Raw genomic sequence first — 288,358 nt, 5'->3', positions numbered from 1 at the left:
ACCCATGACTACAGTGCATCTCAACATCAAATATCATCACCATATGAATTTGAATATTAAATTTTCAACACATGAACTTTTGGTAGGCATTCAAATATAGTACTCCCTATTTATCCAGGCTGGATTACTTGATCTATCTTTGTGTTCTCTTGGTATCCCAGTCACTGTCCCCTTCACCAGTAAATGACAGTGTGAAAAAACAATAATTTTCTTCAGCTGTTTGCCATGTTAATAAATGTCGAGAAGTTAATGGTTACCATGTTGAGCAACTCTTGTAATTGTAGAGACCACAGGTAACTTGTATTAATCTCATAATGTCTCAATAAATTTAGTATTAAAATATTTTTAAAAAGAAACTATAATTTTTCTGTTTAGTTGTCTTCTTTTCAACAGTAACTTCATTAAGGTATCTATTATCATTGTATGCCAACATCCTAACAATGAACACTCAAGTAACATTTTCTTTTTTTTTTTTTTTTTTTTTTGGCTTTTTCCTTTTTATCAGTACCGGGGATCGAACTCATGACTGCCTGCTTGCAAGGCAGGCGCTTATGCCGCTGAGCTAAATCCCCAGCCCCCTCAAATAACATTTTCTAAATGAATGAATTTGGTTGCATAATTTTTTCTCCACTGGTCAAAACTGTCTCTGGGATTTCAAATATATTTACTTTGGAATATGATCTATGTGCTTTACAACATAAAAGACTGTCCCACTTAGGAACACACTATAACAACTACAGAGATTAGGCCTACCTTCCAAACTCAACTGTCCTGTTTTTACAAATTAAATCTTAGCAGAACACAGTTGTTCCCATTTTTGTTATCACTTACAGCCACTTTCATAATTCAACATCACAATTAAGAGCTACAATGCAGAGGCACAGCGTGTATGACCCACAAAGCTGAAAATACTGACATCTGGTCCTTTACAGAAGGGTTTGCAAACTCCTGCCCTAAGTCCAGACCTATCTATGTGACATTGGGTATATTGGTTGGCCTATCGAGGTCTCAGCTTTCTTATCTGAAGAATGGAGTAATGATTGGATCTTATCTTATAGGGTTCTTGTTTGGAACAAGTGAGATAATCTCTATAAATCTACACATAATAGTTAGTATATATTAACTGTTATTTTTACAACTTGCAAAAACTTTTATAACTTGTAAAAACTATACTTTGCTGACTTTTTATGCTAGTATTCATATTTACTATTTTAAAATATTTAATCAAAATAAAGCCAAATAATTCCTGAGACTTAAGGGAAGTATGGACATTTGAAAAAATTTTTTTGGTTCAGTCACTTTTTGAGAAAACTATTCAGTTTTGATTAAACTAGTCAGTTCCTCAAAACAAAGACTCTATACTCTTCTTTCATTTTATAAAGAAAATTCGGTGACAGATATTTTGGAAGTTAATAAACACGTTTGATACCAGGTGTTTGTTTTGTACTGGTTTCAGTGATAAATGACAGAAGTGAGGCTCCACTTCGTGTGCATTTACCATCCAACTTGCTATTTATCTTACACACTATTGCACGGCCTTTGACAGCAAACACTCATAGCAGTTCCATTAAATTCCTTTTAAAAAATGCTGAAGGGGTTGTGTGGAAAGGAGCACTAAAAATATCTCTTTTTTGTAGGAAAAAAAAAAGCCTGGACAATAAATAAGACACTAAGCCAAGAATCTGGAAGCATATCTTTTACTTAAGTTGCAACCCTCACTGTTGGAAAGCATACTGACCATTTTTGCTAAAATAAATTGCTTAAACCCTTTAATCAGAAAGACATTTTTCAGTATGGATTATAGCTCATCCAAAGGAGGACAGCATTCTGACTCATCTAACATTTTGTTCATTAGTTTCTCTTTCTAGTCATGGAGCTTAAGTGGAATTTCAGTTTTCCCCTTAGTATTCAAGATTTCCAATGTTGACACTGCCTTACCGGAATTTTCACTAAGGGGCAACTCCTACTTTGACTCTTTTAAATAATCATCTCTCCATCTAAGGACTTAACCTACTGGACCACAGTGTTTAACTGCCTGCAAGAATGGGAATTCACAGCTTTTGTTACTCTCTAAAAGTTGGGTCACAATTTGAATTTGTATTTTTGATATGGTTACATGTTGGATTAGAATCTATCCACCTATTTCTTCAGGAATTCTACCTTCAATTCCAAGAGATAAGCTCACTCTGCTCCTTGTCAGTTCTAATCCTCCAAGGAGCGTCACAAGAAACAACTAGATATGCATAAGATTTAGTAGAGGCAAAACCCATGAAGGGTGGAGACAGGGGAGTGGAAGCAGGTGGGAAGGGCCTTAGATGGCCACGCAGATATGACACAAGTAAAGGGAGAAACAAAGAAGGAGAATTGGATAGTAGGAATCTCAGTGCAGTGCAACTCTGTGGAAGTTTTCAGCTGGCTGGTACAAAGCATTAGGGCTAAGGTTATCCATCAGAGGAGTCTCATGTTGGACATGAAAGGCTCGGCTCTAGCACCACCACTCCTATTTTGGTCATTGGATGGAACTAGCATGGGTAGATGTGACTTTGGAATGAACAATGAATGTACCCAGTGGCGCAGCAAATGAAGGCTGCTGGCTGCTTCCTTGCATTTACTGTTTTTAAAGCAAGATCTGAGCAACACACCTCACGGTCTTCACTACACCCCACAGATGCACTTCGCCATGCAAGTTCAAGCAGCAGCTCCTCCATGATTCCTCTATGATTTCTTTTCTTTCCAAGGAGAAATTTAGACAAAGGAGTTACTGTGACAGTCCCACTTCCACAGTTGCTTTTAGAGCCATAAGGGTACTTGTCCTCCCCGCCATTACACTTTTTTTTTTTTTTTACTATCCTTTCTGAATCTCCCTGACTTGGCAATTTGTGGTTCTCCTGGTGATTTAACCCACACACTCTTCCCTAAAGGATATGCGCCCTGGTGTCCGTATCCTTCTTATGTTATATGTGCCCATTCGCAGATAAAATTGAGTACAAGATTACCAAGAGGCACCCAAGTGGATAACCTGAGTTCTACACACACCCATCCCTGCACTCATTGTATAAAAGCAGCCCTATGTGTTTTGCTAATCAGGATCAGATGATGATGATTTTAGTTCTTGCCTACTGGTCTCTGGACATAGAGTTTCAAAAATGTATAAAGAGGAGCTATACTTGGTAATTTAGTATGACTTCTTACTCTGGGCCCTGGCAAGACTTCCTTTGGGGTTAAGAAAACTTCCAATTACTTCCTTTGGGAACTAGGACTTAAAACCCTTCAGTATCCATAATATCTATGATAGGTCATTGGAAGGAATGATAAGCGAGATTACTTGTGCTTCTCCTTTTTATATCATTTGTTTGTTTGTTGTTTAAAATAGGGTCTTACTATGTAGCCCAAACTGACCTTGAATTTGTGGTCCTCCTGCCTGGGATCCTCCTGCCTTTGATCCTCCTGAGTGCTGGATTACAGGAGTATGCCAGCATGCTTAGCTTCCCACTTTGTACTCTTCCCAGAAAGGAAGCAGTCTCACAAAGAGATTCCTAAAGGGCGTTGCATTCCATCTCATAAGCTACTACCACCAAACTGGCACATCAGTTGCATCTTCAGTAAGTCATTCCTCCCGGGACCCTACATGCCACTGGTGCCAGCTCAGGGAAAGATATTAATGCAACCATAGTTGATGACAGGAATATCTGGACTACCTGCTAATTAAGTTTACTTGGACCTCCAGTGCTGTTGGGCAGGATACTGGATGCAACAGCCTCACCTTTTAGTGAATTCATGCTGAATCTGTTTGACTTTATGACTTGGCAAGTTCAAAACAGCCTGCTTCATGGCTGGGTGTAGTGACACTACATGCCTATACTTCTATCTACTTGTGAGACTGAGGCAGGAGGAGCAAACATCTTAGTAGGACTTAGTGGAAACCTGTCTCAAAATAAAAATAAGTAAATAAATAAATACAAAGAGCTAGTGATACAGCTCAGTGATATAACACCACTGGGTTCTTTCCCCTAATGAAAAACAGAAAAGAAAAGAAAAAAAAAAACAACCAGAACAAACTCAACTTATAATGGGTAGTTCTAGGTACTTGTCCCATAGTCATGAATTCTAAGTTTACCACAGCTCAATCACATAACAAGAGTGGTTTCTCAAAAGATGCATAATGCTTAACCACATATGCCATGACTGTGCTCCAGAATTCCAAGGATTGCATTATGATTTTCCCACCACTGATACATCTGCTGTTATAAATGTGCCAGAACTCATGGCACAAACATCAGGGCTGCTTACAGAGCCCTTTCCTGCTCTAGGCCCCACTGAACAATGATAGCTTTCTATGACACTATGGCAAACTTTCTAGGTGTGGAATGTATTGTTCCAGAATCCAAAGGACTTATAAGAACTGTGCTTCTTTCTGCATGCGGTAGAAAATGTAAGCTGTAGTAATGTCTCTCCTACTTTGGAGGAGTAGCTCAGGGTATGCCTACTATTGCACTCAAAAAATTAAACTGAAGTGACAAATTATTGATTTTTTTTTCTTTCTTCTTTTTTTTGTTTTTGGTGGTCCTGGGGATTAAATGTAGCCTGATTCATACTGGGCAAAGGCTTTACCACTGTGCTACTCAGAATCTTCACAGAAATTCTTCCCCCAACACGCAAGTCCATGGTCTGACCAAGGTCTCTAAAATATGCCGTTTTGTTTCATTTTGTTATACTAAATCAACAATGTGGTGCCAATATAATAATGTTCTGAAGGATGGCCAGATGATCCACCATATATTATTACAAAGTGGAGGAATATTAACATACTCCTGAAGCAAAACTGTAATGTTGTTCTTCATCCTCTTGGTTATCTTCAACTTCCAAAAATGTTGATATTAATTACATAAATAAGGACTAGGAAAGTGAATCTGCTCTGTATTCATGGGCCCGGTAGACCTGTAAACTGAGCCCAACTGGGTCTATAAGCTTATGCTCTTGTCTATCATTTATTTATCTGTGTCTTCCCAATTAGAATATAAACACTTTAAAAATTATAACTTTGTCCAGATTTAGTCCCTGCTGTATCTTCAGCACAATAACAATGACTAGCCACACAGTAAGTGCTTAATAATTGAATAAATTCTACTCATTATTATTCATTATTGTTTTAATTTTTATTATTTTATGAATAGGAGTATATTTCTTGTTCTATAATATTTTATCATCTTTATTATTAAAAGTGACCTTTTGTTTATCATCATTATTATTAAAAATATAGCAATAATGCTACAGTGATACTAATAATATGTTTTGCTCCCTCTATCCCAGGCCACAAGCAATTGCTATCTTAGAGCAGACAAAAAGATTGATCTAATTCTGAAAACTTATTGTTCAAGGGTGAATTTAGCAGTATTTTGGGTTATTTAAAGACTATGAGTAATAGGAGTAATTGAAAAATAAAACAAATATTTAGGTTTTTCAAAGTTATTACAGTAAAAGACATTGCCATTATCCTCCTCAGTATACACTCCCTTGCTTTGAACACCTTTATCCCATTATTGTTCCCATTTTCTGCAGCATTTATGCAAGTCCTTTTTCCTGAGTGCCTATGAGATATTAATTTTAAAAAATACAGCAAGTGCTACTCCTGAGTTCCATCCAATGGAAAGGCAGGCTTGTAAAAACATCACAGTGTGTTCTCTTCCACCTTACCCATTGTATCTGACGCCTTGCAACTTCTGACTTTCTGCAAAGTCACAATGGTCATGCAAAATAAGCATTTTGAATCAATCAGAACATCAAAGCAGCCACTACAGTGCCATTTAAGACTCGAAAGAGGACTCCAGGACTGCTTCAGAAAATGACAAGAATGATTGGATAAGTGTGGTCAAAGCAAGTGGGAGCATTTTAATGATGAATAAGGGCAATATGTTTTTTACAAGATAAATTGTTAATATTTAAATACATGTTATAATTTTCAATAGCATAATACCTCATGTATCCCAACCCTTGCATTCCTTTGGGATCAGCTGTAATGTGGTGCTTATACTGCATCTTAATTGCCTTTTTTACTTGATATTATTATTATTTCCCCTAGATTAGATTCCTTAAGGGAAGGAACTTTGTCCTTTCATCTTAAATAACTAGGTCATAACACAATGCCTGACAAAGAATGAGAAATATATGTCAGTTATATGAAAGTTCATGAATAATGAATCAAGTCACCCTGCCAAGGCTATGCAGCAAGTAACAAGATTAATTTAGATAACAACAAACAGTTTGAGCTTCCCTAAAGTGATGCCTCATAATCAAGCACAACACCTAATAATTAAGTTGTCTAACTGAGTCTGAGCCAAAACTGGATAAAATTCTGCGACTTTTGATACAGACCTTTTCTGGACTTTCACCCCAGGTCATCCATTGCTCTTGTGGAATATGTGATGAAATACCTGGAGTTTTTTAGAAATAAACATTGCCTCAAAATAGAAAAAAGGAAAAAGAGAAAGGAAAATTATACTCTAGTAAAAGGTTTAAAAATATTGCACTGCAAAAAAATATAATTTTCTTACATACATATATGTGCATTTATATGATGATTATGTATGCATAGATGTATGCATATATATTCATATACACATAGAAAGAGGCATTATTAAAGTAGTTCGATTTACAGAAGAGTATGAGAAGACAAATAGGAGATAATGGCTCATGAATTTGTCTACATTTACACTACAGAAAGTAGTCATTTGGTAGTTTAAATAAGTCTATTTTAATGGAATATTCAAGTGTATTCGTTTAACCAATATATACTACATTTATGGAACACCATTGTAGGCACTTAGGATTAGTAACAAGAGGAAAAGAGACCTCTCTACCCATGTCACGACACTGTAATAAAACTATGTAGTATTTGCGATGGTGATAAAAGCTATGGGAGAAAACTAGGCCAGATAAGGTGGTTCAGGAGTATGAGTTCAGGAGTATCTAGAGCTTCTGCAGGAGTTAGAGTGGGAGTTTCTGGGACCAGGGGAATGGTAGGTGTAGAAGAATTATAGAATTAAATAGGATGACCAGAGTTCGATCCATTAAGATAAGATTTGAACAAAAGCTTCAAAAGAGAGGAAATTAGTAGTGCAGATATCTTTGAAATCAATATATCAAATATTATCAATGCTTCTTTTCAGTGTATTAGTGTCATTTTTTATTACTATAACAAAATACATGAAGTTAGGAAATTATAAAAAAAAAGAGTGAGGTTTTTGTTTTTGTTTTTTGACATACTGGGGATTGATCCCCAAGGCCTGCCATTGAGCTACATCTATGGTATTTTTAATTTTGATACAGCCTCACTAAGTTGCTAAAGTGCCCGGCCGGGTAGGCTCGAACTTTCCATCCACAGTGCTGGGATTAGGTGAGTGTTCCACCATGCCTGACCAAGAAAAGAGCTTTATTTACCTCACAGTCATGGACATTGAAATTCCAAGGTTGGGTGGCCCCACCTGCCCAGTCTCTGGTGAGACTGTTGGCTGCATTACAACATGGCAAGTGGCATATGTGTAAGAAGAGATTGCACAGTGAGATGAAGGAGACCAAGGTGGGGCTGGTCTTGCTCCTTTTAGAACTAAATCTGTGAGAAGCACATTCATCCTTTTTGAGGGCATGTCCCCCAGTGACTTTACTGCCTTCTAGGAGCTCTCCTTAAAGGTTTCACCACTTCAATACCATTTCACTGAGGGGCAAACTACATACACACTGCACTATGCAACAAAACTATTTGAATTAAAATGAGTTTTGATGATAATATTAAAAATGAATATTTAAATTAAGACAGGTATAATTAATTTCAAAAAATCAACATACTAAACGAAACTGTAACTAACAGATTTACTAACTGTTAACTTCTGGTTTTCAAAAGGAGCCCATTTAGTGGAAGCTTATCTGGTATAAAGAGGAAAACATAAAAGAACAAATATTAACACTACCACTACACCAGAAAAAAGGCAGTGTTTCATTAGCAACTTGAGTACTCAAGGCCTCCTATTATATAGTAAAGACTCAGGTAACTCAATAGTGCAGTGACAAAGTGATATTTAGGGGAGCATTGGTTATTGGACACAGTCAGTGGTAAGGCTTTTTCAAGGATTATTTCATTTAATGATTTCAAGTAATACTCATGAATGAGAAAATTGGGATTTCTAGGAGAGGTTATGAAATTTACCAAAAATCAGTCAACAGGGTGGCCAGGTCAGGATATGGTCACAGATTTATCTGCTGTCAGTTCCCCAATGTATTAGTCTTTACACCATGTTACCTCTCTACTACTTTTTCCTGTTATGTTCATGTTCATAGCTGGAAATGAAACATAGGTGAATTAAATCTCTAGAAGAACAGAAAAGAGATATAAGTAGAATCTGACAATCACTTTGTAACTTTACATGATTCCAGAACTTAACATATGTTGCTTAAAAATATTCCAGATCACAATCCATGTTTAGGACTTGTGACACTGTATTTGGAAACTAAGGTTGTAGAAAACATCTTAATTGATGACTTCCAGACAGAAATGTCCAGAAAGTGGGTCAACTAACACATTTGTGAAGCATCTAAGATGGCCCCTTGATGCCCCTATTCTCTACTTCATTTGAGCGTAGACTTTTCAGGTTCCTTTGTAGAAATCCAGAAAGAAAATTCAGATGAGACAACTGACCTATTTCTAAGCTGTGGGCATAATTTTGACTCAAGGTGCAGTGTTTCATAAGCCAAAGATGAACAGTATCTGAGGAAGACATGATAGCATAGTGTAAAGATCCTTGGATCGAGGGCAGAAGATCCTGAGTTCCTGTTCTACATCTACCATTAGGTCATGTGAACCTGAGTAAGTCACTTCACCTGTATGTGTCTTGAGTTTCTTCATATGTCTGTTGGCCAAAGCCATAGAGCTTAAAAAATGACAAATGGATATGCTTTTTCTAAGAGATAATGATTGGATATCACAAATAAATGATTTATATATGTGTCTCTGGAGTCTAAAGGCAACCAGAAAGTTTCATTCAGGAAGCTTAGGATGAGAAACCCCAGTGCTGGGAGGCTATGAATAATAAAAGGTAAGTTATTGTGAATTTGGCTAAGGATAGGCTCATAGGCCTTTCTCCTGAAGGGTCCTCTTTAGAACCAGAGTCATGGCACTGAATTGGTTCTCCCTGTCTCTCTGTGTGCTTCATCTTCTGAGCCTCACCACAATGCCCATGAAAAGAATCAAAGACTATGGCAGCAAAAAATTAGATCATAAAATTGAGCTCAGATCATGAAGAGAAGAGACAAGGAGAGAGTGTTGGCTTTCTGCTTAGGACAGTAAGCACCACATTTAGAAAAAGTTATTTTGATGAGGAAGAGAGATTCAAAACTCTGGTAACTCTTCAACATAGTTTGAAGGCAAGGGAATATTGCCTTTGTTGAGTGGAGCAGCATAGCTTTAAGACTTATTAGCAGTCTTTGGAGTATCATAAGCTTCAGGAGTTATTATTTGAGGAGCCAGGAGAAAGACATGGATGAGAGCCAAGGATGCCATGGATGTAGAATGACAGCAGCCAGTATTCATTCAGTGCCTGACTTTTGAGCCTTTCTGACCCTCTGCTCTGGATATGTCAGAAAATTTGTCTGTCCATCCCTACATTCCTTCTAACTTTACCTTAGAAGGGCCAGCTCTTTCTTTCATTCCAACTACATGAACTCTGAGTGGGTTTCAGTTTCTTTTAATCAAAAGCAGCTTGACCAGAAAGAATATCACCAAGTTCCTTGTCCTATTGGCTTATAAAATAAGCCAAAAACAAGAGCAGTGTTTCTTCCCAACCTCTCTTCATCCACATACTTGATTCTATGCCAAAGTTTGTAGCAGCTGCTAGGGTAGAGAATCATCAGACTGTCATGGATGTTTGGACTGTAGCTTCCACAAACCAAGATACTTCTCCATACCTGTTAATCTTTGTGCCCCCATTTCCTCTGGCAAAATATTTCCTAGTCTTATGGAACTCTAACACAACTGGCTACCCCACCTTGAAAGCAGAAGTGGGTGTTAGAAAATCAGCAAAATATCTAAGGAAAAAGGCACAAGGGTTTAGGACGTAGTCTAGTAATAAGTAATAGTTTGTTTCTCAGAGTTTCTTGAGACCTGAGTGGCTGCTCCTATTCTTCATATTCTTTCCCATGGCATATCCATGAAAAAGTTATAGGAAAAGAGATAGTTTGGGTTTGGGCTGCCCATATTTAAGTATTAAGTCTTACTTTCTCAAGAGAAACATGAAATTGCAGGGGTTAAATTACCCTATCCACAGAGCTTCTGAGAGCAGGATCAGAGCCAGGAAATAAGCAGAACCTACAAGAATGCCAGGGAATGCCTTCAGGGTAGTGTATGGTATAGCTCACAGGGAAGCAATGCTATGACAGAAGAGCTGAGTGGAGAATTGGGATATCACATGGTGGGCCAGAGGCCAGAAAGCAGATCGATCAAGATGCTGAAGTCAGAGATGGAGCTTAAACAAATGGTAGGCAGGAAGTACCAAATGGAAGTAGGGCAGGGAAGTCATGTTTAGGGAATAGAACAGGGTTTATTAAGATGCAGCTGGCACATTGCCAAGCGTACAGATGTTTAGCACATTCCCTTAATTCCTAAGCAGGTTTTTGAAGCATAAATTTCTCACTGGACTTGTAACAGACAGGCCAGGGCATGCTGGGAAGAGAAAAGAAATCTTGAGTTAAAGTAAGAAGGGATTACCAGAATCAGAGGCAAGCAGAAATGGCAATTCAAAGCAAAAGATGGCAATGAGAGGCCAAGGAAAGCATAGCAAATATACTCCATCTGATAGATGTCAAGGTCAAAGGGGTAACTAAAAAGGTAGAGCAATATAAGCGAATGGCCCGGGTAGCCTCTGCCAGGGACCAGGGGTGGGGTGGGATGAAGAATTATGAGATGGAAAGCTAAATCTTTTTAGAGAATTGCATCTAATAGAAGGTGGAGAAGAGCAAGGATAGACTAGCTTAGGAAATGGGGATAGGAGGGATGATTTGGGGGAAAGCACATACCAACTTGATGCTGAGATATAGGGAAAGACTCCCCTGAATAAACTCAAGAGCCTAAGGCAAGCAGTGGAAGGAGGCCATAGACAGGCAACTGGGGACATTCAGGGAGAACAACTCCTCAAAGACATTGAAGCACCTGGGTCTTAGGTTCCAACCTGTGATCCAAAGAACATTTCTAGACCTGCTAGTAGGGCAGGGGCTATTAATGATCTCCCTCCTATCTGGAGTCTTCTCAGCCTTTGAGTAACAGTGTAGAGTCTGGATGTCCAACCATGAACTGGGAGATGAAAGGAGGATCAGTATAGAACCTAACACAGAAGGGCTGGGAGAGGATCCAGCAAGAGCGCCTGAGGCTCAGCTGGAGGAGAAAGAAATCAAAGGTTTTTGTAGTGAATGGCCATCCCAAGATGCTCTGCCAAGATTATAAATAAGTACATTCTTTCTGGAGATCAACTCAGCATTACATAGGAAGAACCATAAAGATCTACCCAATCTTTGACCAAAAGCTTCCATAACTAGGGGTCTAAGGAAATAAGGATTGATGTAAACTCAGCTTTATGTAGAAGGAAGGATATTATTTATACCCAAGGAAATTAAGAACAATAGAAATATCCAATGTTAGAAAATCGAACTGGCTAAAAGAAGAAGCTTCTAGAAAATGGACTATTATGTGGCCACACCAAATCATGCTTTTGAAGAATACTAAATTTGTATTTGAATAAAAGTGTGGAAAATGCTTATGTTGCAAAATGCTAAGTAAGGAAAGAAAAAACAAAGTACAAAGTGGTGTAAGTACAATAATTTCAATTTGAAAAATAATTAAACATCGGAGTAAAAAAATAGATTAAAATAATGATCATTATTTTAGGTAGTGATATTATAGCTTATTTTCAAATTATCAATTTTCTTTTTTTTTTTTTTTTTTTGTCTTTTTCCTTTTTATCAGTACCGGGGATCGAACTCACGACTGCCTGCTTGCAAGGCAGGTGCTTATGCCACTGAGCTAAATCCCCAGCCCCTAAATTATCAATTTTCTAAGACGAGTCTGTATAATTATTAGTAGAAAAATAAACATCTTGTATAAAATCCAAGGAGATTACCTGGAGAAACAAGGCTGTGATGGTAGCTATGGAGGTGAAATGTAATTGGATGCCGCTGGTGCTTTGTTGTTTCACTAACATTGCAGGTCTAGGGCCTGTAGTCTGATGACAGCTTCAGAGGTAGGCAGTACACAGGGTGACCTCTAAGGGGGGGATCTCCTTCTGAGGGCTGCAACCATTGTTGACTCCCTATGGTCTTGTTTTGGAAGTCCTTTATGGTTTCCATTGTTTTGCTGGGTTGGGTTTTATTTTCTTTTGTTTTGCTTGATTATGTCAAATCTGATGGCAGGAGCAGCTATTTCAAAGATAGCAAGAAATGTGATGGTAGCAATTTTGGATTTACTATTGGCTTGTTTCAAAGTCCTTTATTGCATTCATTGTCTTTTTTTATTGTTTTTATTTTGTTCTGTTTGATTTTTACTATGTCTGAAGTTATCTGCAGCTATTTTAAAGACATTAAGAAGCATTGTGGTAACTACTGTTGATTTTGTAGTATTTTAAAGTCCTATATCTCTTACACTGGTTTGTTTTGATTGGTTTTATTCTTTTTTATCCTTTTTAAAATAAAATTTTTTAAAAATTTAAAAATTAAATCCATGGAGAAATAAGGAAGTGGGTAGAATTCATTACGCCAAAGTGTTCTGCCTAGTTAGGTGATATTCAAAATTCAACCTCAAAATTTGACATGGATACCTGGTCTATAGGACTCTTAATATTTATAGAGTACTGATGTTCTTGATTATAAAAAGAAGTCAGAAGCATAAGACCACAAATCTTTTATTTATAAATTATCAAACTTTTCTTTAATTCTGTTTCCTTCAATTCTGTTGAGATATAGCTAACTTGACTTGTGTGCATAATGCTATAAGACCAAATAGGACCCAACATTGTGGTAACAAACACAAATATATTACTTCATAGAGCTCAATTATGGAAATGGAATGATATAAAATGCAAGCTGTGTTATCATAATCCATATGCCTTAATTTATAAAGCTTGTCAGAACTTCTGCGGTAGGTGAATTGAGAATGGGGAGGCACCAGACCTGAAGATAAGAAGGAGAGGCCAAATGCCAATGGCTAGAGATCATATAAATACTCAGGATCACTGAGATGGTAGCCAAGAAGACTAATCACAAGGAATTTGGCAGTAGCAGAGGGTTTCGTGGCCTGATGTTTTAATGTTTCAGGCACGGAGACGTTTCCCTTGGTTAACTGTGGCATGGGAGGAAACAGGTGGTGGTGTGGAGGTCATGAGGAAGGAGGTCATAGAAGGAAGACAGGGAACACTCAGTACTGCCTTGCTGAGCCTCACAGAAACCAACACATCCTTGTAGAAGGAGAAGCTGCCTTGATAGTGCGCTTTGCTCATCCTGTGGGACTCCTTTGGCACCAGCATCAGCTGCCCTGACTCTAATGCTCTGCCACTTTTGTGATGACCCAGCTGCTCTTGGTCTCTGTTTCTATTGTTTTTTCCACTACCTGGCAATTTCTTTTATTCTGTTTTCTGTCTCATGTGTTCTGTTCATCTACAATTTCTAGCACTTATGGTTTCTGCTCTCTATGTGTCTTTCCTTGCTGCCAACAGCAGGGGTACCTGAAAGGCCTCCTATCTAAACTCTCCAAGACAGAAAGTCTTTTTGGTGCTCTTGATTATCCTCTTCCTTGGTAGGAAGAGCTCTTTTGTCAGATTATTTCATAGAAGAATCAATAGACTGCCCTTGGATTGGCTACGCAAATTTGGTTGAATCAGTGAAGGTTATTAATCAGTATTCCTCAGAAGGGGCTATCGGGGGTTATAGGACTAGAAAGCATATGAGAAAATCCTTTCCAATGTAGAAAGTCCTTCTAACTGGAAGAAGGGCACAGCTGGAAGTTGGAATAAGGCAGAGAAATAAAATCTGGAAAGGCTGTCAGAGTAATAGTTGTGAAAGACAAACTGAATCAGCAGCCAGTCCAATAGACAACGCACACAGCAGACAATAAGAAAACTGTATTACATAATGTATGCACAAATGCAATGGCTCATCATGGCATAATAACTTCAGGCTTGGGATAACATGACAAATGGTGGCAATTGGTAGACCAACTTCCCAATGAAAGCACATTTTGATCAGGATTAGTTTAAAACTGAGCCATACTGACTAAACATGCTGGATGCCTCTCTGGAAAATTCTCTCCAGAAATTGTGCAGGTGTTTTTGCAATGTATAGGGAGACAACATGCCTCTCCGAAAAGTTTATTCTTTAGCTAACAGTAGGTTAGAAAGTTATGAGTTCTTTACTTAAAAACTCCAAATTTAAATATTCCGCAGATCTTTCCATTCCATCTTGAAAGGGCATTACTTTAAAAATTTTTTTCTTTGACATATATGTTTTCTTTGGCTGCTATTACCATCATCTCGGATAGTCTGAATCAACAAAAATTGGTTCTGTAATAGTTCTGGTAGCCAGAAGTCCAAAATCAGGCTGTGCACAGCACCGTGTTCCATCCTGCCGTCTTGGGGGAAGAATCTAACTCACCTCTCCCTACTGTGTGACTGTTGCCTTCAACACTTGATGTTGCTTGGCTTACAGCTGCTTTGCTCCAATTTGTACCTTTTCCTTAGTGCAGCCATCTTCACTTTATGTGTCTGTTTTTCTTTAAGGATACCACTCCAACACAGTATGGTCTCATTTTATCTGATTACATGTGCAAAGACCCTATTCCCAAATAAGATCCCATCCTGAAGTTTTGGGAAAAATTCAATTTTAGGAGGATGGTATTCAATCCACTGCAACACTTTAAACATGTTTCAATTTTTAATCAAATTAATAATGGGAGAAACTACTGTGCTCTGCTTTCATTACTTTTTACCTTTAAAATGAATAAAAATCACAGAGGGATTGATAAATCTCAAACCTTTTGACCGTCTACCAGTCACCAGCACAGATTTCCAAGGGATCCAGGCAGAAGGACATCTGGTAAATGAGTGTCACTTAATACTAACTGGGATTTTCGCTACGACCTCCCAGAGGGCATCCCCACTCCTAGGGATTTGTGCTCACCCCTGGTCCTATAATTTAAAACCCTGAATAAAAGCTAAAAAATACCTTCTTATAGACCTAGAGTAGAAACTTTATTATTTTCCAACATGACAAGAGTCAGAAAGGATTCTTTCAAATGAAGTGTGCACCAAGAAAAAGAGAAAGTTGGTCTCTAATATAAGTAAGCAGCAGAATAGGATAAAGATGTAGGCTCTGAGTCAAGTTCGATATGAATTTAGGTCCTGGCTTTGTCCCACTGGCTGGGTGAACCTGTTCAATTTTATTTCATTTTATTGTTATTTATTTATTATTTTGGTACTGTGGATTGAGCCCTGAGCCTCTTGCCTGCTTGGCAAGTGCTCCATCACTGAGCTATAGCCTCACCTCTCAAACTAATTTTTTCTAGTTAGTACAATGGAGTAATAATATCTTCTTCATAGAGCTCTTGTGAAGAGTAAATGAGATGCTCTGTGTAATGCCCTCAGTATATGGGAATGTGGGAATTGCAAGCTATACAGTAATCGTTACTCAGGCCTGGAAGAGTAACTTAAAGTACTTATACCAAGCCTTTTATCTTCTGGACCCTAATTTGATTACCCCTGGAACTTTCTACAGAAGAAGACTTCTCTATGTGGGACCACCACCGATGCCCTCTTTTCCTATCTAAATGTGAGCCAGGTTCTCCAAAAAGCTGAAGCAAAGAGCACTCTCATAAGTCATGCACAATGGTGTGCTCCTGAAGTCGGTGTTTAGGAGACTGAGGCAACTGAATCACTTGAGTCCAAGAGTTCCAGACCAGCATGAGCAATATAGTAAGACGGTGACAACCAATCCCCACAAAAGAGCAGTCTAATAACAGCCACAGTTTTTAACCTAGAGGTTGCAAAATGTTGATTTTCAGTATAGACTCCACCCATCATTAGTTTTATTTGACCTTGATAATTTTTAAAACATTGAAATCTATTGCTAATATTTTAAAATCCAGAGGTTTCCTACAAAAGTCCAAATTTGTGGCTTAAAAAAATCAGAAAACCATAATATTAATATTGAATTTTTCCTGACTGTAGGATCTTAATTTACTGTACTATAGAAATTGGAGAAGTTTTGATAGTGAGGTCTTACTAATAATTATGCCTGAACAGCAAGTGTTGACTGAGACTCCCCAAGGCAAATTGGAATGTGTGGTTAGTCTCTTTATGCATGATCTCAGTGATTTCCATTCACCCTTAACTCTAGGGTTTTGAGTTATCAGCCCTATTTCAATATCTTCTTGTACCACACTTAATACTTGATTCTGCAATACTCAGAATTCAGTATTTGTGATCTGCATTTCCATTATTTTTTTCCTTTTCCAAGAAGAAAAATGTATGCAGTAATTAAATCAATGCTGGATTTAATTCAGGTGCTACCAAGGGTTCTGATAGAATTTCCAGTAGCACTACGTATACCATGTCATCATCTAGGGGTTTATTAACTAAGTCGCTTCACCCATCGTACGTATCATGGGGCTGTGTCAGTCACATGTGTCATAATTTAGAAACATTATAAGACTCTTGGAATACCTTCTGAGTTGTTAAAGAATTAATTTGAAAGGAACATGAAGCACTTTTTAAAAAAATCTTAATTTTAAAGAATTGTTTGAAAAGAACATAAAGCAGTCTTTTAAAAAGTCTTAATTTTCAAGGAGACTTAATTTTTAAATCTTAATTTTTAAGTCTTAATTTGACCAATAAATGGATTGTATTCCAAAAGTTTACTTGTAAGTCTAACATAAAGAATATGAAACAATGTTGTTGCTTTCTTACCCCTAGACATACATATTGAAAATAAAATGAAAAATAAATAATAGAATATATAAAGATTAGTGCCTTATCTTCTAGCGACTCTTTAGGAATTCTGAAAAAGGGCAGTGAAGAAGTAACCCATAAAGTTTCTGAACACCTTTTCCTCCTCTGCCCATTTGATTGTGTGAAATAATTATTCTTATAAAATTTTTAGTGTAGCTACAATCTGAATAGTAAGCATTAATACTTAGAAAATGCCATTCTTTGATTAAAATGGACTATTTGAAATTTACAGAGGGAATAGAAGTTCAGTATTTACCTGTCGAGAGGATAGTGAAAAGTCCTGCTTTAAAGAGACAGATGACCTTGCTTTGAGTTTAATCTCCGCTATTAATATGTGTGTCCAACTCTAAGTAAATAACTCATTCTCTTTGAGACTGTTTTCTTGTCATTCAAATAAGGATGATAACAACAATTATATTTCCAGAATAGTCTTGAAGGTTAGTTAGTTGAGATAAGGATGTGACACAGCCTTATACACTGTGAAACACAATGAATTCAAAAAGGAAAGAGAAATAAATTAATGCTTATTGAGCTTAGATTATGAACCAGGCAGTAAATCTTCCACAGCTGCATACCAATACAGAGACCAGGGAATTCCTCCAATTCTGAGCAGAAACTAATCAACCTCCTCCCACTGAAAATACTTACAGAACACTAGGCTTGTAAACATCCTGCCTTCTGATTTTAATGACAATATTGCAGTGGATATGATGCTGCATTGTGGTCCACACCCCAGAGTAGGAGTGATACTGACTCATTCTGACTTGGGAGTATTAGGGAGAAGCAATGTTCCACTTAAAGAGTTAGACAACAGCAACTTTCAGTTACAACTGTATTTAATACTTTTACAGAGTGGGCAAGGTGATGGTCTTGGTCCGATGAGAGTCTACCAATGCTATTATTATTGGATTCCTGAAACTCAGATGGTGATGTCTGTTTGTAGTTTTCTCGGGCTGCTGCATCAAGTGTTTCAGACGAGGCTGTTTAAACAGCGTAAATTCTAGAGAGCAGAAGTGTGAGATCAAGGTGTTGGCATAGTTGTTTTTTTTTTTTTTGTCTTTTTGAGACAGGGTCTCTCTATGCAGTTCAGGCTGGCCTTGAGCTCACTTTGTAGCCCAGGCTGGTCTCCAATTTGTAATGATTCCCTTACCTCAGCCTCCTGAGTGCTGGGATTACAGGTGTGAGCCACCACGCTCAGCCTTATAGTTGCTTTTTTCTGAGGCCTCTCTCACATTGTAGATGGATAGCTGCCTTCTCCCGGGATTTCCACACGGGCTTCCTCCTGTGTGTATCTGTGCCTTAAGCTCTCATAAGGTGTCAGTCAGTATATCAGAGCCACACTAGTGATCTCATTTTTACTTAAGCCCCCTTTAAGGCTCTCTCTTTCAAATAACTGAGTCTGAGTCACTTTCTGAGGTACTAAAGGCTAGGAATTCCACATACAAATTTTGGAAGGACATAATTAAGCTCATAACACTGTTAAGTAAATCAGTAGTTACTTGTTTTCAGGACATTTTCTCCAAGCTCAGTCGCTGACTCCTTTACCTTTTCCTTCTCCCCACAGTCCTGCCCTGCGATCACTACCAAAACCACCGACCCTTCAGTTTCCACAGCACTACAAACACTGATTCATGAATACAAAATTGCTGTTGGCATTGGCAGCTCCATTTCACTGACATACTGATGTGCAAGAAAGTCTGTGTAAAATTCGGTTCTCTGTGAAAAGCCTTGCACATCTTCTGGATCCACTGTCCATTGGCTCACATCCTGTAGGTGTCCTTTTTTGAGTCTCTAAGCAACCCAAAGACTATGGGTCTGTTCATTTCCTCAGATTCTGGGTCTTGGTAGGTGTTTTTTTTTTTTTTTAAATCTTGTATCTTTTATCTTTTAGTCATTTTCCCCTTCTTGGTTCTTAGTCATAACACAGAGGGAAGTTACTAGAAATCAGCTCAGCCTCATCCATTCTAATCAAGCCACCTTCATGGAGAGCTAATATGTTTTACCTTGCTGACCAGTACAGGTTGGTTCTTAAGCAAGGCAACTTGCTATCTTGAGACCTTATTTGCTATTCCATGTGTTCTCCACCCTGAATATGCTAAGCAGATGGTTTCAGTGATGTTACATAATAGCTATTTCATCAGTTTTTTGGCTGGCAGGATATATAGTTATGTCTGTGACCTTGTATATTCTAGTACCATCTAGCTTCTAGATAAAAATTTAATGCATTGATATACATCCAAAACCAAATATATCTTCAGTCACAATAAGATAAAGAACAGCAATCCATCAACAAAAATCTATTTTGTTTGAATTTTTGCTGTTGTTTTAAAAGCAGCAGCTTTCAGGCACTTTTTGGTAAGCACCCCGGCACGAGCCAGGAGGAGAACCAGTCAGCAGTTCCTGTGAGCCTACTGGCGCATGGGCTGAGAATCAAACATCCCAACCCCAACCCAACACTCCCGTTAGCAGCTGGGGGCAGAGGTCTGAGCACCTCTTGGGAGGATGACCCTATGCAATATACCAAATAGGGTGGATTTCCTTCTATCTTCTGTTTGAAGGCAAATGTTTTCACTGTTTTGTTTGTTATGATTAATTGTTTTTCTCTATTTAATATTCTCTCTTAATTGGTTTTATAATGTTCTGTTTTTGGTTTGATTTCACTATACCTAGTTGACTGGACAACTATTATGAAGATAACAAGATATACTATGGTATCTATTACTGTTATCCCCATATTCTGCCGTGAAGTTCTGTACCAATTTCACTGCATTGTCTAATTGGCTTTGTTTCGTCTTGTTCTTTAAAGTTAAAAAAAAAATAGAAAATAACAGCAGCAAACTTCAAACAAGAATTTCAATCAATAGTTAAAAGTCTTTGAAGTTAAAGTGTCTATAAACATTTCTAGATGACAATATTGAGGATTATTAATTCATCATACTATTTTTTCTTATATTTTCTTTTTTCTTATACATCCCTTTCTGTCAACTATTGGGATAATAATTTCAGAATAAAATAATTTAAATCCAGGTATTTACATTGTATAATAATAGCAGTATAACAATACCTCTGATGCTGTGAGATGTAATGTCCTCTTGAGTGAATTTAAAAATGTTTGTAAATCAAATATTTTCAGTTTTTACAAGAAGTTACTTCCCAATCCTCTGGCAAGCATGCTGCAAGCAACTACCCCTATATAAATATGCAGTTAGAAAGATAAACACTCAATAAAGTCACTAGTGGTAGCATTGTTTCTCAGAGGTTCAGCAATATTTGTTCAGCGGGTAGATGAAGAAAGAGCTTAATAATGTTTCCACTGGGCTCTATTCCTTCCTAAAGCCAGCCAGACTTCCCCTAGGAGAAAGTAAAGTGTGTGTGTTCCAGAATTCCCCAGTCTAGCTTTCTGCTTCAAGAACAAACCAAGCTTTTCATTGGATGTTCATTAAGTTACCCATTTTCTAGGAGGTCTTAATAGCAATAATAAGTCAGACTTTCAAAATAATAGGAGTAAATTTGTAGAACAATATTGAAGCATGTTAGTGTACCTAAATATTTACTCAATAAACTAAGAATAATTCAGGCAGTTTCTTTGATTTAATTTCATGGACTTAGATTTTAAAACCTTCATACAGAAGAATCCTGGTCAGTGTTGTAGTTTAATTAAGCCATTAATTTGTGATATCTGGGAAAAGGGGCCCAGCTTTCCTTATACAATAAAGAATGGAGTATGTGAGCTCATGCTTCTAATAAAAAATTATGAATTTCTCTCACAAAAAAAGGATCTCATTTTACAGGGATTTTGTAAAGATAACAGAATAAAATACGTAAGTTAGGGGTAGCTATGATTATTTTCTTAGATAGCTAGCATTTCATTGAATAGATGATAAAAGATAGCAAAAAATATTCACCCCTCCACTTTAAAGAAGGAAGGAAATAATTTAAGATTCTAGAGTTACTGATGATTCTTTCAGATAAAGATTTGATGAAACAATTAAACTTGCCAGAGGTTAATATATTGATTACAAGGAGCTAATGTAAAAATCATTGTCAAACAAAGCAATATAGTTCTCCTACCTATCAAAACTTTCAAAATGTTAACAAATGAATCTTTTCAAATGACAAATCTAATGTTTGGACATGTATACTGTCTTTAACACATTTTGTTGACTGATTAATTCCGCATACTTTTCCAGGGGGTGGGAATAGAGTGGTGAACAAAGTAGCCATAATCTCTTCTTTGATGGAACTTACATTCCCACACTAGTGAGGGGCAGTAAAACAATATATAAATAAACTAGTAATCCAATATCAAGTTAGTAGTGGGAATAGTGATATGGACCTTGGGGGATCTGGGAAAGAGCAAGAAGGACATAGTAGCAGAGGTAGAAGAAAAGGGATCCCTTACCGTCTCTTTTCTAAGAAAAGTATGGTCAAACTTAACTTCATATTAATGTCAACGTTCATAAGGCCAAATAAAAAGACAGAAATTATTGAGGCACTTGAAGTGTAGTTTACTGGTAAAGCAATTGTCTTACTGTCAAAGCCCTGAATTTGACCACAACACCACACAAAAAAAGAAGGGGGTTATCATCCAACTTATTTGCTCTGTGGAACAGTTTTTCATTTGTAAAATGGGGATGATAAAGCATGAATGACTAGTCATCATCTTTACTCATAGTAGTGGCAATAACTGAAATTTTAAGGTCATTTTTTCACTGGCCAATAATTACAAGGGGAAGTTATTAACACATGATGTTAGGATATTATGTAGGTCTAGATATCAAGTGGCACAAATACAGAAGTTTATGTCATCAAAAGGCGTTTACAAGGGCATTTACAGAGTATAAGAATAATTCCTTAATCTAATCATAAATATACTTTAATCTAATAAAAACATGAGCACATCATATCCATACACATGAGTTTTTCTTTATTTTTGTTAGTCAGTCTTACTCGGTTTCCTGTCCTCCTGACACAGAGTCCCTGCATGTCTGTAATGTCTCTTACATTCATTTCCAGTGTGTGCACTGAGTTGACTCCTTGTTTCTCAATTACAAACATCATGGAATCAAGATTAATAACCTGCTTGGTGAGTTTTGTTCACTTTGGAATCTGGACACTTTTTATTCATTGTAGCCTGTTAGGCTCTTTGGCATTCTTTCAAAATGGGCTATCAAAACGGACAGTGTTAGTCCAAGGGAGCCTGCCTGCCTTTGGGCTACCCCTGCCTGCTACTATTATTTCTTTTCCTTTCCCAGGTATTTAATTATAGTTGAAGAGAAACCGAGAGTGGATTTTAAGTTCCCTAAGTTCTCTAATATGTCCCCTGTGCTTAGAACAATGCCCTACACACTGAAAATACAACTATTTGTAGAATGAATAAAAATAGGATAGGGTTGCTGAAAATGTTGCCCCCTCTTGAACAGACTGACACACTGAAATGTTACGAGGGGGCTGGGGATTTAGCTCAGCGGCATAAGCTCCTGCCTTGCAAGCAGGCAGTCGTGAGTTCGATCCCTGGTACCGATAAAAATGAAATGTTACGAGGCAGGTGATTCATTGGGTGGCTGGGCTCCCATTGTCAATGTCCACATGTAACATGTACCTTCATGGTCAGTCACTTCTCTTCAGAGCCTGTGATCTCTGGGACTGGCTTTGTTTTAGATATGAGGTTTTTGTGGTTATTGCATTTGGCTCCTTTAGTTGCTGGTGAATTGAGTACAGCTTATTATAAACACAAAATTTTTAAAAAAGTGTACTCTGGAAGAATTTTTATTTTTTGGAACTACTGATCATTTCTTCAACATTTCTCCAGAAAATGCTTAGTGAGAGCCCATTCTGAGTCACACACAAGTAGGTAATGTAATATTATAAAGCTTTTATTTTTTCTATGAAACTGTTAATCCATTTAGTATAAACAGTATCGTGTACATGTGGCCCAGAAGCACAAGTGCCACAGACATAGTATTCTATGTATCATATTATAATAAGAATTAGGCTGGAGTCATGATTCTATTAGACAGGAAGGAGTGTGGCCCCAAAATGGAATCAGAAAGCTCAAATCATAGTCTGTTGAGTCATGATCTTCCAGGAATCTTACAAAAACATTTGCCAGGTGTCCGTGGCTATCTGGCACCTCCTCAGAGCATGATCAGGTAGGACATTGGCTCAAGGGTACATGGGCCATGCATGGACACTGCATTGTCAGTAACATCACATAGATTAGACACTAAAAGTATGCAGTCTCCTGTAAGATAGAAATGATATTGCTTGCATGTGAGCTCTATTCTAAACACCTTAAAAACTCAGTCTAGACAAAGATCCCTCATGAATATCTTATTCACACCCCTCTCCTGGCTAGCTGAAGTTTTACTTCCTTGCCTTTATATCTTTTAAATAAATTTTTGTGTGACCTGCTTCCCCACCTACAGTTTCAGTTTTTGTCACTATGGGATGCAACCCTGATGTTACATATCTGAGGGCTCCTCAAGGATTTTTTAAAAAGTAAGTAAAGTCCGTATCTTGTATGTTCTTTTTCTTTGTGGCTTTCTGCTCAATACAATATTGGGATAGAACATTGTAGGCTCCAAAGAGCTCAAGATAACTCACATGCATCTGCTAGATTTATGTTTCATGTGTCAGCAGAAAATAAATAAATTATCTTCGCCACATAATCTTTTCCTGCACCCTGTTTTGCCCTGATTGCTTCAGAGTTCTGGGAGTCTTATCTGTAATTCTTTGTTTCTCTTCTGAGTTACTCTCTTCTGAGTGACATTTTTCCTGTCACTCAAACTCTTGTTCTACCATGCCTATCTATTAAATTACTCCCTAGCCTCTTAAATGTCAGATAAACTGGTGCTTTTAGAAAAAGCCTATGGCTTTTATTTCTGAAGTTGATCTGGAAAAAAAAAGGCTCTGGAATGGTATATAGGCTATGCTAAGCTCTAATTGATGGCAAAATTGGGGTCAGCTCCTTCCTAAGGAGGGAACCAAAGGAGGGAACAACCTTCCTGGAACCTTTGAAGGCATATCAAGAGCCCATTGGGGCAAATCTTGGCTGATTTATAAGTTTACTTCTGGATTCCAATTTGAGTTGCCATTTTTCATTTAGGTAGTGTGCTTAAAACATTTCTTGTGTATTTGACTAGTTCTCAAACTGCACTTACATGGTTAATTTGCTCTTTTGCTGCTTTTTGCTTGAGCTAGTATAAGGACAATGCTTCAGACCATCAGAAATATGTTGTTTAGCCAATCCTAATTAAAATTTAAACATTTCTAAACTTAATGTAAAGCTGGGTGTGGTGGTACATGGCTGTAATCCCAGCACTTGAGAGGTGGAGGCAGGAGAATTGTCATGAGTTTCAGGCCAACCTGGGCTAGATAGCGAGTTCAAGGCTACCCCAGACTATACAACAAGACCCTGCCTAAAAAACAAAGAAGAAGAAGAAGAAGAAGAAGAAGAAGAAGAAGAAGAAGAAGAAGAAGAAGAAGAAGAAGAAGAAAGAAAGAAAGAAAGAAAGAAAGAAAGAAAGAAAGAAAGAAAGAAAGAAAGAAAGAAAAGAAAAGAAAAGAAAATTTACTCTGAAACCAAAGGGAAAAAACATACTGGGGACATTTTAAAATCTAAGCAGCTACTTGACTTGTTAGAGAAAGAAACCAATAAGTAGGCTAGAAAAGGAAAGATGAAGAAAATTAAAAGTATAAACATATATCTTTGATATGAGAGGACTTTATATGGTAAGGTTTTGTCCAACAAAGGTTGAAAAAAAAAGTAGGAAAGGTAGAAGCATACTAAGAGGTCCAAGTATGTCGAGAAAGATTTGCAGAGGATGAAGTTTATGAAAGAAATTATTTATGTTTGTATAAGTTTTTGCTCTTATTAGTTTGATTGAGGCTAAGCTGTTCCTTCTGAACCTCCTTGTTGCTCAAAGGTGACTAAAGGACTATAACATTGTCAAATTGTCCCCCGATCCCAACTCCTCTCTCAAACGAACTGCCAGCAATGGTCTTCTTTATTGTCTCCAGTGTTGGGGGTACAAGGATGAGGGACACCACAGCTAGATGGTAGAAGTTTTATTTTCTTTTTTAAAAAATTTTTGTTTTAAAGAGGGAAAAAACCAAGCACACTTAAAATAAAGCCAACCAAAACAAAACAGTGTAAGTGATAGAGGATTTCAAAACAAGATACTAGAAAATCAGCAATGGTCTATTGTGGTCTTCAAAATAGCTGCCCAGGCCTTCAGACGTAGTAAAAATCAAACAAAACAGAACAGAAGAGAACCAATAAAAACAAAGCAATGAACACAATAAAGGACTTCAAAACAAGATAATACAGAATTAACAATGACTACCATCTTCAGAAGGAGATCTCCCATAGATGTTACACTGTATACTGTTATCCTCTGAATAGATGATCAGACTACCAACTTTAGGCCTGCAAAGTCAGTAAAACACTAAACACTATAAACATTAAGTTGTATTTTACCTCAATAGGTATCATTGCAAGCTGTGTTTTTCCAGATCAGCCATTCACTTACAGCAGGGGTGGGTGGGTGGGGAGTGGTTGACTCTTTTTGTATCCCAGCCCGTGCACCAGAAGGTGCTAGCATCTGGTTCTCACTCCCAGTCTCTGAATGGCGCTAACTCATGGGAAAAGGCTCATGTCTGGTTCTCCCCTGTGTGGCCTATGCATGGCACCGACTCACGGGGAGGGTTTGCTTCTCGTTGGCTTCTTGTTCTCTTTCCCCACAGTCCACAAATGGCATTGACTCACAGGAAAAGGCTGGCACTGGTTCTGCCCCAAGCAGCCTGTGCATAGCACTGACTCACAAGGAGGGCTTGCTTCTTATTGACTTCTTGTTCTTTTATCCCCAGATTTTCTATTTTCTTAGCTAGGGATGAGGTATAGGGGCACTTGTTGGTGTCAGCCTGATAAAGAGATGACCAGCTGGGTCTAACCAAGATCTCTGCTCTAAGTTTGGGCTTAAGGGCAAATTTAGCCTTAAAAGAATGCTTGAACTATTTTGCCTGATTTTATGACCCCCAAGATCCTGTCTCATGTTAGCTTTGATTGTCCTTTGGCACATAAGAGAAGGTTTTCTTTGGTTTCACTTGTAGAAGTATTTTAAGTTCTTTTGGGTAAAGAAAGGTCAACTACTGGTCACAATGACATGGCTTTAAAGACACAAGAGAAGGTAAAGAGTATGGTGGTCAGAGAAATTAATTTGGTACTTTTACCTCCTCTGTAATTCCTAGCATCTGGGGCCTCACAGGCAGTCAAAGGATGCTTTGTCCAGGGAGTACTTCAATAGGTAAAGCAAGGAATGCCTTCTGTCCCTTTGAGGTTTTTCAGAAAAATGGGAAGCTCCAACTCAACTGCCACCATTCTTTTGGAACGAATCCTCAAAAAAAGTAGGAATCCTTTGACTCTCAGACTCTGAAAACAGTGCTGTCTGACCTTCTTTTGTACCATTGCCTGGGCTTTCTACCCTCAGAGACAGAGGGGCTTGGCCTCAATTTCCCGCCTGGACAAATACTTCCTCAGGACAGAACTATCAGCCTACAGGACAGGTTACATTTCTACATCTTAAGTCTTCTTATTGCTTCTCTAACATTGATGGCACAAGACCTGTACTGAGGTTTCTTGGCCTCTCCCTCCGTAACTTTTTCCAATATATACGAGACTATGAAGAAAAAGAAGTAGGAGCTCACTGGGAACTTGAAAGAGAACAGAGTGATGGTATTATAAGTACCTCAACTTGTCTTACCCCTTTTCAATAAGGAAACAAATACCATAAGTATTCAGGAATATGGGCAGGATCCATGTTAGAAGTAATGACACCAATAGTCACATCTAATTTTCTCTCTCTCACTGTTTAAGTTTTTAACTCAGTGAGACAAGACATTATTTTGTCATCCATTTTTTTCTTTTCACTTATAACTCAAAATATTGCATGTCAAACCCTCCCAGATCACATTATTAAAAACTTCCCTGTATGCATAGATGACTAACTTTTTGGAACCAGACGTTCTTCCTTAGATGCATGGTCACCCTGAAATGCCAACATCTCCCCTACTGACACAGGCTTATGATCAATCTTTAAGTTTGCCTGGCTTTCACGCAGAACCACTGCTACCTCTCTTGCATGAACTGGCCTCTGTTTCTTCTCCAAGAGACTCTTACGTTTCTTGGAGGCATGCTGCCTTTCTTAAGGAGGGGGAAATGTACTGTTGTTAGTGCCCTTTCTGATGCCTGATTCTTTAATCAACCCATCTTCCCAACATCAAAGTCCATCTTTACTTTGGAATCCATCTAAAGTAGTCTCTCCTCTTGTCTAGTTCCAAGGGGCTACCTCCTTAAATCCCTATAGGGTAGGCTTGGTAAACCCTTCATATTCATGTTGATACTCTTGCTACACGTCTGTATTTTTAGACCCTGTTTACTAAATGTCCTCATCTGCTTTGTTTCTCTTGCCTACAGTCTATTAAACTTCAGATGGTAACACAGATGGAACCTCCCCATGGAAATGTCACTTGATTTCTATCATAGGCCACGACACAGGTCCTCTAGACAATGCGTCTGACTGCCAATTCCTTCTCACTGCTCCTCTATAGCTGAAGCAGCTAGAGTGGTTATCATCCTTTTTCCTAATGGGAATGAGGGTCACCTCTTAGAGGGGGAATGTAACAGGAATTAGTAAGACAGGAGTTAGGATTCTATTAGGCAGAAAGGTCAGCAGACCAAAAATCAGGAAAAGCAGCTCAAAATGCAACAATCATCACTCTCCAGGAATCTTACAAAATACCTACCAGCAGACCTGAGGTTGTTCTGGGACTTCCTCAGAGAATGATCAGGCAAGTCTCTGGCTCAAGGGCACATGAGCCATGTGTGGGTACTGCGTGAACACAATATAGATAGACCCTAAATAGTATGGAGTCTCCTATAGGATAGAATTTACATTGCTTACACATGTTACAAGTTCCCTTCCTAATCCCTTAAAAATCCTTAGACAAAAAGCCCAAAAGGGTGTCCTGTCATAACCCCCTCCTGGCTAGCAGGAGCTTTACTTCCTTGCCTTTAAATCTTTAAAAGAAATTTGTTTGTATCCTACCTTCTTCATCCGTGGTTTCATTCTTCATCATGGTAGGACACAACCCAGGCATTCCAGGAACAATAGAATGTCAAATAAGATTAATTTTCAGAAAGGAGAAAGGTTTCAGAAGGTTTCAGAAGAGAGGTGGCATTTTTTTTAATCATGGAAGGAATGAAAAACATATCAATGAATACAGTGTTTGCATGCTACGTGCCGCAATTATAACAAAAATACCACATCATCTGTCATATATATATATTATTAATCTGTACTGAATTATGCTTCTGGTCTCGTTTTTAAGTTATTCCCTGTCCACCAAAGCCATTGTCTACTTTTTTTTTTTTTTTTTTTTTTTTTTTGGTACTCAGAATTGAATTCACGATCCCACGCTTGCCAAGCAGGTGCCATGCCACTGAGCTACATCCCCAAGCCTTATCATGACCTACTTTAACCAAGAAATACTTTATTTCTTTTTGCTTTTTAAAACAAATTGGTATGTCAGGATTTTCAGGGCAAGTTCTGTGACACTTTTAGACGATTTTGGTGGAGGTTTTGCCCTTTATTCCTTAATTTCTTTGCAAACACAACTGCTTCTACTGATAGTAGATTTTTGACATTAATTCTAAGTTAATAATAGTATTTATCTTATTGTAAAAATGAACAATCAGGCTGGGGATTTAGCTTAGTGGCTAAAGCACTTGCCTGGTAAGTGCAAGGATGAGTTGGATCCCCAGTACAAAAAACAAAACAAGTCATCTTCCCTGGAAGTGTTTCAAATATCACATTCCCTTTCGTTAATGGAGAGAAGATTAAAGATGTCACATCTACTTTGAGAAAGATTTAAGAGGAGAATGAGGTTGAGAAACTTTTCCAAGTACTATCTTCCATGATTTTGCTCATTTATGACTGCCTGTTATTTGACATGTACTATCTGTTATGTGACAACATAGCTCACAGAAAAAAATATTCTGCATGTAACTAATATGTATAGTACTCTAACTGCTCAATATAAACACTGTTTTGCCCTTTATTATGATGTGTAATCCAACATCGAGATAAATGATTTAATTCTGGTCGTTCATTTTCCCTCACGTTGCTAAGTTTCATTAATCAGGAACACTGAATGGTAAGCGGCAAGTTGCATGGTTAGAGGGATATGCAGCTAACTGCGGTAGAATTTATCGAGCACTTCCATGTGCTGTGCATAAAAGTTCATGTTTCGAGTACTTTTCCGGAAATGACAGTAAATTGAAGAAAGAAAAGCATTTTAAAGACAGATGTGAAATGTATTTTGCTTCGAAAGAAAAAGGAGAATGGGGAGGAAAGCTGCCAAAACAAATTGAGGGCCAGAGTCCTGATTAAATAGAATTCATAGTGTCCACCAGCAAGCAACACGTCCCACGAAAGAAGGACTAAAGATTTGCTCCCTGCTAGAGAGGGACAGGTGATTTTTGCCTAAACAGCACCGTTGCTCAGCTGCGCTCGACTTGTCCCGTGACGGTGAGAACCCAGTTGGACCCAGGCACGAGGCACGGCCCCGGCCCCACCGACGCTCGTCCACCTGCTGCGGTAGGCTGCCCTGCCAGAGCAGTCCAGGCGGACTGGACTCGTGGACCAGAGCCAGGGGGCGGGGCGGGGCGAGGGGCTGGGCGGGGCCGGGGCGGGGAGATGGGCGGGGCCGGCGCGTCTCGGCCCCAGCTGCGGCCCGTTGGCCTCGCGAGGGGGATGGGGGCTGCGGCCCTGAGCTTTGGCGTCCGGGCCGCGGGATGCAGCGCCCCGTGAGTGTGGGGCGGCGGCGCTCGCTGCGGCCGGGGTTGGGGTTGGGTGCACGCGCCGGCAATTTAAGAGTCGCAGTTTGGGATGTGAGAGGCCCGCGCGGGCACGAGCGGGGCGGGGCTGCGGGGTTGCGGCGCTCGGTCCTCGCGGAGGGCGCGAGCCGGGCTTCGGGCGCAGGAGGGCGTTGCGGCCGCGGGAGAGGCTGTCGCGGGGCGCCCTGGCTGTGCGGTCTGCTTCGAGCCTCGGGCAGCCGCGTCTCACCCACCGCCCGAGCTGTCGCCGCTCTGTCGCTTTGCGGGCTGCTTTACCCTGTCCCTGACTTCCTTCCCCGGCCTTCCTCCGTCTCTCTCAGTGGAATCTCTTTGGGAAGTTTGGTGAAGTTTTCTAAAATTTCAGTCCGACATTCAGAGGCTGAGGTAAAGTAACAAGTACTTCATATTCCATATTTACATTTTCTTAGCACACTCCATCGCGACCTTGGCTGCTTATCAGCTGGGCGACAGGTCCTAAGGTGCAAAACCCGCCCGTGCCGCACCGAGCATTTCCCCTGGCGCGTCCCTGAGGCACTCCGCGCCTTTCCTGACCTCCCCTTGTTGCTGTCTCTTCTGTTCCCCTTCACCTTCTTCCCAACTGTGGTCCAAGGACCCAGGAATGTGTTTTGCAAAACTAGGAATTGGTAAACTGGGAGAGTGCAACTACTACAGAGGAGAGGGTAACCCTGTGTGTTTAATTGTCCTGAGTGTCCTAGATCCCTGCCTAGGATGGAAATCCAGTATTCAGAGGAAGCCCTGCCTCAGCCAAAACCAAGTTGCTAAAGACTCTTGTTTTAGAACCAGGAACGTGCCGGTTTTACTCTCCTTTTCATCAAGATCCGTTGCGAGTTCCACTCTATGGGGTTCCGGATCTTTAACAGTCCGCCAGTTGGGAGACGGGACCTCGTGTTGTCTAGAAGTTTCAAGACTATATGCAGTGCAGCCGAAATGACTGAGCAGCTCTTTGTTCAACAGTTACCTTTTTCTTTCCTTTCTTTTGGGCATTAGCTTCGTCTTCCTATTGAGTTTGAAAAGGAATGTCCCCTCTTTCTGAAAAAGAATTCAAAATTAAGTATAAAGGTAAATATTTACAATGAGTTAATAAATCACAACACGTAAATCACAACACGTTATGAAAGTCTTGGAAATTAAGGTCCTTCAGTGATTTCTTCAGGCAATTTGCCAAAAACACCTACCTAGAAATGCTTCCTTATTGAGGAAATTGCAAGTGAAGAACTCTGACGCTTAGGCTCCACTAGCTGTACAGTATGTATAGCTCTGGTGTTTTTGAGAAAATTCTTGAAGAAAGTAAGATAGGCCAGGTTAGGAAGTGTTTGTCCCCTAACTGGTAGGAAACAGAACTTTGGCTGAGATGGTAAAAGCACTATTGAGTGATTATATGGTGGCTGGTCATTCCCACTCCCCCATCTTCCTAAAATAGCTGAGCATCCACCTCAGTTATCAGCACTGTCACCTCCCAGTGGTAAAAAGCCCTTCACCTAGGAATGTGGGCTTTTACACCTGCTGTTGGTCTCAGGGTTTAATACTACTCCTGCATTAAACTGGTCCCTCAAAAGGATTTTAATTCTTGTGTCACTGGTAATTTATTCACTACTTAGAAAATGTTGTAGGATCTCATCAGGCTAGACAGAGTCCAGTAGAATGTTTCCATCTATTCAATGCATATTTATCCATAACAATAAATGAAGAGAAATAAGGTCTAAGGCCTAATAATATGGGCTTCCTGAGAGATGCACAAAAGGGTCCTTGTGGACAAAACTGTTGGTTATCTCTAATGTATATCAGAATGTCACTGATCCAGCTTACATGTTTGTGCTTTAAGGCTTTGGAAATAATGTGTTTGCTTGTTTGTTTTTAATTTCCCACTCATCTCCAGCATGGTAATCAATTATTCACACAAAGAATGCGCATAAAGAAATAAGGGAGGTTAAAAGGTAGATAAGCACATTCTAGCATGATAAAGGTCTTTTGTGGTATGTATGCATTTTATTCTTTCTTTATGATTACTATGATAAACAAATGAGCCACTTTTTTAGAGAGCAGACATGAGATGGCACTGCCTTTTTTTTTTTTTTTTTTGGTACCGGGGATTGAACTCACAACCGCCTGCTAGCAAAGCAGGTACTTATGCTGCTGAGCTAAATCCCCAGCCCCTGACACTGCCTTTCTAGATAAGACTTTTTCTTTAAAAAAAAAAAAAAAGTTCCAGTCTGTATTGCTGAGAAAATTTTCAGTGCCATTGTTTTAGTTTCTAAGGAAGGGATGGGGGAAAATTAACACCTTTGGTAAAGTATTGGGAAAGTAAGTTTAGTTTCAGGGCTTTATTTAGATAGAACCTCCCACAATTTTACTTAAAATTTATCTGCTGTTCCTCACCTACAAGCTCATGTCAGATTTGTGCTTAATTTGTAAGACTTATTTGCAGTTGGCTTGCTTCCAAAGGACATTGATTGGACAATAGTGTTAGGTCAACCTTGAATGATGTATTACATACCTGTTTTGTTGGAGAAAAAGGAAAGGGGAGTCTGAAGGGAGAGTGATAGGGTTAATCTGGACAATATTGAGATGGCCTAGAGCACACCTGGGGGATAGATTCTTTTAAAAAATCAAAACAAAATAATTCCTTATTATGGAAAATTTTTTGAACATATGTAAAAGCAGACCAAATATTTCAATGAACCCCGCATACTCACCCTCATTTTCAAGAATTGTCAGTGACCATTCTTCTTTTGGCAATGACTGATACACTTTTTGTCATTAACGATTGGCTTTTATATATATTCTGTAGAATTTTATTTAAATAGAATTGTACTATACACACATATACATGTATATTTACTTGGGAGGGACTGGTTTCTTTGCAGTTCATTCATGATACTTTGCTGCATCATGGATATTTATTAAGTATTATTGCATTGTAAGTTTATATTACTTTTGTTCATTTATCTGTAGATGGATGTTGTGTTGTTTACAATTTTGACTAAGGAAAAAAATTCTGTCAACAAATTTTGAAACAAATGGTGTGTTTTTATTTCTTTGGGATATAGGAAAGAGGAGCATTGTTGAGGTGAATGTTAATTTATGTTTAACTGTATAAGAAATTGCCGGAGGGGGTGGGATGTGGCTCAGTGGCAGAGTGCAAGCCTTGCTTAGCATATGCAAGGTCTGTATTCTATCTTCAGCACCCCACCCCCACTCGTCAGTTTGTTTTCAGTAGTGATTGTGTTTACCTTATACAGCAGTATATTCTAATCATAGTCATTGTATACCCTCACCAACCATTTGGTACTTGAGTTTCACAGAAAATGTTGTAATTATTTAGTGATATCTCATTGTAGTTTTCCTTGATACTAATAATTTTGAACATTATTTCATGTGCTTATTGCCAGTTGTTTATCTCCTTTTGTAAAGTGTCTCTTTGCTTCATTACTCATTTTGTTTATATGTTTTTTTGTCATTGATTTGTAAGATATCCTGAAGTAATTTTTTTCTGAAGTAATTTGAATAACAATCTTTGTCAAATATTTTCTCCCAATTTCTAATTTCCATCTTATTGTAGTGTCTTTCAAAGGCAGAAGTTTTTGGAATGGATTGAAGGGAAAAAAAAAAGGCAGAAGTTTTAAATTTTGTCTAGTTTGCCAGTGTTTTATTTTATTGTTCTTGCTTTTTGCGTGTATCTGATACATTATTCCCTATAGTTTTTGTTTTGTTTTGTTTTGCTTTTTTCCTTTTTTATCGGTACCAGGGATTGAACTCACGACTGCCTGCTTACAAGGCCGGCGCTTATGCCGCTGAGCTAAATCCCCAGCCGCCATTCCCTATAGTTTGACCTGTTTTTTTTCTTTTAGAAAAAGAACCTGCAAGGTTTTCTTAGAGGAGCAGACAGTAAGTATTTTAGACTTGTAGACCATATCGTCCTAAGTACTCAACTCTGCTATTGTAGCTCAAAAACTTACGCACAATACTCAACCATGGCTGTTTCTTTTTTTTTTTTTAACTTTTTATCAGTACAAGGGATCGAACTCACGACTGCCTGCTTGCAAGGCAGGCGCTTATGGCGCTGAGCTAAATCCCCAGCCCCATGGCTGTTTCTTAAAACAGCAGCAACAAAAACCAAACCTTTAGTTATAAAAATAGGCATCTGCCCCCACAGATCAATTTCAAAGATTGATCATTTTAGTTTGTATTTTTAGGTATGGCACTTACTAATTTTAGGATTTACTATGAAATAAAAGTTGAAGTCACCCTCCTCGTGTAGCTATCAACTATTTCAACACCATTTATTGAAAGACTACTTTTTTCCCTTATCGTGTCTTTGTGTTTCCCTATACTAGTGATGGCGAACCTTTTAGAGCTTTTAATGATACAGCAGTTATGACACAGGTGCATTGGTTTGCCACCACTGCAATATCACACCTTCCTCATTCCTTTAGCTCTGTAGTAAATCTTGAAGTCAGGCAGTGTAAGTACTCCAACTTTGTTCTTTTTCACAATTGTTTTGGCTCTTTACAAATTCAAAATTTCCATATACATTTTGGACTCAATTTGTCAATTTCTGTTAAAAAAAAAAAAAGTAGAAGAAAACCCTGTAGGGAAAAGCCTGGAGGATTTGGTTTGAAGTTGCCTGAAACTAATTATCAATTTGAGAGAAAAATTAACGTTTAAGATATTGAGTCTTAAAATTCATTAACGTGGTAGATCCATCAATATAGTCAATTCTTTAATTTCTTCCAGTAATGTTTTATAGTTTTTAATTCAGGAACATATATATGTTTTATTAAATTTATCCCTAAAAATATCATTTTTTATGATACTGTGCACAGAATTGGTTTTTATAATTTCATTGTCCAATTGTTTACTAGTATATAAAATAAAATTGATTATAGTGTATATATTTACATATGACCTTATTATATGATATTCATTTATTAGATGTGGTAGGTTATTTAGAAATTCTCAAGGTTTTTTAGGTATTAAAAACATGTCATTTTAGAATAAAGTATTCTCCTTTGTTCTTTTCAATTTGAATGTTAGACAAAGTACTCTGCCACTGAACTACCTCCCCAGCCCTAGACCTTTCTGTATTTGCTACCCTAGTAATAAATTTTGCTATGCAACCCCCATATTTTGAAATGTTCTTTTATTTCCATTGAGTTCAAAATACTTTAAAATTTCCTTTATGGAAATATGACCCATGGGTTATTTTAAAGTTTGTTTTATTCTTTTCACATATTTGGTGATTCCAAATATTTTCTTTCTCTAACTGATTTCAAATTTAATTTTTAATCAGAGACCATGTACTGCCTTGTTTCAGTCCTTTAAATTTATTGGGACCTGTATTATGACCTCACATATGGTCTTTTTAGTGAATTCTCCATATGCATTTGAAAACAGTATGCATTCCACTATCACTGGGTAGAATTTTCTGTAATGTCTTCCAAGACATTGAAAGTGTTGTCTTATATCAATTACTAAAAGAAAATTGTGGAAATCTTAACTAACATTAGGGATTTGTTTCTGTCAGATTTTCTCCTATATATCCTGGACAACTATTTTTAACTGTGTACACTTTGTACATCATTACGACCTTATGATGAAACTATTTATCATTATGAAATTTTATATTTTACCTTTGGTAAAATTCTCCTAGAAATTACCTATCATTGTGGCGTTTTGCCTTATATGTATGTATGTTAGTATTCAGCAAGAGAATTAAGATGTTCCCTGTGCAAATTTCCTGGAGCCCTTCTTCTCCCTGCCTTCTTTCTCTCTGCTGCTCTGTAGGGTGTAGCTACTACTACATCCTGTGTACTGTGAGCCTTGTCTTCAGCTTAGCAAAAGTATTTGATTTACCTCTTCTTGTGCCATAGTTCAGAATGTGCCTTTAGGCAGAAAGCTAAGGAGAATGTAAGGTTTACCTCATTTTATGGTTCCATCTCTCAGGAACTATAGTCCTGCGATGTGTACAGAGTCCAGTATATGAAAACAGTATATATTTTCTTCAGTTTTCTAGTTGTTTATTGCCATGAAAGGGTAAATATGGTGTTGAGGAATATGGTTTTGAGGAATTGTTTAATCTAGAGATTTTCCTTTCCATCTGTTTTCTTGCAGCTTATTTGTTGAAAAAATCCTGTTGTTTGGTCTACAGTCCAGATTTTCCTAAGTACATCCTGTGGTGTGTTCTTCTGTCCTATAGTTTATCAAGAGGTAGTTATATCTTAAAATAGGGTATCTTAATTTTGGCACTGTGGACCACTTTTAATTCTTTGTTGGAGGCAGGGGCTCTCCTGAACTGTGCACATAAATTGTTTAGCAACCTCCTTGGCCTTTACCCACTAGATGTCAGTAGAACCCCCTTCCTCAATTGTAGCAACCAAAAAATGTCTCCAAATGTTAAATGTTTTTAGACCCATGTTCAGCTGTGGAAATTAGGCCACCTAAACTACAGAATCAACTTCAGGTATGTAAAGACATTTATTTGGCAAAATTAATAGTACAGATGGTATCCCATTGTACATAGATTATTATCTACTCAGTCTGGTACCACAACGGTTTTGAAGAGAAAATGAAAACTTTAGGTACAAATTGAGTTTCTGCAAAACAGCTGACTCAAAAAACAACATATAGAGATGTACATATCTGTTTGAGAAAGAAAAAATACTACAGACAATATAAATTGATTTAAAAAAAACAATTAATTTCTTTTCTATTATTGGTTGCTTCCAGATGTGTTTTTCTGCAGTTTGTGGAATAATTTAAGATATTGGAGTTATAGTGATAGTTTTATTTTTTCTGGGAGGAGGACACTATAAGCCAAGAACTTTGGACTTGCAGAAAGGTATTTCGGAAATATTTTTCACATTTAAAATTTATTTATGATATAAATTAAACAAAATGAATTTGGGAGATGAATAACCTTTTCATTTAAAAATGAACTACCATTTTGTGAATATTTGCAAATATCTTCATCCTCTGGATGATTTAAAATGATTGAGATTGACATTAAAATTTTCCTTAGACTACTGTGTATGTTAGCCATTTAATATTCATTGAAGACCTACTGTGTGTCAGATTCTATGCACAGTATTTGGCTGTTTGTAATGGCTGAAAGCAGGTGGGCTTCTTGCCCTCTATTTTTAAAATTTTATAATAAAAAATGTAAAAGTAAAGAATATTTTGTCACATATATATTAATTGTATTATATATTTTATATATGAACCAAAACAATTTCTCTTTGCTGAATGTGGCCCAGAGACAGATCTATTGGGGAAAGTGTTGAGAATAACCCAGCACAGACAGAAACATGGGCAAACTATGGTTCCTTGAATTCTTTGGTAGTTACTCTGCCTGCACCCACCCTGGCCTTCAGAATGCACCCCGTGCATTGTTACCCTTCATTTTTGAGTCATCAGTGGTTCTGTGAGTTGTCCATGGTGTATCATTCTCCTGCTGTGGAGTTTGAAAGAAGGTGTTTTCGGTATTTAGTAGTGTTTTTTATTTTAGAGTAGTTTAAGACTTAAGAAATTAACTGTGAAGCCTGGTAATCAAGGAGAGCCTCGAGTCTTAGTTTTTCCAGGCAACAGCTTAATGGACTTCATTTCTCCCAGAAATTTTGGTATGTCTTGATCTTTATCACTTGTCTCTGTCTTCTTTCTGTCTCCATCTTTTTTTCTTTTCTTGCTTTCCCTTGTCTCTACATCTTTTCCTGTCTTTGGTTGACTTAATCTTTTTCTTTTTTCCCTTCTCTATAGTTGCCTCTGTCTTCTCACATGGATTTCTTTCCCTCTTTCTGTCACATGACTACCTTTATCCCACACATCCTTTCTATCAGAAACTGCTTTACTTGGTTTTCATATTGCTCTTGGCATAGCCAATTCCACTTTAATCAGGAACATGAAACTCTTTATTAAGGGGAATGGCAGGTAAGTGCCAAACTAATTAATATGTTTAAAAATAGACGTTAGGGGGTGTTTGAGATTAAAGAACTTCTTCATGGCTCCCATCAGTTTCCATGGTGAGAGCCTTTATCTGTGATGCAAACTTGCAATTGTTATATCAGGATTAGAAGGGTATATTTGTGTGTCTGAAGATCCAAGGTGGGACTAAGTCACCGAGGACCCTCATACTTTGCTTTTCTGATGGGGCATATTTGCCTTATTTCCCCAATGTTGTTTTTCCTGTAATGGGTCAAAGGTTTAAGAGTCCATTTTACCTTCTCTCTGACAAAGAGTATTTTTTTTCCTCTTACAACCCTACTCTTGGTTTTATCGTGCTCATCTCCATTTTCGGTCTCTAAGGGGACCGGCTCTCCCCACCTTCTCTAACTGATCTTCGCTTCAGTCTATTTCTGCCTTCTTCGGTTTTCATCCCCTCTCCCCGATTTCTTTCCACTTCATACACCCTCGTGGGTCTCTTTTCCTTCCGGGCGTGATCATCTCCTGCCTGCCCATCCCCAGTCACTGGCACGGTCCCCAGATTTGTCCCCGAGTTCTTTCAGAATGTCGCCGCGCTGAGATAAATGACTTTCTTGCTCAGGTGAGGAGTGTGATTCCGAAGCGCCGGTACTCGCGGGCCCCTGCTGCTTTCTTTAGTCATTCCCTATTAGTCTTTTTCTCATTCTGAAGTGAATTTGAGAGAGCAGTTGAAGGGAAATAGGCCTAAGTGGAAATTACTAGCCTCACCAGCGGGCAGAGCGTTGGCTGATTGCAGGCAGCGCATTCTTCTGGAAGGCGCTGGGTCGCCCGCCACCAGTGCGGAGCCCCCTCCTCCGGTGTGCCCTCAAGGGGGCTGGAGAGGGAGGGTGAAGGTGTCCAAAGAAGTACATCAAAAGCAGTTTGGGGCATCTGTCCGCCAGATCCAGTCATCTAGTGACTTTTACCTAAGTCGCTCCACTGCCAGGCTGCTACCGACCGGTCCCGCGGGGTCCTGAGACAGCGCCAGGCCGGGACGCCACCAACTGCTAGAGCCCGCGGGACGGAGTGCGCGCCGCCGCCCACCTGCTGGGGAGCGGCCGGGCACGGGAGCTCCGGCCAATGGGCTAGGGGCCAGGGGGCGGACCCGGGGCGGGGCGTCAAGGCGGGGCCGCGGGCGCGCTGGTGGCCGGAGCTGCTCGGGCGGCGGCGGCGTTTCGGCCGGGCGTCCGCGGCCGTGCTTGGGGGATGGGGGCTGCGCCGTGCAGCCCGAGGAGGCGGCGGCGGCGGCCGTGAGTGCGGCCGTGAGCGTTCGCGTCCGGAACGCGGGATGGAGCGTCCGGGTGAGTGTGTGGCGGCGGCGCTGGCTCCCGCGGGGGTCGAGGACGCCCGCGCCCGCCTAGGAAGGGTGGCGTAGGGGCCCGGGGGGTGGGGGCTGAGGAGCGGGTGGCGCGAGCTGTGGCCGCGAGCAGATGTTGAACGTAGCAACGGCAAACAGGTAGCCGATACCTCTACTCGACTGTTCGACCAGCTTCTAACTCATTCCCAAGACAGATTCCTGGTTACTGGGCTCTTCTCTCCCGCAGGGAAGCCGAGAGTCGGAATCGGCGGCATGAGGGCGCAGCCCGGCGCCCCTGCCTGTGGTCTCCTGCTTGAGCCAGCCCTCTGCTGCCCTCACTCCGTCAGGGTGTTTTAGGATTTTCGTCGTGTTTTCCTTCCAGTCTTTCGAGTTCAGGAGGTGTGTTTTGTTTGAGGGATTCTCGGTCTCAGTGATTTGTCTCTCAGTTCGACTTTGGAGGTTGATTTTTGTAACCAAACAAAAAAATTAAGTTTGATTGGACTTTAGTGATAGCAAATCTGAGGCGTTTTAAGGCGGAGTCCAAGGGATGGACCTCGTGTCTCGATGTTTTATCTTTTTAAACTCTTCCTCAAGAGGGAATTTGCCTCCTGCCTTTTCTGGTGGCAGGATGTTTTGGAAAAGGCAGGAGCAGAGTGCCCCTTCCCTTTTCACAGGCTGTTTCCTTGACTTTATCACGTATTGCTATCAACTTCAGCTGTCTGTTTTAGTTGCTCTGTCCTTCCCTCTGCATTTAAGTCCCGGATGGGGAACGTGCTTTTTGGCATTGGGTACTTTTGGCTGGCCAGAGACGAGCGTGCTGCCTGCCAGGAATGCTAGACATTCTGGAGGCGTGGGAGGCTGGGCAGCTTCCTCTTTTTAAAGCGTGCTGGATTCGCGCTGTACAGGAATGAAGTGTATGTGTTGCACGCCTTCCTTTAGAAATTGTTTGCATATTATTGATAAAACTTTCTGACATATTCCCATTCTGTTTTGGGTAATGCTTAAAGTATAAAGCCTTCATTAACTTTTTTCTTACTATTTTTCCCCCCTTTGGGAAGCTTTCAGTTCATACCAAATCGGAAATCATAAGATGGAAACCATTAAGAACCATTAAGGGCAGTTTTACACTTCAGTTAGCCCAATGCCTAAAATGAAACACATTTCTATAATGTACATTTTGCATCGTATGGGCGTGGCACAAGGAACATTTGACACAGGCGCTAAAAGTCTTGGAAAAGCTACCTTTTGGGAAGACTAGGAAGTTTGTGTATACTTTTCTGTTTTCTCCCCCAGCCTCAGCCAGGGCATTACACATGCTACTGCTAAACTAACACTCTTAGCCCTGTGTCCACGTTTCTATCGCACATATTTCTTAGAATATAGACTACACAGAGCAAGTTTTATGTGGTGATTTTCTACTTGTTATAGAATTCTTTGGTACATGTTTTTTATCTAGGTTTAGATTTGGAGATGTTTATAAGAATTAGAGTTTCACAAATATTTGGCTCGAAGATTTGTTTGCACAGTTCAAACTTCACTTGGAGGCCTTTTATTTTAGTAAGCTTCCATGAAGTCAGTTGAGTTTTTGAAATTGTTTCCGGTCTTACATTTTTTTTCTTAAAATCTACAAATGTAGTGAAGCCAGGACTCAACGTTTAAAAGCAATTTCCCACAATAAGCCAGTTATAATGCTAGTAGTAATGGCTAATAGTTATTAAGTTTTTATGATGAGCTAGACACTGCCGAGTACTTTCCATGCATTAGTTTCTAATTTAATTAAATTGCCTGTTGCAATCTGTTATTAACTGCATTTTATATTACCACTTAACTCGAGAACATTCGTTTTGGCACATGGAAAAGGAGTGTTATGATCTTGGATAGTACAGATTTTCTAAACTTTGTACAGTTATGAAAACTTCCATTACATTTGTTATTCTAAACTAAGTGCAGTGTTTCCTTTTTCAGTTTAAAATATGAAAATGATAAAGACAAAATTACCATATTAATCATAATGCTAACTAGAGTTAGAGTGTGATCCTTTTTAGACTCCCCCCTCCTCTTCTGACAAAACAGTCAAAAGGCCTCTTACAAATCATTGAGAAGACTGTCTAGCAAACTTTAACACTTCTGCACTTTACTTAATAAAATCATTGTTTACTTTTGACATCTTTTAACCTTAATAAGTAAAAAAAAGTTTCGAAAATTTAAAAGCTATTGGTGGAAAAGGAGATTTGAGCATAATAATAATGCTTAAAAATTGCCCTAGGTTCATTTTAGAAATTACACCTTTAAGGATTAATGTTAAATAGTTTTGAAACTAGTTTAAGTATGCAAATTACATTCTGAGAAATTTGAATTATTCAAAGGACACTGAATATAGCTAATAAATATTACAGCACCCTATTTATGTAATCCTGAGAGACACTGATAGAAATACAACTTGTTTTTTTGGTGCTGGGGCTTGACCTGAGGGCCTCCTGCATGCCATTCCTCAGCTACACTCCAGACTTAGAAATACAATTTTGATTTCATTTTTATGCAACGTTGTTGTCACTCAGCCTCATATGGTTTTTGTTTCTTTGGGTTTTTTGGGGGAGGTGAATATCTTAGATTTTTAAAAAATATTTTCACCTCAAAATATTTTTAAAAAACGTTTCCTTAGTATATTTGTGGTACATCATGAATATATTCGTTGTAGGTGGTTGATCCATGTACATAATACATCTTATTTCTTTTTACATCTTTCCTATCCTTCTACTCTTTCCCGCTGTTAGTACCCTTCCCATTTCCCAAAGATCTGTTTCTCTGTATCCTATTGTTTTATCTTCTATCTTGCTCTTTGATTTATTTACATTTTTTGTTCCTTATATAAGAGAAGCCATATGAGTTTTAAGCTTGTGTGTCTGATTTATTTTACTTAACTGTATGGTTTAAAGGTGCATCCACTCTCCTACAAGTGACTCAAGTTCATCATTCTTCATTCTTTATGATAGTGTAGTACTACATTGTATGTAAACACTACACTTCCTTTATGCTTTTATCTTGATGAATATATAGGCTGCTTTCTCAGTTTAGCTATTATGAATTGTGCCGCTGTGAACATGGATATGTGTATATCATTGTAGCATATCTTTAACTCTTTCAGGAAGATACCCAGAAGAAAGATAAGTGGGTTGAATGGAATTTCTAGTTAAAATTTTTTAGGGAATCTTTATACTGATTTCCCTAGTGATTGAACTAGTTTACATTCTCATCAACAATGTAGAAGGAACTCTTTTCCTCCACAGTTTCACCAGCATTTATTATTATTTAATTTCTTTTTTTTTTTTTGTCTTTTTCCTTTTTATCGGTACCGGGAATTGAACTCAGGACTGCCTGCTTACAAGGCAGGCGCTTTATGCCGCTGAGCTAAATCCCCAGCCCCTTATTTAATTTCTTGATGGTCGCTTTAAGAATACTGCAACAAGCTGTTTTTGTCTCTATAAAAATCTATTGTAACTGTAAAGTTATAGGTCCATATTTCTACAAATTCATTCATTTTGAATTCTATCTCTCCATTATTCATTATTCCATCTCTACTTATATCCTAAGCACTGTGTAGTGAACAAAGAGCACATGGTTAGCAAACAGAAGTGGTCTTGATTTCCTGAAGATTGTAGTGTGTATGAGAAAATACAGATCATTTACCTGAATGGTGCTAAATGCAGTGATGAAAGTATACGGTGTCAGTAGGCACATCCAGTTTGTGTCCCACAGCCCACTTGCCCTCTTTCTTTTAATATCAAAATAAAAAAATATTTAAAAATTAAAATTTTATCATTTACATTAACAACATTAGATATTTGATTTGCAGCCTGAGACAATTCCTCCTCACTTAGGGCAGTACAGGCAAAATTCCTTTTGAGATTCTGCTGTGGTTTAGTGGTAGTAGTTATGGAGCAGTGGGACTTGTCCATGAGGGGAAGTCTTTGAGGAAGTTGAGCGGATAGGAATAAGCTCAGAGTGGGTAAACAAACGAGTAGTGAGTGGTCCAGGGAAGTTGACCAGTGAATGTAGATAGAACCCTGACCTGAACAGTTGGTGTTTTAAAAACTATATAACATTATATATAAAACTACTGTAGTGAGTTGGAACCTGTATTGTAAAAAACGAACCAAAAGTTGGGTTCAGTGGCAGTGGCACATCCATATAATCTCAGCTGCTTCAGGAGGCAGAGGCAGGAGACTAGCAAATTAGAGACCATCCTGATCAGTTTGGCAAGACCTCGTCTCAAAAAGGACTGAAGATTTCTCACCCCACAGACAAATGTACTTAATGTATCCTGGTACTTGATGTATATATATATCGTACTTAATGTATGTCTTGGTTGTGATGTAAAATTATTTCATGCCATTGGTCACAGTAAACAGAGACTGTTAAAAGTGTGAACAGGAGGTGTTTGTGGCAGGAATGTGACCCCAGATTACATTATAGCAGTCTTGTAGAGCCTGACATCTTTTCTCTTGTCGTTTTGAATTATTTCAAGCAGAGAAATGACATCATGTGGTTTTTGTTTGAAAGTTTGGTTATTACCTTTGTAAAGGGATGAAATGGTTGTAGAGGGTGCAGTTGTTTAGACAGTAAATGATGGGAATTCGCTAGTGTGGAAGTATTACAAAATAGGGGATAAATTAGAGAACTATAATGAGGAAGAAAAAATAGGGAGTTGGGTAAGGTACAACAGTAAGTGATTCAGTAATATTTTTATATGTGAGAGATACCATTAAATAAAACTTGCTACTGTGACATTCACAGAAGTCCTTAGTTTGAAAGTATCCAGATATTCAAGACAAAATAAAAAACCTTTTAATGATAATGCTTGAGCTAATTTAATTCTAGGCACTGCTTTTTTGATTTTAAGAAATACAAATAAATTGAGGACTTTTAATTATGGAAAAGTAAGATAAAGAACAAACTAAGACTCTTAAATTCTGATGGCAGGAATAGATGTTTTAAACATTAAAAATCTTTTACTCTCTCGATCCTCACAAAAGCCTGTAAATAAATTGTATTGGTCACACATCTGGAAATTATTAGAACCAGAATTTCAAATATAAATTTTTCATATACCAAAACATTGCCTTTATTTACTATACTATCCTGAAATTACCAAAAATGTCATTTATTCAAATGAAGATAAGTCAGATTAGTGGGAAAGTAAATGTAATTGAACTTCTTTTATGTGGTGAATGGATATTGCTATGCTATTGTCTCATTTAAATCTTAACAGTAATCTGAGGTAGATGTGCTGACAGGATGTTTCTCCCATTTTATAAATGAGCGCTGAACTATGTCCCCAGCCCTTTAGTATTTATTATTTAAATTTCAAAGTAGAGACTTGCTAAGGTGCTAAATTGCCCTGGCTGAGTTCCAGCTTCACTCCTGCCTCAGCCTCTTAAGAGCGTTAGCTAAGGCTGTAGACATGTACCATCATGCCCAGCTTTAACCTTTATTTTTGAAGATAATATTACTGAGGGAAAATACAACCTTCAACTAAGCGATGTTTTTAATAACTTTTACAATTAAAAGCATTCTATATGATATGAATTAAGAGGGAATTATTAAGAGCATGAACTTTGATGTCCATGCAGACCTAAGTTTTACTCCCAGTTATCAGTTTGAGAGTGTGACAGATTTTTAAAATGTAGATCTCAGGACTCTGGCTTATGAAATGAAAAGAATGATACCTTGAATATTGCAGAATTGTCAAGATTACTGAACTTAATAAAGAGAATCTGCTATTAGTAGTACAATGTGTGTGTATGTATATGTGCATTTATTTCTAAAAATCTAAAAATAGAATCTTAAGGTAGGCTATGGGCTATTTGTGCAAACTTAGTATGTCTCTCTGGCTGATGTAGTGTTTGTGTTTCTCTCTGAACTTTTTTTTTTTTTTGTCTCTTGCCTCTTAAGGATTTCAGTTTTTCTGACTGTTAAATGAGAGGATGATTGCTCACAAACAGAAAAAGACAAAGAAAAAACGTGTTGGGGCATCAGGCCAACTCTCTACTGATGTTACAACTTCTGAAATGGGTCTCAAGTCTGTAAGTTCCAACTCCATTTTTGACCCGGAGTACATCAAGGAGTTGGTGAATGATATCAGGAAGTTCTCCCAGATGTTACTATATTTGAAAGAAGCTATTCTTTCAGGTTTGTCAACTGTTTTTTCTTAGTGTTCTTACCAAATGGTGTGTAAAATTTTAAAATTCCAGCCAAGCCACAAATAAGTGTGTATACAATAGTAGGAATATTCTGCATTATTTTATGACTTTTTCCTCCCAGATGTTTCATGGTTAGAGTAGAAACCATTTATAATCAAGTAATAATGCAAGGCATAATAAAAAGCTTTGCTGAGCTTGAAAGGAATGAGTACAAAAATTTTAAATCAGTCTGCAGTTTCTAACAGGTTCATTTTACACGAGGTAATTTGACACATCAGAATTTTACCTTCTCATTAATGATAGTGTGATTGTTCTTTAATAAGCAGACTAAGGTTTATAGCTTATGCTGTTGACCCTTTTGCTTCAGTCTAGCTTTCTATTCTTAGGCAGTTTAATAACTGCATTTGAATGAATTTTTCTCAACAGTCAAATTTAATTCTGTTTTGCTATCTGTATTGTCTTGTTGAATTAAGGAATAATAGAATTTACTCTCTATAAAAATGGATAAATAGGACTTGATTTTCCTGAAGGGATCATATGCTCCTTATTTGATCTTCGTTCCTAAGTCTTTCAACCTTCAGTATCTCTTTAATATCCAAACTTAATGATAGTTGTAATTAATACTTAAGTGATGGCCCTGTTCTTTTGTGATAAGTAACCATCTATTTCTATATTCATCCTAGTATGTCTGGTAGATATTGAAAGCAACTATATGCAGTGATATTTAAATACCTCCTGGGCCTTCACAGAAATTTGTAAGATTTCAATAAATGTTTCTATATAGATAAGTGTTTATTTTCTGAAATGCACTTTGAAAAACAGAATTAAGACAATCTTGTGCTTGTACTAAAATGGCTTATTTCTCACCTATCTATAATTTTCTACTTGAAATTCTCAAAATAATTAGGAAGTGAGCCCTCAAAATTTGAATTTTTCTTAAAATAGTCACATGTCTTTTCTTTGAAGACTATATAAATATTATTAGGGAAAAAGTTAGTCTACCCCTGCTAATTTTAATACCTTGATTTCGAAGTCTAATTATACATGTTTAAATGGCAGTAAAGGTAGCTTGTTATTGTGGAAAGATATCCTAACTACCTGGGTTTTGATAATTTCTTTTTTTTTTAATCTTTTTGTCTTTTTGAGACATTGTCTCACTATGCAGTTCAGACTGGCCTTGAGCTCACTTTGTAGCCCTGGCTGGTCTGGAACTTGCAACAGTCCTCCTGCCTCAGCCTCCTGAGTGCTAGGATTATAGGTGTGAGCCACCATGCCCAGCTGATAATAAATTTCTTTTGCCATTTATTTCAAGAACCGTAAGCTGGTTATGGTGGCACACACCTGTAATCTAAACACACTGGGGGGGATTAAGTTAAGAGGATCACAAGTTTGAGCCCAGGCTGGGCCATTTAGAAGCTTTATTATTAAAAAAAAAAATAATTAAAAAGGACTGGGGATATAACTCAGTGCAAGGACTCTGGATTTAATCCCCAGTAGCAATACACATGTTCACACCCTACACATGTTCACACTCCAAAAAAGAAAAAAGCATAAAGATTTATTCTTAACTGAATGTTTTAAATTTAAAAGTATTTGCAAATTTATATACAGAAAAATTTATTCTTTTTGATGTACATTTCATTACTGGGATAATTTTTAAGGTGAAATTTAAAATGATATATTAATTGGTAATCACTAACCTCAGTTTAAGGTATACATGATTTTATTTAATGTATTGATTTAAGTTTTTATTAACATAAGACTATTTTAGTCAGGTTTTCTATTTGTTTTTTATTTTCGTTAGGAAATTTATTTCTTCAATGGTTTTGCCAGTAATTTGTCTTTTGCTCCTTAAAAGAAAGGATGCCAGATTTTGGTTCCCTTTTAGTCTAAAGTTACCTTTTAGTCTAAATCAGAATATCATTTTTTACATGTATACTTGAGCTGTAGTGCGGCAATGATATGAAGTCACTGCTCTCTTATCTTTGGTGTTTAGTCATACGGTTGAGGCCAGACCTACTGATGCTTTGTGATTGATTTATGGCTATGTTTTTGTTTTTCCAAACTGGTTGCAGAAATAATATATAGGTTGAGCATCCGTTATCCAGAGCTTCAAAACCCAAAACTCTGAGTATAGTGGTTATCAAAAAGTTTCATATTTCAGATTTTAAATGTAGGATTAGAGATGCTAGACAGGTAAAGCTGTGAAATATTTCAAAGTCTAAAAAATTCCGAAATCTGAAAGAATCTGGCCCCAAGCATTTTGGGTAAGGGATACTGAGCCTACGTAATTGTACGCGCTGCTTTTCGTTTTACAAGTAATTGTGCATATAAAGAAATTATATTTCCCAGTCCCCACAAAAGCAGGTACTTATAGCTACATTTCACATTTGAGATGTGTGTATAACTAAGATTTGTGATTTTTGTTAGAGCCTTTTTGCCAGTAGAGCCAGAAGAGTCTTAATGCAAAGTGGTTTATTCTTTCCATGCTGTTATAGCTGCTTCACATGGTAGGTACAGAATAAAAACACTCTGTTTTCATTATTTTAGTAGCTAATTCTGTTTTCTGTGGTGATTTTCTAGAGTTACACTGTCCAGTATGGTAGCCATTTAGACATATGTGGCTACTGTAACTTTAATTAAAGTAGACACCTTTCACAAGTTCAGTTAGAATAATGGCTACCATACTATAGAATGAAGAAACAAAATATGTATCATTTCAGAGATTTCTGCTGGATAGTACTAGTATAGACATTTGTTCTTTATCATTATTGAGACTATTAAGATGAATTCTTGATAATAGATATATATTTATATAACACTTAAAGGAAACCTAGCAGAAGTTGTTACTGAGGCAAAATTGTAAGAATATTACATAGAAGTTGCAGATCATTTGAAAGCCCCTTGCTTGGTTTGGCCTTGAAGTGTGTAATTTTTACTTTCTGCTTTGATTTGAGCTAGCAGATCATTTTCTACCCAAATTATACAATTTGGTTAAATTGGTACTAAAGAATAGTGGAAAAACTCTGGAAAGAGAATCATATTATTTAGGTTATCATCCTCGTTGTAGGCCTAATTTGCTACTAACTTTGGAATACAACATAAGTTGTTTGTTAACAAGGCACACCATTTTATTGGTTTTGTGATCCAAAATTTGATTGAAATTGAGTATGTACATTTTCCTGAATATTGACAATTTGAAGCTAAAGAAGACAGCAAGTATTTGTTTTTAACATTATGTAATATACTTTGCAGGTATTCCACCCTCATCCCCTAAATCTAGGGCATGTATGTGAGTGTCTGTGATTTATGATAGCTAGCTTAAATGTGATATTTATGAAATTATTCCAGTGAAATCATGAAGCACACATTATAGTCATTGTTGTGAAACTAAATAGACAAAATCAATGTCTGTCAAAGAGTTTTATAACCCCTGTAGGGTTAAGATATGTGTCTTTTTAGAAAAACATTTTTAATTTCTGAGTCAAAATGGAGAGCTTAGTTATAAGAGATTGGAGAACTGAAAGAGCACAGCATTCACAGAGTTTTGTGTTCTCTTTTCACTTTCTTCTATGGTGAGTTACCCTGTAGTCATATACAAATACTGTATACAAGTAGCTGATATGGATTATGACTTTTAAGAGCTCTACCCAGTGTCATTAAGGTACATTAAGAATAATTTCAGTGGTAAATTTTGCATCTTACATTAAATCACTGAAGATACACATATACATTTCATGTCTAATTACAATACTGTGGATTAATATGTGGTGTCTAAGTACTAATTCAGGTTTATGGTCCTTCTCTCCAAGGAATAGTGCATTCCAGATTCTAAATAACAGGGAAATTAGTTTTTCTTGCTTGTAAAAAATTTAAAATATGTCCTCTCCATTCTCAGGCAGAATATCATTGAAGGAAATTTGAAATCTTGGAATTTGAAAAGTGCAGGCTTTTAAATTAGTCTAGTAGGAAGAGTGCAACATATCTGTAATTTTTCTACAACTCAGTGTCAACAGTCTTAATATTTATTGCAATTTTGTCTTTTTGATATATAACACTATTTTAAAGTAGATTTTAATGAAAATTTACCATTGTGACTAATACTTCTGGGACTTTTTTGTTTTTTGTAGGGGGTGGTTTTTACACAGAAAGGAGGATAAAATTCTCTAATTTTTAAAATTCTCTTAATTTTTAAAAATGCCTTCTAAGGTGAGCATTTATTTTATTTATTTATTTATTTTGGTCTTTTTCGTTTTTATCGGTACCAGAAATTGAACTCAACGACCACACACTTGCAAGGCAGGCACTTATGCCACTGAGCTAAATCCCCAGCCCCAGCATTTATTATTTTTTAAAAACAATTCTGATCTCTTAAGTGATAGCTTCTGATTAAGTCTAGATCCTAGGCTTTATAGAACTATCGTCAGACTAGGTATGTTAACTTGGTAACACAAGTTTTATTAAACAGTAGGAGTTAAATGAAACTACTATTACATAGTTGTTACATGGTCCTCAGTAGTTCTGCATAAGTTTGCACTTTTGTTTGAAGTCCTGTCTTAATCCTGTCTTATAAATTAGCTATTTTTCCCCCAGGTTAAATGTAGAAGATTCGTAGTTTTTTTTTTTTTTTCCCAGACAAATTTCAGTGACTGTTTATTTTACCATTGTTAATTCTTAATTTTAGCATCACAGTGTGCCAAAAGTTTTGTGAGATATTAGAAACATGTAAATTGCTAGCCTCAAATGTGTCCTGCTCAGTTTTCTAGAAGTAAACCTCTTTAGAAGTGACTTGTAAGTGAATGTCACTTGAGATTAATGTGAATATTAATATTTTATGACAGTGAATAGAACGTGTGCCATGAATCGTTGAAGAATGAACTGTATGAAACTCAGGTAGCTTATTTATTAAATGCGTATCAGTTCTTAAGGAGATGGAAGTCATCTCTGCTTGCCCAGAATGGTTTACATAATTTAACACCATTTGTGGTAGAAATCAGTATATTCATTGGAACCTAAAGCCTGTTAAATCACTCATTGCAGAGTAACTGTCATTTAACTATAATCTCTTAATCGTGTGGCAATATGTCATAGTGAGTAAGAACATAAATTTTAGAACCAGAATACCCAAGGTGGAATCCTCATTCTGCTACTTGTTAACGCTGGGCAGTCTGTTTCTCTTTTTTGTATCTCAATTTCCCCATCTGTTAGGAGGAGATAGTAGTTAGTGTCTATTTTGCTGGATTTGGCAGGGGAAGGGGGAATAAATGAGATCATATATATAAAGCTCTTAGAGTGTTTTAAAATTTCAGCTGTTACTAGTCATCATTTCACAAGTAGCTAAAGAAGTTTCTGTTTCTCAGGACTTGCTTTTACCCTATAAATTCAAAAGCCATTACAGAAAAAGATAACGATACGTTGTGGTACTTTTTTTTCCTGACTTGTTTTCATTGCTTTCCCTAAAGCAGTGATGGTGAACTTTCTACAACTTTCAGGGATGCAAACAGCCCTCTGTGCCCTAGGTTCGCCACCACTGCCCTAGAAGTTAAGCTGTATTGAGACAAATTTTAAAACTGCAGTTTTTTTTTTAAATCAAGGAAAAAATGTTTTTTCCACTTGTCTACTTAAGTATTTCCATGAAATGTTTGCAGTGTAAACACTGTGGTATTGTCTGAATTCATGAGAACCAAAAAGTGGAGCTGGGTAATCTGTTTTCACTTGATAAGCTGAATTAAAGTAAATGGCACAAATAGATGAAACAATAAAATTCAGATTACCATATTACAGGGGTAATACGTAAACAAACTGTGGGATATTATTTTACTGTTCTAGATAATTTAGTGTAAAGATTTTGGTTGAACTTCATTGTATTCACATTTATAAAACCTTTGTAGTATAAATTAAACTATATTATTTACAGAGTGGCTACTATCCCACTTAAAAACTATCTTGTATTTAGTTGTAGAATTAACTACTCTAACCTGAATTGATTGGTATACACATTTTTATAAAGTATGTCCTTAAAGACTTTTATTTCCAAACAACTTACTTAGATTTTACATATAAAATTTAAACTTTAGTGCTTACTGTTAATAATTTGCAATAGTGCAAACTATTGTGGAGCATAGCTGTGTTCTTTATTGAATACAGTTCTATGTGAGATAATGTTTTGAAAGTGATTTAGTGTGAACAACTTACATACAGGTTTACTAATTAGTCATCATTTGTGTGTAAGATAGTAACCTCAATTTCATTCTTATTAAATGTATTTGATCCACTTTAATTTTAAGTGTGGCAGGATAGATACTTTTATTAATTCTCTTTTCCTGATGATGAATCTGAGATCAGAGAAGCCAAGAATTTCATATATTCTTACAGCCATTTCAAGGAGGTGACACATGAAGGATTGGAACTTAGGTTTCTTAATCTAAGTCTGTTGACTTTCTACTCAACCAAGCACCTGCTCTCCTTTCTTCAAAATTGAGCAATATTAACTACTTCTTGCTTTAGTCATTGTGCTACTGTTTTGTTTGTTTGGGAGAGTCAAATAGGATAGTGTTAATGGATGAGTGCTTTAAACTCCTTAAAACTTTTTACAAAGTTATATTTTAAGAGACTTTTTTTTTTTTTTTTTTTTGGTACGGGGAATCGAACTCAAAACCGCGCACTTGCAAGGGAGGCACTTATGCTTCTGAGCTATATCCCCAGCCCCCAAAGTTATAGTTTTAGTTCAAAAGGTTTTTGCTTCATAGAGGTGTGTTTGAGGACTTAAGGGGTAAAGATCATTTGCTAAACTTCAGGCATAGTGGCACACACCTGTAATTGCAGCACTTGGGCACCTGAGTCAGGTGGATTGTCCTGGGTTTAAAGCCAGCCTGGTCAATTCAGGGACACTCTGAAATCCAGAGTGAGACCCTGTCTAAAAAAAGTAAAAATGGAACTTCTTCCTTTACCACTTAAGGCCCAAACAATTCAGGCTTGTTATGTTTGAAGTGATTATCAGGATGTATTGATATCCTAGTAGTTGACCCTTTGCAAAAATATATAGGAAAGTTTATGAATCAAACATTTTCTTTAGTTATCTTCTGTTAATTTATAAATTAATTTTTTTTGTCTTTTTCATTTTTATCAGTACCAGGAATCGAACTCACGACCGCCTGCTTTGCAAGGCAGGTGCTTATGCCGCTGAGCTAAATCCCCAGCCCCATCTTCTGTTAATTTATAGGCTTCAGAAATGTATTTAATCATAGGAATTAGAGTTATTTGTAGTGCACTTTTAGGTCTTTATAAAATGGATTTTTAAATAACTCAGTTATGGTTTTTCAGTATGTTTATTTGTAACAACTTCATTATCACTTTGTAAGGGCTTCTTTGGAGGAAAAAGGAATTTTAAGTTGATAAACTTTATGCTGACAGTTATTGGAGTATCATCACATTATATCAAAAGTAGTTACTCTCAACATGAATTATTGTTATCATTGTTGATCTTGATCAAATGTCTGAAGTACTGTTTGTCAGCTGTTTCTCCACTGTACTGTTTTTGTCCTGCTATGCATACTGGAAAAAATAGTCACCATATATAACCCGCAGTTTAGGGTATTTATGCTTTACTTCCTTCAGGGCAAATTTTCTACATAAAGTATTTATATTCTTATACACGGGATATTTTTCCTCTATTGTAAATTTACTGTTTATAATAAATATAAATGCTTGAATGTTTATTTTACACTTTAGTCTATAAGCCAATTCTACTTTATTAATGTTTTACTAAAATTTTTACAGATTTGGCCAGTAGGAACTTTTTCATTATCTTCTTATATACCTTTGGCGTACATTTTTCATTTTTTAATCTTTTTCCTTACTTCCTAATACTGCCAGATGTTTCTGTCTCAGCTGACACATTTTCTTTCGCTGTCCTGGAATCAGCTGTTTCACTAAGAAGCTCTGGTTCCTTTCATTGAAGAATCATATCAGAAAGCAAGATCTGGTATGCTTGTTAAATACTGAAGTGTCTTTTCAAAGCGCTGCCTAACAGCAAAGAGCTCTGTGACTACTAATCCATGTAACTATATACATATATCTATAAATGTTTCTATATGTAACCGTCTGTACTAAGCTAAAGTCAGCTCTTTTTTTTTTTTTTTTTAGCCAGTCAAATTTAGCAGTGGGGGGGTGGTATACCAACTTTAGTGACACTAATGTTAATAAGTTCTGATAACCCACTGCCATCGGACCAGCCTAAAGTCAGTTCTTAATGAAATGTCCAACTTTATTACTGTATTGACTAGTACTAGTCTTGTCTCTGTATTTTTAATTTCCAAAGTGAGATACCTGAATACCATCATCTGCCCACCATTTCTTTAATTGCTCAATTCCAGTGTACATGCATAGCAGTGTCAGAATTGTTAACCTAGGTTTCCATTGGGAAAAAAATTTATCAACTAAAGTTCAGTCCTCATGAGTATTTCCTTTGCCTTTCATCTTAGAGGTTACCCATTTCTAAAGTTACAGAGGCTAACACCTATTCTATTTTTATATAAGTAAAATTTGTTGTATGAATGACTTGGACTTTCTCCTAGAAGGTGCTGTGTTCTCTTTGTGTCTGGCACTACCTGGACTACTTTTATTTGTTGCTTCTCTCTGAAATATTCTGCCTGATATACCCACCCCACCTTGTTCTTCTCATCCTATAAATCAGTCTCTCTCCTTCTCTGTCTGTCTCTTTCCTTTTTTTCTCTCCCTCCATCCCTCTTTTTCTGCACTGCAGAGTGAGCTACATCCCTAGACCTTTTTGTTTTTTTCTTATTTTGAGACAGAATGGAATCTTAGTTAAGTTGCCCAGGCTGGACTCAAACTTGAGATCCTCTTGCCTCAGCCTCCCAAAGACTATGCCATTATCCCTGGCTTCTTTCTTAACAAAATTGTGAGTGAATAGAGTATATGATGGATGATGGTGGAATATTTTATTTTTGTTTTCTTTTTTTTTTTTTTTTGTCTTTTTCATTTTTGTCTTTTTCATTTTTGTCGGTACCAGGGATCGAACTCACGACCGCCTGCTTACAACAGGCGCTTATGCCGCTGAGCTAAATCCCCAGCCCCCTATTTTTGTTTTCGATTCTGTAGTTTTTCTTAACATTTCTGGAAAAGAATGAATTTGTGTATGTAAAAATAACACTATGTTTTTAAAGCTATTAGAAAGAGGGAAACAGTGTAACATTAAGAGCATAGATGCTGGAATAATATACCATGGCTTAAAATTCTGGCTCCATAGTTTAATAACTTGGTAAATTTAGGTATGCCTCAATTTTCTCATCAGTGTAAGGGAAATTTTTAGATTATCTACACAGTAAGATGGATGCGAATATTAAATAAGACAGTGCATCCTTTAAATGTTTTTTAGAATTCCTAGCACATGCTAAACAGTTACGGTTAATCATTTTTAAACACTAGTGCTATTGGTTACAGAAATAAAATTATAACAGAATATTGTATTTAAGGTGATTATCTTTTCAACTCTTGAAGATTACCTCAGAGTTTTAAAGGCAGGATGATTATATATTTTAGTTTACCTAGAATGGTGATCCAGAAATACGCTGCTTGTGCTAGCATGATTATGAGTAGCATCCATTCTGTTTCCCAAAATATTTTGGTTTCAATGGTAAGTTATATGGTCACCTTATGTACAGGTGTATAAAGCTCTTATTTATATTCCTCTGACCAGGGGTGGTATAAATGAGTGGAGTGGACTAGGGTTAGACTAGTGGGTCCTGGGAAAATGCATGTCTAAGAGGGCAGCATTGTTTTGTTTCAGCTGCTGGGGCCAAGGAGAAAGGTAGGTTTGCTATAACCAAATCGTTTTCAGAACTAGGCAGACATCTGGGTATTTTTTTAATGACTATTTTTCTAAGAAGTACAAAATGTATTAAAAGATCTATGTATTTTGTCATAATAATATCACAGTTTTAAGAATAAAAAGGTGATGGTCCTTATATATATGCCTGTGAGTTACTGACTTACAATAACTGGTAATTGTAATTGATGGTACAAATAATCAGTTCTTATGTAGAAAATTAACATGTGTTTTTAAAAATACTGGTTAATGTTGCTAGACTTTTTAGGGCTTTTAACTTTGTTACCATACATTACACACTGAGCACAGGGAGCATAATTTGAATGTCTCACTGCTAGGTGGCTTGAACCATTTGTGGTACATACATGACTGTCCCATGCATGTCCGTACTACTTTCTACCATCAGTGGTGCAAGCCACACAATGGTGGTTGAAGCCAGTGGGAATGTGTTAAAGTATGTGATAGTAATAACTATAAGACAGAAAACACCTTATATAATTTCCTTACAGGAAATCTGCATAAAAATGAAAAAGGCAGTGCTACAGTAAATTAACCATACAGGATTTTCTGAGGGCTGTCTCAATATATATATATATATAATTAACAGTAGTAAAAATAGAATTGAATGTGTAGGTGAAAATTGTGGAACCAGTGCTTTCTTTTTAAAATATGCTTCATATCTTTTGTAGCTTAGATTTCCAGAATTTTGCTTTAGAAACACATTTAAATTTTTTGCCTTTTTAAGATTGTTTTAAAGAAGTCATCCATATACGTCTAGAGGAACTTCTCCATGTTTTAAAGTCTGTAATGAATAAGCATCAGAACCTCAATTCTGTTGATCTACAAAATGCTGCAGAAGTACTTACTGCAAAAGTGAAAGGTAAGGAAGACATATTAAAAGTAGGTTGCTGTGGATAGAAAAGGTTCAAGGGGTACGTTTTGATCTATATTGACTCTAGACATGTGCCATCATGGCATTTATACAATGTGGATCAACAAAGGGATACATAGATAGATACAGATATTTGAATATTCCCACTTAGTCACAAGTAAAGCCTAAAAATTAAACTTTTATTTAGCTGCAAACACTGTAAAAGTAGTAACTTAAGTCAAACAATGGATGTTTAAAATTTTAGTTCTGTGAACAAATTAATGTGCATTTGAGAGAGCTTGTTAATGTACAGAAGTCTTTTATGTTGGTGTTGGAAAATAGCCATTTGTAGTATCTGCAGTTTGTACAACCAAATGGAGGAAAAGATTTAAGATCTGAAAATGAAATTAAAATGTAAATAAGTTATATGTACATACATAGGAAAATGCTTGTATATACATAAACAGAATCAAGAATTGAGACATGATCTTCTGGAATGACTTGCCACTCAAAGTTGTTGAAATTATTATGCTGCAATATATAATAATGTATAATAAGTATTATTAAGGAGTGAGGAGTATATTTAGAAAGTTAGGAGGTGGTTAGAAATAATGGTCTTGATAAGGGCTGAAGATCTAAAGTCAGAGACTGGGGTGTAGTACTAGTACAGTGTTGGTTGTCATATAGAGGGAATAGCTGTCCATGTGACAAAATATAAGACAGGAAGAACATTAGGGAGTATAGAGATATGAATTCGAAGGTGCTGGTTTATAAATTATTGATGTATAGGTGGTAATAGAAGAGTACAGCATTAATTCACAGTGTTCAGTGTAGATAGAAAACTGATATGAAATCTAGAGGCAGAGAAACAATTTGTAGGTAGAGAGATGATCTAAAGAAAAATATTTCAGAATTTTAAAAGTGCAGGGTTTTGAGAAGTGGTCGACAGTATAAAATGCCACTGATAGGAAAATGCAGATTCAACTAATGGAACCATAAAAAGTGACCTAAGGGTAACACTGGTGAAAGACAAAGTCACAGCCAGTTCCGTGATAGAGGTGTGCACACTGGCTGCAAGGAAACACAGTAAGCAGCCCATCTGAAGTTAATTGAAGAAAAGAAGATTTTTTAGAGGAGAAGGGTTACCAATCCGGAGTTTCAAAGGTCAAGTGTAGGCATTAATTGGGCTGGAGTAGTGGCAGCATCAGGACTGAACAAGAACTCTGGGTATGAAGAACATGCTAAGATTGATATCTTAGTTTCTTTCTCGTGCTGAGACACAATACCCAACACCCACAAATTAAGTCAGTAGTAGTTTATTTTGACCCATGTTTTAGTCCATAGCAGACTGTAAGTCAGAGTAGCATTAACTGAAGGGCTTGATTGGCAGCAGGAACCGGAGAGAGGCATCAAGGGAAGAGGGAAGGACATAGACCTTTTCAGGGTGTGCCCCGGTGACCACCTCCTCCAATCAGGCTTCACTTCCCAAATACCATTAGCTGTAAACTCATTAGTGCACTGGTCAGTGCCCTCATGATCCAGTCACCTCTCAAAAGCCCCACTCACAAGTACATGAGGCTTCAGGGGGCCATCTAGTAGATGTAAAGCAAACAGTTGCTGGCACACACTATTTGGAGAGGCCAAGTAGCAAGTTGTCAAGGAATGAAACAGGAAGAGAAAATAAAAACCTAGCCAATAAAATAGTTCATACGCTCACACACATACACACATCCCGTGATTTTATCCTGTTTGTGTGGTTTTCTGTTTTTGTATTTAGTGTACTGGAAAAAACATGTACTGTAGATGATTCAAAATGGGAAATACGGTAGCTTCTGTTTGTGGCTTTTTAAAAATGTGCTTAATAACCAGATTTGTTTTTAAATAGATTGTTTATAAATGCCATTTAACATTACTTAGATAGGGAAATTTGTGTCTATAGATAGTAAAATTTCCATGCTTAGAAATAGCCACCTCGTTCAATTGTTGTCAGTGGCTATTGTGTGCAGTCAGGATGTCCTGGGGAAGGAGTGCACCAGTGTGGTTGGTATCCACATTCCAGAAACAGACTTAAAGAGAGTGGTCTCTGCACTGCGTTGAAGATCTTTTTATCTCAAAAGTAAAGCAGTCTTTTGACTTTCCCACAGTGACTGTCTTTACCCTTGGGGTCAACGTTACTATTTTACTTTTGTGTTGCTTGAAATTTTAAAGGGAAAGATTACTTTGTTGTTGGGAAACTCACTCTGTACCAGTAAGATTGTATGAGATTAGAAAAATTTGAGTGTTTTATTTGGATTAAATTTATGTATTTTTAAATAAAACCACCTTCCCTGCCCCCACTGTAACTGTGGAAGCCATCCAAAAATATATTAGTGTTGAAAAATACTCACTGATCTGCAAAATAGAGTCAAATCAGAGCTTATTTAATTATTTTACTTTATGGCAATTTACTTTTCAAAACCTGGAGAGGCAAGGGATAGGTGAAACTAGTTTTGAGTGCTCATGCCAAACCATCTAAGTGCTTCACCTACTTCATTCTTTGCCAAAAAAAAAAAAAAATCTATAACAACTTTCTATTAGAAACTTCAAAAAAACCGTTGTGTGGTAAGATCAACATGCCAAAAGAATATAGTGAATATTTACATCATTTAATCTAACACCCTGATTACATTTTTACAAAACAACAGTTGACATGAGCAGTTGATTTGTTAAGTCTTACTGCATTTTTCATATTTACCAAACTGTAGAAAGAGGAAAAGGGGAGAAGGAAAGAGAGATAGAAAGAAAATACAATGCAGAATGACTGTGGAATCAGAGACGTATTATTTTGTGTTAACACAGATTTGAATATATGAAGTCTGTCTACTTCATAAGGGAAAAAAGTGAATTAAAAAAATTTGTTGGTTTTTTTTGGTCTTTTTGAGGCAGGGTTTCACTGTGCGGTTCAGGCTGACCTTGAGCTCATTTTGTACCCCAGGCTGGCTGCCTCCTTGCAGCAATCCTCCTGTCTCAGCCTACAGAGTGCTGGGATTACAGGCATGTGCCACCATGTCCGGCCAAAAAATTGAAATCTTTAATTGCCCTTTATTTTGAATGTGGAATTTACCTTGTAATAACTTTAAAAGAAAAGTCCTCAGCTATCCTTCATTCATTCTAGTAATGATTTGTATTTCCTGTGTCTCCTCCTGTTTCCAAGCAGGAAGTTCAGTCTGACAAATTTTTGCAATGTGGTAGGAGAGATACAGGCTATTTTTGAAGCAGATAAAGATATCTTCAGAATTCAGGAATCTACAATGTACCCATTTATGTTTTCGTTTCTTTAGGTAAATTTTATTGTAATATAAAAGGAAAAAACTTTATAGGTCTTCTTATAAACTGGCCTAATTATACCTCCAAGGTTGTAGAAGCTTCATATTTTCTTTCTGTTCTGCAAACTAAATTTTCCATATGCAGCTCATTCATATAATTCAAGATGAAAATAAGAGGGTATTCTACAGTGAAATTTTTTTCTCACCTCAAAATGTTAGCTATCCATTCCTTTCCATGAACTAACAGTTATTACTGTTTTCTTGTTTTTCCAGATGCATATATGCAAGTACATATATTGTCTTTTAACCTGCTTTTTATACAGATGATAGTGTTCTGTGTTTTGCTCATTTGTCTGCACATAAAGGGTTTCCCAATTCTTATGTTGTTATTAATTAGTTATATTTTTCCAAAACTACATGGTAGTCCATAAATACACAATTTATTTAACTAGTTTGTTACTAGTATATGTTTGCATTGTTTTCACTTTTCCCATTATGAATGATGCTTCAATAATTATGCAGATTACATGGCAACTGCTGGATCAGTCACTATATACTTAATTTTTTGATATTGTTATAAGTCCTTTGTTGAGGTTCTGCCCTTCCACAGCAACGCTGAAGAGGCTGATTATCTTCCCCAAAGCACTGGTTACCAGCTTTGTTACCTAGGTGGTCAGTGAAAATTCTTATCTCCATGTAGATTTATTTGATTTGCATTTCTCTTATTTTGAATGCAGTGGAACACCATTAAACTGTTTATTTTAGAGCCATTTATGTATCTTCCTTGTTTGTTTATGTACTTGGAATTAAACCTAGGATCTTTGCACTGAACTACCACATTCCTGGCCCCTTTTTAAAATTTTGACAAAGGTCGTGCTAAATGGCTGTTTCTTACTCTGAGCTCAAACTCACTATTTTTCTACTTTAGCCTCCCAGATTTCTGGGATTACAGGTTGTCAGCACAACCTGACTTGTACATCCTTACGTGAATTGACCCTTTATTTTTCTTTCTCTTGGTGGTTGGTCTCTTCTTAGTATAAAATTAAAGAAATTCTTTTTGCATAAATTAATATTTACTCTTTGATATAAATTGTATATTTTCTTTACCATTTTTTCTTTTCATGTATCTTATTTTTGTATTTCAAGTTATTAGGGTTTTTTTTTTGGCAGGTGGAGGAGGTATGGTTCCTGGGATTTAGGTGTTAGACTTCCCTGCTGTGAGATTATGGAATTTTTTCAGGTTTTTTTTTTTTAAACTAATGTTTCCAGATATCAGTTATCATTTATTAAATTTAAATACTTACACATTATAAATCATACAGGTATATACTTAGTTTATCAATTCATCTTTTCTCAGCTGATTGGAGATGTCACTTTTATAATCTCTGAATTCTTACATATATTACTTACATCTTATATTTCGGAACCATTTTGAAAGCAAAGATGAACTCAGCAGTGAATGAAAGAGAGTGGGTGGGTAATAGAGCAAGAAACAAGTCAAGAAAAACCTGTTGGAAATGTGGGACTGATAACTAAGAAATTTCAACTTGACAGGTGGTTTAGGGATTTATTACCTCAAAGGTATGAAAGTGAATGAAGTTGCATAGAAATAATGTAGAAGAAAGCAAGATGAGACTATAGGCTGAGTGGGGAAAACTATGATACACAGATTTTCTACAGACAAATACAGAACTTGGGAAGGGACTCAAGTTTGTTGAATATCAAGCACTGTACTCTATCCTGTATATTTGTTTTCTCAATTCTTCTTAATAATGTATCACTTTCCATATCAAAAATCAAAGTTAGCTAATGTATCTGGACTAATAAAGAAATACATAGTTGATTTCATGTCTAAAATTCCATAGCTTTATTTCTTCCAGTTATAGTACATTGATTCTAAGAGCAGCATATATTAAAAATGGAAGGAAATGGTTAATATTTGCAGTAATTTTAGTTGACATTATTCAAGATTGATTCCTGTACACCATTAAACTGTTTACATGGGTTATCACATGTAGTATTTACAACTCTTCATATCCTGTCTTCATACCAACTCTCATTTTGCAGATGAAGAGCACAGCAAGAGGTTTGTTCAAGGTTGTCCACATATTAAGTTGTAAAATTGTGGGAAAATAAGAGAAAAGGGCTCCATTTTTAACAAATAGGAAGTTATTGTTGACAGTGTTGTTCAGTAGTATTGTATGAAAATAATAGCTAATAGGTATTGAAAATTTTTTATCCTAGCTAGTAGGTATTGAAGATTGTCCTATCTACATTTAACAGTGGCTTAAGGTACATAATTATTTTTTTAAAGAGAAAAAAACAGTAAAAACATTGTTAATATAATAATATAGTTCATAATATTACAAATTATCTTCAGAGTAATCGTTCAGATTTCAAGACATAGGTATGCAAAGTTGATCAGACAATGTGAGAACAAATCATTCTTTTCAATGAACTAGTAGAAATTAGTATAATTATCTTAGCAATTTTGTATCTGTATATATTTTTTCTTTTCCCTCCTTTCTTTTCTCTTTTTCCCTACCCCAGTTGTTTTTTCCTTTTGAGCAGTTTCTTCCCATTTTACAATATCTGTTGTACATTTTGGATCTTACTATTTCAACTTCTTACAGGAGGGAGATAATACAATGTTTACACGAGTGATTTGTTTCACTTATGACTGTGGTCTCAAGTTGTATCTATTTACCTATAAAACCTTCAAATATATCCTTTATAACTCAGTACTCCATTGTAAAAAAAATACCACATCTTTTTTTATCCATTCCATGATTGATGGGTTCTGTGATTGATGGGCATTTGTGGTGTTTCCAAGATTTAGCTATTGCAAATTGTGCTGCTGTAAGCATGGGTGCATATATAGTGCTGTGGTATGATGTTTTTAATTCTTATGGGAAAATACCCTGAAGGGGACTAGCTGGATTAAATGATCTTCCAGTCAATTTTTTGAGAAAACTCCATACTGATTTCCACAGTGGTGGTGGTTGTCTACACTCCCAACAGTGGAGGAGGGTTCCTTTTTTCCACAACCTTGCTGGCATTTGTTATTGGTTGATTTCTTGATGATAGCCATTCTTTCTGGAGTGAGATGGAATCTTAGTGTTGTTTTAATTTGCATTTTTCAAATGATCATTGATGTTGAACTGTTTTTTTTATATATTTATTTACCATTCATATTTCTTCATCTGAGAAGTATGTATTTATCTCAGATATCTGCTCATTTTTGGACTGGGTCTTTGAATTTAGGAAGTCTGACTTTTTTTTCAATTTTTTATACATTCAGTAGAAGTCTTTTGTGTGAGGGGCAGTTGGCTAAAGTTTTTTCCCACTCTGGGTTTTCAGAGTCCAGTTGTTGATTCTTTTATTTGAAGAACTTCTTGTGCAGTTTGTGTTTGTTCATAAACTAACTCTCTGCCTACTCTGCATCTTAAAGATTTCTGCCTACTTTTTCTTCCATAGATTTAGTGTTTCTGCCTCAATATTTAGAAATTTGACCCATTTTGACTTTGGTGCATGATGTTAGACATGGGTCTAGTTTCAGTCTTTGGCATGTGGAAAGCCAGTTGTTCCAACACCACTTATTAAAGAGTCCTTCTTCCACTGAACATGTTTGGCCTCTTTGGCAATAATAAGATGGCTGAGTGTGTTTGTAGTTGTATCTGCATCTTCTAATTTGTTCCACTGATCCTCTGGTCTTTTTTTTGCCAGGACCATGCTGATTTTATCACTGTAGCTTTGTAGTATAATTTCAAGTCAGGGATTGTGATGCCTCCTGCCTTGCTTTTGTTGCCCAGAATTGCCTTTGCTATTCTAGGTCTCTTCTGTTTCCAAATTAATTTTAGGAATGTATTCTCTAGATCGGTGAGGGATGCTAAAGGTATTTTGATTAGGATTGCATTAAAATAACATTTTTGGGAGTATGGCCATTTTCACAGCGTGGGTTCTTCCTACTCATGAGCAAGGTATATCTTTTATTTTCTGATATCCTTTGCAGTTTCCTTTTCAGAGTACTGTAATTTTCTTTGATCTTTTATATTCTTTGTTAGATTGATTCCTAAGTATTTAATTTTTTTTGGATGCTTTTGTGGAAAGATGTTGTTTCCCTAATTTCTGTCTCAGTGAGTTAGTTGTTTGTGTACAGAATTGCTATTGATTTTCAAGTGTTGGCTTTGTATCCAGCCATGCTACTGAAGTTTTTTATTAAATCTAGAAGTCTTAGGGCTGGAGATTTAGCTCAGCGATAAGCACCTGCCTTGCAAGCAGGGATTCGTGAGTTTGATCCCCGGTACTGATAAAAAGGAAAAAGACCAAAAAAAAAAAAAAAAAAAAAAAAAAATCTAGAAGTCTTTCGGTGGAGTTTTTGGGTCTTCTATTTGGAGTATCATGTCATATGCAAACAATGATAATTTAACGTCTTCCTATCCTTATTTCTTTTATTTCTCTCTCTTTGCTCTGGTTAATGTTTTCATAATTATATTAAATAGAAGTGGTGATATCAGACATCCTTTTCTGGTTTAGAGTGAAAGCTTTCAGTTTTTGTCCATTTAGTATGATGTTAGCTGTTGGTTTGTATCTCTGTTTTATAAATGAGGGAACAGTAGCATAGAGAAGTTCAGTTATGAGATGTAGTGCAGGATTTAGCTAGAAAGACTGGTTTTAGAATTCCTCCTACTAGGAGTCAACAGTCTAAGACTAACTGCCTCCTTTTTGTAAGTAAAGTTTTATTGAAACACCACCATTGTTACTCATTTATGTTAGCACTGATAGCTTCTTCTTCTTTTTTTTTTTTTTTTTTTTTTGTGGTTTTTTCGTTTTTATCGGTACCAGGGATCGAACTCACGACTGCCTGCTTGCAAGGCAGGCACTTATGCCACTGAGCTAAATCCCCAGCCCCGCACCGATAGCTTCTTTCAGCAGAGCTGAGTAGTTGCAACACACCGTAGGGCCTGAAAACCCTAAAATATTTGCTTCCTGAGCCTTTATAGAAAATATTTTCCAGCACCTGATAACTAAACTGAGTAAAACAGTCAAATCTAGGTGAATACAAGATTAACTTGGAAGTGAAGGTAATACAGCTAATGCAGCATGACCCATTTGTATGTTTGGTAGTTAAAAAATAGTAAACTAGATTGGATCATAGCTTGCAGAAGAAATACAGTAAAATAAACATGTTTTCCACATAGGAAAAAACTTGAGTATCTCTGTGTTAATTGAATGGGAGATAGTGAAGGCTGGAGGTAGGGATAATGATAGTATAGCATTCAGGAGAATATATAAGAAAGTGGGAGGAATTATTGAACGGGAGCCAAGCTTTTCTTTGATGCACCAAGTGGTAACAAAAAGGAGAAGGGATATTAGAAATGTAGACAAATTTGGAGGCAAAAGCAATACTAGGAGTTTTCATCAGGTGGCTGCAATCTCAGGTAGATATGAAGACAACAAAGAAAAATAGTTCAAATAGTTACCTTTCCAGTATTTACAATTATTATTTTTAAACTCATAATCATGTTTAATGCAATGAAGTATACTTATAGGAAGAAATATTCTGGAATTTTGGGTAGTGTTATAAAGTTTTTTTTCTTTAAAGTTTTATCTGGTTAAAATTAAATATGATTAAGCTTTACATTTTTGATGGTACTGTTACATAGCATAATTGAAGTACTTTCCAACAAGAATTAAAAACAACTCAATTGAGGTATGGTTGACATACAATAAATTGTTCTTAAATAATATGATTTGATAAATTCTGACATAAACATATTTCAACATCATCATCAAGATGTTTGCCCTTTTATAATTCCTCCCTTTACCTGTGTGTCCCACCATCCCTTTCACAAATTCTGATATGTTTTCATTTTCATTCTGTACAAAATACTATTTTTCTTTGACCCATGAGTTTTTTTAGCAAGATGTTAGTTTCCAAATGTTTGGGAATTTTCCAAAAATCTTTCAGTTACTTATTTTATTTTGCCTGCTTTTGAATACTTTTAAACTCATTGAGAATTGCTTTATGATCCATAATACTAGTAAATATTCATTTGGAAAGAATATATGCTTTGCTGTTACCAAGTAAAATGTTCTATAAATGTCTTGTTAAGGTTGATAATATTATTCAGAGCTTTCCTGTCTTTATTTTCTGTGTTCTTTCTCTTACTAATTGGGTTATTGAAATTTCCGGCTGTCAATGAATTTCAGGCTATCATTCTTTCTTGTTGTAGTTCTATCAATTTTTACTTTTGAGTATTTTGAATCTGAGCTTGTTAGGTACATAAATGTATAGCCTTGTTAAAGCTTCTTGAGGAACTGATTTCTGCATAGGTTAAAAAGTGACATTTTTTTTTTTAAATCTCTGGTAGTTTTTGCTTGGAAATCTACTATACAAGTTTTGTTTTTTATTTTAGTCTTTCAAGAAGAAATACTATAACCTATTTCTCCATCTGGTACAGAACCAAAGTCTAAGAATATTTTTTAAATTATTTACAGTAATTGAATTTTTCTTTTTGCTTGAATTAGAGGTACTTATTAGAGGTTAGTCTCCAAATCTATTAAGGCTTATAAATGTAAAGTGTTGGCTTAATTTCATGGAGTTTATAAGCTTGAGGTTTAATTCATTTCTATTTAGAAGTTCTTGCTTCTAACCCTATTTGCATATTAGAATCAATGGGAAGAGATTTTGAAAAAATATCTGTGCTTTACTACAGAGATATGAAATTTAAATTTTCAGTGATGAGGTCAGCTTTATTTTCAAAAATTCATATCCAAAATTAAAAACAACTAGTATAGCAGAACATAGCTTATGTCTCCATGGGTTTTCTTCCTGTCCTTTATTGGCCAAGATACTAAAAGTGATAAGGGCAGGGAACCAGCATGGGTAATACAAAGAAAGATCAATACCACCTTCAGATTTTATCTTGACAAATTATTTTTGGGCCTTTTAACAAGACTACATCCAGAAGAAAGGAAGATGCCTGTTTTTGAGTTTTGTTTCACAGTTTGCATTAACAAAATGCAGCCTGTCTTTCTATCATTGTTGTAAATAAAAGGCAGCTATATGTCAGTTAACATGGACCTCAAAGCCTAAAAGCCTGTTACAGTTACTAAGACTATAGATAAATGGTGAATTTTAAAAGGTTCAATCATTTTGTATAATCTTTATTTTCTCCATTACTTATCATAACTAACCTTTCACCATAGCTGTGAACTTTACGGAAGTTAATGAAGAAAACAAAAATGAACTATTCCGAGAAGTATCTTCTTCTATTGAAACTTTGGCATTTACCTTTGGGAATATGTAAGTAAAGAAGTGTCATTTAAATAAATGGGCCTAAGATGTCTTATAGTATGTTATATAATCCAGTTATCAGTTTGTATGTGTGTGTCTAGTATATTTTATAAATTTAATAAAATATATAAAGTATTACTTTGTATAACATATTATCACAACTTTGGAAAAGTTGTGATACGTTTTTATTATATTTGCAAGTGTCTTTATGCCAGATATTTAAAGCAACATTTGTTTGCAAGTGATTATGATTTATGTGAACCTACGGGTTTTTTCCGCAGGGTCTTAAAAAGAATTTATTTGATATGATAAATTGAATCTACAGCTTGTAACAAGTGTAATGATTTGTCTTTTTATTTATTTATTTATGTTTTTAACCTCCTCGAATAGCCTTACAAACTTCCTTATGGGAGATGTAGGCAATGATTCATCATTAAGACTGCCTGTTTCTCAGGAAAGTAAGGTAGGCCAAGTTTGTGTGACTGCAAAATTTTTAATATTTTTAATATTTCAGTTTTCCTAACATTAATCTCAGTGTTACTGTTTGATAGTTTTTAAATTGGCAAATTTAATTTTGTGCTGAGAAAAGCAGACCAATTCACTTTAAATATGGTAACATGATTACTTTGTGAAATAATAATTGGTTATGTTTTATATTGTTAAAAGAACATACGTAATAATTGCATAGCATATTATGTAACCAGTTATATATTTTGAGGTCCAAAATTTTTGAAAGGAATTCTTAACCATTTTCCCCTACAGCCATTGCCACAGATTAAACACTGGTGAAACTGATGAAACTTAGAAAAATATACAGAAAATAAAGAGAGTGGGTATTTTCTCACATGTCCTACAGGTTGTGTTTGTTACCTCAGACATTTGTCACATCCCTGTAGGTCTTAATTGTCCTTAGAAGCATCCCAATAAGTATGTCACAACATTAGGATTTCTAATTGGAAGAATAATTGCTTTGGAATAATAGAACATGTGAGGCATGTATGGAGGATACTGCTTTAAGGATTTATAATAGTGCTATTTTCAGGTGACTGCATTTTTTTCTCACTGAATACAAGATACTTAAACAAACTTCATCATGGACATGTCAGATCCAAAAAAGATTTTGGCAGATACTCAGAAATATGTCATGAATTTATATTACGTCAAAATAGTATAAAAACTTTACTCATTTCTTAAAATGGTAAAAAAAAAAAAAATGAATGGCTGCTTTAAAGTATTTGTTAAATGTACTATAATACTGCAAAAAAAAAAAAAAGACTTTCTATAGATATCCTTTGAGAAATGAAGGAGAATGAGGAACACTTAAAATCTTTAAATATTTTACTATTATTCATGATTCTTTCTCAATTTTACCTTTTAAAACTGTTTTTAATACTCTGAACAACTTAAACTTTAGGCGTAAATCATTTTCCTATTCATATGCCTTTATTGTACATAGATGATTCTTAATATTGTACATTACTGGTTCTTAATAAAAAATACTTTCTCTTTTTTTTTTTTTCTTTTGCAGCTTATTTTCCTTTAAGTGGTTTTAATTTGTCCTAAACATTGTAATTGAAAAACTACTGATGATATAATGCTAATTATAAAACTATTTATTTGATTAAAGACCTTAAAAATATCATTTAAAAATAATAGCTACACTTTATTTAATAGTACTTACTTTGTACCCTGTACTTTGCTAAGCCTGAGGTATTTTAATCCTTAAAACAGACTTAGAAATATCCTCCTTTCACAAAAGAACAAACTAAAGTTAAATGGGCTTAAGCACATAGCTTAATATCATACAGTTCATAATAGCTACACTTCACACCTAGGTCTCTTTGATTCCTTTTGTGTTGAATCCTTGCATACTACATATTGCCTAACCAACTCAAATTTAAGATCTGACAAATGTTGTAGGTAGAGTTTTCTAGCACCACATAAGAAGATATTCTATCCAATGATCACATGTGCTTTTCATATTTAAATTAATAATTAAAGTTAAAATTCATTTTGTAGTCATACTGGCCGCTTTTTAAATGCTCAAGTAGTTAACATAAAGCGAGTAACTGCCATATAAGATAGTACATACATAAAGCATTTCTATCGTCACAGAAGTTCATATATTTGCCATCTAATAAACTTGCAAAGACATGTTTGTCGTATAGTAAAGTAGTAAAAGATAGCTGGACAAGATAGATCATTATTACCTTTTAGATAGTAGTCTGTTTTGATTGTGTCTTTAACTGCCCAGTATTTTGGGGATTTGCAGAATTTAAAGTTTTACATTAACTAACACTGCTAATAACAACGAAGTCATTCATTTTGGGATCTTGCGAGCTACAGTGATAAAGAGCCATATAATTCTTGTACAGTGTTTTGGTATTTAAACAAACTTCTCAGGCTCTCTGAGTTTTAAATGCTTGAAATTCTTTAACAGAGTAACAAATTAAGGTGAAAAAACTTTGAAGGAAAGGTTTGGTATCTTCTCTCTAATCTTAAATTTGTTCTCTTCCATGTTGTAAGTCTTTTGAAAACATTTCTGTGGACTCGATGGACTCATCCAATGAAAAAGGTAATACTAGAATACTTAAAAACTTTTGTCATTGTGCAGTTTCTTCCAAAAATGTTATAGATTGTGTAGTCTCTTCTTGTCTACTAATCTACTTTATTCATTTTAAATGCAAAATATAGACAGTTTAAGGCAGAACTCCATTGGAGTAGGTAATGTCATAATGTCGACTGATTCAAGAATTATATAAGGCTTGTAACTATTGAATAATAGATATATATTAAGGTTAAAGTATATTCTAATTGAAACACTTTCATGTTTAAACCTTTTCATTGTGTACGTATCACTTAAATTTTTGAAAACCAGTTTTTATTGAAAAACATCTAAGGACCTCAGTACTTTTTTGTTTCAAATTACTGTGTGATTGTATTTAACATATACTGCACTGACATTTTTATTTTCAGGAAATTTTTCTCCTGTTGAACTAGACAATGTGTTGTTAAAGAACACTGATTCTGTAGAACTGGCTTTGTCATATGCTAAAACATGGTCAAAATATACCAAGAACATAGTGGCGTGGGTTGAAAAAAAGCTTAACTTCGGTAAGTTGTTGTTTGGCACATGTGATTAACTCTGGAGTATAAATACTAAATTGTTTTTGATTCATTTTCTACAGACTGAGTATAATGATTACAAGTTAGTAATTACTTTATTGTAATAAGTCATCTACTTTCTCTTAAAACAGAAAGAGATTTCCTTATACTAGATACAGTTAATGAGTATTTTACTTGAGGTCAACCACTTAGAAGTCATGTTTTATTGCAGGCAGTTAATATAGTAAAAGGACATAAAAGCACCAAAGAATGTATAAGCAGTGGTATGATGAAAGAAACACTTTGATAGTATTATCCTATTGTTTTATAATTTAAAAAATGTTGTCATATCCATTATCTCAGTTAATCCTACAAACCACTGAGAAGAAGGCAAGAAAAGAATTGTTACCTCCATTTTGCAACTGACACAAGTGATTGTCCTAAGGTCATAGGGCAGATTTTCTTAAGATATTGTAGTGTATCTGGAAGAAAATAGAATATACCAATGCTTGTGTTCTTTCTACTGCATCGAATTTCATAGGGAATGCTAATTAGAATCACCTGAATAAATTTACAGAGACAATATAGGCCTAGGTTCCATATCTTTAGAGAGGCAAGGTCTAGGCAACTGTATTTTTAAACATTTTCTAAGTTGATTCAGATGAGCACATATGATTAAGAATGAGTACATTGTATCATAACACATACTAGTTTATACTGTGATCGTCATTTAAATTAAAGAATTACAGATAACTTTAGATTATAAATGGAAAAAATTAGTTAATTTTGCCTTCTCATATTTGTTCAATCTTCAGAATTGGAGTCCACTAGAAATATTGTAAAATTGGCAGAGGCAACTAGAGCAAATATTGGACTACAAGTAAGTGCTCTGTGAATTTCTAGAATTTGATTAAAAAAAGAGAGACCACTCTGATGAGCTCCCAAACAGTGCTTTATAAAATCAGGAACTCTCAGTTAATAGAGCAAAGAATGTCTATTATCTCCTGATCTTTTTTTATTGAAAAAATTATTTAAGTCTAAACGACTGTTCACTATGAGAAATACTAGGAAATTCACATTTCTATGCAAATTATCTAATTTTGCTAACTGGTTTATAATTAACTTTTCAGTATTTTTTCATTTAGTCACATTTATAACTTGTCATTTTTGTATTGTCAAATTTATTTTTCAATTTTGAATTCTAGGAGTTTATGCCACTACAGTCTCTATTTACCAGTGCTCTTCTTAATGACGTAGAGAGCAGTCACCTTTTACAGCAGACAATTGCGGCTCTTCAAGCCAACAAATTTGTGCAGGTAAAAATTAATCTGTATGTATAATACACACATATTTTACAGCAGTACACCATAAACATTTTTTTTTTCTTTCTTTCTTTTAAAAATATACCCTTGACAGCCTCTACTTGGGAGAAAAAATGAAATGGAAAAACAAAGGAAAGAAATAAAAGAACTTTGGAAACAGGAACAAAGTAAAATGGTTAGTATTATAATGGAGCATCATGGACTTATTTGTGGACATTTAAAATTATCTTTCGTGTGCAACTGCCTGCTTTACTGTGTAGTTTTGTAAAATACTGTTCTATCCATCTTCCTGAATATGCTAAAGAAATTCATACTACAGACTTTCATATTTTGTGGTTAATATTCTTTTCTGTGTAGCTTGAAACAGAAACTGCTCTTAAAAAGGCGAAATTGTTATGCATGCAACGTCAAGATGAGTATGAAAAAGCAAAATCTTCCATGTTTCGTGCAGAGGAAGAGCATATGTGTTCCAGTAGTGGATTAGTAAAAAATCTCAACAAGCAACTAGAAAAAAAACGAAGACTGGAAGAGGAGGCTCTTCAGAAAGTAATGTGTTTTGCTACTTGAAAGTTAAGGGTTTGGTCCTCACACTTCCCCCTTGTGTCTGGATTCCCTGACCACTGAGGTTCTGATTCAGTGGGGTGGGGCGGAGCCAGATGCCTTGCATCTCCCAACACATTCCAGGGTTTGTGCTGGAACTGCTACTGCTGGGAAGGAGCCTCAGTTGGAGAACCACTGCCCTCAGCAGCTTCAGAGTTTGGGGTTTTGTTTGTGAAAGAAGCATCTTACAGGAAGCAGTAATTTAATATTTTTACTCAATTATTCGGAAAGTTTACTTTTTGGGCTACTGTGTTATGTGTGTGCTAGCAAGCATGGGCTAAAGCTTTGTATTACCTATGAAACAGTTTACTGAAAAAAATTTTAGGGGATATCAAACATGATCTCACTCTTGCTGGGCGGGTACTTATGCCACTCAGCTAAATCCCCAGCCCTGAATTCTTTAATAAATAGAAAATGCTATTTTAAGTAGAACTGAACATTTATAGACAAATATACTGAGCGTAAATTATACTTGACTGTCCATTAAAGTGCCCTTCAAAAGAGATTTCTGTTTATTATTATTAGAAATGTTCTATTCAAAATGTAGATAATTTCTATTTTCATAGAGGCTTTCCAGTTATTTCAGCTTAGTTACAATAAGTGTTTGTTTTTAAAATGTGAATTCTAATACTCAGTGTTGAATTTTTTTCTGTATTGAAGGTAGAAGAAGCAAATGAACTCTACAAAGTTTGTGTAACAAATGTTGAAGAAAGGCGAAATGATCTAGAAAATACCAAAAGAGAAATTTTAACACAACTTCGTACACTCGTTTTCCAGTGTGATCTAACCCTTAAAGCTGTAAGTAATTTCCTTAGTATTTTGAAAGCAGGAAGAAAAACCATATCCAGGTGTTGTAACACACACCTGTAATTGCTGAGGCAGGAGAATCACCCGAGTTCAAGGCCAGCCTGAGCTACATCAGAGTTCAAAGCCAGTCTGTACTACAAAGTGAGGCCCTGTTTCAAAAACCCAGAAAAAAAAAGAATAAAACAGTAGACTTACTGTCTGTAGAAAGGAAAGGGATACCTGATGAGTAACAACTAATGAGATTTAAATTCTGATAAGATTGTTTGAAAATTAACAGAGTTTTTAGTAGTCACTCATTGTTTGAGTTATGTTTTGACCTGTGTCCCCTACCTGACTTTTAGATTAATGATTTGTATAGGCAGAATTGAAGTATGACAGTTTAAAATTGCTTCTAAGCTGTTGTTTCCCTTGCCTTATTGATACAATTGACTTGACCCCTGGAACTTCTATCAGTGCTGTGAAGTTAACTCTTCAAAATTTGAAAAACTGAAAAATTAAATTGAACTCGATGATTTATTTGAAGACAAAGCATTCTTCCCTCATATGTCATTATCTTTTAAAAACATTTTTCAAAGAATTCAAATATAAAAATTTTGGTGCACACTTCACAAGTTTTAAAACCTCCATAAATTTGTGAAACCTGTACAACAATCAAGATTCAGAACAATTCCTTCACTTGAAAAACATTATTTCATGACCCTCTTTGCAGTCAAACTCTATTTCCCCCACCGCCTAGCAAGTACTGATACATGCTTTAGCTTATTAGTTTGGTATCATATAAAGGAAATCATACAGCATGTTAGCTTTTAAGATGCACTTCTTTTATACAGTGTAATGGCTTTAATATTTTCCAACATTTCACATTTCATTAGTCCAATTTTCTATATTGGTGAATAGAAATCCATTATATGATTCTATCACATTTATCCTTTTCACCATTGGACATTTGTGTTGTTTTCAGTTTATGGTAATGACGAATAGAACTACAATAATTCCAGTTTAAGATAATGATGAATAGAACTACAAGGCTAATAATATTTCATGTTTTAGAAAAAAATACTTCAGAGTAGGATTACTGGTTGGTTCCTCAATGCATGTTTGATTTAAGAAAATTCTAAAATGTTTTCTAGTGCGGCTGTCATCAGCAGTGTATAGGAATTCCAGTTATTCTCCATCCTTGACCTTTGTCACTTATTTTTAAATTTCAGCTGTTCAATAAATGTGTAGTGCTGTCTAGTTGTAGTTTTGTGTTTCTAGAATTGACTAATGAAAATCGATCATTTTTTCAAGGGCTAATTGATAGTCTGTATTTTGGCTGCTATATTTTAATTTTTATTGAGTTTTTTTGTAATAGTTGGGCTTGTGTATATTTTCTCCCATTCCAAAGCTTTTCTTTTTATATTTTTAGCAATATCTTTCAGGGGTCAAAAGGTTTTACTTTCGATGAACTCTAGTTTATTGGTTTAGAGCTAATTTTTCTGTGAGATACTGGTGTTCATTTTTAGCATATAGTGGTTATGTTAAAATTGTATTTAAAAGATTTTGATTTATGGAAAAGTCTGAGTACCAAAACAGAAAAGTCAGTGCCATTGAGAGAAATTATTGCTTACATTTCCTGAGAGAAGGGGAAATGTCTTCCACACAAGGCCACAAAGAAAAATACCAGGTTTAACCACAGAAAGAGAGAGTGTCTAGAGTCTTCATTGAAGTTTTTCAAGAAAAGTAACAGTTTAGGATTGACTAGTTTGAATAATTCTGGTGGACTTTGGGACATAGGGATGGTTTCTAGCTGCTTGTTGCCTGCTCTGAGATGATACAGGAAAGTATAAATAATTAACTTGGTACAAGTTAGATACAGAATTGGCTGGGACTATAGACTTGCAACTAGTTGATATGTATATGAAGATACCCTTGAATATGTCTAGGAATTGACTAGCCTAAAAAGGATAGTCTTTCTAGTTAGCATTTTTTTTTTTTTAAGGTATCAAGCTATGGAAAGTAAAATTGTGTTTCTGAATTCTGCGCTACTTTCTGTTAATTTGTTTATCCTTTTGCCTAAATTTGACTGTCTTGATTTTGTTGCTTTATGCTCACTCATAAAAATCTGGTAACGTGAGTCTTTCAATTTTATCCTTTTTCAGAGTTGTTTAAGCATTTAAAATCCTTCAGTATTCAAAAACAAAGGATCAGCCTGTCCATATTTAGAAAAAAAATCTTGTTAACACTTTAATGGGAATTGTATTAAATCTTAGATCAGACTATGGAGAATTGATTCTATATGTAGAATTTTAACTATATAAAGCTTTTTTTATATGTCTCTATTTAGGTCTTTTTTAAATTAGCATTTTATAGTTCTTAATATAAATCTTTCAAAATTTTTATTAAATTTAAATCTGCATGTGTTTATTTTGAAGGCTATTGTAAATGATCTATATATACAGACACACCAATTGTTTGTGTATAAGTAGATTTAATTTCAAATTCCAGCTTGGTAATATTTAAAAATGGTTAATTTTTATGTCTTGATATGTCTTGCAACCTTACTAAACTTACTGTCTTGTTTTAGGGCTCAAAGACTCAGAGCTTTCTACATAAAGAAATCATGTTACCCCCCAAATCATGACAGTTTCTATATTCCCTTCCACTCTGAATTCCCTTCCTCCCTTTCTCCTTTGCTTTCCTTTCCTTTTCATCTTGTGTTCTATGGGGCTGCCAGCACAACACAATAGGAATGCTGAGAAAAACACCCCTACCTTTTTCTCCATCTTAGAGGGAAGGAATTCAGTCTTTCATCATTAAATATGATAGCTCAATTTTTAAAGATCTCTTTTATGTGGCCAAGGAATTTCATTTTTTCTTAGTTTGCTGTAATTTTTATCATGAGTAACTGGTGGATTTGATCAAATGATTTTCTACATTATTTGATGTATTAATGTAGTTTATCTTTAGCCTGTTAACATAGTGAATTGATATCTGAGTGCTAATCTAACCTTGCATTCCTGCGATAAGCCCCTCTTGATTTTGATGCAGTGTCTCTTTTGTATATTTCTGGGTCCAGTTTACTAGTAGTATTTCTGATGCTGATTATTTGTGTATCGTACTTTTCCTTTCTCTCTTCTTTCATATCATTAGTCTGATGAGAAGTTAATAAATTTTATTGATCTTGAATTTTCTTTTAGTTTTATTGATTTCTGCTTTTTAGTCCTTATTTCTGCTTTGGGGTTTACTTTATATATATATTTTTTAACATTTCTTAAAGGCAGAAGCCTGTGTTGTTTGTTGATACTTTCTTGCTTTTTTGATAGTATTAATTAATGCTTTAAGCATTGCTAACCTGTATCCCACAAATTCTGAATTTTGTTTTCATTTTTAGTTCAAAATAATATAATCTGTGAATCAGACTTATATTTCAATTTCTCTAAATTGCTTATCTACATTTTAATTTGTTTCATATACTGAGTTTTTTAACTATTTCTGTGTATTTTTTAATTAATTACACTAGGAATTGCCGTACACACATAATAATTGACGCTTTGCATTTCATATCCATGGGTTCAGGCAATAGCAGATTGGAAAAACTGCATCTATGTTTAACATGTAAAGTCTTTTATCTGTCATTATTTCCTAAACAACACAGTATAACAACTGTTTGCAAGTATCTGCATTGTATTAGGTATTATAACTCTAGAAATTAATTGGTTGTATGCAAATACTATGCCATTTTAGATAAGGAACTTGTATATCAGCAATTGGGAATCTCAGCTTTGTCCTTGAACTAATCCCAAATAGATTTCAGGGAACACTGTACTTGTTTTTTCACAGTCCACTGAGAACTAGTATCTCATAACTTCAAGTAGAATATAAAAACCATTTAAGTATATTTATCTGCTATGGCCTATGGTTCATACAGGCTTATTATATGTACACTGAAAATCACTAGACCGTCTTAACAATTTTTGCCTTTAAAATATTATGAAGATGAGAAAAAGTAGCTGTTATATTACCCAGACATTTTGCATTTCTGTTAATTTTCCTTTCATTCTTGAAGTTTTATCTTTTGTCTGGTAACATTTTCATTTTGTAAATAGAACTTCCTTTGCCAGTTATTTTATAACCACGTTGTTGGAAACAAACTCTCATCATTGTCCTGCATTTGAAAACACTGTTTTTCATCTTCTTTTCTGAAGTACATTTTCACTGCATATACAATTCTTTCTTTTTTTTTATTTTTATTTTTATTTTTATTTTTATTTTTATTTTTATTTTTATTTTTTTTTATCAGTACCGGGGATCGAAGTCACAACCACGCGCTTGCAAGTGCGCTGAGCTAAATCCCCAGCCCCACATTTACAAATTTTTTTTTTTTTTTTTTCTTTTTATCAGTACTGGGGATTGAACTCACGACTGCCTGCTTGTAAGGCAGGCGCTTATGCTGCTGAGCTAAACCCCCAGCCTGCATATACAATTCTAAATGCAGAATTCAGTTTTTTTTTTATTCTTCTCATATCTTTAAAAATACTGTCCCATTGCCTTCTGGGCTACATAGTGTATCATGAAAAGTCCCTAGTCATTTGAATCGTCACCTTTTGTGATTGGTATTCATTGCTTTTCTTTGGCTACTTTCAAGGTTTCCTTTCTTCTTCGTTTTACTTTTATTATTCTTTGTGTTTACTTTTTAGCAGTTTGGCTGTATGTATCTGAGTAGTGATTTTGTTCTCTCCTTCCCCTCCACTTTAATTTTGGATTCATTGAACCCATAAATTTAAATCATGCAAAATTTAAGGATTTTTTAGCTTTTTAAAAAAAATTTGTAACACTTTCTCCTCTGCCTCTAAATGACTCAAATATTAGACTCTCAAAATGTGAGTGGTCCTTTCTCTCTTTTTTTTTTTCCCACAGTTTTTCTTCTCTTGGTTGTTTATCCAAATAATTCCTTAGTTAGAATGGTTTGATTTAAGATTTTTTTGACTTTATAGTGAGCTTATCAGGGTATTAAATAACATTTTTGACCTACAATGGCTTCATTGAGATGTAGCCCCACGGGAAGTTGAGGAATATCTGTATTGTCCTAGTCTGTCTTCAGATCACTGACTCTCTCCTCTTGACATCTCCATTTTTCTATACAGCTCTTCAATATATTTATTTTTCTGTAATAAAATTTCTTTTTTTTTTCTTGTTTCTTTTAGATTGCTCTCTACTGAGAACTCTGCCTTACTATATTTCAAGATTGCATGCCCTTATTCTTTGACATTGTTGTCATAGCTGCTTTAGGATTATCATCTGATAACCCTGATATCTAAATCATCTAAGTTTTGGTGATTGTTTATTGTCCTTTCTCTTGTAGAGATTTTCCTGGTTCTTTGCATGGCAAATAATTTTGTATGATATCCTACATACTATTACTTTTGTGACTAGTTCCTGCTTATAATCTATATTGAACATTAATTTCTAAAAAAATTTTAGCAGTATTTAATCTAATTAGGTTCACTGGTCAACTCCTGTTGCCTTCCTTCCTGCTCATTGGCTGGGAAGCTGAAGTGTACCTGCCTTTTCTGGTGTTCGCTAAGGAGGCAGAAGCATCAATCCTTAGTAAGTGAAGGAAAGATAAAAAGAAAAATAAAATAGGAATTTCAAACCCTTTGTCTTTGGGACACAATTGACCATAAAGGAGAATTCCCTTCAGAGCTTTAGATACCTGTTCAGCTGCTGCCACCACCACTGCTACTGCCACCGACTTGTGTCTTGGGGATTTGGCTTTGCTTGGTGACTGGGGCAAGAGAGGAAACAAGCACACCAAGGAAGATGATTTCCTCTACTCACTCACATTTCCTGCTCAGTTCCCTTTTGTCCCTTGGACCATAGAGCACTTCTCTTGGGTCCTACTGGGAATTAGGCTACCTTTAAGTAAGAGCTGAGTATAGGCTAGAAAATACAGGAGTTATAGGCAAGGAAACATACCTTCTCTTGTAGTTTATTTCTACAGTCTGATTGCTAGCATTTATTTTTCAGAATCTTGGTATAGTTGATTTGTGTATTTTGTATGGGGTTTCTAAATGAATTTAGCAGGAGACAGGACAAAGGTTTCTCCTTCTGAATCAGAAAAGGCTTTGGGTATTTAAGATTGGTGTCTGACTTATTTGCCAAATTGTGATTAATACATTGTTATTTTACATAATTACAAAACAAAAGAATATAAAATGCTAGAGTTTAAAATTATTTTTAGTAATTTAGGCCAACCATTTACCATTAACAAACCCCATTAAATGGTAATTAAGATTGTTTAAGTTGTTTGTCTACATTAATTCTTTTAATTCTCAGAAAACCTGTCAGATAAATGTAATTATTTTTAGTTTCATTGTACAATGCAGAAACAAAAGTTTAGTGTTTTTTCTTTCAAAATTTGGTCTTTGGACTAATCACCTTGCCATTACTTTGGGAGCCTATAAGGAATGTAGAATCTTGAATTTCAGCCCAGACTTGTATAATCAGAATCTGCATTTGAACAAAACCTTATAGGTGATTCATTTGAATAATAACTTTAAAGTCTCTGGTACAGAGAAATAAATAACTTGATCCGGGCCACACATCATACAAGTTACCTTAAGCAAGTAAGCTCAGTTTACTATTAGCCTGATAATAATCCTGATCCAGCCAGCTACTGAACTTTAACTATATGATATGCAATCTGAGTTTCCTTTATTCATTGGAGTTAGGATACCAATGAGTTGCTAGACTGTGTACACATTTCAAATGCTATTTATGCTGAGTTATCCTGAGGGAAAAGACTCAGAGGCTAACCAGTTCATCCTTCATCTGATATACCAAGAGGGATGAAGAAGAAACATGCCAGTTATCCTTAGGAAAAAGACTTAGAGGTCAATCGGTTCATCTTGTCATCCAATATACCAAGAGAGATGAGGAAGAAACATGCCAGTCTTTGCAATAACATTAAGCTGATCAAAATATGGCATCAATTCCTGTTGTTTCCCTTAAATACATCCCTTATACGCAAGCCAGAGTGACATTTTAAAAAAATGAATCAGATCAAGCTGGGTGTGGTGGTACATGCCTGTAATGCCAACACTCAGAAGGGTGAGGCAGAATGATCATTGCAAATTTGAGGCCAGCCTGGGCTACACAGTGAATTTAAGACTAGCCTGCACTACCTAGCAAGATCCTGTCTCAAGAAAAAGAAAAAGAAAAAGAAAAAGAAAAAAAAAAACATCATATCCTTTGTGCAAGACTCTCTATTGACTTCTCAGTGTACTTAAAATACTGTTTACCCTGATTTAGATGAGGGCTTCCCTTTCTGGCCTTATCTTGAAAAGGAAGTTCTTCTCCTTTATGTGCTTCAGCCATATTGACCTTTCGTCTATCTGCTTGCTGTGCAGAACAAGCTCTATCCCACTCACTTTCGTATCACATGCTATTCTTTTTGTTTGGGTTTGTCTTCTCCCTGAAGCTTTACACTGGCTTTTTCTCTCATCAAGTTCAGTTCGAATGTTAGCTGTCATTGAGGACTTCATTGACCTACAGTGTTGAAAAATAGCTTCCACAAACATACATGGTCATACTCTATAGTTTGACATTCTTATAGAGTGCTCACAGTATTTTTCAATGGTAGACAGTAACTTATTTGTATAGTTTGTTACCTCTTCCTCTGAGTTCACCCTCAGGAGAATGTAAAGGTGAATAAGGACCAAGAACTCTTCTGTTTGCTCAAACATACTGAAGCCTAGATTATTATAAATGGCAGATTAATTAATGTAAAGCTCTAAGAATGGGTCTGGCATATTACATGGATTGTTAAGCTGCTATTATTGTTACTTTAGGGATAATAGTATTTTTAGACAGTTTAGAAGAAACTCAATGGAATAATGTTTAAAACAACTCCTAACTACAATAACTGAGAACTGCAAGATATAAATAGTAAAGGATCTTTATTTTTATAGGATTGAAAAAGTGAAAATAATAGTGCTATCAGTGGAGTTTTTAGTACATGTTTTTCACTTAAGAGTTTACACAGTTGTGTTCAGGTCATCATAGAGTATAGGCAAGGGATCCTCAATATTATATCCATCTAAAATTGTGAACTAGTAAGGATATGGGCTTGTATTTTTTAATTTTACAATTTAAAACTAGTTTTTCTGGAAGTGATCACTCCTAGATATTAGCTTACAGTTACTTTTGGGCCTGGGGAAATTGCTCAGTGATAGCTTAGCATATATAAGGGCCTGAGTTTATATATATATATATATATATATATATATATATATATATATATATATATATATATTTACTTTCTGTTTCCAATCTAGCTCTTTTATAAATAGTATTCAGTAACATAGCATGCCAACAGTGGTAGTCACTGTTTCCTGATTCTCTTGTATGATCTGTTTATTGGTGAGGTCATTGAAATAAACAAATGCATGTACATAGCATTCTGTATATCCTGAATTATTTCTGCTTTTTGTCTCTGTCTGTGACCATAGGTAACAGTTAACCTCTTCCAGATGCAGCATCTGCAGGTTGCCTCCCTTGCAACCAGTTTACAGTCTCTGTGTGATAATGCCAAACTCTATGATCCAGGACACGAATACAGTGAATTTGTCAAGACTACAAATTCAACCGAAGAAGAAAAAGTTGATGGGTGAGAACTAATGCATCGATGAAGTTATTGCAAAGATAAAATCACTTGCTAAGTTTTTGTCTGGTATAGGATGATATCTTTTCTGACATTGGCAGAGTTAACATTAGTATTTTCTCTTGTTAATAGAATATATAATTATTTTTATAGTATTAAGTAATTTGTTAGTATATTTAAGGAGTAAATACAGTTCCCTTGAGAGGAAAGCTTTTCATTTTAACACTGCCTTCAGTTTCAACCACAGGATGAATTAGTGACTATCCTGTTGCTACTTTTATGCTTCATCAGTAATAAATCCAAGTAATTTAAAAGTTTTATTCACATCTAAAAGAAGCTAAACCATGTAATATACTTTGTTCTTCATATTGTTCAAAATTCATTTAGTAAACAAATTTTTCTAAAACACTGATTGTTAATTGTTAATGATGAGCTGTATTTGTTTTTTCTTAGGAATGTAAATAAACAATTAACATCTGCATATAGACCTGCTGACTCTTTGGAGGATGTTGTACGCCTTTCTGACAGTTGTAATAAAATTGAAGAGGACAGATGTTCTAACAATACAGACATAACAGGTAGTTTTCACATAAAAGTGAACACTGGTTTATGAAAGCAGCTTGCTCTTCTGTGCTTGTTAAGTGAACTAGAGCTGTGGAATTAGAAAAGTAGGCCTTGTGGGTTGTAATGTTAAGAGGCATATTCACAGTTGTAACCACCTGGCCTCTTCAAGGCCATAACTGGTCTTTGTTAGAGAAATTGTCTCATTTTATTAATGTCATTATGCTACCTTATGAAATCCAACTAGAGCCAAGTTTTTACTTTAAATATTTTTTCTTAAAGGTCCTTCTTTCATAAGATCATGGACATTTGGGATGTTCAGTGATTCTGAGAGTACTGGAGGGAGCAGCGAATCTAGATCTCTGGATTCAGAATCTATAAGTCCAGGTACATAAATATTTAAGTCTGAAACAAAAATTCAGTGAAAGACTAAAATAGTTCAAGAGTTTTTCTTTTAACCACCCAGAATATACATGTATATGTATAGTCTAAAGAAAATTAACAAAACAAATTCTCAAGTAGTCATCACCTAGCATAAGAAATAGAACATTGTGAATTGATTAGAACCCCCAATATATACCTTCTTGATAAAATCATTATCCTGAATTTTTATCATTAGCAGTTTTTATGACTTCATTCATGTATGTACTCATCCATGTGAGATTCATGTTGCTATATAAGTAACTGCCTTTATTTTCAGTGGTGTTCTATGAAGCAAAATAGCATTGTCTATCTTTTGGTTGTTTTGTACTTAATTACTGTAATGAAAAAAATGGCATTATACCATTATTAAATTTTGTAAACATATTTCAAGATATTTTGATATAAATTATCTTAAAATTCTTAGAGAAGCAGAGTAAGTGTTTTGAAGTCTACTCTAGTAGGTTCAAGTTAACTGGTAACTTGCCATACAGCTAGTAGAAGGTAGCATTTGAACCCATGTGATTCTTGTTTCCACATTCTTTCTTCATTCCTTTACCAAATGCTGCTCCAGTCCTGTTCTTTCTGACTGTGTTCCCTCATCCTAGGCTCTTGGAAGGTGTCATAGCATTTTAACCCATCAGATTCCAAGGCTTTGTATAAAAGGAGAAATTTTTCCCATGCAGCACTGGGATTTGTAGGCTGATTATTATTTGCCACTTTGTCATCTCCTTTAACATTAATACTGTTCAAGGGATACCTGGAAGATGTGAGCGTAAATTTTTAATTAGATATTTGTAGTTAGCTTCAAAAAAGCAAAATGGTTCTGGCTAGCACCAAAAATTAATACATACTCTAAAATAGGGCCTAAATTATTTAGAATCTTGTGGATATCGTGTGATGAATAAGAAATTTGGAATCCAGATCACATGACAAGTGGGAGAGACTTAGGAGTGTTTCTCCTGGGAAAGAGGAAACTTGAGTCTGTGACAGTCTTCAACAAATACTAGAATTGAAAAGGAATATGAGTTACAGTGCTTTTTTGCCCCTTTTGAGAAAAATGTGACCAAAGACTGGGATTCATAGGGAGGCAGATTTCTACTCCGTGGTAAAAGGTAGCTGATTTAGAATAGCTCTAAAATGGAACATATGACTTTGTTGATTTCTGAGTTATTGGGAACATATTCAAAGCAAAAACTAAGCAACCTTTGTAAACACATTGTAAAGAAAAATCTTTTTGGGGAGAGGACATTTTAAACTTTGTGAAAAGTGTTACTAACTCTGAAGTTCAAGCTGTTAAGGTCTTGAGTCAAAGGGAGTCCTTCCTTACATGTAGATGGGTTTGTAATTTTGGCAGAATAAACAGCCTCCTTCTAGATGGGCTGGTTCCAAACATACTTTGATGCCTGCAGCAGTGCCCTGTGCTGACCTATGTTGTGTCCAGTGGTTTTAGCTTCTGGCTGGAGATCACTGTGCTGTTGTTCTTGGTTCCCATCTCCCTTCTTCATAGTACATCAATTGATATTATTATAGGATCAAAAGATTTTCATGTATTTTAAGAGGCTTTGATTGTATTGTATATACTGATTTATAAGTAATTCACCATTTATTACCAACTTTACTGTTGTGCTAGCCACTTTGTCAGAATTAGATATAAAACATGAATAGATAATTTGCATGTCTGTGGAGATTTTAATCTCTAATATGGTCAGAAATTGACTAAGATTTCATTAGAAATACGATCCTGAGCTTTGAATTCATTTGGAAAAGTCTTACGTGATTAAATTCCTTTCGTTTTCTAGGGAAGAATATCAGAATTCCTTGTTACCTGGAGTGTGACAATGGAAACATGTTTATATAAAAGCTAATAGAATATTGTGACTTGTATAATTCCAAAAATGTTATCATTACCTATTTTTAATATTCTACAATGAATAGTTAGATAATGGAATCACATTTTTTTTTAAGGAGACTTTCATCGAAAACTTCCTCGAACTCCATCCAGTGGAACTATGTCTTCCGCAGATGATCTAGATGAAAGAGAGCCGCCTTCTCCTTCAGAAGCTGGTATAGTATTTACCTGAATTAACACCCTTTAATTAGGCCAGCTGAAGGAGTAGCACCACGTGCTATTGGAAAAACAGTGTAATTTTTAAGACCTGTTATTTTGCTGTATATTAAATAAATAAAAGTTAAAATAATTTAAACATATCCCTATCATGTTGAAAGGAGTTGTGATAATGTATCAGATATTTAAAATACAAATGTAAGAATAAACAGTAAAATTATGAGCTCTAAAATGTATTGACATGGTATAACAAATGCAGACTAGATAAATACTCTTTCCTAAATCCAGTAACAGTTACTTACTGTTAAAAGTGCATCAGAAATTCAGAAAAAAACTTCTAAAGAAACAGTGCACAGAGCTAAGCAGAGAAAGCAGACAAATACCTTTTTCAAAGATAAGGGAAGTTGTGAATATTGAAAAATGTAAAAGTGAAGTCAGTTGCTTTAATGACTTGAATTAGACTCATATAAACTAATTTTGTAATTTGATACCTCCAGATTCCTGTTTTAGCATAGTTTATTAAATTAATGGAATATTTGACCTCTCATGTAATACTGAAATGTAATCTGCAAGTGTTATCTGTAATTTTATAATGAGTTAAGAATGGCTTTGTTCTTAATGCAAATAATCTTACTGATTTGGTGGTGACTTTTATCCATGGCTAAAATACTTGTTAAAAGTGTATATTTTATAAAGTATCTATAAATTGCTTGTTTATTTCAATGTTAGAAATTTTGAAGTTTTTTATTTATATGTGGATGATTAGAAAGTCTATAAAGATTAATCAAAATAAATATGGTACAATTTTTTGTCATCTTATAATTCTCACATACTAACATTTCTGTTGTAAGGACCCAGTTCTCTTGGAACGATTAAGAAAACATTGATGTCAAAGGCAGCTGTCACTCACAAGTTTCGCAAATTAAGATCTCCCACAAAATGCAGGGATTGTGAAAGCATTGTAGTATTCCAAGGTGTTGAATGTGAAGAGGTAAGATCTTTTAGCCATTATCTTGGCTCTCTTCCTTTTTTGCTATATTTTTTATTATGGTTTTACTTATGAGGGTCTATTGCAAATACATTTTTATAAACTGTATTGGCAGTGTATCCTCTAATTTTGTACTTTGTTTTTGTCACTAAATGTTTCAGACACTGCTAGTATACCTCTTACCTATACCTCTGATTTTTGCTGTTACTGATCTACCAATTGTAAATAGTTTTTTACTAACTAGTTTTAAACTATCACTCTCTTGTAGTGTCTCCTTGTTTGTCATAGAAAATGTTTGGAAAATTTAATTATCACTTGTGGTCATCAGAAACTTCCAGGGAAAATGCACATATTTGGAGCCGAATTCATACAAGTTGCAAGAAAGGAACCAGATGGCATTCCTTTTGTACTCAAAATATGTGCTTCAGAGATTGAAAATAAAGCATTGTCTTTACAGGTACAGTGTAACTCTTAAAATTTTTAAAATATAAATGCCTGAGTAATTTTTTTCCCTAATGTAAAGGAGACTTTAAAAGAGAACAATATACTTAATTTGTAATAAATTTTTTCAGGTTTATTTGGAAAATGTTAATTAATTTGGCCCCAGCTAGTTTTTTTCTAAAACACCAATGAAAGTTGAAGAAGTCACATCAAATATGTTTAGATACTTGCATTTAGCCATTTGTACTGAAGCAAACTTTCTTTCTTTTTCTATTTAAGGGAATTTATCGTGTTTGTGGAAACAAACTTAAAACTGAAAAACTGTGTCAAGCTTTGGAAAATGGAATGCACTTTGTAGACATGTCAGACTTTAGTTCACATGACATCTGTGATGTCTTAAAATTATACCTTCGACAGGTAAAGGTTTCATGTATATATATTTTTTTCCCATTGGCATAGGTGATGTCTTTCTAATTGTTAATGTACAGATCAAAGAGTGTATAAAATATGTGTACAGTTTAACAGTAACAATAAAACTCATTCCATCACCTAGCTAAAAGAAATAGAATACTCCTGTACATTATTCAAGACCTTCCATATGCCTCTTTCAAGTTCCAGCCTCCCAGTACCACCTAAGAAATCTTTCTTAACCACGTTAAAGAACGTTGTTCTAAACATAAAGGAATAATTAACACTAAGTTTTTATATAATCAAGTTTTGAAAAACTGGCTTAAAAGACAGTATTCACTCTTGTTATATGAAAATTCAGTGAATATAATAGTGTTTGGATCAGTCTGGCTTTGCCTTCACTGGTATTTTAAAATAGTTATTCAGAGAATTCAGTGGTAAAGGCCATGAAGGTTTATCATATTAAGGGTATCAGGCAGAATTATAAGTGGTGTACTAGAAGTGTAGCAGAAATACGGTTGGGAGTAAACTGTCCTCTTGTTACTATACCTGCTTATTATACCTGCAGTTTGTAGGAAAACATACAAAGGAAATCCATTGATGGCATGAAATAATTGACCTTTCTGGCTTCAGGAAGCAAGTTTGCAGAGTGGTTATAGAAGTGTATCATGAGCCAAGTGCAAAGAAGATTTGGGCCAAGCCCAGCTGGTATTCTGTCTTTGGTGGGAAATGAACAGATAATGGCAGAGAGACTAATCCTGATACTTCTCAACATATTAAATGTCTAGAATTGTACTGCTCAATGTAGATCCTTTATAATATTGTGAATAGCTATCATACTGAGATCTCTCTTCTGTTCTTTTGCTCTTTTGTTTTTATTGCTGGGGGAGAGAAAGGGGCATTATTGGAATTGAACCCAGTGCCTTACACTGAGCTACATTCCTAATCTTATTTATTGAGTAATGTCTCCTGGCTAGCTTCATGTGATCTTGTTGCCTCAGCCATCTGAGTAGCTGAGATTATAGGTGTGTGCTACCATACCTAAGCCCTCTTATTTTGTGAGTGAACAACTCCCATATATTCCTTTTTTTTTTTACTCTCCTGTTTTGATTGTGTCCATCCTTAGGCAAGATGGAATACGGAATAAATATTTGAAAGCATATTTATCTATGTCTTTATTCTACTTTCTTGATGGAAATGGGATAGTAGTATGGAAGTTTGTATTCCAAACTGGAAATTACCTTTTTTTTTTTTAATTTTTATTTTATTCATTTTAAGTTTTGAGGGCATTTCGATGTTTGTTTTTGTGGGGGATTTTTTTTCTCTTTGAAGCCTGAAGTACTTCACATTTCATTCTTAACTCTTCATATGTGTCCTGTTGTTTTATATCTTAAAGCTTACAGAATCTTTTCCTTTCTTTCTGTTATCCCAAAATGTCATAATATATACCTTCTTGTGGATATATTTTCATTTACCATTTTGAGTACTCCATGGTCTCTGTAAATCTGGTTAATCCTTTAGATCTTGGAACTTCTATTACTGCGTTACATATTTCTTCTTCCTCTTTGTACTTTTTGTTTGGTAACCTGTTGTGGTTTTCCGGTTCCTTTACCTTTCCTCTTATTTTTGCAGTCTTCCCACACTTTTATTTATTTATTTTTTTTTTGTCTTTTTCCTTTTTATTGGTACCAGGGATCAAACTCACGACTCCCTGCTTGCAAGGCAGGCGCTTATGCTGCTGAGATAAATCCCCAGCCCCACACACTTTTAAATTTAGGAGATTTCATTAGCTCTCCCACTATTGTAGTTTATTTCATTCCTCAGATCATATTTTAATTGCTAAAAATTTCAATTTTCTAGCTTTCGCAGCATTGTTTCTTTTTTTGTAACTGCAAAATCATGTGTTCTTTTGGATGCTCTGATGTTTTTCTCTGTCTAGTAAAAATATATGTTAAATGACATTCAACTTTTTTTTTTAATTTTAAAGAGGATAAAAATAGAATAAAACCAAAACAAACCATTGTAAGAGATAGAGGATTTCAAAACATTATGAAATCAACAATAGTTGCCATAATGCCTTTTTATTCTTTCAAAATAGCTGCAGATAGCTTAGGACATAGTAAAAATCAAACAGAACAGAATAGAATAGAAACAATAAAAACAAAACAATGAATGCAATAAAGATTTCAAAACAAACTAGTAGTAAATCCAAAATTGCTACCATAATATATCTTGCTATCCTTGAAATAGCTTCTCCTACCATTGGATTTAGTATAATCAAACAAAAAAGAGTAAATAAAACCCAATCCAGCAAAATAATGGAAACGATATTAGAACCTCAAAAAAGACCATAGGGAATTAACAAGGTTCCTACCCTCAGAAAGAAATCCCCCTTGATGCCGCACTGTATACCAATTTCCTCTGAACCTGTGATCAGACCACTGGCGCTAGACTTGCTATGTTAGTGAAACACCAAAACACCACAGGCATCCAATTGCACTTCACCTCCATAGTTATCATCACAGCCTGTGTTTCTCTGGATAAACCGGTCACTTACAGGGCAGAAGGATTGGTACTTCTTGTTTGTAAGCCTGTGCTCCAGAAGGGGCTGGGGTCTAGCCGTTTCCAGTCCAGCGGTGGCCTGCACATGGCACTGGTTCCCAGACTGGACTTAATGGCTGGTGTGGCCATTGTTCTCTCTGTCCCCAGTCCACAAATAGCCATGATATTCAATTTTCTTGAAGCCCTATAAATAAACAGATAAAATTCATAATGAAGTAATACATTTCACTTTTTTAAAAATAATGCTTAGGGGCTGGGGATTTAGCTCAGTGGCATAAGCTCCTGCCTTGCAAGCAGGCAGTCGTGAGTTCGATCCCTGGTACCGATAAAAAGGAAAAAGACCAAAAAAAAAAAAAAAAAAAGACTCAAAAATAATGCTTAGTCCTTGAATCTGATGTGTGTTCTTCATTTAGAATACATCTCAATTTGAACCAGCTGAGTTCCTAGTAGTTAGTGGCTACCATATTGACAGCCTAGTTTTAGACACTAAAATGATTTTTTCTACCCATTTTTATTTGTGCTTTCTATTTAATATGAGAGTTGGGAATTGCAGTCTCTTTAAAAGCTCTTGAACATATGAAAACTTTGGAAATATAAAGTTTTATGGTAGGCTGTTCTAGATGAACTAGGAAACACCTCAGTACGTATGTCTAGATCTCTGCCTTGGACTGGTCTGATACCAAGAGTGACTTTCCTTGCTTACGCATGTGGGTACCAGGAGTATAGGAAGACTGTAAGATCTCTACAGTCCGTGTTCACAGATCACCATTTGCAGACAGCCTGGCCTTGTCTAGCCAGAGACCCCCCTGTATTGTATTGCCCAGAGAAGAAATCTCCACATTTCAGGGGAAGAGTTCACTGTTCATAGTGTAGAATAGACAGGAATATACAGGGAGGGCTAAGCTGTGTCTTAGTCACCTACCCCCAGCTTCTCAATCTGAGACTTTAGTGCTGACAGTCTGAGTCTCCTTAGGATTCTATAATTCATGTTGATTTCATAACTTCCTTAAGACTGTTGCATCAGCACTTATCTCCTCAGCTTATGTGGTGCTGTTTTTGTGTACTCTCTTATTTTCCCAGTCCCTATAAGCCTACTGTACTTTATTGGGGTTGCAGTGGGAAAAAATTAACAATAATTGTTGAGTCTTCTATGTTATGAGGGAATGTATTGACATTCCTTTAATCACATTTTACAAAGAACCTTCAACTGAGAAATGGAGATTGAGTACCTTGGAATGGCTATATAAATTTCATCATGTGTCATCTTTATTTTTTCTAGCCATTTGAGGAGAAGATATGAGTAGGGTTCAATACTGTGCACTCTCATTCTGTCTCAGGAATATTGTAGGACTTAAGACTTATGTGGGAAGCCATGTTCATTTCTTACAACAGTATCGGACAGTAGCCTTCATTTTACTTGTTAACCATGTGGAACCCTAATACTCCAAGGGGTTAGGCCATCTTTCAGATCTCAGAATGGTGAGGTAGAAAATGATCTCAAGGTGCTATCTATGTGTCGGCAGAATATACATATATATATAAAACATCAGATAGCCAGAAGTACAGTGTATTTTCCGTTGCAGATCAGGAAAAACATTGACATTCATTATGGCAGTGGGTGTTTAGTAGTTTAAGAGACAGATTTTTTCTAATCTACTCATGACTAGTCAGGCTGTATTTAAAAACGAGATAAATATTGCAAATGTCGTTTTGATAGTTCATATTATCTGTTGCTAATCTTGAATCTGGCCCAACTAAAACACAGAGGTTCTATACCATTTTGTTCTTTCTTTCACCCTCATACCAACAAAATTCAAATTGTCAGCTTTTTCTTACTCATTTAACTTTCATTATCCTGTGTTTATTTTAATAAAACGGAAAGATGATGCCGACTTGGGCCGTCATGAACATTTTATATATATATATATATCTTGGGTTTTTAAACAATCTTATCATGCAACTTTAGATTTAAGAGTTTTACTGATCATCTGTTAACTTGTTTTTAATATAAATATCATTTATGGCAGTGATTTCAGATTCACTTTATAGATCCCACCTGTAGCACATACACAATGAAAGATTGAATTTATATCTTTTTATTCCAAAGGGACATGCTAAATCATTGAGCTGTCAATAATACTGACTGTTAAGAGAAAAAATAGACAAAGTGATGTCTAATGTCCTAATGTAATTTTATTTCTTTAGCTCCCAGAACCATTTATTTTATTTCGATTGTATAAGGAATTTATAGACATTGCAAAAGAGCTTCAACATGTAAATGAAGAGCAAGAGATAAAAAAAGATAGTACTGAGGACAAAAAATATCCAAATATGTGTATAGAAATAAACCGAATTCTTCTAAAAAGCAAGGACCTCCTAAGACAATTGCCAGCGTCAAATTTGAACAGTCTTCACTACCTCATAGTACATCTTAAGCGGTAAGAGTTTTATATACATAGAGCATTCACTAGTGAGTAAGTAGTTTTTGTTAAAATTTATGGTTTTAATCATTTTTAAATGTACAGTGCAGTATTGTTAGGTATGTTCACATTTGAGGTATTTTTTAAATGTTTCATTTTTATTGTGTGTTAGAGAGTCATTTAATATGTGTTCTTACAACTAACATTGTTCCTTCAAAAACCTCCTTTATGCTTCTGGCTATGTTTCTGCCATCTGTAGGCTCATCATTTTAGGGGACAGACCTATGTACAAGCACAGTACCACACTGTTCTTGTTCTAATGGCTTTGTATAGCATGTAGGGGAAGATTGAGGTGGAAATGAATCAAAGAATCATATTTAAAAATTGAGTAGTGATTTGGTTGGCAAATACTATGCAGGAGAACATTCTAGGTGGAAGGTGACAGGGGCACACAAGAGATCATTTTGCATTTGAGAAATATAGTTAACTTGGTTAAGCTACAAAATAACAAGCAGTACTAGGAACTGAACCAGCTAGAGGACTAATAGTAAAATCTTATATACCTAGCAGATGAGTTGATCATCTTGTTTCTGTACCCACTAAAAAATTTGAGCCAGGAATTTAACATGCTCAGATTTGCTTGTTAAATCTTTGAGCAGAAATATGGAAAATGGGTTTGAATGGAGATCTTTGTTAGAATTGTCATCAAAATAAAAGTCTGCCAGAGCTTAAAGTAAAGCCACAGGAGTGAAAGTATTGAACAAAGAGACTTTAGAGAAAGCAACTTGGTTTGGAAAATATCCATGGTCAATGAGTGAAATTGACAGTGATATTTCAGTTTCCAGTATAAGGAATTAAGAGAGTATACCACATACTCAGATAGGAGCTGTTTTTAGGGCAGACTGGTGGGCGGGCTCTTTCTTTCTTTTTCTTTCTGCTGATATCAGTAGTTCTTCTATTACTTGAATTTTATCCTAGTAACAAACCTGTGGAACCCAGTTTGGTGTGTGGTGTAAATATTTTAGTCAAGTAATTGTAACCTTTTCCTGGACTACCCAAATACAACACTTCACACACTTTTCCTAAACTTTTGTAGCCCCCCACTTTTTTTTAAAACTTTTCCCAACCCACAGTACACCACCATTAAGGAGCTATAACAGACAAATCTTATATGGCTTTATATGTTCTGCTTTGCAGGGTAGTAGATCATGCAGAAGAAAACAAGATGAATGCCAAAAATTTGGGAGTGATATTTGGACCAAGTCTCATTAAGCCAAGGCCCACAACAGCTCCTGTCACTATCTCCTCCCTTGCTGAATATTCAAATCAGGCACGATTGGTAGAGTTCCTCATCACTTATTCACAGAAGATTTTTGATGGATCTCTGCAGCCACAAGATGTTACATGCAATGTAGGTGTTGTTGCACCTCAGGCTGATCAAGGATCTGTTCTGAAACCTCTGATATCACCAGAAGAAAGAGATGTAGAACATTCCATGAAGTCACTTTTCTTTTCTTCAAAGGAAGTGAGTTTCGACCTTTATAGAATTGTATTACAACATTGTGGTGCTAATATTAACAATCTTTGAACTATTTATTTTGAAGTGTTTTGCTTTTTTCAATTTTGAAAATTCTCTTCCTGCATTGACAGGATATCCATACTGAAAGCAACGTTTTTGAATCAACTCGATCAGTTGAAGATTCAGAACATAAGCAAAATGCATTGGAGAAATGTAATGGGTGTCTCATTGGTGAGTAGCCATTTTAAAAAATCTGTTTGCTGACATAAAACTTATCAAGTAAGCCACAGTGAAAAGTGAAGGTAGGACTAGGGATATAGCTCCGTGTCAAAGGACCTGCGTGGCAAGTGCAAGGTCCTGAGTTCAATCCCTTCTACAAAAAAAAAAACAAAACAGTGAAGGTAAGTAGAGTTGGGGGGGAAATTCAGGCTGCAGAGTTATATTAATTGATGAATCTTTGCTAGCCACAGAGAAAGTTGCCTTTTTAGTATACTTGGCAATTAAAAGAATACCATTCATCCTAATATCTTTTTTGTTTAAAAAAAAAAAATCTTGAAGTTCATAAGTGCTTTTTTGTGTTATCTTAAAATTTTTTCTTATTGATTCTTGTCATTAAAGTCAAGGCAGAAATGTGTTGAACAGTTGCTAATTCGGAACATCTTATATTACTGTTGAGGGTATTACTCCAACTTCATAAGCAGTCAAACCAGATGCCTGGTACTCAAAAAAATTTTAACTGTAAAATTTTTTTCATAAGGGGCTGGGGATTTAGCTCAGCAGCATAAACGCCTGCCTTGCAAGCAGGCAGCCGAGTTCGATCCCTGGTACTGATAAAAACGAAAAAGACAAAAAAAAATTTTTTTTTTTCACAAACTTGTAGTCTACCTTTGACACATTAAGCACATATGTCTGGCATTTCTTACTGGTCATTTTATTAAGTGTTTTTTTTTTCTGGTGATTTTATTGTTGTGAATGATAGCCATTAAGCTGGTAGAAAATCTTCCACTCGTTATTCTAGATTATTAACATTAAATTTTCATTTTTTAAAATACAGTTATGGATATTAAATTGGATATACAGTCAAATGTCAGTGAGCATAGCTTCAGAATATCTATAAAGGAATGGAGCCAAACCTTGTCTGCTCACTGTGAATCCCTGGGCTTCTTATTTAATTGCATTTGTCTGATTTGATCTTCCTAACACTTAAATAGTATTAGCCTCATTCAACCTGTAGCTAACAGTCTGAGAGATTAATATGGCAAAGGTGATCCATGCACCTGACAAATTACTCAGTTAGGGTATGAACCCAGTCCTGTATGACTCCTATACCTAACGTTTTTATCACTATTTTGTAGATTCAAGTTAGGAACAGTACTAAAAATAATCTTAAAATACAATTTTCTACTCTTCCTTATGTACCAGAAAGTTCTAAGCATTATCCTTGTCAGGTGATTTACACCAGAGACAGCACAGATGCACAGAGCAGTACTTCTTTTTTTTTTTTTTTTTTAATTTTATTTAAAAGAAAAAAGAGAAAACAAAACAAAGCGGTGCAAGGGTACAAGTAATACAGAACTACAAAAAAAAAAAAAAAGTAAGAAATCACCAGTTAATAGATTACACATTATTGTCTTAGAGATAGTTGCTCAAGGCACAGTATCAAAGCATACAAAGTGAACATTCAAAAAGACAGACTGCAAACAGTTGTGTTCAACAATCCAACCAAAAAACATTAATATAGTCAGCTATTTAACACCCCTAAATACACTTGCAGTTGTATCCTTTAGAGGACTTTATTTCCCTCTCTTTTTTACAACAAAATTTACACATTTTGAGTTTTATTACTCCTTAGTTCTTACTACATTTTTTTTTTTTTTGGAAGAGAATAAAGTCAAATATGGCCAAACAAAGCTGTCAGTCAAAACCAAGGATAGACATAGTACATGATGTAAGAACAGAGTACAAGGTTATCAACAATGGTTACCATAATGTCTCGTTTCCTTAAAAAGAATTGTCTATCTCATTAGATATTATAAAGTTGAACAAAACAGTAGAGAACAAGACCAATAAAATTTAAACACAGAGCAGTACTTCTTGACAGATGAAGGCCGGTAGGGACACTGCAGTGGCCTTGCCCAGGGCAGGAATAGAGCAGGAGCTGAGCCAGGACCCAAGCAGGTGGCCACACAGCCTGCGCTCTTCTCCGCTATGCTAGAAACTCATCCCTCACAAGCGCAAGCATGTGCTTTGCCACGTGCAGTCCACCTGCAATGGGTCAGATGCCTTAGGGTGTTCTGTAACTGGGGGAGGGTCCTGGACAGCAGATCCAGGAGCGTGGCCTTGGCACCCAGGGAAGAGAGTCAGCTGCCCCTGATAAGGAAGGGAGCGGGGTGAGATGACAATGACAAGCGACACTGGTGGGCACCTCTGTGCACACCACTACCCACGGACGTGGGAAAAGGACCAGGTGTCAGGGAAGAGACCTGAGGACTGTGCACAGGGCCAGCTGCAGTGCAAAGTCAGAGTGGTGTCAGTCAAGGTTCTGAGCTGTGTGATGTCCGTCAGCAGACAGCTGGACCTTTCCAGAGATTAAAGCTTCTGTGGTGGGTGCAGCAGAGGGGACAGGGTATGAGGAGTCAAGGGCCCTGGAGAGAAAACATGGGCTGTGGGACAGCCTAGCAGAGAAGGGGAAAGTAAATCTGGGAGCGACTGGTACAGGGGAGAATGGCACTGTTTTTCTTTTCACTTAAAATACGACTTTTTGACCTTACTTTGACTTAATGGGTTTGCAGTTAATTCACTGATCACAAATGGAGAATATCCAAAGCACCTAAGAAGCTGTAGTCACTGTGGACTGAGGTAGCTGCAAGGCAGCTGAGCGAGTGTCGACAAATCCCTGAGGTTCAGGGGATGTGCCTGCACTCGGTTGGCCTGCAAAGTGGTATAACTCTTCTGAAGTTAGTTTACTGATTTCTGCTTGTTGAATTCATGACAGTCTTTGACCCAGAAAATTACTCATTCTTGGACATTATATTAAAATTAATTACTTCAAATATATTTTGATTTTTTTTTCTGCTGACCTGTAATGTGCTCTGTGGCTATTTATTATATTGATGTAGATAAATAAAAAGCTAACATTTAATTCAAAATGCATCTTTAATACTATATGAATATTCCTTTGCTTATCTGAAATTACCATGTTAGAATAACAATCCTGTTGTTTTGAGTGGCCATCTGTATCTTTCCTGTTAAACATGAACCACAGAGTTAAATAGACCTTTCTTTTTCAGACAACAAAGTACATTTGCTTCTAGACCCAGAGCTTGAATCAGCATCCCCCAAAATGGAAGATGTTTGTAAAACGTCTAAACCACTAACTGTGAAATCTGATAAAGTAACAAACAATGTGTGGAGGCATACTCCACGGGCCAAGATTAGACCTGTAAGTTTGCCTGTAGATAGAATACTTCTTGCAAGCCCTCCAACTGAAAGAAATGGCAAAAATATGGGAAATGTAAATTCAGACAAGTTTTGCAAAAATTCTGTGTTTGAAGGACTTAGCAGAAACGATAGTCCCACTGCTGGCAGTTCCAAATTTAATGGCATTGACCAGCAAACTCTACAGAAAACGTGGGGCAAACAATGTGAACAGAACAACTTCACTGCCAAGACTACAGTGATAATGCTCAATGGTCTCCAAGAAAAAGGAGCAACCACAAACATTAGAATCAGCAGAGACGATTCCCTTAGCGCCATCCAGCCTAGTAAGCCTTCCGCAGAGCCACTCAGGTCAGCAAGAGAAACGTCAGAGAGACGGTCTTCTGATTCCTACCCTCTTGCTCTCGTCAGAGCACCCAGAACACTGCAGCCCCAGCCCTGGACAACGTTTTATAAACCACACACTCCCACCAGCAGTGGCAGGGGGAGTGAGGAGAAACTGGTCTCGCTCTCAGGAGCAGTGCCTTCTGGCTCAGCTCATCCTGCCCAAGGGCAAGTGGCAAAATCTCCTCCAGACTCAGATGACACATCGGCTTGTCTTGCACAGCTGAGTAGTCAGCCTAAAAGGAACCCTGAGGAACAGGACTTGCCTGATGTGCCTCCAGTGTGCCAGAGACCAAGACTAAAACGAATGCAGCAATTCGAAGACCTTGAAGACGAAATACCACAATTTGTGTAGGGTTTATCAACATTCAGGATTTCACTTGTTGTTGTTTCATATTGTGTTTGTCTCATGAAAGACTTATTTTGACAGGGCCTCCATTGTACAGAATTGCCAAAGTGTGGAGCTTACTCTTTGTTATGTATGTTAGTCATATTGAATAGTAGAATGTTTTGATAGGGCCGTATTTGTGCCTCACTGGAATTAGCTTTAAATTCTGTGTTTTTAAAGTTGTGAATAAAATAGGTAGGTTCATATTTTTTAATGTTCAGGTGACTTTCCCCATAAAATGGTTCAGTTAAATGCATCCCTAATATATGATTAAGTTCTCAACTACTAGATGCAGTTTGGGGAAAATCTGCTTTTTTTTTTAAATGAAACTACATACTTATTTATAAAATATTTCTAAATGGATGAAAGATCTTTATTTGATACAAATTTTTGCCACACAATTTTATAGTGCATCATTGACCATTTATGCTTTTTAGTTACATATATAATCTTTTTATTTTTCAATTGGCAAGTCACTTAACATTTTAATATTTACTTAATGGCCAAAAGGCTTGCAAATCTGTAATTAGTTGTATTTTAATTAATTGTACAAAGAAAATGCACTTAAGCCTTTATTTCTATGTTATATAGTTTAGTCACACGGTTATTTGGCTTTAGATGGTTTTAATACATTTGATAGTTTTTTACCCCTTAGCTTTAGCTTTTCTACATAAACTTCTTTTTCAACATTTTGAACTTTTTGGGGTTTTACACAGTGGTCCCAGAAAATACGTGTTTCAGAAGTTTTTAAGTTCAGTGCATTTCCTTTTGGTATTCTTGGGAATTTGCTAAAACCATTCCTGTATGAGAAATGTTTTGACTTAGGAATCATTTTGTACTTTTCCTACCTATATTATCAACCATTGAAAATGTACATATCCAAATTGAGTGAAGACTTATTTAAGTGAATTTTGAGAATAAAGCTTAGCAAGCCTCATTATTTGGAATTCGAGAGAAGAAGGGAATAGATGACTGCACCTATTTCATTTATAAAATAACCAGTGTTTAGAACTACTGCATCCCTGTTACTTTTCTGGGTTCCATCATGTTTGTCTAAAATGGGATATAAAAGGGACAAAAATTAAAATGTTTGTATGTGTGAATTATATTTCTAGTAAATGCCTTTGTATGACCCTGTTGTACTTGATAAAATATATATATGTATATTAATTTGTTAAATTATTTCTGGTTCTTGTGGCTTCTCTGAAATTGTTACCTATTAGAATATGATACTTTAAGGTTATCAACTATTGATTTGTTAGTCCACACCTGGGCTCATACCTCAATTGACTACATGACAAGTTTTTTTTATAGCAAGCTGCTTTACAGTTCTTTGTAACAGTAAGGCCGGAAGAAAACAATCAGAATTTTTTTTTTTTTTTTTTTTGCCAAAGCTTTGTTTTTCAGTCCTCATTATACAAAATATGAGTTCTATGCTGTGAAAACATGAGAAAATCAGAGCCAATATTTACTGATCCTCTTTTGTGTGCCCAGTCTTTTTGTCTGCCCAGTTCCTATATACATTTCAAAGCAGCTTATCAGTTGAGATGAAGACATTTTGATCCCTGTAAGGGACTTAACTGGTGATCTCACAGGCAAATATAACTATACCTCACTTCCTTAGGTGATTCAATTTGATCTCACAATTGTGCCTCACTTCTTAGGTGATTCAATTTAAGGATGTATTATGGCTACACTATTCCCAGCTATCATTGTGTTACAGTATTTATATAGCCACAAACATCTCTCTAAAATGACAACTATTGTATATTTTTAAATAAGTTATGGGCAGTGTAATGTTCTGGATTTTTTATTTCCTGGAAGCAGGAAATTATTTTTATGTGTTGATGCAATTATATGTATGGACAATTCAGTTATCTGTAGTTTAGCAGAGTTGTTACATTCACAATTGTTATGCAGAAGTTCATTGTGTTCCTGTAAACGAAAGCTTTTAGAAAGAGCTTTTCAATGGTAAAATAAAGATGGTGATGTAACTAAGAATGAGTCTAATGAAAATATGTATAGGGCTGGGGATTTAGCTCAGCGGCATAAATGCCTGCCTTGCAAGTGTGTGGTTGTGAGTTCGATCCCTGGTACTGGTAAAAAAGAAAGAAAAGAAAAGAAAAAATGTATAAGATCTTCCTAAGAAGAATACTAGACTATATCAAACTCATTTAAATGAAGCACTCTGTAATACATATGATTTGGAAGGCTTGATATTGTGAAGATGTTCACTAACTTATACATTCAAGATAATTCCAACCAAAATACTTTGAGCCATTTGAAAGTTGTAGGCGTGATGCCTCATTACCACTATCTACTTCAGTGTGTATTTAAAACTATTACACTCCTGAATAAGCATAGTGTATCCATCAAACTTGACATCATAATGACATGTAATCCATAGACCAGATTCACATTTTCCCAGTAATGCTCTTCTCTGTCAGCATCTCAGACCAAGATCATGTTATATTTAGATGCCTTTCTGCTGTCCTTTAATCTAGGACACTTTTTCAGTCTTTTCCTTTGTTACTTTGACACTTAGGGACTGTCGGCCAATTTGTATAATTTCCCTCAGTTTGGGAAATTTATCTAATTTTTCCTCACAGTTAGATTCAGAATATATATTTTCATAACTATCACAGAAGTGATGCTGTGTTCTTTCCAGCATGTTAAGAAATATAAAATGTCAGTTGGTCTCATTCCTGATGATGTGATCTTGGCCACTTGGTTAGGACAGTGTCCAGGAGGTTTTTCCATTGTGAAGCTGATTAAAGAGTAATTTGTAGCCAGCCATAATGATATATGCTTGTTATCCCAGCTCTCTTGAGAGGCTGAGGTAGGAGGATCACAAATTTAAACCAACCCAAGACAAATTAGCAATTTAATAAGAACTTGTCTCAAAAAGATTAGGGATAGAGCTTAGTGCAAAGGCCTTGGTTTCAATCCCTAGAACTAGGGGGGGTGGGGGACTCAGGAGGAAAGTTACTTTGAGAGATTATTGGAGATGTGGAAATGACCTAGTTTCTCATCAAATTGCCAAGAGCTAAAGTTCATTAATAATTCATGCCTGCATCAATTATTACTATTTAGATTGCCAAACGCTGAGCCCATAGCTTCTGTCTTGGTAACCTTTCTATAAGAGAGCAGTCCCTTTTACATTTTATTTTTATTTAAAGGGAAAAAAAAAACAGTATAAGGGTACAAGTAATACACAATTTCAACAAAACAGAAATCACTAGTTAATAGATGACATATTGTGATCTTAGAAATAGTTGTTCAAGTTACAGGATTAACTTAAATAAAAGCATACAAAATGGACATTCAAACAGTGAGACTGCAAATAGTTGTGTTCAGTGATCCAATAAAAATTTAGTAATATGGTCATCTATCTTAACACACCTAAACACACTTGCAGTTGCATGCTTTAGAGCACTTTTTTTCCCTCTTTTTTACAACAACATTTACACGTTTTGGGTTTTATTACTCCCATAGTTCTCATTACTGTTTTTTTGGAAGAGAATAAAACCAAATACGACAAAACAAAGCAGTCAGTCAAAACAAAGGATAGACATAGCACATGATGTAAAAACAGAATACAAGGTAATCAACAATGGTTACCATAATGCCTCTTGCTACCTTAAAAACAATTGCCTATATCATTAGGTATAATAAAATAAAACAAAGCAGTACAGAACAAGACCAATAAAACCTAAATATTGGAAACATTACAGGACTTAAAAAGAAGATAATAGTCAAACCGGAATGGGTGTCATAGTGAATCTTACTGCCATTAAAATTATTGCTTATACCCTCAAACTTGATACTATCAAACAGAACAGAACAGAGTAAAATCAGCCAAAACAAGATGGTGGGAGCAATACAGGGCTTCAAATCAAGTTAATAGGAAATCAAAAATGTTACTATAATTATCCTGCTAATTTTTTCCCCTTAATTAAAAAATTAAAAAATAATTTTTTTAAAAAAGAGATTGAAATAAAAGACATAACAACATAACAATATAGGTAAAAGCATAACAATTTCAATTTTGTGCTTCACCACAAGATAACCCGACATTAGTAGTTACCATAGTGTCTCTTTCCTTAAAATATTTGAATATAACTTAGTATACCATAGCTTCAAACATATCGAGGCAGTGTGAAACCATTCAAGAGGATGAAAGTATTACAGGGTATTTAGAACCACCTAACAGAAAACGAACAATGGTTTCTATATTATCTCTTTGCCTATAAAAATTTTTGTTTATACTATCACATATAATAAAATCCAGTAAGATACAACATGATAAAACCAATGGAGACAGAAGAACAACAGTTTGGTGGGACTTCAAAACAAAATGATACTAAATCAGCACTAGCTATTATGACGTCTCGTTTTCTTCAAAATAGTTGTTCATATCATCACAGGCAATATCAAACAGCCCAGAATAAAGCCATTCCAATTAATGAGTGAAAACTTTATAAGGCTTCAAAGCCACATAATGGGGGATCATGATTACCATATAGTTTTATATATTTGAATTACATTTGTTTATATCAGTTTAGACTCATGGATTCCTACTTTATTGGTTAGTGTTGTAATCAGGGTTTACAAGGAAAGCAATTTAATACAGGACACATAATTTATAGAATTACTTGATAATAGTCACCCAAAGAGTGAAAAAAGTACAGGAAATCTGTCCACACACTAAAGACTCAATCTTACTAAGGGCCTGGGTCCCTTGGCAATGTCTTGCATGAGTTCAGTTGGGAGACCTAGAGGCCATAACAATGCCCCCCACGGTTCCAACTGGAGGCCTGGAGCCCACAGCAATGTCTCACGCAAATCTGTTTCATGAATCAGCACTGGGAAGGCCCAAAGGCCAGTGGTGGAAGCTAGAAAGTCTTGCGCCAGTGAGGTAAATAATCTGTGCCAGCAGGCTGAGGGATCTGCACTGGAGTCAGGAATTGATGCTCAAAAGAACCAGAGCTCCCCCAGAAGGTACCATAGCAGCCATCCTCAGGGACATTAAGGTCCCCAGCTCCTCAGATGATAACAGCCAAGTGCATATCAAGAATGAAGCTTGACAAGCTTCTCCAGGGGAACCACCATCACCCACTTCTTCCTCTCCAGTTCTTTTTATCTTGGCAACAGTTGTCAGGTGGGCCTTCCACCCCCAGCACCACACTGATTCAGTTTGGCTGGGAGTTACAAGTTGCCCAGCAGCTGTCAATCCACCACTGTTAGGTTACGTTTTATTGTTTTTTCTCTGAATTTATGGGAGTCTCTTCAAGCTGGCTATATGTTCTTTTGACATTTCAACTGAATTTGGCTCCTTTTTCAGGCACATCAAAGTGGTACAGAGTTATCTTGTATTCTTCTCTACCCCAGGTCTAAAATTCTGATCATTCTTCTAAGGAGCCTCAGTTTCTTTAAATGGAGAATATGGGAGCCAAAACCTTAGAAGGGCTCATTGTTAACTTTGAAGTTACCAGTTCGCATCCTTGTTGCTGGACAGCTTTAAAAAAAAAAAGTGTATACATACACACAGACAAAAGCACATCTGTATGCATTTGTATGTAAACAGATAATGAGGACTCAAGGAGTTCACATTGATACTTTCAGATCTACTTAAGTATTTTGGAATTTAACACTCTTTCCCCTTCCATATTTTTAATTCTCTTTTCTCATCAAAACTTGGCTCTAATCATCCTAAATACTCTTTTATTTGTTCATCTTTCTTTCCTTCAACCTTTTGACAATGCCAGCTACAGCTTCATTGCTCTTTGTCCCAAATACACTAAGTTCTCCGTCATAGCTGCACCAACCACATTGACCCCTACATGCCCATGGAAATTCACAGTACCTGGACCACACCTGCTGGGACCTTGGCCCCAGCGATGTCAATTTTGATTGCACCATTTGATCCCAGGCCCCTGTGTTCTGCCAGAAGAGGCAGAAGAAACAAATATTTTAAAATGACCAATGAAAAATAAAGAAGTACAATCAAATGAGCAGTGACTGAATATGAGCTTGTCAGGGAAAGTTTAAAAGTGCAGGATTGTACATTTTTACCAGAAATATTTAAACATGTTCATTTATGAAATTTAAAGAAAGCATTTTAATCACAGCTATAATTCAAATAATGTTAATATTTTGTTAACTAAACCAAATACTATTTTTAAATGTCTTTAAATCAACCAATTATTCTGCAAGTAAAACTAGCATAAATTTCAGAAAATACAGTTGAAGACTTAATTGGTCATGCTTTTGAGTCACAAGTTTTACTTGAGTTCATCTTTGGCTTTTCACAAAAACAACTAATAATAGCAGTACACCACATGAAAACCTGCCTTAGGTTTCTGGATATGGTCTTGCCCACTTGTTATAAGATATATTAAAGTCTTTCTAGCATTAAAGAACTGGAAGGGAGGTGGTGTAACACTGACTAGACCAGCAAGCTTTTCACAGTGCCCACTAATAAGTAAATGTAGCTCTGAAATATGAAAATCAGGACACAGACTGGTAAACATGGTCAAGATCTTGTTTACAGTGTTAGGCATAGTGCCTGGATAGCATTAGTTGCTAAGTTAACTCTCTTGTGTCTCATTTTGTATCAGAATTTGTTTCCTGTGTCTGCTGGCGGAATCACTGACTTTTCTATCAAAACTTCTCAAGGTTATTGAGAATTCATCTAGTCATTTACTAAACAAATAATTCAACACAGCAGACACCGACAGTGAATCAGAGTCTAAGATTCCCCACATATAAGTGTGAGTACATAAACATTTAATAATCTGGCTTACTGAGAGTTTTTGAGCTTTTGAGTAGATGAGCTTTTGTTTAAAAAGTGGATTGTGGGGGCTGGGGATTTAGCTCAACCGCCTAAGTGCCGGCCTTGCAAGCCTGTGGTCATGAGTTCGATCCCTGGTACTGGTAAAAATACAAAAAAAAAAGTGGATTGTAATTGTGTAAATATACATTATTAAAAGAATAATTATCAAATGAACTCCCGTAGGCCCCCAGTCTGCTTAAAAAAATGTTAAGGCACCACTGGGACATTCCTTCCTGATCACATGAGTAAATGCCATCCTGAATTTTATGTTAATCACTCCCTAGCTTTAAAAAACAACAACAACAACAACAAAAACCACCCTGTTACCAATATGCTGTTTACATTTGCCAGGTTTTTGGACCCTTTGCAAGTAGATTTATTCTTTTGTGACTTGTTTCTTACATTTGGCATGTTGTCGAGATTAACCCTGACAGATTTTTGTAAGTATAGTTTTTCATTCTTTAAAAATTATTGTAGGGGGTGAGGATTTAGCTTAGTGGCATAAGCGCCTGCCTGGCAAGCATGAGGTTGTGAGTTCAATCCCCAGTACCACACACACACACACACACACACACACACACACAAAGAGACTGTAAATCATTGGATGAATACACTACACTTCATCCTACAGTGGGTGGGCATTTAGGTTACTTCCATTTGCTTTTCCCCCTGAACAATTCTTCACTGAAAACTTGATCTTTAAATTTTTTAAACACATCTGGTTTGTGCTCATCATCCAGTTTTCATCATGGCAGGTAGTGTTAACTGGCTTTATGCACAAGCAAAGTTACATAGCTTACTCCACTAGAACTATAGGTAGCATAACAAGGTGATGAGGCTTCTCTTTATTATAAATTCTGTCTCATTCCTAAATTCTTTCATCCTCATCAAGCCAGAGCCTGCCACAAATACTTTTAGACTGTTTTTCTTACTAGTTGGTAGGATACTGAAGTTTAGGGTTATCACGTCCCAGCTGCAAGATTATTTTAGTGTGTGTATATAAAAGTTTACTGGCTTAGTTAAATTTTGCATCTTAAATCTGTGAACATTTTTCTGGGTTATAGTGAGTTTGTGTAGGTTATACTATGTCAATGAGAGAATACTGCAAATAATAATTAACAAGCCGACCCCTCCACCCACTTTCTCAGAAGAGTTTGGAAAACAGTGCTGAGATATCTCGCATCTACTCATAATCAGAAAAAGGGTCAGCAGTCCAGGTGAGAAGAAGGTTAAATTAAGCCACCGTCTGTGAGGGTGATGACCTAAATTCCGGTTTATTTTTAGGAACATAATTGACAGGGATTAGTGACCCACTGTCAGTGTGGAGTTGGCAAGGTAGAGAAAAAGATATTTATTTAACCTGGGAACCTGAGGGCAAAGCACCTCTCAAAATATAAATGATGCACACCCCTGTATATCCCAGCTTCTTGGGGGAACAAAGAGGGATCTAAGAGACCCTGGCTAAAAACACAAACAAAAAGCAAAAGGTTAAGAAAAATATAAGTGAAAACAGAGGATTAAAATGTCTTGCTTCCTGCTTTTGATAGATGAGGGTACAGTGGCTGGGAGTTAAAGGGTGACAGATTTCATGTTAGTACTCTATAAGGAAGTCATTTATGATTAGAACTGATTTAAAATACGTTATCTTGAGATTTGGTGACTTACCAAAAACTAAGGTGTCCAAGACAAAAATTAAATCACTACTAGGATTTATTGTTAGAAAATTGAATTTAGATGATCCATATAGTCCGTTCAAATTCTAATCCTAAGATTCTCTGACTTTGACTTTAAGAACTGTAAGAGATTGTTAGGTACCAGAAATCCTAAAATCACTGCATTAAGCAGTTTTGGCATTTCATTACGCTGCTGTTATTAATGTCAGCAAGGAAGTATTCAAAATTTATTACTCAAAAAACATTTTAAAATGTTGGGTGGAAAAAAATCAAAATTCTATATAGAATAAAAATACCATTCGAAATAAAAATGAAACACAGACATTTCAGACAAAAAAGAATTAGTCACCTGCAAGCCTATGTTAATCAAAATTCTGAAGGGAGGTCTTTAGGCAGATGGAAATACAGCACAAAAAGAAAAACATGAAGCCCTATACAAAATAGATAGAGGTAAATATTTACTGTTAAAAACAATACTAGCAAAGTGTAAAATTGATGAAGAATTAGAATACATGACAACCGTAATGAAAAAGGCCAAGAAAATGGAGTTAAAAGTTTAGAAAGTTGTATCACACCAAGGAAGTGGTTACATTTAACCAAAGGCTTGTGTTGTGATAGCAAAGAAGTTAAAAGAGAAAAACGAAGTATTGAGTAATTTAAACGACGACAAGATTGAAGAGACAGTAAATGAAGCACTGGGCCAAACAGACTAGAAACAGAACAGTAGATATAAACTCTCCTGAACAAGTCAATTACATTAAATGGAAACTGACGTAATAAACCAATGTTGGTTTACAGAAAAAGATCAAGACACCTTAGGTAAATGTGCACAAGGATGGGAAAAAGATAAACCTTGCAGCTAATAATGAAAAACAATTGATGCGACTATGCTAATATCAGGTGAAACATTTTAAGAAACGCTACCTAAGATGAAGAGTGGTAAATCAGGAAGATTTCACAATTGTAGAACATTGTTTCAAGATGTGTAAGCTTCAACAACTAAAAGAAAAAATAGACATATCCATAATCATAAGCATTGCTGTAACAACCCCTCAGGATGGACAAAAACCAATAGCTGACATTATTGAAATACAGAGAATCGTAAGCTATGACAGAATTCTTATTTCAGCCTATATTGAAAATGTACCAAAACTAACATAAAACAGCCCATACAGAAAGCCCCCAAAAACTATGTTCCGTAACCTCCAGGAAAATATGCTAGAAATTATTAACAAAAGATAACTAGAAAGTCCTCAGATTTACCTTAAATGCCTAGATGCTAACCAAAACACTCTTCTAAATAACCTGTGGTTAGTATATCCTAATTTTATGCAGCTTCTAGTAAACAGGAAACAGGAAATACTTCCATCCTCATACTTTGTCATGATGCCTGGAAAAGAAACTATACTCTAGAAAAGAAGTTAGACCAGTGCAAATTCTTATTACATAAAAAAGACAGGTATGTGATTACCAAGTGAAGGGTTACTTTTCTGTGTCAAAGTGGTTTAACGTTCAAAAAATCAATGCAATTTGCTATGTTAATTTTTAAAAATGAAAAATAGTTATATCAATAGAAACTGTCAAAAGAATTTGATGAAATTCAACAGGACTTTTATGATTAAAAAACAAAAGCTTCTTAGCAAACTGAATAGAACTTTCCTACATTGACAGAGATACAGTTCTCAGTCGTTAAATATTGAAAGTTTTGCTCCTGAGATCCGGAATCCACGAGAATACCTACAATCTAGCCTTCTGCTCAACACTCTACAGTGCTGAGATTCTAGCCAAGCAATAAGGCAAGATAAAGAAATGAAAGGCACAAAGCTGAGAAAGAAAGCAACAAAATACTTGTTTATTGTAGATGATGTATACAGAAAAGACCCAAAAGTTTATGAACTATAAGAATTAATAAATTTAGCAAAAAAAAAAAAAAAAACTGCTTAAGATTGAGCATTCAAAAGTCATTAGTATTTCCATCTTAATACAAAACAATTGGATTTATGAATGGCAGGCAATCTAAGGGAGATTTGTAGAGATTTATAATTCTATCCTGACATTCAGAAATTATGTTTGGTAAAATTTAAAAAGAATTAAATAAATGGATAAATGGGAGGATATACCACTTGGGGGGATTGCAAGATTCTGTATCATGGAGATAGCAGTTCTCTCCTAAATCACCATATACATTCGAACCAGTCTTACATTTTTTTTTTTTTTTTTTTTTTTTTTTTTTGGTTTTTTCCTTTTTATCGGTACCGGGGATTGAATTGAACTCACGACTGCCTGCTTATAACACAGGCGCTTATGCCGCTGAGCTAAATCTCCAACCCCCGCAATTTTTTTTTACAAAGGTGCTACTTAAGGTGCTTTGACCTAGATTGTTTTATAGCCCTCAAAGGGGCAGATATTTTGAACCCTCCCTTAGTGACTTGACTTAGTTAACTTGCCAAAGAGTAAACATCAAGCAAGAGAAGAAAGTAACACCTGAAGCATATCTCTGCATTATAATTATTCATTTCTTTGATATCGTTTCTCTCTTCTTACCAGTCCTAATTCTTCCTGGATACATTCTCTCCTCCTAGGATCCTTCTCAGCACCTGGAAAATACTTAAAGATTTAATTCATTTCAAATTGCAAATCACTCTTTCCCTTATTTATTTATTTAGCATGCTATAAGTTGCAGAAGTTCTATTAATTCAAATAAAAACTCGAATTTACAGTTAGAAACATATTTCCACACAAAACTGAGGTTTGTAGACTGATTTGTCAACACTTACTTTGTCCCCTCTTTTAAAACTAATGTTATTTAAAAGATCCTAAATATTTTGAGCCTAAATATTTAACTGAAAATTAAGTGGTTCTAGTTAGCCCTAAAAATCAAGACCCAATCTAGTGAAAGCTCTGAATTATTTGAGATCTTGTAAGAATCTTGTGTGATAAAGACATTTTCTGACATGGAGTTGGATGGGTTGCCTTAGTACAAATTATTTTGATATCCATTGAATAGATCTTTTGTTTCATCCTTGCCTGCCTAAGTTTGATATTAAGGGTAGATTTTTAAAGATTTATTCAATTTAGATTTATTTATCTAGGAGGCTGAGGTCTGAACCCAGGGCCTCCCACAGTTAGGCAAGTGCTTACTACTGAGCTACACCTCCAGTTCAAAAGGCACTTTTTAAAAATTCATAATCTTATATGGGCTAAGCTATTTTTTTATAACATTTCCCGTGAAATAACATGTTCAGTACTATTCAGGTTTTCCCCAGTGTCCTTTTGAATTATATTGAAGATATCATTGGTCAAAATTACATTTGAAGTATAATATATAAGGTAAGAGAAGGGAACGGAATGGAATGGAACAGAAGGGAAGTGAGGAGCCCAGGTTAGGAGGAAGAAAGAAACGGAATTGAAAGAGGAAGCAAGAAACTACCATGAACTCCATTTAATGTCTTCTGCTGCTAACCTAGGTCTGAGGTGTTCAATTCAGCAAGCAAAAGCCATGTGTGGTTCCTTAAACTGGCTACAACGATATAATATTAAGCTTCTAGTTCTTCATTTGCAGTAGCTGTATTTCAAGTACTTAATACCCATGCAAGCTACCATATTTGACAGTGCAGATATAGGACATTTCCCATCATGGGAAGAAAGTTCTGGTGGTCTGTGCTGATTTAAAGAAAAATATATCAAGAAACTGATATTGTAAATATGTTTACATTTTTAAAATAAAATATAAATCGATTCATTAAAAAATCCTAGCAAACTGTGAATAAAAGGAGAGGTCTTAGACCTTAGATGTCACCAACCTTTTTGGCACTAAGGACCAGTATCACGGAAAATATTTTTCCACAGACAGTGGTGGGTTTCAGGATGATTCAAGCACATTACATTTATTGCACACTTCAGTTCTTTTATTGTTACGTTGTACTATATAATGCAATAATTGTACAGCTCACTGTAATGCAGAGTCAGTGGGCTTATTTTCCTGTAATGAGACAATCCCAGTGTGGCATGATGAGAAGCAGTGACATCTGTACTCTGTAAGCTTGTTTTAGCTGCTATCACTGCAGAGTTGGCTGTTGCACAAAATTAGGATGTTGGAAATGGAAATAGGCTTTCAGGGCTTTTGTAGCAATCTTGGATCATTTAAAATATATGGAGATTTGAAGTTTCAAATGAATGTTTAAGGCCACCACCATTTGCCATCTCAAACAATTGATCCTCAGCTAGCACGGAAAGTAGTTTTCACGCTTAATCACAAATTGGTGGCAGATCCACTCCTTCCAAGTTCAGGGGTCTTTTGTGGTTGGAAAGAAATGTTCAAACTCTTTGAAAGCTGAGATGGATAACCCTGCACCGGCTAGGAGAAAGAAGACTCTGGCTCAGTCTCATTCAAACTCTCTGGTAATGCTTGAAATAATATTAAAAATCTCAATGTTTGCTTGTCACACCCATAATTCCAATTTGGTTTTGAATGTATCCACTTTGTGCACCAGCTTGAACACAGTTGTCATTCTCACCTGAAATAATAGATTGAGCTCACTGAGCAGGCTGACAGTGTCCAATTAAGCAAAATTTTGGAATCCTTCCTTTGTCACTGAATGTGCTGCCACTGAAACTGTTTTTCTAAAGAAAATCTTTGGAGCAGCTCTTACAACTCTGACCAGTGATCTACCTTTAGAAAAAGCATTTATTTCTCGGTATAAAAATGAGATACCTAGGGGCTGGGGATTTAGCTCAGCAGCATAAACACCTGCTTTGTAAGCAGGCAGTCGTGAGTTCGATCCCCGGTACGGATAAAAAGGAAAGAAAAAAAAAAAAAACCTACTCTGTGTCCATTTCCTCACAAGGCTACATGAACAGATGTGAGTTAAGGGTTTGTACTTTAATGTGGTGGATAACTTTAACCAGATCCTGCAAAACATTACGTTCAGGTGACACGTTTTTGGCTAGCTAGTATCTTTCTATATTTGACAGTATATAGATTACATTCAGAAGCAACATATTTGATCTAAGTAGTGAAACAAAAATGCTGTCCAGTCATGGCAGCCACTCCATCCATGTGTGTATTGACACAAAATGATCAGTTCAGTTTTGCTGATGTGTAATTATTCAAAGACTTGAGTAGTTCTGCAGCTGTGGTGCTGGTTGGCAACAAAAGTATACATATTTTGTGAACATCTTTCTGGAAAATATATTTCACAGAAACGGGCATTGTTGCCTTCTTTGCTAACACCAGTAGATGTGTCAACCTAAATTTTGTACCATGGTGAATCATTAATCTTCTGTTAATTGTGCCTCAATATCCTATGCTACCATCAGTTCATCTAGTTATTGATTATGTTAGCAGAAAGACAAACATGTCTATCTTTTGAACTTCAGCCTCTCCTAAAATTTCACAACAAAAGTTCTTAGCAGTGTGCAGTATCAATTCTTTCCCAATAATAAAGGGCTTCATAGCTTTATCAATGTGATCAGCCACCAAGAATGATGCTCTTGGTGAAGACAAATTTGGTGAAGGGGTGGCCTTTAGTAATTGCTTCTGTTCTTTGTATTTGTAATTTTTTTCTTTTGAAAAGTCCCAAGGCCTTGTCCTTTAATGCAGGATGCTTGGTCTCCAGGTGGTAAAGCAGTTTTGAAGGTTTGTGGCTTCATTAGATAGCTGGTCCCCACATATTATGAAAAGTATGGTTAAAGAGTGTGAATCCCCTGATGCAATGAATGCATAATTTGAATAAGACTCTTGTGATTGTTTTAAATGCAACTCCGTTGCCATCTCAGTCTTCTGCCGTTTCATCACCAAGTCTTTCCTCTTTTCCAAAGAAGCTCTCCAGTGACACTTTTTATTCATTTTGGCTAAGGTTCATTTGTAGGTTTACCAAAACTGTGACTGAGACAAGTGCACAGTGTGAGAAAGGCACCAGTGGAAATGAGCAGAAAAATAAGACAGCCCACACATAGTCTAAATCAAAGTGTCGGATTCTTTCTTAAAGTTTGCCACCAGATGCAGCCGTACAATTAAAATACATAGACTCACTTGCCACTGTACAGCCGGCCACCAGATGCAGCTTAATTGTCACTTGCCACTTGCTAATAAGATTTTGTAGGAGTCAGCAAGCAATTGACTTACCATGTTCTCTGCAGTCAGACCTCTCTGCCAGTGTTAAGCAGCCGCCCCTCAGTGCTAGCATCATCAATCTCAATTCCAGCTTAGGCATTAGGGGCTCATAAGAGCCATGCAACCTAGATCTCTGACGTGTGCAGTTCACATTAGGGTTTGCGCTTCTGTTGATCTGAAAGGAGGCAGAGCTCGGGCGGTAATGAATGATGGGGGAGTGGCTGAAAATATAGCGGAAGCTTCAGTTGCTTGCCTTCCCTCATCTCTCGCTGTGTAGCCTGCATCCTAACAAGTCACACACTGGTCCCTGTCATAACACCAGGTGCTTCTTACTAAACCAGCTGAATCAGAGCATCTCACAGACACTAGCAAAATAGCTTATTTAGAAAATAGCCTGGTTGTTGGATATACACAAAGGCATCCTAATTACTTAAAAGTATCTTAATTATTGTATACAACATGGGTTGGTTGTGTATTAAATGCTACAAACAGAACAACCAGCAAAACTAATTCATCTAAAGGGTATTGGCATGGTGTTTAAATAACAGAGTGGAAATTCCTGAAGCAAAGTTAAATAAGGTATATGTTACATAAAGTGAAAATTCATTTCATTTAATAGTGTGATGCTTGCTTTTTATGTTGAGTGCTGAGGATTGAACTCAGGGCTTCATGCTAGACAAGCGTGTAAAAATTCTTTAGAATTTCTGGTTCAACAGACTGGTGTATCAGTTTAATTGCTCCAAAGGGATCAAACTAGATGTTTTTAATTCATGAGAATTTTTTTCTAAATGCTCTGTTTTTAGCTGATTAACATATGTACATATATTTTTTTCTTTAACTATAATAATTTTATTTAGCTTTTTCTGTATAATGATTTTTAAATTTTATTTTAAAGAGGGTAAAATTAAACAGAACAAAACATAGATCATAAGGAAACAATTTTAAGAAACATAGATTTCAAAGCAAGACCACAGGAGATCTTCACTGTCTATCATATTGTCTCTTGTTTTCTTCCAAATAGTTGTCCACATCTTCACACACAGTGAATACATACTGAACATTATAGTACTGATCTAATCAGAACAGGATGATGAAGACTTTTTAGGTCTTCAAGACCAGACAATAGGGAAGTCAACAATGGCTGCCATAATGTCTCTCATTCTCTTCAAAGTAGCTGTCCATATCTTTACATATGCTGAAATTAAACATCAGAGACTAGACTAATATCACTCTGAACAGTGAATAATAGTATTGCTAGATTTTATATCATAATGCTACATAATTAGCACTGGGTATCTTAGTGTCTCTTCTTCAGAGTATCTGTTCATTACATCGTGCATTATATAATCTGTTCCCGTAAACTATTTAGAAATTCTAAACATGTGAGACTCTCTACATGTATATCTATCCTCTCTGTATTATAGGGAAAAACAGATCAAAACAAGACAACAAAACAAATTCCTAGAAAAACATGAAATGAAAAAGACATATAAAGCCACAATATTAGGTGATCTACAGTAGTTACTCTGTATAATGATTTTTAACTGCCAGAGTTGGTAGTGACATAGAAGTCTTCAATGCCACTGCATTCTAGACTTAAATACAGCTAACTTCCAATTTTGATTTGAAAACAAAATCCTCTATGTTAACTTTACTCTGTAATTTAGTAGCAGTGATCATAAGATCTCAAAGAGATGGTTACTAAAACTTAGTAATTCCTATTTTCTTCATGCTGGGTATTTTGCAATATATTCAATTCCATTTAATTTATTTACTTCCTATAATGACTATGTGATCCAAAATAACCCATTCAACATATAATCAAGAAGCTGAGTGTAGTTTCTTAGTATGCTCCAAATCATGACCTTACTAAATTGAGCAGTCCAGTCTGGTTCTCGCATGTGCTTATTTCATGTGATCTAGGGCTCAGAACTAGGAATAGTAATAATGATAAATAATTTTAAAATACAATTTTCAACTGTTCTGTTTATGCCAAACAGCTCTAAGCATTATCCTTGTCAAGTGATTTACACCAGAGACAGCACAGATGCACAGAGCAGTGCTTCTTGACAGATGAAGGCCGGTAGGGACACTGCAGTGGCCTTGCCCAGGGCAGGAATAGAGCAGGAGCTGAGCCAGGACCCAAGCAGGTGGCCACACAGCCTGCGCTCTTTTCCGCTGTGCTAGAAACTCATCCCTCACAAGCGCAAGCATATGCTTTGCCACGTGCAGTCCGCCTGCAATGGGTCAGATGCCTTAGGGTGTTCTGTAACTGGGGAAGGGTCCTGGACAGCAGATCCAGGAGCGTGGCCTTGGCACCCAGGGAAGAGAGTCAGCTGCCCCTGATAAGGAAGGGAGCGGGGTGAGATGACAATGACAAGCGACAGTGGTGGGCACCTCTGTGCACACCACTACCCACGGACGTGGGAGAAGGACCAGGTGTCAGGGAAGAGACCTGAGGACTGTGCACAGGGCCAGCTGCAGTGCAAAGTCAGACTGGTGTCAGTCAAGGTTCTGAGCTGTGTGATGTCCGTCAGCAGACAGCTGGACCTTTCCAGAGATTAAAGCTGCTGTGGTGGGTGCAGCAGAGGAGACAGGGTATGAGGAGTCAAGGGCCCTGGAGAGAAAACATGGGCTGTGGGACAGCCTAGCAGAGAAGGGGAAAGTAAATCTGGGAGCGACTGGTACAGGGGAGAATGGCACTGTTTTTCTTTTCATTTAAAATACGACTTTTTGACCTTACTTTGACTTAATGGGTTTGCAGTTAATTCACTGATCACAAATGGAGAATATCCAAAGCACCTAAGAAGCTGTAGTCACTGTGGACTGAGGTAGCTGCAAGGCAGCTGAGCGAGTGTCGACAAATCCTTGAGGTTCAGGGGATGTGCCTGCACTCGGTTGGCCTGCAAAGTGGTGTAACTTCTGGTTATTTTACCAATGTCTACCTGTTGAAATAGTGACAGGCTTTTAACCTAAAAATTTACATCTACAAATTTATTTTATGATAATGTTTCTTGAATATTTCATAAAAGGATTTCACAGGAGCAAGTTTTGTTTTGTTTTGTTTTTGGTATCAGGGATTAAACTCACAACCTCACATTTGCCAAACGGGCACTTACGCTGCTGAGCTAAACCCCCAGACCCAAGAGCAAGTTTTTAAACTGTGTCTTTTAGGATTTTTATTACTTAATTTAAATGTATATACACAGTCATGCACTGCATAGGAACACTCAGACCACAAGGAGTTAACAGTGCTAACAGTGATTCTATCAGATGAGGTTGCCTGGTCACATTATAGCTATTTCAGATTGCTGAAGTACATGCTATCAGGTTTGTACAGGGACCCAATTGTCTCAGGACCCGTTTCTCAAAACACATCCCAACTCGTGTGTGTGTGTGTGTGTGTATGTGTGTGTGAAATACACTCTGTTGCCCCGTCTGGTCGTAATCATTCTTCCCAGCCTCCCAAGTGCTGAGACTACAGATGAATGCCACCATACCTGGCTCAGAAGTGTACTATTATCATAATTTTAAGAATATATCCTTCTGTTGAGTAGGTAATAGTTTTCGCCTGCTAAGCAGAGAGGAGGATTCACTAATTTCCATGTATCTCTTGGATTGAGAATAACTTACTCAAAATTATATAATTTCTCTATCATTGAGAATGAGTCCTTCTGCGAACTCAATCCAGTTTTCTTAATTGCTACATAATTTTGGTTTGCCCCATAAAATGACAATGCTTTCTTCTATTCTTTCTCTCTCTTTTCAGATAATTTAATCTATTTGGCCTAGAGCTCATATCATTTCCTCCCCTAAAATAATGTCTGGGGAAAATCCAACCCATTTCTTCTGAAACTCAATTGGCAAGCTAGGCACCTTGTACACTCCAGAGGCAAAGGTAAAGAATAGAGCTGTGAGCTTGCCTGATTGTAGAGTCTTCCTTAAAGACCATCGCATAAGAGTAATGGCAAAAATAGGAGAAATGTAAACTAAGATGAATAAGATTTGCAAGTGTTTTTCCACAGAATCTGGACTACTACCACATTTTCCATGGTGAAACTATCCAAGGAGGTTGAGTAACTTGGATTGGTCAGATATAAATATATGTTAATTTGACTTCTAACCCTATGGTTCTTTCACTATCTCTATGGTGTAGTATACAGTACAAGAAATATATTGAGAATTCATTTGGTCAGGTATTATTTTAAGCACTTTTAATCTCTCATTGAACATACTAATGAGTTCTCTGTTGATTCACAAGGTTACGCACTTAACTCACTCAAACTTGGCTATTAATTAAATACCCTTCAAGCGTGGCTTATAGAAAATAAATTGACATTCATCTTTTTTTCCACAAAACATTGTTCTTCTCATTGGACTAAGATGTTCTCCAAAAAATGATTTTTCTTCATTGTTATCTAGCTCTTGCTCAGCTCTAAATCCCTGAACTGTTTTCAGAGTATGGAGAACACTGAAGCCCAAATTTGCAGTAATGTTCCATATACCAGCTGGGTGTGGTGGTGCGTGCCTGTATTCCCAGCACTTAGGAATACACAGGAGTTCAAGGCCAGCCTGGACTACACAGTAAGATCCTGTCCAAAAAATCACCACCACAATAAAAAGTTCTACAAACCTCCTGAGTTTATTGTGCACAACTTTACACTTTGTGTTTTGAAACTTAACAAATACAATATGATGACCTAAAATTTTTCTTATTGAATTTTTCACTTTCATAAAACTGCCTCTTAGTGTCAGCAAGAAGTAGTTTCACTTTCTAGGCTGGAACTAAATGCTTAAGTATTAGAATAGTGTTTCTGACTAAAACTGTTTAAAAATTATCTGCAATAAATTTGACGTTTAGAGGCCAATACTGGAACGTGATTGTGCTCACTCATTGTACGTGTGGTCTGTAAGTGCTTCCCTGTTAGAGGTGAATACCCCTGTTAGGGGTGAATACTTTAGACAGAGGCCTTACAGCTGACAGAGCCTAAAACATTTATTATCTGTACCTTTACAGAAACAATTTGCTGTCCCCTGTTTGAAGAATGCATCACACTGTAAGCTAAATTTCTGTAATAAATGTTTGCTTTATGTACAGGAATTCCATCTTCTGGTATTTGACTAATAGGTCTAAAATAGAATACAAAACAGGCCAAAACAGCCTGATAGCCCACATGAGTGTATGAATATTATATTCACTAGAACAAATATTGCTTTATATGACTGTTTCATAGCTGCTGATATGTATTTTTAAATGTATAATTTTTGCGAGCAACTTATATTCTCTGAACCCATAGTCTCTTAGACTTTATTCAAGTCTGTGAGATCTTTCCAACAATCTGAATCATCCTTACCTTGGCTTTGAGATGGAATACAAAGGTTAGAGGACGTGGTATTATAATTCTAAATGGCACTAAAAAGTAGAGGGATATGAATAACTCACCTTCTTGCCCTACGATCTTGTTTTTAGTGTTTGTTGTACAAAATACAAAAGAATCCTACTACTCATAGAAACCAAAAGACCAAATAATGGTAGTTAACAATCCCTGAACTTCCACGGTGCCACGTGTAGTATGTACGTTCTCTCATTTCATCCACACAAGCTTAAGAAATGCATTGAAATTTTATTCCTGCTTTACAAATGAGGAAACTCAGACACAGTAAAGACACTTTCCCAAGGTCACACAAACAGTGGACAGAGCTAGTGCCCACACACTGAGCTGTCAGATAATAATTGGGGGTCTTGATTGCTCTCTTACTCATAAATAACAGATGTTAATATTTATGCAATTTAAAATACCTCCACATGAGGTGACAGCCATGTTAGTTAGCTTTATTTAATTATTCTACATTATATTCATAAATCATAATATCACTTTACCCCACAAATAGTTATAAATTATAATTTATATATAGTCAATTTATAATTAAAAATTATATATTCTCAATTTATAATTTAAAACATATCTTCACATGTGTTTTAACATGTCAAGACAACCAAGCTATATTACAGAGTTATCTGGCAAAGTGACATCTTCATTTCTCTTCACTGGAAAATCTTATGGGAGTATCAGTCCTTTCTGTCATCCCTTCCTTCTGGCCTACTCGCCCTTTCCCATTCCCTAATGCTGTTCAATTTGGATATTCTGAGGTGAGTTAGAAAACTTGGTCTCTGTAGGTCTCTGGTATCTCATCTTGTTTATCACCCTCAGCTCGTGGACACTTCCCAGTTTCTGAAGTGTAGTAAACAAGAAAATATGCTGCTTGCCCTGTGGACATAACTGGTGTGGAAAGCGATCTGCTGCAAATGGACGGAGAGACCTGACTCATGGAAAAGCACGAGAGGCTTGAGCTCCTATGAGCCTCCGACTACCAGAAGTCTTCATGAAAGACAATGTCTGAGGTTTGCAGATACCCTCTAGGTCATCAGGTTTTATCTCTCGAGGACTCAGTTACCAAGATGCATTTGAAAATGTTTCTTACAGTGCACATTTGAGTGATGAATATTTAGATACAGAGATGAATGAGGTATGTTTCCCGTGATGACATTTCAGTCTAGGGATCTCAAGCACAGAGAAGATCGTCCCTTCCTTTGTTCATTACTTCATTTATTTATTTGAGAAATAGTACCACAGCTCCTTGAAACCCAGCCAACTTCATGCCATTTATGTTTGTTAACTCTAGAGCTTATGCCAGGAACGTCTGGGTGGTCCTGTAACATCAAATCTATTCATGTAATTTTATTTGGGAATGGAGTGGGATGACAACCTAGGAAGTCTGAATCATTCTCAATGGGTAAACAATACTGATGACATCTTAATGTAAAAAATTATGACAAGAAAGGACTACTACTACTGTTTATTCTTTAACAAAGTACTAGAAATACTAGCCATTACAATAAAAAAATGATGCGTGAGGGCCTGGGTCCCATCTCCTGCACTAAAAAATAAAATATCAGCAAAAATAAATGGGAGAAAAAATGTAGAGGTTAAATATTGGAAAAGAGAAAAAAAATGACCATTATTTGTAGATGAAATGTTATAAATCTAAAAACTCAAGATCAATAAGGATCCTAAGCCAAGGGGTAGGGAGCAACGCACAACTGTCCTGAAATGTTCTCGCAGGACCACTGGCTGCGAGACGGTTAACTGTCTTATTTCAGATTTAATTTTCAAATTTGTTTATCCTCTCAGCTCTGAAAATTCCTATTGAATTACCAAAAGACCTTTCCTGAGCCAATATAAGGAGTGTAGGAAGCTAATTAAAAGCATTTTTCCTAAGTAGCCTATTAAAAAACAACCCTCATGCAATTTTTGCCATATTTACCATTTGAGGACCACCAGCTACAATTTGTCCCCTCCCTAAAACAGAGGTCATCCTGAGACTTTTCAACCTGTGTGAGTTGGGACCTCTGAGCATTACCAAAGGAAAAGAGATTTCCAGGGGAAGGTCGTCACATGTGTTTCCTGTAATAACGCTTGAAATCAGACAGTGCTGACCCAGTTAGAGGCAGGGATTAAATAAATCTGCTTAGAACTGAATTGAGTCCACTCAAGAACTGCCAAGAGAAACGCATTCCACAGAGTGCCCTCTGGAGACCTCTCATAGCCAGACTGCAAACCTTTGATTTTCCTCTCACTTGCTGTATGACTACCTGGAATTCAGTTAAACATGGATGTAAGATATGTTCATACATGTTCCCAAGGCATTAGCTTCATACATGTTCCCAATGCATTCTACAAAAGACTGCATATGTTGTCAGGAAAATTTTTCCTGACAACATATGCAGTCTTTTGTAGAATCTTATTATTTATAGCTCTGCTCTGAAATAAAAGTTAAATGTTACATAGCTTGAACATAAGTCATGTACATTCTAGATAATTTGTATAATTTCACAGTTTCAAATATCTCAGAATTAAGAAAAAAAAAGTATTCCCTTCAGGGGCTGGAGATTTGGCTTAGCGGCACAAGCACCTGCCTTGCAAGCAGGTGGTCGTGAGTTCGATCCCTGGTACCGGTAAAAAAAAAAAAAAGTATTCCCTTTTCCATTGAACCAGCTTATCTAAGCCTTTACTGTGAAATTATAAAAGATTGAACAACAGAGTCTATCATTTTTCTTGTTAAGCAGGTGTCATGGAATCTGCCCAGCAATGTTTGTGCTTTCACCAAACCTCTGCTGATTATATATTTCTTCACGTATACGTGTTACAAAGTTGTTAGGAATGTTTCACAAATCCTACTCTTCGACTGAAAATAGGATAAAGATAGCACTAGAGCCATGTCTACAGTAGTTGGTAAAGTAATCAAGAGAAATTCATACTAAGTAATCTGACATGATAACATTCTCTATAGTGGGCAAGCCGTTGGTAGTGTAGTGGGAGGCGAGGGCATAGCTACGTCACTCAACTACCAATCGGGGAGACTCATTAACCACAGGCAGTGCAGCACCTGAGCCTGACATAGGCTCAAAGAGAGCTCGGAACCCAGGACCAGTCTTCTGACGCGAGAACACACCAAACCTAGACCTGTTCTTCTAGCATGAGATCAAGTGGGACCAGCCATTAAAGAAGGCAAAAGGTTGGCAGCAGGCGACTTAGGAGACATTGCCTTCTTGTTCCTGTGATGGTCTGTTCTGCTTGCAGGATATATCTTCTTTTTCCTTCTCTTTGTGCTTCTTCTCCTTTTTCTTTTCTTTTTCTTATTTATGCCTTAAAATAAACAGTAGTCTTTCAAATCCATCATTGTCCTGACCAGTTCACTGATTGGGACAAATAAGGACCTAAAAAAACCACTGCTGGCCACTATCCCATCCAGTAACAGTAGTGTTGCAAAGGTGCTCAATTAAAACAGAGCTTCGCACTGTGAAGAGTTTGCAGGAGGACAGGAGAGGCGGAGAATCAGTGGCCAAGCTCCCTGTCACCTGCTTGAGGAAAGTCAGCACTGTAAGAAGGGCCTGAGGTCAGCCTTCTAGTCCTTTTATTCTATCTTTAACTACTTGAGTATTTCCCCTCTTGTCTCCTTTCCTTTTCTTTTTTTCAAAAGTGTAAGTGAGATCTGAGACATGGAGAACTGAAAGGTGTTTAATTGACCTGTTACACAGATGGAGGGAGACATATTAATTGTAAATCCAGCCTTGAGAGCTGAAAGAGTACAGCAGTTTATACAGCCAACCCGATCTTCCTCCCTGTGGATTCTCACAGTGAAGCCTAAAGTCTGTTGTGATCATTTCAGAAACAAGGAGGAAATAGGAAGCTAGAACTCCTGGAACTGAACTGGAACCCCAGACAAACTGCCAATACGTGGGTGAGTCACCAAAAGGTCTGGGAGCTATTTGCCGTCTATCAGCGCTGAGGAAGGTTAGAATGGAAATCATCAAAAAACAAATGACTCAGTTTTCCTTTCTGTAGAAAATGCTCCATTCCAGCTACCCGAGTTCCCTGTTCAAATAACAGGACTGCAACCATCATCGATACCAGACTAGGATGGAGCATCACAACTGCTTCCTGCAGCGGTAGCAATGGAAAAGGGGCTGTTTCCTCCCTCGCTGAGGTCTTCAAGAACGTTGTGCGGAGGCTTATGACACTGTGTGCCAGGAAGGGGAGATGGAAGTCAAAGGAAGATACAGCCTTGTATTTACTTCCTGCTTTGTTAGAGACTTGTGTATTGGGAAAGAGTGAGAAGGCTTGTGTTTTCATGCCAGTTTTCCTGCGTAGAAACCTTAGCAGGTCTTCTAATCTTTTCGAAAGTGTTTCCTCATCTGTGACATGAGAATAATACCTGCATTCCAGGGCACATGTGAAAGACAGGTGAGCTAGTATACCCAAGTTAATGCACATTTTAAGCCCATAAAAAACGTGAAATATTTCTGCAGTTGAAGGTATTTGGTGGAATAGTAGAGTTCACTAGAAATGATGCAAAGTATTTTTTTTTTCAAAATTTGAGCAGGAAAAAGTAAATGTTTGAATGGGCATGCCTATTCTCACAGGTATATATATATATATATATATATATATATATATATATTTATATGTAAAAATATGAACCTGCATTTTACAAGTTCAATCATGTCATCACTGATTTTTTATATAGTAGCAAAGGCATCAATGGTGGACATTTCTTAGTGAAATAATAGCAATACCAAAGCTACCCACTAGCATGTCCTTTAGACTGAGTACAGCATAAGCTCTCCTTCCCTATCGTCTCATTTAGAGTTCAGGTGTTCTCAACAGCCCCCACCAACACCTCTTGCAACAGATATGATTATTCCCATTTTACAGATTAAAAAACTGATCCAAATGAAATTTTTAAGCTTTCCTAGGGCCAGAGACTTAATAAGCAGTGGAACAGAGTTTGAAACCCGGATATATCTGGCTCTAAAGCTTGTATTTGTAACCACCAATATCTTAGAATGGAAATCAGGTTCTCTTTCATTGGAATAGTCCAGAGTCACTGACAAGTTGCCCTTTACTTGAGCTCCTAATTTTGATATTGGCGCATGATGATGACTGCAGCTCACACAGAGCTCCACCCCTGGCCTGGCTCAGTCCTGAGTCAGAGAGGAAGTGTGACGTAACAACGAGGACTCGGAGCTTTGGTCTTACTCTTGCCCTATTACTATGTGTCTCTGGTAATTTAAATTTAAGTTTAAGTAACATAAATTCTGAGTCTTTATTTCCTTTAAGTAGGGGGCATAATGCTCGTCCAGCCCACCTCACAGGTACTTGTGAGGATCAAGGGAAACAGTAGCTCCAGAAGTATTTTTAAACACTAAAGGAAGGAAACTTTCTCGTTGGACTTATTTCTGACCAAAAACAGATTGGGAAAAAGTTGGGTAAGTAGTGTAAGAAAAGAGGAATAGCCATTCACTCTCACTGTAATAGCCACTCCTTTCGTGATACACTGGGTCATCTAAAGAAGTGTTTTCCCAAGCATGATGCCTACTGGTTGGACGACATGAGATGATTTTAAGAGGGACATGAAATATGTATTTTAATGGTTCTGTGCTCTAAGGGCTTCAGGAGAAATATTAACCAAAAATATGAAATCTTGGATTCTCAGATGATTAAGATTCAACTAAGTATGAGACCTGACTTAAAATCACTTAAATATAGTCAAGTCCAGTCTTCTGTGGATGTAGTGAATAGGAAGGCAAATGGTTTTAGAAAGCCCTCACAGATGTGTGCTCTGCTTGAGAACAAAAACTTGCTTGGCAGGAGTCTAGGTGGCCTCTGACTGACCTCTATTGATCCTTCTCTTCTTCAACAACAGTGGTAATGACTAAGATGCCTGTATACTTTTTCCCCCAATTCACGCAGGCTCCTACCCTACACCCTATTCTGGTTGAACACTCCAACCCCAGAAGGAAGGTAATTTGAGCCAAAGGGTTGCTTTATCCCATTCCTAAGAAATATGCCTTTTCATTGAATTATACAGATGATCCAAACCATGGATGTACCTTCTACACAGGGCCTGAGGCTCTATTTTGCAAAAGTGAGAATTTCCTGCTGGTATCTTTAAAGTTCAGGTCCAGCATCTTCCAGAGGGAGTGCCTAGCTAGGGGCTCTGGAAAAGCCTTGTGTCTGTCCTGCCCATGAACCCCTCAGCCAGGCCCTGTTTGCCATTCCCTCGCTGCAACTTGACTTCTAAAGGTTGAAAGCTAGTGATAAATATGTTTATCAAATGGCAAGCTTTGTTTTGTCTGTGACATCCCAGTTTTTACTTCAAACAACTCTCAAAGCATCCTTGAGAACCCAGTGCTGACCTGATGTGATCTCCAAAAATACCAGTGTGGTCTTCAAGTTTAAGGAACCTCTGTAAACTCATGTCCAGTCTTTTTTCCAAATGTAATCTAGAAACTTCAACAGAAGTTGAAAGAGGAAAGAAAAAAAAGCATCAGTCATTGGGGAGAAGACCCTTCCTGTATTTCTTGAGCTACTGGTTAGATGCAGACATTTTCTTTCAGTATTTTAACAGAAACTCAGAGATGTTTGTAGATATACCAGCAGTCACGTAGCTAGGTCTGAGAAGTGAACCGGGTTTGTCTGGTTCCAAAGATCATGCCATTCAGTAACACTATCATACACCCAGATCTTCATTAAATGATATCAAGAAGTTGCGCTTTTAACATAATTTCTTAAAGGAGCAAATCAAGTCAGAATTTGCTACACCGACCCCTGAGGTGACTGCCGGGGAGGGCGCTCTGCTTGGACCAGATGCTACCGTGCCTATTTTTGCATTGGGTAAAATGCCTATGCAGCATTCCTTCTGGGGTAGACTTGGAAATGAGTCCAGGGCAGGATGAAGGCCAAACGCTCAGTTTGTAGCTCAGCTTTGTGCCTCTTTTCTGTTCCTCCTCCCTGGCCCAACATGAATGTGAGAAGGAGACCGAGAACCAGGGCTGGCATGAGTCACCGCAGAGGCAGGTGCTCTGGAGCCAGAGAAAGAGAGAGGGGTCTTTCCCCCTCTGACATATTTAGTTGAAGGAATCTGACAACAAACCACAACTTTCTTGTTAGGCAGAGTTGGCAAGAACCACGAGAATGCTTTCCCACGCTTCCTCTACCTCCTCACAAAGTGCTGTCTAAGTAGTTTCCATTTTCCTTCTGCTCCGCCTGCCAGGGGTCAAACAGTAACTGAAAAACTGACATCACTTTTGGTCACTTTTGTTGGTTTAAACTTCTCTGAGGTTTTAAAACTATGATATTTCTCTTAAAATGGTGAAAGAAAACTGACATCACTTTGGCCATGTGGCGGTCGAATGGGAAGAGCTCCTTTTTGGTCACATGCTTATTGTGAGATTGCACCAGGAGGCAAGGTCTACACCTGGTGTCAAAGGTCACTCAGGTGCCTACAAGTCCCAGGGCCGTAGAGATGTCAAATTCCAGCCTCCTGAACACAAATCCCCCAGGAAAGGGACTTTGTCTTTCTTTGTGTTTTAAGGAAGCACACACTTTCTGTTCAGCTACTCAAATTATTTCTGCATTTATCTTATTGATATTGCGAGGATCACTATAAAGAACTTGTTCTGTATTAATGCACAACCGTGATTCTTAAAAATTATCTATGATACCAGAATGTCTCTGTTCTGCTGTCTTTTGGTGCTGCTTGCCTTTTTGGGATACTTGACACATTTAGTTGAAGGAATCAGCTTTCTTTGTCAGGCAGAATAAGCAAGATCCATGAGGAGGGACTTAACCACAGCCAAGCTCCAGATGCCAAGGTTCAGAGTGGCAGGCAGGCCTGGCCCGGGGAGTGATGCTACTCAGGTGCTTCATACACTCAAACTTCATACACAGCTGGCTGCTTGAAAGTCCACTGAGTCCCAGATGATAACAGATGGTCTGCCATGAAACACTCCTCAAAATGCCTCTAACAGTCTTATTTGATAAGCTTTGAACTTAATACCAAGAAAACATAAAATCTCTGGATTCTTGTGTATCTTTTAAATGTTAAGTCAACAAAACTTTTAACAGTTATAGAAATAAATATATAAAATGTGCTTGATAGCAACCTGCCTCCTCATTTTTGCCAACAGTGTGATTTACTTTTGTTCTGCCAAAGCCAAGCTTTGCCTACTGGGTTCTATATTCTTCACCCCGCACCTTTCCACCTCCTTTACAATAAATAGGTCTATAAAGACTTTCCAAAGGTGCAGGCCAAGATAGTCTGCATGAATTCATTTCCAAATCCTTAATTTCCCTATGTATCATTTCTTCAAGTCGATCTGCTTTAGTGGGAGTGGGAGGTAGAATCCCTGAAGCAGCTTGCTTTAAATGAGACAGAAGTTGGACCGACCGCAGAGAGATGAGTTTCCAGGAGAGAGAGCAGCAGCACGGGGAGCGCCACAGGGAGCCCCACGGGGGCTGGTGAAGGACAGCAGGGTAAAGGATGTGACCCAGAGCTAGCCCTCACTCTCTATGGACCAGCAGACCTGTGAAAATATCCAGCACTCCTGGATGGGAAAAGACTCCAGAAAAAAATGTTTTCCTGGTGCTGCTATTGAGTTAAGCAATCGAAATGAACTGAATAAGCTGTAATTTGCCAGCAAATGACATCAGTCTATTGGTACACAAGTCTGGGGGGAGGAAGAGTGGGTGGGCTATGAATAATTTGCACCCCTACTATCTCTACATACTGTCCATAAACTGTTCTCCCATTATAGATGCTTGAGAAACACTGACTTTGCATTTTAAAAAAAATCAAAGGAAAGCAAAGATGAGACAAATAATCTCCACAGTTTATACCAATTTATAATTCACACAGTATACTTTCACATTGCTTACTTTAATGCCCTTTGTGACCTTCTATATCACACTTAAGATAGAAACCAATCAAGTAAACTCCCTCAACTCCTTGTCTCCCCTTCCTGAGCGCATCTGCACTGGCATTTTCCAGGTCTTCTTTCCCACACTGTCCATGGAATGTAAGATGCCCCTTCCTCTGCCTAAGGCTAATTCCACCTCCTGCCCCTCCTGGGGACCCCATCAATCATCCCCAGTAACCTTAGCATCTCCCTCTTTCAACTAGTTCCTTCTCATATATTAGCATGGTCAGTCTCACCTGTCTAAGGGAAACGAAGACCCCAGCCCCGGTGTGCCCTCTGGCTACTGTCTGCACCACTCTCTTTCCTTTCATATTTGAGCTACTTGCAAGAGTAACTACAATCTCCATATCTCATTCCTCAGCCTTCTGCTGTCTTGTTTCTGCCTCCCATCATATCCAACCAAGAGCTTTCAATCCTGGTTCTACATGAACTTTCTTGTACCATTTGGAACTGCTAATTCCTTAAACATCCTCTTTCTTTGGCTTCTAAAGCAGCCCTCTTTCCAGAGTTTGCCAGCTAGCTCTAGTATAACCTGCTTGGCTTCCTTAGATTCCTTTATCAGGTCCTTTTCCTTTACCTGCAGTTTTAAAAACTATTTTTTATCAAACTACATATAACATATGTAGAGAAATAGATCGTAGATTCACAGGTGGGTGACTTCATGAACTGAACATAACAGGCCCCCTGACCAAAAGACAGAATGTTTCCAGCATCCCCAGAGATGCCCTCTGTGCCCCTTCCTGTCTCCTTGCCCTTTTCCAAGCGCAGCCACATGCCAAACAACCATCACAAGTGGATTTTGTATACTCTTGCACTTTTTGTGACTATGGTTTTAAATGCTTTGTTTGGGCTTTCTTTTGCTCAGCATTGCTTGTGGGAGAATTATCTACATTTTTGTAGATACAGTTTATCCATCCTCACTGCTCTAATGGATTTGATTAAAGAATCTATCCAATTCATTTATTCTTCTCCTGTGGTAGATATTTGGTGAATCTTTTAAGTTTTACTATTAAAAGGGATGCTATGGTGACACATGTACCTGAGTTCCTTAGATTCCCATCAGCCCTCTCTCCTGGCAAAGTCTCTCAGAACAGCCCTGAGATATTTGAAGGGCGTAGCTGAGCAAAGATTGTTTAGATACAAAAGTAGTACCTTTCTCACTAAAGAAGCTCATGGACATGTTTAGGTGAATATTTTTCAAATAATATGATTTTCATAGGCTAAAATTCAATAACTGCAACCACCTGAAGTCCAGTTTTGAGCCAGCTGATATGCAAGATTCTTAAATAAAAGATTCAGTTAGCAAAAGTATAAATAGTTTCTCCACTGATGAGGCAATGACTCCACATTACTCCAGAGTCCTTGAATTTTACCAGTTTGGTCATTAACTTTTTTTCTTCAACAATTAGCTATGGGGCTTGGGTCTCATTTACCACACTGTGCAAATGTTTTTAGCAAGGCATAGTAGAAAACTGGCATTCCATTCTTGCTTCAACAACTGGCCAAATCAAAGCAATATGAACTAGCTCCAAGCTACAAGGCTCACGAGTAAGAACATGTCAAGTGAGAGAGCAAGCAAGATTAATCAAAAGGTGAAATTTTAGGTAAATGTGAAGTTTTGGTATTACATTTACATCATATCTATAAGTAATTTTTATGTTTTTGTCATTGCTTTACTTAATAATTCAGCAATTATTTCTATTTTGGTATAATCATTCTCAGAAAATGCACAAATTTAATAATACGTTAACATAATTTGCAATCCATGGTAATAGATACTATTTTTTTATTGTCCTGAAGAGGTAGGAAAATTCTTATGGTGCTTACTTTTTTCTTCCCTAAAATACTTTTCTAACATGGGGCTTTTAGAGATTACTTTCCCGGAGAAAATTCTCTACTCTGTGATGGAGGAAGTGGGGAGGGAGAGGATAGGAATGGGGATTTTAAAAAAAGAATTAAGATGCATTATGTACTGGTACTAACTCCCCATGATGATGATGTACTACAAACATGCATGAAAGGTGGGGGACAAAAGATGGAGAGAGGAAAGGGAAGGGCCAGAGAGGGGAAGGGGAAGTAACAATTATGATGTGTTATGTACATGCACTGTGGTGGACTGAAAACTAATGGTCAACTTACATACCAACTGAACTGAATTAGCAAGGTGCTGCCTTTAGATGGCCCACCTGAGGATTGCCAGCATAAAAAGGAGATCTGGAGAGGAAAAGTAGTGTTGTTGTTTGTTGCTGCTGGTTCTCCTGTTGCCATGGGTTCTCCTGGAGGAGCTTGTCAAGTTTCGTTTCTGATAGGAACTCAGCTGTTGTCATCAGAGGAGCTCAGGACTTTGTTGTTACTGAGAATGGCTGTGGTTCACTTTGGGGGAGCTCTAGTCTTTTGAGAATCATTTCCTGACTCTGAATGGGAAGATGTATGCTGCTCAATCTCCAGGAAAAGCTTGTCACACTGGCTTCCTGAAATGAACTTAGTTGTTCTCATCACTGGAGGAGCTCAGGACTTCATTGTCACTGAGGATGGCTGTCATACTTTTTAGGGGAGCTCTGGTTCTTACTTGAATGTTGCTTCCTGGATCTAGTGCAGAACCCTCAGCCTACTGGCAGAGATCCTTCATCTTACTGGTGCAAGCTTTCTAGCTTCCACCACTGACCTTGGGGACTTCTCAGTATAATCCATGAAACAGACTTGCGTGAGTCATTGTCATGGGCTCTAGACCTCCAGTTGGACTAGTCAGGAGACATTGTCATGACTCTACATCTTCAGATGGAGTCATGCACGTCATTGCTGTGGGACCTAGGCACTCAATTGGATTTTCTAGGTCTTTAGTTTATGGATAGATTTCCTGTACTTTCTTTGTATTTGATTCCTTGGGTGACCATTATAAATAATACTATAAATCATGTGTCCTGTAATGTAATCATTTATCTTGCAAACCCTGACTACAACATGCACCAATTCCCCATAATGAGTGTAATAATTTGTAGTGCAAACAGGTGCTAATAAAAAAAAAAAGAAGAAGAAGAAAAGAGCCTTCCCTTGCACCTGAAAGACCTCAGCAGCCAATGGGATCATTGGCTGCCCTTCTCCTGCATCCAGATGACCTCAACAGACCAGAGGAGCCTTGGCTGCCCTTCCCTGCCTCTGAAAGACCTCAACAGCAAACAGGATTGTTGGCCACCCTTCCCCCACACCCAAACTTCAGCAGCCAAGGGAAGCCTCAGCTGACCTTTGCCCCAACCCAAAAGACCTCAGCAGCCCACAGACCATCAGTGGTCCCTTCCACCACATGCAGTACCTTGGTTAGCTGGTGAAAGCCTCAGCAACACCTCCTCACACACATAGGACCTCAGCAGGCTGGCAACAATGTGGACCCAGCAATTGGGCAAACATCAGAGACACAGTAGGATCCTAAGACACACACATCAGATAGTCGAGACCGGTGGGATTGAAAAGACCAAAATATTAACCCAAGGTAAAAATGACAAAGCAAAAAAGCAAAATGCAATCTCAGATGTCCAGTCTGTCAGGAATAAGTACAGGAAACACTGAAATAGAGAACATTGGAAGTTGTCATTTTTTCCCTTGATTGAGAGATTTCTAATCTGATTTCTTCTATAGCATCATGGATTTGCTTATTTCACTTGCTTCCTTTTCAGAAACTTTAGGTGTATGATGATAAGTGTTAGTGAAAATGCAAGAGTCAACAGAGACAACTTTAAAAAAAAAAAAAAAGCTATTCACAGAAGTAATAGCATAAAATTTCCCAAACATGGGAAACGAATCTGATATACAGGTATATGAGGCATATAGATCTCCAAACAATCACAACCAAAATAAATCTACACCCAGAAATATAATAATCAAGATCCCAGAAATTCAGCATAAAAACAGAATATTAAAAGTTGTTAGAGAAAAGATACAACTCACCTGTTGAGGAAAGCCCATTAGAATGATGGCAGACTTTTCACCACAAACTCTGAAGTCAAGATAAGCTTGGAGTGAAGTATTTCAAGCTCTGAAAGAAAACAACTTTCAACCCAGATTGATATACCCTGTGAAACTACCTTTGAAAATTAATGGAGACATAAAATACCTTCATGTCAAAGAACAACAGAAGGAAGTCATGACCACCAAACCAACCTTAGAAAGAGTACTTACTAGAGAGAGACAAACATGATTACAATTCCCAGAATAATAACAGAAAGAAGCCACCAATCAGGGCAAGCAATTAAACAGTGGGGAAAGCAGGGAACCAATAACAGTAAAATAACATGACAAGTTCAGCCAGCACATATCAGTTATAATTTCAATGTAAATGGCCACCATTCACCAATTAAAAGAAATAGATTGACAAAATAGATCAAGAAACAGGATCCAACAATATGCTGTATACAAGAAACACATATGACACAAAAGAAATCTCATAGACTAAAAGTCAAAGGATGGAAAATAATATTCCATGTTACAGGAACTCAGAAAAAATCAGAGGTAACTATTCTGTTTGTAGACAATGTTAACTTCAAACCAAAAGTGATCAAAAGAGATAAGGAAGGTCACTACATACTTGTTGGGGGAAAATTTAAGAGGAAGAGATAACAATCAAAAATATACATGCACCAAATATGGAAGCACCAAAACTATATAAGACAAATACTATAGGCATGAAAAACCAAATATTTAATAATACAATTGTAATGGGGGACCTTCATATCCCATTGTCACAAAAAGATAGATCAACTAGACAAGAAGTCAGCAAAGAAATAACATAACTGAAGCCACACAAGACACACAGGTTCCAGGAAGAGAAAAGTCAGTGCCGCCCAAGAATTGGCCATGCTAGCACTGGGAGGACCCATCAAGAAGCCAACAAGCCAGCCTTTCTGGTAAACTGAGCAAGCCCTGTGAATTCTAGAAAGAGAAAAGTCAGATAGCACCTCCCATGAGCCTACTAGCCTGAGGGCTAAAAGTCAAACACACAGACACACACACATACAAACACACACACACACACACACACACACACACACACACACACACACGAGCAACTGGCTGGTTCAGAAGACAAGCTGAGTTGACAGAAACTAAGGTACATAAAACAACTAAATACTGTATTATTTGGTTGATTTTGCAGGCCTGGGGCCAGTGGTCTGAATATCTTTTGAGAGGATGACTGTATGCAATATAGCAAACATGGGGGATTTCCTTCTATCATGTCTTTGAAATCCAATATTGTTCTCACTGTTTTGCTTTTTTCTGATCAGTTGTTTTTGCTTTATGCAACATTCTGTTTTGATTGGTTTTATTCTGTTTTGCTTTGGTTTGATTTTGCACCCTTGATGGAATGGACAACTCCTGTGAAGATAAAAAGATGTACTATGATAGCTATTGTTGTTTTCCTGGTATCCTTCCTTGAAGTTCTGTACCAGTTTTGCTGCTTTATTTCTTTAAAATAAAAAGTTTAACTAACAAAAAAGAAATAACAGAACTGAATCAAATCTATAAACAAATTGACTTACTAGATGTTTACAGAGTGTTCGACCCAACAGCATCAGAATGTATATTCTTCCCAGCTGCATATGCGACATTCTAGACCATCTATTAGCCCATAGAACATGCTTAAGTAAATGGAAAGAGATTGAAATTCTCCCATGCATATTATTGGACCATAGTGTACTGAAATTGGAAATTAATGGCAAAAGAAACTGTAAAACCTACATAATTACATAGAAATTAAATAACATCTTCCTGAACAATCAATGAGTTACAGATAAACTTAAAGAAGAAATTGAACAATATCTAAATTCAATGAAAATGCAGATATAACATCCTGGAACCTGTGGGATGCAATGAAAGTAGCCCTAAGAGGGAAATATGTAACAATGAATCATTGCATCAGAAAAATAGAACAAGCACAAATAAACAACCTAATGCTACACCTCATGCTTCTAGAAAAATAAGAGCAAGTTAAGATCAAAGCTCACAGAAGGGAAAGAATTATAAAGATCAGAGCAGAAATTAAGACAATTGAGACTAAGAAAACAATACAAAAAATTAATGAATCAAAAGTTGGTTCTTTGAAAGAATAAATAAAATTGATAACCCTTAGCCAATCTTATTAAGAAAAAGAAAAAACTCAAATTCATGCAATAAGGAATGAAAAGAGTGAAATTACTACAGATCCTTCAGATCAGACTACTTCAGATTCAGAAGATCATGAATACCTACTTTGAAAATTTTTATTCACATAGGCTGAAAAACCCAGAAGAAATGGACAGATTCCTAGAAACATATGAAATATCAAAGCTGAATCAAGAAGATATAAAAATTTTGAATAACCCAATATCAGTTACTGAAAGTAAAAATGTAATTACAAATTTATCAGCAAAGAAAAGCCCATGTCCTGGTGAATTCTACAAGAAATTTAGAGAAGATTTAATATCAATACTCCTCACATTCTTTAATGTAATTGAAAGGGAAATAATTCTCCTAACTCATCCCTGGAGCCAAGTATTACCCTGATACCAAAACCAGAGAAATACACAACCACATAAGAGAACTATAGGCCAATCTCTCTCATGAACATCAATGTAAAAATTCTCAGTGAAATACTAGCAAACAGAATGCAACAAATCATCAAGATTACACATCATGACCAAGTAGGATTTATCTCAGGAATGCAGGGATGGTTCCACATACATATTTCAATAAATGTAATGTACCGCACCAACAGAGCCCAAGACAAAAATCACATCAGGCACCCCAAATTCAAAGATGGGCTTCTTCTCAGAAGAAGAAATACAAATGGCAAATAAATACATAAAGACATGCTCAACATCACTGGTCATTTGAGAAATGCAAATTAAGACAACGTTGAGATTCCATCTTACTCCAGAAAGAATGGCTGCCATCAAGATAACAACTAATTACAAATGTTGGTGGGCTGTGGGGAAAAAGGAACACTGCTCCACTGTTGTCGGGAGTGTAGACTGGTACAACCATGTGGAAATCAAGGTGGAAATTCCTCAAAAAACTATAACTTGAAGTCCCATTCAATCCATCTATTCCCCTTCTAGATATTTGCCCAGAAAAATTGAAAACATCATGGCACAATGATATATCCATGTTTATAGCAGCACAATTTGTAATAGCTAAATATTGGGAACAACCCAAATGCCCATCAATCACAGAATGGATAAAAAAAGATATGGTATTTTTATGCAATGAAATATTACTTAGTTATAAAGAAGGATGATCTTGAGGCTTTATAGGTAAATGGATGCAACTTAAAACCATACTCATAAGTGACATAAATCAAACTCATATTTGTAAATATTGCAGTCTCCCTCGTGTAAAAAAAATTGAAAGGATATTAAGATCCAAAATATACAATAGATATTGTGATAATGAAAGGGGAAGAAAGTGCTCAAAAGGAAAGAACAACTGGGATAGGGTAAAGGAGAAAAGGAAGAAGGGAAAGATTGTATGTATTTAGGTATGTGTGTATGTATATACATATAATACAGATAATTACACTACTAATTTCTGTTAGTTCATCAGAAAGAACAATTTGTGTGTTCATTGTTTGATTGTTTGATCATTTTTTTATGCCTAAATCTTGTAACCTGAACAACTACTTCTAATAATATGCAATATGTTAACTAGTGTTGATGTCCTACTATATTTTTTGAAATTCGGTATCATTTCTATCCTTTTTTTCTATTTTGCTTTACAAAAGAAAAAAGAAAAGAAAAGCATCCCCTATTCTATGCCAATTGGTTTTGCAATATGCATCATTTCTCTCTGATGATAAACTATGAATATTGGTTATGACAATTTTATTTTATTTTTATTTTTTGGTACCAGAGATCAAACTCACCACCTTGTACTTGTCAGGCAGGTTTTATGCCACTGAGATAAATCCCTGGCCTAACTATGCACATTGGTTCTATTTTTTTTTAAAACAAAAGAAAATGTGTTTATAGTTTCACTTGATGCTCTTTACCAAGAATTCCAGTAACATTTAATGACTGACAAATATATTTTAAACCAAAATGTTCAAAATTGAAAACAAATATCTCCTCTGATCTACCAGCCACCAAAGCATAAAGAGTCAACTCTACAGTTTCTAATGTTTTGCTAAGTTATGAAAGTATTTCAGGCCTGGTTTTTAATGCACAATGGCTGACATGCTTTGAACCTGCTGCATTTCTCTCAGTTTAGCAAAGCCTAGCAAGTTTAAAAACTTGTCAGCATTTTCTTGAATATTGCACATTTCAGAGTTCTTTTACTGTTTGTTTGTTTGTTTGTTTTTTGAACAGGATTTCTCTACGTAGTTCAGCCTAGCTTTGAACTCACTGTGTATCCCAGGCTAGGCTTGAACCCGTAGCAGTCCACCTACCTCGGCCTCCCAAGTGCTGGGATTATGGGCACATGCCACCATGCCTGGTTCATACTTCCTTTTTAAATTTTTTATTTTAAATTTAACTGACACATGAAACCAAAGTTGTACGTATTTATGGGATATCATTGGCTGTATCATTGGATGTACACATGTATCCAAACATTTACACATGTGTAAATGTTTAAATCAAATTAAACATACTTAGCTCCTCAGACATTTATTTGGTTTTTGTTTGTTTTCCCTTGAACATTTGTCATTTTCTTGATAGTGAAAACGTGTTTGAAATGCACAGTCCCTCAGTGTTACCCGGAGCTTCCTGCTCCTTTCTCCAACTTAGTACCCACTGATTCGCTACTGGGAAAAGAACTCAGGGCCTCGCACTTGCCAGGCAGGCACTGTGCCGCTGAGTTACATCCCTCCCTTCCCCCACTGGTTCTTTTATTTTCCTAAGAGACTCTCACTACCCTACAGCTCTTCTTTAAACTTTGTTGCAGCCCCACTGAGTTTTCTATTGCATTAGTATTATGACACAGAACCACCAAGGAACTTTATTCAGAGTCATTCCAATAGGCAGTAGTATTTTTCTCTGTATCAGTTAGTACAAGTTGTATCCTCCCTTTGATTAAGATAACTCATATTAGTCAGGATTCTTTAGATTCCAAATGACAGAGGCCAAACTTGAACTAATTTAAGCCAAAGGAGGTGTTATGGGAAGGATGAGAGCATCATAGGGGAAACTGACTAAAAAGCAGGGACACAGGTCTAACCCAGGGCAGCAGGAGCGGGGCGCACAGCAGCTGGGGCTCTGTGCTTCCCCTCATCCTCCTCCTGAGGATCAGACGTCTCTGCTGGGTGGCTTTGGGGCCTTTGGTACAAATCAGAAAAGGTGCTCCTGAGTGCAGGCAGCCTAACAGTGGCACAGTTTGGTGAGCAAAAGATCCCTTTGAAGGGAGAGAGAGGAAGAGGGAGCACTTGCTGGGTGAAACCCTGCTTCAGTGTCCGGCAAAATTGAGTTGAGAATGCAGCCCGCTACTCAGTCTCGACACTTAGCACAGTGCAGAGTGAACCTGTGACCCAGCGTGGACTCTTAATTCTCACAGCTTCTGTGTTTCACTTAGGCCCATGGTAAAAATTCTAAAAATAGGCTCTGATTGGCCCAGCCGAGGTCATAGGACCACACAGCATGGATCTGCTGGGGCCGGTGTGCAAGGCCCTATAGTCTTGACAATAATGAAGCTTTTCTTTGGCACCGGGATCATCCCTAGAAAAGAACGAATCTTAGTGAGTCAGGCAGCCAACCTGCTCACAGTTTCTGCCCAGACATGCACTTTTCCTATGCATGCTTTTAGTAAGCTAAAATTTATGTATTCTACTATTTTTACTATCTGATTGTTATTGAACAAGCTGAAGAAATATTTAAATTACTGATGATGATCAAAGGAATTTGGGGGGTTTTGAATTGTTTTTTTGAGGCGGGGTTTCACTATTTGGTTCAGGCTGGCCTTGAACTCACTTTGTAGCCCAGGCTGGCCTTAAACTCTCAGGCCTCCTGCCTCAGCCTCCCGAGCTCTGGGATTATAGGCATGCACCACCACACCTGGCTGAATTTCAGGTTTTATATATTAAATGATTTAGTCTTGAATTTGGTAGAAATAAATCTGAATTTAAAAATTCAAGATAGTTTTCCTCTATCTTATGTTACGATGGCCCAGCACTGCCTTTTTAGTCATGGCATACATTCATAACACCTTCCCACCATACCATTACTCACTATTTTCAAAGAAATATAGCATGTCCAGCAATATGCTTTAGAGAAATTCTGTTTTCCTCAGCTTATTTTAAGTGAGCTGATGGTGATCTATTGATACTAAGTTTCATCCATACTGTAGCATGTCATATTAATCCATTCAATCTGCTATAACTAAATATGATTAACTGGATATCTTATAAACAACAGAAATATATTTTTCACAGTTCTAGAAGTTGGGAGGCCAAAGATCAAGATGCTGTAAGATTCGATGTCTGGTGAGGCCATGTTTCATTCTGACCTATCCTTACTTTAAAACTTCAGTGATTCAAGTTCATCTTACTAATACATTTTCCAGAATGTTTTTTCCTAATAAAAAAGTTAATTCTCTCCATTAGTAAACATTTGATGGAAGAATATCTTGGATAAGTAACAGAATATCTCTTTCTTTGTGACACTGCATTTTCTTTGTAATCCTTCAGAAATGGGAACAATATCCTCAAAACATCACCATTTTTCTTATTTGTACTCCCCAAAGTAAATATAAATTTATGAGGTCCATCACCTAACTTCACAACAGTCAGTCCATGTGCAGAGTCTTGACACTTCTGTTTATTTTACATTTATATCACTTTGAGAGCTAACCTGATCAACCAATGTTAATAGAGATAATTATAAAAATAAACTGGGCAGGTACTAACAGTTACATCCTTGACTAACTAGACATAGTCTCAGAGATATTTCAGAAAACTGAGTAATCTGCTTAATATTTCACCTATGTGATGGTGATTCCCAAGTCCTTGTTTCTATCCTAGAACCTTGTTCATGTGTGTGTGTGTGTGTGTGTGTGTGCGTGCGCGCGCGCGCGTGTGCGGTGACTGACCCACTCCCCACTTATTTTGCAATAAGACTCTGCTAAGTTTCTCTGGATGGACTCTAACTTATGGTCCTTTTGCCTCAGGCTCCCAAGTCCGGAGGCTGTAGGCATGAGCCATTGTACCCAGAGATTGTATTTTGACAGAGTATGAAAACTGTACAAATCTAAGAAGGAAAAATCCATACCTAAATACAACTGTAATATTGAAAGAGTCTTCAGCATCACTAATCAGGCTGGGAATATACCTCAGTGGCACAAGCACCTGTCTGGCAAACACAAGGTCCTGAGTTCAATTCCCAGTACCCCCCCCCAAAAAAATCACTTATCAATAGATAAATACAAATAAAAAGCACAATGAGATACCATTTTACACTCATGACTATTACAAGACCAAACAAAACCACAGGCTGGATGGAGAGAAGCTGGAACATTTGCATACTGATGGTAGAGGTGTGAAATGGTACAGGTGCAATGCAAAACAGTTGCTTTCTGAGTGATTCCTTAAAAAGTGAAACACAGAAATGCCATTTGAACAGTAATTCCACTCCTAAATATGTGTCCCAAAATACTGAAAGCAGAAATTCAAGAAAATATTTCTATGCACATGTTCACAGCAGCAATATTCACAATAATCAAAAAATAAAAACAATCCAAATGACCATAGATGGACCAATGGATAAAAAAATGATATATGCATGCGATGGAATCTGGCCTTAAAAAACAAAGAAATATGGCCATGGTTTGAATGTGCCTCTGCAAAATTCGTATGTTTAAATTCTAATACTCAATGTGGTGGTATTAAGAAGCAATGCCTTTGGGGCTGATTAGGCCACAAGGGCAGAGATCTCATGAATGTGACTAGTGTCTTTACAAAAAAGACCCGAGAAAGGCTCATTTTATTTCTTCTATCATGTGAGCACACAACTAAAAGGCACTGTCTATGAACCAGAAAATGGACTTATACCAGACTATGAATCTGCCAATGTCTGGACCTTGGACTTTCTAGCCTCCTGAACAAGGAAAAAAGTTTCTGTTGTTTATAAGATACCCAGTTCATGGTATTTTGTTATAACAGCCTGAACAGAGTAACACTACATGTTACAACTTACACAAAACTTAAAGACAATGATTAATGAAATAAGCACAATCAGTGCTATAAAATGGACAAAAGTTCTGGTAACAGTTGCACAAAATGAATGCTCTTAATAGTACTAAACTGTACAGTTGAAAAAGATTAAAATGGCAAAGGTCTGTGCTGTGTATTACACTGCAAAAAAGAGAAAGCATGTGTGTGTGTCTCTGTGTGTCTGTGTCTGTGTCTGTGTCTGTGTCTGTGTCTGTGTCTGTCTGTGTCTGTGTCTGTGTCTGTGTCTGTCTGTGTCTGTGTCTGTGTCTGTCTGTGTCTGTGTCTGTCTGTGTCTGTGTCTGTGTCTGTGTCTGTGTCTGTCTGTGTCGTGTCTGTGTCTGTCTGTGTCTGTCTGTGTCTGTGTCTGTGTCTGTGTCTGTGTCTGTGTCTGTGTCTGTGTCTGTGTCTGTGTTGTGTCTGTGTCTGTGTCGTGTCTGTGTCCATGTCGTGTCTGTGTCTGTGTTTGTGGTGTTACTGGGTACTGAACCCACGGCCTTCCCACTGAGCTACATCTCCAGCCCCTACTCCTTTATTTTGCAGTAGGATCTTCCTAAGTTGTCCAGGCTGGGCTCCATTCATGTTTCTCCTGCTTCAGCCCCCCACGTCCTGAGACTACAGGCATGAGCCACTGTACCCAGGCTGTTGATAACTCCAGATCCAGGTGGTCAGCTAGCTGCTGAGTCCTTCCTCCAGAGATTATCAGGGATATCAGCTTTAGTGTAGCTGATACTCCTCCTCACTTCCCTCCTCCAGTACTCTCCTCCCAGTGATGAGTACCCTGCCTCATTTCATTATCTAGCTACCCAAGTCTCAGTTACCCATCTCAGTTATTCTAGCTGACCTAGCCCTTGTCTTCAGCAGATGCTTCCAGTAGGTCACCCAGCACTGCTGTGTCTTTCTTTCCCGCCTTTCCAGTCCTCCCCTTTCCTCCATCATGGCTGTCACTGCATTGCTCAGGCTCTCAGCTTCTCCCTACACACCCCTACCCCACAGCTAACGCATACTCCCTGCTGCAGAGCAAACTGACTACTCTTGGCAGCCACTGAATTGCATTGTTTCATCTCCACATGTTAAAACCCATACTGTTCAGCATGCAGCTGTCTTAACTGATTTTCCACTGTTTTTCCGCTTCTGTTTGGGGTGCCTCACACTTGAGTGTCATTCAGAAAGCATTCATACTGGGTAAGTCTCGAATCAATTCTTATCATCAATTTTTCAGTCGGGTCTTTCTCCCTTTCTAGTCTTCTCTATACCTTCATGTCGACTGCTTCACAGCTTGTGTTTTAAGCTACTCTTGCCTCTCTGTCTTTGCACTGAGTGTAGATGACTTACTTGCCCAAGAACTCAGTTACCGTGTATGATCCTGAGTAAAATACTTTATCTCATTAGGCTTCAGATTTGGCATCTGTAAAACAGAGCAGATATCTACGTTGCAAAATTATAGTGAGGAAAAGATATGCAAAAGATTTGTAAATCCTAAATCTGGTATAAAATGTTATTCTGTAATTTATGAAAGTCTATGTAAAATACAACCACCTCCACTCCAAGGAGCCTTTTTAATATCCTAAGTGAAACTATTTCTCTCTCGTTGGAAGGTCCACTAAACACACCCTCAAAGCCTTCATGGCTTTCATCGACACTCCTTAAGTTACGCAACTTAAGTCTCATATTTACAACCAGACCATGACTTCTATTTACCCCTACTCTACAGTTCACCTTTTACCTCACTGAAGTCTTAAGGGAATATTTTAAAGGGAAAAATTCTGAGACTTGAGGAGGTAGAGATAAAAGTTCCATGGTGAAGCATCATTTGGGGTGTCTCTTGGAATCACAGATCCATCACATGATGATGAAGCTACTTAACAACACAAGGCTGCTGAGCTAGAATGACAATAACTAACCTATCTGGCACTCTTCCTCATGCCCAAGCCTGTGGCAGACATTGCTAATCAACTGTAGACAGCCCTGCTGAGCAGAAGGTGTTCCAGTGGTTTTTCAGCACAGCTCCAGGCAGCTGTGACTCAGCTGGCCTACAGTCACTATGGAGCAAGATAAAGAACTATAAAAGAAGAGGACTGCTTCAGTTCTGGCAAGCCAGTTGGTGAGACTTGACTGGGGCAGTCAAACCCTGCCTGCCAATTCATGTTAGGCTATTATGAAGACAAATGCCCAGCATATAGTAATGCAAAGCAATTTTGTCCCAAACATAAAAGCCAGAGATATCTAAAAGCATCTATCTCAGAAACCACAGATGCCCTTCTGATGGGGAAAGCTCCCTGGGTGCTCGGTTTCCTATGAAACACCTCCACCTCAGTTTCCTTAGTGCTCAGCTATTTGTGTCTTGCAGGGCTCTCTTTTTCTTCCTGAAAAGCAGCCAACGCAGTGTCTGCCTCCTCTCCCGACAAAGGGTTTATGTGTAATTAAAAGGGATTATGTTTGGAGGGGAAAACTAGCCTCTAATCACCAAGAGAAGGACACAGCAGCCTGAGCCAGAGTTGCTCTGAATGACATTTATGTTACTTGCTGTCCATGAGCCTCAGCTCTGGGTGACCCCCTGGCCCTGCTGTGGCCACCGGAATGGGCTTTGCCAGACAGATACAGCTTTTGCTCTGGAAGAACTGGACCCTGCGGAAAAGGCAAAAGGTGAGGACTGCTGTCTGTGGTCTAGAAGGGAGGGGAGGAGCAGGTCAACGGTGAGGTAGGTGGGTCAGGAGGAGGGGCTGTGAGGAGTTGTGGGCCCTGCACAGGATGCCAGGGCCATCTGTCCTTGGCCATGTCACAGTCTTTTGCCCTTCTTCATGTGATTGTGCGATTTGCCTATTCCTCCATCCTTCCCCCGCCAGCACATGCTTCTGAGCACTCACACTACCCTCTCAGGAGCAGCCTCAAAGCTGACAGGAAGCTTCTGTCAGCTGCCCAGCTCAGTGGTACTGGTTCTGGTTCACTTTGTGCTCACATTTTAAAGTTGTGCTGACATTTTAAAGTATCTAAAATCGGAATGCAGCTTACAGTCAAGTCACAGTTTAACCAGACATATTTTTTCCTTCTTGGTGGTGCAGGCAAATAATGATGCATCTTAGAATTGATGACCTATTGGATTTAGTAAATGCAGTGCTTTACTAACGGTCACAGGCATTCCCTGGGCTTCCTCAATGAACAAACCGAGGGCTGGGCTGGAATAGGGGCCTAAAAGCGTAAGTCCCAGATTCCCCCCGCCTGGCTTCTGGAATGGCTGGGAAAATGTGAACTATGTTTTGAGATCCAGAGCAATATAAAATGGCAGAGGTCAGGTGTCCTCTGAGAAGTGCAAGTAAGAGCCATACGAGGCCAGGGAACCCCAAAATGTAATATAAATACAACTGGCCTTTGATGATTTTTCTGGGAGGGGCTAAGGATTGAGTATCGAACTATAAGAAATAATGTACTCTGCTACAGCCTTGCAGGGTCCTGCAGACATAAAATGATCTGAGGAGAAGGGAGGGAGGAAATTAAGGAGTGGGAGAAGGGCGGGGATAAGGGTGAGGCCTGGGGAGGGCTGAGATCAGATGGAAAAATAGAGATTGGGAGCAGAACAGGAAGGGAGACCAGCTGAAGGGAAGAACAGAACGACATTTATCCCAAACCTCAGTTCAGGATGGTTTAATGTAGGGGTTTTCCAGGCTATCAGAAGGAATGTGAGGGAAGAAACGGGCCAGCTGGTGGAGCATCTAAACCGAAGCCCTCGAAGCCTTGGGTCAGGGTGTACTCAGAGAAAACTGAATAGAGAAAGCGTGGCAGCTGAGAGGGGGACAGAAAACACCAAGGCGTCGTGGAGGAAGAGTCACGGGGCTCAGCTACCACCCAAGAGCTGAGAGAACCTCAAGGCGGAAAGTAGAATTACTAAGACAAATCAAAGGGCTGAAATGAGGATTTGTGAGGAGGCTGCCCAGAGTCTCTGAGGCTGGTCCTAAGCCCAGACCCAATCCTGGCTGCTGCATTCGAAACCAAGAGACAGCTTCTCGACCTTTTGGCTAAGAACAAGTGAAACCGAGAGACAAGGACTTCATAAGCAGCATGAAAACGAGCAGCAAGGATTGCCATGCACATGGATGGTTAAAAGGCCTGTGCGCGGCTGGCCGGGACAGGAAGGCCGGAAGGGGAGGAGACCCAGTTAGAGCTGGCTCATCTATGGGGAACACCGCTGTCCTCCAGGTGCCCTGCTTTGTCAGGACGCTGTTGTTCCAGGGATGCTTGGAGTTATTCATCTTCCCCAGGAACCAGTGCCGGCATAATCAGAGTCTCAGTCCCCCCCGGGGGCTTCCCTGCTTTTGAATGAGTATATTATAAACAAAACCATAGTTAAATTTATTCATTATTTTTGACTCTTCTGCCAATTAACAAACAACATTCAGCCAGCAATGCCAGGTGCTGAACGTACAATGGCAAATAAATGATCCAGTCCCTGTCCACATGATGTATGTAGGCTCTCAGTTGCCAAGGGACATTCAATATGCCATTGCTTTCTGTCTCTCTGTCTCTCTCTGTTATCTCTTTCTCTGCCTGTCTCTCCCTGTCCCTCTCTTTTCCTTCTTCCTATCTTCCCCCTCCATCCTACAAGGAATTAAAACTCATAGTTTATTTCACACTCAATGTCCACTTCATGGCTTTCAAAATATACCTGAGCCTTGCAGCTGCTGGCCTTTAATGACTCCACTCCTGTGGCAAGCACACTGTTGCCACAAAGAAGAATTCCATGTGCAAGGACAGGTTTAGCTCAGGTGCCCTCAGCATCTGCCGTCTTTCCCTGGCATTGGTAGGTGTCCCCTGTTCAGGAGCTCTGTCTTCTCCACAATGTGCTACCTAGTGGGCTGGAACAATGTAGGCTGTGAACCTTGGCTTGAAGTCACTGCCTCTTCTCTGGTTGGGTCCAGTGTAGGCTGGCCATCCTAGGATGATGCCATCCTGATGGCCTGGCAAGAGAGATCTCTGCTGTGCCTCCCCACGGCCACCACATCCAGGAGTTTCCAGCACATCTGGGCAGGAGGAAGGCATCCTTCAGAGCCTCCAGCAACTCTGAGATGAGTCTGTGGTTCCTTCCCAAGCTTTTGGCTATTCTTGGAACCTCTGCCTTTAGAAAGTGCTTATTATAAGAGGAATATGCTTAGCCTATAACTTAGCTCCGAGGTTTTAATTCTTCAAGTTTCCTTCAAAAAAATTTTAGGCCCCTACTCCGTGGTTTTAGGAGTTTATGATTGTGAGAAGAGTAGGTAAAAACACATATGGAGCTTCCCATGGCCCCTCTTCCAATCCCAAAGACATAAGACAGAAGTTTCAGGCTTCTGCTCCCCACCCTGATATCATTTGTCAAAAGTATTACTAAGAGTCTGGCACAGAACTGTATCGATTACTTCATTTAACAATCACAACAGTTCCAGGAGAGAGAGATTCAGTGTCCCTGTGGGCATGGATGAGGCAGCTGAGGCTTGGAGGAAGGTCAGTGACTGGCGGGTTGGTCCTGGGCTTCCAGCCATGTGTGACACCAGACAGGCTGATGTGGCCATCACCCCACACTGCTTTGTATCTCCAGCCCTCCCTAACAAGTTGGTCGTGGAGACCACCGAGCTAGAGTAGCCACATTTCTTATCATCCAATAGGATAACAGATGCAAACTTAATACTGCAACTGGCAGACTGAGGAACATGCTTGCCCTGTACCAAGGAGAACTGGACATAGCTCCCGCCCTCAGAGCCAAGCAGGAGGAGGCTACCCTGCATAATTATTTAGCAGATTCATGTGTGCAGCTGCAGAGTAAAAGGAAATGTGGGTGGAGACTGGGACAGGGCTTGTTCTGGGAATTCAGAGGAGACCTAGGGTAAACTGAGAGAGCTTACCCCTCCACATCACTCCCCATGACGAGAGGGCTCCTACTGCAGAGCGCAAACACACCTTCACCCACTGGCTACAAACCAGGTCCTCTAGCAAGGAGGGTTTTAAAGATCATTAGCTGTGTCTCTTGCTCTCGAGAACTCACAGCCAAGACCCTTTGGTATCTCTTCCTAATCCCACTTCTACTTCAGGACTGGGCATTTGGGGAAGGCTGGAGGCCTTACAGTAGGGGGACCATCATTTCCTGTACTGCAGGCCCAAGCTGTGGCCTTCAGTTTGGGGCCCAGCATTAAGGGACGAGAACGTGGCAGGTGTGGGGAGGCTGAGCAGCCAGCTCCAAGTGTACCCAGGTCTGTGGGGCCTTCAGGCCGAGTCCAGTCTGGGTTCTCGGTGCAGAAGAAGGGAAGATGGTGCAGCTCATTTCATGCCCTGGCTGCCCTCTCTTAAATTGAAAACAGAGAGGGAGGAAAGAAAATGTGACTGGCTAAGGTTTAAAACAAGCACAACTCTGCCCTTGCGGGACCCCTTCCTCCCCCATGTAGACTGAGTGGTAAAGAGAGGAGGAGGGGAGGCAGAGACAGGGAGAACAAGGAAATACCAGTTTGGTGAAAAAAAAATTTCCACGGACCCCTTCTGAGCTTGGACTGGGCTTAATTAAAGTTACAGACATGTTTAAAGGGAAGGGGTGGGGGAGTCCAGCCGCTCTGAAAACATGTTTTTAATTATACTGTGGAATTTCTCCCTAGGGTAGGCCTGTACACAGTTGAGCGTCAAGGACAAGGATGCCGCTCTGGGGTGGGTTGGGGGGTTCAGAGCAGGTTGGGGGAGGGGGAGAAGCCGCTGTGAGGACCTGAAGTGCTGGCAAAAGAACGGCTGGTGGTCTCTGTGCAGGGAGTGAAGTGTGAGGAGCCACTGCTCCGAATGACATGCTCACAATTAGAGCAATAACACTGATCTCTCAACAAATGTTTCCCCAAGATTATAAGCCACTACCTAGACCAATGACTCTCAGCCTGGGCTGCATATTTTAGAATTAGCAAGAAGTGTCGGAAAAAAGCCTGATGTCCTATGGGGCATGGCCCAAGAAGCCCATGTGATTCCAGGCTGGGGGCAGGGATTATGGGCAGACAACAGCAGCCTTAATTCACAGATGTGAACAGGGACAGGGGCACAGCAATACCAGTCTCAGGACCAAGGATGAAGGAAGAAATGAAGACTCTGAGCTGCCTCCCGCACGGAGGACTGCAAATCACAGTCTTGCACAGACCAGATACTTCAAAACCACAAGCATGAGCGAGTGCCCGGATGAATGTGACTGCGCTTCCTAGAGGGATAGGATGTACCAGCATGGGTTTGGAAACCTCAGCTTGGGACATAGAGGCATGACTAGCTGGTCCCTGCTCCCTGCCCCCTGCAAGCCCCTCTTTTAACACAGGGTAGGAAACAGTGCATTGTTGGTTTCTCAGGTAGCTGCACAGTTCTGAATCCAGGAATAGATGGAGATCAGGCCTAGGAGGTTGTACATAATTTAACAGTATTTCCTTGTTTATGTGAATGTAAAATGTACTGTCACTTGCAGAGCCCTAAGTGCGACCCTTAGGGTAACTCTATAAGGCAGTAATAAGTGGCTCATGTTTACAGAATGTTACCTCCTTTTGCCAGACTCTGCTTTCTGTGTTTGGCACAGTTAACTCATTGCATTGTCACAGTCACTCTGGAAGGCAGGTCTGGTATCTCCTGAATTTCACAGATGGCCCTGAAGCACTGATAGGTTGAGCAGGTTGCACAATGTCATGTAGCTGAGAAAAGTGTATTGGACAGAACCCCAGTGAGTGGCCCCACAGTGATGTGCTCCTAATCCTCAGTGTCCACAGCAGAACAAAAAAGTACCATTTCATAGATTTAAGAAAACCAGATTCAGGTCAAACAAACCTGAAAGTTGTAACCAAGACTCTCCCAGTCTCAAATCAGCACCTGTGTCTGACAGCAGAACACCCTCAGATAGACAGCACTGCTGAGCAGGCAACCAGCTCACTTGGGAGAGCGCCAACATCGCAAACCATTGCCTTAGAACAGGTCAAATGCAAAGAATCTGGACTGGTCGTCTCGTTTCCTAAGTGAAGACACTGGGAATGACTTCCAGTTTCATCACCTGCACCTGTCACTCACATTGCTATCTTGCTGAACCTGTTCTCCAACTTACGCACTGAAGGGAGGATCCAGAACTGAAGGCAAGAAGTCATTGTCCAAGTATCTTGAAGTGCAGACTGTACAGAACCTGAACCCCTATGTCACTTCCAGTTTCCTGGAGTAGTCTCCTGGACTGGTTTTGACAAAGTCTCACTCACTCCACAAATATTTGTTGGGAACCTGTTACGAATCCTGCCTCAGGTGCTAGAATCGCAATGGAGGACAGATGAGAAAGCTCAGGAAGCTTCCAGCCCAGGAAGTCTCCACTTACTGGAAGGCATCGTGACCCTAAAGTAGGAGCGAGGAGAAGGGAACACAGGATACTGGTGGTTTATAGCCGCTTTGTGGTTTGGAGACCGGGATGCTAATAGGAAGCTAGGACTAGCATGGTGAAAGCTCCAGCTGGGTTCTGTAGACTTGCAGGCCACAGTGGTGCCAGCAACCCTCCAACAGCTACTAAGTATGCTTTGGGTTAATCTCCTAAGTGAGAATTGCCCCATATTTGCCGCCTTATAGGAAAAGTTTAGGGCACCTGAAGGAAGGTCTGTCCTTTCTTCTATGTGTGTTTGTGTATGCTTCACTAGCACATCCTCACTAGATACATTTGGGATTAAACATTTGTAAAAAGATACAACTGCATATCACCACCTACCCCTAAAATTTTTTTACTTTTTCTCTAATGAATGATCTATCTTGTCTCACCAATTTATTTTCTTCTTTATTATATTTGGTTATCAGAAGACCACGTTAAAAGAAAAAAAACAGTAGAACGTGGTTTATCCTTACAAACACTGAATGTCTCCTAAGTTGTCCACCATGTGATTGAGAACTTGTTTGTGTCTCTCTGAAAGAAAAACAACAAAGCATTGAACTGAATGCCATATGGATAAGACCCCCAGCTTCTCTGTATACACTTCAATCTCTATTCCTGTCCTGTTGCTGAAGCTCTCCTTTGGATCTAATGTGTTTCCTTTCTAAGGTCTCTGAAGGAGGGTGTGAGTAGAACTACTGTATTTCCCAGTTCAGATTCCCCTCTCCCTATTTCCCTCATTCTGTGTGCGATACCACGGAGTATGATCTCCAGCAACCAATTAGCTTTTCTTTTGGAATCAGGAGTCCCTAAACTCTAAATTGAGCTTAAATATAAATACCAAATTTCTACCACGTGTTGATTTCAGTGGCTACTTCCAGGATGATAGTATGCCCTACTTCTTCTTTCTTTCTTTCTTTCTTTCTTTCTTTCTTTCTTTTTCTTTGTCTTTTTGAAACAGAGTTTCACTATGCAGTAGTTCAGGTTGGTCTTGAATTCACTTTGTAGCCCAGGCTGGCCTCAAACTCCAGAAATCCTCCTGCCTCTGCCTCCAGAGGTCTGGGATTACAGGCATGTGCTACCGTGCCCAGCCTTGCCTTGGTTTTTTTTTAAGCAACAGAAGGTTAGTGGAAAAAATGCTGGAAAACCAGATTTCTATGATGTTATGGAACTGTAATTTGCTCTTAGTGGTTCATTCATTCATTCATTCATTTACTGGCCACCCAAAAGGTCTATTATGCACTAGAAGTCAAGATGATGGGTAGGGTACTGCTCCTAGAGGTCGAAGACTAGGTTTTACTTCTTGTTCTGTCACAGCTGATGTGACACTGCACAGATCACTTGCCCTTTATGAGTCTCTTTCCTCATCTGCAGAATGAGAGGCTACCAGACCTTTATTGTCTGCAGCCGCCACTTTACTTAAGAACTTGTTAAATATACAAAGTCTGGTGGAGAGCTCCGGAGTCAAAATCTGCACTTACGTGCACAATAACATCTGCAGAGCACCAAAGCCCCTAATCTCTGTTATCCCTTATGACTGCCTTATGCTAATTCTATTTCCTAAAATAAAGGCAATATAGAATTCAAATGGCCAAGAAATGGGATTAGTATAATAAATTGGCATGGGGGGTGCAAAAGAAGGAAGTTCTTTAGATAAATACAGGCCTTCTTTATTTAGCAATGGTACACGCTCCAGGAAATGCCTCATTAGCTGGTTTTGTCATTGTGTGAACATCAGAGAGTCTGCTACTTAACGCAAACCTAAGTGGTGTTACCTGCTAAACCCCTAGGCTGTATGTCTCTATGGTGTGTGTGTGTGTGTGTGTGTGTGTGTGTGTGTGTGTGTGTGTGTGGTTATGTGTAAAATATATGTGAATGTTTAAATTTTTAAAAATTAGAAGACATATTGCCGTTATTCTCCAAGTATTCAAAATATTCTCCCTTGTTTCGAACGCTTGTAGTCCATTATTCTTGACAATGTCTTTTACTATAATGTTTTATAAAGTTTAAACACTTACTGTATTTTTGAATCACTCCACTGTGTGCACATATGCTCCCTGAAGTGTGTGGGGGGTTACATAACCTATTGCTCCTAGAGCCACTAAAAACAAAACAACACAATAGAAAATGATGCAATCAGGAGACGTGGGAAGAATGAGCTGTGTGAGGAGGCTGCGCTGGTGTAACAGCGCACACTGGTTTACAGTTAGACCTGTGTTTTAAGTAGAAGGTACACACTCTAACATGACGACTAAAAATATAATATAGAAACTGCTATGGAAATCAGTGTAGAGATTGCTCCAAACATGAAACTACAAATTCCATCGGACCCACCTATTCCCCTTCTATGTGTCTTCCTGAAAGATTTAACAACATCTTATTTTACCCCTGTTTATAGCACCACAATTCACAGTAGCTAAATCCTAGAAGCAGCCTATATGTCCATTGGCAGATCAATGGATAAATATGACGCGACACTTACTTACAGTGAAGTGCCACTGCGCCAGGAAGAAAGATAAACTTGAATCAATTGTAGGAAAATGGATGCACGTTAGGACTATAATGTTAAAGGGAATGAATTACTCACACATGTTAGATATTGCATGGTTTTCTTATATTGGAAAACCCAAAGTATCAATAAAGAGCAAAATAAAACGTAGCTAATAGGAAGTAGGGAGATGCATCTTTCTCAAATGGGAAGGGAATGCAGATGCAAAGAGATGCAGGGAGGCTAGATGTGGTGCACACCTGTAAGCCCAGCATTCAGGAGGCCGAGGCAGGAGGATTGCCATGTGTACAAGGCCAGCCTGGGCTACATAATGAGTTCAAGGTCAACCTGAATTATAGTTGGAGACCCTATATCCCTTTTTAAAAAAGAGACAAAAGACAGACAGAGATGTGGAATGGGGGAGGAGGGTTGGGAGAAGAAGGAGGTTAGGAGATGCCAAAAGGAATTAGAATGTGTTATGTGCATGTACCAACTGCACACAAAGAATGTAGAACTTAGGTACTCAAGATATGTACAAAAGAGAGAAGGGGATCAAGAGATGTGTAAAGAGGGAGGAAAGGGGATGAAAAAGGTACTGAAATCTATGATTCTGTACATGTACCAAATTCCCCACAAGGAATACAAACATTATGTACTATAAACATGTACTAATAAAAAATATAATACAGTAAAAATGTAAACCAGTAACACAGGCATTTATTGTCATTATCAAATATGATGCTCTGCAAATAATTTTATATGCTATACTTTTATGCAGCACAGTTGGTCAAATCACCACAAAAATATGTGTAATGGGGTATGCGGCAATGTCATAGGGGTTTTTCAGCTCCACCATATTCTGTGGAGCCACAGTGAAATACGTGGTCCCCGTTGAAGAAATCGTTATGCAGCACCTGACTACACCACAAGCCGAGTCCAGACGGCTCAGGAAGAAGCGGGTCTCCTCTGGGTACCTGTCCTACCGTCATCTCTTAGCACCACTGGTCTTTCTTTTTGTTTTGTTTCTGCAGATTCGCTTGGTGGTGGAACTCGTGTGGCCTTTATCTTTGTTTCTGGTCTTGATCTGGCTGAGGAATGCCAACCCGCTCTACAGCCAGCATGAATGTGAGCACGGTGGGGGAGCCTGACCAAGCTCCAGGAGACACTGTCCGTTCCTTCAGAAGGGAGGCCTCGTGTGGGGTGCAGGGACTGTTTCTGCTTTATTGTCATTTCATGGCATCAGTGTGCAAAGGAGATTCATTGGCACTGCACAAATGCTATTGTTTGTTTGTTGTGTGGTTTTTTTGCTACCAAGGATCAAATTCATGTCCTTTGCACTTGCCAGTCAGGTGCTTATGCCACTGAGCTAAATCCCCAGCCCCATAAACACTACTGTTTAATCCTACACATTCTAATACCTACACATGGTACTGAAGGAATATGCAATTTGTTTGTTTGTTTTCATGGGATTTTTTGTTTGTTTGCTTGTATCTAAACTCTCGCCCTTCTTAAACCAACCAGAGGCAATGGCCTCTGGGAGCTATAGTCTTCTTGGAAAGCCTGCATCTTCCAGCAGGCCAGGATGGCATCTACCCCATCTAGGCAGCTGCTGTGGAGGCTTCAAGGGTTATGAAAATTGCCCTGGCCCCTCTTACTGGCCTTCACCCTCTTGGGTTTCCAGCTTCCATTTCTAAGTCAGCCTTCCATCCAGAAAATGTTTGCTTCTTTCTTTCACACCCCTTGTCTCAGGAGCTCCTATCCCATAGTCATGCTGCATTTGGAAGAAGGCACAGTGCACAATTGTGGAAGGGAAACCAGGACCGCCTTTCCTAAGCGTCAGCAACCTCCCAGCGCTTTGCCTCACAATCCTTTGCACCTTTACTGCAAAATGAGCTCTCTTCTTTGTACTTGTGTCCCTACCTCTGTGAGAACATTTGCCTGGTGGAGATTACAGGCTAATGTTCTGAACCCTGAATTCCTGAGGAAGACCCCACTCTTAGGGCCTGTGCTCTACTTGGTCTGGTAACTAACTTCCTCTTATCTTTCTGTTTTGAAGGCCATTTTCCTAACAAGGCCATGCCCTCTGCAGGAGTGTTGCCATGGCTCCAGGGGATTTTCTGCAATGTGAACAATCCTTGTTTTCAAAGCCCCACCCCAGGAGAATCTCCTGGAATTGTGTCAAATTATAACAATTCCATGTAAGTATTGAGCTTCCCACGGTGCGAGGAGGACGTTTGCATATGCTTTCAACCTTATCATGCACCTCAGTGCACATACAGGCAGGTATACACAGTGTGTGGCCCTGCAAGAGTGCCTCTTGTGGTTTGCTAAGCCCCCTAGGAAAGGGCAGAGCAGGCTTCATCTCAGGCACACTCTATTAACTGGCAAAGCACTCGGGCAGAAAGCCTCAAACTAAATCCATGTGGATTTCTTGGTCCTTGTATTCCAGAAATGTGACTTTGAATATGATGGCAGCCCCTGCTGTAACATGACAGCCCCAGACAGATCTCTCTTCCTTTAAAAGCTTTCTTGGTCCCCAAACGATAAGAAAAATGCCAGGGAGCATACTAAGGATAAATGAAAACAAGTTCACAAGGTGAGGTTTACTTCTTCAGAGAAAATGATGGATTCTAAATCCTCTTTTTAAATTGCCATTGGTGCCCTTGAGAGGCAAGATCTTGGAATATGGCCTGAGAGCAGTGATTCTTAACTGTGGGGCTTATAGCCTTCCAGGAAATTGATGAAAAGTGAAGAGCCTTCTCCTAAGAAACACAGACCCTCTCACACATCTTTACATTGTACGTGTGATTTTAGGGAACTTGTATATTCCAGGTCATTAACCTCTGGCTTGATGTTGAACTTCAAGTCAAATCAAGTCAAATCCCATAGGAAGAGACTGTACCTTTGTAATTCCCTCCAAACAGTGGAAGGGCAAGAGGTGAGCCTGGCCAACTGGAATAAGGGCAGAGCCATCCTTTACCTGCTGTACTGACCCTGAGCAACAAAAGTTCATTGAGGAGTGGGTTTACTCCATTCATATAACCATCAGGTCAGATGGACAGTGAAATATTTGATGACTTCCAGTTTTTTTGCAAGAGAAGCTAAATATAATTCCCTCACAACAAGTCTGCATTTTTTAAAAAATTTGGTATGTCAGCCTAATGTTCCAAGATGGCTGTGCCCTCTAAGGAACAGCTTATGACTGCTTTTGCCTGACAATGGCAGAGTTGACCATACAGAGACTGCATGGTCTGCATAAATATCCTGAGATAGTTATCTGTTTGTTGATAAACATCATGAGGTAAACAGTTCTGGATTAAATGAAGATAGAAGAGGAAAGCACTGTTCTTCCCCTGGAAAGTCAGAGAGGTGACATTTTTAGCTGAGCTCTCATGGCTGCAAGCAACACCTTAAAGCTTTAATTTATAGCCTATACTATGAGATTTTTGAGTTTCCTGGAAAGAATCATCCATTCATCCAGAGAGACTCGATGGAGCATATGGTGGGACCAGGGAGCCTTGGAAATGTGTCAGTGAGGCTACGAAGACTCCAGCAGGCCTGGCACTGGCAGTGTGCGGGTGGGAGTGGGAAAGGGCTCTCTACTCTGCTTCCACTTGGCACCTGAAGCAGGAACACAGCTCTTGTTTCACATATACCCCAGTGGGCAATATATTGGCCTATTCAAGTTTTTGTTTGCAAGGCACAGAAATCCATTCCAACAAGTATAAGCCCTAGGACTGAGAATACTTGATTGAGACCAATGATGACAAATCATTTCAAGCCTTTGGTGATAATAAACAGCACCCTCCACCATGCACGCCATAGGTTTGCCACCACTGAATATTCTCATGGAGCCAAGGGCAGCCCCAGGAGGAGAGGCACAGAGCTGGAGGGCCATCTAGAGCTGCTCCCTGAGCCTTTTTGTCTAGGCCAGCAAGGTCCAGCCTTTTCACCTCTCTCTGTGCATCCATCCACACTGTTCACCTCTCTCCATAGGATGCCTTGCTTCCCAAAGGCCAAGCTTTGTAAATCCACTAGTTCATAGCATTTTGCTTGAGAAATCACGAAAACATCCCTGAATCCTATGTAAATTCCTAGGAACATATGCGGTTGCCCCTCCTTGATTATCCAATAACAAAGGGTGTGTGTGTGTGTGTGTGTGTGTGTGTGTGTGTGTGTGATGCATGTGTGTATGTGTGCAGGAAGACTTGGTAGAAGTATGGATATCAAAGCCCACGACCATGAATGAGTGAAATGGCAGGTTTCAGAAGTGGGTAGAAGCTGGGAAAACCTTCAGTACCTATCAACACCATCTTGTATAGACTTCTCAGCTCAGAGACACAGGTAGTGTGAGGTTGACAGGTGACCCAGCCCTATCCAAACTAAGATTGAACAAATTACTTGCGTCCTACATGAGCAAGGAAGTTTTTAAAAAGTTTCTTTTGTGGCTGGTACTACTATAAAATATGTACCTAATAACTAACTCAAGCACACTCTTCTTAAAAATAGCACAAGGTATTACTACAAAAATGACAGCTTTTTATTGATGAGGTTTGCTTTTCTTACAGCTTGGCAAAGGTGTTTCGAGATTTTCAAGAACTTGTCCTAGATGCACCAGAGAGCCAGCACCTTGGCCAGGTTTGGACAGACCTCCGCACCTTGTTCCAGCTAATGCACACTCTGAGGACTAGCCCTGAGAGAACTGCAGGTAAGCCAGGCTTTGATGTTCTCAACCTTCACGGTATCTCCCTTGCCTCACTGGTCAGAGAGGCTGGTGAGCTAGGAAAGATGGAGATTCTGTGGGAAAAGATACTAGAGGATGCTGGCAGGGACACGCTGCAGAGGCAGCAATGGGGATCACTTTAGTGAAGTCTCCAACCTAATAGGTAGGAAGTTGGGCAGGAGAGCAGAAAGGGTCTCGTCCCCTGAAAGCCAAGGGACAGCAGGAAGAATGCTAAGAGAGGTGGTACTCCGGGAAGTGCCTGATTGGATCAAGGTCTAGGAGTGTGCAGGGTATGATAAAGGTGCAGAGTCCCAGGGAAAAAGCTAACCAGAAACACAGAAGCAATGCTAAGTATTACTGAGCAGTGGCGGGGGGGGGGGGGGTGTGTCAGAGAACGTGCTTATCATGTCATAAAGTCTACAGTCACAGGATTCCTTCCAGGAACAGCATCAGAGGCAGAGCAGGTGGAGAGCTAGGAGGTGTGGCAGTGGGGGCTTGTAGGGAGGCACCACAAAAGATGATGAGGACAAGGGGTTGAGGGCAATGATCGTGCTATATACATCAGGCGTGGCCTGCAAAAGGATGTATACAGCGAAAAGTACCAGGATCTGCAGGAGGAAACGGAGAGGCAGAGAACAGAGATCTCAACAGATTCCATGACCCTAAGTGAATGAGAATATAAGCAAGATGGAAGGATTGGTGGCTGGAGTCAGAGAATGAAATATTCAAATTTAGGATTTTAAAGATATCCAGGCAGGGGCTGGGGATTTAGCTCAGCGGCATAAGCACCTGCCTTGCAAGCACGTGGTCATGAGTTTGATCCCTTGTATCGATTTTTAAAAAAAGATATCCAGGCAGGATGGAGTATCCAAGAGTGACCGTGGTGAGCTGGAGCAGAGGGGAAGGTACACGGCGAAGGAGAAGCAAGGGAAGTGGGAAGCCAAGCCGTGGGGTTGTACATGAAGGTGGCAGGAGCTGGGACTCAGGCAGGACAGCCACCCGGAATCTGGAACAGTGGGAAGGAGGGATAGAGGACCATCCCCCCCCCCCCGTGACTCTCCTCCCCAGAAGAAAAACAAAAACAAATCCCAACAAGAGCAGCAACACCAGCTTGTCTCTGTAAACATGTAAGTGGATGTCCCTTCAATAGCAGACTCCTCAGTAGGCGGCTGGAGGGGCGGCACATGGCAGCAGGAATCAAACTTCTGGGGAATCAGGTAAATGCATGACAACTTTAAGGAAGTAAATCCCCAAAATTCAGGGTTATGTAGACTTGTGGTGGAGGGAACCCCCCAAGACAAGGCTGCTAGTGGAAGAAGATCCCTCAGGAAAAGGGGTCCAAATGCTATGAAAATAAGTGTTTCTGTGGAGAGATGCAGGCTCCCTGGTGTGGGACAAGTGACCAGAAGGATGACCTTAGCGAATGGCAGGCATGAGGAAAAGGACACTTACGGGCTCTGCAGATGAGAAGAGAGAAGCTGGCTATGACAGCTTCTGCTTTGGATTCTGATCAAGAAAAGTAGGAGAGCTGAATAAACCAGCCTCTCCTCACCAAGCACGTGGTGCAGTTGCTTTGAGATTCAGCAGATACTGGCACCTATGGTGAGCCAGGCACTGGGCTAGTCTCTGGGAGGGGAGAGATGAATCTGGCTGGCGGGAACAGGCAAAGACCCCACGGTGTGGGGTGCTTGGTGGAGGGGCTTCAAGAGTACAGGGGAAGCCAAATGTAGCAGTGGACACCTGTAATCTCAGCACTCAGGAGGCTGAGGCAGGAGATCACTGTGAGCTCGAGGCCAGGCTGGATTACATAAATAAATTCAAGGCCAGCCTAGAGCTTAAAAAAAAAATACAGGGGAGTCAGGAGGAGAAACATCTCCCAAGAGAATCTGATCTTCACCCATCTTGTCACCTTCTGCCTTCCCCCACCCCACTGTGGAAGCAAGAAAGCGCAGGAGTGTGTTCAGATTGGCATATTGAGATGATTTAATTATAGTCTCATAGTCTCAAAAATAGTAAAGCATGTATTTTACGCAACCACTTTCTACCAATGAGATTACAAACAAACAGTACATTCTTTAGCGCTCTGGAAAGGAAAGTTTATTTTAGTTAGCTCAAGTTTGAAGGACTATGTAAAGTAGGAGCACAATTAGCATTTTAACCGTAGGAAAACAAAGGGCTGGGGGAGTGATACACCAGCCAGAAAGTGTCCTTTCCAAGGTTAAACAAGCAGAGGAACTGGATGTGGGCCATCCGACTCCTAAAGTGATTGTATCCCCCCTTCATCTGGCAAGATCTGCGATGATGACTTTTCATCTAAGTATCTGATCATCAAACTGAGCTAGAGGGTAGAGGAAGTGTAAGGGAAACAATTCCAAACCACAATTTCTCTGCGGTTATACAACGTCCGAATGAGAAGCAAAATCACTGTTGCCTAATCCAAAAGTAAGACTAATTGCATTGACCTACAAGTGGCTCTTTCCGCATAGACCTTCAGACTATGGGGAGGGTTCCCTAAAGGGCAGCCTCTCTGGGGATGAGAGGTCAGGGAAGTCCAGGCAAGGCTCCTCAAAGGCTGGGAACAGAGACCTCAGAATCCCCAACCCTGATGGTGGGCAAGGAGACAGGGATCCAGCCCCGAGACCAGGGCACAGTGTCTGCAGGAATTACTGACGGGGTGGAGGGGTGGTGAAGCTCACTGTCGGGCCCGTGGAACCTTCTGGAGACTGTCCAGGAGTCACCTGGGAGGCCCCACAAAGAGCTGAGCCTTTGAAAGCACGTGGGCCACCAGGGCTGCTATGTGCTTCTGCAGTCAGCTCCCAGTCACCTGGGAAAGTATGCAGTATTGAGCCAGGCAGCGTTTTCCTCTCCAGCAAACCTGTAGTGCTACATTCTCAGCAGGGGAGGATTAATGGTGAAAGACCAAATGGGAGGGAGCCCCCTCCCCTCTCACCCCCAAGCCAGCTCCGCTCTCTCAATCACCTTTAAACCTCCTCCCCTTCCTAGGAGCCAGCCTTGAGCCCCCCCCCCCCCCCAGTTTCTAATCTTCTCAGGGAAGAGAACAAGAAGAACCACATTTCACACAAAATGTATTTCTAGGTCCTCAGGCCCCAGTTCACATTTCTCCCGCAGGAATCTAATGAAGAGACTGTCTGGCATTGCCACTGCCTCTGACATGTTGGGCCCTAAGCTCCCCTGGCAGGCTGGCCCGCCCCCTCAGGTGTGAGTTGAATCCACCCCCCATCCCCATCTCCACCCCTGACAGCGGCACAGTCACCTGGGTGGTAGTTGTCACAGGATGCCTGGGCAAAAAGACACCCCGTTCCCCTGTCTGGCCTCTCTGCCTGCCAGACAGTTGTGTGTAAAGTCAGCTGAGTGCGTTAAAGAATAACTATGAGATAAACATCCAAATGGGTTCCAACTCTCACGTTAGGACCAAAGGTGTCTAGAGGGTGCCTCATGTCATTCAACAGTGAGGCCATGATTCAAGGTCAGGCCCTGCTGCTGGTGTTGCAGAGAGGTGAGCCCCGTGTGTCAAGAGAGATGGAGCTGGTGCCCCGGAGGAAGGAGGAAAGCCGTGGGCGCCCAGTTTGGAAGAGGACAGGATTTATGCTTCGAAAATGAGGGAAGCCCCTCCACCAGCCCTCCTACTTCCTTGAAGGGCTGTGTTCAGGTCTCCCAGAGCCTCCCACTGCACCTGGGTACACAACAGTGACCCTGGGCTTCCAGTTGAGAGGGCTCTGCCTTGCAGGCAGTCCTGAGGGGCTGACGCACACCCCTTCGTGAGGAAATGGCCCGCAGTGTTGAGTTGGGCAGGGTGCCATACAGGAAAAGCCACAACCTGAAAATGGAAAGGGAAGAGGTCAAGCACTTGGGTAGGAGGTAGTTCTGGCTGCCTGGAGAGGGGAAGGTTAGGGTGCGAGAGGATGGTTTGCTGTGGAGTTGGAGCCAGGAAGGAACAGAGGCATTGAATGATTCCAGCTAGTTAGTGAAGAGCTAGAGGCTCAACAGTTAACCAGGCCCGGAGGGTTTGGGATGTGGAGTGGAGGTTTCGTCCAAGTATCTGAATTCTGCCTCCAGGTTCAATGGCTTCACAGAGCTCCAGACCAGCAAGCCTCTGTCTGGTCTCATGAGCTGCAGTAGTGCTGGCGTGAGGCTGAGCATTGGCAGGGAAGGAGGGAGAGGCAGGGTGATAGTGAGAATGCCCGGGAGGGACAGGAATCATATCAATGTCACTAGAACAAGTATTTATTACTACCAAACATGACGGTGCACACCCGTAATCCCAGCACTCGGAAGGTTGAGGCAGGAGAATTGTTGCAAGATCGAGGCCAGTTTGGTATATAAAGTGAGCTCAAGGCCAACCTGAACTACATAGTAAAATCCTGTCTCAAAAAAATAAATAAATAGAAAACAAACAAGCAACGAGAAGGGGCATTAACTGAGTGCAAACTATTTTCAGACCTGGAAGCTAAGCACTTCACATTCCTTATCCTGACTACAGAGATGTAACATTTCGTTGAGATAGATGTGGACGGTGTGGGTACAGAGAGAGGTGCAATCCCTTCCCCACGGCTACCTTAACCGTCAGGAGTCCTTGGTGCCTCCTTGGAGAGGAATTTCTGTCTCCAGCAGGTTTTTCTTTTGCTGTTGTTGGGTTGGGAAGAGAGCTGTTTTGTTTTGTTTGTTTTTGTTTGGCAGTATTGGTATCCTTCACACTGAGCTATATACTCAAACTTTTTTATTTTGTGACAGGGTTTCACTAAGTCACTAAGTTGCTCAGGATGGGTTCAAACGTAGGATTCTCCTGCCTCAGCCTCCCAGAGTTCTGGAATTATAGGAATAAGCCACTATGCTAAGCTCCCAGCAGGTTTTGAATAAAACCATAGAGACTGTAGCTGAAAAAGACCAAGACCAGCCCAGGCAGTAAGCTTGGCTCTGCTTTATCCATTTCAACTTTTTCTTGCCCTCAGCAGCCTCATCTGTTTTTGTCCATGCCCATACCCAGAGCTTAAGGTGTAAACTAAGATGACAGAAATGCCATCCACAGTGATCACCTATCTCCTCCAATGCCCGGCCAGCACCATTGGCATTTGGGAGCCAGACAGTTCTTTGATTGGGGAGGTAGAGTTGTCTTGTGTACTGTTCAATGTTTAGCAGCAACCCTGACCTCCGCCCACTAGCACCACTCCTATTGCGACAACCAAAGCTCCAGAAGTTGTCAAATTTTCCCAGGGCATAAAATTATCCTGCTGCAGCTCTCCACCAAGACCCTGTTGAGAGCGCTATTCTGGATCAGTCCCACAAAGCACCTGACACCTAACCTGCCCGAGGCTAACTTTCCCACCTCCGGGCCTACCTGCTCCAGTAGCGTGCTGCAACAGTGTTGGCGACAGCAACCAGCACCTGATCTCCAGGGCTCCCAGGAAACCCAAGCGCACAGCCTCCTGTGGAAAGCCAGTTGAAAATCCCCATTCTTCTCATTCATACACAGGAAGAGGAATACAAATTCGGGATATCCTAAAAGATGAAGAGACACTGACACTATTTCTCATGAAAAACATTGGCCTGTCCAACTCAGTGGCCCATCTTCTGGTGAACTCCCAAGTCCGTGTGGAGCAGGTAGGTGGGTGTCATTGGTCAGCGGTCAGGGGCGAGGTAAGCGCTGTACTTGAGAAAGGCTAGGGAGACCCTGGCTTTTCTTTTTTCTTCTTACACTCATATTGAGAATCCACAAGTCATGCCCTAGATTTAGAAATGTACCTGGGCGTCATCAAGATGATGAACATTACCATGGCAACCCTCTGAAGCACACAGATCCTGGCAGCACTGACAACACCTCAAATCTCCTTACTGCAAGAAAACCAAGCAATGATGTGGTTCAAGCTCCCCTTCAGGGCTGAGGTAATCAAGGGATATTCATTTACTAGTCAAATATTTAGGGACAGCTTGTAGGCACAATACTGTGAACATGTCAGGCGGAGACCCTGCCTCAGGGAGTTCACCTTCCAGTGGGGCTCTTTCCAGTTGTCAGGAGCTGTTGGTGGGGAACAGGAGGCGTGTCCACCAGGGACAGTTTAAGTGTGATGATCAGGGAAGGACTCTCGATAGTTTCTCTGAGCAGCCCTCACTGAAGAGAAGGCACAGGTAACTGCAGCAGAGCGCTAGCAAGAACTGGTTCTGGCCAAAACCCGGCTTTGTGCCAAAACCTAGCAATGCAGTCTCTGTGTGTGCTGAGGTCACCTCATGAAGTTACCATGTCTGATAATGGCAAAAGAGGGGACAACATCCTCTCTATGGGACCACTTTCTTCTTGGTGCCAGGCAAACTTCTCCTTCCGTGTTCCTGCAGCATTTCTATCCTGTCCTTCCAAAAGTCCATTTCATTCATTTTAATGATTTCCCATATTTATACAGAGCCCCTTTACCCCATGAAATTGACATCCGTTAGCTCCTTTGTCTCTCACAATAATCCTGAGATGAGGTGTCCAGTGATGGCAGGATTTGCATACAGATATGGAAAAACATTGTTATCACTGGAGTAGAATCTAGGTCTTCTCATTACCAATCCTGAATTTCTTGTTGTAGCTGTATTTCAGAGACCAGCCGCATCGCAAACCTGGGCACTTATCAGGAATGCAAGTTTGCAAGCCCCATCCCAAGTGGACTAAGCCCAGAACTTTGGGAACAGGCCTCAGGCTCCTGAGTGTGTGGGCTTTAGGTATGAGGAGCACGGGGAGAAAGCAAGATCGGCAGTGCCTGAGGACTCACACACCCTCTCACTTCCTTCCTAGGCCAGGTCTGCACCCTCTTCCACCTAGAGGGGCGACTAAGATCTAAAGAAAGAATTTGAGGGTGTCCATCCTAAGCCAAAGGTCTGCACAGAGTGCTGTTCTTGCATAGACCAAGCAGGAACCCCATTCCAGTGGAGGTGACCAGTTCTGGGAAGAGATTTCCCTGCTGGGTCCTTACTTCACAGTGAGAACTCATGCTAGCTTCTCTGACTGCTTAGGCTGTGGGGTTGCCACCGAAACTGGGTGAGGGAAACTGAGGCTAGGCTCCTGGCCTGACTCATGGCACTCCCCAGCTTCTCTCGATCCCACCCAAGGAGCAGCGCTCAAAGCACCAATTGCTCATTTTCCTCCTTGTTTTGTCTTCAGCTCATGAAATACCAGTCCTGGCAATGCTTGTGATGATTTCCAGTTGGTAATAAAAGGAAGATGAAGATAAGGGCAGGAATTAGGGGAAATTTCTTTTGAGTTCCTACTGATATGACCTTCAGAGCTCTAGATGATGTGCTTCTGGCACCAGGCAGGAGGCTTTTCATGGGGAGAACAAGGGGTTGGAGCCATTAGGCCATGCCTTTATGGAGTGTCCAGGCGGCCCTGTCTCTTGAGTAGCTCTTAGCAGGGCCCGGGAGCCTCCTGTACTTTGCAGAGTTCCTTCACACCAACCCAGCTTCTCTGCTCCTCCCAGCCTGTCCTCCAGCTACCAATTCATCCTCAACCACCATCTGGCTCTGATTCATCAGTGCGTCCTCTAGAGTTTTCAGCCACGATGGCAATATCCACTCTTTTTTGTGCCCCATGGTGGTTTGCACTGCACAACTGACTGTCCTCGTTATCGGGCCATTTGTGTTCTTTACCATCAGCAGTAGAGATTCCTCCTGATCCTCCTGCCTGATTTCTGAACACAACTCCAAAGGCAGTCCTGTCACCCCTCATTCCATCTAGGGAAGGGTCAGGGGATGAAATTAACATAGTTCCCTGGCTATCACCCTGGAAACTCCTAAACACACTTCAAGGTCCAGAGAAAATGCTACCTTCTCAGGAAAAGTACTCATAAACCTCCTTTCTTTGTCCCACCTACTCCCTCTTCCCTCCTTGCCAAAGAGCTAACAGGTAGTGATTAAACTCTCGGTCTGATCTCAGCAAGACCACACACTTATGAGTGTGACCTCAGGCAAATTTCCGCCCGTTTCCTCTTCTGTTAAGTGGAAAAAATACAGTGAAACCATACATGGTGGTTGTGGGGGCTAAAAGAATTAATGTATATGAAGCATTCAGAATGGTGCCTGACAGGATAGACACTCTAAGGGAGACCTACTTTCACTCGTCAGTCATCACTGTTCCCCAGTCCCTGTCCCAGACCCCACACAAGGAAAAGTCAGTGAATGGGCTGTGAGAGAATGAGTGAGTGAGGCTTTCTCCACAGTGCTCCGCAAGCCAGCTGTAAAGTCCCTCAAGTGACCCCTCCTCCACCACTTCTCTCATCCGGAATAAAAGCGGCTTGGGCAAATGAGCTTATTGATTCCACCTCAAAATGTTCCCGTTTCCGGGTTTAGAGATGAAGGTAGGCTTTGCCTAGGGATAAAAAGTGAGATGGGGGAAAAATAGGCTTTGCACAACCACAAACCTAGGTACAGAGCCTTGAGATCGAAGATGCCATAGCTGAGGTGTCACTAGCTGTGGCCTGTGTCTCATGTGGGGACCAAGTTTCCAGTATGATCTAAACAGTTTCCATACAGCAGTGGCATGGTCTGGGCCCACTCTGCTCCCCAGCTCAAAAACCGGTATAATTGGAAGCTACATGAAGACTGCAGTGCTCAAATAATCTCATGAACTTTTCATGATACATGGGTCTTACCACCGCAAGAAGTCTGAGACTTCAGGGAGCCAGGCAGCCAAGGACCCCTGACCAGGGTTGGTAGCCTTCTCTGCCTCTTTACCCTCTGGAAGGCGTCCTGGAAATGGTGCCCCAGAGCCACTGTCTGTGTGTCCTCTAGGAGCTTAGGATGTGGGCTTTCCAGGCCTTAGGGTTGTAGGTAAAATACAGGATGCTAGTTAAATATGAATTTCAGCTAAATGACAATTTTTAGACTAATTAAGTCACATTTAGACCCAGCTCGGAAAATATTTTTATTAAAAAATTATTCATTGTTTATCTGAAATTCAAATTTAACTGGACAATGGGTATTTTTATGTGCGTAATCTGACAAGAACAAAGGGCAGAGGTTGGCCGTCTGTCATCCCTGCAAGTGTGTTCTCTTCATCCTCCCCCTCAGCCACAAACAGGTCTTGACTCTCTCTTAGCATCATGCACAAAGAAGGTGATCTCTCAGATTTATAAGGCTCCCTCCCAGACAAAGCGAGGAGTGGGGAGTGTTAGACTTTCCTATTTCCATTCTAACAAGTCACCACAAATTTAGTGGCTTAAAACAACATGTATTTGTTATCTTGAGATTCTGGAGGTCAGAAGTCTGAAAGCCAAGGTGTCAGCAGCTGCCTTCTTTTCTGGGGTGGTTGAAGGAAAATCTATTTTCTTGACTTTTCCAGTTGTCCTTGACCAGTGGTCTCTGTCCACCTTCAAGGCCAGCAATGGCCTATCACATTTTTCCATGTCACATTACTGTTTCTTTTAACTCCAGCTTCCACATTGCAAGGTTTCTCATGATTTTGTTGGGCCCACCCATATAACTTAAAAGAATCTTTTTACCCTAAAATCAGCTAGTTAGCACCCTTAATTTATTTGTGATCTTAATTCCCGTCACCATGGAATGTCCTGAATTCACAGGTCCTGTGGGTTATGAAGTAGGCATCTTTGGGCGTGGAGGGATACAGTTTTTCCTGGACACAAGGAGGGTTCAAGTGTGGCTTCTCCTCCCTACAGTTTGCTCATGGAGTCCCAGACCTGGCACTGAAGGACATTGCCTGCAGCCAGGCTCTTTTGGAACGTTTCATCATTTTCAAGCAGCGACGTGGAGGGAGTATTGTGCGTGATGCCCTGTGTTCCCTCTCCCAGGGCACCCTACAGTGGATGGAAGACACTCTGTATGCCAACGTGGACTTCTTCAAGCTCTTCCGTGTGGTAAGGAAAGGGTCTCGGGGCTTCTGCTTTGCAAGTGATTCTTGGGACAGGCAGGCTTGGGGCAGGAATGCAGGAGTCACTGTTAGGTTCACCACTAGGTGTGCACTTGTGGCAGGTATGTGTCCACTCCAAATGTGGGGTGCATGTCCTCCACACCTCTAGCAGGATGTGGCTAAGGAAGAAGGAGCCCTGGCTTGACTCCTACCATGTCATGCATTGATTAGTGCATAGTGATAGTGATTGATGAGCAAGATATAGAACTTTCCCTGGCCCTACTATTCATCAATACAAGTGTAATACTTTATACAGAGTGATATAAAAACAAATATATATATATATATGCACAAAATATTTAACAAATTTCAGTAAATGAAGATTTCATGTTTCTTCTCTGGATCTGGTCTTGACCTCAAAAGTTATTGTTTCTAAGAAAAAAACAAAGAAAAAAGAAAATTTTAGTCTCAAAACTTTGGAAATCCTAGATCTAGCCCAACTTGTTTTAGAATTACAGCCGAGACAGAATTCTTACAGGTGATAATATGTCTTCCTTTGACAGAATAATAATATGAGAGGAATTACATAAAGGAGGTGTAGCACAGGGATTGTCAAACTGCAGGGTGCAAGAAAATCATCAGAGAGGCTGATACAAAGCGCAAGTCCTATGTCCATACCCCTCACCCTAGTGCAGGAAACTCTCCTATTATCCTAGGAGACTGATAGAATTTTACCTTGAGCACACTTTCAGCAATACTCAGAATACTTTGGAGAAGGTGACATCCTGTATATATTATTTATAGCACCAAATTATGATTTTCCTTTGCCTACATTTTAATTTCTAGAACATTTTTGGGAAGAATGTCAATCACTAAGAATTGATTTAGGAAATGTATATTTTGTCTACTGTTATGGATTCTCTCAAATCCCAGAAAAGCCATTGTCAGCTTGTCTTTAAGGCGTTTAAAAATGAAACAAAATAAAACAAGACCCCACAGTTGCTGCCAGAGTTCACTCTGAATTCCTTTCAAACTGTGACTTTCCCTTGGAAGTAGCTCTCCAATTTTCCCAGCTCATCCGGGTGGGCCTCCAAAGTGGATAAGCAGGGTCAGGACCTGGGGTGCCACTACTGCTGAGAGTTCAGGGCCCCAGAAAAGGACTCCAGACTTCCCACGCTGCAGAGAGAATTAAAAGGCATGTGGTCCAAACATCTCTGGCCAAAGTTTTAAAAGGAGCCCAAATTTAGACACATTCCTTGGTTTATTTCAGAGTCAAACAGAAGAGTAAGATGACAAAGATGCCTTATTCTGGACAGCCATGCTCCAACATGGCCAAGAGCGCAGTGTTGTGTTACAGAGCCGCTGGGACTCCCTGCTCCTTTAGGGCAGAAATAGAGGGGATCCGTTTACCCTATGTGGGCAGTGCCTGTGCTGCACAGGCACAAGAGCTACACACTCTTTGTGTCATTAAGAAGGGACAGAGCCATGCTTCCCTTCTTGATGTACTTTGACCACTGACTAGTATAGTTAGATTTTTCTCCTGTGCCATGACTGTCAGCTCCGGGAGGGGAGTCCTGGGTGTGGCAGGATAAGGAAGCACTGCAGCCAAGCTTTCCATTAGTGACTTTGTGTTAGTCAGCTTTAGGTTACTATACCGAACACCTGAGACAACTTCAAAAGGAAAAAGGTTATTTTGGTTCATAGTTTTGGAGGTTCCAGTTCATACGCAATTGGCCCCATGGTTTAGGGAGCCCAGGTAAAGCAGCCAACCATGGTGGGAGTTGCTGTGGAACAAAACCACTCCTTACATGGCTAGAAAGCAAAAGAAAGTAAAAGGAAGAGGCTGGGATCCCATGATCCCCTTCAAAGGCATGTTCCTGATGATCTAAAGACCTCCCACTCAGCCTTGTTTCTTGAAGGTTCTACTGTTCCCAATAGCCCCAAGTTGGACACCAGGCCAGCCTTAACATTCAAAATCTGAACTATTGCAGACTCCTACCTCAGGCCATTGGATTTATATGTTTACTTTGCAGGCAAGAAAGACCAGAAAGACTTACCTTCTGCCCTTGCATGCTACCTTGGCAAGTGCTCAGCTCTGAAACCAGTGGCTCACTTGGCCAGGTGCCCTCACTGATCTCAGCTAGGTGCATGGTACTGGCTCACCACCTCTGTACGTGTGTCCGTGTGCTCACACCTGCAGCAACACCTGCTAGGGCTAGGTGCTATGGTGAGGCTAAGGTTCCACAGTAAGGTCAGAGCCAAGCAAACAAGCCAGTCCACAGCAGTAAAGCTTAGAAACACCAGGAACATCTGTTTCCCAGAGTAGCAGTTCCTAGGCTGAATCACCCACAGAACATTAAAGTGATACATACACATCCCCCATCCCCTGAGATTCTGAGTCAGTTGGAACAGGATACAACCTGTACTTTAGTATTTCTTTTTTATACTTTTTTTTTCTTTTTATCGGTACCGGGGATCGAACTCATGACTGCCTGCTTGCAAGGCAGGTGCTTATGCCACTGAGCTAAATCTCCAGTCCCCCACTTTAGTATTTCTTTAGAGCGTCCCAGATAATTCCAAAGTCCAGCCAGAGTTGAATCAGTGACCTACAACATAGGAGTTTAATTTACAATCCCAGTTTCTGTGGACCAAACATAATAATCATTGTATCCCAAATGCTTTGGAGACTTCAAAGGCCTCATGTGATCTAAGACCAGGATGCTGTGGCAATGCTTCTTCTCTCCTGTGTCCTTAACAAGCCACAGAGCTGCAAAGTCTCAGCGGACCCAGATTTGGCCTACAAAGGAACTCCAGGAAGAAAGTGGCCTCAGTGGCCTCCAACACTGCCCTCACTTGCCAGTCTCTTTCTCCAGCTTCCCCTCCGTGGAGAAAGACCGGACCAAAACACTACACACAGACCCATCTAGTCCTCTGGTGCCCTTGAAATGTGCTTTTCCTTTGGACAAATAGATAGAGCAGCCACACATGCTTTTTAAACTACTTAAGATACATAACTTCAAAGAAATTGCAGGCATTATGGTAGGATTTTACTTTTATTGCCATTCTACCCATCCTCCTTGTGTTTTTAGGAAAATAGGCCTCAGGCCAGCCTGGAGAGGCTCAAAGCAGGTGACGAAGAGCACGGCCAGCCTTCTAGGCCAGGCTGTTATTGCAGCTGGTTGGCACACAGCCATGCTTCGCCCAGCAGGAGGGCCTCGTCCTCTGTACTGGGCTGTTTCTGTGCGCACGTAGTCAGTATATAAATATGATTTTATTAAATGCCAACTCAGTTCTCATTAACAAAGAAAGAGGAGGAAATCTCAGTAAACCACTGGGACAGCACCTCCTGCACTGTGTGGGAAGCAAGAGAATGGGTGGGGTGGGGGTGCAACCCCTGAGACCTGGAAGCCTGTGGAGCCTATAGAACCAGGAGGAGGGTTAGCACCAACTGGGACTAGCTGTGTTTTTCCTCTGTCCCTTGGAGGTCAGAGGGAGTGTTGTCTTCCTCAAATCTAAATGCTGGGCACATGGCCTTATTCCCCTCGCATCCACACAGGCACACCCACCCAGCTCCTCAAACACGACTTCTCCTGCTCAGGTGCATGCATGTGCACACACACAGCTCACTTGTGACCTAGATGTGTTGGCCAAGAAAGTAAAAAGCAGGTGACCGAATTTTTCCAAGGAGATCCAGCCCCTGTTGGTTTCACCTCTGCTGGGATAGCTTGAAGGAGCTTGTCTCTGCCTGGGGCCTTTTTAGGCTTAACGCCCCCAGCTTGAAACCTAGGAGGTAAGGGCTGGGCCAGGGTATCATTACTGCCAACACTACCTGCAATGTTCGCACCTCATAAAAAAAAATAGTGCATCAGTTTCATCAGTTTCAGGTGAGGGATTGGGAAGTTTCCCATCTGATTTGGCTCTAGGCGTGCATGCCCCTCCTCCTCCCTCCTCCCCCTCCTCCCCCTGTGATCCTTCCTGTTTTCTCTCCAGTTCTAGTGCATAGCTTTGAAATCTTGCTGAGAAGCAAATCTGTCCCTTCTGCTTTGAATGTTTATTTGTGGAAGTTCAGCAGGGGAACTGAGGCGGGTGCCAAGACCTGCCATACTGCTGGGAAATTCAAGTTTCTCTCCCTTCCCCCTTCTCCATGGCTGTTGATAGAGGAAATCTGGCCTTTTGGTTCACAGTTTTCCCCATTGCAACAGCTCCCAGTGTAGCATGATTCAGCTTACGTTCCATTCCTCAACCACTACTCTGCTGTGGTTTTTACTTTTCTGACTTCATTGTACCCATGTTCCTGTGACGATAGGCTGGCTGAACACTGAGTTCCAGAGAAGAAAAGACCCAGTCTTGAGGATCCTGACTGCATGCTCCTATCAATGTGCTGCTTTGTTGTTGGCTCTGCTCCATGGATTCCTGCTCATCAGGAATAAACAGGGCAGACTGCCCACTGCCCAGTGAGAGCTGGCCATACTTTCTGCTCTCCAGGGTCATTGCTGGAATTTGTTAAATTTCAACTCTGCATTTCAGTTTTTGGATGTGCTCCATCAAAAGTCTCTGGGAAAGCCCCCAGGTCTTTAGAACTTCACACTGTGGCCCCATTAATAACTTTATTTCATGATTTCCTCCCTTCTGACTTCTAAATCATTGGAGTGTCAACTTTCTCCTCCTCCTGCGTGAGAGATCTTGAGGGGAGAAGAAAATGAAGGGAAGCCTGAGTGTCAGCATACTAGGGTTCAGCAAGGCCACTGGGCAGAAAGGCCACTAAGCCAGAAAATAGATTTTCTGAAAATTATGAAGCCACAATTATATTTGATTTATAGCATTGGTATTTATTTCTGCCTGCATCTACAAAAACCTGTGTCTATGCAATCAAAATTTTCTCATGCATGGGTTTCAATAAAGAAATACAAAGGAAATAGAAAAGAGGTACACTAAATATATTTTAGCCCCACTAGTTTCCATGTGCCTGCATTTGTTTCGGTCTCCTGGATTTGAATGCAAGAGACTAGGACTTGTTGATTTTATAGATTTAGAGAGAAAGAGTTACTGGGAAGTTAAAGCTAAAGTGACTTAGAAAGAGGATCTTTGGAAGGCTGTCATTTAGGATGATGGTTTCCTGGCTTTTACTCAGTAAAGCACCTACAATGAGTGTACTAATATGTTAGGCATCAGGTTTTTCTCCCATAAAAATTGTTTTTAAAGAAACATTTTGGCTTCTGATAGTTCTCATCTACAGAACCATAGCTCTTTATCTTTTTTTTTCCTGAGACAGGGTCTCACTGTGTAGCTCAGGCCAGCCTCGAACTCACTGTGATCCTCCTGCCTCAGCCTCCCACAGGCTGGGATTACAAGCGTGTGTCACCATGTCTGACCTCTTCATCTTTTTATGGATTAGGGTCGCCTTGAGGATCTGATCTCAGGGAATGGGAGTTCATGGAGCTGCTGAAGCAAGAGCCCAGGTTAAGAGTTTTGCAGCAAACTTTCTTTCCTAACTACCACTCATAGGTGTCCTTTCCTAAGAGGTCTCAGTATAGCAACAAATTCTTTCATAATTCCCTGTATTAAGTCATCAGCACCTCCCTGAGCTCAGGCCCCTAGTGAGAGGACCAGAGCCTGAGTGGCGGGATGAGGTAGACAGCATCTCCAGGCTCCGGGTTGGCACCTAACTTGCCAGTTCAAGGATGAGCCCATTCTTCCTATCTGTAAAGGTGACACAATAAGACCTGTGCTACATACATATCTCAAGGGACTGTAGTGAACTTTGCATTAAAGAAGAGACAGAAATAGACTTTGAAAGCAAATGTATTTTGCTCTTACCAAAGCAAGAACAGTCCACTTTGCAGTGTGCCCCCCACTCCTTTCTCGGATCCCTTAGACTAGGGGGAGGCATGTCTCACTGAGTGACCTTTGACTGCCTCTGGATTCCAAGCGCAGTTTTGCTTACATCAACCACAGATACCATGACAGAAGTCACCACAAAGAGAAAAAGGCCTATTTTCTATTGAGCCCAAGAGATTTCCCTAACTTGCCTGTTCACATAACCAGAGCCCACCCTCTGGTTCAGACGCTGTTCCTGCCAGTGCCAGGAGACAGCATGTTTCTGTGACCTCTGCCGATAGAGAGAGTTCGGCATGTGCCCCCACCCCTCCCAGTGACTGAGTCTGAATTCTCCACTTGTGACGCATTTCCTAGCACTCAGGGCCGCCCTCCTGGTTGCCCCCTCACCACTGAAGCAGCTTCCTCTCTTTTCATCTGATGCTTAACAACTGTCAGGTTGCAACAAACATGCTTCAAATCCACAGTCTCCCAGTTGCCCAGCAACAACTTCCCTGCCGGATAAATCTGGGCTTCCTGTAGCAGCAGCCCAGGACTGAACCCAACAGCTCAAAGCTGTCTGTCCACCCCTTCTCCAGCTCTTCACCTCCTGGTGCTTTCAGGATGGCCACCTATCCTTTGCTCCAGAACCTTTCAGAGATCATGTCATCCATGTAAAGATGACTTTAACCAAAAGCTACCTAATTACCTTTGTGCTGGGTACGTCCTCTACTTAGAAATTAAGAGTTTTCAGCTTGTCTTCTTTGAATCACAGAAAGTAAACAAACAAAAAATGTCAGCTCATTAGTCATTCTTTTCATATCCTAGCAGAGCAGCATCCGTTTAACTCATTGGATCCAAAGAATCAGCAAATACTATCAAGATTTTTTTAGAAGCTGATATGCTGTATTTTGCATAAGCATCAAATATTACACAAGCCCAAACATTTTTGTCCCTGGGAGCCTAAACAAAAACCCCTAGGGACCAAAATCTCTACCTGCAAGAGTCTTGTATCAGTTTCTTAAACATATGATTTAAGGCTCAGGCCACAATTATTGAGACATAGCCCTTTCACATTCCTATTTGTGTATCTTCGAAAGATCTAATCACTTTATCCTTGGGTTGGCAGTACTGGAAGTATTATTTGTTGAGAAATTAAAAGAATTATTGGTGTGTGTGTGTGTGTGTGTGTGTGTGTGTGTGTGTGTGCATCATGATGATGATTATAATACTTGCCATTTTTGTCTATGACCCTTTTTTCAGAAATGTTTCCACATTTCCAGTTCAGATAAATTTATACCCTCTTCTGGTTCTTCTGACAGGCACAGTTCCTGTGATTTGAATAATGGGGGAGGGAATGAAAAGAAGAAAGCCCTGGGAAAGTTACTGAATAATTTATTGCACCAACAGTCAAATAACTGGTGAAGAGATCCCATTGGAAAGTTCCCTGGGTCTGAGGTGTAAGTGGTGGCTCAGGATATGAATCTCAGACATTCCTTCCTTACCATCTGCACTGGAAAGAACTAGGAGAGGAATTGCAGCCAGCATGCCACATACAAAGTTGAACTTTAATTAATGAATATTATTAGATTATAAGCAAGACCAAAAAAGAAAAGAAAGCATTAGCAAGAGACAAAAATGCATCTCCAGATAAGCCCCCTGGTCCCCCTCCCCCAAATTCCTGAACTGTAGTTACCTGGCTAGCTCCCTAGTCTCATTCTCGCGCTACCTTCACATTCCTCTCTCCACCTAGAATTCCTGGCTCTCTTTCTTCTGTTCCCATACACAGTATTAAGTCTCATTACAAATATGAGCTCACGTGTCACCTTCCTGTCCCTAGACCTGACTGCATGCCACCCCCTCTAAGTTGCTTTATGCCCATTAGAGTCATCTTTCATGGAGCCTAAAATTGCAATAGACTCTGTCTCTTTCTAGTGGATTGTATTTCACTGATTTGTTAATACAACACATTTGCATTGAGCACCTATTATATGGTGTGGCTTAGAGATAAAAATGTAATAAAGCATATCCCTAGAGTCTAGTGGGAAGATAGATCCATTAAAAAATAATAGCAAACAAGTAGAAAAGTAACACTTAAATGGGTGGAGAATAAACTATAAAGGCACATAACTGATAGGAAAAGAGAGCAGGAAGAATGTGGTAATAGGAAGGAAAGAGGGCTTGCTGGAGAAGGAGAGGAGCCTTTGGATGAGTTGATCTTGGAAGGAGTGGGTCAGATAAGGGAGAGAGAGGACAAGAGTGGGTTGACTGCTATATCCTTTAGCCCCTAAAGTATTTTGTGTGTGTGAGTGTATGTCTTTTTAGGACAGGGTCTCACTATGCAGTTTAGGCTAGCCTAAATACAAAGAAAAAGCTTTAAAAGTCAAATGAATAAATATTAAATTGCATAGTTATATAGAATTTATATATTCATATTTAAGTATGGAAAGTAATATCATTTAATTTTGTTGCTAAATTTAATATTTGTAAAATATGAAGTTCAACATCTAGTTTATAGTTTAGGTTTTCTCACTTTACTTCCATTCCTAATTATTCATTCTGATTGCTGAAAAATCATACCAGATTAAATAATTAAATTAGTTACTCAAAGCTAAATAATATCAGACAAAACTAAGAGCCTGAAAATGTGTATCTATATGCAGATATGTAGATATATACAGCTATGAATAGAGACATTGGTGGTTTCCAATCCATTGAGGTATACGTGAGATCAGAGTGTTCCCTCCAGTAAACAAAACTCTCAGAGGAAAAGATATCCACATAGGCAAAACACAGCCATGGGCAACCTATAGCTTACAGTCAAGTGAGGGAGACTTGACAACAAACTCAAGGAGAAGAGGAAGTAATTAAAAGTTCTGGAAGCTTTGAGTGACTTGCATGATGTCTGACCTCTTTTGGCAAAAGAGCTTGAAAATTCCTTAGTTTCTGTGCCTCTGGGTCCCTGGTTCCTCTTTCTCTTCCGTTCTTTAGGATCAGGTTATTTTCCTCTGCAAAGCTTCTTTGGACTCTAGTCATCAATTCTAGTTTCTTCCTAAGACAGTCTTCCAAGTGACCTTTGGCTATCTATTTCTGCAGTCTGTGGGCTCATCTGCTCCTCACTCATTCCTGTTATCAGTTCCTAGATTCCCCAGGCTGGCCGTTTTGAGAATGGAATGGAAATAGAGAAGTACTAATAATAACTCCCAAGAAGAAAGTGTTGCCATCAGATGAGGGATGCATGGGAACAGAAGCTGATTGGGGAAATAATATGACCAATGTAAGATGTTTTAGATCCAGACAGACATCCTGCAGACAATTGACTGTATACGTCTAAAGCTCCTGGGAAATGTTTGGCGTAGAGGTGCAGATTTGGAAGTCAAGAACAAAAAAAGTGTAGCAATGCAGTCCCTCAGTACCACCCCATGAGTCAGCAGGGAAAACAAGGAGGGCACACACACACGCACATACACACACCCTAGACTGCCAGAAGCAAAGAATCCCCTCCCCAGGCAACCAGCTGATGTGGAGGAACACAGGCTGAGATGACAATAACCAAAGTAAAGAAACAACCTAATGCTTATATTGTTTGATTGACTTTGCAAGCCTCAATCTGGTAGTCTGAGCAACTATTTAGAGATTAACAATATGCAATATAATAACTATTGTGGATTTTCTACTGTGTTATCACTGTTTTGTTTTGTTTCATTTTATTATGCAATTATATTCCTTTTAAAATAAAAAAATTAAAAAGAATAGCAGGTTAGATAATAAAAGAGGTGAAACTACTGGGAGAGAAGGGACTGCAGTCCCTCAAGGAACCTCAGTTGTTAGAGGGAAGGTGAAGGTGGAGGAGCTCGGAGGAGAAGACAGAGGGGCAAAGGAAAGCAGGCAAGCACAGAGGCACCGATGGCAACAGAAGAAAAGAGCACAATCAAAAATGCTGACTCTGAAAAGACAAAACAGAAACTATTCAATGCAGGTGGAAATTGAGGATTTCAGACTCTAAATAAAGCATCTTGGTAGGAAGGAGGGGACAGAAGATGAGAAAGCAAAGTCACTGAATATGGACGATGCCTCCAAGAGCTGTGAAAGATAGATGAAGGAAAAAGCTAGCTCCAGAGGAATCAGAAGGGATTCTGTGCTGTGTGAGAAGCTTAATCATATGTCTATGATAACAGTGATGAGAAGGCTGAGGATAAGTCATGACATTCTTGAAGGGAAACTGCATGAAGGGAGGACTTTGTTTTGTTTCCTGCTATGTTCCCAGCACATGGCCCACAGCAGATACTCGGTCAACGGTTGTCCAATGTGTAGTTGTATCATTTACAAGTTGAAAATGTCTATAACAGTATGCTGAAAAACAGTGGGTATTGTTTCTCTCACAAAGCGGAGTCCTGTGATAAGTCATCTGTGAGCCATATGAAGACTGCAAGTTTTCTCGGGAGCCCTAGCTCCTTTCATTTCCCTTACTGTCCCTAGTAAGAACTGGTCGCCTGGAGCTCTTGAGCTGTCTGCTGTTCTTCTCCTAGCCCATCCATGTTCCAGGCAGGGGGATGGCAAAGACAGATGGTATTCTTTCAAAACATCATTGCCAGAAGTCCCACACTGTAATGTCTTATTGATTAGAATTGTGTCCCCTGCTTACATGATACAAGAGAAGCTGGGAAATGTAGTTGATGTATGTATAATCATTGTTAGCAGAATTGGATAGATAGCATCAATCTCTTTCACAATGATAGAGCCTAGTCATTCAGTGGAAGGCAATATTTAAGCAATGGGTAAATGTCTATTTTATTCTTGTGGTCTTGATTTGCTAGGTAATAAGGATAAAAATAAAAGTGCTTACTATGGTCTAAATGTGCCACCCAAAAATTCGTCTGTAGAACGCCCAGTCCTCAAGATGACAGTATTAGAAGTGGAGTTTTAGAAGATGGTTCATGGTTGGGATTAGTCCCCTTATAAAGGAGACCCCACAAAGCTAGCTTGCCTGTTCCACCACACGAAGCACAGTGGTGTGGACTAAGAAATAGGCTTCACCAGATACAAAGTGTGGCAGAGCCTTGATCTTGAATTGTCCGTCATCTAGAACCATGAGAAATAAATTTCTGCAATTTAAAAATAGCCAATTTATGGTATGCTGTTGTAGCAATTGAAATATGCTAAGATTAAGTCAGTATAGGGTACATTCTTAGAATGAAGCTTTGATCTTTAGAGATGTCAGAGTATCCTACAAATCCATGTTCATAAACTGTTATGGTTTACTACAATCTGTGATCAAAATGTGGAAGTGTGTGATTCGTCAGCCAGGGAAAAGATATAATAGGTAAAAGCTTGGTGCTTCTAGAAGCAGCCACACCAAAATTTTAATAATGGTTACCTTTGGGTGAAAAGGAAAGGCGGATTACAGGGAGAACTTTATCCTGTACTTTGAGTAGATAGCTAATACCTATATTAAGGGGGGGGGGAAGCCTAAGTGTTCTACATGAGATTCAGTGCTACCTGGACAATAATGAATTATTCAAGTGTATTATTAAAATTAAATAATTATGAATTTCCAGGAAGTTATTACTATTTCTTTTTTAAATTTTATTTTAAAGAGAATAAAACCAAGCAAAATAAAATAGAATAAAGCCAATCCAAACAAGACAGTGTGACACAGGATTCCAAAATAAGATAATAGGAAATCAACAATGGTACCATAATACCTCTTGTTGTCTTCAAAATAGTTGCCCATACCTTCAAACATAATAAAATCAAACAGAATAGAGTAGAACCAATAAAAACAAAAAATGAATGCAATACAGAAATTCAAAACAAGATAATAGTAAATACAAAATGGCTACCATAATATATCACATTATCCTTGAAATAGCTCCCCATGCCATCAGATATAATAAAATCAAACAAGATAAAACAAATGATATAGGATTTCAAAACTAGATAATAGGTAATTAATAATGGCTACCATCTTAAGAAGGTGAACCCTCATATGCGCTACGCTGAGTACTGTTATCTTCTAAATAGATGATCAGACTACCAGCTTTAGGCCTGCAAAGTCAGTGAAACACTAAACCCTACAACATTGTTGTACTTTACCTCATTAGTTATCATCCCAGCCTGTGTTCCTCCAGATCAGCTGGTTATTTACAGCAGAGTGGGGTGGGGGACACGTTGGCTCTTCTTGTCTCCCTGCCTGCACACCCGCAGCGGCTGTGTCAGGCTCTCCCTCAGTCAGCCAGGGCAAGGCCCCGACTCACAGAAGGTCTTAGCTGCTTGTTCAGTTATTATATTTCTTCACTGTATCCATTTCTAATAGGACGCTGATATACGAGGATTTGACTTCAACACACAAAGCTAAACTTTATTTACCCTTTTTAAAAAGTCAGCTTAAAATCAAGCTGATTTTGCAGAGACTTTTTAAACCATATCTTCATGATTAAAGTGCATTGTATTTCCCATTACATGGGTTTCATGATTCACAAATGTCTGCTGGGCAACTACAGAAAATGCAACAGAGAAGAGTTTTAAGTGATAGAAAAATAAAAATGTAAAACCACTGTTTTTAGTGAGCATGCTGTTTCCTCTCAGATATGTAAATAGTTATAATCAGTCTGATTGTTTGCATAAGAACAACATTTGGCCAGGCATGGAGACATACATCTAAAAGCCCAGCCCTCTGAGAGACAGCGGATTGCATGTTCCAATGATAGAGCCTAGTCTAGGGAATAATAAGATCTTGTCTCAAAATGAAAAGTAGAAAAAGTTGGGGACAGCTCAGTGTGAAGGTACTAGGTACAACCCTCAGTGCTGAAGGAAAAAAGCATTCCCTCATTTATCCAGAATTATTTGAGTGCCTGAGGGAGCCTAGCACACAGATATAGTTCCTGTCTACATGGGATTTAGAAACTAGCCAGAGAGACAGATGACGTGAAAACAAAACAAAACAAACAAACAAAAAAAAATCAGTGCTGACAACTGCAAGGAAAGAAATAAGATGCAGTCAGAGAACGTAACAGCGCAAGGGCAAGCAAAGAAGCATAGATAAAGGAGTATTTGAATCTGCCCGGGGACAACTGTCGTACAGGGAGTTTGTTAGGAAAGACTTGAAAGAGTAGAAGTTTGCCAAGCAAAGGGGAGATGGGGGTGGAGAGCAGGATCTGAGGAGCAAGAGCCTAATCTGAGGGGAGACAGAAGCTCACATGGTGGAGGAGAGGTGGACGCTGGCTCAGCAAAGGTCGTGTATGTCCAACGCTGGAATTGACCTCTCCAGGAGACAGGGAGCCACAGGTTGCAGGAAAAGTGACAAGATTGGGTTGGCCTGAGGTCAGGGTGCAGAAGATGCAGCATAAAAGAGGAAACAGAGGCAAGGGAGCAGAAAGAAGGCTATTTTGGAGCAATGTCCCAAAAGAGAAGTAAATGTCAGCAGTCTCAGTAGGGAAGAAAAAAGATAAGGAAAGTGCTTACTTAATCCTCACTTAGTCAATCATTTATTTATTTTGTATAAAAGATCCTTTTATTATTAAACATGTTATCTTGGAAATAAGTATAAAAGTTGAGTGACTATTATTTTGAACTGTCACCCAGCTTCAACCAAACCATTCTTTAGCTTAGTTCTTACTTTATCTGTTCTTAATCTTCTTTAAGTAAATCACAGACAACATAGCATTTCACCCTTCAATGCTTCCTAGGTATCTCCAACAGAGAACTTGTTTTAATGAAATCATGGTGTTATGATTACTCTCAATAAAATTAGTGATAATTCTTCAATATCACCTAATTCCCCTCCATGCCCATTACCCATTGTTACAGCTGGTCTGCCCAGATCAGAATCAAAAACCACATATAGCTCCCTGTTGTATGTCCCTTACGTCCCTCTTCACCTCTAACAATCTTGAGGGAGAAGGAAGGAGGATCGGGAGGACTCTGGTGAATTTGCACTGACACAGATCCTTCCGGGCTCCCTCCCTTCCTTCCTACTCTGCTCAGAACTCCCTCCAGGCCTATTCTAGATGCGCACATAACTTTGAAAATTGTTGTCTTAAAACTTAAACCTCATTCCTAAAAAACTCTTATAGGCTATCAGGAATCCGATTGGCTTTGAAACTACAAGTAATAAAGTCAATCAGAATTCAAACTTGGTTTTCAGAAAACAAGGTGTTCCCATCAGGCTCTGGGAGTTGGAGGCAACAAATTTGAGGGCATCCACATTCCCCATCAAAATCCATAAATACTTGTGAGTTTGGGCTGAGATGGGCGCCCTCCGCGGCAGCCTCCCTCCACACTCCAGCACACTTCTCTTCTTGGACACTGCTCCAAAATAGCCTTCTTCCTGCTCCCCTGCCTCTGTTTCCTCTTTTATGCTGCATCTTCTGCACCCTGACCTGAGTTATTTAACAGGCCAACCCAATCTTGTCACTTTTCCTGCAACCTGTGGCTCGCTCCTGTCTCCTGGAGAGGTCAATTCCAGCGTTGGACATACACGACCTTTGCTGAGCCGGTGTCCACCTCTCCTCCACCGTGTGAGCACCTGAAAACTGCTCTCAGCTGAAGTGGCAAAGGGGACTTCTCTCCCACTCCTGCCAACAGCAGCCTTAAAGGAAGGGTGGTGTTAAGTGCAGAATCTTCCCTGAGAGAGCAGTGTTGAACAGAGGAAGAAATGCAAGCTGCCTGCAAAGGACACAGAGGGGAAGACTGAAGGACACTAGGAAGTCTGGCAGTGTCCACAAAGCCCGAGGTGAACAGATGGGCGCCCTCCGCGGCAGCCTCCCTCCACACTCCAGCAGCTGCACTCTGTTTTGCTTCCTCCAGGAGTCTTGTTTGGTGTCACAAAACCAGCGATCAGAATCACTTTGGTGTATTTAATGTCACCATGAAACTATTTGTGATTGACTAGCTCAGCAGGTCAACTTGGAATAAGAGCCTTTGATTTTTCCCAATTAGATACAAAAAAAAATTTGTTTCTGAAAGTAATCCTGCAGAACAAAATCCTCTGATCAGAAAGAAGAGAAGGAATAGTTTTCAAGCTTACGGGAGGTCAGATAGCACCTGGGTCCATATATATAATGACAATTATTTTTAAAAATATTTTTCTATCAATTGCAGCTTCCCACAGTCCTAGACAGCAGTTCTCAAGGTATCAACCTCAGATCCTGGGGAAGAACATTATCTGATCTGTCACCAAGAATTCAAGAGGTAAATGGCCAGAAGCTAGTAATTATAATTTACTTATGCCTTTATACTATTTTGTCAGCACTTATTGCATCAAATCATTGTACCTCACTCCTGTTCAAGGAGAAATACTTTTGCTCTTTTCATATAGCAATTTCAAATCACCTGTTCATATTCTACATGATCTGTGCTCCTGGATAGGATCAAAAGAAAGGAATCATCTTTCCGAGTTTAACTAAGGAAGAAACACCCCAGAAATACACAACTTGCCTGGTATGGCACAAACCAACAGAGAACTTGCAATTATATTTAACAACTGAATTCCAGTACTGAAGTGGTCCATGATTCTGTTATGGTCTTAAAATCCACGTGAATATATACCACAAATAACAACAGTCACATTAATATAATGCTTATAGGTACTATTCTAAGTGTTTACCTACATTGACCCATTTCATCCCCATAGTAAGTTACTTTTTTGTATTGTTTCAAAAATAGGTGCACATTTTAATTAACATCTGATTGCACAAGAATCAACATAGAAATGAATTCTTCCACTCAATAGCTTATTGGTGCAAGAAATAGAAACATAAAGACATATAGAGTCACTACTGTTGTGGAACATACAGCCCATAGGGGAGAGAGACATGAAGTAAACATTATTTGTGTTCATGTGCAATAAAAATTATGAAACAGAAGCAAAAGGTGAAATGTAATCTTCCCCCAACTTTTTCCTCTTTTCGTGTTCCTAGCTGACTTGACTAGTGGAAAATTGCATAGTTGGATCTGTTTTCATAAAACTAAGGTCAACTTGGGCGGGACTACTGCTGTGCAGAGAGTTAGTCAAGGGCCCATTGTACCCATGCCACCTGCTGCAGTGGGAGTCTCTAACATTCTTTTCCTCATAGCGTTTTAAAAATTCTTATCAATGTAATAGAGTTGAAGTTGATAGGGACTGTAAAAATTCCCCAAACTGTATCAACACTCTTAGTTTTGTGTGGGAGTTCCAGAAGCTTTCCGGCCTGTCTAAAGAGCAAATCTAAGCATTTGTGAACTCAGCTGAAGCAGATGGTCCAGTTTGTATTAATTGATATTAGACCATTTGACCCCAGAACAGCCCCTTCATCTTTGAGTTCTTTGATTAAATAAGCAACATAATAACAGTAGTACCCCTCCCAAGGCTGTCACAAGATTCACTGTTATTGAAGCAATCTGAGATTCTGACTTTATTATTGAAGCATAGACTGTGATTATAGGCATGACTCACTGTGGATTCCACATGGTGATCACCAGTTTCAGAGAGCAAGTGTTGGCATGTGGACAAAGAGAGGGCTGACAGGTAAACATCACTTATTGCAGTAGTAGAATGTTTTTTGTCTCACCTGGTTGAATCCTAATGGTTTTTTTAAATTCCCAACTGCCTTTAAAAGTGAGTAATAAGGTGTGCTTGGGAAATAAAAGCAGCATTGTTTTTATTTTGTATTTTTCCCTAAGCCAAAGCCAAATGGCTTTACGAGAACCAAGACACTGGCAGCCCTCTACCTAGTTTTCAGCATCACGGATCTACCTTCAAAGGCGGTGGCCAGTGAGTGCCGCGACATCCATAAGGAAAGGGGAGGGCCACTGAAATTTTCTTAGCTGGCACAGAATTTGAAAAGTGTTCTAAGAATGCAAACTTTATCTTATTTTTGCTTGAATCTTAAAAAATATGATCACACATGGATACACATACATCCAAACCACACATGCCAGCACATTTGATAAAATAAATCCAATAAAAAGATAATTTTCCAAATATAGGAAAATAATTCTAAAACATTTGGCCAAAGAAATTTGTTCTGACCTTGCTTGTCTAAAATAGAGCCATTCCACGATCATTTTATTTTCCATTTCCTCCCCAGTGCTCCCGTCTTGATAACAGAACACAGGAACCAGCTTACAGTAAAATCATGTCTGCGCTTCTGTAAGGATGTGTTCCCCAAGAAGTCAAATAAGGGAGAGGGACAAAAATGCTTTAGATTCACTCTTTGATTTTCTTTTTCTCTTTGTCCCTGAGTTATGGGAGTAGGTTTTGTTTTTTTGTTTTTCATGGTTGTATTAAAGATCAACAAGAAAATGAGGGTTTTCTTTTACATGTGGGAGTCTAACATGTGTATGTGAGTGTCTTGATTCTGATTGCTTTAAGGTAACTCAAAGACTTTCCTTGCTCTAGTTCATTCGTCGGCCAAGTGTTCAAGACTTGCTGTGGGTGAGCAGACCCCTGCTGCACAACGGGGGTCCAGAGACCTTCACACAGCTGATGGGCATCCTGTCTGACCTCCTATGTGGCTACCCAGAGGGAGGAGGCTCTCGGGTGTTCTCCTTCAACTGGTATGAGGACAACAACTATAAGGCCTTCCTGGGGATAGACTCCGCAAGGAAAGACCCTATTTACTCATATGACAAAAGAACGAGTAAGTTTCCTGAGTCTGTGTGCAAACTGACCTCCAGTGTTGATAAAGATGTTGGTTAGTACTTTCAGGTGAAACCAGTCCTGAAACTGACTGTCACTTAGTCTTGTTGAGTGGCTGTGGGCAAAGACACTTCTTCCAGCAAGTCTGTTTTCCCTCGCAGAAAAAGTGGTGCTCAAAAATAAATAAATAAATAACTAATTTTTGTCTGGATATGAGCCATTGAAAGCACTGAGGCCCACTTGGAAAGGGAACAGAGAGGATATTTCCCACTGAAGTCACTGAACTGAGGTTAAGTTCTAGAGAGAGAGAGGAAAAAAAAAAATGATAAATGAGGAGGCAACCCAGAATTGCAAGCAAAGCTCAGGTCAAAAAGCCCTAGCAAATCCACATAGCTGGGGAGCTTTTGTTTTGACAAACACAGTGCAGTGACAATCTGTGTGCAGGACTGAACATTCCGAAGAGCGCATCATCTTCCTCATGTTTTTCTCCTGTGGGAGAAAACAGTGGCATGGGGAGGAAATGCATCTGGGGGACCCTTTAGTTAAAAACTGAAATGACAGGAGACACACCCAAGGGGGTTATAGCTCCACACAAGACAGGAAAGCAGTAATTTGAAGAGAAAATACTGAGGCTAAAGCTGAGATTCCAGGGAGGCCTTGTTTGGCTTTTCACTCCCGGTCATCTGAGAAAGGTCTCTGCCCCTTGCAGGCGGCTCAGCCTCCTCCTGTCAGTGATGAGGCCATTACGGAGGACACCGTGGCATTTTGTCACTAATGATGAGCTTGTTATTGGGGTGGCACAGCCTACTAATTTAGGCTATTCCTCAAATCCCCCAGCGTGGGGTCGAGACATGTGATTTGGATGCACTAATGACTACGCTTGGTTATAACAAAGGAAGTTTCTTTAAAATCTGTCCCTTCTCTCCCTGCAGCACCCTTTTGTAATGCATTGATCCAGAGCTTGGAGTCAAACACTTTAACCAAAATAGCCTGGAGGGCAGCAAAACCTTTGCTGATGGGAAAAATTCTCTTTACTCCTGATTCCCGTGCAGTGCGAAGGATACTAAAAAATGTAAGATCGTAGCTGGTATTGTCCTTTATAGTTTAGACCTCCCAAAAGGTGTGTGTGCACATACATGCATGTGTATGTGTGTTCATGTGTTTTTCTGACAGCAAGTCTCCTGCTTATTTTCTGCTTTTTTGCCAAGTGGACGCTTGGGTTTCCTCCCCATCCACAGTCATTACAAGAATGTTTGCTCTAGCGCCCCGCTAGGACCTTCCTTCTCTGCAGCAGACTACAGTGAAATTTTCTTTTTCCACGACCTGAATTATATCCCTAAGGAAGCATTCACAATTCTCTGAATTCTAGATTCCTAGAATAGAAAACGACAGGGAGGAAGAGTATTTGTTCAGGAGCAGTCCAAATACAATTTTAATGAGGTTCTGAGACAATAACATCATTAATATTTTGTGTACCTCTGTAGTACTGACAAATTAGATTCTGTCGATCTAGGAACTGGGAAATGGTAGAGTGTTCTGGGAACTATCAATAGACTGGAAAAATAAAAACACTTCTGTGAAGTCTTTCCTAAATTTTATTGGTTTATGACAACAGGATGTAACCAAAAGTTTCTCTCCCCCCCCCCCGCCCATTTTAGGCCAATACAACTTTTGAAGAATTGGAGCGTATTAGGAAGCTGGTCAAAGCCTGGAAAGAAGTAGGGCCTCAGATCTGGTACTTCTTTGACAACAGCATACAGATGACCATGATCAGAGTAAGGATGCCTTGCATTAGAGGATAGGAAAGGAAGAGGAGGGGAAGGGCAGGAAGGCTCTGTTTCCTTTTCCCAAGAAATAGTTAGTCACTAGTGGAGTTAGATCAAACCGTCACAAGCAGGAACTAGAGGTACTATTTCTGGAACCTGTCATCTAGCAGGGTCACTGGCTTTGGGTAGAGAATATGTTTCTTCAATTCAAGAGAAATCTAAAACCTGCCACAAGCCCAGCGGTTCTCTGAAGTTTATTGGTTTATGAATTAACTTGAGGGCCTCAGATTCAAAGAGGCGTCTCTGCCCAGGGTCATCTCTGTTACTGGAAAGATGGTTGAGTGTTCTGTCCAGTCTCATTTGCAAATTTGCAAATTTGCAAATTCTGTGTAGACATGAATTCTATAACTAAAAGAAAATCAGAATAAAATCTATAAAAAAGAAAGTCTAGTACAAAAAAGCCTCCTCTGTATCATTTTGTATGCCCCACACTCTTCCCCTCTTACCTCGAACATGCTCCCCCTCTCCTCTAGAGTCCCATATGTTTGGGTAAAATGGGACTGAGACTGGTATATGCCTTGTAATGGAAGAAACCTTACTAGTTTGAGGGAGGGATAGACTTTGAGTTTCTATCTCTAATCATTAAGAACTAGAAATGGCCTAAGAATGAGACCAAAGATTCTTTGAAATTTCTAATTTCTGTGACTCTATTTCTTCTTCCCAAGGAAACCTTGGAGCACCCAACAGTAAAAAACTTTTTGAATAGAGAACTTGGTGAAGATGGCATTACTGTTGAAGCTGTGTTAAACTTTCTCTACAAGGGACCTCGAGAGAGTCAGGCTGAAGACGTGACCAACTTTGACTGGAGAGACATATTTAATATCACTGACCGCTCCCTACGCTTAGCTGATCAATACCTGGAGGTAAGGGGCAGCAGGCTGTTAAGGGCCAGGGTGGGCTCTTTGAAGGGGCTCCATGACGCCTCTTGGGTCGGTGGTCTTGGTTTCAACTTTCATTTCCACCCCCAGAAGAAGCGACAGTTCCCAGGCCTCTCAAGAGTTCTTGTTCTCCCTCTCCACATTTCTTTGCTCCTAACTGCCTCTGACTCCTTGGTTGGCTGCTCTTTCCAGGGTCTACAGGCATTTCAGATTAAAAATGTCCAAGAAACAAACTTAGACTCTTCCCTGTCAAGCCTACCTTCTTACATTCTCAATTCGAATTAAAGACACCAGCATTTGCTCAAATTCCCAAACTAGGATTTTAGGGTCATCCTTAATTTTATTTCCTCTTCAGTCTCCGCACAAAGGCTGTCATTTGTTGGTTGTTACTCTGCATCAGATGCTGCACTATGTACTGCTGTACACATTAACTTCATTTAAACCTTGTAATAACTCCATAAAGTGTGCACTGTTACCACTGCTAGTTTACGGATGCAGATGAGCCTCAAGGCTCAAAGAGGTTAAATAAGATCCCACAGCTGTTGGGTGTAGCCGGCAGGATCCAAATCTGGATGTGCCTGAATTCAGAGCTGGCCCTGCTGACCTCTCTGCTCCCTGTCCCATCCTCTCAACAAGCTTCATCTCCTCAGCCTCCTAAAGATCTCTTGGCTCTGTCCTTTGCTTTCTGGGCTATCTGGAGACTAGAGAACTTGTCATCTTTGCATTAACCTGTTCTAGCACCTTCTTTGCTGGACCCCAGGGTTCAGTCTCTGCCAGATCAAGCACTTCTGCACACTAATTCCAGAGTTACATTGCAAACACACATCTGTTCACATCACTCCCATATTTAGCATCTTGATGATTCAGTTCCCAAAATATTTGCCCAGTCCCTCTCAATTGATGGTGGCTCAGCTGCTGACAGCTCTCAGTGGTCATTCTTATGCCAAAAATTCCACTGAAGGAAGGGATGGCATTCCCATGACCTAAATAATGCACCCAGAAATTTCCCCTATTTGTTGATTCCTGCACCTGTCCCTGACCCGCTGGACGAGGGCTACTCCAACTGGGAGGCCTGGGTCACCATGGGAGACTTTACTATAAGCAGAATAACTTTGAAGTAGGAGAAAACATTTCCAAAAAAGAAAAAACACAAGGTAGAAAAAGATATGTCTACTAAAATCTGAAGTGACTTTCCCTCTCTCCATCTATTCATTCATTCTTTGAAACTCAGCCCTCAGCTGTGCTTTGACATAGACTTAGTCCTTTATTCTTCCATGCCCCCTGGCTCTCTTCATATCTCTTAGACCCCTGTCCAAACTAAATTCGTGTGAGCTGTCAGTCTGCCCATCTCCTGCTGAGTGGCTGGACCAGAGTTCCTCATCATCAGAGAGCATATCTTAGTGATTTTCAAGTTCTAGACCTCACATCACAGGGAATACATAGGTCTAAGAGCTGACCACATCCACCAGTGGGTGGATCCCGGGCCAGGGGTCATCTAAAACAACTAGAAGATAAGAGCATGTCCTGAGAAATAGGAGAGGAAAGTAAGTTAAAGACCAAAGCCTCCTATCCTGGCCTTGTGTGTCTCAAGGATAAGTAACTCCTAAGAACAAGGTTGGTTTTACATGTCACCAACATCCTTGAGGATTATCTGCTGCCCTGGAGACTCCAGAGTTTCTCTAGTGTGTGTGGCACCCCTCTCAAGAGCTCTGGCTGCAGTAGTATAAGCCACCTAGATGGTGAACCTGTGGCACGTGTACTGCAGCAGGCATATGGAACACTCTCTGTCAGCACGGGAGCCAAGTTGCCCCAGCTGCCAAACATTATAAAAGTTGTTTTTTCTAAACTAAAACCTCAGTATTCAGGTTGAATTGAAGCATTTGCATTTTGTGATAAATAAGCAGAATTTGGATTTGGGCACTTGGTCTCTAGAAGGTTCACCATCACTTCCATAGTTGTTTTTTCAGAAGGTGCCAGGCATAGTGACAGTAGTACCAAGGTTCAGGTAATTCCTAAGCCATTCCCAACTTGTCTACAACAAGAACGATCTTGACTGCTTGATTGCTTCTTATAAGACACATTTTTTTTTGTCTTTTTGAGACAGGGTCTTCCTATGGAGTCCAAGCTGGCTTTGAACTATGTAGCCCAGGCTGTCCTCAAACTCAAGGATAGTTTTTCTGAGGTAGCTTGTGCTTAATGTAGCACCAGACATGCAATTTAATATATATAAATCACATAATTAATAATTCAACCTCCAGATTGAGGCTGCTTGAGTGCAAACACCTTCTATATGTGCCTCTGTCTGCACATCTGTGAAATGTGGAGTATTTAAAGTATTTACCCTTGTTTGGAGAATTAACTCATGCAAACCACTGTCACATTGTAAAGTATTTAATTAATAATAACTTTTAGGGCCAGGGATTTAGTTCAGCAGCATAAGCACCTGCCTTGCAAGTGTGTGGTCATGAGTTCGATCCCCGGTACCAATAAACATTAACTTTTAAGCAAAATACAAACAAACTTCATGTAAGTCAGGCTCAGTTACTAAGCTGGTGTTGCTCTAGGGATCATAAAGCTGCCAATCACATTCTGCCACCAGGACTTCTCTGGGGCCTCCTTACAAAGCCACCATGGCTGTAGGTCAGTGGCCTCCCCAGGGATTGATTCTTAAGAGGGGTTCTGATGGTAGCAGAAGCCAAGCAAATGAAGCGGTTTCCAATCTTGCCATTAGGGTAGAGTAAGGCTTGAAGCAAATGAGTGAACTAAAAAAAGAAGATGGATAAAAGGAGCAGTAAAGAAGCAATAAGCCACTGTAATCCATCCTGGACCTTTTGCTTTTGTTCTTGGGGATTAGGAAGCCTGGACGAACCTTGAAAAGCCCTGCACCCCAGCCTGAGGTGAGGACCGCTCAATGGCAGTCAGGGCCTGAAAATCCTTTCATGGTGGTACTTTGTCCCTCAAGGCAGAAGCAAGCATGTTGCTGCTCAGGTCATTTTTAATAATGGGATTCATATAAAGAGATTGGAACACTTCCTCCTTGGCCAGCCTGGTGCCTGCCTCCCTGCTTATTCCAAAAAAGAAAAGAGATTGATTTAAGGAAAATTAAACAAACGTAGTCTTTAAAATGAAACTTTGGGCTGAGAGTTTAGCTCAGCAGCACAAGCACATGCTGGACAAGTGTGAGATCATGAGTTTGATCCCCAGTACCAGGGGGAAAAAAAAAGATGCAAACCCTGCTCACCCTTGCATCTTAGACTTCGAGTCTCCAGTCCTGAACCCACACATTTCTTGCATCCAATTTGCAGTACTACTTTGTTAGGCAGCCCTAAAAAGCTAAAATAAGGACTAAAATGAAAATTTATGCCACCCAAATAAATGCAGCATGATTGTGATATTGAAAAGTAATCGAAGCTCTGAGAACTAAAAGCATATCTTTAAGTCTTCTGTCACTATAGGAAATGACGGTAACTCAAAAGGCTTTCTTTTCTGTTACTAGGACTGAAATCTCTTTCTTCAGCCTCAGAGCCCTTGTTACTAAACAGCCCTTGAGTGGCCTAAAGAAAGTCTCATTCCCTGAATTTGGAATCATGGTGCACTCTAGGCCTGTGTGTGTGTGTGTGTGCGTGCGTGCGTGCGTGCGTGCGTGCGTGTGTGTGTGTGTGTGATGGGAACTTCTTACCTCTCCTGTGAGGACAAACAATCCAGGATCTCTGCTTCTTATTAGCAGTGTCACTCAGAGAAAGTCACTTTCTTTCTCTAAGCCTTAATTTTCTTATCTGTAAACATCCAAATAACAATATAACACCAACCTTAAAAGGCTGATGTTGATCACAAAATGAGGAAAAGGCACAGAGCAGAGCACTTAACACATCCTCCTCCTGTCCTAGCCCAGAATGTGAGTAAATAATCAGCTGTTTGGGTCCCCATACCCTCCTTCCTGGTGGCTCTGAGATAAAATAAGAGTGAGCCAAGCTCACTGTGGGGACATTTATACCGGTAGCTAGTGCTATAAACCACATGGAGGTCTTTGTGGTTCCCAACAAACGAGAGATGTACATTTTTCTCAGATTCAAACATTTTGCATAAACATTAGCCAGGTCACTTTACAGTAGGAAAAGTGACCTTAATATTAACCTTAGTGAATTGGCTTAAAGTCAAGGCTGTGTGTCACAGGGAGGGTGGGCTCCATTCTAGATTTCTGTGAACCATGACCCAAGGACTTCACAAACTAGTCTCAGATAACCTACCCCCAAAGAAGCTCCCACAGTCTCATTTAACCCTAACCACTCTTTCCTTTGATCTTTGCTTTTAACAGAGAAAAATACTGAGAAAAAATAATAAAGTCAGACCTGGTTAGCAGACCAGAGAAAGGGGGTGTGTACACATTTTGGGAGCCTCGCATCTCTCACCTGTGGAGAGATCATTTCACAGACCTTTGCATAAAACCACTTCTCCAAATTGGGAGACTGAGGACAAATGAAGCCTCACGTCGATAAATGTTTATTCTAGTCTATGTTTATGTATTTATATGCATAACTTTATGTATTTTTATTCATATCTACTTCTGAAGAAAATCATAATTACAAAAATGAATAAAACATTCCTCTAGTTACCCTTGAGTTAAAGCAAACATATATACCTCTCTCCTTTTATTTGTTTGTTCAGCAAAAGATTAGGCCTGGTGTGGATAAAACACTATTTAGAGTTCACGCTGGATTTTCAGATTTCAGGTTTTCAAGTTGCACATCAGGAAGTTGAACTCAGTCAAAGTTTAACATGAAATTACCCCTGATAGAAGCATAAAATTGTTCTTTAACCAAGTGCAACCACCTTTCTCCACATCTTAAAAAAGCATGCATTTATTAACTGCTCTACTTTGACTGTCAATACAGTCAGTAGGAGTACATAACCGTCATAGTGTTACAGCTTGGTGTTTATCTTGTTGAATTATCTGTAACCAGATTTTTAAACTACTTTTCCTCTGCTCTTTGCATGTGCCTGGCTACCTACCACCACTAACCAAACAGATTGTACTCAGGGAACATATTTTTCCAGGATAGCCTAACAAAAAATAGGATTAGGAAGATAAAGCTGCTGATCAAGTAACACACTTCAGAGTCAGATGTGTAGATATTTGTGAATTATCTATCCTATTTACTGCCTTTTTCTGTTGATTCACTAACTCCAGATATTGGGAAGCTAAGAAAGCATCAAGGAGAGTTAGGCAGAGTACAGAAGTCTATGCACGGGTACCCTTACCATTTCAAGGACCGTGAACTAGACCCAAGTGACTCAGGGGTGGTGAGCTTTATTTTACATCTCTTCAGAAATGAGCTGAGGGACGAAAAGGCAGGCAGAGGGTGGGCTGGAGTCATGGTGGAAGGACTGGACTTCATGGGACCTGCTATATGAGTCAGAACTGTACTGAGCACTTTGACATGTCATCTCCTACGGCAGCCCTTAGACGCCAGGCTTAATTGTCATCATTCAATAGAACTGAAAATGGAGCTCAAAGAAGTTTGACTGCCACACCAGGATCGAAGCATTCTAATCTGACTTATGACATGGTCTTTCTCCCATAATATGCATGGCATGTTAATAAAAACCAGTAAGTATTATTTAGATACAATGAGTCCAATAAAAAGAATAATTATTTTATAATATTCAGAATAATAGGCACTACAGTGAGCCCTTGACTTAGAAACTCAGTTCATTCCTGAGTGCTGGTTGTAACTCAGGCTGTCAGACGAAAGCTCAGGCTCCTCTGCCCAGCCTTCAAAGTCTCTCTGCTGTATACAGCAGATCTCTATGCCCTTAGAGAGATGTTGATCAGGATTTCTCAACTAACCCCCAAACAGGAAAGAATATTGTAATGTTCCTTTCAGAACTCTTCAAGGGTTAAACCTGTATCTGAGACCATCTAGAAGCACAAGTGGCTGGCTTTCGAGTCATAACTGAAGACTAAAATTCCAGTCATAACCCAAGTTGTTCATATGCCAGGCTGGTCATAACTTGAGGGTCCACTGTACTAAGAATGAGTCTCTTCTGCTTGAAAATAACTGGGTTCCAATAGGAACCAAAAAAAGCTTGAGTTTATTACATCATTCATGTATTTGCTAATATTGAACTAGATCCATGTAAATAAATATTGTTAATTCCTCAGTTCCCAGAAGCTCTTATTCCACCAGGAGAGGTAAGCACATCATTAAACAATGCCACAGTATTGCTATCTCAAAAAACTGGGGGTTTCAATAATTCCATCTGGTGACATAGAAACACATTGTACCAATCAAAATTCAAAACATCACATATCCTCCAAATACTGCCAGCTCTTCCTTCAAATTATGTCTGAGATCCTTCCTCCTTCTCTCTCTGTATATATAACCTTTATTCACAGAGGCCTCTATCTTGTCTCTTGGCCCCAGGCTTTCATTACTTCTGTTTGGCTCCTATATGGCTTCCAGCAAAACCTTTCTAAAATCCATGGACGGGGCTAGAGGTGTACACCAGAGATAGAGCACTTAGCTAGCACATATGGGGCCCTCTATTTGATTCCCAGTACCACAAAAAATAAAAACCCAAGCATGCCACCGCATATGACCTACAGCTCCTTGGTGATTCCTCAGTGCTATAAAGATCATGTCCTTTCTGGTCTAGCCCCCATACAGTTCTGGCACCCTATGAGGTGGTCTAAATCTCCCACCTTGAATAGCTGAGCCTTACTTCCCCATTCTGTTGCCTGATCAACATCCTCTTCTGTGCTTCAGGACTCAGCCCTGTGTCCCAAGCCTTTTATGTACCTTCGAGCCTCTCCACTGGATCCCTTGGTAGTTACTTATTCATACACTTCCGCAACTGTATTGACCTGAATCTCTTAAGGGCTGAAATGCTAATTGATTGATTCATTTCCCAGCTTACCTTATTGGTACTACAGTAGATTGGTCTGTGCCCGACCCTGTTGACCAAATATTGGGATGTAGTAACCTCTGTCTCCTAGAGTTGTTGAAATGATTGAACAAAAAACTCTGAAAGTTAAAATGCCCTGCAGTCACGAGGGATGATGGTTTTCTTGGGACCCCGCCAGACAGCAAGTTTGATCCAATGGTTTTGCTCCATTGTGTAGTTTAGGGCTCCAACTTGGCCTTTAGGTTCTATCACTGCATTTATTTGTTTTAAGAGAGACATTTTTTAAGTCACTATGCATTTCCTGCTCCTTTGCTTTCCTGTTGTGGTGCATTTCCTCACTCTGAGTAAATGTTTCACATGTACATACGCAGCCCCCAGTAGGCATGATGAAATTTATTGTAGTGTCTTTGACCTCTATCTTACTGTCCCAGCTAACCCAAACAGTCAAAACTATTTTATCTAGTGGCTTTTTCCAAGTATTGGGAAATAAATCCTGGCTGTTACATCTTTAGATCTGCCAGGAAATTCCCTCTGGGAACTTTGCCCACATCTACTGGCATTCTTCAAAAGGAGCCCCAGTGTGTCTACATTAATGCCAGCACGACCACTGGAGGCCTCTACAGGCATTCAGGGCATCTCTATTCTCTGCCCAAGCTTAAAAGTAAAGATATGCGATGTGGTACAGTGCCTTCCATATTTCTGAAGGCCTCACCCTGATGTGTAATAGTCAAAATATGGTTGCTTGGGCCACAGACTTATCATAGGGTATCAGCCCCCTTTATCAATTTCTAAGACAAAGAGAGACATTTCTTCGTTTCCCTTCCTCCACTGGATCATTCCCCACCTACTTGATAATTTCATGGATCTATTACTCAGTGTGTTTGAGTTGAAGAGGTCACAGCTGAAGAAGGAAGCCTGCTGCTCTTGATGCTTCTCCTCCAAGGTGGCCTTTGATTTCACTGTGTCAACAAATGACTGCATTGTCCAGAGGTCCCAAGCACAGCTGCTTGCATTGGAAAGAACATCAATCTCTTCCTTCCACCAGGTTGAACTGTACTTCCTGGTGAGTTACCAGAAGGAGCCATGGATTTATGTTTTGGATCCGTGATAGCGGACGCTGTCACTGTTTTTCTGCTACAGAGTTTGGGAATCAAGAGACCTAAGAAAGCCCATTGTGTGCTAAATGCTGCATTGTTGGCTGTTGTGGAGCATTATGATGGTTTTCATTGAAATTCTAAACTCTGTAATCTCCTTTGCCCAGAGCCTGCCTCTGAAGCCATGATACTGCCTTTCTTTTCCCAGTAGTGGTGCTGAGTTTGCTTTGAGCCTCTTACCTTAGTTAATTCCTGTCTACTTGGATTCTTCTCTCACTCCTTGATAGCACAGCTTCCCTCTGTGCAGAGCACATAGCTTCTATAGATGGACTCCATAGCCTCCCCTGCATTAGAACCTACTCTGCCATGACTGATAAGCCCATCAGACCAAACTAAAGTTAAACTCCAGGGCTGCTGCAGAGGGTTTCATCATCCAGCTCTGTCTTCCTAAACTACTCATGCACACACACACACACACACACACACACACACACACACACTAATATACATGCCCATTAGTGAAGATTTTAACTTCAGAGATCAAATGAAGCACCAATGGGGGATGAAGTCACTTGATGGGAGGCAAGTAGCCTTCCTGTGAGAATGAAAGAGACCACATCATGAATCATACCTCAGAGGGTGACCAAGGGGCTTCTGAATCCTATCCAAACAGCTTCCATAATTGTTCTGCCTTGACTCAAGAGGTTTGGTAAGGGTGACATTCTCAATTAGCTTTATAACATCTTGCTGTTCACAGAGTTGTCTGATTTTCAGCTAATGGCCAATGAGCAGTGGGTTAGGACCTACCACCCCCTCCACTACCATTGCCCAGCTGGGACATGGACTTTGGCTTCTGTCCAGAGCATTGTTCTAACCAGATGTTGTGCTGTGGATCAGCTCAGGATGGCTTATGTTCCCAGACAGATTATTTAAAGAAAATAACTGCCTTCCTCTCCAGATGAACAGCTGTCATGAATGAAAAGTAACCTGGCAAGGGCCTGAAAGTCAATTGACTCTGTTGAAATTCAAGATATTTTAGAAACAGTAATAAAAGCAGTATTTATTAATCCTCATTACTCGTACAACAATTGCATACACTTAATGGTTAAAAATGGACTCTGTCCCAAGAAAGTTTACCTCCTGTCTTATAAGTGAACTTGGAGCAGTCATGGTTACTGACCTGCAAAGTTCTTGGGAAGATGAAATGAATTAATACAAATAAAGCCCTTGGGCCAGTTTGAGGCACAGAATAAGTCTTTGGTGAGCACTGACTTTACTCCTGCTCCCAGCCCAGAATCAGCCTTTTATTCTTACAGTGAGGCATTTGTTGAATCATTCATAAACACTGCCTCTAACCCTCCAGACAAACCTCTGAAGTTGATGCATCTCAGTTTTATAATCAGGAAATCAGGAGGTACACAGCAGAAAATGGCAAAAGAGGAATGGCATGCAAGTCAGTCCAGCTCTCAGACCCTGTGCCACTCAACTTTCCAAGCTAGGGAAGATGAAAATGGGTCAGGAGCTCCAGGATAGAAATGTGTTCGAGAATCACACTGAGTATTTGAGAACTTTCTAAGTTTTGTGTTTTCTAGAGGGTATAAAGGTATCTATCAAAGGGAACATGTCAGGAAGTATAACTGTGAGTCAGCTGCCTGATAAGCCAGCCAGATGGAGCCTACATCACTGGAGGAGCTGAGAATGTCACAGAAAACATCAGCAACTCATTGCAGAATAGATTTTCCAATATAACATTAGAGGTCAAAGAAAAGAGGCTAGATGCTTTGAAAATCACATTATTAAAAATTATGGGTTTTTATTTCAGTAGTTATACTCACATTATCATAGCATAAATCCACTTTACAAATTTCTGCTAGTTTATTAGGGGACCCTGGAAGCACAGAATAATGTTCAAAGCTAGAATAGTACAATTACACTTATTGGGCAATGGCAAGCAGAAACACCGAAATGACACCCAGGATTTAGAGGCAGATTTACTTACACTGACAGACACTGATTGGATGATTCCCTGAACATCAGACCCTGATTTCTGGTGGTCTGGGGTTTATTTGGCATAAACAAGCAGGAAATACTGAGGCAGAATGGCTTGTCAATTGGTTTATATAATATACAACATAACGACCAGCTATGCATTAAAGTGACAGCTGTTTCTAAGAGAAAGAAGCAGCTGGAACTGGAACAGGAACTATTACCTGGGCAACCAAGGGACTGAAGTATACTCTCTGGGAGTGGGGGAGGAGGGGCATTTTCTGTTACGGTTTCAGTGACTAGAATTCTAGATTTAATGAATTGAATTTAGTAACTACTTATTAAGTCCCTATCATGAGAAAATATTATTCCAGAGACCACAATGAGCAAGATATAGCTCTGATCTCAAAGAAGTATCACTAGATTTGTGCTGGCCAATATAGTACCACTGATGGCTATTTAAATTTAAATTAATGGACTGGGGTCATTCATGAATTTGATCCCCAGTACCAAAATAAATAAATTTAAATTAATTAAAATTAATAATTCAGTGCTTCAGATGTTATTAGGTATGCTTCAAATGCTCAATAACCATGTGTAGTTACTGGTTACTATGTTGGACAGGGCAGGTGTGGAACAACTCTACCATTGTAGAAAGTTCTGCCAGACAGTGCTGAACACAGGGCAGGAAAGCTTCTTCTTAGGGAATTATGTCCTGACTTATGTTGGACTGGCTAGCCCTCAAAGGATTGAGGAGGTCAGCACTCCCCTGCAGCCTCAGAATTGAGGACAAGGATGCAGATTCTGCTTCTGACCTGTGTTGCTCTTGGGCAAGGTCTTTTGCTCCTCTGATTCAGTTTGTTCACCAGTAAAACAAAGACTTCAGAGCAGACTTAAGTGAGACTTGAGCCTGTCCTTGTGAAGCCGAGGGAACTGCCCAAATAAATGCTCCATGTGTGTGCCACATTACAAGGCAGATAGAATTTCGTCTCCCAAGGTAATGTTTTCATTTTGGAAATTTAATTTGAGATTGATTCTAATTGCAAATATCTATTTGTAGTTTTCTTTAAAAACTGAGACATAATATTTGTACATCTTTATGGGATAATTGAAATCATGTACATAATGTAATAATCAAGTCAGGGTACTAAGTATTTCCAGTTCTTCAGCCATTAATCATTCTTATGTGTTAGGAACCTCACATTTTCTTCTTAGTCATCTTGAAATATATCATTGGTTTCAACCAATAGTTATCTTACTGTGCTAAAAAAAAAAAGAACCAGAAGTAACTCCTCCACTCTATTTGGGGTACTTTATTGAATTTCTTTCCATTCCCCTTCCTCTCCCCTTCCCAATCTTAGTGACCATAGTTCCATTTGATTATTCTATAAGATTGATTTATTACTTTCCTTAAATGAATAAGATGAGTCCGGCTTATTTCATGTAATTGTATGTGCAGCTCTAAACTGGACCAGCTGATGGAAACTGCTATTGCTCATCTTCGCAGACCATCGATGTTTCCCCATAGCATGTCCATGTGTGTTTTGTTCATGTGCTTGAGTCCAGTTCTGAAGCCTCTTTGCCCAAGCAGCCATCACAGTCCCGTCCCCTACAGCAGAGCTGGTAGATTTAACCCTGATGCGCAGCCCTGGGCACCAGCTGTGGTGAGTTTGTGTACTAGACCCCCTCACAAACACACAGAGCTATAAGCAATGTGTTATTTCTTTTGAGAAGAAATGTACATTTATTGCGAACCTTTGGTGTGTGCTGTACTTAAGCCTTCATTTCATGTGAGGACTGGCCAGAGTTAGGCTGGACAATGAATAAATGCCTGATTTCAAGAAAACTGCTAGCAACAACAACAAAAAAATCCTCTGCTTCTTTAAACTCCATGGTGTGTGACTGTATTTATTAGTATTTTTTCATTGCACTACAAAATTAATACCTTCCTAAGTCTTGCCCTGTGATCTCTGGGTTCATCAAGGAGATGCCTATGCTCTTCCTGCCCACGTCAGCTAGAAAGCAATTTCTTTCATTTTCTTTCTTTTTATCTGGAATACTAGGAATATTATTGGAAACTGCTCCCAGGCTGCGGAGCCCAAGGCCAGACAGCTTCATTCAGGAGACCCAAGGAGGCTGGGTTTGCAACACTGGTGATGTTCAAATACAGCCCCTCAGTAATAAGAAGCTTCTGTGTCACAGTCTGGTGTCCCGTGGCAGGACTAAGAAGTGAGTGGTTTTCAGTGAATGAGTTGGGTTTGCCTGTTTCGTGACTGCAACCAGAGCTCAGGTCTTCCTATCTGCCTACATTTGTTGTGTCTTCATTTCTTTTGGTAACAGTTGTAAATGCCAATGAACTGGAGTTGGATGCCTATTCTACCGCCTTGGAGAAGTTGCTCAGCCTCCAAGAGTTTAAGTTCCTTGGGCTACAAAGCAAGGAAACACTAACCGTTCTTTGCCTACCATTCAAGACACAGTGAGCACAGGCAAGGCCCCCAAGCCACGGGATACGTGCCCGAGACTGGACACTTCTTCCCGCAGTGCCCAAGGCACCCAAAGGAGCTCGGCCAGAGCTGCAAAGTGCAGAGAGAATTCAGGGTCTGCCACTTCCTCTCTACATCACCTCAAAAAGATCTCCACCAGGGCTTCAGCCTCCTTTCCAGCAAGATGAACATCCAGCTAATCACCAGGGAGTTAATCTGTTCCTTCGAACCCGTGTTACCCCAACTCCCTTCAAACCTAGTCTTACCACTTACTTCCTTGGCCCCACCCAGGGATCTTTTGATACCACTCTACTTCCCCTTATAACCCACTAGTGATCCTTATGGTTATCTGGGTTTGTCCAGATCGCCTAGGTTTAACACCAAAAGCCTATGTGCTAGGAACTCTCTCACCTGATTGGTGACACGACAGAGTCCAGTAGAACAAGTGTTCTGGTCCCCACTACTCACCTCTGTCCACCCTTGTTCAATTCTTTGTAACTTGCAATTAACTACTTGGGAAGCTTTTAAGAAAATACTATACCATGGACCTGCTCTGGAGGCTTTAACTGTTGGGGTAGAGCCTGGCATAGGCATCTTTTTAAGGCTTTCTAGTGATCTGAAGCACAACTGAGGAGAGGAAGTCCTGCTCCATTCTCATCGTTCCCAGGACACCTTGAATGTTATTTCTTGTACCTAACCTAAAGCCCCTGTTCCTTTGGCTTATCCTCCTCCCACTCACAGGTCTCTTCCTCCAGGCAGTCTTCTAAGATTCCTCCCATAGACTTAATCATTCCCTCGTTTCTCAGAGTCTGCTGAGATTGCTTTCATCAGAACTGATCATCCCATACTGCAATTGCTGGTTCATGCCAACCCTCTCCTTCATTAAGCTTGAGTTTCTTTCAGGGAGAGACTTTATCTTTCTTCTTTGTGTCCTGGGGCCAGGCAGGCTCTGGCACACTGAACATTCTCAGTTAAGTATTTGGTGAACAAATGAATCAAGACCAGGCCATCTGACCTCTTAGGAGTTACATTCTAAGAAAGAAGCATGGACACAAATATCCCTGGCATATTACAGGACCAATCAGTAGAAGAAAAACTCAAATGCCAGTACAATGTAAAGACTTTAATAAGTTTATACAAGCAGGCTACCTCATATTTAAATTAAAAGATACTTTTAGTTTTGTGCTTTTGTGGGTAACTTTTTGTTTTCCTTTTCTTGGAGGAAAAAAGAGACTAAACAGAAAAAATTTTCCTCCTCTGCTGGTATTTCTTGTCATAAACTTGTCACTGGAAATAATTTCTCAGATGGAATTATTTTGGCTCCCTGTTTGTCTTTCTTCTTCTCTGTTCTTCCCTCCACTGACCATCTCCTGTGTTTGGAAAGAACAGGGAAGTTTCAGTGCTAGGAATGTTTTTCTCTCTCTCCTTAACCTTGTTTTATCGTCAGGCTTTTCTGATCTTCAAAGCAGGCTGTGTCCACGGTGACCCCACTCCCTCGCCTCTCTGTGTGGGGAGTGAGGGCTGTGAGTGTTTTTGTCATTTTGAAGACTTGTATATTTGGACAGCCTTGGACAGCTGGGCAGTGCAGTGCCCTCTAACTCAGCAGGGAGAAGCTCAAGTCAGCAATTCCAGGTCCCCTGCACCCCCACACCTAGACGCATTGAGAAATTAACACCAGACTTCAGAGTTATGCAAACATGAAATTTCTAGGTCTCCTTGCTTTGACCCATCCTCTGGGACAGCAACTTATCCTCTGCCTTTTTGCACTCCCCTGAATCTCTGTGGCTGCTGTTCATCAACCTCTCTCTTTGTGCTTGTCTGTAGTGCCTGGTCCTGGATAAGTTTGAAAGCTATGATGATGAAATTCAGCTCACCCAACGAGCCTTGTCTCTGCTGGAGGAAAACAGGTTCTGGGCTGGTGTGGTGTTTCCTGACATGTACCCCTGGACCAGCTCCCTACCACCGCATGTGAAGTACAAGATCCGGATGGACATAGATGTGGTGGAGAAAACCAATAAAATCAAGGACAGGTGATGTTTCAGGAAGAGTTTCTGGGTTTTCTGAAATCCATGAAAATTACATTTGATATTAAGGGATTGTAAAATTAAGCTAAATAAGAGGTAATAAGATTTTTTGTGCAGTTCAAAGTGGAGTCCTTAAATGAGAGCAAATAGATTCACATTGTGGCTCATAGTCTTCTAGAAATTAGAACTGCATAAGTAGGAAACTTTAGGAGAAAGATTTCAAGAGAACATACTCCAAGTCACCTTGATTTTGCCTGTCCCTATTCACGATCTTTGTCCCTCCTTCCTGTTGTGTCTTCTTAGGTACTGGGATTCTGGTCCCAGGGCAGACCCCGTGGAAGATCTCCGGTACATCTGGGGAGGCTTTGCCTATCTGCAGGACATGATTGAGCAGGGGATCACAAGGAGTCAGGCCCAGGTGGAAACTCCGATTGGAATCTATCTCCAGCAGATGCCTTACCCCTGCTTTGTGGATGACTCGTGAGTCCCAGGACTCCATCCTCCTCCTTGACAAGCTAGGGGTGCTTGAGGTTGGGCATTCCCTCATTGAAAGAACCCCAGGGCCCAGGACAAGAGAATGGAACTCTGGGGAAGAATGGAACTCTGACTGCTTCAGATGGGGGTAGGGAAAGTGAAGAAAGAATTAGTGTTGGATGTGCAAAAGGAAGGTGAAATTAAAGCACAGGAAGTGAAGTTGGGGGAGGAGACAAAGGCTTTTTATATTTCCCACTAGGTAATACGTTTGGTATGTGGCAGGGTTCTGGTCCGAGTGTTTGCCCAGCGATTGCCAAATCAGCAGATTTTGAACTCTGCATGGCAAGTAAGTCTGGTTCCTAGGAGCCTCAGAATAATGCAGCTCATTCCCTAATTAACATGTGCATGATGTATGCTTGATTGAAAGGTGGAGGGATATTTTGGATGGTCTTAGACCTTTCTCCTTAACTACCCCCATTCCCGGGCCGGTGCTCCCTTGGCTAGTAGCCTGCTAAGGAAGTAGCCCACTGCTTTGTTGATAATGGATTTAAGCATTGGTAGAAAGAAGGACAGAAAGGGGAAAATGCTGGAAGAGCTCATTCCAGCTGGGGCAGATGGGTCAGAAGCAGTCCCTAGACAATAATAGAGACCTACCGTTAGCTTATGGTCTCACTCCTGGAGGTTGGGGAGTTGGAGGGTCTGAGAAGTTCACCAGAATGTACCTGTCTGTCTGAAGGGTTCAGGAAGGAGAAAAATATGACCAGTCTGAAGAAAGGAAGAGTCACACTGCCAGTTGGAGATTGTAAAATAGAACCCAATCTGGACACAGGAAACTTCTCTCAACACTCTAGTCCAATCAGTTCTCCAGCCGCAACTCTATGGAAGATTAGAGATAAAGTGGGTGTTCTGCACTTGGAGAAAAGATGTGAAGCAGAGCCCAGGCCCACTCTGGGACCACACTGAGAATGGCTGGCAAGGAAGTGGGGGTGTGGCAAGGCAATAGGGCCTGGGTCATCCAGTGTGGGAGAGTCCTCTGGTGGCCAACCCCAGAGTTGCCTGAGTTATGACTGGTTCTCTCCCTGCAGTCATTTGAAGTGAAACCACCCCATGCTAGAATTGGATCTCTTCCTGTGACAGCACCCCACAATTTCCGCTAGATAATAAACCCAAGAGCTTTACAAGTGTGGCTTACACAGGTAAAATGTGTAAAGTTCACCATGAAGGAATTCCAGCCTGTCAAATCTAACCAACTCGCTGGACTATATGTTCAGAGATCAACTCCACCTGTGCTGGTTGGTGAATCAGTGACTATTCAATCACTGACTTATTGACTGGTCACTTGGCTTCTGAAAGTGCCACACTGATTAGTTATCTTGCCCCTCACTCCACATAACTAGAATGTAACCTTTCAGGGCAGACAGCAATGGGCTGGTTCACTCAATGGAAGTCCCATCATCAGCTCCCCTTGTCTGCCCTCCATGTCTCAGCTTGCATGCCAGTGAGCAGGCAACCTCTCTGTTCCAAACACTCCCTGCACTGTTGAGTCTTCAGTCTTTTCCCACACGGCCCTATAGGGACGAGCTGCACTATGTGACACAGATGATATGATTTTTTATAGAGCATTCATCTGAGCTATTCAGAAAGCTGCTATCTTGCTCTGAAGAAAAAGTAATGCTCCAGGGAAAATACAAAATGTATTAAAATATTCCATCCCATTGAATGGTCAGGGAAGAATTTACCATTTTCCTTTCCCTCCACCTAAACTTTGTTCTCAATGCAGTTGTTCAACAATCATTTGTTCTGTATCTACAAGGCATGCTACTATTCTGCTTCTCTCCTCTTGCTTTAGTTTTATGATCATCCTGAATCGCTGTTTCCCTATATTCATGGTGCTGGCATGGATCTACTCTGTCTCCATGACTGTGAAGGGCATCGTCTTGGAAAAGGAGTTGAGGCTAAAGGAAACCTTGAAAAATCAGGGTGTCTCCAATGCAGTGATTTGGTGTACCTGGTTCCTGGACAGCTTCTTTATCATGTCAATGAGCATCTTCCTTCTGACGCTGTTCATTATGGTAAGCCAAAGGGAAAAGGCCCAGAAATGTCTGAATAGGTTTTTTCCCCACCCTTCCTTTTGTTAATGAACTTTTCCCTGGATTAGTCATCTGGCCACCAAGTAAAGAATGGCCTCTAGCTTCCCAGTTCTTTCAGCCTAGGTAGAAAACACTATAGAGACACAATCTTCCCCCACAGAGTCTCTATATCATAATATCATCTTTCCATCTCCCATTCCTGCCTAGGGAGCCCCAGCATATTTAAACCTTCCAGTCCCACCCCCGTAGCCATCTGGAGATGCTGCTACTAACAGAGCTCAGTCCAGGGTGGTTGTGTGTTCAAAGGGCCTCTCTCCTTCCAAACACAGAAATGAGATCAGGGAGTGTCTTCTAGGATTACCATTCCAACAACTGACTATGGCTAGAATGTAAAGAGCCCTTTCACAGTAACCACAGGGAAGGGATGGGGACTGTTCATTAATCATCACCATGGCCAGACCATTCACAGCTTCACCAAGAAACAATCTGCCTGCAAAGTCTCCAAGACTTCTGTTTTTAAAAAAATGGAATTTGGTGTTCATCGGTGATTTTGAGTTTTTATAGCCTGACAACACTGATCCAACCTCTGCAAACTTGCAACACCCTTACAAGCTAGAGTTGGAAATGAAACATCATTGCACAATACACTGCTCTCCTTCATTTTTAGTTCTTCCACAGTACATGATCTTTTGTACTTGTTGATTGATAGTAATAGTTTTGATATTTTATTGGATGGACTCTGGTGTGATTTTTATACTTCAGGTTCTACAAGCTCCTGATACAAACTCAACAAGTTTGTTCTGCTCTTCATCAGTATCATATTGCATGCCCCTCTGTAACTGGCAATACATGGGAGACCATACCTGGTGCCTTCCTGATTTAGAAATGTCCCTTCATGAGTCCTGTCCAACTTACACACATCCATTTAATCTAAAACCTCCCCTTTCTCTTCATAGCAAAAATGTCCTAAATCTTAGGAGTTTCGTTTGCTAACATTGCTTTGTAATCCAATGTGCTGTGGCCTTTGCCAAAATCTTGTGCAAGAATTTGATCAAAACCAGTGCAGAAATAGAGGTCATTCTGCTCAGATAACCTCACCCCAGCCAATATCCTTTGCATTTGCCAAAGTTCTCAGAGCTCTACAGAGATGAGCAGCTGAACTCCTTGTTATTCACTCAGCCTACTCCTACTCTGAGGACCTTTTGTGTCCTCAGAATTAAAGGAGTCAATGAGTAAATCTGACTTAATGGCCATGAAATTTTGCCTGACTTGCTTCTAATAAGTGACAATGAGCTCTGCCTTCCTAAAAATGGGTGAGTGCGACTTCAAAGCTTTTAGGATGTGAGGTAAAGAATGTTCAGCAAGAGTTTGTAGCACAAAGGGATTTCTCCTTGTGGGAACCAGAATATTGTTTTAGTGAAGACGGAAACAAAGCTTTCCACACAAAAATAGGGCTTTCCTTTGAAAGACTCCCATCTTTCACTTGTCCCTTCCTCCCCTACTCAACAATGCAGGAAAGAAGCTGGAAACAGGGACAATGGGAAGGTTCCATTGTTATTCTTTTATTAAGAACAAAAAGCAAAAATGGTTATTGGAGAAGCCAAGGCCAATGAAACTGTGGGGTTGGCCAAGTAAATCGTATTCCTGGTTTAAAATGATGAGAAATTATGCAGCCCTAAGTTTGCAGGACTTTGCTTTGGGCTGGGATAAGAAAGTGATTTCATTCTGCTGAGAACAGTGACAGTTTTCCCAAAGTTCTTCCAGCCAAAACTACATGTTCAGCCATGGATTTGCTTTTCTGGAGGTACATATGCTTAAGGAAAAACTGTGGGGCTTTCCAGGATGGTATGGAGCACTTTTTAAACATAAAATTAGGAATTCTGAGTCTTAATTTTACTTTAATTTAGGTTTTCTGAGGCTTTCCTTCTAGTTAAGCCTTCCATCTCCTTTTGCCATTTTTTTCTATTTCTTAATCTGTTCTTTAAGTGACCAACAGGCATGAGAACATGAAAGAAGAATGTTGGCCATAGAAGATAAGAGGCACATTTATTCCACAAAATTCTTACATGCTAATGGTTGATATTGATAATTGATTTTTCTTCTCTGAGAGGAATCCAGTGCTTTCAAGAACCATTACCACAGGTCAGAACTCAACAGCGAGATGAATCTATACCTAAAGAAGGAGTAGGAAAAGGAAAAAGTAGTAAGCAAAATGTGAAGACACGAATTCTTTTAGTGTGTTAAGCAGCACAGTGTTTGTCTTCCTCTGACACTGCCACGCACCCGTGTTCCACTGAGGTGGAGGTGGCCCAGTGGTGTTAGACAAGGGTTTCTGAGGCCCAAATGGCATTCCCAGAATTTTCATACTATACTTAGGTCTTTATATTCCCAAGAAAAGCATGAAGCACAGATGATCTGTATGTACCTGGAGATACACTTGAAGGGTTAAACTCCTCATGGGATGGCTATAGTAAATGACAGTGAAGAAAGTCTAATACCTTTGAACATCTGAATTTATCCTACAGTGTAATAAGGAAGCAGGTCTCCTGGTGAACATTGTCACTTTGGTCTTGTTTTCTACATGGCCAGTGTGAAAGATATTGTAGATTACATACAATTATTCACATCATATTCATGGATGAGGAGGACCAATCCACTTCCAAGCAGTCTGGGTTTTTAACTGACATTTTCGCCTTTGTGAGTGTCAAACCTCAGAAACCAGCATAGATAGTTCAGTCACCAGGCCAAGCCCCAGGCAAAAGATTGAAGCTTGTTCTTCACAGTATCTCCCCTCCCCTCTGTCCCATCTACTCAGAACACCCAGAGTTCTAGTGATGCTCTGAGCCCCCACTCAGATCTCCCTCCCTTTCCCTGAGCAGATTTCTCCACACTCTTCAGTTCCCATCATAGATTTACGTACTTTAACCCACAACAATTACTAGTAAAAGATATACTTAGGCACATTAAAATTTTAAAGAGTTTATTTGAGCAGACAATGATTCATGAATCAGATGGCTGTAGACCACAAGCAGTTCCTCTAAGTGGGGTAAAGAAGTGAGACAAAGACAAAGAAAATATTTGGTAGGTTTAAAGTCTCTCAGAGATTAGTGGGCAATTTCTGAATGGTTAAATTGTTTGGAGGAGTTAGGTTTTGGTTTTCTTAGACACTAGCACCAGTTCAACGTAATGGTTTCCCAATTAATTTTTTTTAACATTACTAATGATTGGCAGGCAGCCTAATGTGTGGCCTTGTTCAGGAAAATCAGTGTGTGTAAGATTAAAGGAAATCAAGCCATTGAGTGTGTGTTGTGGACGTTTAGGCACTAACGATGGACTGGCCAAGAAACTCGGCTAGGTCTGACAGCTTCAGGAGGTCCTGGCTTCACCACACACAGGTCACCTCAAGTGGGACAGCACTGCTAGGCATGGGCAGGAATTACTGGTGCATGATCTGTTTGGTTCCAGCATGGAAGAATCCTGCATTACAGTGATCCTTTCATCGTCTTCCTGTTTCTGCTGGCTTTCTCCACTGCCACCATCATGCAGTGCTTCCTGCTCAGCACCTTCTTCTCCAAGGCCAGCCTGGCCGCAGCCTGCAGCGGTGTCATCTACTTCACCCTCTACCTACCACACATTCTGTGCTTTGCCTGGCAGGACCAGATGACAGCTGAGCTGAAGAAAGCTGTGGTGAGGAACTTTGGGGCACCCCAGCCTATGATATAATCTCCTCCAAAGGGTCTGTAGCAGTCCAGTCAGCTCTCTGAGGAGGTCCACTTTGCCTTTTGGCTCAAAAGAACAGAAGGTTGAAAAGCTAACATAAGGTCCAGAGGCAAAAGTGAGAGCAGCCTCCACCAGGAGCAACCTAACAGCTACTCCTCACTAGACCTGCTTCAGTAATTTGCCTGGGAGTCACTGAACAAACCAGTTAAACTGGCAGCCCCCACTTTTTCTAGGGAGAAGAACTGGCCACCCATTTCACTCAGCTTTCCTCTCATGTGTGAAAAGAATCAGAAAGGCAAGAACTTGTTCTCTCTTACAGTCTGCCCAGAAAAATGGTTCCATTAATTAAAAGTTTTTTTTTTCCATTCTAAAGAACTGGAATGAGAGAAGTTCTACAATTGTCTCCAACCACTGTGTCACAGCATGTCCTGCATGTTACTCAGACAGTGCGTTTCAACTCACCACCTGAGTATCGCTCAGCTGGCACCATTTCTACCAGTTGACTCTTGTTTTGAATAAATTTGATAAAATTGTCCTTTTTATATTTGCTATTATAAAAATTAATTTAAAAAGCAATTTTTGGTCATCTTGTATTTAAAGAATTGGAGTGCTCTACTAGCAGACAGAAAGGGTATAGAAATGAGCCCACAGCATTAGGCTATCGATCCAGAAAGTTCCAGAAATTGGTTGGATTACCTGAGAGAACCTTTAGTTCAAGATTCCCAAACTAAAATTTTTTACGTACTAAAATTGTTTTCAAATAAGGATTTCTACCCCTTTCACTAGCCCATGCTCATCAGTCTCAGCCCCAAAGAGCAGTTTTTCTTGTTCTCCAAAATCTCCCCAAGACTGTGCTGTCAAGTTAAAAAAAAAAAAAAAAATGGCAACCTCTCTGTTGGCAGAAGAATAAGTTTTCACAGCTCAAAATGTATTTGACTCCAGAGTTGCCAGGGCATCTAACTTTAATTTATCAGGTTAACCATTTATAGCACCCAGTTTTCTAAGATGATCACAGTGGATAGTAGTGAAGTCCTTGTGACTCCGCCTGTGGGCAGAGCTGGGCTGTTTTGGTAGTCAGTGGGTAATCAGACCAGTGCTAAGCCAACTTCTTGGGAATGTGAACCATCAGGAAGCTGTAGGTCTGGCAACTGTGTGGGCAAAAGTGAGGCTGAAATTTATAAAAATGTTTTGTGATCATTAGCTAAAGAACCCTCCATTTTATTTTATTTTATTTTTTACAGAAATACACTCTGAACTCTATCTAGGGCCCTCCAAACTGTAGGAAAATCTCTGAGCAGAGGAAAGGGGACTAGCAAATCCCTCTGCATGAGCTGTAGGTTCTCTATTGCGTCAGAGACCACCCCTGGGAACTTGGCTGGGGAACTTCCTTCTGCACTCCCTCTAGTCAATTATCTGGTTCTCTGCACAGAGAACTTAAGATGATTGTCCCCTGGCTGGAGATGGGAAAGGTAGGCCATGCAAGCTGAGGTCTCTCAATCTCTCTAACCAACCTTACGAGATCACAAGAATATCCCCCGCCTAGCTCTCACTGGTCCTAGAAAACTGATAATTTTGTGGACCCTTCCAGTAGGATTCTCACAGAGCAGATCAAGTTAGTGTCTTTGTTCCGCCCAGTAGAATTTGCTCTTCCAGAAAAGGAGACAGAAGGGGAAAAGGTAAGAACCTTGGTTCTTTGATGTATCACGCAGTGTAGCCTTCCTTTGCTTCTTCTTTACACTACAACTCAACAGTTCCACTGAGCAGGTGAGCAGGGTTTTCTAAGACCTGAGACACATTCCCAGAATCCTCTTTCTGTGCAAAATCTGCCTTAACTTCCCTCAAATAGCCTTACCCTAGGACACAACATGGGCCCTTTTGTAGTCCTCCTCCCTGTCCTGTGACATCTTATTGCTGTTGTTTTGGGTGAAAGACCTCTCTTCCCCACCCCACCCCACTCTGCAGAGCCTGCTGTCTCCTGTGGCGTTTGGGTTCGGCACTGAGTACCTGGTTCGCTTTGAGGAACAAGGCCTGGGGCTGCAGTGGAGCAACATTGGGAACAGCCCCATGGAAGGGGATGGGTTCAGTTTCCTGTTGTCCATGCAGATGATGCTCCTGGACGCAGCTCTGTATGGCTCGCTTGCTTGGTACCTTGACCAGGTGTTTCCAGGTAAGCAACTCCCTCCCCAAAGTAAAGATAATTGACTTCTTCAGCTCCCCAGATCTTTCCCTATTCATCTAATTAAATTTGATCCCTTCTAATCTCTTTGAATTTGGACTTGTAGAACAAAAATTGCAATTTAAACCTAGAGGTCAACAGCCCACTAGCGAATGCTCTTCGTTGTACTCTAGAAACTGATCCAGAATCTGATCCTGTATCCCCACCCCTCCCACCTTCCAGGCCAAGCTTCCTTCTCCCACCATACTTCTTCTAGTCTGCTGTTTAGATCTGTTCAGAATCCACCTCAGATCCTATCAGCTTTCTGTATCCAGGAGAGGCTTTTCCTCCAGGGCTATTTCCTCTTGCTGAGGGTAAAACTCAAGTGTCCCAATCCTGAATTAGCAGATGTTCCATTCCGGGGGCTCTGACTACCCTCCGCATCTGCTCCTCTCTTTTCCCTAGTGTCGCTCTGCTCCAGTCCTAATGGCCTCCCTCGTAAATGTGCAACACAGTACACACATTTCTCACTGCCAGGAGTGCGTTCCTCCCCGCAGCACCCCTCCTATCTGCAGGCTTGCTGTCTTACTTTTCTTAGGTCTCTGTTCAATTGTTGCTTTATCACAGAGTGTTTTGTTTTGTTTTGTTTTGTTTTGTTTTGTTTTGAGACAGAGTCTTGCTATGTAGCTCAGGCTGTCCATGAAATTCACTATGTAGTCCAGGCTGGCCTCAAACTCACAGGGATCTTTCTGTCTCAGCCTTCTGGGTACTGAGATTGCAGGCATGTGTCACCATGCCCATCTATCACAGGGATCTTTCCAGGCCAACGATATCTAGACATCTATCACTATGTAAACAATATCTCTTCGGTGCCCCCATCCCCTTTCCCTACTTTTTTTGATAAGCATCACCACCTGACATGAGGTATCTTTATGTGTGTGTATTTACTGACTCTACCATTGTTAAAACAAGCCCACATTTAGAAGCTATGTTAAGCCCAAAGGACTTTTGGGTTCCTTAGAAAATGAATGCATTTATGTGGAGATATCTATAGGCATATATTTATATGAGATACATTTCAGAAATAATTCCTTCAATTAAAAATCAACATAGAAAAAGAGGCTCCTATTATCTTGTTTTGAAGTCCTGTAATGCTTTCATTGTTTTGTTTTAATTAGTTTTATTCTGTTTTGTTTGGTTTGGTTTTACTATGATTGTATGGGCAGCTATTTTGAAGATAACAAGAAGCATTATGGTAACCTTTGTTGATTTCTTACTATCTTGTTTTGAAGTCCTGTACCACTTTCTTTGTTTTGTTCTGATTGACTTTATTGTGTTTTATTTTGTTTGGTTTTATTCTCATTAAAATAAAATTTTACAAAAATAAGAGAGAATGAATAATACAGTATAAACAGAAAATTTACTTATTCAACTAACATTTAAGGTGAGACTATTTAAAATTGCTAAGTATTCATAAGTAAAAAATTAAATAAGCTAAATAAATAATATTTTATTTCCAAAACAAAACAAAAAACAAGGCACAAAGTGGCCACATAGTCTGTAGACAGCACTGCAGCTCAGAGTGTACCTGACATTTGGTAAGCCCTGAATAAATACCTAATCCGCAGCGTGGAAATTCAACTCCTGGATCAAAGTTAGCTGTTTGTACAGTTTTCTATTTACTTTGTAGAAAATCAGATTTTCCTTCAAATTGGTGTTTTCTAGGGCTAGAGACACCTCATCTTTATTTGAGTGTTTCCATGGCAACTAAGAGCCTCCTTCGGCTATAGCACATAAACCTGGCTCCTGATACTGCAGCAAGAGCACGCAGAGAAGAGTGAGGCTGGGCTGGTCCGTAGGAAAGGACAAATCCTATCTCTCAGGAATAAGTAGGCAACAGTCCTGAGGAGGAGGAAGACAGCCAGGCTCAGCCCACCAGGCCTGGGTTTAGATCCTCGCAGCACGGGTGCATTGTTTTCCTAGGACTGCTCTCATAAAGTACCGTACACTGCGTGGCTTAAAACGTAGAAATTCATATCTCACTGTCCTAAAGGCCAGGAATCCAAAATCAAGGCGCTGGTCTAGCCAGGCTCCCTCTGAAACCTGTTGGGCCAAGGCTCTTCCTTGTCTCGTGCCAGCTTCTGGAGGGCTTTCAGCAGCCTGACTTTCTTTGGCTTGTAGATGGCCCCTGTAATCGTGCATCTTCCAATGGCATATTCATTGTGTCTGTCTTTCCTGATCATCTTTGTATAAGAACGCCAGTCATATTGGAATATGGGCACACTGTACTCGAGCACAGCCTCGTTCAGGTTAAACGGATCTGCAATGACTATTTGCAAGCAAGGCCACATTTTGAGATACTTGTCTTATTCTGACACTGCCCTGACATCAAATGTCTGTGTATTTCCAATACCACCAACTCTCTGACAGCAGCTGTTCTATTCAGTTCTGACACTGTTCAGAATTTGTGTAGCTGCCACGGATTCAGTCCCATAAGACTTCCCTGGGTTCAGAAGCCAGCTGTAAATGTGATCCCAAAGTGTTCTGCTTCCAATTACAGCTTCCTGGAAGCCATGCAAGGTGTAGGCAGAGCTCTACCCTCCCTGGGCCCAACACCCCCACACCAAAATATGTTCACCAACGCAGAAGCTCCCAAACCCTATTGGAGAGTTTTTAAAACCCAACTTCCAGTCCCCTTTCCCTCCCCAGAGTTTGATGGTTGAGGCTAAAATTTCCTTTTTGCCCCCCATGTTTGGTCTTTCTGGTGACCATTTCCTATCATAAAGCCCCATCTCGAGGCCCCATCTTGAGTGACTTCATTATTACTAATTTAGATATGGTGGAGAATAGGGATCATCATAAATAATGAAGTGATAGAAAGTTGGAATTCCTGCATAGAGGCTGGGGACTCAAAACCAAGTATATTTTATATAAAACCACTGACCCCCAACATGTCCTTTCAGAAAGGGACACAACTCAACATACTACAGTGACCTGAGCAAGACACTTGAAATTCATCAGCCTGTTTTTTGTATCTCCCTGTGCCACTTGAAAGAGAGTTAGTAAAAATTAGTTGGAATAAAATTAGAATTGTACACAATTCAAGGGCTTTATTTAGCCAAACTAAATCTTTCACTTCTTTTGGTCAACAACTATTTACCAAGCTGTACCTATGTACAGGGTCAGCTTATTTTTAAAAAGCAAAGACAGGGTTTGAAGTGTGTGTGCACGTGTGTGTGCCTGTGTGTATGTACCTGTGTGTATGTGTGTATGTGTGTGCTGGGGATCAAACCCACAGCTTTGAACATGCTAGACAAGCACTCTACCACAGAGCTACATTCCCAACATAAGGACAATGTTTTTGCAAAACCAACATTTTGTAGGGAGGAAAAGTGGCAAAGAGAATTTAGCTAGAAATTTGAGATTCTTTTTTTTGAAACCCAGATGGATCCCTAAGCATGAGGGTTTAAAACAAATGATATTAGAACCAGATTGCCTGTATTGGAATTCCTACATTTCTATTTAATTCCCTGGGACCTAGAGATAGATGGCTTTAACTTAGCATGCCTGTACTTCCATATCCTGAAGAATAATATTCCTACTATCTCCCAAGTTTGTTCTGAAGGCTAAATTATTTAACACATTGAAAGTACTTACAACAAGGCCTCACAAAAGCACCCATGAATGCTAGTTATTATCACCAGTGTTATCTGGTAACTGCTGAAAAGGCACATGATTTAATTTCTTGGAATATTAATATTAACCAAGATCATCAGTCTTACTATTGCTGGAAACAACACTCCTCCCAAACAATGACCTTTCAAATTAAAACGTGTTAGAAGAACTAGTTTTTCTGGCAGCCATTCTGAGGATGACCACATAATAGCTTGTGAACTATAAATATATGTAGCTGTAATTTGAATTCAGATAAATCTTATAGAACTGTGGTCTAGTGGGGTAGGAAGATTATTTTGGCTCTTCTCTCTTTATTTGCCTTTCTATTTTTCAGGGGATTATGGAACCCCACTTCCCTGGTACTTCCTTCTACAAGAGTCTTATTGGCTTGGCGGGGAAGGTGAGTTATTTTAAATTTTAAAACCTTAATGTTTAGCCGGGCGTGGTGGCTCATGCCTGTAATCCCAGCACTCAGGAGGCTGAGCCAGGAGGATCATTGGGAGTTTGAGACCAGCCTGGCTACAAAGTGAGCTCAAGGCCAGCTGAACTGCATAGCGAGACCCTGTCTCAAAAAGACCAAAAGAAAAAGAAAAAAAAAAAAACCTTAATGTTTGAAACTAGCTCCCTGGTTACATGCAGGATTTGTGCACTGTCAAGGTGGAACTTTATGTCAAGGGCATCTGTTCTTTTCTTTCTTTCTTTATTTTTGTCTTTTTAAGACAGGGTTTCACTATACAATTCAGGCTGGCCTTGTGAACTCACTTGGTATCAGGCTGATCTCATACTTGCAGCAATCTTCCTGCCTCAGCCTCCCAAGGGTTAAGATTGAAGACTTGGTCACCACATCCAGCAAGGGCATCTTTTTAGATAAGCCAGCTCCTTCAGCTGCACCACCAAGAGGATGCAGCATCACGCCCCTGGAAACCCAGCCTCCACTCACCAAGCCAGAGTGAACGGCCAAGAATCGACAACCAGCTTGTCCCAGGGGAGTAAATGCCCTGTAAAAAGAAGGCTGCACCACTTCAGGTTCAAGCGACTTTTCTAATTTTTCAGTTTAAACAAGAGGCCAGAGAATCATGAAGGAAGATTTGTATTCCTCCTCTGCAAACTCCTGCCTTTGATTCTTCCCCATTTTTTCAACTATAAATTAACTCTTCCTCCCAAGATGAAGACTCACCTTGAGACTGAGGCACAGCTGGCTTTCCTGTCTTATCTTTTAATCTTCTTTCTGTCCTTTTACTCTTCTTTCTTGTAGCTGCGTTACTCCAGTCCTGCATCTTCCAGTGGCATTTTCTCTGTGCCTGTCTTTACCTGGGCATCTTCCTGCCATTAAAAAAACCAGTGCTACTAGAATTTGGCACACCCTACTCCAGTGCAACCAGAAAGGGGACTAAAAGAGCTTTCACCTATCATGTACCTCGGACAAAATTTACCTTCCTCTCTGAGCAAAAAAGGAGGCCTAGGGAGAGAAGAAGTGGGAAAAGCACGGACTCTTTCATGAGTTCTGAGAAGGCAGAGAAATTCTAGAGCTGTCGCCAGAGTTTCTCCTACACCTGGGAGGGTCTGAAAGCAAAGCAAATACTTTCCAGCCTGGACTGCTCACCCATCTATATGGGCCTGGGCCGAGATTTATCCTTTAAGCACTGACACAGACCTTTATTTTCTCCAGGAGCTTAGTCTCGGGACTTTAAAAAGCTTGAGTAGGTTTTCTGTGAGTGTGGGTTTTGTTTTGTTTTACTAAATCATATCTTTCTTTCTTTTCCCTCCTCCTCCTCCTCTTCCTCTTCCTCCTAATGGTACAAATCAATGCACCTTCTAATACCTTAAATATCCAGTATTTTTTCATAGTTTTGTGCATCTTATCTATCTATTATCCTTTATATTTCCACTATAATAAAGCTACAATCCCATCTTAAGTGAGAATTTTCAATTCAGAAGTGTGTCACTGGAATACTTTTAATGTCAGAACTTGTGGGCTTTGTCCCCCTCTCTACAATCCCAAGAGATACCCTACTTCTAAATGCCTTAAGACAAATGTGTCCCTTAAGAGTAAATCATAGCTGGGCATGGTGGCACACACCTGTAATCCTAGCACTCAGGAGGCTGAAGCAGGAGGATTGTCATAAATTCAAGGCCAGCCTGGGCTACAGAATGAGTTCAAGTCCATCTTGAACTACATAGCAAGACCCTGCCTCAAAAAAAAAAAAAAAAGTAAATCATACATTTTTCTGAGAAACCAAATATTTTTAAACTGTCTCATGGGTTAGACCGAGTAAGATCCCTAATAATGTCTAAATCAGAAAACAGCTCAGTTTCTCCACCTAATCCCCTCTTTTGGCAGTGAAGAAGTAGAGGCCAAGATTTATCAATATGTTCCAAAAGTTCCTACTGGTCACTGGGGACAAAATCTGGAGCTTGAACACACTCCCCATCGAGGGATTTGCTGTGATGTTTCAAAGGCGGTTTCCCCTGCTGTTGTATTAGACCTTCATGCAACATGACATTAGTAGAGGGACCACAGGAGTTGTGGGGAATGGATTGAAAAATTCCACAGGAAGCAGATGGATAGACGGACTGGGTAGCAGGACCCTAACCACCAGGCCGTTGCCTGCAGCCAGCCACATCCTGGAAATCTACAGAGGGCGGCGCTGGCCTCTGGCCCACAGAGGCCCTGCCTGGCTCGCTGCTGCATCGAGAAAACTTGCACTGGGTCCACATGTGCACTGGGGTCCGGAGCCCAACGTGCTTGGCAGCAACGACTTCCTCCTGGTTCTGCTTCATCTCTGGCTGGCTGGCTTTTCTGCTTGCCTTTCTTGTCTAAGATATCTTAATGTCCTTTTAGACCATATGCCAAATGTACAAAGAAAAAAATATAAAGGTCAGGAGTTACATGCAGCCGTCTCCTACACTTCTCAATTTGTCTAGGCCTGTGCCGTGCCTCCACCAGGCTCCACCCTGCTGCTGATCTCCAGATAACTGAACATCCAGATCAGGGGTTCCCATGTGAACCATTTCTAGAGCTCTCACAAACTGCCTGTCCATCAAACCACCTTGAATGGACTTTACTCAAGGTTCACCGTGATTTTGACATGTTTTAGGTTAGGTCAGGATGGAAAGGACTGGTGATGAGTGAAAGAAAATGAACCCACTCCAAATTCAATCTTGGGTTTGTCTTTAATTACAAGTTTTGACACTGGGGGCCTGTTCTGGCACATCAGGAGGGTTATGCTAGAGTTGAGGTACAGCCGATGATATAGTGCTTGCCTAATATGTGGGAGGCAGTGGGTTTCACTCCGAGCACCACAAAACAAAAACCACAGGATGGGGCAAAACTCCCTGCTTCTGAAATGCCATTTACAAATCTTGTCTAGGGAAAGATTGTACAATCAGGTTTGAGCAGTGCAGCACAGAAGCAGGCAGAGGCTGGAGAATACTTGGGGGGCTGGTCTCATGGGAATCTTGGTGTGGTCTTTTGAAGGAATTGTCTTCCCCTGGTGGTGGGAAACTCATTTATTTTTTGGTACCAAAAATCGAACTCAGGACCTTGCACTTAACAGGCAGGCGCTGTGCCACTGAGCTACACTTTGACCCTTGGGAAACTCGTTTGTTTCCCCCTCTTTTCTCCTCCTTTCTGTCCTTCGCTGATTCTTGGCTGTCACTGAGAGAGTAATATCAGCTTCTGGTTGGTGCAGGGTGTTCAACTAGAGAAGAAAGAGCATTGGAAAAGACCGAACCCATAACAGAAGAAATGGAGGATCCAGAATACCCAGAAGGAATGAAAGGTAACCCCCTGCCCCAGAAAAGAACACAACAAAAGCAAGGAAAAGACACTGAACTCTAGAAAAGGCCAGAACAAAACACCTCATTACAGGTGAAATGAAGCCCAGGAAACTGACTCCCTCTGTTGACTAGTGTTAAGCTGGGGCCCAGCTGCACGTGTGGGGAATGAATGGTCTGGCCCAGACATTAACGCATACTTCCTGGAGAAAGCAAAGCCCGAGTATGTAGTGTGTTTGTGCCCTTGTTAGGCAAATCCCGAGTGAGTTGTACGAATGTGCTGACTTCCGAGGATTTAGCGAGAACAATGACTTGGGTCACTGGGACTTAAAGCGGATATGAGCTATAAGGAAAGACAAAAATAAATGCTTCTGTGTGCAGGGGGAAGGAGAGTTGAGAGGAGCTGACTGCACTTCACTCGTGGTTACAAATCTAGAAGTCCATTCATTGAAACCATCAAAGCCTTTCCTGACAGTGGAAGTTACCTAATCATTCTTGGACTAATGGGCCCGATTCACCAACCTTGTGTCTCTGGCTTTTGCTGCTCTTTCTTACATATTGAACAAATTCTGTATCTCATCCAGAGGTTTTCCCTGCCAAGTATATGCATCTCTCTGTGGATGTTAAATCCCAGGGTTTGGAGAGGCAACAGGGTCTCTGGCTTTGCCATGAGAGGATCCAGCCTCCGTACACCCACCAGATGCCATTTCACAAAGCTGCAGCCAGGGACCTGCAGCTCCTCACAGAGATGGACTGCAGGCAACAAGGCTTCTGGAAGATCTCCTCCCAGTATGGTAGCACGAGGTTGAAACTGGAGGCCTGGGGAAGCCACCTCCATCCATTCATAGGCAAGGCCAGGAGGCACACACAGAGAAGCAATGGAGTTTAAATTTTTACTAGTGTACTTTCGAGCAAGCAAATGTTTAGAACTATAATCCTGGCAGAAAGTGTGCTATATAGGAGGAAATGAAGAAGGGAGATGCTGGGTGTCAGGGAGAAGTGGAGAGCATACCGAGAAGAGTTGGGGTTTGAGGAATGGTGGTGAGGAAGAGTAGACTGTCCTGGAGTTCCAAGGAGCAAAAAGTCAGCTGTAATCAAATTGACTCAAAGAGTCCATTCCTGATTGACTAGGAGAATGATGGTGCTAGGAACAGACTTGGAGAATCCGAAGGGAAATGTTTTTTAGAAAGAATGTGAGGAGCCTGCGCTGCTGCCAGAAATCCATGTAAAATCCTGCAGACCACTGGAAAAGGGACTTGGGAGCAAACATGGAGCTTAGGGCCAACTCTGCGTGTAGAGTATGAGCTCTGTGATGAGCCATGGGAGCGTGATAGGACACAATGTCTGTCTGTCTGCCTGTCTTAAGTTTCCTCACCTATAGAAATGAGCTTATTAATTACTAGCCCATAGGGCTGTTGTGTGAAATAAGGTAATTCATGGAAAGTACTTGAAACTGAACCAGGCTCACGGTTATTGTTAAATAAATGCTCACTGCCATTGTAACATTGCTATTCTGGTCTTCCTTACAAAGGTCATAGCTGAAGCCATAGGAGGAGCTGAAACTATAGGCAAATGACAGTGGTAAGGAAAAGAACTGTGAGAAACGAGAATATTAAGGCATTATATTTATATCATGTTTGTCTTTTTATCCTCCAAGACTCCTTCTTTGAACGTGAGCTTCCAGGGCTGGTTCCTGGGGTATGTGTGAAGAATCTGGTAAAGATTTTTGAGCACTCTGGCCGGCCAGCTGTGGACTGTCTTAACATTACCTTCTATGAGAACCAGATCACTGCATTCCTTGGTCACAATGGAGCAGGAAAAACCACCACCTTGTGAGTCTTCTGGCAAAGAGGTTGTGGACTGCCATGCCACCCTCATTCCTCAACTTCACTCCTCCTCCATCACCTGCAGTCCACGCCTTCCCACTGAATTTTAGTGCAAAACACACTCCACATTTGGGGACCCAAAACTCCGTAAAGCACACTGCACTATTCCAAGCTCATTTACAAATATTGTTTTATTTAATCTTTGCAAAAGCAACAAAGAGGAGATAGAATAAGGTTATGTCTTTCTTTGTGTGTTGACTCTCTGGACATTCCAAGAGTTAGAAGGGCTTTTCTGAAGCTACCAAGTTTAGTGGCTCAATGGACACATGAGCCAGGTCCTCTCATCACAATTGCCTGTGGGTCTTTTACCCAAGCCTCTCCAGCATTACTGTCAACCAAGGTGGTGACAGAGCTAAGGTCACTGCCATACCGCGCAGCCATGTTCTGTGGAGTGCTGCTTGTTTTTAAGGAGGATTCCTTTTCCTACCAATTATCAGTCAGACTTTAACACTGGCCCAGGGTTTCTGATCAGCTGGTCTTAGTTCTGGAGAATGAGCAAAAAGTTCAGTCTCTATATGGGCCTATGGGCAATAGCCTGGCCGCTGAAGGCCAAATTCTGAAAGGATGCAGGGCTCTGTGTAAACCTCTCATTACTCCAGGGCTCCCCACACTTCTCTGAGGGCCCCAGCAACCATCTTAGAGGACAAGACTGAGGGAAACTTGGCCACCAAGTTTTCCCATGCAGACCTCTCAGGGGACAGCAACCTCTGTGATAGTCTTCAAGTCCTTGGCTTCTTGCTGAGCCCCAGGAAGGAAAAGCAGTCTACACCCAGCACTGGAATGTGCTCTTGGGCGGTTAAGTGTGAGTGGAATGTGGGGCTGGTGCCATTATACTTGGTTCTGTTTCCCTCTAGTGGTTGGTCAACTTCTGAGTTCAGCTTCTGAGTACAAGTTCAGATAGCCAGAGATTTTATCAGAGCGAAGAGACAGAGCTGGGTGTGGTGGTGCTAATTCATCGGATTCCTCTCCTTATTAACTAATAGGTCAGAGATCTGGAAGCTCCTTCCAGGACCCCAAGACTTCTAAAAGGCAAACACATTACTTCATTGAGTGCAGAAATGCAACTTCCCTTGGGGGTTGAAATAACGCTTAGTATTAATGTTAGTAACTTTTCTGAGTTTTACTTTCCATTTTGCTGTTCTGAAGAGTACATTGTGCTATACTCAGACTTTATAATGGTGGCACATGGCTTTTCAATATCGATGACTGCTCATAGAAGGTAAAGAAGAAGCCATGCACTGAACAGCTTTTCTAAATCTTTCTAGCACCAAGCACTGTGATGATGGGGTGGGAGTGGGGCTGGGAATGAATGTCATGAGGCTGGGAACCTGGAGGCCCAAGGGAGCACTGGAAAACAAGAAGGAGCAAGAACCTCCCTGTCTCCTTTCTCTGCCCTAGGGCTGAGTGCACACACAGGTGCTAGGCCCTGTATGGGAAACCTGAACCCACAGTTAGTAGTGGTGGTCTGGGGTTTAATTTAGAGCCAGGGGGAGGAGTCACTATGAGAGTCCTCGCCCACACTGCTGTGCACTGTTCTCCCAAGGCAAGTTACTAAAAGCCACCTCTCCTGCCACTACACTGTCTTTGGCAGGTCCATCCTGACAGGTCTGTTGCCACCAACATCAGGGACCGTACTCATTGGAGGAAAGGACATTGAAACCAGCCTAGATACAATCAGGCAGAGCCTTGGCATGTGTCCACAGCACAACATCCTGTTCCACCAGTAAGTAAAACAGGAGCTGAGATGTCCCCAGCCACTGTCCTGCTCCCCATTCCCCAATACATGTTTGCTAGAGCCCAGCTCAGGTCTGGGTGCAGACAGTGATGCTCTTCCAAAGTCCTTGCAATGAGAATTATCCCTCCAAATATGGAGCTCAGAGGCACTCATAGGCACTCAGAGTGACACTGTCTTTTCTCTAACAGAATGGCAGATCCTTGGCCCCTTGCTCAGCTCTGAAACCCTTCTTGTCAAGGGCCAAAGAGAGGAAACACTGTACTTTTTTCCACTTTAAGTCATAACTCTATAGATTGACTTTGAGGGGAAATTTTCAGCTTCTTTTATTTTCCAGTTAAAATATTTTATATTTCTTATCTAAAGACCTATATATAGTCATTGTGAAAGGGAGGCAGGAAGGAAGAAATAAAGATAGTTAAATAAAAAGAAATAAAAATCACTGGTAATTTCATCACATAGAGACTATTTTTAACATCTTGCTACATAATTTTTCAGAACTTTCTTCTATGTACTTTAAAGTTATAAAGGAGAATAAAACTATGCATACAATTTTGCAATCTGAATTTTAAAAATGTGATTATGAATATCTTTTCATGTCATTATGAATTTTAATATTTGCATGTTATTCCATCATATGAATGAACCTAGTAAGCCATCCTCTTATTATTAAACACTTAGGCAGGATTGTTTGTTTGTTGCTTTTGTATCATAAACAATTTCACAATGAATGTATTGGTTGCTAAACCTCCATACTCATTTTTAGTTCTGTACAATAAATTGTAAGAAGTAGAGTTATAAGTCCCTTGCTTTTTCTGTCGTCATGTCCCTATAGCCTTACGGTGGCTGAGCACATCCTGTTCTATGCCCAGCTGAAAGGGAAGTCCCAGGAGGAGGCCCAGCTGGAGATGGAGGCCATGTTGGAGGACACGGGCCTCCACCACAAGAGGAATGAAGAAGCTCAGGATCTCTCAGGTGCCTTAGCTGGAAGGAGACAGGGCCGCAGATGGCAGACTCCCGGGGCACCTGGGAGGTGGGGTTGTTTGTAACTAACAGGAGGTGCCTAAGAGATGGAAGCATCTGTGAACCCAAGAGCAGCCTGCCTCTGATCACTTCCCATGTGGAACACTGTCCTGTAGCTGCCTGGGTCTTATTTGCTTCTATGTACGTATTTGGACTAAAACAGAACAGACTTGAGATGATGAGGTCCTGAGAGGCAAAGGTCTCCTTTCCCACATTTATGAGGCCTAAATACCACTGGGATTTTGAATGCAGTCTAAATAACACCTAAGGGAACAGCATCAAACCACTGCTAGATTCCAGGGGCCCCTTGTGTCTCCAGCCCCCGGCCTTTCTCTTTCTTACCTACGGCCCGTTTGACTCTGGTCCTCTTGTGCTTCTAGGTGGCATGCAGAGAAAGCTGTCTGTCGCCATTGCCTTCGTGGGAGATGCCAAGGTAGTTGTTCTGGACGAGCCCACCTCTGGGGTGGACCCCTACTCCAGACGCTCCATCTGGGACTTGCTCCTGAAGTACCGTGCAGGTGATGGCCACTGTGCTCTTGAAAGTACACCGCAATATTACCCCTGGCGTTCTGCAACCCAGTACTTCAGTGGCCATAACTACAGTCAGATGGCGTTTTTCTAGTGAATCTAAGTTTATGTTAAAGTTTCCTGAGATTTCTACATAATTATCAACAGAGAATCAGTGATGAGGGAGAGCTTACTTCATAAAAGGACTTAATCTGTAGTCCCTATCTGGAGCAATGGGTGCAGCTCTAAGTGAAATTTCCCCCTGACTAAGGGAACTCAAGTTCCTAGAGATGCCTCGCCGTCTGAAGACCACTCAGGACCAGGTGTGAGGCCACTGAGCTAAGTGTACGGTGCTGCAGAGGACAACTACAGAGACAAATGTCCCAAGATAGGATCTTTTCTCCTCTAGCTCTGCCCCTTCCAGAGAGGGCTTAGGCCCAGAAGAGACAGCAGGCAGAGCTCAGGGAGCCCATAAAAGTGACAGTGTGGCTCAAATGCTGACCAGAAGTTTTCCTCTCTCTGTTTGCAGTTTTTCCCCACACTTTTCACTGAAGATCTGCCTTCCTAAAATCCTCATGGCTGCTTTCTTTTAATGACACCTCCAGTTAGTATGAGTGTGTTTGTGTGTGTTCTTACAAAGATTATACACACAGGGCTTAGTGACCCACAGAGAATGTACGGATGGACCTCAATAGATACTGACTGACTAAGGGAATAATGAATGTGCCCCATATGTGGTGATTTATTTGAATCAATCAATTTTGTACCCCACAAAAAGATTCCTTCTGTGACTGTGCTTTACAGTATGTAGGATTCTATTAAATGTTAGTTGTTGTCATTATTATGGTAGTGTCCTAGAATTGGCTGCAGAATTACCCCCTTTGTTTTCATTTATTATCTCCCAGTTTGGGGACCATATATCCAGGAGGTTGCTCTCATCCTCTGCCAAATGCGCACCACCTGCGATTCCCCTGACTTCTCCACCCCACAGGCAGAACCATCATCATGTCGACCCACCACATGGACGAGGCAGACCTCTTGGGGGACCGCATCGCCATCATCTCCCAGGGAAGGCTTTACTGCTCAGGCACCCCTCTCTTCCTGAAGAACTGCTTCGGCACAGGCTTCTACTTGACCTTGGTTCGCAAGATGAAGAACATCCAAAGCCAAGGAGGTAGCTGTGAGGTACGTGTCAGCCCCCAAAAAAGCTCAGCCCAGGTAAGAAGGCAGACACAGCTCTGGGCGTTTCTGCATGCTCGAACTCTAGCAATCGGAATTGGCTTCTTTATTTCTGAGGTCATTTGCAGGGGATTTTGATAAACATATTCTGAACCCTCCTACAAAGATGCTTCACCCCAAATGATACAACTAGTTTCAAAAAACCTGGAATGGTTACATACCAGTACTCCAAACTACACAAGTGCTTTGCTACAGCATAGAAGCAAGCGTCTTACAGGTTGACTGCTTTAAGAGTAGTGAAGTTTCCTCTTTTTCATTCCCACATTCATGTTCGCTGATTAAACTTGAATTCTAATGGCAAATGAAAACAGAGGAAAGACTCCTCAGAAGTAACCTAAAAATGGTAAAGCCAGAAAATACCAACTGGCAGAGACCACTCGGTATCTCAGGGGACCCAGGTTCAGGTCTGGGCTACGAAGTGTACAAACTGTCATCCTGGGAAAATAATTTAATTTCTTGCTGTTGTTTTTCCCCACATGAAAAACGAAACTAATGATCTCTGCCTCTGCTTCTTAGGGATGTGGTAGAGATACAATGTGAGATAAGGTATTATGAATGTGCTCTGTGCTCCTTGAGAACAGGCATTGCTCGCATTCAAAATGTCACAAGTATTTTACTGTAGCATTATTTATGTCTTGGTTTAAGCACTATGGGTTTCCCTGTCCTGGGAAGATTTCCACAGCCCAATGCACATCCATGGGGAGGGAGGAGCAGAATGTTTCACACAGGCAGAACCCACAGCTGTCACTTGATTAATGACAGGTCAAAGGGATCTTTTGAGGTTTTGCTTCTCTCTGTGCCTACCCGACATACTCTCCAGGATAAAATCAAACAGTTACACCCTCGAAATTCTCAGATGAATTAGTAGATTAAGCAGCGAAGGGAAAATATATTGACCACATTTGGCAATGAGGAACAAATAAAGCACAGAGTGACAGCCGCTGGCCTCAGGGAGATGCTGTCACTGAGGCGATGTGTACCTTCTCAGTCACTGTTGTCCATCTATCGTAGGGGACCTGCAGCTGCGCATCTAAGGGTTTCTCTGTCAGGTGTCCAGCCCGCGTGGAGGAGATAACTCCAGAGCAAGTCTTGGATGGTAAGGGCGAGGGCAGGTCGTACCTCAGTTCTGGTCCAACGATCATCGCCTGGCATTGCTGGGTGTGTCCTGTTGAGGCACTTGAGGGGTGCCAACAAAACACTGGGCGTTCTCAAGCCTAAGATTATGCAATGGCTCATCTTTTTTTCTTTGAGATTTCTTCTCCTCTTCCTTGTTCCTTCATTCCCAATGGAATTTAAAACTCGTACATCTAAGGGACCTCTCCCTTTAATGAGGAATACAGTCTGGGTTCACTCTGTGTCTTCATCCATATTAAACCTGCATTCCTATAGTCCTTTTGCTCTGGCTCCGGGGTATACTCCTCAGTGTCTGCAAAAATGGTCCAGAGTTGCACCCTCTGGTAGAACCGTGCTGGTTTACCACTCTTACTGGTGAATTTTTCAAGAATCAGAGATTTCGGGTGTGAACATCTGTGCAATCTCACACACCCCTGTTGTACTCGTCACTCTCCCCTTAGAATTTCCCAGTGATGCTCTCGGGAGTTAGGGTGCACTGAAACTGTCATATGCACCCTCACCTCTGGGGAGATGCAGAAAAGAGGCTGTTGCTACAGAGGGTTAGAGCTCAGGGACTCACAGAGCTTGCCAACACTTCCCATTCTCTTCTAATGCCCACCTCCATGTCTCCTGTGGAGATGTCTTTGCAAATGGAATACAAAACCCCTGGAAACTAATCTTATGTACTGACCTAGGCTAAGGAAAGGAGAAAAGTATTTGCTTATCAAACTAAAAAACCTAGGATCCTATCTCTCAGATTTGTTTTTCTAAACCCAAGAAATCTACTGAGTGGACTTTGGTAAAGCAATAAAACCAGGCAATATTTATGTACTATGCTTAAAATTTAAGGGACAATGCCCGGAGTTCCATCACCACTATTTCCGCCCCACCCTCTTCGTGCTGTGGGAACCTGAAGTGAACAGAAAGCGTCTGCTTAGAATGACACGTTTCTGTGTTTTGTGCCTTGCCTACCTCCTGTGGGTCTTCACAGCTTTCCAAAGCTTCCTCTTTGCAATCCTGGTTGAGAAACTGACTTTAAAAACCAAAAAAACCTAACACCAGTGTGGCTAATTACTGTGATCCACCAAAATCTAATTGGAAACAGGGCCAGTCTGACTGGGATGATTTTCTTAAAATACAACTTTATTTCTAAGGAAAGATTTTCTTTGTATAGGCTAGGAATGCTGTCACTGGTGAGAAATGTAGTGAGTGGGCCCCAAATCAGGGTGGGAGGACCATCTGAATCACTAACTAACTCCAGGGAGGGCTGTTCACTCACACACACCCACATACCACACCCACACACCCACAGACCTCCCTGCCGGAGTGGAGCTGCGGGCCTGCTGGCCTACAGTGCGACTTCTGAAAGGCGGACACACATCTAAGACGCAATTCCTGGGAATCCAGAGGCTTCAGATTCCATTTCCTTCCTACAAGAACAATGAACTTGACCCCTGCAGAGCTACTGGGGCACCACTTCCTCCTCACATAAAAACTGCCCACCCCCTGCATGAAGTCATCCCAGAATTTAAGACAATCAAGGCCAATTTGCAGATTTGACATACTGCAAACCTTCCAATCCAGCGGAGCAGAGGGTCTTTGTTGAAAGCCATGAAATCTTCCACAGAGAAAGAAAAGAATTCGCAGGGTAATCCTAAAAGAACTACTTTTGAGAGTCATGTTCTAAGTTTACAGAATCCCTTTCCCTTTCCCTTACCTCTCAAAATAAGGTGCTAAGAAACTATCTCTCTTTAGGTGCATGCTTTAAAGATTATTAGATTATTTAATTTTAAAATAACCCATGCTTGTGCATAAAATTCAATTCTGATTGTACGAAGGGGACCTGATGTTTGCCTATAGTCCGCGCCACCACGCCCTTTTTGCTTTGTTTAAGGAGGCAGATGCAATCACAAGGGAAATAGTGCAGACCTCCAAGACCAGGCATGGGTATGCGAGGTAGGAAGATTTGTCTGTCCCAGCTTGATCACCTGTTTCAGGAATGCATCCAGAGCAAGTCTCCTAGAGCTTGCTTCAGCCAGACCAGAACAATGAAAACAACTTTCACTTAACCCTTAAGTTGCCAGAGAAAGATGGTGAACCACAGTGGCTATCATTTTCCCTCTTTCACAGATGAGAAAACAAAGGTAGGGCCTGCCCAGCACACCATAGTTTGAGATGACAGAATATTTGGTCAAACAAAGACAGAAACTGGCCCAGAGACATGATATCATCTCCAGATTCTGTATAATTAGCCAGAGGAGAGTGCTTTTGCTTGTCTGCTTCCACCTCTCAGTAGCCATTACAGAGCCAACTAAAAAGGAACTTGGTAAGTGCCAGTCCTTCACGAGAGTCATCGCTGAATGGCACAACGCCCCTTCCTGAAGTGGGAGGTGGAAGAGAGTAGGGATCTGAGAAATCTCAGTCTTCTAGGTTCTTGAAATAGAGTTGGCATCATTTGGTTTTTTATTTGTTTGTTTGTTTTCCTCATCTTAGGGGATGTGAATGAGTTGGTGGATGTGGTTTGCCACCACGTTCCAGAGGCAAAGCTGGTGGAAAGCATCGGTCAAGAAGTTATCTTCCTTCTTCCAAATAAGAATTTTAAGCAGAGAGCATATGCCAGCCTCTTCAGAGAGCTGGAGGAGACCCTGGCAGACCTGGGGCTGAGCAGTTTTGGAATTTCTGACACTCCTCTGGAAGAGGTAAAGGAGAGATTTCAACTGTTTTCTGTCTAGTGCCAGAAGAGGCAGCTCTTTGTGACAGTCTAACACTAGAGTGAAGTTTATAAAATAAAAAGCCCTAATTTCCCACTCAAGCATAGTGACCGTCTTCACTTTTGGATTATTTCCTCCTACTTCTGTCCACATGCATATGTATCTTATGTAGTTGTGTTTACTGTGTGCTTACATGTTTGCATTTTAGACTACGTTCTTAGAGAAGCAGCCATAATATATTTTCCTCCCGTGTTGAAGCAATGCCCAACAGAATGGAATCAGTTATATTTTTCAGAGAGTGGGAATGCCTAAACAAAATTCTTTTTTTTTTTTATTTCTCATCAGATTTTTCTGAAGGTCACAGAGGACTGTGATTCAGGACTTCTGTTTGCCGGTATGGTACTGGAACTTGGAGACTGCTCACCCTGTCCCATATGCACAGCAGTGGATCTTGAAAGTCTAAGGAAGAGTCAGTCACAAAATTGCAGGAAAATTCTTCTCTATAGTGTCTGCTTCCCAAATAATAAGCACATTACATTCGTTGTGGCTTTGTGTGGCAAAGGAGAAACATTCTGGATGAATCAGAATATTTATGAAGTTCAGATTTCTAGCTGGAGCCCAAAACTTCTCATCCTATACCTGCAGTCTTGTATTCCTACCATGTCACCATCCTCATCCCTTCACGTCCCCACCAGCCTCTGATCCATTCCCGTCTGCATGAGTGACAGCTGGCAGAATCCACAGCAATAATAGTAACACATTATACAACCCAGATGCCAGCTAGGGTCTCCTAGTCCTTAGAGACTAAGGCAAAACCATTGTGAGCCCTCATTTATTGATTCATGAACTTTGAAACTGGAGAGACCAAAATTCCTGGGGGTGGTAGGAGTCTCTCTTCTACATGTATCAACTTGTGTCCAGATCACAGAGCCACAAAAAACACCATGAGTATAGCAGACTTCCCTGCAGAGGGCAGAGACGGGGAGATGGAAGTACAGGAGAGGTGATTTGTCTGCCACAATACAAGCCATTTCTGATGGGACAAGAACCCATGCTGTTAAAATCTTACTGGGCCCTCTCAAGCTTAGACAAAAGCGTGCAACAAGTCTCTCCCTGCTGCCTTGGCTCCTGGTACCACCCGTGCACGGCATACTTCCTCTACTATGTGACGCATCTTGGTGTTTCCCTATGCAGTGTTTCCTCTCTATGGGGGCCGCAGCACCAGTTTTAAGATAACATGGGTTTTTTCTAAGTGATCCCAGGTGTCTATCAGGTATGCCTAGATCTACCAATGACCCAATGTTCCAGCCAATATGTGCTGCAGATTGGTCATGTGGTGGTCAGAAAAGCTGCTCCTCTTGACATGGAAGGAGAGGGGTAAGGGGGAAGATCTCTGGGAGAAAGGGAGCAAGCACAAGGCCTGGGTTTCTTTTTGAGCTTTATAGATACAGGTATTGAATTCTCTCAGTTCATCCAAAGCCAACAATTTACATTAAACAAGACCAGAATGAAAATATGCTAACTTAGAAGCTGTGCTACATTCAAGAATCAAGGTCTTTTATCTGTACAGAATACTCCTTGTTAATACACATTAAACTAGACTGCTAACATGGAGCCAACATGGGAGCAGAAAAAGATATATCAAAGGGTCAATCAGTATTGAGATTAAAAGTTTAGCCTTAGAGCAAGGCAGACCAGACATCACACCTGAGCTTCATAATTTGCTGAGTGGCTTTGGATAAGTACCTGTCATCCTTATGCCTCAGTTTTCTCATCTCTAAAGTGGCGATAATCTTACCATTTGCCTTGCTGAGAAAATTAAACAAGGTAATGCATGTCAAGTCTTAACACATGCATGTGTTAAGTTTCTGATCAATACTTAGTAATACTTTTATCTCAACATTCACAAATCACTTATTACCTCAAATTTGTATGACTTCTCACACTTGACAAAACACGTAACACCCATTGTGTTACTTGATGTTTGCTATCCCATCTAGGGGTAGCTGAGCTCACAGAGCTGATGATTTGCTTAAATTCCCACAAATTCTTACATCAGTGGTAGTGAACCTATGGTACATGTGCTGCAGTGGGTTGTTCGCTATCATTAAAAGTTCTAAAAGATTCCAATCACTGTTCTAGGTCTTACTCTTTAAGCTAAGATCTATGCTCCTACTACTTTCCATTTTTCAGATGATAAAGCAAGTTTGTTTTCAATTGGCTCGGTTTTAGAGAATGACATTTTCTGATCTTGTCTCCAAAGTCAGGAGGAATATATAGGTGTCTTTTGGGGTATAGCATGGGGATCGGTGCCATTTCTGAAGAGGTAGCTCAGAGCCAGAGACCACTACAGAGCAGCAGAAAGCTAGGGACAGACTAGTGATACTGAACAGGCCTGGAGCTCTTAGCTCTGGCCAATACAGTGGGACCTTTGAGGATGGAAATGAGCCAGCCAAAACAAACAAAAAAGAAGGAGGAGGAGGAGGAGACAGAGGAGGAGGAGGAGGAACAGTAGGAGAAGATATCCTCCAGCATCAGACTTCAGATATGAGCTCAGGTCAGGAAAAGGAGCTTGAAGAACGAACAATTAATCTGTCACTGAACCTGCAGAACTTTGCCCCTCTGATGCTGGGCTGGCATCCCCGTAAACAGAGCCTCTGCCTCCTGGGTCTAGAACAACATGCATACCTGTGAATGTTAGCTGAAAGGATGATTGTGCCAACCCAGCTGCCTTTACAGCTGTCCTTTTCCTGAAGGATGTGAGACCACTAAGAAAGCAGCTGGTACCAAGTCACAGATGTTCTGCAAGGAAGCATCTCTGAGTGACCATGAGGCTCAACGTAACTGACCACTTGCACTGTTTATGCAACACATTCATTGAGCTATCTCATTTAATCTTCAAAACAATTTTGGGATGCATTCTTGTCACCATTTTATTGATGAGAAACTTCCGATTCAGACAGAGTGAGACACTTCTCAGTATTTATACATTTTGTAAGAATCAGATTCAACCCCAGATCGCCTAACTTCTAATTAGTCAGTCCTTTTACACTTTTTAGTGCCTTCTAAAAACTCAGAGAGAACCAAGTTTACTCAAAGTTGTGATTTCCTATGTACCTACATTGTAAGTGATTATATTTTGTTGTTTAAAAATTGAAATAATATCCAAACCATGGAGTTTCCTTTCCAACAACTCTCATCTGCCTCTGCCTCCCTGGTGATATTCCTGGTGACAGTTGTCAGGCATACTTTTGAGCTTTGCAATTGAGTGTGTGTACCTTAAGTGTTCTTTGTCTCTCTATGTGATATACAAGCTTCCTGACATAGATGTAAACTTACTACACAGATTGATCTTTTTTTTTGTCTTTTCCTTTTTTATCGGTACCAGGGATCAAACTCACGACTGCCTGCTTGCAAGGCAGGCACTTATGCCGCTGAGTTAAATCCCCAGCCCCCACAGATTGATCTTTAAGGATGTTTTGTTTTGTTTTGTTTTGTTTTTGTCTTTTTGAGACAAAGTTTCACTATGAAATTCAGGCTGTCCTTGAACTCACTTTGTAGCCCAGGTTGGCCTCAAACTCACAGTAATCCTCCTGCCTCAGCCTCCCTACTGCTGGGATTACAGGCGTGTGCCACCATGCCTGGTTCTCCGCCTAGGTTTTTTCTTAACACTGAGGTATTTATTTTATAGCTCTTTTTATGTCAGTGTACTCAACTATTTTTTGAGTGATTTTATACAGAATTTACACTGGCAAGTAGATTTTTTAAAAAAGATTATTAATTTACCTGGCCTGGTTTTTGTTGCTGCCATAAGAAGAGAAAAAGGAAAAACCAAACCAATGCTGTTAGAAAAAAACAGCACATAAGATCCAGAACTTATGCATATGTTTCTGAATTTTTGACTCAACCTCCACAAATAGGTGGCACTCAGCAGAAAAAGGAATGCGTCAACCTCCGACACCCCTGTTTGGGGCCTAGCAAGAAGGCCAGAGAGTCTACCCAAGGCTCCAACACCTGCTGTCCGCAGCAGGCTACTCACACAGAAGGCCAGCTGCCCTCGGAGCCAGAGCAACCCTGCATCCCACTCAACACCGGTGTGCGGCTGGCCCTCCAGCACGTGCAAGCGCTGCTGGTCAAGCGATTCCATCATACAGTTCGCAGCCACAAGGACTTCCTGGCTCAGGTGCTGTTCGGGGTTTTAACTGTGCGTGGCGTCACTTTCTGGGGTTCCTGGCTGTCCCTTCTTTCCTGGGCATTCCTTCCCATGTGGGTTCAAACATAGCCCTGCGCCGGAGTCTGCTGACTTTGCTTCCTCCTTGCTAAAATTTTATTTTGATTCTGGGTAACAAATGTTGTTTGTAAGCAGTGGACCTTGCTTAGCAGAGAAAACAGATTAGTAGTGATCTTGTTAGTAGTGTTTCTATTTTTTAGAGTGGAGAGTAAAATCATACTTTCATTAGGTTTTTCAGTAACCCTACCTATCAAGGTCATTGTCTTTCATATTTATATTTTTCATTCAGAAAAAGAAACTCTGATCTAAAGAGTAGTGAGTAACTTTTTGAATTATTTGACTATTTGAACTATTTGAATTATTTGAATTAAATGACTCACTTTTTGAATTATTCTTTGGCCTCTGGCTGAATATTGCCTACATTCACTTTCTTCAGTGGCTGCCAGAGCATTCTGCTGTCTTCTGCCTTGCTGTCTGTCTGTCTGTCTCTCTTCCTTTAGTACTGAGAATCAAATCCAGAGTCTTGCTAAGCAAGCTACCACTGAGCTACACCCCCAGCCCTCTTCCACGTACCAAATCTTATCTTTTCAATCCTACCCATAATATTCCCCCGGAAGGATGTGTTTCTCTGCCAGGATCTGATTTTGAGGTAGCAGCATAAACATTTAAAAGAACAAGCATGCTTGCGCGTGTGCGAGTTTGTCATCTCCCATGTTTCAGCCTGTGTTTGCATGTGTATTCTCCCAGATTGTGCTCCCAGCCACTTTCGTGTTTTTGGCTCTGATGCTTTCCATCATTGTGCCTCCTTTTGGCGAATTTCCTGCCTTGACTCTCCACCCCTGGATGTATGGACAGCAATATACCTTCTTCAGGTACGCGGTCCACATGCTGCTTGCAAGAACTGTGCCCCTCCCGCTGGTCTTTTCGTCAGCATGCAGGCGGCCCTCGGTTTCCCTCAGAGGTGATGTTAGTGTACCCACCACTGCCTAGAAAGACAGCCGCAAGTGGAAAGGGAGAAACCAGAGGATGTGAAGTTTGGGAGAGCAGATTGAGCTCCATCTTTTTGAGATGCAGTCTGCCATCAGGTGCTAGGCATATTCAGGTAGCCGACCTTCCCAGGGCACCCAAAGCCACTCCAAGGCAGCATTCAGTGCCTCACACACATGTCTGGCACTCAGCTGCCATTCAGTCAAGCCTAAATCGCATACTGGCTTTCATCCATGCTGCACCAGTCATGTGACCACCGGGTAAGCCTCTCTCACTCTGTCTAGCATGGACGAGCCCAGCAGTGAGCGCCTTGCAGTGCTGGCAGAAAGCCTCCTGAACAAGCCAGGCTTCGGCAACCGCTGCCTGAAGGAAGCATGGCTTCGGTAAGTCCTTGAGCTCCCCTGCCCTGACACCACGTGCTCTGATAAGGCTCTGGGTGGCGAAAGAACTTCTCAGTTTGCTTTGCATTACTCAAATCACTTCCATATTCCTGGCCAGCATCTAACCAGGCTTTCTTCAACACTGCAAAGAGGCCTTTAGTACCTCCCAGGAACCCCTGTGTTACCGGATATCTCTCTCCTTCTCAATAGAGTAGTTGTGAATTAAGTAAACTTCTGATTCCCATAACTTATTTCATAGGCCTCTGAACAGGAATAGCAGGACAGTGGAGGATATGCTGCTGTATAGCTGAACTTCAAATGGCACTGATTACTTCTGTGCCAGCTCTCAATTATCAGAGAAGGGAATTGTGGAGGAGAGTTGAAATCTACCAGGAATTCTACAAACTCAATGTCATTTTAACTTCTCTCATCCAGTCTGAGAATCAAACTAGATTAATTTGTAATTCCTTTTTTATTGTTCTCTCAGCTAGAGCTATTAGACTGAAAAAAAAAAAAAAAAACGAGATAAGAAAGTCTGCAAACTAGTTATTTCCTAGCCCCACACTTAGTCAACCAACCCTAGTATTGCTGGTTCTTGAATGTAACTGAACCATTAGCAGGATGGGAAGGAAATGCTCTGAGGAGGGTGAAAGACTGAGAAAGAGTGTTAGATGCTATTTCTTCTTCCAAGGAATGTTTTTTTTTACAAAATCAACTTTAAGATTGATTGATTGTGGATTGTTTTCCTGTTTCCCATGAGGGAGGACCCCTGCAGCAATGCAACCCCCTGGAAGACTCCCTCTGTGTCCCTGAACGTCACCCACCTATTCCAGCAGCAGAAGTGGACGCCATCCAACCCCTCACCCTCCTGCAAGTGCAGCACCAGAGAGAAGCTCACCATGCTGCCTGAGTGCCCCGAGGGCGCCGGGGGGCTCCCACCCCCACAGGTATCGCTGCCCCTCAGGAAGCCAGGCCTCACCCACAGACAGTGACAGGCAGAGTGTATTGGGGGTATCTCTCCCCTTCTGAGCCTGTAGTCAATTAACATTGCCAACTAAGGGTAGGTGAGGGCCAAAGTAGGCTCCCTGGGTCTTTCAGAGGTGCTTCCCAGAAGCCCTTGTCATTACCACCTGTGGGAAGTCACTGACCAAAACTGCATTTTCCACCAGACACTTCCTATTCATTTCAGTGAGAAAATGTTTTCAAAGTTTAAAAATTCATGCAGGTCATACATCCTCATTACAGAAAAATTAATAAGCTCAGATAAATCAAAGAAAAATCATCACTTAGAGGTAACCATCAGTTAAAATCAGTTTGATTTTATCCATTCAAACAAGATTATTTTCAAAACAGTGTCTTGAAACCTGCTCATTTCACTGCAATGTATGAACACACGGCCAGGTCAACCAATATATATTTATACCATATGTTTTTTTTGTAGGCAGGGCCTCACTGTGCAGTGCAGGCTGGCCTTGAACTCTCTTATGTAGCCCAGGTTGGCCTCAAACTCACAGTGATCTTCCTGCCTCAGCCTCCCAGGTGTTGGAATCACAGATGTGCACCATCATACCCAGTTCCTGTACCATTTTTAGTAAGCTGCATATGTTACAGTGTATGAATTTACTTTAAATTATTTAGTTAGGGGCCAATGATATAGCTCAGAGACATAAACACCTGCCTGGCAAGTGCAAGGTCCTGAGTTCAATTTCTGGGACCCCCCTAAAAATAAATAAATTATTTAGCTAACCACCAATTTTTAGACATTTGGGCTTTCAATATTTCTGCATTATTAACAATACCGTGATGTACAATCAAGTGTTAATGGATTCACACACTTCATATTGGTCTTATAAGAAGCTCCCACATGCCACGAATTTTACGTGTGTGCATATGCACCATACAAGCACAGCCCACCAGTCTGCCACAGGGTTGTCGCTGACCATGCACTGAGCAGCGCTGTCTCTTACAGTTCTGCACTCTCGACAGCAGTGAAGCTCTTCTGGGCATTCCACAGGGGAAACAGCCAGAGAAGCTTCAGTTTGGCCCTGTGTGGCAATGTCCTCCTGCCGGCTTGTGCCTCGTAGCCTTGCATGGCTCCTCTCATGATCTGTCAGTGAGCGAACACTTCCCAGATACGCAGCATGGTAAAGAGGGAGCAGCATGGCTGAAGGGTGAGAGAGGCTTAATTGGTTACTTGTCTTCTTCGTCTCCTCATCTAGAAGCTGAAGTGCTCTGACTCTGCAGCATTATTATGAGGAGTTGATGAGCTAACGTAGGTAAAGAATTATTTAGAATTAGAGTCCACTCAAATGATGGCCACTTATAACCCAATAGTGGATGAAAGAAGACAGCTTGTTTCTCTTGCATCCGGGTGGCCCACAATGTCCTGCTACTTCTCCATGTGCTGACTTTCAGGCCAACATGGCAGAATCTACTTTCTGGGCAGCGGGATGAGAGAAGGGATTTTAAAAAATGGGCAAATGTGTACAAGGAAGGATTCCAGAAGATACCAAACAGCACTGTCACTGTTAGGTCATTGACCAGAAACACCCATCAGGGAGACTCAGGACTATAGTCTTTATTTTGAGTGGTCTGGGACCAATGAAGAAAGCTCTTCCAAGACAATACAAAGAGCAGATTTGGGAAAGCAAATAAATTTTACCACAGCATCTATCAGTTGCTGGTTCATAAAGGATTCTATATTCATCTTCTCTTAAAGCATACAGCTTTATTTCTTAAGCAATATATTCTATCTGAATTACAATTCCATTACTGTAGCATCATAGGGATCCCAAAAGAACTCCAGGAGCTCATCTCAGTTCTCTACCCAAGGAGAGAGTTTGCTTCTGCTTGGTTTGTAGTCAACTTGCTGAGGGTCCTCATGGTGGCAGCAACAGGACCCCATGGCTGAGACACTGCACATTGAGCTGTTTACTGGGAGAGGGCAAAAAGTCCAAGCCAAGCTACATGGTGATTCAGTTCCTAAGTGAATCATAACCTCGACGCTGCTTAAATTAAAACTTATCTTTAGTAGTGCTGATCCTTGATCCCTGGGGAGAAATTTAACAAATTATTAGAGGCAAAGGCCTGGAAAGTGCAAACCAGTTCCTATTATTTTCTTTTAATCCTACATTTCCTCTGTGGAGTAAAATTGAATGTCATACATCTGCCTAGGCTTCTCTCTCTCTCTCTCTCTCTCTCTCTTTCTCTCTCTCTCTCTCTCTCTCCCCCCCCCCTCCATTCATCAAGTGCACACTCCCATTCTGCCTGGCACAAGAGCAGATAGTGTGGGCCCAATTCAGAATAATAACTAGTTTTAGTCAAGAAAATGGGGTGGTGGGAAATGGGGTGGTCTCTAGGGTCCCTGCCTTCTCTAAAATGTTTTCAATGGTAGTGGATGCTGAGTCTGTCCCTGACTTTTAGCATACTTGGAGATAAATAAGAGGATTCTGTTTGGCACAATTTTTAGAAAATGGCTTATTGTAAATTATCACATCAATAATTTTTCCAGCCTAGACTGTACCAGGGGAGGGCAGCAGTTTCCCTGGATGCCACCATCAACCTGGAAAGCAGGTGATAGAGTGGGAAGAGCAAGGGCCATGGTGTTAGATTAAGTTTCAAATCCGGGTCAACCTAAAAGTCACATAGGCAGGACAAGTCAGTCAACCTTTCTGGACTTCTGTTTCTGTCTGCAGATTACAGTAAGAATTCTTCTTCCATGTGTTCCAAGGTGATTGTAAACTGCATGTACTGCTAACATGTACTAATTTGCTTATAAAAGCATCAGTGTTAAGTGAGACTATATTTAGCACAGTGCCCGGCTCACAGCAAGCATTCAGTAGGTGCTAGTTCTAGCACAGCGGGGGAAACAAGATGAAGTGAATGAGCTGAAGGGGAGCAGTCAGATGGTAAGGAGGAGACCAGGTGGTAGGGGTGCAAAAATGAAAAGAATGGTGCATGATTGTAGTGGCTTAAGGCCACCAAAACTCCCCACACCTATCCCTGGGGGGCACCGTAGACAGAGGTTCATGATTGGGGTGTGAAATTTGCTAATAGAAGAAACTCAGTAACACTGTATGTTCCTAAATACAAAGTTATATTGCCACCTAGAGGCCAAACTCGCATATCTTTTGCATTCTCCAAAAAGTTTTTGGATTAATTAGCTTCTGGTCCTAGATGTATTTTGAAAGTGGTTTGTAAATTGTAAAGTACTATTTGAATTCCTTTACTCGTGTCACAAGTATTTTGTGTGACAGCTGTATGCCAGGAATTAATTTGATATTTCAAGGAAAGAGACACTATGGTAGCTCCTGTTATGTTGGGTTGTCTTATGGTGAAACACTATGTTGCTTAAATTGTTCTGTTCTGACTGTGTTGTTATGTCCTCTTTCATCTTAATCTTTTTTAAAATAAAAAAATGCAGGAAGGAATTAGTTTGGGTGCCAGGGATACAGCAAGCAGCGGATCAGATACGACAGTCCTGTCCTCACAGAACCGATGCCATATTGGGGGAGGGGTAACAGTACAGTAGGCAGGCCCATTAGAAGGAAAACCTCATATGAAGATGAGCACTGTGACGATAACACAACAGTATGCGACTACAGAGAGGAGCGGAAAATAGAAATTCTGCTGGGATGAGTTGAATTTTGGCTGCAAGGTAGCAGTGTGTAGTTTTAGGTAGGTGAACCACCAAACACAAAGCCAGGCCACAAATGAGAGGCGCCCACTGAGAGACTGGAGGGACTGGGTAGGGTGAAGGGAGGTGGCAGGTGACACACACAGGAAACCAGGGCTGGAATACAAGGGGTCATAGCATCCGCATAATGAGATTGGATTTGACCCTTCGGAGAGTGGTAAGCAAGGTGGCCCAGGTGTATGAGTTCTACTTTTGAAGCTCCACCTGGCTGTTGGATAGAGAACAGAATGCGGAGGGACAAGGGTGGAGTAAGGGAGACGATATGGAAGCTTTCTAGATGGGCTCTAGGTGATTGGAGCTGGATAAACGCACACAGACTGGGGAAGGCTGAAGCTGGATAAACACATGGGCTGGAGCTTATTCTGGAGTCAGGGTAACCTGTCTGTCCATGAACTGTAGGAAAAAAGGGATCGAAGCCGACTCCCGCATCACTCAGGTGGGGAGGAGGCAGGTGCCAGTGCTTTATCTTGTATTTTCCCAGGAGCTGAATCCATAAATGATTTTTGGAGAAGAGCAGTTTCACAAACTATAAAGTCTCAAATTCCAAAGTAATCAATATGTTTCATTACTTCAGAGAACACAGGGCAGCACTGAAATCCTACAAGACCTTACCAACAGGAACATCTCGGACTACTTGGTAAAAACGTACCCTGCTCTTATAAGAAGCAGGTAAGAAAGGACATTTTGTTTCCTTTTTTATTTTAAATGTACATAATGATAATTTCATAATAGGGAATTTATACCTGTACATGATAGATCTCGTTTCTTCTTTTTCTCCCATTCCCCTCCCCCCTCTTCCCTCCTTACTTACAAAAGCTTTGTTTCTATTTTTCTCTTCTATTCTTTTTTTTTCATCCCAGCTCTTTGTAGACAAAACTAGCTAAGCACAGACAGTAATTCACTCTTATCATGTCTATAATGAAAGCAGTGGGTTTTTTTCTTTCTTCAAATGCAAGAGCAAAGTTTAAGCAACACACTAAAGTATTTCTTAAAATGCATAGAATTTATTCAATAATGTCTTTTAATTGGTTAAAAGGACAAAGTTTGGACACAAGTGAGTAAAGAGGAATGGATAGAGCGGGGGAAAGAGAGAAGGGAGAAGAGAAGTAAAAACAGAAAGGAGCGAACTGGACCCCAGTAGGAAAGGTAGCCGGCAGGGTCGGAGTGCGCAGCAGCGGAGGGCTGGAGGGTTAGCTGCAGTCGTTATTCTTTATGAGTTATCACTGCCCTTTGAAAACTCCCCTCAACTCTCCAGTGAGTATCTGGCTCTCTGAGCTCTGCAGTTGTTCTTATCAGGCCCAATCTCTGGGACAGACGCCTTCAGCACCCTTATCAGCGCCAGCAGCTTGACAAGGCACGGTAGAGGGATCCTGTGGAGGTGCGATCCAGTCCCCGTGTGCTATAAAGCATACTGCTTAATTTTAGTAGTGCTTTCAATTGCTCCCCCTACCACAGCCCTGAATTAGGGGTAAACAAACCCAAATAACTAGAAAGCATTGCAGATGGTGAAACCCGCTGCTGCAAGAGAAGGCCAAATCAACAGTTAGCAAAATCAAGAACCCCATCCCGCCCCAAGTTAAAAGCAGAGTGCAGAGTGTTTAGTCAGTAATGCAGTAAGTTACTCTCAACTTTGTTCTCAACAGTAAATTTACAATGTAGGATTTTAGATTTTTTTTCTTGATGTTTGATAGCAATAATAGCTCATAGGCTTGAACTCTGGGGCTTGAACAGCTGGTACCTGTCCATTTCCCATCTTGTCATTTAACCTCCGATTGTCTAAAATTCAGCACCTAAGCTTTGAGTTGAGGGGAGTCAGAACTTCCCCCAAGCGTCCAGATGATTGTTAGAGTTTCATGTGTACCGGGTAAGGGAAGGGAGCTACAGGCCTCACTCTACACTGGTGTGGTCATAGCCCTGTTTCCTGGATCCAGATTGGGTACGCTGGTCTGACACGGGATCTGACTACAAGGTAACTTAGTCCAACATATGGAGGATGACTAGAAGACTCAGTGAATGTGTGTCAGCAATGAGTGTGTGCCTGCACACTTAGTCAGGCTGAGGCACCAGGCTGGGCGGCTTCTGCACTGGACATCAGCACACGCAAAAATGCCCTTAAAAGACTCACACATCCACATAGCTTGATACAAAAGTTAATACTACTTGTTGTATTTATTGTATGATTTTATTTTGGATTTCAGCTTAAAGAGCAAATTCTGGGTCAATGAACAAAGGTAAGAGATTATTTTTATAAAAAAATTAATGTCTCATATTATGAGCCTAGATATTCCTAAGGCTGATTCCTTTTTAAGTTTTAGTAGGTCTGGCCTAGTCCTATTGTCCTGGAAGCTCTAATGGCACCAGAGGTTTGGAGAATTGTTGGGGAGATTCTAGGAGGTGCTGCCTTCCAGGCTACCTCAGGATTTGGGCCTCTGAAATGGGTGTAAGGTTGATGCCTGGCTTTCCTGGATGGCTTCTTGATCACAGAAGAGAAACCAGTTTTTGGAAATGTCCCCTAGAGGAAACTAGGGGGCCACCACTGAAGTAGAAGTGGGGGCAAAGGAGCAAGGCCTTAAGAGATAAGGTCTCCTCCTTTGCTTTGCTTTGTTTTACTTTACTAGAAAACTAATTTTGTTTCATTGAGGTTTTTTTTTTTTTTTTTAACTCTCCCTCAAGGAGTTTTAAGCCAATGATGTACACAGATAACTGTTTCCACCATGATTGTATTAGACTTTAGAGCAGTGCATAAGATGGATCTGAAGACCAAGAGTCCAGTTAAAAAGGTAGAAAACAGTCAAGGCAGGAGATGATGGGAGCTGCTTAAGCCAGGGGTGGGGCTGAGAGGCACCAAGAGGGAACTTTGTCCCACACAGATCTAGTGCACTCAGTAGTATCCAAAGCACAGAGGTGGTACAAAAGAGGAATCACTGGTTGGGGTGGAAGACAGTGGGTGGGTGAGAGTCAGGGTGAGGGTCAAAGACACGTGACAGGTGAACTGGAGTTACTCAGATGCTCAAGAAAGGAAAGCGCACCTCAGGGAAGTCAGCAGCCTGGTAAGGCAAAGACAGAGCCAGTGTGGACCAGCCAGCTGGAACTCAGTGATTGGACATGGCCAGAACATTCCTGTAAAGAAAGCTAGGAGGGATGACGATAGAGAGAAGCAGAGACCAAATGAAAGAGAGAGAGAGAGAGAGAGAGAGAGAGAGAGAGAGAGAGAGAGGCAGGCAGGCAGACAGAGTCAGATGAACAGAGAATTTGTAAAGCATAGAATCTGTTGCTTGCTAGCCTACACAATTCCCCCCAGAGTATGCATTTTCCTATTGAAAATGAGGGAACCGCTGGTAGGCATGACACTCATCACAGGGACCTGAGGGTTTCTTGTTGCCTCATAGGTATGGAGGAATTTCCATCGGGGGAAAGCTCCTGGTTCTACCTATCTCTGGGGAAGCACTTGTTGGTTTTTTAAGTGACCTTGGCCAGATAATGAATGTCAGCGGGGTAAGTAAGCAGAGTGGAGATTTGAGCAGGATTTTTGACTTGCTTAATTATAATGAGTAGAAATTATTATTAATATTGTGGGGGGTATCTTACACGTTTATTATGGTTTTCTAGGGCCCTATCACCAGAGAAGTCTCAAGAGAAATGTCTGATTTTCTCAGACATCTTGAAACTGAAGATAACATTAAGGTACTTGACCTGTATAATCTGCCCTATAGCTAAAAATTCATGTAAGCTGGTTATTTTATTCTGTTTTCGCAGCTTAATTAGATTCCATCCCTCCTCCTGCTGAAATCTAGAAAGGAAAGTCTTCCAGCTGCCAAACCCTCCCTTCTCACATTCTTTCCTGTTGCTAATTTTTTCCTTAAACAGCCAGCATTAGCACCAGCTTAAGTGTCAGGATGTAGCAGAGCTTGACAGAGTTCATCTCTGCCTTCTAGGTGTGGTTTAACAACAAAGGTTGGCATGCCCTGGTCAGTTTCCTGAACGTGGCCCACAATGCCATCCTCCGGGCCAGCCTGCCTGCAGACAGGCACCCAGAGGAGCACGGAATCACCGTCATCAGCCAGCCCCTCAACCTCACCAAGGAGCAGCTCTCAGAGATTACAGTGTAAGTCACCATGGCCCTGCCTCACAGCTCTCTTGTCACCTCTGCCACTCTTTGGGTACCTAACAGCATTTTCACTTCCGTGAAAGGCTAGAAGGCAAAGCTCTATAATCAGGCTCATAAAAACATAAGACTTTCCAGTGCTTTGTGGACCAAACTTCTTGATCATTTTTTCTCCCTGACATTTATTTGGGAGCAAGCTTGTATTTTACTCCATTTCCTTTGGAGTAAACAAGATGCTCCTGAAGTTTACATAGATAATCTCCTTGCCCATAGGAAAAAACGATAACTAGGGGTCTGGGAAACTTCAGTGAACTATCTCCCCAGGTATATCTATCTTAGCTTCTGGTCATTTCCCTCAGACGGTCATGCCTTGGAGCTGTCCACAGATCTTTGCTTTCTTCAAGCTCTGCTTCGTACAGTCCAACATCAAACAGTAAAAATATCAATCTCGTGTGTTTGCACTGTCTGCTCTATACAAGGCCTATGTGGCAAAGGGGTCATAGGAGTGTCTTGGTTAGTGCAAACTTCTGTAAAGTGGTAGGGTCCTCGTATTACTATCTCAAATACTCTGAGTGCTACTAAACACGCCCAGGGGTGTCTGGGCCTTGGTCTCTTGGTGCCTGCCTCCAGACACATCTGGGGCCCTCAAATTTCTGTATCTCCTGCAAACCTTTTAAATAGGAGATTTGAAAAAGCAATCCTTTGTAGTCATGAAATAGTACATTTTCATTAAATTCAAATTTATAGAATTGAGTTTTGAGAGCTTACTATCTCTAACTCTACATGGTTTAAATTATTTCCTGCAAGCACTTTGTGTTTCCTTCCAGTGAAGGTACTATGTTCTTTGTGTGTGCAGGATGGCACCATCCGGAGTTTTATCAGCATAGTTTGTACACATAGTTCCACTTGTACATCAAGTTCAGGCTGCATTTCAGCCCTCACTTACTCCCTCAACCAGGACAAATAGAGCCAGCATTAAGCACCCTCGTTTATCAGTGGAATGAGTCCTATCACTTACTGGCTGACCAACTTCTTCTGGGACATCATTGTTCTCTTTTCAATTCAGTTTATATTATGAATATTTCTCCACAATGTGATTAAATAAGATAATTTATTTCTTTCAACAAAAGGTATAAATTTCATGGACATATGGTATCTGCATAAAAAAACTAAGAAAATCTATAGGCAAACAAGGGGCTGGGGATTTAGCTCAGCGGCATACGCTCCTGCCTTGCAAGCAGGCAATCACGAGTTCGATCCCTGGTACCAATAAAAAAGAAAAAGACAAAAAAAAAAAAAAAAAAAGAAAAGAAAAGAAAATCTATAGGCAAATTATTAGAGCTAAGAAAAGCATTGTAGTATATGAGATAAATACGAACAACCATTCCTATACACTATAATAAATAATTAGAATTCAAGTAAAAGGAAACTTGTCTAGAAATATCCACATGAAACAGAAAGGTAGTTCATAAATGTCCACTTGACCTTGACCCAGACTGGTTAAATTGGTTCAGAGGGACGATGGACTTCAGGCTAGGGACAGGGAATCTGGAGTTGGAGGTGGGTAAGGACTGCCCACAGTCTGACTTGGACTCTCCTGTTTCTCCTCCTCCCTCTACACCTCTCTCTTGTCTTGCTGCAGGCTGACCACTTCAGTGGATGCTGTGGTTGCCATCTGTGTGATTTTCGCCATGTCCTTTGTCCCAGCCAGCTTTGTTCTTTACTTGATCCAAGAGAGGGTAACTAAAGCTAAGCACCTGCAATTTATCAGTGGAGTGAGTTCCACCACCTACTGGCTGACCAACTTCTTCTGGGACATGGTGAGTGTCAGGTTTCCCCTCATCTCTAGGGCCCAAGGTGATGCTTGTGTGTGCTCTGACGGAGGAGTCACGGCAGTGAGGGGCTTTGTGCTGCCAGGGCTGCAGGAAGGGCGAAGGCCATGAGTTCTCTAGTAATAGAGTGGGACGTTTCAGTCAGCTTTTTGTTCCTGTGGCAAAATACTTGAGAAAAGCAACTTAAAGGAGGGCAGATGCACTGATTTTCTTAGGTTTGTGTCAGAGGTTTCAATCCTCAGTTCTTTCTGGGCCTGTGGTAAAGCAATACATCATGGCATAGGGCATGGCGGAGCAAAGCTGCTCCCTCATAGCAGCTAAAAGCGGAGAAGTAGGGGGAGAGTCAGATGAAGGTGCCATGAACAAAATATAGCCCCAAAGGTCTCAGTGGCCTAGTCCCTCCATGAAGGCCTACTTCTTGTTTCCATCAAATTATGACTCCATGAATGGATTAAGCCACTCCATGAAGTCATAACCCTCACAGTCCAGTCACCTCCCCAGAGCCCATCAGCTGCTAACCAAACCCTCAACACAGTGAGCCTTTTAAAGGACGTTTGGGACCCCTATCGTGTTATAGGGGATTCAGAGCAGTTTAACATATATTTTCTAATGAAGAACTATTTAAACAAATCGGGAATCAATCCCGTACTCTAACAGCCAGAGGAGCCTGGTTTCACCCCTCAATTCACAGAACAAGAAGCATAGATACTAGACACTCAGTGACTTACTGTGCCCTTCTCTCTTTAAGATGAATTATGCTGTGAGTGCAGGACTGGTGGTTGGCATCTTCATTGGGTTTCAGAAGAAAGCCTACACTTCTACGCAAAATCTTCCTGCCCTCATCGCACTGCTCATGCTGTACGGGTAGGTTGTTCGGGCAATTATATCAGGTCGTGACCTAGATCCCCAGTCTCCCAAATGAGTGTAAGCAAAGGCTTACATAAATGAGACATGTGGTGTGAGTTTAGGCCACCAGGAGGATCAAAACCCTTTAGTTGAGTTAAAGACTCTGAGGGCTAAGACAAGGACTTCTCTGGACTGCTCATATTTGTTATGTCCAAACAAAGAGCAAGGAAACTGAGGAAAGCACAGGCAATGAGCAAGACTTTGGGAGTCACTCCAAAGACTTCTCCAAGTAATAAATCATGTCAACTTAGGAGACTAATCTTCATGATGACGTGGTAGGAATAATTCCTGCAGATTCAGTCTCTATCATGTTTGAGCCAAGTGTCTGCAGCTGTGGCTTTGTCTTGCTGTTTGAGGTGTCTCTGGTAACACAGGCCACTACAGGCCTCAGCCAGGACTAGTGATTCATAGAGGTTCACTAAATCAGCTCCCATTGCCAGGCAAGGGGCCTAGGCCCAGGGCAGACTGACAGATAAACATAGAAAGCCAATTGGTTACTTTTATATCCTGCTCAGAGCTGCTTCATAGTGGTCTCCAACACCACTAGCAAAGGGCAGCAAAGGGAAGCCGAGGGAGAGAGTGCTGTCTTCTGATAGCAAATCCACCCCAGGCAGCCGCCGTGACTGCTGACTAGGAATATGTCTGGCATCTGTTTGTGACTCTACCAATGAAGGTGTTTCTGATCCCTTGTCCATTTGGGAACAATGAAAGGAGTTCTGTCTGGCCTGAATTTTTTACCACTGCAACTGTGGTCTTGACTAAAGACTAAGAATTGGTCACTCCCCTCCACTCTGACTCTAACTCGTGGCCAAGCTGACTGTCTGTGTCTTCATCTGTACTGCTAGGAGTAATTTACACACAGTAAAATACTCCAGGTAGAAAGATTATTGAGTCAAGCTAGAGAATGACAGAGATCAAGTCCAGTAGAACTGCACAGCAAAACATGCAACTTGATATCCCAGGCCTTCGGCTTGTTGCCGGGGTAACTAAAGACAAGTAATGCATTCATCTGGGTCTCAGTTTCTGCATCTATAAAATGGAAATGATGAAACCTGGTCTTTTCTATGGGGGCTGGTGGAATCTTACCAGACCAATGGTCTCCAATCATTTTTCTGAGAAATAAAGAATTCAGAAGCAACACAAACGATTCAGTAAAGTGTGAAAATGAGTTTCCTGGAACTTCTAGCTCTGTGTTGCTAAGCTAGCCTGTCTTTCTCTGCCTTGCTAAGCATCGCAGGGTAGGGACTGCTCCTGTGTATTATATAAAGCTTTAAAATCACACAGTACATACACAGCTACTGTCTCATTTACTCCTTACAAAACCTGTGAGGTAATCAGGGAAGGCATTATTTTCTGTTTAAAGATGAGGCACAAAAACCAGGGAATGAAGTGTCTCTTTCCCTCCTAGAACCCCAACCAGTTCACATATGTCATAGTATACATGAGGAAAAATGCATTCCCTCTAGAGGTTAGACTGATGGAATGGAAATTGGAACTCTGTCCCACAGAATTGTGTCATCTCACACAGATGGTCAGTCATTCCCATGATGTACCCAGCATCATTCCTGTTTGATGTCCCCAGCACAGCTTATGTGGCTTTGTCATGTGCTAATCTGTTCATCGGCATCAACAGCAGCGCCATCACCTTCATCTTGGAATTATTTGAGAATAACCGTGTAAGCATGACTTTCTTCTTTCTTGGTTTTGTGTTTGATTAGTAGGACACGGTCGGCATGTACTGGGGTAAGCAGAGCCATGGAAAGCACTGTACTATGTGTGTGGGTGCTCAGTGTACAGAGAGGTATCACCACCTCCCCCAGCCCACCTCCCCTCTCCCCCCTCCCTCCTCTGCCTTTTCCTTTCTTCTTTCTTGCTGATCTGTGTGCTCTTAGTACAATGATTTTCTTTCTTTCTCTGTTTCTTTCTATTTCTTTCTTTCTTTTTACTACAAGGATTTTTCTAAACCTAATCTGCAAGCTATAAATTACTTCCCAACATACTAACTTTTTAGATTTTCTTACTCTTTCAAGAAGGTTTCCTTGGGAACCATGGGCATCAGAATTTTCTCCCTCTCCCTCTCCTTTATCTCTCCCTTCCTCCTTCCTCTTTTCTTCCTCCCCTCTTCTCCCTCTGTGTGTGTCTCTCATAACACATTCAAATGATTTCAAAATGGAAGCAGAACCAAGGAGGTACAGTGAAAAATCTCCTTCCTACTACTGCTTCTGATTCACCTAGTTTCCTAGTTTCCTTCTCCAGGACAGCCTTAAGAATTTCTAGTGTTTTCTGGAGACATATAACCAAATACATAAATATTCTTTCTCCTACATTCTCACACAAATTATAATACACTAGCATACCCATATACTGTCCTGTACATAAGTTAATCCTGAGGCCATGGTGCTGAATGATTCAATTTTAGAAGTTGTAAAGTCCAGTAGTCTTTTGTGCACACGTTTGACACCTTCTTGTCCACATAGAGATGCCATACTGAATTCCTCAAGAAAAGGGAAAGGCAGTGCTTGCAGAGATATCTTTATTCCACACTCCTACTCTCAGCAGCTGTGTCTGAGTCCTGCCTTGGCTGCCATTGGGACGTTTGTGCGCACTCATGTGCCTGTGTCCCCAAGTGTCTCCCTGGCCGTTCCTTTCCTCACCAGTGCTTCAAAGTTCAGGGGAAGGAAAATCTATGTAGAAGCTCACAGGCAACCACCTAATCCCCTGGTTTCCTGAAAGCTACTCATTCCCAGACCTAGTCATGTTTTCTGTGGCTGCTAAGTAAGAAACAAAACCCACCTACCCTGTGAATTATAGAAATGTGATTCATTAGGCATAGTGGTGCAGGTCTGTAATCCCCACACGCTGTAAGCTGGAGGCCAGACGATTGCAAGTTCAAAAATAGCCTGACCCTGTCTCAAAATTAATTCTTTAAAAAAAGCTGGGAATGTAGCGCAGTGCAAAGGCCCTGAGTTCGATCCACAGTAACACACACACACACACACACACACACACACACAATGCTATATCACAGTCAGAGTCAGACCACAGAAGGAAGAGGGGATAAACAAGACACAGACTCAACAGATGGACAGAACAGCCTAACAGATGAAAATACTACTCATCAGAACTGTTTCTGTCATAGGCTCACAATATATTAATTCTCAAGAGAGTGTATTACTTCAGAATAAATAAGTAGCAAATGTAAAGCAACTCAGAACATTTTCCCTTCTGTGGCCTCAATGAGCTATGTACTAGACACTTAGCCATTTACTGAGCACCCTTCTATGAAGACTGGTTACTTGAATACATTAACAGATGTACAGAAATTCCCAGTATCTCATGGGAGCGTCCTGGGTTTCAATAGTTGCTATTCCAGCTTGTTTAAAATGTATCTACTAGATGAACATCATGTGTTGGGTATTCCAGTATAAATAAGTGTGACCCACTGGTCCTGCCCCTAGGAGCTCCTGTTCCAGGCAAAAAAATGACCTGCACACCAAGTTAGCAATGAATATAAGCCACATTATGTGACATTGCATAAGATAGCATGCTATATATCATCAAAAGAGCAAGACAGATAAAATACTACAGATCAGGGTGGGCCAGAAAGCTGTGCTACAAGACTCAGGACAATCTTACTGCAGGAAATTCAATTTGGCCTATCCTGGAATAAATAGAATTGTATTAGCCCATTTATAAATAATGAACTGAATTGCATAACCATTTTGCAAATGATTTATTTTAGGAAAATAATTAGGACCCAGCCCCTGCCTCCCAAAGTGTCAGTGACTAATGAAGAAAGTAGACAGGTTAAAACAATGAATAAGTAATTATGAGATCATAATTATTAGAAATGGATGTTTTACCATGGGACTCTGAGGAGGCTTAAGAGAGAAGGAGCTATTTGATCAAGCTCTCTACAGCAAGGCAGGAATCTGTCAGAGATCAGAAAGGAAAAAGCATCCTTTGCTGTTGTGAGCAGTGACTATCAGTAACTGCAAATGCAAAGGCCTAGAGGCAGAGGAACACAGTGTATTCTGGGAAAAAAGGAATTAAGTAGAGAGGGAGGAGAGAACCTGGGAAAAGATGCTCAGGCTGGAAAGGAAGGAGACTATAGAGGATGGCTGAGTCAGACGGAGTAGGCACCTGTGGCTTCCCCCTCCTGGTGTAGCATCTACCTTTTAGTGAGAGGCTGTCCCCAACACTCCTAGACAATGGCAGCTGCCCTGTTCAGAACTGAGAGGCAGGCCCAGGAGGTGAGTCAGGGCCTGCTCTTGGGTGGTTCCTACAAGACTAAGATATGGCTGAAAAAAAGCCTCCATCCAGGGACAACTCAGAGCTGTACCAACAGAGATACCTGGGTCACGCTCCCAGGAGCTGCTTCAGGTCCTGCCACCAACTGCCTGGGAGGGCTCCAGGTGCCCACAAGTGCATCTGCAGGAGAGCTGCCAAGCAGACCGCAGGAGCTGCTGCTTCTCCACAGACAGCCCTTATCCACACAGCTACCCAGTGTTAAGCAAAGCAACACACAAGTTCCGTAGTGAGCCCCAGTGTCTACAGTCCTGGAGGCAGCAAGTAGGTAGAAAATACTGCCTAGGTTTAGGCAGGTGTCACTTCTTGCCCACTGAAATCATTCAGGGAGCCCGAGCACTGATTAGTCATGAATCCAGTGCTTCCTTGGCCCTGTCCTGAGGCCCTACCTGCGAGCACTTGAGGACTCTCCTGTCAAACCCTCTGTGTTCTGCTTGACAAACCCATCCTGTGGCCAGCCTAGTTCCAAGGATATGTTTAGCTGACCGCCTCCCCTGTCCTTCCCTGTGGGGGTGCCTGAGCCCACCTGCCCAGGACGAGCAGGCAGTCTCAGCTCCCACGTCCAGCTGTCACGCTTCTCTGTTTCAGACGCTGCTCAGGTTCAACGCCCTTCTGAGGAAGTTGCTCATTATCTTCCCTCACTTCTGCCTGGGCCGGGGCCTCATTGACTTGGCACTGAGCCAAGCTGTGACAGACGTCTATGCCCGGTTTGGTAGGTGGCATTCAAGGCCTAGGGTAATGGACCCTGGATGCATGGAGGCTGGGAGGACTGCAGCAAAAATTCATATATCAGATCTGCACCTGGATGGGGGGTGGAGGCATCTAGCTGCTGCTCTGCTGGTCTGGCATTGCCCTGCCACCTAGAAGGGACTAGGGTGCCTCTGTTTCCAGGCAGAAGAGACACAGAGGGGCCGAGGGCTGACTTTTACTCTGCCCTCTATAACTAGAGAAGCTAAGATAAAACTCATATTTGGCTTTTACTTAATCTTTTTCACAAAGGCCAGTCCCGTTGGTGCTGGTGTCATTGTAACCTGGTTTTCAAGGCTGGGACACGTGATGCAGACTCAGTTCCTGTTCATGTCAGTGGCTTCTCTCCCCAGGTGAAGAGTATACTTCAAATCCATTCCAGTGGGACATGATCGGGAAAAACCTGGTTGCCATGGCAGTTGAAGGCGTGCTATACTTCCTTCTGACCCTCCTCATCCAGCACCATTTCTTCCTCACCCGATGGTACACGCTTGCCACATCCTGAGGGTACCCATGAGCAGCTTGGTGTGTCTAGAACCAGACTTCATACCTACATGGTCTCCACTTTCCTCTGAGTCTATGTGACAGCTATTTATATTCTCAAGGCCTGGCTTGTTTCAAATAACACAGGACATGCTAGAATTTGGACCAACACTCATTTTTAAAATATTTAAAATGCAAAGTTAGTAGTTTCAGTTCCTAATATTTCATCTTCCCATTTATTTACCATATACTTCATTTCAAATTAGATGATAAGATCACAACTAGCAATGGTTAAGGAGTATCCAAAGTAATACAAAATAGATTTACGTATACATGAGAAAAGCAACAAAACAGGTCCCTTTGCTAATTAGAGACGTACCTGGGGCAGGACCAGAGAGGAGGAAAATAGCGTGGAGGCCGGGCCAGGTCTTCACTAGCCATACCCAGGGCGCTGGAGTACAATCACTAAATCTTCCCTAACAAGCTTTCTTAGCAGTGTTTATTTCTTAACCTTTTCTCCTCTTGGGCCAATTCGTCTGATCACATGTAATGCCTGATTTTTTTATTTTTTATTTTTATTTTTTGTCTTTTTGAGACATGATCTGGCTATGCAGTTCAGGTTGGCATTCTGATCATATGTAACTAAAGATTCTGAGAATTTATTTTTTGTTTTTGTTTTTGGCTTTTTTAGGTTTTGATCAACAGGAACTTGATTTGGTAGAAATGATTTGCCCTACTTATAGGGTGATAGGAATTGAATGAGATAATAGACCAACACAGTTTGAATAAAACATGAAATGGTCTAGTTGTGGGAGACATTATAAGCAACCATTGTCCTTGGGACCCTGGGCCCTTGCAGGCCCTGCTGAGCATTGGCCACATGTTTAGAAGCCTTTGGGTACAAGAGGGATAAAGGAAGAGAGTTAATTACCAAACCCAGCTTATTAGCCACAAACTCTGATGCCAACCGAGTTCAGTGACTTCTGTCTGCCTCAGGCTCTGGAGAGTCAGAAAAGTGACCACAGTCTTTGGCTTTCAGCTCATGGCCACACCCATTCCGAGAGGTAACCAGCCAAAGGGAAGTGGCTTTTAGTAGAAGACAGGCCTGCTCAAGGTGTGACAGTCCAGAGGGTAAGAGTAGTGCACAGGATGGAGGGAGTTCAGTATAACCATGAAAGGAGAAGGTAAAGGAGGGGCAGGAAACAAGTCTGGAGGGTCATGGAGGGGTAGGCAGGGCCAGGTCATGAGATACTGCCATCTTACTGATTTGGGACTCAAACTTGAGGGCAACATGGAACCCCTGAGGTGTTTTTATCAAGACAGTGACATAATTTTGGGAGCAGGAGATCAAACAAAAGGCCATCTTGGTGTCCAGAAAAGAGATAAAGGTGGATGGATAGGGATGATAGCTTCAGGAGATGGGTTGATTGGAGAAAGAGTAGATCTGTTAAATAAGATTTGGTATCGTACTCAATGTGATTTGTGACGGAAGAAGGAAAGACTGGAGGACTAGGTGGTTGGAGAGGGTTTCAGAGAAGAGGTTATGTCTTTATGGATGGAAAGGATTCTCTTGGTTTGGGGGCAGGGTTGTTAAAGCTGGCAGATGGGAATGATCTTCATGGCTGGAGACCAGGAGAAGATGCCCATGGTTTATAGAATGTAAGTGCAAGAGATAAACGGGTAGAAAAAGTAGGTGGGATCTGATTGCAGGACTCTAAGATTTCAGCTCCTTGAAGAGTTAGGGTTTTAGTTCTACAACAAATGGAGAACTATGGGAAATTTAGGGACGTGAGGTGACTCACTGGTAGCACTGTTTAGAGAAGATTGGTTTGGTAGGGTGCACGGGAAGAAATAGGAAGCTTCATAGGGGTAATTAATCTTTGCTGAATATTCGCCAGAAGGAAAGGGTTTCAATCAGGACAGCTCTCAGGTTTGCATCTTTACTCTGTTCCAGACACTGCCGAGTTCATCTTCACATGATCTGATGGAGTAGATATTCTTCTCCCTGCCCCATCACATGGTTGCAGGAAGAAAAGTTCAGTGAGATGCCCAAGCTTATGCACTGGGAAGATGAGACTGGAAGCCTTGAGCCTATGACCCCTCAGCCTTTTACCTGGTGCTCCTCCTCTTAGGAGCCCTTTAGGATTTAAGCCAAGGAGACAGAATCCCAGGGGAGCAGAAATGAGGGAATGAGAAGAAAAGTCAGAGGATAAACACAGTGCCAAGAATGTGTATGCCCAGCTCAATTCTGTCCCTTTTCCTTCCTCTAGGGTTGCTGAGCCTGCTAAGGAGCCCATTGTTGATGAAGATGATGATGTGGCTGAAGAAAGAAAAAGAATTATGAGTGGGGGAAATAAAACTGATATCTTAAAGCTAAGTGAACTAACCAAGGTAAGGGAGAGGTACAGGTGTGTTGGTTTGGACCCCATGGCACAATGTTCTTATTCCTTTTGTAGAACCAGTGGTTTCCTTATGCCAGGACCCTGTTTTCCTAATGTCACCTTGTGGAGTCATCATTTCTGTGTTGTAACTTGTCCTCCAAGGACATCTAGTTTGATGCCTTGTCACTACTATTCATCTTGAGTATCACCAAACTTTCTCCATCCTATTTCTGCACTGCATGGGTCACCTTCAGACTTTGTGGGGCTCACAGCCTCTCCGTTAGTACCACATCGCTATGAAACCTCCTAGCCCTGGTGGTTCCCCCAAACCACCCTTTGCTCCCTTCTTCCTTTTTCTCTCCCTGCTCTAACCCTGCCTCAATCCTCACCCTATTTTTATCGGATCTTGCAGGTTTATTCAGGCTCCTCCACTCCAGCAGTGGACAGGCTGTGTGTTGGGGTCCGCCCTGGAGAGGTAGGAACCCTGCCAAGTAGCTTAAAAGGGCTTCAGAAAACCAGCTTTTATGAAGCCCTTCTCTCCTATAAAGCAAGGCTATGCAGTAGGAATCTAATGCAAGTCACACATGGTAATTTACATTTTAATCGATATATCTAAAATATTATTTCATTTTGTAATGAATATAACACATTATTAATGAGGTATTTTGCATTATTTGCTGTTGTTCTCAGTCTTCAAGGTTCCCCTAATGCCCACATCAATTGAGACTAGATGTGTTTTGTGCCAGTAGCCACATGTAGCTAGTAGTAATGGCAACCCAGGGCTGAAATGCCTTCCGCAGCCCTGGACCTGACATTCCAGGCCTTCTTGGTGTCTAGGGAAAAGCTAGTTCTTTGCTTTCTTTTAGTGCTTTGGCCTGCTTGGAGTTAATGGAGCCGGCAAAACAACCACATTCAAGATGCTCACTGGGGACACCACAGTGACCTCGGGTGATGCCACTGTTGCAGGCAAGAGGTGAGTGCACTGCCCCTTCCTGTCTTAGGGTATCTCTCACAGGTCCTGGCCCTTGTCCCTTTTCCAGCACAGAGAGGGTAATCTTCAAACCCTATAGCAGAGTGACTCAGAGACTCAAATGATCTGTGTGGGGAAGGGAGCTTCCCAGACAGCATTGTCCAAAAAGTATAAGACATAGACCCACTGGAAGAAGGAATTTAACTATGACTGTTACAGGAGTGCTGTGTTAACTGGAGGTCTTGGGAAGTTCTGGGAAGCTCTAAGTCACCAGTTCTTCATCTCTTTGGAATCATAAACTTCTCTGAGCATCTGATGCTCTCTTCCTGCATAGGAATACACCATTGCCTCGCTACACACAGTTCTATGAAAAGTTACAGGGAATTTACTAAAACCTGAGACACACTTGTGATTGTGCTGGAGCTCCTGGTACCAGGTTAAGAACTCCTTTCTCCAGGTTGAGTTTCTAGATGGGGGCTTTTTTAAACGACCGTATGGGGCCTTAATCTGCATTGGGGTTTTTGTGTGCTGGTGCTTGGCTTTATCATATCAAGGAGCATGAAGGGAAAACTGGTCTGTGCCCTTGGCTTCTATAGGTGACTCTTGTCCCCTGTAAGAAAGTAAGTTTAAACAAACTGGTCTTCTATGCGGCAGAATAAAGAGGATGAGCTCTCTTTGCTTCATGCTCCTTGAACAGCAAGACTAGGAAGTCTGCCTAGAGGGACACTGCTCTGCTTTATGAGTGGAGACAAGTACTGTTCATACGTGCATGACTAAGGCCTCTCTCCTTCACCAGTAAGCCATCTTCTGCATGTGTTGGTACGCAGTAGGCAGGAGGAATCCTGAGCAGACCTCTGTGACTCAGATAGGGTGCACTTAGCTTCCCAGCCTTCCACAGCCATCCCTGTTGGTTCTGTAGCAAAGGGACTGGTGGGGTGGAGTCAAGCAATGCAGGGTCTATTTCACCTACTGACCTAACTTAATGACAACTAAGCAGATGAATAAAGGAGTTACGGAGAGAAAGGGTCAAGGAAAGGATATAATAAGAACTTAACAGGTGACATCAAGTTTTGGTGGTACAGTCTGTTGTCCAAAAGGTAAAATTCAGCTGAAAGTTACAAAGAAACCATAAGTTAAGACTGAGGGGCTGGTGGGCTGGCTCTGTGTATTTCTCAAAGGACTAACTTTCTTTGCTTTCTTTGGTGGTTTTAATTACCCCAGCAAGATTCTTGGTGACTAAAGTCACAGAGAAGAGCTGCAATGATTTCTCTCTGTCCATCCTACTTTATCTCTCATTTATTTACAGATCCTTACCGATAAGCAAAAAGGGATGTTAGACCAAATAACCTATATAAAATTTATTTTTTATCAAATAATGTATTTTTCATCAAGTCAGTGTTTCTCTAGTGGGGATGAATACATTAGTCAAAGGGAGTTGACAGAACCCTATTCACTGTATCTCTGCCCTCCGCTCACCTCTTGTTCTGGTTGGTATCTTATTGTCCATCTTTCATCTGCCAATAAACACAGTGGAAAGTGTTCTTTCATTGGAAGGCATCTATATTTTCTAGCTTCTTCCCAAATGTGTGAAAGGGATTTAAAACTATTAATCAGTTTCTTAAACTTGATCTTCCCTTTGTTTTAAAACTCACAAGGGAAGAAATTCAATCCAAATCAAAGTTGACTTGGGAGGAACAGGTATTCAGTTAACTTAGACAAATGAAATTTGAAAGGCTCCGACTGAATTCAAAGCTAGAATCCTGATGTTCATGTTTCTAACCAAAGATTCTCTGCTTCAATTTCCAACCATTGTATGTGTTTCTAAAACAAAGTAGGAAAGAGAAGAGGCAGCTTTCTTATCCTACCAGGAGAAATCTCTCCAGTCCGAACTCTCTAGTTGGAGTGAAGGAAACTCACCAATTGCTTTTTTTCCCTTGCAGTATTTTAACCAATATTTCTGATGTTCATCAAAGAATGGGCTATTGTCCTCAGTTTGATGCAATTGATGACCTGCTCACAGGCCGAGAACATCTTTACCTTTATGCCCGGCTTCGGGGTATTCCAACAGAAGAAATTGAAAGGGTAAAACAGTGATTTATTGTGGTTGCTTAAGAGTTTGATAAACTCATAAGCCAGCTTCATGGATGATGTATAGCATTACCCTTTGATGCAGTAATCACACTTCTGGGAATTTAACCCAAAGATACTCATCCCAAGTTTTAAAAAATGCATACATGAAGAGTTATTCGTTGTGTTATAACTGCAAAATCCTGTATATTATCCTGCATAGTAAACTGGTTGAGAAATTTGTGGTACATATAAACAATAAAATTTTGTACAGCCATAAATATAAGAATATCTATGTAAACTGATAAGTTATTTCCAACATTGTTAATTTTTAAAAAAAAAGTACAAAAGATGCCGGGAATTTAGCTCAGTGGCACAAGTGCTTGCCTGGCAAGTGCGAGGTTATGAATTTGATTCCTGGTATTTTTGGTACCAAAAATAAAAAGTTAAATTAATTAAAAAGTACAAAATAAAATGTAGATTGCTACATTTTATGCAGAAAAGTAGGAAAAATGAAATCATACATATATCTGCTTATCTGATGAATAGTACATAAGAAGGATAACCAGAAAATAGTAAATTTAGTGATGAAGAAGAGGGAATTGGAGTAGAAGGAAAACTGGAGGAATAAAATTTCTCTAAGGGATCTTTTTACATAGTGTTAATTTTGGAGACATGTTAATGTTCTACATAGTCAAAAATAAAACTGCAGCAAATAAGAATGAGGAGTACAAGTGAAAACAAAAGGAAAACCCAACACTGATTATAAAACTGAAACAAACTCACTTTTGCTTCAAATAAATATCATAATCAAACAGAGGGTAGGATGATTGGAATTGGAGATATCACCATGTGTTCATGAAATATTTATATACATACACTGTGTATGCATATAAATGTGCTAATATGTATTGTGCATATCCATGTATATGTGTGTGCACTTTCGTGTGTATGTCTCTTCCTTTGAAAGGGACTAGAAGCAAAAATATCCCAGTAGCTACAAGTGTACCTACTGCCCAGAATTTAGTCTTTGCATTATTTCCCACTACAAGGAAACATAATTCTTTTATAATTGACAAATTCCAAGATTTGAACATCTCTTGTGCCAAAAAGTAAGTCCCTTAAGCAAATGGTGAGGCATGTCATAAGAACCCAGGAGACATCTTCAAGGGGCTCCTGTTGGCAAAATAGGGAATAACCTGAGTATCTAAACAATTAAATGTAATGATAGGTGACAAAACTTTTCCTATTAGAGAAAAAGTAGGAATTTATAAGTCCATACTGTTAAACAGATAAATAGATAGGCAGGAGAGAAGGGCTGGCTTACAAACAAGTGCTGAGAGCCAAATGATTAGTGTGAAGAAGTCCTGAAGCTGAAAAATCATTTTGTAACGACCATATTAAAGATTGGATTGCACAAAAGTCTTCGAAGGATAATAAATCGAGGGGAAATTTTTGATGAGGAACAAGATGTTTTATGGCTTTTAAACGAACATCTTCATGGGCTGGGGATTTAGTTCAGTGGCTCAAATGCTTGCCTGGTAAGTGCGAGGTTGTGAGTTCAATCCCTAGTACCAAAAAAAAAGAACAAAAAAAGAACATCTTCACAAGTTGCTTCTTGATTGCAAGAAGGAGACAGTTTTACAATGGAAAAATTAGACAGCGTGTTAACAGAGTGGTCAAGATTATTGTCATCTGTAAGAGGCAAGTGCACATCTCATGTCCCCAGACATGATACCCTATGAAGACACAACTTAACATATATACATTGCTGGCTGAAAATGTGTAACCTGAACCTTATCAGGAGGAAACATCAGACACACTCCAAAGAAGAAACATTATAAAAAGAAGGCCTGTCTTCTTTTAAAACACCAAAGTCATAAAGACAAAGAGCAAGCCATGAAAATGTTTCTGATCACAGGAGACTAAGCAAACATAATGACTGCATAATAGACAGGGGAAGCATCTTGTGCTGAAGGGAAACATGATAGGAAAGACATTATCGGGCCAATTCACAAAACTGAACTCTGAATGGTAAGGCATAACAGTATTAAATTTACTGACATTGATAACTGAAATAGGTGGTGTAGAGCACACAAAATTGGGAAACACACACCGAAGTATTTGAAAGATACAGGCCATGACTTACTCTCAGAAGAGTCAGAAAAAATTCTTTCTTTCTTTCTTTTTTCTTCTTTTTGTATTCTTTAAATTATTTTTATTCTTACACATTTTTGAAAGAAAAATGAGACTTGGGAAACCATGTCCCAAAAATGTTTATAATGGAGTTCACATTCTAGTAGATGGGACAAATAATAGATACACAAGAAAAATATCCAGCATTAGAGTGTGCGAGTCCTGAGGGGAAGAACTAAGCAGGGAAGCATTGTTGGGCTGGGGTTTGCACATTTAGGTGGCCAGGCCCAAGGAAAGTCTCACAGAGGTGTTGACTTGCAAATGAAAACCTAAAAGAGGCGAGTAAGCCATAGAGATATCTAGTGGGCGAACTAGATACAACAAATGCAGAAGGCAAAAGCCCGGTGAGCTGTTTCCAGCGCCTGGCTAGTTCCTTCCGTGTGTGAGTGCATCCACCCTCGCCTCATCCATTATTTTCTACCATAGTTCCCTGTCAGGTTCCCTCAAAGTACTGCTACTATCTGTCATTTAGCTTATTTCTATTGTCTGCCATCCCACTGGTGTGTGCAGGGACAATGGCCTCGTACAATGCTTGCTCAGACTAGGTCCATGGAGTGCCCAAGACATTACATGGGTCCCTGCCCAAGGCTCGGACCCTTCAGCTTCTCAGACCTTCAAACTCTTCCTCTTCCACTTTTAGCCATAGTTCTGGATGCGAAATGCTGTCTCACTGTCTGTAAAGCTGAAAGCCACTTCCAGGGAGCTCCACTCAATGAATGGGTGCTTTGCTGACTAGGCCACACTGTAACCACAAGTATAGAGTACAGAAGAGGCTGGGCTTGAAACATGTGCCAGAGGACATGAGCAAGCGGTGGTTTTGCCTTAGCCTAGATGGTTCTTTCATCCTGAAGGGGTGAGAGCTGGGAACACAGCTCTGAATAGTGGAGGTCTCTGGTGTTGGCTTCTTCATCTTTGCCAAATGAGATTTCTTTCTCTTCCCTAGGTTGCAAATTGGGGTATTCAGAGCCTGGGACTTTCTCCCTATGCCGACTGCCTGGCTGGCACCTACAGTGGGGGCAACAAGCGGAAACTCTCCACAGCCATAGCGCTCATTGGCTGCCCACCGCTGGTGCTGCTGGTGAGGGCGCTGCTACCTGCAGGGACAGCCAGCCCTAAGAGCTGACCCACATCTGCCTCTGGGTTCAAGAAAATATGCTCTGGGTCAGCAGCTTTAGAAAATGCAGCAGTTTGCTTTGATCTGGATTGCTCCCTGTGTGACTCCTTTTGAGCAAATCGGCCCAGTGTTTGGTGCACCATTCTTGAAAGAAACAAGTCACAGCAAGGCCTGCGAGTCCCTGGAAAGGCGCTTTGGGGTTCACAAGCTCTCCAAGGGAAAGGACACTCTACTTTGGGAGCACCAATATTATTAGCACATGAGGACAGCTGTGTGAGGTCCAAAGTGGACAGAAATATTGGCCTGGATCAAAGGCTACTGCGACCTAAGCTGGACCCGTCCCCATGGGGACCAGGCCCACCCCCATGGGGACTGGACCCCTTCCTTTCCCATGAAGTTGGAGGCTTATACAAGTATCCAAGTGTCACACAAAGCTATCTGAGTTTTCTCGCTGCCTCCTAACCAAGATGTGCTTGAGGGTTTTTGTTTGTTTCCTTTTTAAGGATAGTTATACCATTGTCTTGATCAGCCTTAATTCACTCATGGGCTGAAGTGAATCTGAAGCTGTGCACTGTTTCTTTACTCTGATTCACCTCTTCCATCTGTGTACCTGCTGTCTTGGTCAGGGGGGAAGGAGCTATGTCCTGTACTTGTTTGTCAAATTATTCTTCTTAGAGACCAGAGCTGCTCAGGGGGGCTCAGCCCAAGGAGGATTCAGTGACTAAAAATGGCCACCTCCAAGTCCATCCCTCTACTCTTTCTCACCCCACAGGATGAGCCTACCACAGGGATGGACCCGCAGGCACGTCGCATGCTGTGGAACACGATTGTGAGCCTCATCAGAGAAGGGAGAGCCGTGGTCCTCACTTCCCACAGGCAAGAGATTCCCAGGGTGGGGACAGTGGGTGAGAGTTCCTCCCCACTGCCTCACCTCCTGTCTCCTGCCCCATAGCATGGAGGAGTGTGAGGCACTGTGCACCCGGCTGGCCATCATGGTGAAGGGCGCCTTTCAGTGCCTGGGCACCATTCAGCACCTCAAGTACAAGTAAGAAGAAGGGGGGGGCACACCCTTTGCTGCCTCCTGGGGGTTCGACCAGGCTCTGTGCTGTCTGCAGATACCTGGAAAGCTCCTGCTACCCTATCATTCCACATGCAGAGGCTGCTGGTAACTGGGCCTTGCTCTCCAGAAGCAGACAAAGTCATTGTGCTCACTTGTATATTGAGCTAACTGCAGATGGTTGAAGCTGGAGGGAGTCTGGATGGGGACATCTCTATCCTGGCATGGGAATGAGAAGGGCCGCTGCTAACTGATCAGTAGTGACCCATTTATTCTGACAGATTCAGAACTCCTGGCCTGTCCCATCAATGTCTGCAACAAATATAGGAACAACTAGGAGATAAAACAGCGTGAGAATCAGTTTTTCCATCTTAGAGTATTATATGCTTTTGAATCTGAAAACTGGCTATGTGTTATGTAACAAACCAGCAACGCCAGTAATCTTGAATAGGATTGTCCTGTATCCATAAACTGCAAACTGCTGTAAATCTTCATTATTCATAGTTGGTATGCCAAAGCTAACAATCGAGTTAAAATAAGATTATCATAATATTGCCGTACTCCCTTGCATTTTGACATGCCTAATAACCTGAGAAAAAGTAAACTTACAGTTGCCATTCATTTATTTAATACTTATCAAAAGCCCAGAATATAAAGTAGGCTATTTGGTGGAAGGGACACTACAGAATCCACCTTATCTATGCTGAGGTGCTTGATTTTGATGGTCCATAACAGTGTATTGCACAGAAAACTCCATTCTTCACTTGCATCAGGGAAGATAAATGATGGAGAAAAAGGTCTAAAAGATTAGCTGTATTTGGCATTTGACCCTGATTTCTTGAGCAACTAGAGCTTAAAGATGACACAATCTGTGAGAACATCAGTGTATGGAATCACCAGACTTGTGTCAACAAGTCCTGTGTCCAGCTGCTGGAGGATGCCTCCCTACTCCCTTCCTCTCATTCCTCAATTATCTCTATGATAGAGAAGATGAGGAAGTATGTCCCTGTGTGGAAAGATGGTCAACTTCCTGGACCTGGAATTTAAAGGGATCTTACTACAGAGAAGACTCTAGATCATGAAGGAAACTTTTCTGAGCCCATGATCATGTCCATGCTAGGCAAGTGCTCTACGCCTGAACTACATTCCATCCCCATGAGTGGAGCACTGCAGTCAGTTATAACTGACACAATACACTCTGACATGGCCATGTGTGGTCACCAGCTGACCATACCCACCCTCTGGTGAACCACCGTTCATCCACATGAGGGTTACCAGCAAAACTGGTGAAGGGAGGGGGCAACACAAAAAAAAAAAAAAAAGCCCTGGCCCTGACGGCTCCATTTACTTTTAGAAGCTTCCACAGTGAAGTGCTGTTTTCCCAAGGCTTTGCTGTGCCCTGGACCTGTCCAGTCACCAAAGGCTAGTCAGCTCTTGGCATGCTTAGTCCACACTTTGTAGGTGGGTCTACATACACCTTTACAGGTGGGGCTGGGATCTCCCCAAGGGGCTATAACCACCCTTAACTTCAGCAAATGCATTGGTCCCACTTCACCACACAGACATTTAGACCTCTAAAAACAGGTACAAAATATTTTCTCCAAAGACTATCACATTTTTCTCCTGGTCTGCAGCATGTACACATGGTCAATGGATAGATCTTTAATCCCCAGGATGCCTGATGATTCTAGTCCTCCTCTGAGATTTCCTGAGACCTCCCAAATGCAGCCCTGTACTACCCTGTGCACCCCTAGGTTTGGAGATGGCTACATTGTCACAATGAAAATCAAGTCCCCAAAAGATGACCTCCTCCCTGACCTGAACCTAGTGGAACAGTTCTTCCAGGGGAACTTTCCAGGCAGTGTGCAGCGGGAGAGGCACTACAACATGCTCCAGTTCCAGGTCTCCTCCTCCTCCCTGGCCAGGATCTTCCAGCTGCTCATCTCCCACAAGGACAGCCTGCTCATTGAGGAGTACTCCGTCACACAGACCACACTGGACCAGGCAAGCCCATCCCAGGCCCCGCGCAGAGCAGGAGGCACAGCAGCAGGGCCAGAATGCCCAGTGGGACACAATATTCTTGATTTTTAGTGCTCTTCAGTCTTGTCCCTCTGTCCATTAGCATAAAACCTGGTATATAAGAAATTGTATTCCAATGATATTGTAGTAATCAGTAAACTTTATTTTTTATGTCATTGGGCACTTACATTACTTTATTCTTGTTGGTTCATGGTGGTGGCTTTTTTCTTTTCAAATCAACTTTATTAACACATAATGTATAGATAGTAATTATACCTATTTTAACTGTTCAGTTGGATGAGTTTCAGTAAACGTGCACCATGTGTATTTTTAATACAAATATATGAAATTTACCATTCTAACCTCTTTTAACTGTATTAGTCCGGGGATGTTAACTACATTCACATTACTGTCACTCTCTGTCTCTATAGCTCTTCATTTTGCAAAAGCAAAGCTGCCTATTAAGGCAGCAACTTTCTACTTTTTCTCCTCATCCACCTCAGCCCCTGGTAGCTACAATTGTATTCTTTGTCTCTATGAAGCTAACTCATACATGTGGAACCATGTCTTCATTGATTTTTGACCAGCTTATTTCACTTAGCATAATGTCCTCAAATCTCCATCCATGGCAGAGCATATGTGAGGATTTCCTTTCTTTATAAGGCTGAGTAATATTCTATTGCTTTTATACATCATATTTTGCTTACCCATCCATTCACAAATCATTGTGCATTTGCGTTATTTCTGAGAGGTTTTTGAAAATGTATTCTTTTTTTCATAAACATCCTTAAAATACAGCTCAATAAAGCAGTAGAAACAGGCAAGTCTCCCTCTACTCCTTGAGGAGCTGGCTCACCTGCACCTTCTTTTTTTATTAGTATATATTTGCAATATATAATACTTACATTTACTTCGGGGAACTGATACCTATATATTTTTTTCCTTGATAATTTTCAATCCTCTTTATCCCCTCGTTACCCTGATGCCTTTCTTTTTTTTCTAAAAGTTCTGCTTCCCTGTTTCTTACAATCTCTCCTTTATTCTACTCTTTAATTAATTTCTATTTTTGGTTTCTCATGGAAGGGAACCGTGATAGTTAACATTCTGTACCTGGTTTACTCTGTTCAACATTGTTCACTGTCATTTCATGTTAGCCTAAAGGTGAAGGACACACTGGACTCTTTAGGCCGGACTTGAGGCCACAGTGCACACAGTGCACACAGTGCACACTGAAGAACGGAAAAGAGATCAAATATCTTTTTTTTTCCTCTCCGTTTTTTTTTTGAGATGGTGCTAGCTGAATCCCCCTCACTTTGTTCACCCCAAAGGCCTGTGAATCCTCCAGCAGGAACTCCTTTGGCTTGGCTGGAGAGTTTAAGCAGCAAGCCCTGTTCAGGCCCTTGGGTTTGGGTTTTTATGGGTGTGCTTTCTCCCCTGGGTAGGACCCCACTGACCCTAGCAGTACTGTACATTAATTGGAACAAAGCAAAATGGGTAGGTGGGTATAGTGTGCTGTGTTGTGGGAGACATCTTCTTACTCTTGCTCTTTTGCCTCCAGGTATTTGTGAACTTTGCTAAGCAGCAGACTGAAACTCATGATGTCTCTTTGCACCCTCGAGCTGCTGGAGCCAGACAAGCCAAGGTAGCCACTACCCTTTCACAGTGCTCTGCTGGAGCCAGATGCTTGCCTCTGGGGCTCAGTTAGTCCACTAAGCCTCTGCTATCCCCAAGGCTCAGACTCATACCACTTCCCAGCCCATCCCTGTCACACCCCACTAGTTCTGTGCTAAAGGATTCATGGGCCAGTAACTGTATAGGTCCTGATTTTACCTGGAAACTGTTCAACTGGCATGGGAGGGCATTTTTGAAAAGAACATTCCCACATATTTTGCTTATAGAAAACTGGCATTTTAGAAATAAGAAGCAGGGAAGGTAAAGGAGATACTTAGAATACTTGGCATCTGTGTTTAGTCATAACTTTGCATTTCAAAGGAAGAGACTTAACTGACACTCTTTCAGTGGGAACACATTTGATTAGAGCAAGTGACTAATTTTTCAGAAAGGGGGCTCTCTGTTGTCTATGCAAATATCAACGTGATAGAGGAAGGAACAATAGACGGTCTAGGTTCTCAGCTGTCTTCTCCTGTCTTTCCTAGAGAATAAATCAAATCGGAAAAGTATTTTTCCAAATAGTAATGATATGCAAAACCCTATTTTTCATAGTTGTCATTTGTTACGAGGGATCAAACTCATGACCTTGCACTTGCCAGGCAGGCACTAAACTGCTGAGCTAAATCCCCGGCCCACATCCAAATTTTTGATTGCAAGAAAAAGTCAAATGTATTTGATGACTGATACAGTCTCCTCGAAGGCAGTGCTTGTGATCAGTGTTTTCACATCCTCCTCACAGTACAGACTTTGTGGCCACTTGGCAGTGTTGCCTTTGTCCCCGCCCCCAGAGGGTCCGGGAATGCCAAATTAAGATATCTGTCTAAGGAAGGTTAGTTTTGCTGATTTTCCAGCCACAATTGCTCATTTTAAAGATCTTGCTGCTGTTAACATCAGCCAGAAATTATTCATTCATAGCCTCTTGCAGTTCTGAATCCTTTTTATAACACAGAACACAGTTAGTTATCAAGATTGCTTCCTGGAACTCTCAATCCTCCCTCTCTCCACTGCCTGGAGGATTTCTTCTTAGAGAGTTAACACCAGGTCACATCTGGTATCATTAAAGGTCTGTAATCTATAACAATTAATTCCACTTTTCCTCTTATTAGCTGTATTTTTCTACTGCATTTGTATTATTTTTGGTTACAAATGTTAGGAAACCTATTGGAATGCATTTGTCAAATTGGTATATACTTATACTAATTTTAAATTCAAAGCCTGACTTTATGACAAACTATCCTTTAAGGGGTTTGCAGGCATCCTTTGTGCAGCAAAGTGTGTCATGAAACAGATAGCATTTTTATACTATAGTACTTTGAAATAATTTTCCTTAAGATATCCTATGAACAAGAAAAGAGTAATTTGTCTCAAGAAGTTCTACAGGATATGATCCACTGGATTCTCAGCAAACATGAGAGCTGCTTCAGCAGGCTCTCATCCCCGGGATATGAGCAAAAACTACACGAACATCTCATCATCTAAAGATCTGCTTAGGATCCTGGGCCCACCTCAAAACATAGTTTATCCCTAAATACTATATTAGTCATCTTTTTAAACCAGATATCAGGGAAAACAACATTTTATTAGACTGGGGAGGCCCACTTCTGCCTCCTGACTTCCCACACTCCCTCACCCCCACAGCTGGGATTGGTCCAAGAATTCACATGCAATTTAATACTAGAGACAGCATCTTTCTGGTTAGAAAAGTCATCATGGTGTCTACTGCTCAAGGAGCATACACTTAGTGCCCAAGTTTGGTCTGGAGCCTGCTTTCCTGAATTCCAGTTTAAATTTCTTCCCATCCTCCAGCCTCTTGTCAAATGTTCATGCTTCCTAGGAACCATCTCTGGAGGAAGTGGACTAAGATAATTCAGAACTCAAGGCTGGACCTAAATTGTGACTTCTTGGTTTTTAAAAAGGGAATTGTAACTTTCTGGGGTGGGGACTAAATTATTCCCATAATAGCCTTTGGAAACACGACTGAGGATGTAAAGTCCCTCTGAGATGTAAGCATGCATGCACACAGGGGCATTGGTCTCCATAGTGAGCATCAGGATCATAGAATCCAGGGTCCTGAGAGATCGTGGTCTGACCATTTCACAGATAAGGAAAGAAACCTAGCCCATAACCTTGTGCAGTTCTCTGTCATTGCCATAAGCCTCCTTGAGAGTCACTGCCACAGGAACAGTAGTCATGGCAAGATTCTGCAGCTAGGATTGCATGCCACCTCTTTGTATGGTTTGAAGAATACACAAAACAGATGATAATATATGTAAACAATATCCACTGTCAGTAGATTTTGGCTGAATTTCTATTCCACTGCTGTCTGCCCTGCTTATTTGAGTGTCTACCTCATGGATATAATTAGTTCAGGAGACATAAAGGGATAGACAGGTAGCAGTGGATTGTTGGTTGGATGTGAGAACAACACATCTTTGTAAATATATCAAGAAAACAAGTCCTCATTCAAATAGTGCTGCACCACCGCTGCGGTGCTGAGTGCATCTTCTGCAGCAGTGTGTGAACGGAATGTCTCACTGGATATCTAAGAGGGCACATGAAAGCTCATCAAGAATCAGAAAAGAATACACTTAATGTGTTTCAAGAGTTTTCAGCATGAGGAAAGCAAATGGATTTCTTAACCAAGGCATCTCTGCTCCACTACTTACAGAAGGGCTTTGTAGGGAAAAACCCTTCCTAGAGCAGTGCTGCTCACGGCACATCGTACTGTGGTTATCTTCTAGAGTCTGGGAGGAAGAGGGGGAGAAAATGGGAAAGAAAGATGCTGAGGCCCAGGAACTGCTATCCAGAAGGATGGAGCAAAGTGACCGCCAATTGGTAAAGTCTGGAGCTCAGCTTCTCCCTGTAGAGGAGAAGATAGAAGGCAGAGAGCTGTACAACTAAATTCTGAATAGCTCTGACTCTGCTTTGCTCCTAGTGGCTGCTGAGATAATAACTGCAGTGTACTTTGGTACTTTGGTAGACCCACACCTTAATCTTGTTTTGACATTTTAAAACATCTGTTAACGACATAAACCAAAAAATCATTTTAACCAGGGTCAGAATAGAGGTTGGGAAAGCCCAGGAGGGTGTTACTGAAACTTACTGTTTTTGCCTGGGCTGGTTATATCATTTAAATTAGCAGTTGCAATATCTCAGAAAAGACTATACAAGGAGAGGGGTTGCATAGCTATTCCCAACATGAGAGTTCCAGAAAGGCATCATTTACTAGAGAAGTTGTTTATGGATAAAATCCATCCTCTACCTTGAGAGAAAATCTAAATTTACCTTGTATCTCTACTTTATCTGATGTCTCCAAGGGCAAGGATGAATGTTTGCTTTCTTCAGCTCATGAAAACACTCAACAAACACTTGCCAATCTGGGAAACCATCAAATTATAAAAGCTTAGTTAAAAATGGAAAAGAAGTAAGGTTGAGAAAATGAGAACCCTTCCTCAAAAAAAGTACTGAAGATTAAGCAGCAGGAATGCTCTGCTTTTCAAAATACCAGTTGCAAAATGTAAGCCATAAAAAGCCCAGGAGGAGATAAGAAAACCACAGGACTTGGCTGTGAGGAGCAGTCCTGTTAAAAGTTTGACCCAGATCTCTTGCAGATGTGTTAATGTATTGAAAGATTTTCCTAGTCTGGGTTAATAAAGGAGATTAGTAATAGAGGAGGAAGATGAAATAGAGTAAATTCAGACAGCAAGACCACTAAGGAGGTGTTCCAGGAATAGGAGTTGCTGTCAGATTTTCAAAGCTTTTGATTCTTTGGGAGCTCAAGATTTTTAAATAGCTCAGATCAAAAATGTTACCAAGGAAAAACCTGAATAGACACTTTAGCATCACTTGATTTTAGTTGACTTAAAAATACTAATTTTGGAGGTCACACAGCTAAGCAATACATTATTAGTCTCCCGTTAGCTTTGCGGTAGATAACACCTCTACCATGTGAGTTAGGACAACAGTGGTTGCCTAGGTTACTTTCAGATGCTCCAAGGCCACTTTTTCTGAAAACACTGACTCTTCCCTTGGGCCTGCAGATGTCCAATAACTGACACAAAAAAGATGAAAAGGTTTGGCATTTCTGTCTTTATATTGTGTCTGTCTCATGTGTGCCCTTAACTTTTGGATCAAATTATACTCAATATTGTATAGGTGTTAATCATTTCCAGAAATGTTTTTTCCAGAACTATAATACAGGGCTAACTGGACCTTGACTTACCTGGTCTCTCTCCCCCATCTCAAGGCTAAAGACACCTCCCAGCCTTCTTGACAAGAAACACCAGACCATAACCGGAGCAAAAAAGGTGGCACCACACTTCCTGGAAGATTTCTATCTATTCCCAAAAAATTCATGAATGTTCCTCTCTTTATTAGCCTATCTTTCTACCTTGTAATTCCAGTCTGTAAAACCTTAACACCATGGGGGTGAGAAACTGAATTTGAGCTCAGCTCTCACTTTTCTATTCTTTTGCCACTGAATAAAGCTCTTTGATCTCTCATCACTCTGTCTCTTGAGTCATTGGCTTTTTCAAATGAAAGCAGAATTATCTTGCTGTGAATAAAAAAAGAAAGCCTGGTTTACACCTGCCACTGTGGTTCATCTAAAGAGAGAAGGTGGGACCGAAAGCTCTGGGCTAGGAGCAAAGGTGTCTCTGTGATGGTCTGGAGTCTAATACTACAGCCCATGAGGAAGTAATGCTGTCCCAGAAGACCAATGGATAATGGATGAAGGGAGATATTTCACCTGGAAACATGGCAGCATATACCTTGAAGGACAACTGTTTCAGGCCCCAAAAGGACTCAGCCCCTAAAACCAGATTCCTGAGGGTTTACCTTCCTCTACATAAGGACTCATTGCTCAGCAGTTCCTCTGATTCCCATGACTCTCATGACTACATCTATTCCAAGGTGACGGTCAAGTTTAGGAAACTTGGATACCTATGCTTCAAAGGTCTTAGATTCATAAAATTATGGGACTGTAGAGCTAGAAAACACCTATGTTCAAAGACAACATCCTCTATAATTGTCTTCTTTTCATTAGTTTCATGCATATGGAAACCAAGTTCCAGAAAAATTAAATTCCTTAACTGGTCATCCAGCCCTCCCAGCAGGCCCCAGTCTGGCCATCCTCCAGCTGTTTGTCCAACAGGGCCAAGAATTCACAGTTCCCAAAGAGAATGACCTCTGGACTCAGAACCTTAGAATTTTCTGTCCATTGTTCTAAAACCTGTTTCCAGGGCCAGTATGGCTTCCTTCTGCATCAAGGTTGGTCTAGATCATACAGACTGGTGTCTACACATGGCAAATGAAGCTCCTTGGAAAAATAGGAGGAAAGAAAAGAGGAGTGAGTCCTGGTGCACCTGGCTGTGCAAGACCATGGTCCAATGTGGAACTCCAAGGAAACCAAGAAGTTGACATATGAACCTGGGTCGTTACAAAGTTCACCATTTAGCAGTTTTTTCACTTGGCTTATAACTGTAAATATTGTGCACATATGATATGAACACTCATAAAGGTGTTCTCGTTAGGCAAATTCCTGAGAAAGAGGTAGGACATTAAGGCTCAGACATTGGATCCCATGAGGTAAGCTTTGCTCAAATTAGAGTGGTTTTGTATGTCAGTAGCTTTTGTGTGTGTGTGTGTTTTTTTCCTTTTTATCGATACTGAGGATCGAACTCATGACTGCCTGCTTGCAAGGCAGGCACTTATGCCACTGAGCTAAATCCCCAGCCCCATGTCAGTAGCTTTCACAAAGAATCAAGGTTAGTGTAGCCAAATCCCATAACATTCAGTCATGGAGAGTTTCAGGGCACATTTCATCCACAGACAGTACCTGCAAAGCTATTCCAGAGTCTATTTCAATGATGCTGACCACGAAGTCAGTTCTGTCACAGCTAAGTAGAGAAGCAGAAGTGTAAGAGAAAGACTGGGGAGATGAAATGGAAGACAGAAGAGGACAAAATGCACTTAGTACTACATATCCTGGGAATAAAGCATGAACAAGAGCCTACCTGTCTTTGGTGTTAACATTCTAATGCAGACCAGGCAGACTTCTCTGGAAAGGTCCATATAATGAATATTTTCAACTTTGTAGATCTTATGGTTCCTAATTGCAACTATTCAACAGGGCTCTTGAGCACAGAGGCAGCCACAGACAGCAAAGCTTGATGCAGCCCACGGGCCACCCTATGTCCATCTAGTCTGGCAAGTAAACAGAGAAAAGTGTTACAGGGACATTCAAAATAGTTCTGCTTGCCTTTACCAAATCCCTCATGTCACTTGATCCCTTTCCCTTCAACTAACTCATTTAGCTGGGACAGTAGATGGTCAAAAGTAAGTCTACATGCAGAGAATAAGAACGGACTTTCAAGACTAACTTTAGATCTCTTGTCTTGACTGATATCCTGAAGTACAAGATAATCCCTACCAAAAACAACAAAGTACAGCCAGCCTGCAGGAAGGGCCTGTACTGAGCCTGGCTTTTGTTGCCTTTTTCATCCATCCCACTTCTTACAACGAGATGGTTTATAGTTTTTTCCTTTAACAGCATGTGCTGAGAGCTTGGTGCTGAATATTCATGCCAGTTCCCTCAGCTAAGGAGCTTTATAGGACTTTTTAAGTTTTTATTAGTTTTAAAATTTAGACGGGCAAAATGCAAAGAAGTAGAAAAATGCAGTTTATTTATAGTGTCCATGCTGGAGAGAATTTCCAGCGGCATTTGCCAGTATGAATATTCTCAGAACTACAAAAAATAAGCTATCCTTTTAATTTTTTTATTTTAAAGAGAAAAAGCAATAAAAACAATGATACAAAATTTCAAAACAAGATTAATGATGGTTAATACATTGCATATTGCTATCTTCAAAATAGTTCCTCGGATTACAAGATACGGGCATGAAAAATTGGTCAAACAATATAGAAACAAACCTTTGTTTTTAATGAACTAATAGAAATTAGTAGTATAACTAGCTTAGCGATCTTGTATATGTATTTTTTTTTCTTTTCCCTTCCTTCTTTTCTGCTTTCCCTCATCCCAGTTGTTCTTTCCTTTTGAACAATTTCTTTCCATTTCACAATATCTGTTGTACATTTTGGATCTTATTGACTCTTTCAATTTCTTACCCTAGAGAGACAATATGATGTTTACAACATATAAGTCTGATTTATATTTCGCTTATGAATATGACCTCAAGTTGTCTCCATTTACCTATACAAGCCTCAAGTTTATCCTTTTTATAGCTGAGTAGTACTCCACCGCTTTAAAATGCCACTTTTTAAAAAATCCATTCCTTGTTTGACAGGTATTTGGGTTGTTTCCAAGATTTATCTATTTCAAATTGTGCTGCTAATAAACATGGGTGTACATGTATCACTGTGGTACAGTGTTTTTAATTCTTCTGAGAAAATACTCAAAAGAAGAATAGCTGCATTGAATGGGATCTCTAGGTTCACAGACAGCACCTGCAAGGCTATTCCAGAGTCTATTTCATGCCCAAGGTTTTTGAGGAATCTGTACATGATTTTCACAGTGGTTGTACCAGTCTACACTCTTACCGACAGTGAGAAAGGGTTCCCTTTTCTACCACAGCCCTTCCAGTATTTATTTGTTGATTTCTTGATGGTAACCATTCTTACTGAGGTGCGATGGAATCTTAGTGTTGTTTTAACTTGCATTTCTCAGATGATTAATAATGCTGAACATTTTTTCATATATTTATTTATCATTTGTATTTCTCCATCTGAGAAGCATATATTCATTTTAGAGGCCCATTTTTGGACTGGATCCTTGTACTTGGGGGGTCTGATATTTTTCAATTCTGTATATGTTCTAGATAAAAGTCCTCTGAGAGACAGTTAGTTAAATTTTTTTCTCACTGTATAGGTTTTCTTTTTACTCTGTTAGCAATTTCTTTTGATGTGCAAAATTTTTTAATAAAATGAAATCCCACTTATTGATTCTTTGAAGTACTTCCTGTGCCGTTTGGTTTTTGTTCATGAACTCTTTGCCTACTGCTGTGTCTTCAAGACTTTTACCTACTTTCTCTTCCAGTAGATTTAGTGTTTCTGTTTTAGTATTTAAATCTTTGATCCATTTTTACTTCAGTTTAATGCATGGTGTTCGAGTAGACATGGATTTAGTTTTAATCTTCAGCATGTGGAAAGCCAGTTTTTCCACCACCGTTTATTAAAGCTGTCTTTCTTCTGGTGAAGTTTCTGGCCCCTTTGTCAAAGACAAGGTCACTGAGTATCTTTGTGGTTGTGTTTTCATCCTCTAATCTGTTCCAGTTATCCTGATCTTTTTGAGTTGTGTGTGTGTGTGTGTGTGTGTGTGTTTTGGCAAGTACCATGCTGATTTTATCACAGTAGCTTTATAGTATAATTGTAAGTCAGAGATTGTGATACCCTTTGCCTTGCCTTTGTTGGCCTAGACTGTCTTTGCTATGGTAGGTCTCTTCTGTTTCCAAATAAATTTTAGGAATATGTTTTCTAGCTCTGTAAAGGACACTAATGGTATTTTGACCAAGATTGCATTAAATCTATATAACAGTTTTGAGGTAATGGCTATTTTCACAATGTTGGTTTTTTGTATCTATAAGCAAGGAATATCTTTCCATTTTCTGCTATCCTCTTCAATCTCCTTTTTCAAAGTACTGTAATTTTAAATATATAAATCGTTTATTTCCTTTTTTAGATTGATTCCTAAGTATTTTGTTTTCTTGGATGTTATTGTGAAAGGTGTTGTTTTCCTAATTTCTCTCAGTGAGTTTGTTGTTTGTGTACTGGAATGCTATTGATTTTTAAATGTTGATTTTATATCCACCTACACTACTGATTTTGGTTATTAAATCTAGAGATCCTTTGGTGGAGTTTTTGGTGTGTTCTATGAAGAGTATCATGCCATCTACAAATAATGATGTTTAACTTCCATTCCTATCTTTATTCCTTTTATTCCCCTTCTTATCTAATTGCTCTGGCTAAGGTTTCCAGAACCATATTGAATAGGAGTGGTGATAGTGTACATCTTTGTCCTGTTCCTGATTTTCTTTGGGGGAGTACTTTTTTCTTTTGGTTGAGCTGAGGACCTCATGCTTGACAGGCAATCACTGTGGCCTTGAGCTATCTCCTTGGCTTCTTGTTTCTAATTTTAGAATGAAAGCTTTAAGTTTTTGCCCATTTAGTATGATGTTGGCTGTTGATTTATCAGATTGAGTTAAAGACCATCTATTCCAATTTTGGAAGGTTTTTATCATGAATGAGAGTAAAACTTTATCAAAAGCTTTTTCTGCATCTATTGAGATGATCATGTGATTTTGTCATTGGTCTGTTGATATGGCATATTATGTTTATTGGTTTGCACATTCATTCCTGGAATGAATCCCATTTGGTCATAACATATAATCTTCTTGATAACTTGCTGCATTCTGTTTGCTAGTGTTGAAGATTTTTGAATGTATGTAGGGAGATTGGCCTGTATCTATCTTTGATGGTTGGGTCTATCTCTAGTCTTTATATCAGAGTAATATTTGCCTCCAGGAATGAGTTAGAGAGAATTGTTTCCTTTCAATTTCATTAAAGAGTTTAAGAGATATTGGCATTAAATCTTCTCTAAATTTCTTGTAGAAAGCATCCGTGAATCCATCATGGAGTATCATTTTCCATTCTTTGACTTGAATATGAATTTCCTTGGGAGTTACATGTGTTTCTTGTATGCAGTGTATTGTTAGATGTTGTTTCTTGATCCACTCTGCCAGTCTGTTTCTTTTGATTAGTGAATTGAGGTCACTTACATTGATGGTTATAGCTGATATGCATTGGTTTATCTTTTTGTGTTATTTTCCTGCTGTTAGTTCCATGCTCTTGCCTTCAGTTTAATTGCTTACCCTGACTGGTGTTTTTTTTAATAAGGTTGTTCTTAGAATTGCAGACATTTTTATCTCTGTCTTGAATATCTTTCAGTACTCTTTCGAGGGCTGGTTTTGTGGTCATAAATTTCCTCAGTTGTTCTTTATCATAGAAATTCCTTATTTCTCCATTAATTTTGAAAGACAGTTTTACAGTATATATATCAATCTGGGTTGCAAGTTGTGGTCTTTCAGGATTTGAAATACTTCACCCAAGCTCTTCTTGGCTTGGGGTTTATGTGGAGAAGTCTGCCCTGATTCTAATGGGCTTTCCTATATAGGTGATCTGTTTCTTTGCTCTAATAGATTTTAGTATTCTGTTTTTGTGCTGAAATTCTGGGATCTTTATTATATGTCAGGATGTAGATTTATTTTGGTCATAGTTATTTGACATTCTAGATACCTGTATATCAGACTTTGTCCCATGTTTTGGAAATTTTTGCTATTACTTCTGCAAATAGTCTTTTTATGTCATTTGTTTTGACTCCTGCTTTTTCATTAACACTTATCAATCTTCTATTGTTTTTCTTTGCATTGTCTTTCATCATTATTTTCTGGTCCCTTGTTATTTTTAAGAGCTCTTTCCTCACATGATCACTAGCCATGATCCTGTCATGAAGGTCTGAAAAATTTTCTTCAGTTTCATTCAAGTGATTTGCCAGCTTTCGGTGGAATTTTTAATTTCCTGGATATCTCTTTGAATCTATTTCATACATTCTATTTCTTTCCCATATTTTTCATTCAAGGTGTCCATCATTAACCTATGCTCCTCTTTTTTAAATATATATATCTACTCTAGATATGCTGAGCAATTTCTTCATTATGGTTGTCATGTCTTCTTTTTTTACCTGAGATATTATTTCTGATCTGATTTCCTCTATAGATTCATGGATTTGTTTCTTTGTTTCAATTGATATTTCAGAAATTTTAGTTAGTGTCATCCATTTTCCTCTGGAAGGACTTGTTCTGGTTGCCTGGAAGTCTGAGATTGCATTTTGCTTCTGCATCTTGTCATTCTCTGTTTCAAATGATTTTTTATTTTGCTTTCCGTGTGATCCTTATGAGTTTTTATAGCAGATAGCTATATCACTAGTATCACAACCTTGCTAGGAAAAGTCTGTTCTTTTGTGTGTAGGAGATTCTTGATTTATGTCTGTCCCAAGATACTACTCTCCCAATTAATTAAGAGTGGGATGTTGGCAACTGTTCGGCTCAGTCCCCAGTCCTTTGGTGTTGGGCTGTGAAGAGGTAAATACCCCAGAGCTTCCCAATTTGTTACAGACATCAGAACAACTGATTACAACAGATATCACATCCTACCTAAGTAGTGTAATTAGCAATAGAATTAGTATCAAATATAGTTTAGAAGCTGACAAAGTGTTGTAACTGTTAATTTTGTACCCTAGACCACGGGAGCAAAATCTACACTTATATAACAGAACTGATCATAAATTAGGAGCCTGTATGTAAAGAGTTTCCCTTTGGAGAGCGGTTTTACCCTATGGTGGGGAATATTAAGAAAGATAGTATATAAAATAAAGATAACTGGAGAGGAAGTAGAAGCAAGGTTGGAGGACTAGAGATGATCATGCAAGCCTTGGGAAACTAGAGAAAAGAGTAGAAAAGAAAGAATAAAGGAGTAATCAAGGAATTATCTAAACTTGGTCTCTACATTTGGGGGCTGTGGGTTGGCATTCTCCCCAGCTATTAGAAAAGAGAAAAAAAAAGAAAACCAAAAAAAGGAAAAGGAAAAGAAAGTACAATATAATGAAAATAAAACAAGATAAAATTAAATTTTTTTAAAAGGGGAAGCAGTCCCACCTGCCTACTTCTATTTCATGTATCTTTGTCCCTAAGCACAACACTAGTTCACCTAACTTACCACCTGTTGGCTCATATTTCAGACTCTTCCATCACACTAGTCTTGCCTGTCCAACTTGTGTGCCTAGTGTGTGGCTGGTGCTCCCGCTGGTTACCTGGTCCCACTGCTGTTAAGGGGATGGGCCAATCACCTGGATTCATCTAGTCATACTGGTTGTTGAGTCCTAGATTCTTCTTGAGCTGGTTGCTGGCCCGTAATGTAACATAAACAATTTTAAGGTAACTTTACACTTTGTTTCTTGATTTTTCCTTACACTCTGAGACTCTAAACTAGTTAATTTTCCTATATAGTTATAGACATAACTCTTCCCTGGAGTCTTAAGATCTCAGATTGTCTTCTGCCTCCCTCATTCCCAACCCTGCATGCTATCATTTGCCAAGATAAAGCTCGTAACACCCAAGAGGTCATAGCCAAATGCCCCTTGTGCTTTGCCTTTACCACTACTCTTCCTGTGATACAGGTCTTTATTATGTCTTCTCTGAGTGCTATTTTCTAGCTCCTATGGGTCTCTTCCACATCCACCGATACTACACTTTTCTCTTCTTGCTCAGGTGGTGACTCCTTGTGTAGGACCCACACCATGTAGATCCACTCCTCACCCTGACTTGGCCTCTCCGATCCAGGCCACCTTCCCACATGGACACTCACCTTGCCTCACTTGGGCTCCGACAGCCTGCTCAAGGCCCCTGAGGTGCTTCTTCAACCCCACATGGACATTGACCCCATTCATCTCACCTACAAAAGGGTGATTTGTTTAGGAAAAGAAAGAAACCAAATAAGAAAAGGAAGAATAAAGATCACTTTTGAAAAGCCAAACTTGATAATCCCTGGAGGAAAGCATAAAGTTATTCATCTTGTTGGGATAAAAAAAGTTCATCAAGATATTGGTTGCTAATGCTGAGCACTAATTATGTGGTCAGAGACTGTAGTAAGCACTGTGTATATTTAATCATGAAGAGTAATCCTTATGCCATCGAATAAACAGAAACTATGATTATCTCAATTTTACAGATGAAAGAACTGAGCCTCAGAAAGATTAACTGAACTAAATTGCACACTAACGATGAGACTGGTATTTAAACCCACTTAATCTGGCTCCAGAGCCTATATTTTTAAACTCTGTTCCATACAACCTCTCCAAAGACACACACACACACACACACACACACACACACACACACACACACACCATAGGCTGGTTGATTAACTTAAGTGTATTCAAGTAAAAAAATTCTATGAAACAAAAAAACACTATAAAATACAAAGATACTCTAAAAAGTAAAGAAAGACCATAGACAGGGAGAATATATTTTGAATTGCATAATAAACAAAAAATTATTATCCAGTTGTATAAATGACTGTGATGCAATAAGACAATCCAAAAGAAAAATGAGAAAAGAATATGAATAGGAACTTAACAAAAGGGAAACTCATCCACTAAACATTTGAAAGCACTCACAACCTCACCAGTAAACAAGGGAAGAAAAATACAAATTAGCATGTTCCAAAATCCAGCTCTCAGAAGGAAAGCAAGGGTTCAGCATGAACCACACTGACTGCAGTATAGGAACAGTAAGAAAACTTTATCAGTTAAATACGGGAAACACTACAGAAAGTAAGTTTCCAAACACCAGCCAAACATCACCTCACAAGCAACAGGTCTTTGAAAGATAGGAGCTATAAGCCTGCTCTGATAACCCTTTTTTTGCAGATTGTAACTAGATAGAAACAATTTTAGACAAAAATTTGGCAACATCTAGTAAAGCAGCATACATGTACCTCCAGTGGATCAAAGCATTCCGTTAGATCTGCTCTACCTAGAGAAACTGCACACGTGGACTGGAAACATGTTGGCATGTGCAACTTGTAGCATTATTTCTAATAACAAATATTAAAATTTACTCTGAAATTTAATTGATAAGAGAATTATAAATTATAGCCTATTCATGCAATGAGTAATAGAAATGAGTGAAATGTATGGAAAGATATGTTTCAAAATAGGTAAATTTCAAAACATGATGATGGTTAGCAAAAACTGGATAGGAATATTAATGTCTTCCTTGGCTATTCTGTCCAAAACTAGTTTCCCCCACTAAACCTTCACATCATATTCTCTTCTCTACTTTTTCTTACATCATTTGTAGTTATCATCATCTCACATACTCTATGATGTTACTTACTTAATTTATTGTTTTTTTGCCTTTCTGAAATAGAGCGGAAAGGACTGTTTATTTCTTTCCATGTACTATCCCCAATTCTTATCATGGTGCCTAGTTATAGTAGCTACTCAATAAAATGCTTTTTCTCAATATTTGCTGAATTAATGCATGAAGTTTGAAAACATTCTAATAAAATATAAAACACAAAATACTAATTATTTATAGGTACATATGAATGTAGTGAAAAATTATGACAAGCATGGGGATCATGAACACCAAATTCAAGAAATGATTACTTTTAGATGGGGAATGAAGAGAACAAGATTAGAAAGATATCAAAGAGAATCAATTGTATCTGTAATGTTTAAATTTTTTAAAAATATGTTTAGCAAATATAGTAACATGTTAAACATTGACAAAAAAGGTGATGGATACATAGGTTAATCTCTATGTTTTTATACTTGAAATAGCTCAGTTTGAAAATGTGCTATCAAGAGCTAATATCTTAAAACACCAATCACCACTTTTGGCCACCTCAACCATCAATCAGAGACCATATGCACTCTTGTGAATATTTGCAGCAATATGAGCACAACTCTTTTTGTTTGTTTGTTTGTTTGTTTGTTTGTACTGGGAATTGAACTCATGACCTCATGCTTACCAGGCAGGCACTTGTGCCTGCTGAACTAAACCCCCAACTCTGCATGACCTTTTAGAACGACAACTTAGTCTAGTTTTTATCATTCTCCTACTGGGTTACAAGATCCTTCTTATCTAGTCTTTCTCTTCTTTCATCCTTCCCATGATCTTTCATGCTGTTTCATTCAAAATGGATTCTCAGTAAATATAAATGGTGAAATGAAAAATGTTAACTCGGGAAACAGCAAGCAGAAAAGGTGACATCATTTTTAGGGACTGGCACACAATAAATATGTGGGAGAAAATATTTAGAATGTCAAACTAGCAATAGCAGAGCACTTCTGAGGTGAGTTCTGCACAAACAGCACAGGTATCCACCTAGAAAGCTAGTTCCCAATGGCAGACTGAAACACACAAGTCAAAAGCATCTGAATTATTTTAAGGGATAGAATGTAGGAAAGCTGCTAGCTATGCACCAAATCATGCTCCTTTTTTTGCACTATAATAATGACTTGATGTGCAATTGCCAAGTAAAAATTGTACATATCAAGCTTGTACTAAAGTGTGGCTTTGTCAATAAGTTCTCTCCTACAAAGAACAAAGAAAAAATGTGTACAAAATCCAAGCAGGAGAGTTCCCTCCGTGCTTTCTTCCCCCACTGTACCATCTTGGATTTATGGTAGCCCTACTTCAATCATGGAAAACAACCTCAAGGACTCAAGATGCCAGAGCCTCGTTGCAAGGACTCTGGGTCCCTGAGTAGGTGAGGGGAGCTGCCCAGGAATGTAGTCCAGGCTCTCTATGGAGACTTAAGGTGGTTCGCTTAATTGATGTGATGAAAACACTTCTGATTCATTCAACAACCAACCACGTAACTTTCCAGACTAAGTCAATGCTGTAACAGGCCCATAGATCTCTGTATATTGGCAGCAACAGGTCCTGTGCCAGCCTCAAAGAAAGCCCAGTTGAGAGAAAAATTGAGCCATGCTCCACTGGGAACCATTCACCAGCTCTCTCCAAAGAAACTCAAGCAGCTTATTAAATTTAATTAAATAATTAAACTAAATTAAGCCCAAGGCAGTTTCCATAGGTAGCAAACAGTAATCTAATTTAATATATAAGCAAACTGCAACCTAATCTGTCAATCTGTCTTGTATCAAGTCTCAGCCAATCACAGAAGATGAGCATCCAACCAAACACAGGCTAAAATCTGTTGAAACATGTTCACTTAAAGCAAACTATTCTGTATGTCTCTTTTTTCTGGTTTTAACTAGTCCTTTGCCACACTGTGGAAGGGAGTTGTCTGAACTACATTTGTCATATTACCTGACTCATGAATCATTTTTTTAAACAGGATAAAACCAAGGGAAATAAAACAGAATAAACCAATCAAAATAAGCCAGTGTAAGTGATACAGGACGTCAAAACCTTATGAAATCAGCAATAGTTACCATAATGCCTTTTTTGTCTTCAAACTAGCTGCAGATACCTTCAGACATAGTAAAAATCAAACAGAACAGAATAGAGTAAAAAAAAAAAAAAAAAAAACCACAATGAATGTAATAAAGGACTTCAAAATAAGCTAACAGTAAATTCAAAATGACTACTATAATATGTAGTGCTATCTTTTAAATAGCTACTCGTGCCATCAGATTTAACATAAAAGAGAATAAAACCCAACCCAACAAAACAAAACAATATGGTTTCCAGGCAGAGATCACCTCCTGGTGAGGCCTGGTCCTCTCCCCTCAGAGTCCGCAAATGGCCCTGACTCACAGAGACAGGCTTGGTTCTGGCTGTCCCTACTCCAGCAGTGGCCTGAGCATGGTGCTGGTTTCCAAGCAGGGATTACCTCCTTGTGGGGCCTGGTTCTCTTCCTCCACAGTCCACGAATGAACTCATGAATCTTCTTTTGTGCTCTTTTTTTTTTTTTTAATTTTATTTAAGGAGAAAAAGAAAAAAAAAAAAACAGAAAAAGGGTATAAGTTATACAGAATTTCAGAAAAAATAAAGAGTAGGAAATTACTAGTTAATAGATTACATATTGTCACCTTACAAATAGTTGTTCAAGTTACAAAATTAAAGCACATAAAGTGGACATTCAAACAGTGAGACTGCAAACAGTTCTGTTCAATGATCCAACAAAACTCAGTAATATGGTTATCTTATACACTTAAATATACATGCAGTTATATCCTTTAGAGCACTTTCCTTTCCTCTCTTTTGTACAATGACAATTACACATTTTGGGTTTTATTACTCCCACAGTTCTTATTACTTTTTTTGAAGAGAATAAATCCAAATGTGACATAACAAAACAGAGTCAGTCAGATCAAAAGGGTGGACATAATAGATAATGTAAAAACAAAATACAAGGTGATCAACAATGGTTATCATACTGCCTCTTGCTATCTTAAAAAGAATTGCCTATATCATCAGTTATAATAAAATTGAACAAAACAGTAAAGAATAAAACCAAAACATTGGAGACATAACAGGACTTCAAAAGAAGATAATAGTCAATCCAGAACGGGGGTCATAATGAATTTTATTGTCTTCACAGTTGTTGCCTATACTCTCAAACTTGGTACTATCAAGCAAAACAGAATAGAGGAAAATCAGTCAAAACAAGATGGTGAGAGCAATACAGGGTTTCAAATCAAGTTAATAGGAAATCAGAGTGGGTTACTATAATATATCCTGATATTTTTTATTTATCTTTCCCTTAATTAAAAAGATAAAAATAAAAAAGTAAATAATAAAGAAAGGAGATTGAGATAAAAGAGGACATAACAACAAAACAGCACAGGTCAAAACATAACCATTTAAGCAAAATAGTGTTTCACCACAAGATATCCCAACATAAAAATAGTTACCATAGTGTCTCTTTCCTTGAAATCTTTGAATGTAACTTCATATACTGTAGCATCAAACATATCAAGACAATGTAAAACCATTCAAGAGAATGACAATATTACAGGGTATTTAGAATCAACTAACAGAAAATGAACAATGGTTTCTGTATCATCTCCTTGTCTATAAAAGTTTTTGTTTATATTATCACATATAATAAAATCCAATAAGATACAACATGTTAAGACCGATGGAGACAGAAGAACAAAAGCTTGATGGGACTTCAAAATAAGATGATATTAAATCAGCACTAGCTATTATGATGTCTTGTTTTCTCCAAAATAGCTGTTCCTACCACCCAACCTTCTCTGTCTCATTTCTGTTGAGCTCTTTTTCTGCCATTAGTTGTCAGTTTGTCTTCTTCATTTCGCTTTCTGCTCCATTCATTGTGGCCGCTCTGCCACTGTTTCTGGAATCTTGGTATTTTTGTTTTTTAGAATGTCCTGCAGTATTCTCTGTAGAGCTGAATTGGTGGTTGCAAATTCCCCTAGTTCCTCTTTATCCTGGAAGCACTTTGTTTTTCCATCAATTTCTAGGGACAGTTGTGCAGGATATATCAATCTTGGCTAGAGGTTATTATCTTTTGAAGCTTGAATTATTTCCCCCCATGCTCTTCGTGATTTGATGGTTTGTGCGGAGAAGTCTGCTGTAATTCTGATGGGTGTTCCCTTGTAAGTGATCTGTTTCTTGTCTTTGATGGCTTTTAATATTCTGTTCTTATATTGGATTTCTGGAATTTTGATTATTATATGCCTGGGTGTAGTTCTGTTTGGGTTGTAGTGTCCTGTATGCTTCATACATCTGAGTATCTTTACCTTTTGCTAAATTAGGAATATTCTACTGGATTATTTCTGCAAGTAGCTTTTGTAGTTCATTTGTTTGTGTCCCTACCTCTTCTTTTATGTTCTTAATTCTTAAGTTATAGATCCTCTTATCATCTTCTAGTCTTTGTATTATTGCTGTTTGTTTCTTTGTTATTTTTAAGAAGTTTTTCATTTCATGCTGCCACATTACAAATCTGTCCTCCAGTTCAGATAATCTATCCTTAGTTTCTTTCAAGCTGTTATGCCAGCTTTCAATAGAGTTTTTAGTTTCCTGGTAATCTCTTTGTTTCACGTATTCTGTTTTCTCTATTTTCTCCATCAAACAATTCTCCCCTTTTTTTCTGTTCTTCCATTCCACCATCTGTTTTTTCTTGGGTGGTGCTTAGCATTTCTCTGCCAACTATTCTACTTATATCTTGCTTTACTTCATTAAATACTTCACTTTTGAACTCGTCTATGAGGCTCCGGAGATACTGCTTTATGTCTATTGATGCCATGTCTGATATTGCATGTTTTCTGTCCTCCTTTGCATTAACCTTTCCTAGATCAGTGTTCTCAGGATTGGGGACTGAGGACCCTTTCTTGTTGCTCCCTCTTCCCATACTTTTTGTTCCTTCCATACAAGTATATAGAGGAGGCCCAGTTTCTTTCTTTGTTGGTTACAGTTTGTTTGAATCTGCTGGTTAGGTGTTCCTGCCCACTGCAGTGTACTAGGGAGACACGGACCTGGGCAGCCTATGTTGGGCCTGCCCCTCCAGGTCAACCTACTAAAGGCTTCACTGCTAGGGTACACTGCCAGGTGCTGGGACCTGGTTTGGGCTAGCCTACTGGGTCTCAGTCCGCGGCATCACCCAGGCCAAGCGCTCCCCACCAATCCCGCTTGAGAGGAGAATATGCGACTAAAGTCACTGCAGCGTCCTGTTCTGGCTAATCTGCTCAGTCTCAGAATGTCCTCTGTTGGAGCCTCCTGGTCTATGGAAGGGTCCCCATTCCTCTCACTCACTGCAGGTCAATGCAGGTCTCCCCACCAGTCCTGCTTTCCTATCCAATCACAGATTCCAACTCTCAGAACTTTCGTGTTCTGTCCCTACCATGCCGATTCAGACACAGCAGCAGCAGCAGGAAATTCAAATCGCAGTTTCCAGAGGCTCAGGTTCCAGCTTCCGTGTTGAGATTTTTATCTGTTCCAGTTATAGCACCGGGATTGCATTTCCAGTTGGTTTCTCTCAGCTTAGTTCATTTCTGGGTTGGCAGGGTATATCTCCCCTTGCTTAGGACTCTTCACACTGCACCATTCCTAGATTCTAAACTGGCTATCTCAGAGAGCCTCCGTAGCTGCTGTTATCTATCTGCCATGTTCTCCCAGAAGTCTTTTTGTGCTCTTTTGAATTTGTCTAAAGTTTTCCTTTTTAACATATAGCTGTCAGATGGAAGAAGCTATCCCCAAAAGCAGTACACATATGGGACCTAAATACATTTAGACTAAGGAGGTACTCCAACTTTTCAAGTTGTGGACTTTAAAACCTTTATTGTCAATTCATAGGGCACTAGGTAATGATGTTGCTTAGGTTTTTAACTATCCCTTATAGAACTTTGATTAACAGTGGTAACTCTGCCAACTAATTAATTACTCATAGCAGCTGCCATCCTCAAAGCAGAGGACATGTTTCCCCAGCATTAAAAAAAAAAAAAATCACTGTCAGAAATGAGATCTAAAGCAGCATTCCAGTGATTTCAGGAGTTCTAATTGATCAAGCAAAAGTCAGTATTGTTTAGGGTTCTCTAAAGTAAGAGAAGCTAGAAGTCATAAAACAAGACCAGTAGGAACTTTTTGTTCCTAAACCACAGCCAACATATCCTAGAACAAGAATTTCTTTACTTTGAAGTGTTCACTGGCATTGCAAACAACTAACAAAATAGGAGATTGTCCACTTTGATGCCGTAAGTGCCCTCCTTTTGAACCACACTGTTTCCCCACTAGAGGGAGCCCAGAAAACAATTAGCATTGACAAGGTTCCAAAGGATTCTCCAGGTAAGTGCTCACCGTAATACATTCAAATAAACATGGAGAAACAAATGGGGGATCCTACACAATTTTGGTGAATACCTAGACCACCTTATCTACCACAAACTCAATATGGCAACAAAGCCCTCAGAGTTAAGAGACCATATCTGTGGGAGTTTTTTAAATCAATTTGAAAACATCCCTAGGTCTGAACTAATCCAATTGACATATGAGTCACATTCAGAAAAATATACCTTTGCACTGTGTGATACTGTTCCAGTGAGCTTGCTGGGTGAGCTTATTTTCCAAGCTAAAAGTCATATTAAATTCTCTTCAGAGAGAGAAAAATAATGTTTTCTGACTCCCCTGAAGCAGAACTGTTATACGTCTACTGCCAGAAATTAATAAGATAGAAATTATATGATATCCCTGGCCTTTCTAAAATGCTTGAATGTTTATGGGTTTCTTCAGTTGATACAGAAAAGGTTAAAACTGGGGCATCTCCATCTACTGTGAGTACAAACAGATCATTCTTAACCATATTCAGATTACTCTAATATCCACTAAAACCTAAAGCAATTAAAAACTGTAGCTGGTTGTAAAGAACCTAATTAATCAGGAATTTATAAATCCATGTACTAGTCTTTATTACTCTCCAATCCGTTCAACTGGAAAACAAAATAAATAGATGAAGTTGATTTGTTCAAAATTTATGGGCAATTGATAAAACTGTAATGTAAAACTTTCCTGTAGTTGCAAATCCAAATCCGATGTGCCTACTGATTCAAAATAGCTCACCATTAACAGACCTTTGTTCAGCCTTCTTTAGTATTCCAACTGGCAAGCTAAGTCAGTATTTGCTTGAAAAAGCCAACAGTATACCTGGACTGCAATGCCACAAGGGCTCACTGAAGCCCCATCCATTTCTCTACAGCACTGCTTCAGGACATGGCAGCCCTGGCAGTCTGAGCAGACTGCCGTCACCCAGGGTGCAAACAGTCTGTTTCTGTGCTCGCTTACCACAGTGCTCTGCAACTGGCTCCTTTTACCTCAGAGCAATTTACTCATAGGTTTCCATGGGAAAGCTTCAGCTACACTATTTAGGCCATGAGTTGACTGCTGAACAGATTTCCCTCTCGCCTGAGAGAATAAAAACTATTAAAAGTTTTCCCTGGCCTACAACCAAAAGACAATTAGAAAGCTTTTCTTTGGACTTGCAGGATACTGCAGATCCTTGTCCTGACTTTTCCTTAATGTCTTTCACTACGCCATGAACTCACTAGAAATGCAGTGCCAGTGCCTTTGCTTTAGGAAGATAATCACAGGCAGGCTTTTAATCAAATGAAATTGGCCCTCAACAAACCCCAGCTTGGAATTTCCAAATTATGCTAAACATATTACCATGTTTGTTCATGAACCTAACAATCAGGCATTAGGAATTCTTTACCCAGCTACATGGAGGGAGACATAGGCCTATTATATGTTGTTGCCTACAATTAGAAGCTAGGGTGTGTCCTAATTATTTAAAAGCAGTAATAGTGAGACTGGGGATTTAGCTCAGTGGCATAAGCGCCTGCCTTGAAAGTATGTGGCTGTGAGTTTGATCCCCGGTACCGATAAAAAGAAAAAGACAAAAAAAAAAAAAAAAAAAAGCAGTAACAGCAGCAGTCTGATTGGTAGAAGTTTCATCTGAGATGTAAAACTAAATATCACAGGAAAATCTGGTAGATTTTTACACAAAATCAGCTAGTGCTGAAATTACTGGAGTATGCAATTTGAATTGAATTGACTGATACCAGTCAACACTCCTATAATGAACGATGTATAAACCTAATAAGCCTGCATCTTATTTGAGGAAAAATAAATTTAATAAAAGATGTAAATTCAGTGTTAATTGAACTGGAGAGCCTGCCTCATTCTCTCTTGGAGTTCTTGATATCTCCATTAAAAGCCCTGCATTCCATAGTTCATCATGAAACAAGCAAAATGATCCAAATTACGAAAAATATATCAGCCTTTGACTGTTTTGAAATGGCCGTAATGGTTTATAACTAGTTTGAGTTTGCCAACCTATAGTCCTATAAAGACAATCAAAAGTTCAAGCAAAGCATTTCCACTATCTCATATACCATTTGAACATTTACAAGTGGTTTCTGTAAAATCGCAATTTCAATAGGGTATCAGTATGTTCTTATAATAATGCACATTTACTGGTTAAATAGAAGCCTTCCAGCATAGAAAAGCTGATGCTTTGACTGTAAATAAAAAGTTATTAGAAAATAGAACGTTTCCTTTATGAGAAATTTCTGGTGATTTCCTCAGGAACCACCTGGAGGAGCTTTTCCAGTGTCATTCTCATTCACACCGAGGTTAAAGTTTGGCATCTCAGCCAGAATAGTGCTAATTTCTACAAGGTTCCCATCTTTCTAAATCCTTGAGGTCATGAACAAGCCCTGTTAGTGTCTTCTTCCAGATGCCATTCATATATCTGAAAGTGGCATCACATGAAGGTTTTTGATGCAGTCATAGATGACGTTGTACTCTTAGGACACTATTAGTGTCTTCCTCAGTTGTAGTGAGCCTAGGAAAGATAGAGGAATGGAATTTGGAGAGAAAAGTATCACTTTGATATTAAGATGATTATCAATTAAAAAAAGGATGCATGGGAACATTACCAACAAGAAAAATCTTGAAAGAGGTCCCTCCAAATAGTACTTCTCCATTTTGCTGAAACAGCAATTCAGAAGGGCATCTTTGGAAAAAGGAACGTGTTCATCCCTGACTTCTTATTTATAGTGCACTGCTAGAGTGTGCTTAGTGACATGCTTGAAGGTCCCGGGACTCTGAGCCAGATAACAAAGGGTTTCAGTTTGTAGCCTGCAACATGGTCCCCAAGCAAAGCTTTCATCCTCCCCTTAAAGCTTTGACACTTGGCATTGACTTAACGTTCTTATATGTGAATGTCCTTTTAGGCATTTGTTTCCAGAATAGTAAGTTTTTATCCATATTGAAGATTTACTCTAGCCAGTACATTTATTCTTGTTATGGATTAAGAACTGGTGGTCAACTTAATGCCAGCTGGATTACATCAGCATGGCATTGAGTGAAGATGCTCCCCTGAAGAAAGTTGCCAGGATAAATAGGTGGAGAAGAAGAGAGGTGTTGAGGGCATTGAGGCGTTAATACATTGTTGTATGGAGGCATTGTGGGTTCTCCTACATGCTGCTGTTTGAGCTGTTGGCTCTCCTAGAGAAGCTTTGGTCCTCACATCGAGCATTGCTTCCTGGCTCCGGAGGGGAAGATGTGTGCTGCTTGGTCTCCAGGATGGCCTCGTCACACTGGTTTCCTGACATGTACCTCACTGTGCTTGTCATTGGAGGAGCTCGGAGCCTCCGTGTCGCCGAGGATGGCTGTGTTGCCTTTCAGGACAGCCCTGGTCTTTGTTATGAGTTTGACTTCTCGGCTCCAGTGTAGAACCCTCATCCCACTAGCACAGTTCCATCACCCTGCTGGCATAGCTTTCTGGCTTCCACCACTGACCTTTGGGCCTTCCCAGCACGGATCCATAAAAGAGACTAGTGTGAGTCCTTCTTGTGTGCTCTGGATCTCTATTTGGACTCATGGGAGGCATTGTCATGAGTTTGGGGTCTTCATCTGGACTCGTGTGGGACATTGCTGTGGGATTTAGGCCCTTGACTAAATATTCTATGTCTTTGGTGTTGCGGATAGATTTCCTGCATTTTCTTGTGTTAACTCCTAGTGACCATTATAAAAATAATATTATAAACTCCATGTCCTGATTCTAATTGTTCTCTGCACAACCCCTAACTACAACAATTCTACAATCGATGTATTCAAAATTTTCAAAAATTCTTCAGCTGCCTTCACTCAAAGAATCACCATTCACTTTCACAATTTTGAATGAACAATGATTTTTTAAAATCATTAAACCACCCAAAGACAACAGCAACATCACAGAGGTACTTGGATCCAATCTTTTTCTTTCAATATTGCAAGCAAACTTTTTGCTTTGGCATAATCCTCATGGTAAGAGAGGGATAGTTTACTGTGCCTGGTCTTCAGTCCAATCATCAGAAATTTTTCCATAAGCAAAACAGGCATTTCTCAAATTTTTGTCTCAATGCCTTCAGTGAAACAGATCCTTAAACAGCTTCCATAACTCTGTTCTTGTTCTTTGAGCTGATGGCTTTTATGAGACAGGATGCAACTGATACCCAATAACCATCACTTATTTTCTACTTTTTTTTTTTTTCAGGGTCTCGCTATGCAGTTCCGGCTGGCCTCAAGTTCACTTGTAGCCCAGGCTGGTCTTGAACATGCAACAATCCTCTTGCTTCAGCCTCTCTCATGCCAGGATTACAGGCATGAGCCACAATACCTGCTTTATTTTTCCACTTGCATACTCCTTAATTCCTTTTAATTTTGTTCCAGATCAGTCACCCAACTTGGCTTCTTACTGGTCACAATTAGCAGTGGATTTCATATGCACAGCAGTCACAATGAACAAAATCAAACAAGATTAAGGCATACACAAAAGGAAATGATGTAATTAGGGGACTCAGTAAACACAAGATGTATGAGACTGCTGCTGGTATAACAGAGCATACCATTTTACAATAAAGGCATTTTCATAAAAGAAGGAGTGTACTTTGAAATAGCAAAGTATAACATAATAAATATAAAACCTCATAAAAGTAATTTATTATCACTTTAAGTACTACATATTGTACAGATTACATTGCTATACTTTTATATAACAGGCAGCATAGCAGGGTTGTTTACCAGCATCACTACCAAGGCACAAGTAATACACTGTGGTACACTGTTACGATGGTTATGTCACTAAGTGATAGGAATTTTCAGCTCCAGAATAATTTTACAGGACCTCCACTATGTATGTTGTCTGTCACTGACTGAAATGTCATTATGTCCTGCATTGTGGTACCTTCCATAATCAGAGCCTAAATCTGTCAATATCCAAAATTAGTACTGACATTGAAATAGATGAAAATGAGTTCATTTCTCTTACTTAGGATGAGTTCTAATGAGGTTCCTGGGAGCTCAGCTTTGGTCGAAGTGAGTAAAGATTGTATATAATTTGAAGCTATTTTGTAGGGGAAAATCTAGGATTTTTAACCAATCATATTTCTCAAGGGTTCAGAAAGATAGTGGCCACCCTCTGAAAGGTGGATGAAAACATTTATGTTCAGCAAAAAGCCTTAATGAAATGTAATGCAACTTTAGATTGCCTCTTTGTCTAGGTTGGGAGCTTACATTTAGTACAGAACAAAACTGACTGGTGCACTTATTTTTTTTCCCTGATTTTACTGTTACAGAAAACTCAATTAAAAGGTAGTGATTCTCTACACACTGCCACTAAAGATAATGAGATTTCTCAGGAGAAAGGAACGACACATTGTGTGTTTATGAAAGCAGCTAACAGTTGGTTTGCAGGCATGTCAAATGGTGGACTACAAGCCTGGTTATTTCAAACTTGCCAAGTCTTTATGCTTTTTTTTGGTACCAAGGATTGAACTCAGAACCCCACACTTGCCAGGCAGGCACTTATGCCACTGAGCTAAATCTCCAGCCCAAGTCTTTATGCTTATTTTAATGGATCTCCAGATTATTGTGATTTATGCTTCCAGTCTGACTATAAAAATGAGCATGGGAATATGCTCCTATAATCTCAGAATTCTGTACCAATAAAAAGGAAAAAGACAAAAAAAAAAAGCATGTCTAAATAACATAAATACTGAACTACAACCAATCAGAATATGTTTGTATGTCACTTTCATTTTGGCTATGAATATTGCCTACATGTAGGAGGTGGCTATAAATATTGCCTGCATTGTGGAATGAAGCTCTCTGAACTGCTTTTGGTCCTGAAAGCTATCTGATTCATGACTTTTTTTTCTCAATTCAACTGTGTTAAATTTAATCTGTCTAAGAATTTTTTTCATTCTAATAAGCTGCTAAGGATAGTAAATAGCAAGCTTAGAACCCCCTGCATTGAAAGTATCTTGCAGTACAAAACAGTGCAGTTGTGCTTGGGAAAACCCAGAACCCTTCCTTCAGGTTAGGGACAGGTTCTTCAGTAATCCTGTCAGAATACTTTCTCTAGGAGACACAAAAAGCAAGATCACCAGACCTAAAAACCAGCTAGGCTGTGGGTAACAGCCTGGCCCAGGGAAGAAGCTATCTCCAAAGCAATATTGAAACTCCATAGAGCTACCTAGTTCCCACAAAGGCTACAAATAGTTCCCAAGGCAAATTCCAACCAACTACTGATAACATCTCAGGATCAAGGATCAGATGTTAAACAACACAGCATGTGACCCACAGCCGAAAAGCTGAAAAGTGTGCACACACACACAAATCCTTTGGCAACAGACCTTGGCTTTCACAATCACATTCTCCTTGGGTTTGCTTGTGAATTTTTTTAACAGGTATAATTAATAAATGATCATGCCTGATAATCTTATTTTCCCATTTTAGAAAATAAGCCAGATACTTGTAGCTCACACAGGGAGAAACTGGGATTCTCTGATCCCACAACCACAGAGTGGGAAAACAAAAAGGAACTTGGAATTTGCCAAAGAACACAGCTGTGCAACTGAGAAGATATTTTCAATATTTAGTATTTTCAACACTATTAAACATGTTCTCACAAAACAGCTTGAGCTATTCGTTAGAGCCAGTAAAAAAGGAATGCTTTTAAAAGCAGCCTGACAGCAGAGGGAAACTCAATGCCAAAGCCAGTAACAGACTCAAGTTCTAACGGCCCTCTCCTGTCTTCAGCCCACATTCATACCTCTCTCCCTTTTAGTGAAAAAGAGCAGCAGAGAATTAGATGGGAATTCAATGAAGTCCAAAGCTGCAAGTGTATACTTGTCAAACTGTTCTCCAAAGCACAGTACTTCTACAATTACAGCCAGAAAGCTGGAAGGAGGGAACAGGGTACAGTGCAGTGGTTACAACACTATAAGAAACAAGCCCTAGGACTGGAATAGCAAGATAAGATACATAAGCAGGCTGAAGCAGTGCTAAAGCCATCTGCAAAGAGTCTAGGGGAAGCCATGCACCTCAAGGGAGATAGGCACAGATGCACATCACCACAGTGCAGGGAGCCCCAGGTCCCAGGACAGAGGCTGCAGGAGACAGGCTGACATGCCCTCACCATACTCCCCCAGGAGAAATCCAATTGGATTTCTATGAGAAATCAGATGAGCAAACATTGTTTTGATTAATCTTTGGGTGAGGTGAAAAGAACAGCAGATATAGGCCAAGTTGGAAAAGTAAGACAGTAGATTTAGGAAAGTTAAAGAAACATGAGGAGTGAGACATTTGGACTAAATCCTCCAGTACTGACCCTTCCTAGACTCTTGGGAACAGAATGTTTTAATGCAGAGGGACTGCACATGAGCTTCTTATCCAACTAAGGTTGAAAGGCCTGTGAAAGTGAAGCAAGAGTTGAATGTTGAAGAACAGATGTTAGGAGCATCTTCTAATAGGACACTTGCAAAGATGAAAATGACTCATAACTACAGGAGTATTAATCAAGTTTCAAGCATGCAAATTCACAAGCCCCACCATTTTATGGTCTGACTTCATTTTGAGAAAGCAAAGATAAATAAGGGGTCAATTATTATTGGCAAGAGCAGAAATAAGCAAGTGACCTTTCTTTAAACTACACAAAAAAAAAAACTTAGTAGCAGAGTCAGAGACAAGAGGTTGGTAAAAATTTTATCAAGAAGGCTGACCACCATGCTTAAGGGCCCACATT

General features: G+C 39.9%; 2 protein-coding genes across 9 annotated transcripts; both read left to right on the top strand.

Annotated features, from left to right (window-relative positions):
* The first annotated feature begins 29,796 nt into the window (after positions 1–29,796).
* On the top strand, positions 29,797–98,798 carry Arhgap29 (Rho GTPase activating protein 29). 8 transcript variants are annotated; one of them, XM_063254522.1, is made up of 24 exons: positions 39,061–39,203; positions 39,447–39,598; positions 45,152–45,388; positions 55,992–56,126; positions 66,635–66,731; positions 67,113–67,185; positions 69,249–69,297; positions 69,699–69,836; positions 70,643–70,707; positions 71,033–71,143; positions 71,244–71,324; positions 71,507–71,695; positions 72,410–72,547; positions 81,049–81,206; positions 81,654–81,778; positions 82,044–82,148; positions 84,150–84,248; positions 85,101–85,240; positions 85,506–85,694; positions 85,958–86,095; positions 90,854–91,086; positions 92,266–92,593; positions 92,719–92,818; positions 95,878–98,798. In XM_063254522.1, the coding sequence occupies exons 3-24, from the start codon at positions 45,184–45,186 to the stop codon at positions 96,762–96,764; spliced, it is 3,783 nt and encodes a 1,260-aa protein (XP_063110592.1). In that variant the 5' UTR covers positions 39,061–39,203; positions 39,447–39,598; positions 45,152–45,183; the 3' UTR covers positions 96,765–98,798. The 8 variants fall into 8 exon arrangements, with proteins under 8 accessions (XP_012998422.2, XP_012998423.2, XP_023416991.2 ...); XM_013142968.3 differs by lacking the exons at positions 39,061–39,203; positions 39,447–39,598 and adding an exon at positions 29,797–29,898; XM_013142969.2 differs by lacking the exons at positions 39,061–39,203; positions 39,447–39,598 and adding an exon at positions 30,041–30,312.
* A 41,536-nt stretch (positions 98,799–140,334) lies between these two features.
* Positions 140,335–264,726, top strand: Abca4 (ATP binding cassette subfamily A member 4). The gene is made up of 50 exons (XM_003478946.5): positions 140,335–140,552; positions 149,794–149,887; positions 150,819–150,960; positions 153,331–153,470; positions 158,977–159,104; positions 163,151–163,348; positions 178,258–178,347; positions 180,536–180,776; positions 181,708–181,847; positions 182,434–182,550; positions 183,267–183,464; positions 197,773–197,978; positions 198,276–198,452; positions 200,296–200,518; positions 204,002–204,223; positions 206,219–206,423; positions 210,421–210,486; positions 213,779–213,868; positions 215,521–215,695; positions 217,341–217,472; positions 218,317–218,456; positions 218,885–219,022; positions 220,003–220,196; positions 221,262–221,346; positions 223,857–224,062; positions 224,420–224,468; positions 227,995–228,257; positions 229,053–229,177; positions 229,577–229,675; positions 230,433–230,619; positions 234,943–235,037; positions 236,567–236,599; positions 237,758–237,863; positions 237,978–238,052; positions 238,304–238,473; positions 240,116–240,293; positions 241,054–241,169; positions 242,740–242,887; positions 246,108–246,231; positions 246,620–246,749; positions 249,020–249,140; positions 249,543–249,605; positions 249,997–250,103; positions 252,041–252,182; positions 255,307–255,441; positions 256,250–256,353; positions 256,430–256,522; positions 258,289–258,538; positions 260,112–260,195; positions 264,471–264,726. Exons 1-50 carry the CDS (start codon positions 140,487–140,489, stop codon positions 264,495–264,497), a joined length of 6,837 nt encoding a protein of 2,278 aa, XP_003478994.2. The 5' UTR covers positions 140,335–140,486; the 3' UTR covers positions 264,498–264,726.
* The last annotated feature ends 23,632 nt before the right edge of the window (positions 264,727–288,358 follow it).

Source organism: Cavia porcellus, unplaced genomic scaffold (assembly GCF_034190915.1).
Source record: "Cavia porcellus strain 051 isolate PalLab524CR breed Dunkin Hartley unplaced genomic scaffold, mCavPor4.1 scaffold_1, whole genome shotgun sequence".
In the NCBI taxonomy this organism is placed as follows: Eukaryota; Metazoa; Chordata; class Mammalia; order Rodentia; family Caviidae; genus Cavia; species Cavia porcellus.
Note: the sequence above shows the minus strand (reverse complement) of the source record. Positions and strands in the feature narration are given on the sequence as shown.

What these genes read in the sequence shown, in the direction of transcription:
- Arhgap29 (XM_013142968.3), top strand. Translation starts at nt 45,184, where the DNA reads ATGATTGCTCACAAACAGAAAAAGACAAAGAAAAAACGTGTTGGGGCA. An exon ending in GGACTCATCCAATGAAAAAG is followed by an intron (nt 69,298 to 69,698) that starts GTAATACTAGAA and finishes TTTTATTTTCAG; the next exon opens with GAAATTTTTCTCCTGTTGAA. An exon ending in AAGAGGAGGCTCTTCAGAAA is followed by an intron (nt 71,696 to 72,409) that starts GTAATGTGTTTT and finishes TCTGTATTGAAG; the next exon opens with GTAGAAGAAGCAAATGAACT.
- Abca4 (XM_003478946.5), top strand. Translation starts at nt 140,487, where the DNA reads ATGGGCTTTGCCAGACAGATACAGCTTTTGCTCTGGAAGAACTGGACC. An exon ending in CCCAAGTCCGTGTGGAGCAG is followed by an intron (nt 159,105 to 163,150) that starts GTAGGTGGGTGT and finishes TCCTCCCTACAG; the next exon opens with TTTGCTCATGGAGTCCCAGA. An exon ending in CTGAAGGAAGCATGGCTTCG is followed by an intron (nt 229,676 to 230,432) that starts GTAAGTCCTTGA and finishes GTTTCCCATGAG; the next exon opens with GGAGGACCCCTGCAGCAATG.